The sequence below is a fragment of the Eumetopias jubatus genome, unplaced genomic scaffold (genome assembly GCF_037043125.1).
Source record: "Eumetopias jubatus isolate StellerSeaLion01/CBP00866 unplaced genomic scaffold, mEumJub1_p1.0 scaffold_11, whole genome shotgun sequence".
NCBI lineage: Eukaryota > Metazoa > Chordata > Mammalia > Carnivora > Otariidae > Eumetopias > Eumetopias jubatus.
Window position 1 is genome coordinate 35,457,637 of NW_028274817.1, and position 272,550 is coordinate 35,730,186.

Below are 272,550 nucleotides of genomic sequence, written 5' to 3' on the forward strand. Positions count from 1 at the left end.
GTACTGGGGCTTGTTTTTGGCCTTAAATAATGGAAAAGATAGCAATCGGTCTAGAAGGGAAGGGTCTTAGAGGAGGCCACGTGAACAATGGCTTGGAGCAGATTTTTTTTGTCCTGCTTAGTTACATATTATTAAGTAGAAATTTTTATCCTTTCTAATATCACTAAAAAACTCTTTCTCTTTAAATCTCCCTAATACAGCAACTTTCTCTGAGTGGATTATTTTTTTCCTGCTGACAGGGCAGTAAATTTTCTGTCGCTTTGCAGAATGGGAAGTGCCATTTACTAAATGAGCTCTTCTCTATTCTGTCCTCCTTTGGTGCCAAGTCTTAATAAAGACAGATGGGTTTCCCCCATCGTGCCGCCGCTTCCCATCTCGGGCTGATGAATATGAGACTGAGAGCCTGACCCCGTCATTGTCAAGCAATATAAAAGGCTTCGTCCTTATTTATTGCCATACTTTAATTACTAGGGGAAAAGTATCAATTAAGAAACAAAGGATTTGAAAACGTTTCCACAAAACCAGGATGTCGTCTGAGCAAATGAAAACCTTCTTCTCTTTTTTTTTTTTTTCCATTTCCTCTTCTTTGGTGGGGGCGAGTGAAGGTGGTGGGGTGATTAGAGTTGTTTCAGTTAAATTTAATTAATAGGAACTCACGGTAGAATGTTCCGTGAAGCATGAACATATCAAAAACCATGTTGTTGTAGGGCTATTAATTCAAATATTTAGGTTCAAATCAGTGGCTATTTTAGCCGAGTTATCAGAGTTCACTGGTCATCCCGGAAGCCCTTCATCGACATGGCTGCAGTCATCAGACTTGAGAGTGGTTTCCCGGTATGAGCCTTGAAGAGAAGTTTTATAGTATAGTCATTGACTATATTGCGTTTTTTTTTCTTCTGCTTAAATTTTAATTATTAAATCTACGCTATAATTTATATGCACGAAATCTGTCATATATATAGGACAGTATATATAACATATGCATAGTGTTTAAGTAATAATAATAAAATGAGCATCTGTATACCCACTGTCCAGCCTGAGAAATAGGATATAACCAAAATCTTCTTGAAGTACCTTGGGTACTCCTTCCTCCTCTCCAGCATTAACCACGGTTCTGAATTTTGTGATTGCCAACCCCTTGTTCTTCTTTATGTATTTCTAAACAATGTTATTTAGGTTGTATGCCTGTTTTGGATTTTTACATACGTAGGCTCACGCTGGGTGAGCTTTTTTCTTTTTTTGCTCAATATTATGTTTGTGAGATTCACCCACATTGATTCGTTTTTACTGCCTGAGTATTTTTGTACAGATACACCAACATGTATCCATTCTACTGTCAGATTGCTTACTTTGGATGAAAAACCTTTTTTTGCAAGACAATACATGGTTATGATTTAAAAAGAACCTTAAGCAATATACAAATATAAAAAGTGAAAGTCCTCTCCACTCTTCCGCCTCACCTTTACAGGACTAACCATTGTTAACGCTTTAGTTTCTCCCTCTTGCGAGTTTTTCTATGCACGTGTGAATATGTGTCTATGTATATATACATGTATAAGGAATGAGGTTACACACACATTGTTCTGCAATTTGTTTTCATTTGACCATGTACTATGGACAGCCTTCCATGTCATTATTTACATATTCACCTTGTTCTTTCTTTTCTAAGATTTATTTGTTTATTTTATAAATAGAGAGAGAGCATGGTGGTAGGGCAGAGGGGAAGGAAAGAGAGAATCTCAAGCAGGCTCCATGTCCAGCAAGGAACCCGATGTGGGGCCCAATCTCAAGACCCTTGAGATTATGACCTCAGCCGAAACCAAGAGTCAGACGTTTAACCAACTGAGCTACCCTGGCACCCTTCACCTTGTTCTTTTAAAAGTCTTCCTTTTATTCCTTGGTATGTATGTAACTTAAATTATTTAACCAATATCCTATTGATGAACACTGGGTTGTTCCAAGTTTTGCTGTTTAACAACGCTGCCATGATTGTCCTTATATATATATATCTTGGCACAGAAAAGATAAATTGTTGGGTTGAAGATATTCAAATTTAAACATTTTATTGATACAGCTAATTGTCTTCCAAAAGGAGTCACCAATTAACACTCCCATGAACACTGTATTGGTACAACCCTTCTCTACATGCTACCTCTGGTAATGGCCAGGAGGTAATACTGAATGTCTCTTCTGATTATAAAAGGACTAGATTTCATTTGTAGATAAAGTTGGAAAGGAGAGAAGAGCATTAAGAAAAAGTGAAGATCTCCTGTATGCCTATAAGTCAAGAAGAACCATCATTACCCACTTGGTGTAGTTAACTTCAACTCTCCTTTCGTACATTGATGACCTTTGCCATTCAAGGGAAATATGTCCTGAGATACTGACAATTCCCCAAAGTCTTGAATTCCTTTATGACGTATTCCACTCCTAAAGCACAATTTTTGCAGTGACTGTAATCCACTTACTAGAACAGTCTTCTAATCACTTTTGTTTATTTTCATATACATCATACAGTGAACTTGTTCCTATCAGAGATCTACACCACCATCAAATTTGAACAGCTCTACTACACCGTTACCTATTTAAAATTTCTATTTACTGGCTCAGCATTATCTTACATGGTTTCACACTTTCTCTCCACCTTTCCTCACCAGCAATTGGATTAGGCTTTTCTTTTTAGGCCACCTTAAAGAAATTGAAAGCAATGCCTGTTGGCTTTCATTTTACTATTCATTCTATTCATTTCTCTTTGAACACTCATGTGTTCTTGTATAGTAGGACACGGTAATTCTACATTATTGCAGATTGCCCTATTCTTTCACGTAGTAGGATACATTTTTCAGAATTGCTAGGTCTGAGTGGGTAATGGCTGTTAATGACCTCTCCAAATGTATGGATCATCCTTGTGTGATCCCGTAGAAAACTGAATTTTTATTTTTTTTTATTTTTTTGAAGATTTTATTTATTTATTTGACAGAGAGAGACACAGCAAGAGAGGGAACACAAGCAGGGGGAGTGGGAGAGGGAGAAGCAGGCTTCCCGCGGAGCAGGGAGCCCGATGCGGCGCTCTATCCCAGGACCCTGGGATCATGACCTGCGCTGAAGGCAGACATTTAATGACTGAGCCACCCAGGTGCCCGGAAAGCGGAATTTTTAAAAAAGATTTTATTTATTTACTTGAGAGAAAGAGAGAGCATGAGCAGGGTGGAGGGATGTAGGGAGGGCCTGAGAGAGAGAGGGAGAAGCAGACTCCCCGCTGAGCAGGCAGCCCAACGTGGGGCTCAATCCCAGGACCCTGAGATCATGACCTGAGTGGAAGACAGACACTTAACCAACTGAGCCACCCAGGTGCCCCTTTATAACCTTTTTAATAGCTTAAGTAGCTCAAGGTACTTTTATAAACACTGGAATTTAGCTTTCTAATACCTCTAGGATGTAAGGGAGCCTGCTTCTCCCTCTCCCTCTGCCTGCCACTCCCCCTGCTTGTTCTATCTCTGTCAAATAAATAAATAAAAATCTATTAAAAAATAAAAAATAAAAGGGTTATAAAAATATGAAGTACTTGTCCCAGCAATCCACAGATGTCTTCTTGGCTCGTTTGCAGATGCTGGGTTATATTAGCATCTCTTAATTAATATTGAGCAAACAAGGTTTCAGTAGGCCCATTTAATAGGTGCCTGTACCACGCAGTGTCTTCTGCGATCTGAGGTCGTGCATTTCCGAGATCAGAGTCTCAATACTGTTTGCCTCATGCTTTCAGTCAGGCGGCAATTAAGGAATCAAGAACATGTGCCTTCCAGGACCTTGCGCTCATCTGTCACTTCTAATAGTTTCAAGGCGATTTCTTAGGTAGCCAGGGCTGAATGATTGGTTTTCTTATGGTAATTGCCAATGCAGTTCCTGTAAGGCCTGAAGGGGGAGAGGGAGAGGATTAGGGGGAAACATTCTGGGCTAATTTAGGGCTTTTTTCTTTATCGTCTTCTTAGATCAGGTCTTTGGGACTTCTCAGCTTGAGAATACCACAAAAGAACAGCAACGAATCCACCATACTGTTGTGGCGTAACCAAAGCCCGAGAAGCTGCCTTTGAGCTACCTATTTGTCAGAGGCGGAACTGCGAAAGGCCTGGCTGACTGAATCCCAAGCCATCTGGTGGTCTTCATGGGAAGTGGTCAGGTTCTCCATGGGAAGTGGTCAGGTGGTGTAGTAGAAGCCAAGATTTAGGGACCCTGAATTGACGTCCCGTTTCTGCTGAGTGGCTATGAGACCTTAGCTTTTTCATCTGTTAGATGTGGTTAATGGTTCCTGTTACACCCGGAGGGCCAATGTAAGATAGTTGTCGAGAGCGCAGGCCACAGAACTGAAGTGTTTAATTAGGTTGGAATCTTGGCTTGTCATTTCTTTGCTAGGTGGCGTTGGGCAAATAACTCTCTGAACCACACTTTCTTAATTGGTCAAATGGAGTTAATGATGGCACTGGCACTCAAGGGTTGTTGGAGGATTGTTATGAGGGAATTCATGTGAAATGCTTAGAATATCTCATGCATTTTGCCATCGACAGAAACCAGATGTCAGCTGCTATCATATACGATGCTTAAAATCACCGGCTCAAGGTCTAGTTGGCATCCAAATTCTGGCTCTGCCAATGAATAACCTTGCAAAATTACTTAATGTCTCTGTGCCTCAGTATTTCCATCTGCAAAATGGGGATAGTAATGATATGACCTCCAAGGGTTATTGCAAGCATTACACCAAACCTTCCATGTGAAGGGCTCCAAGCGGTGCCTGACACATAGTTGGTGTTCAGTAATTAAATATTCTTATTTTTATCCAAGAGTCTTGGTGTAGGCCATGCTTATATCCCCTACCCTCTGGTGTTAGCCATCTTCCAAGGCCTAGTATCTTTATCATTGTCTCATCTTTATCAAAAGCTGCTTTCAGACCCTTTGAAAATGCTGCCTAAAAGTTTAGTTGTCCTTGAAGCTTTGCAATTTGGCTGGAACAAAAGGAAATTTCAGATTTCAGATTGAAGCTGATAGGTCCTATTTAGTATTTAGTATTCCATAGTTATTGTGAGAAAAACATGAGCTGTGAATACATGAAAAAAATCCAAAAATACTATGCGCCAATGGAAGGGACTGCCTGTTACCCTCCAGCTTTTGTTGACAATTCAGAAGCATAGACTGTGGGCATTATTAGATGAATGCTTTCTGGGTGCTGGGCCCTACATTATCTCAGTTATGCATTCCACTAATCCTCTGTGGTAAGCATTAACTCCATTTTACTACTTAAAAAATAGTATGTCCTTCAAGAAATTTTAGTGGTTTATCCCAAATTCACATAGTTCCTAAGGGATGGAGCCAGGACTTAAGCCCAGGTTTATCTAATTTCAAATCCCCTGCTCTTTCTAACTCTACCATGTTTACAGAGTGTTTGTTCTCAGAACACAGTGTCACCGAGCGCAAATCACTCTGGGGATTCAGAGGTTTGTCTGGTAGCCTGGCTGAAGAAGCAAAGAGACTGCTGAGCATTTTTCCGATTCCTGCACCTCCCTGGCTAATCCCTTGCCCTATCCAGCCAAAAGGACTGCAGTGGCAAAAACCCTGATGTTCATTTTGAGATGCATGTTCCCGGAGTTCAAACTGGGCCCAGACTATAGACTAAGCTGTGATTCAAAGTGCTGATTTTAGAGGTTTGGTATTCGCATGAATGTGTTTGCAATAATGAAAGCAGAAAGGCCAACTGATGAGTGGGTAGATGGTTCCTCCCTTGAGTGTCCCACTAGACGAGAATAAGAGCCAGATCAGCATAGCACTCCTCCCAACATCTGTGTGTGTTGGAAATATGTGGCTACTCATCTAACTTCACCCCTGGGACTGAGGCTAGTTCCCAGCTGATTGTGAAGCTGGCTGATAAGATAGGGAAAGTTATGCTTTGTACATTTTTTAAAAATTCTTTTCCATGGAGACAGCACAAGAACAGAGGTCAAGAATAGGTAACAGATACAGACATAGATTTTAGTGGTGATTGGCTCATGTTTTCCAAAGAGTACACTGGAGACTTCCCAGAATATTCTGCAGGTTGGATTTTAGGGGTGCATCTTAAGAAAGATTTGCCACGTTTGCCCTATAAATACTCCTCTGGATGGAGCACAAGATGGTCCTTTGTTAAATATAATACTGGTTTATAGCAGGTTATGTCTTGAAAGAACTTTGTGACTCCGTTTCAATGCAGGCTTCATCGGTGGTGAATAAAAAAAGAATGACTGTTCTTCTCCCCAGATGATACCATGGGATGATGGCCTCTTTGAACAAAGAGCCACGGGGACCAAGAGATTCCATATCATGAGCAAAGGTGAACTAACCTCAGCTCCCAGACCATAAGTTGCTCCCAACCTAGTGGAAGAGAAAAACATGTTAATATGCTTAATACAAGGCAGAATAAAGTGCATGCCAGGCAGAATTACCAGCACTAAACTAAAGAGACTTGAAAGTATGGAGGAAGGTTAAATTAGTTCTGCCTCAGGAGATTAGGGATGGCTTCACAGAAGAGTTAGCCCTTGACTAGGCCTGGCAATATGAGTTGAAATTTCATAAAGAAGATGCAGGAAAGGATATTCCAGGCTGAGGAAATCCTATGATCAAAGGCCGAAACATGTGAAAGCAAACAACACGTTTTGTTTCCTTCCTTTTGACAATAGTGAGTTGTATCACTGTGTAGTCCAAGCACATAGTGTGTGCAGCCATCTTTGGAAACTGGTAAGTCTGAGTCTGGAAGTGGGAGCCAAGAGATGAACTGCAGTGACATTCATCACTCTATTCCTGGACTTGGCTTTGGAGGCTAATGGGGGGAGAATGTGATGGAAGAGTTGGCAGCCCTTCTATTATGGACTGAATGTTTGTTCCCCCCCAAACTCATATGTTGAAATCCTAACCCCCAATATGTGATGATATTAGGAGGCAGGGTGTTTGGGAAGCTAATGAGGTGATGAGGGTAGAGCCCTCACAAATGTGCCGAGTCCCCTTTTAAGAACACTAGAGAGCTTCCTTCCTGTCTCTGCTCTCCATTATGGGAAGGTACAATGAAAAGTTGTATTTTGTTATAGCAGCCTGAGCTGACTAAGACAATTTCTGTTCCTAGAACTGGTCCTCACACTTGGAAAAGCTGAGGATTAGGGAGCCAGCAGGCATCCTGTAGAGCACAGTGGAGTTTTGCTGTAAATCAACCCTTGATCATGCAACAAATCATTAGTAAATAGCATATACAAATAGCTCTATAATGACATTTTTATCTCCTCATTTCAAACTCCTTCCTTACCGGACTTCTTTTTCTGTAACTTCTTTTAGAAAAAGGTGTTTCCTTTTTTTTTTTTTACACTGCACCCTCCTACGCCTATCAAATGCTGGCTCAGAGGGAAACAAGGATTCTGGAAACCCACAAACTGGATATGATGGTTTGCTGATACATTAAGGGGGATAGGGGTAGCACCCAATACACACCTCTGTCAGACCAGAACCATGGCTCAATAGTGTATCTCTGATCACCCTCCAGAGAGTTTAGGAAACATGATGATTTTCCTTGTACATGACTTGTTGGCAAGATCCTTTAAATGTGGATTATTGGTATAAAAATTGATGTTAGATTTGTTAATAAAGCTAAAGTGTTCCTTTAGAAAGATTGACTGCTTTCATTAGTGCCAACCATTAAAACTTAAGTGTTACAAAGTATGTTGTTTATGAAGAATTTAAATGAAGGGGCTACTTATTTATAGCCATGTAGTAGTAGTTTGGAGGAAAGTTTATGGCAAATTTGTAGACAGATTTATACATTGTTTTTCTTTTTTTCCTTTCTTAATTATGTTCAGTTAGCCACCATATAGTACAGTTTTTCTTTTTTAAAAGATTTTATTTTTAAGTAATCTCTATATCCAACACGGGGCTTGAACTTAACCACCTTGAGGTCAAGAGTCTCTGGCTCTATGGACTGAGCCAGCCAGGCTCCCCTACGTGTTGTTTTTCAAATATGCTAATATAATCGGAATGAATAAGACCAAAACAGCAATGAATAAGAGTTTAGATGATTTCCTCTGAAAACAGTCACAGTGGAATCCTATGTTATTCAGGGGGTAGGAAAAAATCAGTGACAAAGACTACTAATTGCCCACCCAATATCCACTTTCCCTTTCCTCCTTAGTTATAGAGATTTTTCCTGGATGGTAATGTGCTTCTCAAAAATTAGATTTCTCAGCTTCCAGTTCAGCTAGAGGTGGCTAACGAGATCAATGTGGATCTTATTAGGAGGAACTTGCAGGAAAGCTATTTAAGACTGGACAGACTGCTGGTGAATGCTCATACTGCCCTCTACTTCTCATATTTCCTGCCTGGAATGTGGACTTGATGGCTGGAGCTTTAGTAGCCATTTTGAACCATGAAGTAACCTTAAGGATAGAAGTCAGTACTAAGGCTGGTGGGGCAGAAAGATAGGAGTCTGAGTCCCTGATGACACTTGAGTCCTTTATATCATCTCTGCACTGCCTATCTCTAGACTACCTTCTTATGAGGAGGTAATTTCTTGTATTTAAAATGCCACAGTTGAGTCTCTGTTATTAGAGGCTGCCTGTGCTTACTGTAAAATTGTGTATAATCAAAATTACCTTCAAAAATAACCTGAGAAGATGCCATGTTTGAGACCAACATATCTTCCAACAAACCGGTTTTACCTCCAGCACTGGAACACATTACTATTCCCATGATTGAGCACTGGATTTACACATAACATTGTGAAATTGTCACACTTTATAAAAGTCACATGATATTCGAAAAGGCTTAAAGAAAGGAGAGTCACTTTTCTATGCCGCATGCGCTCTGGGTACAGGGTCATTGAATGAGATGGGAGAGGTTGTCAGATTTAGCAAACAAAATAAAATAGGAAGACCGGTTTAATTTGAATATTAGATTAACAACTAATTTTTTTGTATAAGTATGTCCCAGGTAATAGTTATACTACAAATCTTTTGTTTATCTGAAATTCAAATGTAACTTGGTGTCCTGTATTTTATTTGATAACTCTAACTGGGGAAGAGAATTGCTAACATTATTTAAATGATCATTCTTCTACTAGTCCTACTATTTCTGTCTTCTTTCCTTTTCCTATTATACAGTTGAATTGGTGTAAGTTACAAATGTATCTAAGGCTCAGTCAATGAGAGAAAAAAATGACAGAATACAAACAATATGATTCCTTTTTTTTTTTTTTTTTTTTGAAATAGGCTCCATGCCCAGTGTGGAGCCCAGTGCAGGGCTCGAACTCATGACCCTGAGATCAAGACCTGAGCTGAAATCAAGAGTCAGATGCTTAACCAATTGAGCCACCCATTCACCCCGATTCCTTTTTATGTAAGTATTAAAATAAAAATCAAGCAATGCATTTTTAAGAGAATCATACATTAGGTGGCAAAATTACAAACAAAAGCAAGAAAATAACATAAGATCCAGGATTGGGGTCACCCCCCGGGTGTGGGGAGGTGCTATAGAGCATACACTAAGAGCTTCTGAGGTATTGGTAATGTACTGTATTTTAACCTGAGTAGTAGATACAGGAGGAGTTGTTTTATCTTTTGATTTTATTTATTTTTTCACCCCCTTGGTTAAGTTTATTTCTAGGCATTTTATTTTTTGGTGCAATTTTAAATGGAATTGTTTTCTTAATTTCTCTTTCTGCTACTTCATTATTAGTGTATAGAAATGCAACAGATTTCTGTCTGTTAATTTTGTATCCTGTGACTTTACTGAATTCATTTATTAGTTCTAGTAATTTTTTGGTGGATTCCTTAGGATTTTTTATATATGGTATTATGTCATCTGCCAATAGTGAAAATTTTACTTCTTTACCAATTTGGATATCTTTTCTTTCTTTTTATTGTCTGATTGCTGTGGCTAGGACTTCGAGTACTATGTTGAATAAAAGTGGTGAGAATGGACACCCTTGTCTTGTTCCAGATCTTAGGGGAAAAGCTCCCAGTTTTTCACCATTGAGTATGATGTTAGCTGTGGGTTTTTCATATATGGCCTTTATTATGTTGAGATATGTTCCCTCTAAACATACTTTGTTGAGAGTTTTTATCATGAATGGGTGTTGTACTTTGTCAAATGCTTTTTCTGCATCCATTGAGATGATCATTTGGCTTTTATTCTTCCTCTTGTTAATATGATGTATCACGTTGATTGATTTGCGAATATTGAATCACCCTTGCATCCTTGGAATTAATCCCACTTGATGGTCATGAGTGATTTTTTTAGTGAATTGTTGGATCTGGGTTCCTAATATTTTGTTGTGGATTTTTGCATCTATGTTCCTCAGAGGTAGTGGCCTGTAGTTCTTTTTCTGTAGTGTCTTTTTCTGGTTTTGGTATCAGGTGATGCTGGCCTCATAGAATGAATTTGGAAGCTTTCCTTCCTCTTCTATTTTTTGAAATATTTTGAGAAAAATAGGTATTCACTGTTCTTTAAATGTTTAGTAGAATTCACCTGTGACGCCATCTGACCCTGCACTTCTGTTGGTTGGGAGTTATTTATTTATTTTTTATTACCGATTCCATTTCATTGCTAGTAATTGTTCAAAGTTTCTGTCTTTCTGATTAAGTTCTGGAAGGTTATATGTTTCTAGGGATTTATCCATTTCTTCTAGGTTGTCCAGTTTGTTGGCATATAATTTTTCATGATGTTTTCTTATAATCCTCTGTATTTCTGTGGTGTCAGTGGTTATTTCTCCTCCATTTCTGATTTTGAGTTATCTTTCTTTTTTTCTTTGATGAGTCTGGCTAAAGGTTTATCAATTTTGTTTATCTTTTTCAAGAATCAGCACCTGGTTTCATTGATTTGTTCTATCGGGGTTTTTTTGTCCCTATTTTATTTATTTCTCTTCTAATCTTCATTATTTCCTTCCTTCAGCTGGCTTTGGGTTTTGTTTGTTCTTCTTTTTCTAGCTCCCGTAGGTGTAAGGTTAGGTCATTTATTTGAAATTTTTCTTGTTTCTTGAGGTAGGCCTGTATTGCTATATTCTTCCCTCTTAGAACAGTTTTTGCTGCATCCCAAAGATTTTGGACCAGTGTATTTTCATTTTTCTCCATATTTTTAAAATTTTCTCTCTGATTTCTTGGTTGACCTATTCATTGGTTATTTTATTTTTCATTATTAATCTCTAAACCACAGGCGTGTTTAATCTATTTTTGTGAATAGCATATTTCACAATAAACATGAAAAATAATGCTTTTACAAACCCACTTTATCATATGATAATAGTTATTCCCTGTTTATAGACTATCTGCCCAAGTTCAGTCTTTGACTAAGACATGCTTTTTTCTAACTTAATGAAAATGATGGTTTTTAATTATCTTCATTGCCATTTAATGTTTAAATCAAACTTTTGCCTTCTTGTTCAGGTGTGTCCGCCAATTTGCCGATGGGCCAGTTTCTATAAATAGATGTTCTTGTTTTACATAAAGCAGCAATATAAATCACCTAACTGGGCCTTTTGTTTTAACACATAATAGCGGCATGACTGGCACCAACTGGATAGATGCCATCCTTTAAGTTGTTGTGATGTGTATCAATCTCTGCTGCTAAATCAGAGGTGGCCTATGCAAAATTGCATTTGTACCATTCAACCCTGAAATTGGCCATAAGGCACAGACTCCTACGGAAGTAATATGTCAAACTTCAGAAACTACCTCACATTTTGGGAAAAACATGAATAATGTCCAACAGACAGTCCTAGCAGATTAAGTCCTTGACTTGATTTTTTTTGAGGATCAAGTACAATGTCCTTTGCTTTATGCTGAAGACTCGGGAAGCATACTCTGGGAGCATAATAAAGATACCTTCTATGTGGGCAGATGGCTTGTCTGCCCTAAATCCCACTTTCCTCCTCTCTAAATATAAAGGGTTTAACTAAATGATAACTGAAGTCACTTTAATGCCAGCATGTTTTTATTCCATAATTTGGATAACACTCTCTCCATTTGTCAAAGTGTCTTTGCATGCATTATTCCATTTGATTTCCCAACAACCTTCTGAGGTAGTTAAGGCAAAATGTTGCTATCCCCTGTTTAAAGATGAGGAAACCAGTGCCCAGAGAGCATGGTGACTCCAAGGCATGTAATTCAATTGAGACAAATTGACTAATGGGACAGAATAGAGATCCCAGACATAGACAGCACTTATCCTGAAAGTGTTACCTAACACTTGATATATAACAGAAATGGCATTACAAAATAGTGAGGCAAACTTGGACTATTTAATAAATGGTGCTGAAACAAATGATTATCCATATGGAAAAAAATGAAATTGGATCTCTACTTCACACTATACACAGTAATCAATTCCAGATGGTTTAGGGACTTAAGTGTAAAAGACAAAACTTGAGAATAAAATACAGGAGAATGTTTTTGTGACCTTGTAGCAGGGAAGGATTTCTTCAACAAGACAAATGATGTAAACCCTCAAAAGGAAAATATTAAATTTGACTGCATTAAAATATAATAAAATAAAACCCAAGTGGATGGATTAAGAAATCAAGGCTTTTGTGTATTATTTAAATTTTAAAGTTCACTTATATAAAAGCTAAAACTGAAGACTGTAACAGAAATTTCAAGGAAGAGAGAAGAAGAGGTAGGATTAATGAGTTAGGTTCTTGGCTGCATCAAGAGAGAAGACCAGGGAGCCAAACCCATCATCTTTCTTGGTGGGTAACCTCAAGAGATACAGATTAAAGTTGGTAAATCAAGAACTAGAGTAATGAAATTAACATTAAAAGTACCAAACACAGAAAAGTCAAAGGTCTGAAGGGATTTGCCTGGGAGCAAGGGACAGAGAGGGAATGTTTTATTTTTCATTTGTATTATTCAGTATTGCTTGAATTTCTATTTCATGTTCATGTATTTTCCTATATAATTGAAAAAAAAACACCTTAATCAAATGAACAGGGCAAACAAATGTGACTAGGTTGGAGGCTTTGACCTCATTTTCAAACCAGAACTTTCTATGTTACACAAGAGGATCAAGTTGGCAGGTCAAATCTTAAGCATTGCATCTGTTAAGTCTCTGGACAGTTGATTGCATTTTTGAAATAAGGCAGAACCAGGTTGGAAAGTGTTTAAATCCTTCTCTCAAGTCTTCTCTGTTTACATGATTCATAGGGAACAGATGGCCCAGCTGTCTGTATTTAAGAGAAGTGGGTGGTTCCTGGTTTGCAATCAATGAAGCAATAATTACAACAATTTTGAGTAAACTGGACCCCATAAAATGTTGTTTTAATTTGTGAATGAGGTGGAGGCACAAAGAGAAGTTAGGCTGATTGGACTCTAATCTGCAACATATTCAGGAAAGGGTCTTTAAAGTTGAAGCAGCTACAAACCTCCCTGGCCCTCTCTCACCAGTATACTGGGAAAATGAACTTTGTCCTTGACTGCTTGTGGACACCCAACCAAACCAATGTATCAGAGAGGCTGTCATTTTGTTCAAAATCCGCATATTCCCTTCTCATCAAGGCCCAGGAAACATTACTACTGCTTCGAGTTGGCTGACCTTGAGAGTTAGGGAGAAGAGAGGTCTTTATTTCTACCTCCCAATACCCTTAGCATGTTGAAATGCTTATTATTTGCATACTGTTAACCCACTCCCTCCTGAGAATGCCTCTTCGTGCCAGCTCTCAAATCAGTGTTGGATAAGTGTGGAAAAGAAAGGAATTGCAAGGATTAAAAGCAATGATGAAAATAAATCATGGTCACTTTGTGGGGCTTTGGAACCTATGAATACATTTACACCACTCTTAAGGTGCCTTTTATTTATTGAGTGTTTAAGATGTCTTATCAGCATGTTAATAGCAGTTTTAAAGGGAGGGTTCCCAGTTGGTAATGCGTGCTTAATGACCCGCTTTGTTCCATATGGAGCTGCATATTTCAGCTGTGTCTATGATTATAGCTGATGTGTTCACTTCAGTCGCCAACGGTTTGGTAGGATGGTCAGCGTTCTGCAGAATGGGCAATGGTAGGAGATGGAATTATGGAAGTCATCTAATTTTTCTGGCCTTTCTGTCTGGCGCTGATCTTGGGATATTACAGAAAGGCCTTCTCTAGAGGGAGAGATCAGATTTTTCCAAGGGAAAGATCTTAGCCCCTGCAGAGGACTGCCTGCTGGATAACACATAAACTTCCTAGCCTGCCCCTTCCTGCTGCCCTTCCATACACCTTGTGCTCCAGCCACAGTGAACTATCACTGGCTCTCAGTGAGCGTGTTACCACCTTCTTAGGGGTGTTTGGAAATGTGTGGTGGTGATTTTGGTTGTCAAAGAGCCTGGGAACGAGAGAGTTTAAACATCTTGGAATGCACAACATAGAACTGTCCTGCTCAGTGGAGTGCTCCATTGAAACACACTGGACCAGTTCCCAAGAAGGTCATGTGTTTAAAAAGGATTTTTTAAAAAGATTTATTTATTTATTTATTTATTTATTTATTTTAGAGGGGGAGAGAGAGAACACAAGTGCAAGGTGGGGAAGGGCAGAGGGAGAGAGAGAGAGAGAAAGAGAGAGAATACTCAAGCAGACTCCCTACTGAGCAGGAGCCCAATGCAGGGCTCAATCCCAGGACCCTGAGATCATGACCTGAGCCGAAATCAAGAGTCAGATGCTCAACCAACTGAGCCACCCAGGTACCCAGAAGGTAATGTGTTTAAAAAAAGACTTCATTCATATATAATTCACATATGTTACAATCCACCCGCTTAAAATATAGAATTCCAAAAAATATATAGAATTCAATGGTTTTTAGTAAACTCTATGTTTTTTTTATACCTCCATGTCTCTGCTCAACTTCTTTCTGCCTATGATTTTTCTGTCTGTAATCTTTTCTCCTCTCTTGTCCACCTAAAAATGTAAGATGACTTCTAAAAGTTCCAGCTTACATGCCATCCCTTTGATGCTTTTTTACTTTTCTCCGAACAGACTTAGTTTCTCTAAGGCAGGAGCGGTCAGACTTTTTCTATAAAGATCCAGGTAGTAAATATTTTGGGCTTTGCAGGCATGGTCTCTATTGCAACAACTCTGCCATTGTAGCACAAAGTAGCCATACACAATAAGTAAACGAATGAGTGTGTCTGTGTGCCAATAACATTTTATTCACAAAAACAGGTGGCCGGCCTTTTGCAGACCTCTGCACTAAATCACTTTGTTCATTTCACTCAACACACCACAATGCATTTAGTAGTATATGTATTTGCCTTTTCTATGACACCGAGGCATCTTTTTCATCATGGCAGCCATGATTATTAGAACAGCATCTAGAACATAGTAGGTATAAATCCATACTGATCTATTAGATGAAAACACTCGGAGCAGTACTGCTAGGTTGCTGCCAAAATAACTGAAACTTTTGGTTGTGTTCAATGCAATTGACCTTGTATAAAAACTTATTCATTAGAGCAAATTCTGGGATTTGGCATCAAGTCTAATGTCCCTGGGTTTGGCCAGTTCTGGAGGAATTTTATAATATTGGCTCATGGAAACAAATCACAATCAGGACACTGCTTGACACTTAGAAGCCATTCAATGAAAGTGTGTGGAATTGTATTTCACTAATGGAAATTATCCTTGTTGAGACCTTTGCTTTGGACAAATAAAATATATAACAAGCTATGTTTAACTGTCTTCTTGTCCTCTCCCTCCCACTGTTTCTGGAAGAAGAGAGAGAAGGAAGGTAGGGAGGGAGGAAGAGAGGGAGGGAGGGAGGAAAAAAAGACGGGAAATATTGAGACTCAAGACTGAGAAATAACAAATGTTTTCTTAGCATAAGACAAGGGTACTAGTTCATAAGACATGGAGTCCTAGTTATTTTTTTTGCTTTTGTTTTTAGATTTTACTTATTTATTTGAGAGAGAGAGAGAGAGAAAGAGAGAACAAGTGCGGGGGGGGGGGGAGAGGTAGAGGAAGAGGGAGAAGCAGACTCCTGCTGAGCACAGAGCCTAACATGGGGCTCAATCCCAAGACCCTGAGATCATGACCTGAATCAAAGTCAGAGGATTAACCGAATGAGCCACCCAGGCGCCCCAGAGTCCTAGTTATGTTAAAGAGGAATTTCTCCTAATAAGTGTCTGTTTAATCACCAACATTTTGGGGGGTGAACAAGCCTCCAGACTTGAGTAGAAAATCCCCTTTGTGACCAATACTCACCTCTAAGACAGCCTACCCCGGCCTCTGCAGACCAACAGGAACCGAGAAAAGGAGAAAATATATTGACATCCAGTATATCCTCTGAGACTGCAAAATTTCCAAGTCGGTGGGGGGGTTGATGGGTCTTGAGGCTTGATTATTGCTCTTGGGAGAAGTAACTGAGAGAAGGGGTAAGTAGGGTGGAGGAGGCTGGGACAAAGAAAGGGCTGGGGACCGTAGGAAAGGAGAGGGAAGGGGGCGAGCTGGACAATGAGGTAAGTTCAGGCAGAAAACTCTCCAGAGTCCCAGGGATCATGTGTTTAGGACCACCCTACTCCACTTCCCAGGCCTTGACAATAAGGTTCATCCCCTATGCAATACGAGACACTGAAGTGGCCAGCCCAAGATCACAGTGTCTAGTTTCAGACCCTGACACACCAGCTTCAGATGGTTTGGGCCAAGAACTGCTTAAACCTTCCCTGGGGTCCATTGAATAGTTGCTCCAGGGAGAGGCAAGGAAGGTAGCATCTCCCTCCTTTTTGGCCAAATATGGTAACAGGAGCCTCCTCTTTGTGCACCACTGGGCCGAAAGGATTATCTTGACCCAGACAATAACTAGCTGGAGAACACTTGTAGCTGGAAACATGTGCTCTGTGGGACAAGAGAACCAACAACCTACCACAAGAGTTTTGCTGGTATTTTGATAGGTTTCTAAAAACTACAACATTGACTAGAACAACATCCTTGCCTTGGAGAAGCTCGCAGTATGACAGGGAGATAGACCTGCACACAGGATGTTTCACCACAATGTGGTATAGGCATTATAATAAAGGTATACTTCGAAGGGTGCTAAAGTAGGTGATGTTCAGTTCAAGCAGGATCTTAAAGGATGGGGAATTACCTCTCTAGGAAGAGAAGTAAAAGAAGGGAATTCCAGGCAGAGGGAAGAAAAAGCCATAAAGACCTGAAAGAATGAATTGGGGCCCTCCCACTAACATTACATGGTGAGAGCATGGAGTAGGGGGGAACAGGAGGGAGGAGGAAGAAGAGAAGCCTCAGAGGAACCTGGAAACAGGACTGGGGTCAGGTCATGCTAAAGAGCCCTGCTGAGTGGTGTTTGGCTTTTCTTCTGTAGACCAGACATGGAGAGAAGCAGCACGATTATTTGTTATATGAGCAGAGTGTTTTGTTTTGTTTTGTTTTTTTAATTCAACTTCGACTGTCTTTAAGCAGGGTTTGCACTCTCAACTGACCACGGAACTTACCACTCAAAATTGTCTTGCATCTCACAACTTCATGTTTTTGTGTGACCTGTCTTGCCTCCAGAGACAGTTAGGTTTGTGATTCCATGCTGAGAATGGGGAACCACTGAGGTACTAACGGCAAAGAGGTACTTTTACAAAATATTTTATTTATTTATTTATTTATTTATTTATTTATTTATTTATTTGAGGGCGCCTGGGGGGCTCAGTCGTTAAGCGTCTGCCTTCGACTCAGGTCATGATCCTGGAGTCCCAGGATCGAGTCCCACATCGGGCTCCCTGCTCGGCGGGGAGGCTGCTTCTCCCTCTGACCCTCCCTCCTCTCATGCTCTCTCTCTCTCTCTCATTCTCTCTCTCAAATAAATAAATAAAATCTTAAAAAAAAGAATGCTATTTCAGTGGTTCAAACAAGAGATAAGGAGTCCATCAACTAATAAATGGACACACAGATTGTGGTATATCCTTATAATGAAATATGAGTCAGTCATTAAAAGGAATGAAGCACTAATTCATGCTACAACATGGATGAGCCTTGAAAAACTCATGCTGAGTAAAAAAATGTCTATTACAAAAGAGCACATATTGTGTGATTCCATTTATATGAAATGTCCAGAATAGGTAAATCCATAGAGACAGAAAGTAGATTAGTGGTAGCCAGGGCTTCGGGGAGGGGAGGATGGGAAATGACTGCTAATGGTGTGGGGCTTCCTTTTGGGGTGATAAAAATGTCCTAAGATTAAAATTGTGGGGATGGTTGCATGACTCTTATGAATATACCAGAAATCATTGTGTTGTGTGATATTTAAGTGGGTGAATTTTATAGCATGTGAATTGTATCCTGATAAAGCTGGGTTTTTTTTTTAAGATTTTATTTATTTATTTGACACAGAGAGAGACACAGCGAGAGAGGGAACACAAGCAGGGGGAGTGGGAGAGGGAGAAGCAGGCTTCTCGCTGAGCAGGGAGTCTGACGTGGGGCTCGATCCCAGGAACCAGGGATCATGACCTGAGCCAAAGGCAGACTCTCAACGACTGAGCCACACAGGCACCCGACTCAGAGACATGTAAATGAAGCAGGCATGGTACTGTAATTCAGATAAAGGCACTCTACAGCAGTCAGAAGATAGCCAGAAGTAAAGCAGTAAAAGTGCTTGGCATATAATAAGTGCTCAAGATATATTAGCTGTTAATATCATTCTTCTCACCTATAACTGGAGTGCCCTCCAGAACTTTCTGGACCTGGTGCTAGTTTTCATCTTTACCATACCAAGTGTGTTAGAAAGTGGACTTCAAATTAGGGAATTCGATTTTTAATCTTGACTTATTACATGCTGTGTGTCCTTGGGAAAGGAGATTCACTTCTCTGGACCTTAATTTCCTCATTAGAGTTGACTAGAACTGTGTTTTTCACATTGTGCTGTGCAGCTGCTTCAAGGTCCAAAGAGATGGATCCTTTCTTGCTCTCCCAGGTTCTACTGATATTTATTTTATACTTTGGGATTCTGCACTGAAGTTTGCTTGGAGAAAGTGTTCTGTGGTTAGAAAAACTTAAAAACCACTGGAACAAATAAGATCTCTAAAATTCCTTCCAGGGGGCGCCTGGGTGGCTCAGTTGGTTAAACATCTGACTCTTGGTTCGGCTCAGGTCGTCATGAGATCGAGCCCTGCATTGGGCTCTGCACTGAGCATGCCGCCTGCTTGGGATTCTCTCTCCCTCTCCCTCTGCCCCTCCACTGCTCTCTCTTTCTCTCTCAAATAAAAAAAAAAATTCCTTCCAGAAGAAAGTATTTCATGATTCATAACATTGAAGTATCTATACACACATTTACACATAGCCCATACATGTGCAAGTAGTTATAATATACACTGACAAAAGATGAATGAAGGAACACTGATCCAAACACAAATATAAATGAGTGGAATGACCCTGCAATGAGAGAGCCAGGAAAGCCAATACCCGGAATGACCGAGTGATTTTAGAAACTATTAAGAACAACCTCTCCATACCACCAAAGAAGGAGAGTATTTGATTGTGGCTTGAGATCAATAATGTAATAGGATAATGTTAATAAATATAAGGAGAATATAGAATTGGTTGGTTTCCATCTTTTCTGTCAAGGAAAATGACGGTTAGATTTAAAAGAGTAGACAAACATCAGTATGATAGAATTAAAAATCAAGAAAGGGATAATAACTACTAGAGAATGTAGCTACTCTAAAGGTCAAGACATCTGGTTGAAAAGAGGTCAATATCAGAGCAGTGAGACAAATTATGCACAGCTCATTAGTGTGAGAGTGTGGAAAGAGCATGTCCTTTTTTGCCACGGGCCTAGCTTTGAATCTTAGCTTAGCGCATTTCTAGTTCTGTCACCTTGGCCAATCATTAAACTTTCATGAGCCTCAGGTTCCTCATCTATAAAATGGAGGCAATAATACCTACCTCACGGCGTTGTTGTAAAGATAGAATTAGCTCAGGTGAGGCTAAGGCAGTGGTCTGCCACCTTGGCTGTGCCTCAAAAGTCACCTGGAAAACTTTCTTTTGAATGCGAATACTCGTGCCCCATTTCTGAAGACTCTTAATCAGTAGCTATGGGGTGGGACTAGGTCATCTAGATTTTTTTAAAAGATTTTATTTACTTATTTATTTGAGAGAGAGAGAGAAAGAGAGCATGAACGAGGGGAGGAGCAGAGAGAGAGGGACAAGTTGACTCCACACTGAGTGCGGAGCCCATGTGGGGCTGGATCCCATGACCCTGAGATCATGACCCGAGCTGAAATCAAGAGTTGGGCACTTAACCAACTGCACCACCCAGGCGCCCCCATCTTAGATTTTTTTTTTTAATTTCTTTAGTAGTTCTGATTCACCAGCATGATTGAGAACCAATTGGCAAGGTGTTTTGGACAGGTGAAAGAGCAGGGTAGGTGTCAATGAAGAGATAAAAAAAAAGCAATTATTAGTAAACAATAAATATCACTGCTTCTAAGAAAGATATCAAGCAGCTAAATCCATCAGCATTAAAGACCCTTCAATGTTTTCGGGTAGCCTGCTTTGAAAGTTTTGCAGTCTTTCAGCTCATTAACTTTCCTCTTCTCTCGGGTCTTGTTTGGCTGTTCTGTCATTCAGAGTGATGGTGATACTTAACTGTAGGTACAGTTACCACCCCCACAAACTACAGAGTGTATCTCTGTTGGGGGCGGGGAGGAGCATGGTACCTATTATTAGATGGAAACTCCAAGGGAAAGAGCTTAGGGTAGAGTGTGTTTCCAAAGCTCGTGCCCAGCCATGCACCTGCCAGTTAGAGGCCAGCTAGGTGTAACCTCACTGCAGAATCTGTCACCTGTTGTCTGCAGCGAGTTAGCCTACGGAACAATGCATGCCCATTTCGCAATGGCACGTGTCAATCCAACGCTGAATTTCACCAACCGTCAAATCGAGAGGGCAAGACGGACACCATCTTCCCAGTTGGCTGAGGCTAACGTATACACCAAGGGGCTCTCTCTCTTTCCCCCTGAGTTTAGAGCATCTGAAATTCTAAACACCATCTTGATGCTTATTTTCTCCTTCATCTCTTACCTACTGCCCTCTCAGCAAGGAAACTCCAAGATAGGGTAACCATTAGTCTTGGCCAGACTGCTCTGTAGATGTGAAACAGAGAGGAGGCTTCCTTCAGGGAGACACCATCTGGGAAGTTTTACAGGGACTCAATAAACAACTTCCAAAGCTCTGATTCTCACTTTCCTTTAAAATCTAATGCTTCAAGGCCTTATGATTCTGGATCGGTGGGCTTTTTGAGGTTGCGACCACATTCCTTGTCATGGATGAGTTTACAATTTGAATGTAATGAATGCAGTGTGGGCAGAGTCCCGTGGGATCTGAAGGGCACCAAGAAGCTCCTTTCTCTTCCCTGTAGAAAAATTCATCAAAACACTTAGTTTCAAATTCTTCCAGGATCAGAAATTAATTTGGATGAGCCTCATCTTTTAAAATGCAGTCCTGAGATCATTCAGAAGCTTTCAGTCATCTCTACCTTAGATTGAATACATTCAATCAGATTTCTCTCTACCTTGTATTTAGTTGTATCTGCACTATAAAGACCGTGAACTGTAATGATGAGCAGGGAGAATGGAAGCCTAATTTGTAAACATGGGAAAATGGAAGCACTTTTTGGTGGCAAGGAAGGAAACAGGGGCCAAATAGAAAACAGAATTTGGGAGAAGAGACCAAGGGGGTTGAGAGCACAATCCTAGGTTTTAAAAGAAATAAATGCAACTCTTCTTAGGGCTCACATTAAGCTCTCGCCAGTACTTATCAGCCTCTCACTCCATAAAGTACTTTTAATTGTTGTCAGCGGTAAACAGAGGAAATCATTTCATGAGAATGTCTCACATACTTGTAAGAGCCTTTCTCTGAAGTTGGATTACAAGGCTCCTGCTGGTTTTCCTTGCCTTTGACTTACTCACTCTATTGCTTCCACATGGCTATGCCCACATTTAATACCCAGGTTGCTCTGCTAAGCAACACTTGGCCGGCACAAGGGATCTGTTGCTATTTGGCGTTTTCTCCCCTGCCCTTTTGTCTCTTAGGTTTTCCATGTTGGGGAATCGAGGGATTTGAGGAAGGAAGATTGCCTACGTAGGGCTTTATCCCTTCAATTTCATTTAAATGCTCACATGCCCTAAAGTCCTTCTCCCCTCAGTTGAGAAATGGATTAAGTAGCAGAGAGTGCAGGGCTGGGGGCCATACATCAGTTTGTTCTAAATGAGTTTATTATAGGCCTCCCTAGAAGCTGAGGAATAAACTAGGATACAGATGGCCTGTCGGGGGCCCCTACAAGCCCTTCGGTCTTCCGGTTCTATGAGAAATGTCTCTGTTTCCTTTTCAAGCTGTTGTTAGGGCATTGGATGTCCTGATTCCCAGTCTGCTCCCGACTACAGCAATTTCAGAAAAGATTTCCCTAAGCCCAAGCTTCAAGAAGACTGGTAGCCGGCAGAATGTTTTACCAGCAGTCAATCCAATGCAACCTCCCTAGACCCACATGCCCTCGGGGATCAGACTGTGTCTGAGGACATAGAGACAGACACAGCATGGATGTACATATACAGCTCTGACTCTCTCCCCTAGCTGTTTCTAATAAGCTCAACTTAGAAGCAGAGAGAAATAGACTCATAAGAAAGAAAACAATGCCATGTCATTGCACTGGTTTTCCATGAAACCATTATCCCAAGCAATCTGCATGTCTTCTGCTTAACTAAGAAGGGCTTTACTTGGCACAGTGTCAAATGCATTTTAAAAGCCATTATTTATTCATATACCCACCCAGGGAAATTGTAGACTCCAGCTTGCTTTGTGAGAATTTCCATTCCAGTCTAGTTTACAAAGGGTAGTCACTCCAGCTCCAAGCAAATGCTTGACTTACTCAAATCATGGAAACCAAGGGTCTGGAAGCAATGTCATAAGCAGCTGGTTGTAAATGCCACTGGGTGTAGGGCCTTAAAGTACTTCTATATGATGCTGGAATGATGGTTGACATTTATTGAATACTATGTGTCAGGCATGCTTCCAAGCACTTTATATGAATTAATTCATGCAATATTTACAAGAGCCTTATGAAGTAGGTACTATTATTATCCCCATTTTACAAATGAGAAAGCTGAGTGTCAGAAAAGCAGGTAACTTGTCTAAGGTCAAATGGGGTGGTACACTGGGAATTGAAAGCAGGTTGTCTCGCTCTAGAGCCTGCTCTACCACGGAGCCTACCAAGCACCAACCACACAATAGGCACTTTGTAAACAGAAAATGTGGCTGTAAAGAAATTAAACTGGTTTTAAGATGACTGTAAACTGATGTTTTTAGTGCTCCTCAGAGTTATCACGTCCAGAAGTTATACTGATTCCTATAATGCTGTCATAAATAATCCCTCTAAGAAGGATTTTCTCATTTTCACAACAACCCTGTGAAATAGAATGACTATTATTATTCCCATTTGAGAAATAAAGCAGATGAGGCCCAGGGAGGTTAAATGACTTTCATCTCATGTTTATGGATCGGACGACTTAATATAGTTAAGATGGCAATAATCCCTACATTGATTTACAGATTTAACACAGTCCCTATCAAAATCCTCACTGCCTTTTTTTCCCCCCAGAGGTTAACAAGCTGATTGTAAAGTTCATAATGGAAATGTAAGGGAACCAGAAGAGCCAAAATAGTCTTGAAAAAAGAAACAACAAAGTTGGAGCACTCACACTTTTTGATTTCAAAATGTACTGCAAAGTAACTGTAATCAAGACAGTGTGATCTGGCCTAGAATATAGATATTGACACATAGATCAATGAAACAGCATTGACAATTTAGAAATACAGCCTTACATTTATGGCTAACTGATTTTTGGCAAGGTGCCAAGACAATTCATTGGGAAAGAATGGTCCTTTTTTTTTGTTTTTTTTTGGTCTTCCCAACAAATGGTTCTGGGACAATTTGATATCCACATGCAAACGAATGAAGTTGGACCCCTACCTCACACCATATAAAAACTAATTCAAAATGGCTCACAGACCTAAATGTAAGAGCTAAAACTATAAAATTCTTAGAAGAAAACAGAGATGCAAACCTTCATAACCTTGGATTAGAAATTTCTTGGATATAACACCAAAAGCACAAGAAACCCAGGGGAAAAATAGATAAATTGGACTTCATCAAAATTAAAAACATTTGTGCTTCAAAGGACACCATCAAGAAAGTGAAAGGACAGAATGGGAGAAAATATTTGCAAGTCATATATTTGATATGGGACTTGTATCCTGAATGTATAAAGAACAATTACAATTCAACAATAAAAAGATAAATAATCTAATTTTTAAGTGGGCAAAGAATATGATTAGAAATTTCATCAAAGAAGCTGTACAAATAGCCAATAAGCACATGAAAAAATGCTCAACAACATTAGTCATTCGGGAAATGCAAATCAAAACCACAAGAGACCATTTCACAACCAGTAGGATAGCTATAATTTAAAAAACCCAGAAAATGGCAAGTGTTGGTGAGGACTTTGAGTAATTTGAACCCTCACATATTGCTGGTGGGAATGTAAAATGGTAGAGTAACTGGAAAGCAGTCCATCAGTTCCTGAAAAAGTTAAACATTTGAGTTCCCATGTGACCCAGCCTTTCCACATCCAGGTATATAGTCAAGATAATTAAAAACATATGTTCAACGGGTACGTGGGTGGCTCAGTCGGTTAATCGTCCAACTCTTGATCTTGGCTTAGGCCTCGACCTCAGGGTCATGGGTTCGAGCTCTGCATTGGGCTCCATGCTGGGTGTGGAGCCTACCTAAAAAAAAAAAAAAGAAAACATATGTTCAGAAAAATAATTGTACATGAATGGTCATGGCAACATAATTCATAATAGCCAAAAAATGGGAAAAACCCAAATATGCATCCACTGATGAATGGATAAAGAAAAGTAGTATGTCTGTACAGTGGAATATTATTCAACAAAGGAATGATAGATGCTACAACATGGACAAACCTTCAAAACATTATGCCAAGTGAAAGAAGCCAATCACAAAAAAAACCAGATATTGTACGATTCCCTTTATTTGAAATGTCTGGAACAGGCAAATCCATAGAGACAGAAAGTGCCTTAGTGGTAGCCAAGGGCTGGCAGGTTTGGGGGAAAAGGGGGGGGGGTGCTGCTAATGGGCATGCGATTTTTTTTCGAAGTAATAAAAATAGTCTGGAATTGGTGGTGATGGTTGCATGACACTGTGAGTATGTTAAACATCGAATTTTGTACTTTAAAAGGTGATTTTTGTGGTATGTAAATTATATCTCAATAAAGTTGTTATTAAGCGACTTGCCAAAATCACAGAGTTGATGCATCACAGAGCTGAGACTTTCATCCAGCACAGCTCTCCCTAACCTGTATTTTTTAAAAAGATTTTATTTATTTGACAGACAGAGAGAGAGAGCATGAGCACAAGCAGGGGGAGCGGCAGGCAGAGGGAGAGGGAGAAGCAGGCTCCCCGCTGAGCAGGGAGCCCGATGCGGGGTTCCATCCCGGGACGCTGGGATCATGACCTGAGCTGAAGGCAGATGCTTATTCAACTGAGCCACCTGGGCGTCCCTCTAACCTGTATCTTGACTCTTCATTGGTAATTCTAAACACACAACTTTTGTGCTGGTCTTGCTCTGATCAAAATCCTCTGGGGGCTTTCTCATCAAAGAGAAAATCCTCTTCATGACACTCAGCCTTGTTTTACCTGGCAATCTTAATTTCCGTTAATAATTCATAGCTTAAACATTAATTGAACCCCTACCATGGATACCTCCACTTGCTAGGACTGAGGGTGGAAATTTTGGGTACCTGTCCTCAAGGATTTAAAGTGGTAGTTGGGTTTCTAAACCCCAACCCAAATAACTACAATTAGTTATTTAGGCTACAATTAAAATGAGGCAACAATTAGTGCCGTGGTGAAGGGAGAGAACTTTCGGCTAGTATTTGAATGTATTTGTAGGTAGATGGGGTGGGAGAAGGGACTGTTTTGTGAAGGAAATAGCGTTTGCTTTGGGCCTTAACAAGGAAAGTTCTCAGCAGCCAGCCAAAAGCATAGACAAAAAGGAGAATCCAGGCCAGCTTCGGGAAGCAGCAAGGAGGCTGGTTAGGAATAGTGGCGAGAAAGAGGAGTGGCGTGGGAGAGGACTGGAAGGTAAGGTGGAGCCAGGTCGTGCAAGACCTGCTTGGCCAACCTAAGGTATTTGGCCTATAGACAGAGGTGGTATGGAATGAAAAGACCATGGGTTTTGGACACAAACCCAAGTTCAAAGCTTGGCTGCATCACTGAGGAGGCCGGTGACCTTCAGTAAATTATTGTCCCTAATTTTCAAAAAGGGAATGAGAATAGCTACCTCGCCTGGGTTGTGAAGAGTAAATGGAATAAGAGTAGCTGTGATGTGTTCGGAGAACCAGTGGTAGATTTGGTTGGGGTGAGGGGTGGAGGAGGTGATCAAAGCTCTGCTTTAGAAAAGGCTCATCTGTCAGCGGAGGGAAGAGGAAAGAACTGGGCTCTAGTTCAAGTGAGAGATTACAGACACTGAAGCCAACAGTGCAACTGCCAAAGGATCCCTTACACTGATGAGATCCCAAAGAAGGATGGTGATATCCAAAGACTTTCCAGAAGTGGAATCAACAAGACGTTTGATGAGCTGCATGAAGCAAGGGGAAAAGACATCAAAGAGGACCCTGGGCTTTTGAACTTAACTGAATAAGAATTGTATTGCTATTAACCGAGCTTGGAAAGTCAGAAGCAGAACAGGTTTGGCATGAGGGGAGAGGAGCTAGGTTTTGGACTTCTGTGAGGAAAGAGTAATTTCATGGAGAGCGGGGGAGAAGAGGAGATTTGGGAACCGTGCGGGACTGGAGAAGATGCTAAGGCAGTTTTAGGGAGCTTTCAAGTTGGGGGCTTAGGGTAGCTTCGAAGGCACTGGAGCCCTGCCTTGGAAAGGTGCTGAAAGGATGGTGAGGGTTTTTCAGAAACAATTTGGCTGGTTTGAAAATTTGCCTCAAGCGGGCCAGGACCGTTCCCAAGAGAGAAGCAGGGGTTTGAAGAGAACAACTTCTTCTGGAACTCTTTAGTTCTCTATATTACATGGCCCCCAGCAACTAATACACAATCAGAATATAGAACTCCAACTGCTACTCTAGTATCATAGCTTAGCTCCATTGCAGGCTTTAATACGGTTTTTATGGGCTGGATGGGAACCTGAGAATTAGTGTATAAGCTTAATTCTACAGGAAAAATGTGTTTTGAGTTCCAAACCATTGAACCGTTGGAACACATTTCATTTGTAAGCTGGGGAATGCATGTATTAAAATAATAGTTATAATCCTGTTCCACTGGATTCAGCCTTTCTAAAAAGCTATCTGGTCTTTAAAGCATATAGGAACCAATCTGTTCTCCATGTGGAGGCCCCAGTATCAGCTTCATCTGCTGGTTGGTGGCTGGTCCATCTGCTTTTGATTAAAGGCGCTGGTCAGCCCCCGCTCTTGAAGGGATTGTACTGCTTCACTTTGTAACAGGTGCCGGCTGCTCCTTAGTCCCTAGGCTCCCATCTAGGAGGAGGCCCGTGGGTCAGTAATTACCTCTCTTACCCTTCTCCTAGGAAAAGACAGTCGGTAGAGGGCTGCTTTGGTTTAGCTGCCATTCTGCAGGCCTGGGAACGTGACGGGCATTTAGCACTAATCGATGATTAACTGATGATGAGGATCGCACTATTGCCGAAGGAGGAAGCAACGTCTGTCCCTATGGCTGGACCAGGGCCTTCCCTCCTGTAGAGTAGCCGTCCTCCTTCTGAAGGGGGTGAGTCAGAAGAGAAACACAGGATGTAGAGTATTTCCCAAACACATTAAAATAGCGCCTTCTGTCTAGACATACTTGAGTCTAGTTTCCCATTTTCTTCTGCTAGTTCCACACTCCAAAATACATTTTCAGGGAGGCAAGATGGTGCCAGATTTGAGGTAAGATTGGGTTGACTGTAGGTATGAAAATTTCAAGGACAGGGGCACCTGGGTGGCTCAGTCGGTTAAGTGTATGACTCTATTTTTTTTAAAGATTATTTATTATTAGAGAGAGAGCACAAGCAGGGGGAGCAGCAGAAGGAGAGGGAGAAGCAGGCTTCCCGCCAAGCAGGGAGTCCAATGTGGGGCTCGATCCCAGGACCCCGGGACCATGACCCGAGCCGAAGGCAGATGCTCAACGACCGAGCCACCCAGGCGCCCCAGTGTATGACTCTCTATTCCGGCTCAGGTCATGGTCTCAGGGTGGTGAGATCAACCCCAGCTTTAGGCTCTGCGCTTAGTGGGGAGTCTGCTTGAGAGTCTCTCTTTCCCTACTCCCCTGCCCCTCTCCCACCCACATGTGCTCTCTCTCTCTCTCTCTCTCTCCCAAATAAATAAATCTTAAAATTTTTCAAGGACAACAGCAGAAATCACATTAAAATTAAAATGATATTGTATTTAAGGAGACAGATACCAACTGATCAAGCATCATGGGGACTCTTTGGGATTCCTACGCTTTAGAGGCAGTATGCTTACTGCCTCTAAAACATATGAGCCAGATCACTGTCCAGCTCCAAGCAGAACTGAGGATCCTTCCTCCATCAACCCAGAGTAATCTGGAGCATTGAATGATAGTTATTCTATAACTACATATTCTGAAACCAATCTCCTCTACTCTATTATGAGTTTGATATTTCATTCAATAATTCCTCTTGAGTTACCAGCCTTGAGCATAGGTAGGTACAGGTACAAAAAGGTACTCAGTTCTGTTCAGCAGAACTGGTATCTATAACCATATATTAGATACTCTACGAACCACTGGGGGATGAATTAGACATTGTCTCTGTCCTCAGGATGCTTACATGGTTTAGTGGCAAAAGTAGAAAGGAAAATGGATTTCAATATAACGTGTTAGCAACACACACGAGGTGCCTCAGGTGCACATTAGAGGTGCACTTAGTGCAACCTGGAGATACAAGGAAGATTGGCTGAGGAAGATGATATATGAACTGACCCTTGAAGTAATACTTAGGACTGCGGAGGGGAAAAAAGATGGGAGAAGCTTTCTAGGCAGAGTGAATGATGTAATCAAAGGTATTAAGCACCGTGAAATGTGCAATTAAGTAGAAGTCTGAATTACTGAAGTACATTGTAGAGTTGCAGACACCAGTGGCAAAATATAAGAGCTTAGAAGGTCTGCGAAAGAAGTGGAGCCTTCTCCTATAGTCATGGGGGAGCTCTTTAAGAATTGAAAGCCATAGGGCGCCTGGGTGGCTCAGTTGGTTAAGCAACTGCCTTCGGCTCAGGTCATGATCCTGGAGTCCCGGGATCGAGTCCCGCATCGGGCTCCCTGCTCAGTGGGGAGTCTGTTTCTCCCTCTGCCTCTCTCCACCGCTTGTGCTCTCTCGCTCAAATAAATAAGTAAATAAATAAATAATCTTTAAAACAAAACAAAAAAGAATTGAAAGCCATGGATTGTTATTCAGAGTCTACATACGAATCTGATAGAAAATTATGCAAAGATCCGATCTGTAAGTCTGGATGACAGTTTATGGGGGTCAGGAAAGTAAATATATTTACACATACACATATAAGTGCTGCCTTTTGGAAAGATCAGGAATGTGGACAAAGACTTATGTACAAGGAATTAATACAGCATTATTTATAAATGGTGAGAAATTAGAAACCATTTCAATGCCCAGTGATAAGGGAATGATTAAATGAACTGAGATACAGCCACAAGGTAAAGAATTGGGCTGCCATTAAAAAGTCATACTTTGGATGGGGGCACCTGGGTGACTCAGTTGGTTAAGCTTCCAACCCGTAGTTTAGGTCTTGATCTCAGGGTCGTGAGTTCAAGCCCCATGCCTACTTAAAAAAAAAGGTCATACTTTGGAAAAGTGGATAGTGATATAGAAAATGCCAGTGAAATACAACCTGAAGAAAACAAAATACAGAACAACAAATATAGTGTGATCTCAATCTGAGGAAACACACATATGTGTGCACATGCGACTTGGTGGTCTGATGATAGGAGATTGTCTTTCCTTCTTTTTATTCTTCTGTTTTTTTAACATGTTCTATTGTGGACATGTAATACATGTGTTCTATAAAAATACACTAAATAATATTCTTTGAAAGGTCAGAGATATAAACAGTGGAAATGGGGAAAAGCTTCCTGCAGACTCATCTTTTTCTCATTCTCCTGAATTTTCTTTCTTTTTTGTTGGTCATATTCACTCAATCCATGAGACACGTGGATGATTTGGAGAGGCTTTTATGAAGATTAACAGAGTCGATTAAAGGGTTGGCACACAGAGCTTGTTAGGGATGTTTCAAAGAACAAGGACTGTGGGGAAGAAAACCCACGGAGATGGCATATGACCAGTTAGCAACTGGAAGATGTTCAATGGGAAGACTAAAACTAAAGAACAGAAGATTAAGTTGCAGCTGGAGGGATTTAGGCTAGAGTTATTGCAAACACGCTTGGTAGCACAAATTGTTAAACCCCGAAGTGGGTCACCAAGAAAGGATTAGATGCTCAGTGGTGTGAGGTGATTTTCAGTCTAGATGTATTTAAAGGTAGGGGGATAGATGAAATGACCTCATGCAATCTTTTTTCAGCCACAAAATCCTATTGTCCTGGAGCAGGAGACAATGGTGGTTAACATCCTTTTAAAGGGAGAATGGGCAATTAGAAGTGAATGGGAGTGTGAACCAGTTATGTTTTCATTCGTATCTTCTGCCATGTACATTAGTCAAAGATTTGGGTATAATCAGGGCACTGTCAAGTATTATCTATCATCAGCATGTAATGATGATAAGTGGAGATTTCTTTTTTCACCATGGTGCCATGAATAAACCTCCAAAGTGTCTTTTCAGATTAGTCCTTTACTAGCTCTTAAAATATACCAATCCCCCAGGACTTCTGAGTGACAGAATCCTGCAAACGATGAGTCTTAGAACTGGAGCCCTGGGAGGTTGGCTCAGGCCCAGGGACCCATTTAGCTGATGCTGTGTTCTGAAACCACCCTGATTATAAAGCAGAGTTCTAAGCACGGTTTCTCATGCCAACTCAATGACTCGACTCTGCAAAGTTAACGGGAACTCGGAAAGCCTGTTGCAGCCACTGCGAGTTATTGCTGTCGTTCAGCTGGGGAATTGTTACTGTGAGTTATGGGTCTCTGTGCCCCAGACAAAAACATGGAGCCCAAAGGGAGTGCTGATCTTTGAGCCGGGGAAAAGGGCAAGTACCCCAAAAACACTTGCAGCTGAGGGCCTTCACAGGTGTAAGCTCAGGAGAAGTGAGAAAGCCCCACGCCCCCCACTTCTGAGGGATTTCTGGTAAAGATGAATGGAGACCTGAAATCTCTTTAACATGCATGGAAAAGGGCACTCTAATTCTGCAAACAGAGCTAGAGATTGCTTTGCAAACACTCTTGGGAGAAGGAATAGGGTGATGGCATAACTCAGCCGTACGGTGGTGAAGGTGCAGGCAGGGAGCTCTAATGGGTAGGTCCTTGTGGCAGAGGTTCTACTCTCTCTTCAGGGATGGGGATTCAACATGGAAGCAGGGAGAGGCACTGGGAGGGCCTGGGGGACCCATCCTCCCTTCCAACCTCGGCCCCAGGGCAGCACATCAGTGCAAGTGCACGAGTTTCTGTGCATGGGTGCTCCTCTGTGGGTGCACACAGGCACAGACTCATTATATTGCAAGACTATGAAGAGATAGTTAACACTTGCCAAGCACCCAAAGATGCCAGACATTGGACACGTGTTCTCTCACCCAGTCCTTATAAAGGGGTTATTTATCCCCATGGTGAGAAAACTGTGGCTCAGAGAGGTTAAATTGCTAGTTCATGGTTTTAGGATGTAAAGGAGTCTGCAAGTAAAACAAGGTTGGGGTTGGGGTGTGGCCTAGGCTTCCAACTAGGATTCACAACATCTCCAGATGAGATCCGAGAAATAGCAGTCCAGTTCGTGTGTGCATTAAAAGCGTTAACTGGTTGAACATAATCATCTCGAATAATTTACACATTTGACAGCTTCTTCTGTCATTTCTGTTGCTTTTATTACACCAAGAGTCTTAGTAAAATGAACCTAACTGAGCCTCCCTGGCCCCCTGATTCCTGGCCACCACCTGGCTGGTACATGATTTCTCTAGAATGCAGATCACCTTAAATAAGTGAATCACTGGGATGCCCGGGTGGCTCAGTCGGTTGGGTGCCTGCTTTCAGCTCAGGTCATGATCTCGGGGTCCTGGGATTGAGTCCCACATCGGGCTCCCTGCTCAGTGGGGAGGCCTGCTTCTCCCTCTCCCTCTGCCCTTCCCCCCACCACCCCACTTGTGCTCTCTCTAATAAATAAAATAAATCTTAAAATAAATAAACAAGTGAATCACTTCTTTAAACTCCTTCAATGGCTTCTAATTTCTTCCATTTAAAGACTACATTCTTTAGCTCTGTTCTTTAATTATCTCAACTCACCTGACCTGCCTGATCATCTCTCCGGCTCCCTTACTTCACACATCCTCTGAGTGCCCAGAGGAAGGAACCTGGGACTGGCTGTTCCCCTACAACGTGTTATGCTCTTTGATAACTCTGCTGTCTGGCACTTTGGTCCTTCCGCCTGGAATCTCTCTTCCTACTTCTCCCCCTGGATAACTGCCACTCCTCCTCTAAAAGTTGCCGTTTAAAGCGTCAGGATGGGATAGGGATGGAGATGTGCAATTCAGTTTAAAGGCAGCAATATCAGGTTTAACTGCAGAGAGTCAAAACTGCCCTTGAAAATTTGCCGGGCTGTCCCAAAGCACATTATGCACGGTTTTGTTTATAGAGCATCGTACATAAATATGTATGTGAAAACTATGTACCATTAAACACGGAATCACATTCAGAGCAGTGCCATAAAATGCTACAGCTGTAAGAAGTGGGGAAGGGAGATCCTACGAAGGGATCACAAATGTATTTCCGCCTTCTCACGATCACCTAACTCTGGGACTCGCTGAGTCTGCCTGGTAGCCTGAATTATTAAAATTGTTCTCTCTTTCTGTCTGCCTCTCTTTTCTCAACATAGATTCACTGTTGTAATGCTATCTCACCATAGCTAAATATTCTGTGAATCTTTTCCTGACTCCCTTAGACAGTATCAGCCTCATAGAATTCTTTTTTTTTTTAATTCCAGTGTAGTTAACATAGAGCGTTATATTAGTTTCAGGTGTACAGTAGAGTGATTCAGCGTCATAGGATTCTCTCTGCATCTCTACCATAGCACCTATTAGGTCTTATCATACTTATCAAGGTATCTGTTCTTCCCAATGGACTGAGAATTCCTCCAAACACGACCCATGTCATCTTTGTTACTCCACCCATAGCACCCAGGACAGTTCTTTTTTTTTGTTTTTTTAAGATTGTATTTATTTATTTGAGAGAGAGAGAGAGAGAGAGAGAGAGAGAGACCGTGCACAAGCAGGGGGAGCAGCAGGCTCCCCATCTGAGCAAGGAGTCCGATGCAGGACTCGATCCCAGGACCATGGGATCATGACCTGAGCTGAAGGCAGATGCTTAACCAACTGAGCCACCCAGGCGCCCTGCCCAGGACAGTTCTAAGCAAAGACAGGACCAGTGCTTCTCAAAGCATATTCCATTGACCAGCATGAGACTCACCTAGGGCACCTCTTAAAATGCAAATTCGTGAAAGAGAAATAACAACTTAAGTTTAATTTTTATTTAAGGTTCTGTTTCAGCATTCCTTGGGTTGGATCCCGGAATCCCTGGTTTCAAGGCACTTCCCAGGTGGTACTGATTCAAATGTAAATGTGGCCTCTTTTCTGATGTCTTCTCCGTCTACACCCCTGCACCCATAGGTGTGACCTCCCCTACTGCCGTAGGGTAAGACATGGGGCAGGGCATCAGAACCGAGATGTAGGGGAGTGTTGCTGGCATCAGGAGGGGACAGCTGGGGAGGAGTTGGAAGGATGGCTAGAATTTTGCACTGAGGTTTCGCACCCTGGTCTGTGCGCTTGAGTCGGGATGGCTGTAGACATTGTATAGCAGCCGTAGTGATCATTGTGGCTCATTCTTTGGTACTCATTTCATCTCTTTTCCATTGAATTTCAGCAAGACAAATTGGGAAATTGCTCTCAACTCAAGGTGCAAACCCGATTGGGCTGAGGATAAACCTATCCCTTTTTGCCATTATGGTTCAGACACTTCAACCTGCCTGAAATTCAAGTCAAAGTTTGTTGGAGTCTTTTGGGAAACGTTGTCATTGCTTTCAAGAGATAGGTTGTAAGCCAGAAGATACATGGCTCCGATTGCTGCAGACAATTTTCTAATAACCATGAGGAGGATGTAGCCTTATAATAATAGCAGCGATCTCTGGGTAACAGTCTACAGTGATGCAGAGAACCTGGGTTGTTGTCATTGGTGACATTTTGAAAAATTGTGGCAAAATACACAGAACACAAAATTTATCTTCACACCTCTTTTCAGTGTACCCTTCAGTGGTGTTCAGTCCGTTCTTAATGTTGTGCAACCAACAACACTATCCCTCTCCACCATTTTTTCCCTTTTCCTCACTTGAAACTCTGTGCCATTAAACACTAACTCCCCATTCTCCGTACCCACCCAGCCCTTGACAAGCACCATTCTACTTTCTGTATCTACGAATTTGCTCTAGGAACCTCATCTAAGAGAAATCGTTAAGTATTTGTCCTTTTGTGACTGGTTTATTTCACTTAGCATAATGTCTTCAAGGTTCAACCATGTTGTAGTAGGTGTAAAAATGTCCTCCCTTTTTAATGCTGAATAAAATTCCATTGTCTGGGGATGCTTGGGTGCTCAGTTGGTCAAGTGCCTGCCTTCAGCTCAGGTCATGATCCTCGGGTCCTGGGATCGAGTCCCGCGTCGGGCTCCTTGTTCAGTGGGGAGCCTGCTTCTCCCTCTGCCCCTGCCCCTACCCCCTGCTTGTGCTCTTTCTCTCTCTCTCTGACAAATAAATAAAATCTTTTAAAAAATGATTTTTTCCCCTATCAGATAGGTCAAACTTTAAAATGAAAATTCCAGGGGCGCCTGGGTGGCTCAGTCAATAAGTGTCTGCCTTCAGCTCAGGTCATGATCCTGGGGTCCTGGGATGGAGTCCCGCGTCGGACTCCTTGCTCAGTGAGGAGCCTGCTTCTCCCTCTGCCCCTCCCCCCTGCTTATGCTCTCTCTCTCTCTCTCTCTCTCTCTAGGACAATAAACAAATACAATCTTTAAAAAAAATTCCATTGTCTGTTGGTACCACATTTTGTTTATCCATTTATCTGTCTATGGACGCTTGGGTTATTTCCAACTTTTGGCTATTATGAATAATGTTGCTATGTACACAGGTGTACAAATATCTGTTTGAGTCCCTGTTTTCAATTCTTTCGGGTATATGCCCAGATGTGGAATTGCTGGATCATATGGTAAGTCTACATTCAATTTTTTTGAGGGATTGCCATACTAATTTTTATAACAGCTGCACCATTTTACATTCCTACCAGCAAAGGATGAGGGTTCCATGTTCTCCACTTCCTCGCCAGCCCTGGTTATTTTGTTTGTTCGTTTTCCTTTGCAATAATAGCTATCCTAGTGGATGTAAAGTGCTTTCTCACTGTGGTTTAAATTTGCATTTCCCTAAGGACTAGCGATTTGAGCATCTTTTCATGTACTTATTGGCCATTCGTATGTCTTCTTTGGATAAATGTCCATTCAAGTCCTTTGCCCCTTTTTAAATCAGGTGGCTTGGTTTTTTATTGTTGAGTTGTCCTTGATGACATTTTTAAACTGCTGACTCAACCAACCTTGCAACCTGCTCCGACTTTGTGCTCCTGGTTATGTAACCTAGGAAACTACCCATGGTCGACAGAATAATGGCCCCTCAAAGATGTCCATGTCCTCATCCCTGCAATCTGTGAATATGTTCCCTCACGTGGTAAAAGGGACTCTGCACATGTGACTAAGATAAAGATCTTGAGATCAGAAGATTTTGGTGGATTATTCAGGTGAGCCCAATAGAATCACCAGGCTCCTTATGACAGGGAGGCAGCAGGGTCAGAGTCGGAGAAGGGACAATGGAAGCAAAGGTCAGAGTGATGCTGGGCCATGAGCCAAAAGATGTGGGCAGCTTCTGGAAGCTGAAAACAGTAAGGAGTGGATTTTCTCCTAGATCCCCTAGGAGGAACGCAGCTCTGCCAATACCTTGATTTTAGCTCTGCAAGACCCATTTCCGATTTCTGACCTCCAGACCTGTAAGATAATAAATTTGTGTTGTTTTAAGACTCTCAGTTTAGAGTAATTTGTTACAGCAGCCATAGGAAACCAATACACTACCTGACGGTTCAAGTCAGAGCAGGCTTTAGGGTCGGTTGATTCAGCAGTTGAAAGGTATCATCAAGTACAACTCAACAATAAAAAACCAAATCACCTGATTTAAAAAGGAGGCAAAGGTTTTCTGTTATTTACAGCCAAGAACATCTTAACTGGTACATCAGGTTAGACCAACCAATAAAACAGCCAATCCCAGACTTTCAGCGAATTCTAACTGCAGAGCAACCATGTTTAGGGAGGTTGATAATAGGCAGTCGTCGCATAATAGAGGACCGGCTAGGAAAAGAAATTCTGATGTACATTATGGTTAGAGAACAACTGGAATCACACTCAAGTGTTTGATTAATGAATGAATGAGATAGTTTTGTTTAATTTGATTATTGCTATTTATAATTTCCTCCCTGGTTTAATGATTCTGTTGTACTGACCTGCGGGGGCTGTATATTCCTCACCAGACTCTGGGTTGGCATGTGTATTGGAGAGTGAATACGCATAGAAGTTGATTATTGCCCCAGAGGCTTGTCTTATAAACTCAGACTCTTTTCCAAACGCGATCTTGCTTCCCTCAGGGACCTTCTCCTTCCTTGTTATTTGTTGTTAAATCACTAGGTTGAGCTCAGTACCCAAACAACAGATATTTCTCATCAGGTCCCAGAGGAAAGAGGCCTCGTCCACTCACCTTGGACCCCAAGTCCCCAGATCACTAATGAAACGTACACTGCGTAAGCTCCCTAAGCCCAGGTTCTGATTCCATCTTGGATGGGCATCAGTCCTTGTCTTAAAACAAACCAAAAAACCAAAACAGACAGGCCTGTGTCCCTTCCTCTCCTGATGTCTAGGATTCATGTTAAAATTGGCTTTCCTGTCTGCACTCAGATGAGAGTGTGGGGAATTACGGAGCAGTGCTGAAAAGTTTGTAAAAGACCCTCCAGCTTACTTTGAAGGGAGAAGAACACTTTCTGGAAAACATATAAGCCATTCCGGTGCCTAGAAATAAAGCCGTTTCCTGGAATAAAATTTTCCATTAATCAGGTACCTGTCTTCCCATGATGAGCTCCGAACAACTGGAGACGCAATCATTTTTCTTTCTAGGCTAGCTAATGATCTGAGTTGTGGATCCTTCACACCCCTGGTGTCTCCCCAGGCTCCCCATGCTGCCGGGTGTGTGGACTCTTCCTAGCAGGCCAGCCGCTGAAACTAACATATTGTCCTTGACAACTGCCACTCAGATCTCAAGAATCATAAGAAATTGTGTATTTCTGTGAAAATAGGTCTCCAGCGAACCGCTTAACTCCGAACTCCAGGGCTCAAGAGGTGAAGCACCAGATCTGCCCCATCACATGCCCTTCAAAATTAACTTCAGATGCAGAACTTCGCTGTCAGCTTGGGCTTTGAAGGAAGACAGGTGTGGGTTCAAGGCTTGACTCTCTCCCAATACTAGCTGGAAGTCATTTTGAGGTTGTGTCACCATTCCAAGCCTTGAGGTCATTATCCGTTAAATGGGGATAACAGTACTTACTTCACACGGTCATTGTGAGCATTCGATGGGATCACATGTGTCCAAATGCTCAGTAAAGGTGAAGGGAATTGGGGAAATTTTTGTTGGGGTTGCTTGGGGAGAATCATAATTTCTGACTGCAACTTTACAATAAACTCTTGATCAACAGTTCTGGAACTCCAGCTCAAATTCTCTAACCAGAGAGCATAGATCTTGCTCTTATGGTATTTTACCATCTCATTTTTTCCCCCTAGTTCTGCTGACTGTGAATTTACAGATTATTTTAGGGAGAAAGCAGTTTGTCTGCCGCAACGTACATATTAACTCTAAAAGGTATCAGGTTACTATTTAGTGTAGAGGATCCTACTCTCAGTTTGGCCAAACAGACATTCCATTCCAATTGCATCATCTCTCATCCCAGGGATCCACAGAGCTAGCTTGACCAGGCTGGCTGAACCGGTAGCCCCTTCCTCTCCCACTGCTCCACGTGTTACTTCATATCACTTTCCTCTCATGGGAATATTCAGGTTCAAGTTGAATGTGAATCTGTCCCTGTTTGAATTACAGACTATAGAAGGTAAGATCAAGGTCTATTTCCTTCTACCTCCCAGTTGGTACATTGATATCAGATTCCTAATCCAAAAGAGGCATATGGGGTCATCCAAATGATCACAACAACCTCTGAGAGGGCCTAATATACACTGCAGGAGTGAGTGAAAAAGAAGTGTTGGTCTTATCACTCAATCAGAGGGTATAATAGACCTTAAATCAATAGCAGATCCCAGCACCTGTGCCTTTCTAGCGTCTCCTTAACCTGGTAGTTAGAAAGGAATACATATACATATATGTGGCTCAGGAATCAAAAAATAGCAAAGAGATAAACCCACAAAACCCTCCTATTTGGGATATTGTTTCCGCTGTTTGTAACAGAGATCCAAACCTACAGTGGCTTAAGCAAATAGAAGTTTCTTTCTCACATTAGTCTGGAGGGTGGCATTCCAGGCTGCATGGCAACTCTGCTGCATGAGGTTGTCTCAGGATCCAGACTCTTACTATCCTGTGGCTCAGCCAATCCTCGAGTATTTCCCTTGTCCACGTGGCTCACTAAGGCTGGTCTGTCCCCATGAGATTCTTCCAATTGTGACATCCTTAAAATTCTTGAATACTGTTTGGTAAGTAGCTACTGTTCTAAACCCCCTACTTATACCCCTGGCTGGCCCATCCCCTCCTGGCCTTCACTATACTCCCCATCATCCGGCAACTAACGGGTTAAGGCCTGGCCCAGCAAGGAGATTTGGGGACCCTGCTCCAGGGATAAGCCCCTTGTTCGTTCTAATTGGTTACAGCAGGCCAATCCAGGTGGTAACCTTTTTTGACTCTCATGCCTGCACTAAAGATGAAGGGATGCTCCAGCAGGAAGTTCACTCAGGATTTTTCCATCACTTGATCATGCACACCTGAGACCTAGGATTAGCAAGCATCCCACAGACCTGGTCATGGCAGACACTGTGTCATTTCTCTCAAACGTGAGAGATTTTCTTTGTAATTAAGCCAGGAAGCTGGCAAGGAAGGGAAGCGGTGACGTCATTAAGCAGCTATGAAGAGAAAATGACAAGCAAGGAATGACATCCTTGTCACCCGAGTCAAAGGGAAATTTAAGAGAGACTGTTCTAAAAGGGAACTTGGAGAAACCATTGAATGAGATTTTTTAAAAAGATTTTATTTATTTATTTGACAGAGAGGGAACACAAGCATGGGGAGTGGGAGAGGGGGAAGCAGGCTTCCCGCTGAGCAGGGAGCCGGATGCGGGGCTCGATCCCAGGACCCCGGGATCATGACCTGAGCCCAAGGCAGACGCCCAGCGACTGAGCCACCCAGGTGCCCTCACTGAATGAGAATTTTAAAGGCTGGGGCTGGGGCTAGGGCTGGCAGAGGAGAGAAAGACAGAGATAGAGAGACAGAGGAGAGGGAGAGAGAGACAGTCTTCTGCAAGAAAATGTAATGAAAAAGAGTAGGCCAGATGGAGTCTTTAAGTGGCAATATTGGTATCTTACAAGACAGAATTATAAATGAGCACATTCCCCTCATCCAGGCACAGAGAGGCCTGCTGATTGGCCTCCTCTCTGTTATTTCCCAGAGGAACGCCAAACACACAGTGTGTGTGGAGACTCAAAATAATGTCATAAAACTAATCACGCCCTGATGAGCACTTTGCCCTATCCATATTCCGTCCTGCCTTCACATTCCCAAGGAAGCACAACAAGAAAACCAGGCTCAGGCAAGTTCCTTAGCCTCCCTGAGCTTTGGTGATTTTCATCTGTACAACCAGGGTGATTCTAACTACCTTTCATGGTGGTTTTGAGGTTTAATTTTTTTAAAAAAGATTTTATTTATTTATCTGAGAGAGAGAGAGAGCATGAGCAGGGGGAGAGGCAGTGGGAGAGGGAGACATGGACTCCCTGCTGGGCGGGGAGCTGGATGTGGGGCTCCATCTCAGGATACAGAACCTGAGCCACCCAGGCGCCCCAGGTTTTGAGGTTTATTTTTTTATTTTTTTAAAGGTCTTTTTATTTATTTGACAGAGAGAGACAGCCAGCGAGAGAGGGAACACAAGCAGGGGGAGTGGGAGAAGGAGAAGCAGGCTTCCCGCGGAGCAGGGAGCCCGATGCAGGGCTCGATCCCAGGACCCTGGGATCATGACCTGAGCCGAAGGCAGCCGCTTAACAACTGAGCCACCCAGGCGCCCCCAGGTTTTGAGGTTTAAATGAGAAAAATGCCGCTATGTATCCTGTGGCCCTGGTGAATGGTAGGGGCTCAGAAATTTTCAGTTCCCCCTTCCTCAGTTCCTGCACATTTCTAGGTCACTGGCTAATACCCAAAATAAGAATTCAAGCTCGGCACAGACCTCCTACCTGACTTCTCATTCTCAGTCTTTCTGAAAGGCTACATTAAAATTAGCCAAGTGTCTGCCCTATAAAACCAAGCGTGGACAACGCCACCCCATCTGCCATCCCTGCTCCTTTCCCAGGACTGCTGAGCTCTGCTGGATTTAACCACACTGGCAAGTGCTGCAAGATCTCCAAATGAAGCCTCAACCTGGGACCACCCTTCGATCTCTCCGGCATCCTCGGCAGTCTCTGGCCCCACACTCTCTCAAACTGTTAGACTCTGCCTCACTGCCGGCCTCTCTCCATCACAGACCACCTCTTCTCCGAGTCACTAAGGAAAGAGATACTGCCTACAAGTTTATCTGTATCTGCACTCCTCCTTTATCTTTTCACAACCAGGTTTGGCGGAAGAGGAGTCCTGCTTCTTGCCCAAATTTAATCCTCCCACTTGTATGAGGATCCCATCCATTTCATACTCCGGGGACCATGTCCCCATCTCTAATACCCTTTCTGTCTTGTAGTTTCAACCACTCCCTCTCTACGAGCTCCTTCTCATCGGCATTTTAAACATGTTCAAATAGCTACTCTCTTTTCCAAAAATGGCAGTGTAATTGACATATGAAATGATATTAGTTTCAGGTATACAGCAGAATGATTTGGTTTTTGTGTGTAATTGCGAAATGATCACCACGATGTCTAGTTAACATTTGTCACCGCGCAGAGTTACAATATTTTTTTTCTTGTGATGAGCACTTTTAATATCTACCCTCTTTCCAACGGTCAAATATGCAATACGGTATTATTGACTATAGTCTGCATGCTGCGCATTACCTCCCCATGACTTATTTATTTTAAAAACTAGAACTCTGTACCTTTTGGCCCCCTTCCCCATTTCCCCCACCCCCTCAGCCACCACCTCAGGCAACCATCAATCTGTTCTCTGTATCCATAAGCCTATTTGTTTGGCTTTTTAGATCCCACATATAAGTGAGGTCATACTGTATTCGTTTGTCTTGCTCTGCCTGACTTATTTCACTTGGCAGAATGCCCTCAGGGTCCATCCACGTCTTCGCAAATGGCAGGATTTCCTTCTTTTCTACTATCTTAAAAAAAAAAACAACAAAAACAACAAACTTCACAGGTGATGCTTTGTCCCACTCTGGTCCCTACCTTTTCTTTACAGCTAAGCTGCCTGGAAGATGCTCCACTTCGTCCCTCAGCCGGCTTCTCTTCTGCTCCCAATATTCCACTTTCCAAAGTCACCAATGGCTTCCTTGCGCTTGATCCAAAAGACAATTTTATTTACTTATTTATTCGTTCTCTGCTTGTGATAAAGAAAAGAATAGGAAGGTAGCTCTTATTATCCTTATTTTATGGATGAAGAAATTAAGGCTTAGCAAGTTTAAGAAACTCACTGAGAGTCCAGTAGGTATCCAAGGTAACACTGGGATTTGAACCTAAGTCTGTCACCTGACTTTCCTACACCTCATAGGTTACTATTCTCAGTCTCATTTGCGGGTTCCTTTTCATCATTGGAGTGTCCCTGACCTCAATCCTTACCTTATGTCTATCTATACTCAGTCCCTGAGTGATCTATTCCAATTGCATGACTTTAAATGTTGTATAAAGATGGCCAACAATTCCTCCCATTATGGTATATGCATGTCATTCCTCCTATGAGGACGTGGAGTCTATTTCTCCTCCTTGAATCTGGGCTGGCCTTGTAACTGGCTTTGACTCCTAGAATGGGGTGAAATTTGTCTTGCACATCTAAACCCACGTTAGTATCTGCTTCTTGAACGACCCAAATTGATCCACCTATCAAGTGCCCCATTGAAGGGTCATGGAGATACTGCTAGGATCACTGGACCAATGGAAGCTTGGAAGTTGGACAAGGCCACCGAGGGCAGGAACAACTCGTATGAGTGTATGTCAGTCCAGAAAGAAGACCAGACCAGCCACCCTGCATGAAAGACAAGCAGAGACAAGCAGAGAGGGATGGCACTGTCAATTGGCTATCCATATTCCAATTTCTAGAAGGACGTGTAAACTTTCCCCTATACCACCCATGTCCCAGTGGAGTGGAGAGCTCCTGAACAAGATTAGAACAACTACAGTAAATAAAGAGGCTCTATTTTTTTATACATGTATATGTAATATTATAATTATTCACCATACAGAAAAGAGGACATGAAATTATTACTCTTCACGAAATCATCCAAGCCTCTTTATGGTCTTTAGGTCAATTTTCAAGCCAGTGAATTGAAACAGATGAGCTGAAAGATCTGGCTTAATCTTATCTTTGCTTTTCACTAGCCTTGTGTGCCTGGAAAACTTGCTGGCGTCAGAGCTTATTTCCTCATGCATAAAATAGCACAATCTATTTCCTGTGCACATCGCATGATTACGGTGAGGACAGATCACGGATTTCAACACCCATACATACATTTATTTTGCGAATTTTATAAAATATTATACAAGTATGAGGTTCTTTTTAAAGATCCATTATAGCCTGAAAAGGCTGATCTACTCTTTAGACTGCTTTTTTTTTTTTTAATCCTGAGCTTACCTTTTATATAATGATGCCCTCTGCTGTTCTTTTATATATCTTTTCTTCTTAATTGAAGTATAATTGACATATATAACATGATGTCAGTTTCAGGTGTGCTTTGATACTTGTATACGCTGTGGAATGGTCACCAGAATTCTGGTTTCCCCCGTCATGGTATGAATTTACTTTTTATGCAATACAATGTTATTACCATAGTCACCATGCTGTACATTACAACCCCATGACTCACGTATCTTATGACTGGAAGTTTGTACCTCTGGACCCCCTTTTTCCACTACTCCCACCTCCCAAACCCCTCCCTTCTGGTGACCACCAGTTTTGTTTTCTGCATCTATGAGTTTTGTTTTGTTTGCTCATTTTGGTTTTTAGATTTCCTATATAAGTGAAATCGTATGGTATTTGTCTTTCTCTGTCTTATTTTACTTAGCACAATACCCTCTAGGTTCATCCATGCTGTCTCAAATAGCAAAATTTCATTTTCTTTTATAGCTGAGTAGTATTTCATTGTGTGTGTCACACGCACAGCATCTTCGTCCCTTCATCCATCGATGGACACTTTGGTTGCTTCCATATCTTGGATATTGTAAATAATGCTGCAATGAACATAAGGGTGCGTATATCTTTCTGAATTAGTGTTTTCTTTTTCTTCATATAGATACCCAGAAGTGCAATTGCTAGGTCGTAGGGTAGCTCTATTTTTAACTTTTTGAGGAACCTCCATCCTGTTTTCCACAGTGGCTGCACCAATTTGCATTCCCACTAACAGTGCACAAGGGGTCCCTTTTCTCCACATCCTCACCAATACTTGTTATTTCTTGTCTTCTTGATAATGGCCATTCTGACAGGTGTGCGATGGTATCTCATGGTGGTTTTGATTTACATTTTCCTGATGATGAGTGATATTAAGTGTCTTTTCATGTTGGCCATCTCTATGTCTTCTTTGGAAAAATGTCTATTCAGATCTTCTGCCCAGTTTTTAATCAGAGTTTTTGTTTGTTTGTTATTGAGTTGTCTGAGTTCTTTATGTATTTTGGATACTAGCCCCTTATCAGATAGATATATGATTTGCAAATATCTTCTCCCATTCAGTATGTTGTCTTTTTATTTTGTTGGTGGCTTCCTTAGCTGTGCAGAAACTTTTAAGTCTGATGTGGTCCCATTTATTTTATTGTTGTTTTGCCATTGCCTTTGGAGTCGGATAAAAAAATATATTGCTAAGAGTTATGTCAAGGTGCTTACCGCTATGTTTTCTTTTAGAATTGTTATAGTTTCTGGTCTTACATTCAAGTCTTTAATCCTTTTTGAGTTGATTTTTACATATGGTGTAAGATAGTGGCCCATGTTCATTGTTCTGCATGTGACTGGCCAGTTCGTGTAGCTTTTAAAAATATTTTTTTAAGTAATCGCTATATAGCTAATGTGGGGCTCAAACTCACGACCCTGAATGGAGATCAAGGGCTGTGCCCCCAGTTCATATATCTTTACTTCAGATTGTACAAGAGGCTTGGTATATATAATCATTCTGTCCCAGACTATTAGAGTGAGAATGATACCTGGAGATCACTTAGTCTCATTTTGAAGAGAGCAAAGCACAAATAATGATAAAGTACCTAGACCAGTCACACCAGAGCCAGAACTCAGGCACTAGACTCCAGATTCAGTGCTCTTTAGTCAGAATGGCAATATAGAAGTAAAAAAAAAAAAAAATACAGCGTGTTTGACTTAAATGTCCAAACAGACTTTCTTATCTTGCCCCAATACTGTTCTTCCTCCTAAAATCATAATCAACATTAAAAGAGTTAATGGTGGGACGCCTGGGTGGCACAGTCTGTTAAGAGTCTGATGCTTGGTTTTGGTTCAGGTCATGATCTCAGGGTTGTGAGATCGAGCCGTGCGTCTGGCTCCGCGCTCAGTGGAGAGTCTGCTTGAGATTCTTTCTCTCCCCCTGCCTCTCCCCCATCTCTCTCTCTCCCTCTCTCTCTCTCTCTCAAAATAAATAAATAAATCTTTTTTAAAAATTAAAAGAAGAATAGAAGAGTTATTGGTGGGTGGCATCTACCCAGTCACTCAAGACAGAAACTCAAAGTGAGTTTTAATTCTGACCTCTCCTTTATCCACTACATCAAATATGCCATGCGGTCTCATGGTTTACCTTCTTAGTTTGTCACTCCCTTCTCCGTTTGGACTGCCCTCATGTAAGCCTCCGTCTTTTTTAGCCTGTGTTATTTCAATAGACTCCTAAGTGTTTTAGCAGCCTCTTGCTTTTTGCTTACCCTTTCGCTTACCTTTTGCCCAAAAGCCGTTTGCTTACCCTTCCTTCCTTCATTCACTGGAATAAAAGTCTTTGTTAAATGCTGACATATCCCAGGCAGTATGCTAGATATAGAGAATTAGAAGAGAGGCAGACATAGTCTATGCATTATAGGACCCAAAATCTAGTAGAAAGAGACGAATCTGTAAACAAATGTGGAATTCTGGTTCTTCCAAAATATCACCAAAGCAACCTGTTGATGAGACAAAGCTGAGTTTATGTTCTCCACAGTAAAAGGGAGAACTAGCTCAGAGACTTAGTAGTATCTGTAAGCCGGGAAGGCGAAGTCAGGATATTTATGATCTTTCAATGGAGAAGGGTCTTGGTTATGATTGGATAAGAATCATGATCAAACAGTTTAAGATTAGAGGACCTTGCAGGTGAGAATTTTGAGGAGGGGATTCAAAGAGTCTTTGGGTATAAACTCTTGATTGTTTTCTGTCGAGGAGTATATGGTTCTCTCAGTAAGTTCCTGGAATGCACAATAAAGTTTATTTGCAACTTTCATCTTTCCAGGCAAGAATTTCCTGGAATGGTGATGTGGATGTAGATAACAAACAGTGTGGTGATAGATATGTTCATTTCTCACAAGGAAAACATAATAGACACATGTGTGAGGTACTGTGAGAACATGAAGGAGGGAGTGTTCGGTGATCTCTGGAGTCAGAGTAGGCAAGAATTAAATAAGGTTTTATGAACTTGAACCGTCTTTTAAAAGATGAATAATATTTCATTTATGGATGTACCACATTTTGTTACTCATTTACCAGTTGATAGACTTTTAGGTTGTTTCGACTCTCTGGCTATTACGAGTAATGCTGCTATGAACGTTCCTGTACACATATTTTTTGTGAACATACATTTTCCTTTCTCTTGGGCATATACCCAAGAATGGAATTGTTGGATCATATGGTAATCCTGTGTTTAACTTTTTGAGGAACTGCCATACTGTTTTCCAAAGAGGGTGCACCATTTTATATTTCTACCAGCAATGTGTAAGTGTTCAAATTCCTCCATATTCTTGCCAGCACTTGCTATTTTTCCATGTTTTTTTTTTTTTTTTTAAATTATAGCCAGTGGTGTAAAGTGATATCTCCTTGTAGGTTTGATTTGCATTTCCCTAATAAACTAGTGATGTTGAGCACTTTTTCATGTTCTTGTTAGCCATTTCTAGATCTTCTTTGGAGAAATGTCTTTTCAAATCCTTTGCTCATTGGGTTTTTAATTGGGTTATTTGTCTTTCAATTGTTGGGTTGTAAAAGTTAATTACTCAGGAGACAAGTCCTTGATCAGATATATGATTTGCAGATATTTTCTCCAAAATTGTAGGTTGTCTTTTTACTTTTTTGTTGGTATCTTCTGAAGCCCAGAAGTTTTAAATTTTTTATATTGATATGAAAGTCACGTACATAAAATTAACCATTTTAGGGGCGCCTGGGTGGCTCAGTTGTTAAGCGTCTGCCTTCGGCTCAGGTCATGATCCTGGGGTCCTGTCTTTATACCCAAAGACATCGGGCTCCCTGCTCAGCGCGAAGCCTGCTTCTCCCTCTCCCTCTGCCCTGGCTTGTGTTCCCTCTCTCGCTGTGTCTCTCTCCGTCAAATAAATAAATAAAATCTTTAAAATAAAATAAAATAAAATTAACCATTTTAAAGTGAACAACTCAGGGACATTTGGTACATTTAATTTCTTTTCTTGACTAACTGACCGGACTTGAACTTCAACATTTTGAATAGCAGTAGTGAAAGCAGTCATCTTGTTCCTGATCTTAGGGGAATATTTTCAGTCTTTCATGATTACACAGTTAGCTGTAAGCTTTTTATAAGTGCCCATTATCATGCGAAGAAAGCTCCCTTCTATTCTTATTTTGTTGAGAATTTTTATCAAGACAGGGTAGTTGGATTCCATCAGTTGCTGCTTCTGCCTTAATTAAAATCATCATGTGATTTTAATCCTCCTTTCTGTTAATGTGATGTATTACATTGATTAACTTTCTTATGCTAAACAACCCTTGCTTTGCTGGGATGAATCCTACTTGCTCTGGTCCTTTTAATATGCTGATAGATTCAGTCTGCTAGTATTTTGTTGAGAATGTTTGAATCTATATTCTTATAGGATATTTGTCTGTAGTTTTGCTTTCTTGTGATGCCTTTGTGTGGCTTTTGTACTGGAGTAAAACTGTCCTTGTAGAATGAGTTAGAGTATGTCCCCTCCTATTCTATTTTTGGGAAGAGTTTGAGAAGGATTGATGTTTATTTTTCTCTCTTTTTTTTTTTAAGATTTTATTTATTTATTTGAGAGAGAGAAAATGAGAGACAGCATGAGGGGGAGGAGAGTCAGAGGGAGAAGCAGACTCCCTGCTGAGCAGGGAGCCTGATGCGGGACTCGATCCCGGGACTCCAGAATCATGACCTGAGCCGAAGGCAGTCGCTTAACGAACTGAGCCACCCAGGCGCCCGATGTTTATTTTTCTTTAAATGTTTGGTAGAATTCACCAGTGAAGGCATCTGGTCCTAGACTTTTCTTGGTTGATACATTTTTTTTTATTACTGATTCAATCTTTCTGTTATAGATCTGTTCAGATTTTCTATTTACTCTTTAGTCAGTTTTGGTAATTTGTGGAGTTCTAGGAATTCACCCATTTGATCTAGGTTATCTAATTCCTTGGCATACAAAAGTTTTAAATATTTATGAAGTTCAGTTTCTCTACTTTTTCTTGTGTTCCTTATGCTTTTATCATATTTTCAGGATTTTTGCCTAATTCAAGGCAATGAAGATTTACTCCTATGTCTTCTTCTAAGACTTTTATAGTTTCAGCTCCTACGTTTAAGTCTATGATAAATGTTAATTTTTGTATATGGTATGAGATAAGCATTAATGCTTATCTATTTCTGCATGTGGCTATCCAGTTGTCACTGCAACCATTGTTGAAACAAATAGGATTTTGTTGCCCATTGGCCTTGTGTCCATTGGTTCCCCAAACTTGATGTAGATGTTAGCATCAGGGTGAGGATGTTGCAGGGAGTTTTAGTTTGGTGTCAGGTTGGAGGAGAGGGGAGCACGGTCCTCAGAGAAAGGCCCTACTCATTGGGCAATTGAGAACAAGGAAGGACATATGGACGTCTTCCTCAGACCTCGGCCCTAAGCCAGTGCTGAAGGCTGGCACTTGGCTAACACTTATCTAACATGCATCGGGCCTGGGGCTGGGCCCTTAAGGGCTTGTGACCCCAAGCATAGAGCTTTTCCTTCTCTCTCTTCTCATTCTCTCAAGATTCTACCCTCTGCCTCCCAAAGTGGCTCCAAGTAACCTGAGAGATCAACTAAGGTTCCATTGGTAGTGGTGATGGTGTTGGTAGTAACAGGAGGAGGAGGAGGAGGAGGGTGGGGCATGGAAGAGAGAGCACTCAAATGCATTAATAGAAAGGAAATAAATTTGTAAAAGCCAACTCTCAGCTAATGGGAAAGGACATTTAAGAAGTCTGAACACAGGTGAGAAACATTGTTCAAACTCTCCTGGGGTCTTATCTCAATTTCTTGGACCTACTAGAAGACCAAGGCTGCCCTGATACTCTTGGTTCTGTGTAAAGGCTGAGAAAAGTGTAATTTGCCCTTGCCCAGAAAACGTGCAATGAATTAGGCACTGTGACAGGCCTGAGAAAGGTAATTGGAGAAGAGGGCGCATGTCCGTTGCACTATTGAAATTGCACTCTGGGGGGCAGTGTGGTAGAGTTGAAAGACCCCAAGTGTTGGGGCCAGACGGACAAGGGTCCAAATCTTGGCTCTGCCACTTTACTCCTTATGTGCCTTTGGACAAGTCACCTAAACCTCTCTGAGCCTTGATTTTTCTCTCCCCAAAATGCAGTTTTGTCTGTACCTCCGGGAGTTTTTGTGATAATGAAGTGAGAGAACGTTGGTCAAGCACCTAGCACAATGTCTGGTATGTGTACTACAAGGGGCCCAGTATGTGCGAGTTCCTTGCCCCCAGTCTCTTCTCACCATTCCAGGCACAAACTGTAGCTGTCTGCTGTTTCCAAAGGTTTCCATCCCATCATCTTACTTCTGATATTTGATCATGAGGAAACTCCCCAAGAAACAGAAAACACTTTATGGCCAAGGACGTTCGTTGTGTTTGTCAGTACTAAAAACGAACAAAAGAACAAACAAAAGCCTGAAAACCCCAAATATCTAATAGTAAAGGAATGCTATTATTAAAAATGACATCCAAGAAGACTTTCAATAACATAACAAAGTGCTTACATCATAGTATTAGGGGAACAAAATCCACATATACAAGTCTATACGCAAGTATATTCAACATGTCGAACCCATGAAACAACACTGAAATGAAATACTCAAAACTATTAACGATGATTGCCTTGGGGTGGAGGGTTATGAGTAACTTTTTCAAAAACTGTTCTACCTTGCCCATGACATTGTTTTCCTCCTGAAAAACACAAAATTGATCTTAATTACAGAATAATTTTTAAAAGGCTCTTGAGGAATGCTCCACAGCAATGAGAATGAGCCACAACTACATGTGACAATATGGATCAATTTCACGAGCATCCTTTTGAGCAAAAGAAGCCAGCTGCCAAAGAGTACACAGTGCATAATTCGCTTTGTGTAAAGTACAAAATCAGCAAATTTAATCTATGCCAGTGGTAATTGGGATAAAGGTAACCCTTGGAGGAAGAGCAAATAGTAACTTGCACATGGCCCCTTTTGCTTAGACATTACATTTGTGAAATCCATTGTCCTTGGGGAGGGAAGTGACTGGAAACGGGGCTTCTGGGATCTGGTAATGCTCTGTTTCATGATCTGGGTGCTAGTTGGGTGCAGTTTGTGAAAATGCATCGCCCTTATGAATGGTGTTATACTTTAATAAAGAATAAAGAAAGGATGGATGGATGGATGAACAGATAGGTAGGTAGGTAGAAATGTACTGAGTGAATGCAAATCACCATTGGTGCCTTATCAGAAGGAAAAAGTCATCTTTAGAACAAAAAGAAAACCCAAATTTGGCCACAAGATGGCGTTATTAGTTGCTTGGAACTCAAATTCCAAGGTGCTCTTCAGCAGAGTTTCCAAAACCAAATATTTGGTGTATTGTCTTAAAAGAAGAAAAGTTAGACGTTTTACAGTCTGGCCCTCCCTAATTTTCCGGGTGAAAGAAATAAGGCTGTAGAAGGATGACTTGCCCAAGATCACACTGTTGGTCAGAAGACCTGGGCTGAAAACCCCGGTGTCTGGGCTATCAGCTTGTTCTGCCACGCTCAAAAACCCGTATTTTCAGCTCTGTTTCCCTCCTACCGTGGTCTGGAATAAGACATTTGTGGAGAAGAAGTGCCCTTCTTTTTATAACTCCAGAAAACAGAAGTTTCAAACGGAATAGAAAATTCCTGACTAGAATTGGCAGTATTGACAGGCTGCAGTGTGAAATTTCCATATATGGACATTTGAAAACATCATATGGCCAATCCTGCCTGAGCTGGCTTAGGTTTCTACTTCCTTAGATGTGACGGAGAGACCAGATACCCTCTGTCTGATTTTTTCCCCCTCTCTGCCTCTCTTTGTTTCTTTCAGTCCACCTTCCCCTCCCTCCTTTCCCTCCCTTGCTTCCTCCTTCCTTCCTTCCTTCCTCCCTGGTTTCTTATCTTTATTTAAACCACAGGAGCCACCAATGCCTCTCAGAATCAAGAGGCCAGAACCAAATGCAATGGCTTTATTAAACAGACCAGACCTTGGCTCCCTGTGTTGTGATTCATTTGTCATTGTTGCAGAGGACTTGCAGGAGAAAAGTCCATGTGGCAAATGAAAGTGTCAAGCTGAGATGAAAGATCTCTGTCCTTGTATCCTGGACCTATGAAGAGGCCACTTAATGGATGAGAACAAGCCCATCCGGCAGAGGCAGAAGACCATCGGCAGGCTCCGAGGTGTGCACTGCAATCTTTTCTGATAACCTCTAATTAAAAGGTGGGCTCTTTATATGGGGACCAAATGGATTGGAACAAGCTGGGGGTGATTCATCCCCTGGGAACATGTGGCCATGTCTGGAGGTATTTTTGGTTGTTACAACCGGGAGGAAGGTGCTGCTGGAATCTATTGGGTGAAGGCCAGGGATGCTGCTGAACATCCTACAATGCACAGGACAGCCCCCACAACAAAGAATTATCCAGCTCCAAATGTCAGTAATTCTGAGGTTAAGAAACCTTACTCTAGGGGCGCCTGGGTGGCTCAGTCAGTTAAGCATGTGACTCTTGATTTCGGCTCAGGTCGTGATCTCAGGGTTGTGATATTGAGCCCCGTGTCGAGCTCCAAGCTGGGTGTGGAGCCTGATTAAGATTCTCTCTCTCCCTCTCTTGCTGCCCTCCCCGCCTTCTCTCTCTTTCTCTCTCCAAAAAGAAAAAAGAAAAGAAAAAGAAAGAAACCCTGATCTATGGGGTGCCTGGCTGGCTCAGTCAGTAGAGCATGACACTCTTGATCTTGGGGTCATGAGTTCAAAGCCCCATGTTGGGTATAAAGCTTACTTTATTTTCTTAAAAGATTATATTTATTTATTTGTCAGAGAGAGAGGGAGCACAAGCAGGGAGAGTGGCAGGCAGAGAGAGAAGCAGGCTCCCCACTGAGCAAGGAGCTTGATGCGGGACTCGATCCCAGGACCCTGGGATCATGAACTGAGCTGAAGGCCGACGCTCAAACGACTGAGCCACCCAGGTGTCCTTAGAGCTTACTTTAAAAAGTAAATAAAATAAATAAAGATTAGCTAGACCTTAAAAAAGAAGAAGGCTTGCTCAGTATAAAATTAGACCCTAGTGAAACAGTGTGGCACCTTAGAAGGTCTTTCTGTTTTCTCAGGCAAGCCAGATACAAAAGAAGGAGGAAGAGGGGAAAAAAACCCAAAAATAAAATAGGCAGTATCTAATTCCAGTATCTGTCTCCTAAAACCAAATGATGCAGCTAGATTAGGGCTAATCCACATTTTATTATATATTTTTCTTTTTAATTTCTTCTTAGACCAGAAACGTTCAAGTCTGTTCTTAAAACACTAAGTGCCTGTATGAACAAGGGAGGCAGAGTACCGGTTTACCAAGGGGACTCCAGAAGGTCTAAGTTATAAAGTGAGGAAGTCAAACTTAGCCTGATATTTCCCCTCCTTGGTTCGCTTTCTAAAATGGTGACAGGGGAATTTGAATCTAAATCTCCTTTGAAAGAGCTGCTAAGCGTTTCCTAGCATCACTCCTACCTTAGATATTACCTGACGTTATTCCTGATCCCTAACAGGACAGGGTTGTCATCCCACTCTATGGCCCATAGGATGCAGACTCCAGCTGTCTCTGGTCCTAGCTCTTTCCCCCATGCTTGCTTCTGGTCCCCAGTAAGCATAAAAGACACAAGCAGAAGAGCTTATCAGAGAGAGAAGCCTCAGGTTACCAGAACTCTTGGTGGCTGAGAGAAGGTTTCCGGTTTATTTACTTTTCTGGGTAAGTAAAGGATAACCGGAAAAGGCATTGCTTCAATCCTCGTGGCTGAAAATCTTTCTCATAGGCGCGTTTCCTTTCTATGTTAGGAAGTGAGAGCACCTGGAGGTCAAGGTTGAGGCAGATATTTTCATAGCCTTAGTCTTGCCTTGCTCACTAGTGAAAACTGTCTAGGACTGGAAATAGTACTTGGAATCTAAGAACTTTAGAAGTAGTCCCACTCCTCATTTCATAAATGAGGGAACTGAGTTCCAGAGAGAAGGGTGAACGATGTAAGGTCACAGGGGTCACAGAGCTGGAAAGGAAGAGAACCAACTTCAGTGTGAGCTTATAGTTGCTAAAATTGGGAAGGAAAATAATCTTGCTTCAGTCGAAGTTCCTGGCTAGCATAAACAGAAGGCATGAGTTCCCTGTTCTTCATCCACTTCTTTTCTAAGTACCAGCCAGAACTCGATGGACAAGGTAAAGGATTGAAGCAATTCTCTGAATCATTTGGACCGAAACCCTGTTGCATAGCCTTAGCCTTTAAATATATGCGGTGTGGCTGTAAAGCAATGTGACCAGTTTCCACAAACCACACAGGAAAACTGGGCACACTATTATATATTCATACTGCATGCTCTGGAATTTCCATGAATACAGGGGATAGGAAATCCAGAAATAACCCCCAAACTTGTTTTGAAGCCAGTTTCTACCTCCACCTTCAACAAATCTTCTGCAAAAAGCCACCACGGAGAAGCAAAATCGACTTAGCCCTGTGCCATCACCTTTCTTCTCTTTTCTCTTTGTGCATGTTGCATTCATTGTCTCCTGGTGCTGACACCAAGGCATGCAGCCAGAAGGTCAAAAAAGAAGAGGAATCATAAGGAGATGGCAAAGGAAAGTCTCCTCATGGAGCAAAAGCCGTGAATGACAGAACACTGGCTATGACTCTCACATTTCAAGAAGAGGAGGATTTGTTGGCCTCTCTCATGAATTATGCCCAATAGCCTTGCTGCTCAAGGTGGGGTCCAAGGACCGGCAAGATGGGCATCACTTGGGGCGCCTGGGTGGCTCAGTTGGTTAAGCGACTGCCTTCAGCTCAGGTCATGATCCTGGAGTCCCGGGATCGAGCCCCACATCGGGCTCCCTGCTCAGCAGGAAGTCTGCTTCTCCCTCTGACCCTTTCCCCTCTCATGCTCTCTCTCTACCTCATTCTCTCTCTCAAAATAAATAAATAAAATCTTAAAAAAAAAAAGATGGGCATCACTTGAGAGCATGTCACAAGTAAACTGGAATTACACTGTGACCATTCCTACTCCCTTGTGTTTGTTCACTCAATTCTCCTTTCCTCCCACTATGATCTCTAGTGCTTGTACTGGCCAAGCTACCACATAATGGCATCCTTATAACAGACACCCATTATTTTATGTATCAGCTTTGACTTCTCACCTATATTGTTGTGATCATGTGATTTGTGATGAGAAATCTATATTTGATTTTTTGTTCCCGTGTCTGACACAGAGCCCCTAAAACCCTTGGAAAGTCCTAAGTGAGGAAAATGATAAAAAAGTGTCTTTTGTTATGTTAATGGGGCCCCTCTTAGACCCCCATCTCAGGATCAGGCTGGTTGCCAGAAGAATCCAGCATGTGATTAGTGAGTTGCAACTTTTAGTCCTACCACTCTGACCTCTGGAGAAGGGCGAAGGGCTGAGGGTTGAATCCATCACCAATGGCCAATGTTTTAATTTATCATGCTGATATAATGAAGCTTCCATAAAAACCCAACAGGACAGGGTTCCAAGAGCTTCTGGGTTGGTGAACACGTAGAGATTCGGGAAGAGTGGTGCATGTAAAGAGTCCATTCTCCTTATCAAAGGGGGCTACATTTGGTTTTACCTCTTAAATGTCACCATTCTTTTCCCATCTTTTTAACCATCTTATTCTTCCCTGTCCCTTCTAAAAAAAAAAAATTCATTCTGTGTCCCATCCCCACAGAGCTTGATCAATTTGGGGGCAGTGGTGATGAGAGTGGTTGCTCTTGGATGGATTCTGTCTCCAAAACCCATGGCTGCAGAGTGATCAAGCTATGTTCCTTTCCCTCCTTGGTCCACAATCAAAGATGCTCTTGATTTATGATCTTTTATTTCTTCCACCCTGTGGTTCTCGTGTGAAAGGTGAAAATTAGTCATGAGAAACCTCACTAAAATGGAGTCAGGAGGCTTGGGCAGGGGGAGCTCTCATGCTCTACCACTCTTAGTCAACTGCAGATCCAACAAGAAGAGATGTCCTTGACCTTACACGGACTTGACCTTGCACGTAGATACACTACTTTACTACGCCAGCCAGAGGAAGAGACGCTTTCCTCATCCCCCGGCTCTGGGCAACAGTTCCGCCGATGAAAACCCACCATACTTCAGTAAACTCCCAGTTTACTCCAGTGGACTTTTAGTTCGTAGCAGCCTTTCCAACTTAGCCCTTTTCTCTTTAAGGAAAGTATACCTCTCCTTCGTTCCCAGGACTTGCCTGCAGATTTGCTGCAGCTTTTTGTCCCAGGTTGCAATTCTCTTTTCTTCCTGAAGAAACCCATCTTTTGCTGGTAAAATAACTATCAGTTTAACCTTTACGGTTAACAGAAATAACATTGGCTGCCACACTGAAGGACTGAGAGACTGGGGCAATGGAGCATAAATCAGGTCCAGGAGGATGGAATAGCTGTACTTTCCCCTCTTCCTCCCACTAAGTCCTGGTTGAAACCTCCGAACGTTATATATAAAACAAACGTGCAAAAAATGTGCAAAGAAGGCAAACTGGTCAGGGACCTCAGGACCCAAAGAATGACACACTGGTGAGTTCCTTTAGTTTTCTTTTTATTTCTTAGTTCCCAGATGTGAAGCTGAAGGAAGCCAGCAACCTGGAAACGCCAATGGCTATGGAAAAAAATAGAAAAGCTCAACACAAGCCTGCTCTCTCTAGGCAAAGGACCAGGAAGGGGGACAGGGTAACATGATAGAAAACATGCATAAAATAATTGTTCTACTCCAGTCAAACACCACTGAAAAAACCATGACCTCACCTCCACCCACACCAGCGAAGTTTAAGTGTGGAGTATAGACTTTCGCCCTTGTGAACCTATATAGAACATCCCCTCCAGAAAATGTCAATGTTGAGGGCTGAGACTTTCATCCCCGCCAGGCAGTAATGAGCTCGCCTTCCACTATGATGTCGGGGACACCATCTGGGGGGTGGGGGCTGGATGTCTATGTTCATGCAGCAGTAGCAAGGTCCCTCATGTTCTCTACTGGGGTGGTGTCAAAGGCAGCCAGGTCAAGAGTAATGAAACCATGCCTCACATTATGTCAACTGAAGCTGCGTGGAGAGCTAGAAGTCCCATCCCCACATAGCAAAAACGAGGAGCTCCTCCCTAACTAGGATATCAACAGAAGCCAAGTGGAGAACTTGGACTTCTATCTCCATTCATGAGGCGGCACTCTCTCCTTCCCCTGCTGGAATGGTGTCAGATAAAGTCAACTAAAACAGAAGGTTTAAATAAGATTCCGAGACTCAGGGCATAATGTGAAAATGTACAAGTTTTGATAAAAAAGTGTTCATCATTGCAAGGACCAGGAAGATGTCAGAGTGAAAAAAGACGGTCAGTAGATCTCAATACTGAGATGACAGAGATATCAGGATTATTTGACAAAGATTTTAAAGCAGCCATTATGAAATGCTCCAAAACGTAATTATGACCACTCTTGAGTCAAATAATAAAAAAAAAGGAACGCTTCAGTAACGAAATAGAAAATCGCCGCTAAAAAGCAAATGGTTATTTTGGAATTGAAAAATACAGTGACTGAAATTAACAGCTCCGGCAGATACGCTCAACAGCGGAATGGTGTGGATAGAAGAAAGACTCAGTGAATTGGGAAGTAACACAATAGCAATTACTGTCTGAACAAGGGACAGAAGATGGACTGAAAAAAAGAGCCTCAGGGACATGTGGGACTATAACAAATGATCTTACATTCGTGTCACTGGAGTACCAGAAAGAAGGCAAGGTTGGAAAAGTACTTTAAAAAAATAATGGCTGAGAACTTCTTAATTTTAGCAAAAAACGTTGACCTACTGATTCAAGAAGTGAACCCCAAACAGGATAAACTGAAAGTAATCTATGCCGGGATGCATAATAATTAAACTAAAAATTACAGAAACAGCAGCTTAATGATTGTCAGAGGTTAAGTGGGTAGGTGTATGAAGGAAGTGGATGAGGCTATAAATGAGCAATGTAAGGAGTTCTTGCAATGGATTCTTGCACTGACCCAACTGTTCTGTATCTTGATTGTATCAATGTCAATATCCCAGTGGTGATAACTGTACTTTAGTTTTGCAGCATGTTACCCTGGGGGAAATCTGGGTAATGGTTACATGGAAACTTTCAGTGTTGTTTCTTATTGAAACAATCGCATGTGGATCTCCAATTATCTCAAAATAAAAATACAATTTAGAAAATCAGAATGCACTGAAGAAAAAAGTTATGAAGGGAAATATACTATCTCATTGCTGGCTTCCCCCCTCCTCTTTTGGGCTTTAAAAGATTTTTGAGTTTGTCTAATATGAACTGCAGTATTTGTGCATTTATTTGTGTAGTTTTGCAGATGTGTGGGGAATCATCAAAATGGTCTTTCCTTCCTTCCTCTTCTCTTCCCCATCCCTGCCAGGCTCCCATCCCTCCCTACCCCACCGCGTCCCCATCTGCATTTAAATCTTGCATTTTTGCTGTAGCCTTTCCCGCACCTAGCTGGGATCAAAGCCTTACCTTAAGGCTAGGATCTGTAAGTGGATTTTGGATTTCAGTCTAGGGAAAAGGACAAGAATAGGATTTGAAGGGTTCAGAAAGGGAGCAGAAGGACCTTTGCTCTATCCCTGGTAAAATACGCAGTACATAACCTAGGAAATGAGAGAAGGACTCCTGGGATATTGTTGTGCTTGTTTTTCTGTCCTTTTTTCTTTGCACTCACCCGCCCACGCAGCTTTACAAATGAATCAGGAAATAGGCACTGGCTCCCTTTCCTTTTCTAGAAATGCTGATTCTTGTCTTCTGAGGAATGAGTGCCGCCCCCTCCCAAGCAATAAATCAAAGCCCCGAAACTCATTTGAAAGGCACCAAGGTTTACCCTTGATTAATTTCTTATTTCACCTTGCTCTTACCCAATGCTGAAAGCATGTGGTGCATTTCAGTTTTAAAGGAAAGCTGCTGGCTTGGATTCATGAAGGATCTTCTTTGTTTCTCTCTCTCTTTCCCTCTCTCTCTGTGAGGGGAAGATTCCGCTTAAAATTTTTTCAGCATTTTATTATGAAGCTTTCAAAGATACAGAGAAGTTGAAAGAATGTTTCACTGAACACCTGTATACTCACCACCTATATTCTACAATTTACATTTTATTGAACTCGCATTATAATACACATTTCCATCTAGCCATCTTATCTATACATTCATCAAAGTAAGTTGCAGACTTTGTTACACTTCCCCTAAGCATTTCAGTATGCATGCCATTAGCTAGAGTTCCATAATTGTCTAACGTTCTTTTTTTTTCTTTTGATGTGAAATTTACATATGGCAAAATGTACGCATCTTAAGTGGTGCATTTGCTGAGTTTTGACATATACATACAAATGAATAATCCAAGCCCCTGTCAAGATACAGAATGTGATCATCAGAAGTTTCCCTCATGCCCTTCACAGTCCTTATTCACCCACAACATGCTTTATAGGTAACTAGTGTTCTGGAATCATACAGAATGTACTTTTTTTTTTTTAAGATTTTATTTATTTATTTATTTATTTGCGAGAGCAAGAATGAGAGACCGAGAGAGAGCACATGAGAGGGGGGAGGGTCAGAGGGAGAAGCAGACTCCCTGCTGAGCAGGGAGCCTGATGTGGGACTCGATCCTGGGACTCCAGGATCATGACCTGAGCTGAAGGCAGTCGCCCAACCAACTGAGCCACCCAGGTGCCCTTTACAGAATGTACTCTTTATGGAGGGCTTCTTTCACCCAGAATAATGCATTTGAGAGTCATCCATGTTGATATGTATCAGTAGTTCACCCTTTATTGCTGAGTAGTATTTCATTGTTTGAGTATACCACCATTTATCCATTCTTCTACCTGCCCTGTTTCATTTCTTTTTTGCTATTACCAATAAAGCTGCTGTCCTTGCTTTTTTTGTGTTAATAAATGTGTTTCATTTGAGGAAGTACCCTATAGTATCTCTATTGCAGGAGTCAGGGTGGGGAATGTCTCCCATATGGTGGCTTGGTGAACTGTACCATAGCTTAGTGGTTGGTTCCCTGAGATGGCATTGGGCTCTATAGTCTCCCTTCAGCCCAGAACAAAGGGATACCCCTGTCCCTGGCTGGATTTCCTCTCAACTCCTTTTTTCTTTTAAAGATTTTGTTTATTTATTTTGAGAGAGAGAGAGAGTGCGCAAGCGCGCACAACAGGAGGGGAGAGGCAGAGGCAGAGGGAGAAGCAGCCCCCTCCCAACACTGCTGAGCAGGAAGCTGGACCTGGGGCTCAATCCCAGGACCCCGGGATCATGATCTGAGTGGAAGGCAGACACTTCACCTACTGAGCCACCCAGGCGCCCCTCTTCTCAACTGCTAAATTGCTCTGCTAGATTAGGTGGGGCTGCATTCCAAAAAATGGCTTTCAATGTGTGACTTAACTGTCAGAAACGCACAGCAGTCGGTTTTCCTCATTGTCCACAGGCTCCACCCTAATGCTAGCTTCCACCATGTTTAGTAGGCTCTTTTGGGGGCTCCATTTTCATTCTGGTCACCTTTTATCACAAAGTCACCATGGAACAATTCTAATTTTTTAAAAAGATTTTATTTATTTATTTATTTGAGAGAGCGAGCGAGCACGACCTGGAGCAATGCTAATTAAAAAAAAAAATAAAAATGAGCACAAAGTGGGCGCCTGGGTGGCTGAGTTGGTTAAGCGACTGCCTTCGGCTCAGGTCATCATCCTGGAGTCCCGGGATCGAGTCCCTCATCGGGATCCTTGCTCGGCGGGGAGTCTGCTTCTCCCTCTGACCCTCTTCCCTCTCGTGCTGTCTGTCTCTCATTCTCTCTCTCTCAAGTAAATAAATAAAATCTTTAAAACAATTCACTCTTTTAACAAAAAAAATAAAATAAAAATGAGCACAAAGTAAAACTGACTTGGGAAGTGTACAGTTCTGTGAATTTTAACATATTGTAGAAAAAAATGTGAATTTTAATGGAAAACCATGCATTATCTATAGCACACTCTTCCAGGCTATCTGATTCAGGTCTATTCATGGTCTTTGAGTAATTTTGCAAGGAGAGAAATTGTTTTGTAAATTGTAAGTAATTGCTAGATAGGCAAACTCTGTCTTATCTAGTTGAGTTTTGATTGGCTTCCCTCCTTTCTGTGGGAAAACCAATTTTGCCTGTATTTGCAATTGGATTCTTTCATACAAATTTGTGCTTTTTTCACTTTTCCTTTACACCAGTTATAACATCAGCTTGTGTCCCTCCTTTGAGTAAAATAAATCTTCTTTTTTAAAAAAAATTTTAAAAAGATTTGATTTATTTATTTGAGAGAGAGAGCACATGAGCACGGGGGAGGGAGGGGCAGAGGGTGAAGCCGACTCCCACTGAGCAGGGAGCCAGATGTGGGGCTCGATCCCAGGACCCTGAGATCCTGACCTGAGCCAAAGGCAGACACTTAACCGCCTCAGCCACCCAGGTGCCTCTAAATCTTTGTTTTTAATCCGAAGAAGAGTTGACATACAATGTTGTATCAGTTTCAGGTTTACAACATAGTGATTGGATATTTATATACATCACAAAATGATCACCACAAGTCTAGTTACCATCTGTCACTACACAGGCGGTTTCGATATTACTGACCGTATTCCTATGCTGTAGGTTGTATCCTTGTGCTTTATTTATTTTATAACTGAAATATTATACCTCTTAATCCCCTTCACCTATTTGGTGCATTCCCCTGTCTCTGGCAACCACCAGTTTGTTCTCTGTATTACTGAATGTGTTTCAGTTTTGTTTTGTTCATTTGTTTTGTTTTTCAGATTGCATACGTAAGTGAAATCATGTGATATTTGTCTTTCTGACTTCTGACTCAGCATAATACCCTCTAGGTTCGTCCGTGTTGTTGCAAATGGCCCGAATTCATTCTTTTTTTTAAATATATTTTTTAAAGATTTTATTTATCTATTTTTGAGAGAGAAAGAGAGAGAGAGAGAGCATGCTCGCGCTCATGCACGCACAAGCAAGGGGAGGGGCAGAGGGAGAAACAGACGCCCCGCTGAGCAGGGATCCCGAGGTGGAACTTGATCCCAGGACCCTGGGATTATGACCTAAGCCGAAGGCAGATGCTTAACCGACTGAGCCACCCAGGTGCCCTCTGAATTCATTCTAATATATTATGGCCGGATAATAGTCCACTGTAGATAGACGTTGCATCTTCTTTATCCATTCATCTATTGATGGACATTTAGGTTGCTTCCATATCTTGGCTAGTGTCCATAAATGTTGCAGTGACCATAGGAGTGCATATATCTTTTCAAAGTAGCATTTTCCTTTTCTTCAGATAAATACCTAGAAGTGGAATTGCTGGGTCATATAGTAATTCTATGTTTGATTTTTTGTGGAAACTCCATACCAATTTGCAGAGTGGCTGCACCAATTGACAATCCCACCAACAGTACATGAGGGGCTCCCTTTTCTCCACATCCTCACCAGTACTCGTTATTTCTTGTCCTTTTGATAAAAGCCATTCTGACAGATGGGAGGTGATAGCTCTTTGTGGTTTTGCTTTGCATTTCCCTGATGGTTAGTGATGTTGAGCATCTTTTCAAGTGTCTGTTGGCCATCTGTATGTCTTTGGAAAAATGCCTATTCAGGTCCTCTGACCATTTTTAATCGGATTATTTATTTTTTGTGATATGGAGTTGTATGGGTTCTTTATAGATTTTGGATGTTAATCCCTTATCAGATATATCATTTGCACACCTCTCTTCCCATTCAGTAGGTTGCCTTTTCGTTCTGTTGATGGTTGCCTTTGCTGTGCAAAAGGTTTTCAGTCTGATGCCATCCCATTTGTTTATTTTTGCTTTTGTTTCCCTTGCCTGGAGGAAACTGATCCAAAAAATATAGTTAAGACCAATGTCAAAGAACTTACTGCTTATGTTTTCTTTGAGGAGTTTTAGGGTTTCAGATCTTACATTTAAGTCTTTAATCCGTTTTGAGTTTATATTTGCATATGGTATAAGGAAGTGATCCAGTTTTATTCTTGCTCACGTAGCTGTCCAATTTTCCCAGCACCGCGTATTGAGGAGACTGTCTTTTCCCCATTTTATATTCTTGCCTCCTTTGCTGTAGATTAATTGACCATATAATCATAGGTTTGTTTCTGGGCTCTCTGTTCTGTTCTGTTGATCTGTGTGTCTGTTTTTGTGCCACTACCCTACTGTTTTGATGACCCTAGCTACGTAGTATAGTTTGAAATCCGGGAGCGTGGCGCTTCCAGCTTTGTTCTTCTTTCTCAAGATGGCTTTGGCTATTCAGAGTCTTTTGTGGTTCCAAACAAATTTTCGAATTATTTGTTCTAGTTCTGTGAAAAATGCCACTGGTATTTTGATAAGGATGGCATTGAGTCTGTAGGTTGCTTTGGACAGTATGGACGTGAGTAAAATACATCTTTAACATGTTCATTTTTATATCTGTATGAGAACCATGATTTTATTTTTTTCTGAAAATTGTGGGGTTTTTTTCTCATTCTTAAACTGAAATATAGTTCACATACCATAAAGTTGACCTTCTTAAAGTGTGCAATTTAGTGGCTTTTGTGTATGTTTAGATATTCACAAAGTGCAGCAACCATCCCTAATTCTAGAACATTGACATTTATGTTTTAACATACCACTGAGGTTTATCAAAGTTGTTGTATGTATCCATAGTTCATTCTTTTATACTGCCGAGCAGTCTTCCATTGTATAGATGTACCAGTTAATTTATCCATCAGTCATTGGAGGACATTTGTGTTGTTTCCAGTTTTTGGCATTTATGAATAGCACTGCCATAAACATTCATGAACAGGATTTTTTTTCATGTATTGTATTGTTATTTAATATTTTCTCTCTGTCTTAGTTTTAACATCCCAAATTGTAAGTTTTTTGTGGGATTTTATAATCGATGGCTATTTAGACTTATACATTGATTAATTTCTTCGTTCCCTGTGGCAGACCACATTTTCCAAAGATAGAGGCAACCATATCTTCAATTGCACATGTTCTGCGGTGAGAACTTACCACACCCCCTTCAAGAGGTAGGGCCTAATTCTTCCCATCTTGAATCTGAGATGGCCTTAGCGACTCGTACTCCTCAATAGAAGGCGGTGGGAGTGACACTGTGTGACTTCTGAGATGAGATAAGAGAAGGCCACACAGCGGCCACCTGGTTCTCTTGGAATGCTCACTCTCTGCACACTCCAACGGAGTGGCCATTTGTAGGTGCTCTAACTAACTATAGTCTCCTCTAAGCAGTCTTTGACGTATCCCAGCTCACATGCCAGATATATGGGTGAAGAAACCTCTGGATGCTTCCAGTCCTCAGGCGTCTGAGTCATACGCAGACATTCCAGACTTTCCAGCTGAGGCCTCAGACATCAGAAAACAGAGACAAGCCATTCTTGCTGTGTACACGGGTTTTTACGTGGACAGAAGTTTTCATTTCTCTAGGGTAAATATCTGTAAGTGGGATTCTTCGGTCACATAGTAAGTGTACGTTTAAATTTACAAGAAGCCACCAAACTGTTTTCAAGGGTGGCTGCACAGTTTTGCATTCCCACTAGTAATATATGAGATTTCCAGTTGCTTGCAATCTTCACCAGCCTTTGGGCTTGTCATCATTTTTTATTTTAGCCATTCTAATAAGTGTGCAGTGATATCTCCTTGTGGCTTTAATTTGCATTTCCCTAATGGAAAATGATGCAGAGCATTTTTTTCACGTTCTTATTTGCCATCTGCATATCCTTTTTAGTAAAATGCTCAAGATTTCTGTTTTTTTTTAATCAGTTGCTTCAGACTGACATTTAAAAAAAAATCAACTCTGATAATATCCCATGTCTCTTCTTCCCTCCAACATCACCCTTATTTCTCATTTGATTTTCCGATCAGTTTTTCTTCTTGGTGCGCCTTCAGCGAGGTTTGACAAATGCCTTTACCTGTGGAAACTAAACTCCTACGAAGTGACACAGTATAATCGTCACCCCAGAAACTTCCCTCGTGCCCCTTCCAATTATTCCCTGCCTCCTCTCCCCACCCAAAGTAATCAGTGCTCTGCTTTTTTGCCCACCACTGATTTTGCATGATATAAGTGGAATCATGCAAAATGTATTCTTTTGTGTAACCCTTCTTTATTTAACATGGTTCGGAGATTCATCCATCTTGCATGGACCAGGACTTCCTTCCTGTTTATTGCTGGGTAGTATTCCATTGTCTGAATAGGGCCACGGTTTATTAATCTGTTCCTCTATGGATGAACACCTGGGCTCTTTTCAGTTTGGGCTATTATGAATAAAGCTGCTGTGAACCATCATGTACAAATCTTTTGCTGGATATACATTTGCATTGATCTTGGATAAACACCCAGTCGTTCCACTGCTGGGTCATAAAGACAGATATATACGTAACAGTATAAGCAACTGCCGTATCTTTTTCCAAATGTAGAGAAATCTTTCTGTGGAAGATGCCTTAGGCGCCTCCGACTCCCGGGTTTCCCAGGAATAGAAGTGCCCTTTGTTGTGGAAATTGTGGGGGTGGAATATTCCCACCCCCTTCCTGGATCCGAATTGATTCAAGAATATATGTGCCTCTCGTAACAGCTCTGCTCTCACAGCTGTCAGCCCTGGTCAGGGGGAGGCGGCGAGGTTTAATTATAATGCTTCTGACAGTTTCTGAGCAGAAAGCCCAGTGCCTGCTGCACCAACAGCTGAGCTCAGCCTGAAGCTGCCGGGCTGAAAACTCACCTCCCCGTTTCTGGCTCTTCTTCAATAGGGCTGCTTAATGGGCCAAGAATTTCGTGTTTCCACATGCTCCGTGTGCCGGTCAGGTGCAGGTTGCAGGCGCTCTCCAGCCCAAGAGGCTCGGATCACTTTCCTTCTCTTAACCATTGGCTTAGCTGCCGTGCAGGCTACAGCTCAACACAACTCAAGTTCTCAGAGCTCATCACATTTGAACAGGCATCTCCTGGCTGGCTCTGCTCATGGGCTTCTGGGATCCACTAATACGTCCCCAGACATCTTTCTCCCACGGCCGATTGGGAGAGCAGGAGCACCAAGATGCTCTGGGAGCGGGTGGGGGGGCACTTTTGTTTATCCCCTTCCAGAAATTCTTTTTCCTTCCCCTCAGAGCTCTTCAGCAGTGTCTCCTTTATGGCACTGACCTTTTTCGACCCTGTATCATCACATCTTTGAAGTCATTTGTTCACTTAATGCCCCACCAGGTTCCAGAAAGAATCTGAACTGATTTGGTAAGAAGAAATCAAATACAATAGATATAAATTAAAAGTGGAATGGAAGAAAAATGAGGGCGGGAACATAAATGGAACCTGGCATGCTATTTTTATATGGTTCTGAACCTTCCTGGCAAATAGTGCCCTAAGGAAAGTACTATTTTATTCATCTTTGTATTTCTTTTTTTTTTAAAGATTTATTTATTTATTTGAGAGAGAGACAGAGAGAGAGCATGGCAGGCGGGAGTGGCAGAGGGAGAGGGAGAAGTAGATTCCCTGCTGAGCAGAGCCTGACATGGGACTGGATCCCACAACCCCGAGATCATGACTTGAGATGAAACCAAGAGTCAGCTTCCCAACTGACTGAGACACCCAGGTACCCCTCATCTTTGTATTTCTAACAAGGCCTGGCCCATTGTGTTTTTAAAAGACAACTTCATTGAGATATAATTTATGTGTTATAAAATTCACCCATTTAAATGTAAAATTCGACAGATTTTAGTATATTCACAGAGCTGTGAAATCATCATCCCAATCCATTTTGGAAGATTTTAACCACCCCACAAAGAAACCCCATACCCATTAGCAGTCACTTCCCATTCCCCCTACCCCTAAACCTGGGCAACCATTAGTTTGTTTTCTGTCCCTATGGATTTGCCCATTCTGGATTTTTCATGTAAATGGACTCATACAGCCTATGGCCTTTTGTGCCCTCCTCTACTTAGCATAATATTTTCATGGTTCATCTATGTTGTAACACATCTCAGTACTTGATTTCTTTTTATGGCTGCATAATATTCCATTGTAGGGATATAACACATGTGGTTTATCCATTCATCTGTTGATCAGAATTTAGGTTTTCTCCACCATTTGGCTATTATGAATAATGCTGCTATGCACATTTATGTACAAGTGTTTCTGTGTATGTATGTTTTCATTTTTCTTGGGCATATACCTGGCAATGGAATTGCTGGAATATCTAGTAACTCTGTGTTTAGTTATTTGAGGAACTGCCAGACTGTTTTCCATGGTGGCTGCACCATTTTACATCACCAGTGCATGAGGGTTCCAATTTCTCCACATTCTGGCCAATACTTGTCATTATCTGTCTTTATGATTCTTCCATCCTAGTGGGTGTGAAGCAGTATCTCAATTTGGTTTTGATTTGCACTTCCCTAATGACCAGCGATGCCGAGCCTCTTTTCATGCGCTTATTGGCCATTACGCTATCTTATTTGGAGGAATGTCTATCATATCCTTTGCTCATTTTTAATTGGGTAATTTGTTGATTTCCTTTGAGTTGCAGGAGTTTTTATATATCTTATCATACAAGTCTCTTGTCAGCTATATGATTTGCCAATGTTTTCTCCTATTCTGCAGGTTGTCCTTTTACTTTCTCTTCAAATGATGCTGTCATTTGAAGCTCAAATGTTTTTAATTTTGACGAAGTCCAAGGTATCTATTTTTTCCTTTGTCATTTCTGCTTCCGATGTTGTTTGTAAGAAGGTTTTGCTTAGGGCGCCTGGGTGGCTCAGTCGGTTAAGTGGCCAACTCTTGATTGCAGGCTCAGGTCATGATCTTGGGGTGCTGAGATGGATGGAGCCCCTCATCAGGCTCCATGCTCAGCGAGGAATTGGAGGGAGCCTGCCTGAGATTCTCTCCCTCTCCTACTGCCCTGCCCTCTGCTTGTGTGAGCTCTCTCTCTAAAATAAATAAATAAATAAATAAATAAATAAATAAATCTTTAAAAAAAGGTTTTGTTTAACTGAGGTTCACGAATCATCCGGCCCTTTCTTGCACAGACCAGACGTGCAAATGTTTATTTACAACAACAGCTACCATGTGTTACGTGCTTGCTTTATGCTTGTTAGTATGCCAGGCACTGTCCAGAGGGTATTGATGTCAGTGATGGCAACAGTAGTAGCTGATTTTATTGAGCTCTTATACGAATGGTGTCATTTATTCCTCGCACCAAATCTTTGAGGTAAATAGAAATATGTCTATTTTACAGATCGAGAAACTGAGGATCATAGACATTATTTGCATATGATGCCTAGAGTTGCTGTATCCATCTTCTGGCCACGAATCCAGGCATTGACATCAAGCTGCAAGGGACAGAAGGCAAATATGGAAAGGACCAGCTATTGATGAGATACTGAATTAAAAGCCAAATAATAAGATCAACCACCACATTAATAGCTGACATTTATTGAGCACTTAACAAGAGTTATCTTGTTTAGTATCACAGCAGTTCTGGGGCGCCTGGATGGCTCAGTCAGTTAAGCATCTGCCTTCGCCTCAGGTCATGATCCCAGGGTCCTGGGATGGAGCCCTATGTTGGGCTCCTTGCTCAGCGGGGAGTCTGCTTCTCCCTCTGCCCCTCCCCCCTGCTCATGATCACTCTCTCTCAAATAGATAAATGAAATCTTTTTAAAAAAAATCACAGCATTTCTTTGAGGAAAAAGGTACTATGACCCCACAGTGAGGCTCAGGAATGTTAAGTACTAAAGCAGACTTTATTGGTCCTTTCCACTCTTCCTCACTAATAAAACCTTGATTTTTTCACCTTCCTTAGGGTAGTCACGATTATTTGGGGGGAGGGGCGTGGAACTCTTTCCAATCCTGAGGAGGTGAATCGTGATTAATTTTAGCCAACCAGGGATCTCATTCCCCTTGCCAATAATTGGTTTCTGCATGGAAATGGAACTAATCCTAGCCAATGGGACTTGAATGGAGGTCTGCTGAGGGATTTCTAGGAAAGATTTTCACTGAGAATAAAAAGACGCTCATGGGAAGAAAGGTCTTTCCTGTTACTTAAAGTGGATGGTTCTGCACATGATGCCTAGAATATCTGTAACCTCGTGGCTCATACAAGCGGACATTGATGACAAACTGGGGAGGGCAGAGGGAATATACGGAAAGCACCAGTTTCCTGATGAGCCCCTGAATTGAGAACCCTGTAATTGTCCCCAGATTTGTTGTTTAAGCCACTTTTCATCAATTGTTCTTTCACTGGCAGCTATATTCATCCTGTGCATTTATCCACATACGTAGGTAGTAAATGGCAAAGCTAAGAATCAAACCAAGGTCTGTCTGACTCCAAAGTTCATGAGCTTACTCACTATATAACATGTCTCTGTTTGAATTGGTAAGCTTGCAATGCAGGATTAACAGCCAGTGATATTATATCATATAAGATCCTGTGGGATAGAAATCATTTTGTATTGGCAAAAAGTATATGTATAAATTTAGAAGAGAAACTTAGAATCTTAGATGTCCCGATCCAAACTCCCACTTGGTGTAGGACTTCCCTCTTTAGCATCTCTAACTGACGATCCTTCCAGTCTACTTAAATATTTCCAGTGGAGAGGCAGTAACTGTAATGGAGAAAAGTTAGACTTTGGAATCTGAGCTGAACCTGACTCCTGACGACTACTACCTTGGCCTTTTGGAGTCTATATTTGTAAAATGGGCGCCATAATAGTCCATCGAGGTTGTGGTGATGGTTACTACAATAAATATAAAATTTCTGACATGAAATAGATTGTAGAGAGTCACTATCTCATAAGGAAGTCATTCTTCTCTTGAATGTATAGTCATTTCTTTCTTTTTTTTAAAGATTTTTTGTTTATTTATTTGACAGAGAGAGAAACACAGCGAAAGAGGGAACACAAGCAGGGGGAGTGGGAGAGGGAGAAGCAGGCTTCCTGCGGAGCAGGGAGCCCTATGCAGGGCTCGATCCCAGGACCCTGGGATCATGACCTGAGCAAAAGGCAGACGCTTAACGACTGAGCCACCCAGGCGCCCCGAATGTGTAGTCATTTCTAATGAAAAGAAGTTGAGCTCCTACCCAAACACCTGGGAAGACTGGATAACAAAATCCTCCTTTTTGAGGGCTAAAGAATTTGGAAGGGTGCTAGCCGATACTAAGAGTAGCAATTATATCATTCTATAGGCAGAGGAAGCCTTGGGGTCCCATCTGACATTTGCTCTTTTAACTCCCAAATTTGGATTATATGGAAGATTGTATTTTCCCACAAAACCATAACAGTATCTCTCACCTCATGTGTTCTTAAACTATGATCTCAATATTCCTCCCGCTGATGGGGTGGGCTTTATGTTTCTTTCCCTCAAGTCTGGGTAGTGGCTTAATGACTGCTCCATTCACTTACATGCAGTACAAGTGAGGTTATCTTATTTCTGAAGCTAGTTCATCATAAAGATACAGCTTCTTTGACACAGCCACCATGCCCAACTAGCCCACGTAGGGAGACCACATAGACAGGTTCAATATGGAGGGGACCCGAGGCCCTCAGGTGACAGGCAGCATCAACTACCAGACATGTGAGCTAGCCTCGAGGTGGCTCCAGCCGCTAGCCTCTGAGTATTCCAGGTGAGGCCCCAGACATTATGGAGCATCCCTGCTGTGCCCTGTCCAAATTCCTGACCCACAGAATCCATGGCCATAATAAATGGTTGATTGACACTTCTAAGTTTTCAGGTAATTCGTTACGTAGCCATGGCAACTGTACTAGGTGACATACACACAAAAATTCAATAACATATCTGTAGGATAATTTTTAACCGTAGCTCTATAAATCATAGTTAGTATTTAATATCACCACCTATGGGCTCCGAATTTTGTATCCATTATTTCATTTAATTTTTGCAAAATTCCTACAGGGTTGGCCCTATGCGTATTTACGTTTTGTAGCTGAGTAAACCGAAGCTCAGTGAGATTCAATAACTTGCTTGGAGTCATGCAGCTAAAGTCCATACTCTTTCCGCTATGTCACATGGCTTCTTAGGAGAGAACTATATTTTAAATATGGAACAAAAGATAGAATCTCTAGGGTTTGATTACAGAAACCTTACTCAGATTTCCCATGCTTGTCCCTCCCAGCTTCCATAAAGCCACTTTCACTAAATGCCTGTAATTACTGCATTAGCTTCTAGTTGGTTTCTCTGCTTTCAGATTTTCGGGGTACAAAGTCCTGTACTTTCTACCTCATTGAGCTTCCTAAAATGCCAATGTGGGTCTGTCTCTCACCCATGTCTTTAACTTACTAGCTTCGTCCAAAAGCCCCCTTCTTTTCCAAACGTCTCCATCAGGAATGCCAATTCTTCAAAGACAAGGATCTTCCACTTCCTCTTTGTCTTTTCTTTTTATAAAAATATTTTGTTTATTTATTTGCGAGAGAGAGAGAGAGGGCACAAGCAGGGGGAGGGGCAGAGGGAGAGGGAGCCTGATGCGGGACTCCATCCCAGGACCCTGACATCATGATCCGAAGGCAGACGCTCAACCAAGTGAGCCACCCAGGTGCCCCACTTTTCCTCTTCTCATCGTTGCTCCCTTCAGTGCCTGCCCAGAGCCTGGCAGAGCAGAGGCTCAGGAAATACTTTGTGAAATGAAATCTCTTGAGAACACTATCATATAGGTCAGTTTTCTGCCTTCTTTCATTTTGTTCCACACAGGATATTTTAGACCAGGAATGGATCTCTTTCTAGAATTTGTTTCCTGGGATTTAAACTAAGCCAGTGACCGGAGACATCCCTCATGTCCTTCTAAACTGGAAAAATGACCTAAGCATTCACATTCCCTTTGTTGATGTAGAGTGAGAACAGAATGTTTTGCCTGGTTTGAGCAAAATTTTTTCTTGTTTAAAAATTTTATTTTATTTATTTGTCAGAGAGAGAAAGCGAGCACTCACAAGCAGGGTGAGCGGCAGGCAGAGGGATTAGCAGGGTCCCCACTGAACAGGGAACCTGATGCAGGACTTGATCCCAGGACACCGGGATCGTGACCTGAGCCAAAGGCAGACGCTCAACCAACTGAGCCACCCAGGCATCCCAGTTTGAGCCAAATTTATGGGTAATACCTTTCACTGAACTGATACTTGCCAAACCTTCTCCCAGGTTAGAGATAGGTTGCATCTCATATTTTTTACAATTAATTTTTAATTCTGTAAATAGTACACAAATGATTTCTCACTGTTTCGTTGACACCATTACTTTCCACAAATTATGTTTCTTTTTGCCGAAGTATGTTCTCTAATAATTATTTCTAAGAGTTTCTGTGGTTGGTAAGGATTCTGGGTTCACCTCTGCCCAAAATGGCTTTATTTCTCTCTCCCACTTATAAAATAGTTTGACTTGGTATTAAATCTGAGGTTCAACATTATTTTCACCCAACAATTTGAAGATATGCTCCATTGCTTTCATGTCTGTTGTTGTTAATGGCAAGTCTGATGTCAAACTTTTTCTTGTTCCATTGTAGGTGATCTTTACTTTATCTTTCAAGGTTTTCAGTATTTTCCCATTATCTTTGATGCACCAAAATTACACTGTGATGTGTCTAGGTTTAAAGTTTTTTTTTTTAAAGATTTTATTTATTTATTTGAGAGAGAGAGAATGAGAGACAGAGAGCACGAGAGGGAAAGGGGTCAGAGGGAGAAGCAGACTCCCTGCTGAGCGGGGAGCCTGATGTGGGACTTGATCCCGGGACTCCAGGATCATGACCCGAGCCGAAGGCAGTCGCTTAACCAACTGAGCCACCCAGGTGCCCTAAAGTTTGTTTTTTTTAAAAATTGCCATTCTTGTTTTTATAAGTCCTCCTCCTTGTCACTTAAAGGGTCCTTTCAATCTGAGTATTCATGACTTCAATTCGAGGAAGTGTTTTTGTTTTGGTTTTTTGTTTTGCTATTTATTCTTCAGATATTGATTCCCATCTATTCTTTTAACTTTTATTCAGTGGAACTCCTATTAGACAAATGTGGAAATTTCTTGATTGGTCTGTCCTTCATGCATCTCACCTTTTCTTTACTACTTTCCACCATTCTATCCTTTATCCTATGCTTTGGGAGAATGCATCAGCGCAATTTTCCAGCTCATTGATTTGATTTCACTTATATCCATTACAAATCTTTTTTCAGTCCATTTACTTACATTTTAATTGTATCCATGGTATTTATTTTTTAAAATTTCTTATTTTTTTCATATTTACCTGTTATTGTTTCAAAACTACTTGTTCTTTCATAGATGTGATCTCTTACCATTCTAAAATTATTATGATGATTTTTTACTTATGTTCTGAGAAATTTTTCTCTCAAGACCATTTGTCTAATGAAAGTCTTTTTATTTGTTGAGTTTATTGTCCATATTTCATGTTATTTTCTTTGTTTAAATGTTTGATGATTCTCTTATTATATGCTTCTCTCTGTGGTTGAGATTTCTTTTGAGACTATCTGTTCTGTCTGTTTGGGCAACCTGTTTTGGAGAATAGAGGGAAAGGTAGAGCTGCTGTTTCCAATCAGAGTGGGTGAGCTGGAGAACATGCCATGAGAAGGGCACCTTGATAAATCTGTGTGCCTCTCTAATTTTCATAAATGCTGCTTGGCCAGTGCCTGTCACCCAACATACTAGACTATCTCACTGCCTTAAGCTCCCATACTTATTGCTTTCACTTCAAGAGAGATCCCTCTGTTACCGCATGTGGTGGCAAAAGGAATGGGCAAAATTTGAGTCTTCTGGCTTTTCTTCCTGGGATACTGAGTAGTTGCCTCTAAGACAGCTCCTTCGTCTTAGTTTTTACCTTTTGGCATGGAGAGCTTCTGTGGTGCTTTCATCATCTGTAAGAATACTCTACTGTGCTCTCCCATGTGTGTCCCAAGCTGTGGTTTCCTTCATTAATCAGAACCCATCTACTCCTTATCTTTCACATGTCCCTCTCAGGAGCCTGTCAAGAGTGATTTCAAGCATGACTATGTATTGAATCATTTTTGTTGTTGTTGTTGTGGTTGTATCAGGCATAATAGAGAAAGGGAAGAAACTGTAAACAGCGGTGGCTCAAGAAGATATAAGCTTATTTCTCTATTACATAAACAAAGTTTGAAAAGAAGTTTCTCAGGGATGATATGGTTGCCCTGTGATCACCAGGCTCCAGTCTATCTTGTCATTCTGCCATTCTCAAAACCTGCCTTCCACTTCCGGGTGCAACATGGCTGCTTGCACACAAATCATATCAGTCACGTTTCAGCCAGTAGGGAGAAGGAAAGGCAAAGAAGGGGGTCATCCCTCCCTCTATGGATACTTCTTATATGTTGTACATGATACTTCTATATTCTGGGAGTCTGTATTTTTACAGACAATACATATAAAAAATAAATAAATACATATAAATGTATTTTTATACACACCATGCATACTGCAAGGAAATTTACATATGATGTTTCATTTATTCCTTAAAACAACCTTTATCGTATCCCCATTTTATAGATAAACTCCACTAATTTGCTCAAGGTCATACGAGGAATAACTGGGATCCCAAGTCAGATCTGACTCCAAAGTTTACCTTATTAGGTTCTTTCCACTATGCCTTTGGCTGTACATTAGAATGACTAGGGTAGCTTTAAAAAGTATTAATGCTTGGGAACTACACCAGATCAATTAAATCACAGTCAAGAATAGTTTGTAAAAGCCTCCCATTTGATTCTATTGTGAAGGCAGAGTTGAGCACTACTGCACTTTCTAACTAGTTTTTTTTCCCTTCTTTTCTTTGCCCGTGTATGTTTTATATCAAATATTTTGATTACCTGATTGCTAATGCTGCTTATGTTTTTACATGTCTGTGTAATTTTTCATTATTTTGAAGAAATACTGACAATTCATATTTTATTCAAACTAAAAAAGTCATTGAGAAATATAACAGACTTGCAAAAGTATACAGATTTTGAAAATCTATGTACTCAATCATATTAACAGATTACAGAAGAAAAAAAATCACATGATCAAATCGATGCATGCAGAAAAAACATTTGACAAAATTCAACATCCATTCTTTATTTTTTTGAAAGCCCTCAGAAAACTCTAGGAATAGGGAAGAATTTGCTCCATTTGATAAAGAACATCTACCAAAAAAAAAAAAAAAGAAGAAAAAGAAGAAGAACTTACAGTTAGTATCACACTTAATGATGAGAGGCTAAATGTTTTCCAGCTAAAGACTGGGAACAAGTTAAGGATGTCCATTCTCACCACTGCTCTTCAATATAGAACTATAAGAAGATTTGGCCCCAGGCAATAAGGTAAAAAATGAAATAAAAGGTATTCTGATTGGAAAGGAATAAAGCCATGTCTTTTTGCAGATGACATGATCTACATAGAAAATCACAAGACAATTACAAAAAATCTTGTGGAGCTAATAAGCGAATTCAGCACATTGGCAAAGCGTCAGGTCAATATACAAAAATCAATTGCACTTCTATTTACTAACAACGAACATGCAGAAAGCAAAATTTTAAGTATGATACCATACACAATCCCTTAAAAAATCTTAGGGATATATCTAACAAGACATGTATGGGATGTGTATGCTGAAAATTATAAAACACTGAGGAAAGAAATCAAAGAAGATATAAATAAATGGAGAGACATGTCATGTACATGGATTGGAAGACTCAGTATAGAAAGACGTCAATTCTCTTCTAACTGGTAGATAGGTTTAACCCAATTCCTACCAAAAATCTTGCCGAGGTATTTGATAGATACAGACAAGGTTATAAAATTTCTATGGAAAGGCAAAGGACCTAGAATAGCCAAAACAATTTTGAAAAAGAGTAAAATGGGAGGAATCAGTTTACCTGATTTCAAAACTTTTTTTTATAGTTACAGTAATCAGGATGGTTTGATATTGGAGGAGGGATAGACACACAAATCCATGGGCTAGAATAGAGAATACAGAAATAGACTCACATAAATATATTCAATTGACTTTTGATGAAGGTGAAAAAACAACTCAATGGAGGAAAGATAATCTTTTTAATGAATGGTGCTGGAACAACTGCATAGCCATAAACAAAAAATATGAACCACAATCTAAACTTCACAGCTTAAACAAAAATGAACTCAAAATGGATCATAGATTTAAATGTAAAGCATACATCTATAAAACTTTTAGAATATAACATAGGAGAAAACTTCAGGACCTAGGCTTTATGAAGAGTTCCTAGACACAACACCAAAAGCACAATCCATAAACAACAAAAGACTCCCAATAGCCAAAGCAATCGAGAAATTGTTGGAGGTAAGAATAAAGCTGGCGATAACATGCTCCTGGATTTCAGACTATACCCCATAGCTAGAGTAATCAAAACAGTATGGTACCGGCACAAGAACACACAGACTAATGGAACAGAACAGAGAGCCCAGAAAGAAACCCAAACTTATATGGTCAATTAATCTATGACAAAGGAGGCAAGAATATACAATGGGGAAAAGACAGTTTCTTCAGTATATGGTGCTGGGAAAACAGACAGCTACATGCAAAGGAATGAAACTGGACCACCTTTTAACACCACACACAAAAGTAAACTCAAAATGGATTAAAGATCTAAATGTGAGACCTGAACCATAAAAATCCTAGAAGAAAACACAGGTAGTAACTTCTCTGACATTAGCAACATTTTTCTAGATAGGTCTCCTAAAGGCAAGGGAAACAAAAGCAAAAATAAACAAATGAGACTACATCAAAATAAAAAAGCTTCTGCACAGCAAGGGAAACCAACAGCAAGACAAAAAGGCAATCTAATGAATGGGAGAAGATATTTGCAAATGATCTATCCAGTAAGGGGTTAATATCCAAAATATATAAAGAATTTAAGCAACTCAACACCAAAAAAAAAAAAAAAAAAAAAACCAACCAAACAAACAAACCCAAACGATCCTATTTAAAAAATGGGCAGAGGACCTGAATAGACATTTTTCCAAAGAAGACATCCAGATGGCCCATAGACACATGAAAAGATGCTCAACGTCACTGTCGGGAAAATTCAAAGCAAAACCACAATGAGGTATCACCTTACACCTGTCAGAATGGCTAGAGTATTAATAATAAAAAAAAGAAATGACAAGCTTTGGCGAGGATGTGGAGAAAAAGGAACCCTTGTGCACTGTTGGTGGGAATATAAGTTAGTGCAGCCCCTGTGGGAAACAGTGTGGAAGGGCACCTGGGTGGCTCAGTGGGTTAAGCCTCTGCCTTCGGCTCAGGTCATGATTCCAGAGTCCCGGAATCGAGTCCTGGGATCAAGCCCCGAATCAGGCTCCCTGCTCAGTGGGGCGTCTGCTTCTCCCTCTGCCCCTCACCCAGCTTGTGTTCTCTCTTTCTCGCTCTCGCTCTCGTGCTCTCTCTCTCCATCTCAAATAAATAAGTAAAATCTTTTAAAAAGAAAACAGTAAGGAGTTGCCTCAAAAAATTAAAAATAGACCATATAATCCAATAATTCCACTACTGGGTATTTACACAAAGAAAATGAAAAAATTTATCTGAAAAGATAGAGGCACTCTCATGTTTATTGCGGCATTGTTTATAATAGCCAAGACATGGAAACAACCCAAGTGCCCATTGATAGGTGAATGGATAAAGAAGATGTGGTACACACACACACGCCCCTATAAAAAAAGATGAGATCTTGCCATTTGCAACAACATGGATGGACCTAGAGGGCATTATGCTAAGTGAAATAAGTGAGACTGAGAAAAGACAAATAACATGTGATTTCACTCATATGTGGAATCTCAAAAACAAAACAAATGAATAAGCAAACGAAAAGCAGAATCAGATCTATAAACACAGAGAACAAACTGATAGGGAGATGGGCAAAATGAGTAAAGGAGAACGGGAGATCCAGGCTTCCAGTTATGGAATGAATTAGTCACGGGAAAAAGAGGCACAGCATAAGGAATATAGTCAATGATACTGTAATAGCGTTGTACGGTGACAGATGAGAGCTACTCTTGTGGTGAAAACAGCATAACGTACAGAGGTATCGAATCACTATATTGCACACCTGAAACTAAAAAATCTTTTTAAAAAGCACAATCCTTAAAATAAAAAATAAATTAAGACTTGTGCTCTATGGAAGACCATGTCAAGAGGATGAAAAAACAAGCAACAGTCTGAGAGAATATATTTGCAAACCACATATCTGACAAAGGACATAACTAGAATATATAATAAACTCTCAAAACTCAACATTAAAAAATGGGGGTGCCTGGCTGGCTCTGTTGGTGGAGCAGGAGACTCTTGATCTCGAAGGTTCTAAGTTTGAGTCCCATGTTGGGTGTAGAGATTACATAAAGATAAAATCTTTAAGCAAACAAACAAACAAACCCCGGCAATTCAATTAGGAAATGAGCAAAAGGCACAGAGTCATCTCCCTGAAGAAGATACACAGTTGGAAAATAAGCACATGAAAGATATTCAACACTATGACACATTAGGGAAATGCAAATTAAAACCATAAAGGGATATCACGACACATCTATTAGAATGGCTAAAATAAAAATCTCAAATGCTGGCGAGGATGCACTGGAACTGGATCTCTCATACATTGCTGGTGAGAAAGTAAAATTTTAAGTCACTCGGGAAGAAAGTTTAGCAGTTTCTTATAAAATTAAACATACAAGTATCGTATGACTCCGCAGTTGCTCTCCTGGGCATTTCATTACCAGAGAAATGAAAACTTACGGCTGCGCAGAAATCTGTGCACCACCACTTACACTTAACGCTCATTTATTCTATTTCACTGTGTATAACATTCCACGTATGAATAACTGCTGATCAAATTAGTATGCTGATGATGGGCGTTTGGGTTGTTTTCATTTTTCCACATTTCAAATAATACTTTTATAAATGTCCTTGTAACGGTCTCTTTGAACCCATGTGTGAGCATTCCTCTTGCATGGGTATCCAGGAATGAAATTTCTGGGTCATAGATTGATACCTACTTTCAAATCTACTAGCTACTGCCCAAAACTGCTCTCCAAAATTGTACCAATTTATGTTTCCTTCAACATTGTATGAGTTCCAGCTGTTTTTTTTGTCTTTGCCATATTTAAAAAATTTCTACCAATCTCACGGTTGCAAAATATGTAATTTCTGTTTTAACTTGGATTTCCCTAGTTATGTGTGAGGTTGAGCATATTTTCACATGTTTATTGGCCATTCCAGGTTTTCTCTCCTATGAACAGCCTGGACTAATCCTTTGCTCGTTTATTTTTTCTATTGGAGATTTGCCTTTGCTTTATTGATATAACTTTATATTATATATTTCAGGACATTAATCCTTGTTTGTTATATAAAATTCAAATATCTTTTCTCAATTTGTTACTTATCGTTTAATGCAAGCATTAAATGCTGTCTTTCACCTTCAGATGCTTTAAATTTTCATGCAATCAAATTTACAAATATTTTCCTATAAGATTCCTGCTTTTTCATCTTGGTTGAAAAAAAGTCTTTTTTTTTTTTAAACCACAAAGATTTAAAGAGAATCTCCCATATTTTAGTCTAATAATTATAAAGTTCTGTTCTTTATATTCAGGACTTTAAGACATCTGGAGTTTATTTTATGTATGTTGTGAGGTGTGGATCTAATTTAATTTTTTTTCCATATGAGAGTTAATTGTCCCAAACCAGCTATTGAATATTCCATGCTTCCCTTACTGAATCCAATTTAAAAATCCCCAAACCTACTATGTGTTAGACATTGTTCTAGGCATTTTGAATACAGTATTAAAAACAAACAGGGGTGCCTGGGTGGCTCAGTCGGTTAAGGGTCCGACTCTTGATTTCAGCTCAGGTCATGATCCCAGGGTCATGAGATCGAGCCCCACAGGATTCTGCACTCAGCGAGGAGTCTGCTTGAGACTCTCTCCCTCTCCCTCTGCCCTTCCTCCCTCTCATACACACACACACACACACACTCTCTCTCTCTCTCTCTCTCTCTCTCTCTCTCAAATAAATAAATAAACCCTAAAAAATAAAAACAAAAATATTGCTATTGGTATGGTGAATTGTATTTTATTAAAGCTGTTAGAATATTCCTGCCCTTGTGGAGCTTATATTCTACTTGGCAAGATATATAACAAACATAATAAATAGGTATATTATGTAGTATGCTGGAAGACGATAATTGTTATGGAAAAAACAGAGCAGGAGAAGATAAATTGGGGCCGGTTCCTTGAGCGGGAAAGTTGTAACTTTAAATAGATGGTCTATGTTGGTCTTGTCGAGAAGTTGCTATTGGGGCAAAGATTTGAAAGAAGTGAAGGAGATGCCCTATGAGTATTTGAGGGAAAATAAAAACTAATACTTTTACCATATATACTATGTGCCAGGGTTTGTTCCAAGCACTTTACATGTATTTACTCATTTAACCCTTATAATAACAGATATTTCACAACAACCGATATTTATGAATTTCACAAAAATTTCTGTTGGGGTTTTTATTGGATTTTCTTCATATATAGAGATTACTTTGGGGAGGGTTGATACCTTTACAACACTGCCTCTTGCCATCCATAAGCATGGTCGGGTTCTACATTTATTCACAGTTTCTGTTGTGTTCCTCAATCATTTTACGATTTTCTCAATAAAGGTTCTGTACACATTTGTTAGATTTATTCCTATGTACTTTATCGTTTTGTGGTCCCCGTAAACAGTTTGTATATATTTTCAACTTCGCTTCCTGTTGCTTACCCTGCCCCACCCCAGATCCCACTCTCTGTGTGGTTTTTTTTTTTTAGTGAATATACTCTAGTGATTGTGTGTGTGTGTGTGTGTGTGTGTGTGTGTGTGTGTGTGTAATGAATGGTCTTGCTACCTGACCCTGCTCTTTAAGCTGGGTTTGATTAACCCAGACAGACCACAACATATCATGAACGATCTAAGCCTTTCCCCTTCATGATTTTTGCAAAATACATATTCTTGTCCTGTCTCCTCAATGAGTCTTTAAGCTCCCTGGGGGCAGTGAGTGTGAGCACATGGGAATGACTCAAAAAGGTCTTACTGCTACTTTTCCCACAATGGGGTTGCTGTACTTTTTCTTCAATTTCTTCACTCCATTGAGCCCTCAACCATGACTCTCCCTTGATCTTCAAAGTTGACTTCCATACATAAAGATGCACTTTCTCCCTGGACTCACGCCTGAGCTCTTTTCTGTCAGTGATTCCTCTCCTTTGAGGAAGTGAAAGAAAAATCTTGATGAGTAGCTGAGAGCTCTTTGAGAGGAAATACGTTTGTGAGATGATTTAGCCCAGTTTTTGCAAAAGGTTGATCCACAAAACATTAGTCTATGAGATAGAAAAAACCTGGAAAAAGAGGTTCTGAGCTTTTTAAAAAATTTTTATTTATTTATTTGAGAGATTGAGAGAGAGAAAGAGAGAGCACAGCAGGGGGAGCGTCAGAGGGAGAGAGAAGCAGGCTCCCCGCTGGAAGCTGGGCTCCATCCCAGGACCCCGGATCCTGACCTGAGCTGAAGGCAGATGCTTAACGACTGAGCCACCCAGGTGCCCCTGGGTTGTTGTTGTTGTTGTTTTTAAAGCAGGAAGCCCTTTATACTAAATTGCCTTTTTGGAGACAAATGCCATATTTTATGCATATTAAAGGAGAAGTTTTATGGTAAAGAAAACAAATTTTGTTTATCCCCCCACTTTTTAAAAATTTTTGACCAAAGAACCATTTTTGTTTGTTTTTAAAGACCACTTGGTAACATCCACATACCTCACACAGGGACACCTTGATCTTGTTCACCCATCTGCTCTTTGATGGATATAAACAAACGAAATCATCTACCCCAGACTGTCTCCTAAAGACATTTCGCGGCTTCCACAGTAGTGTTGTGAAGCCTATATCATGAGGAAATCCCTTCTAAAATCTATTCTAAATCCTTTATTTTTTTATCCATTATTTTATCCATCCATTCTTCTATCCTCCCCAGAAAATTTAAAAAAATTGAGTTCCGATACAAAACCAATCGCCATATATTTATGAAACGCTTATGATGTGCAATAAAAATGTTAAGACATTCAGGGACGCCTGGGTGGCTCAGTCGGTTAAGCATCTGCCTTCAGCTCGGGTCGTGATCCCGGGGTCCTGGGATCGAGTCCTGTGTCGGGCTCCTTGCTCAGCAGGAAGCCTGCTTCTCCCTCTGCCTGTCGCTTCCCCTGCTTGTGATCGCTTGCTCTCTCTCTTTCTCTCTCTCTGACAAATAAATAAATAAAATCATTAAAAAATTTAAAGACATTCCCCTTGCTGGACAAGAAAGCTACAACCATTGTCTGGAATTTCCATATTTCCCTGCCCTTATTCCTTCATATGTGTCGGCCCTTGACCTGAATAACCCTGATCTTTCCGAAGATGGCCACAGTGTAAGGCAGAAACAAATGGAAGAGAACACACCGGACACAGGCGACCCCCTGAGGTAGTTATTTAGAAGCCAGAAGAACAGCAGCAAGGTGGGCAGCCTTGACTAGGCAGGTTGCACACGGAAGCTATCTACCCCACTAACACAGAGATCTTAGGCTTGCTTTGCCAACACCTTCCCAAAAAGGGATGTCACTTTTTTTTATCCCACTTTGAGGCATCTTACAGTAAAACACATGCACCAAAAAATGCTTACCTATTCATCATCAACAGCTATATCTGAAAAGGAGGGTTAATTGTATTAGGAATCAGATAGAAGATCATTAAGGAGCCTGCTATTAGCTCTGAGTTTTCTGGAAGCCAAGTCACAATGGAGTCATGGTAGTTGAAGACTCTACCTGTTAATACACGTAGTCTCAGTTGTGAAGACGGTAGCCCACCCCTCCTTTACTCTCTCACCTTTCTCTTCTTTTGTCTTATAGTTTGATCTGCTTTAATAAATTTAATGTGGTTGCTTCCTTCCCTTTTTCTAACATATTTGATATAAAGAAGGCATTTCATAACCAATAGGAAATTTGAGGAGTCATTAATATTCATCTTGTAGCCATCAGACTCACTTCACATGGAAACGCCTCTGGGTTGGATTCGAACTCACAAACTCTCATAGGTAAATGCCACAGATCCCATTAACCAGAATATTACAGCAAGCTAAAAGGTCTTTGGGGTCTTTTTTCCTACATCATCCCCCATGAAATTCTGGAACTCTTTTCCCTTGTCTTGTCCTTCTTGTTCTTCCTCGTAGTCTACTCCACTGACCTTAATTCAAAAACGACCAGGGGTTGGATGCATGAACTAAGGATGCCTTCAAGAACATTCAGGTTTGATTGTTTTGTCTCAAGAAGGTGAGAGGAAGAGAGCTACAATTTCTAAGAAGCCTGGTTTGACTACCTGAGTCTGATCCCCAGGCAGATTAGGCCAAGGTTTTGGCCAAGTGAAATTGCCAATTCCCTTTAAAAAGGGGGTGTGTGGGGGGGGCTAGCACATTGCTCATTAGAACATTCTGCACTTGCCTGTGCAATCTTTTTGCTACCCTGCCATTTCCTGTTGGTTATAAATGAAACCTTTCTAGCTGTTAATGCAGCCTGAGAATCGAAAAAAAAAAGCATGTAATTAATCTTGGGAGTTGGGGGGATTCACTAAGCCTGAGTTATAGGGGAGAAGCTGGACAAGGCACTAGGACCTAGAAGGCATCTATCCACCCTGGCAGGAATTTCTTGCTTGGAGCTCAGACAACAAAGGCATAGAGAGATTGGTTTTCTTTCTCTCAGCATCTCCACCCAACCAGCAGAAAACCGGTGAGTGGGGCTTTCAGTGATTTTCAGGCAGAATGTAACAGATGCCAAGCGGGAAAAGCACAAGGCAACGCGCTTGCTCTAGCTCTCTCTCTCTCTTTCTTTCCTTCTCCTTTTTTTTTCCCTTAAATTTTATTTTACCTTATTCTATCGGATTTCTTCCTAAGCCTCTACTTGGGATTTTCCTTTGGAAAAGTGAGTTTGATGTTCATTTGTTTTCACTGTGTTGTTGATTTAGAATAATACCACCCGTGATCCTAAAGCAAAGCCAAGTGTTACTGGCATGCCTGGGGAAATGCTTGCTACTTGTCTTGAGGAGGTGGGGTCTCTCACCACTGCAGGTTGTCTGACAGAGACAATGCTGAGCTCAGCACAGGTCATGGTGACATTGGAAGAAAAGGGGGATAGAGCCTGGCAAGCCTCCTAGGCACCAGTCCTCCTTTATCTCCTGTTCTCCTGGTCCCTTGCAAATATCTCGATGTGGCAGTGTGTAGCAGCTGAGCCCTGCTTGCTCTGTGAGTCTTTTTATCCCCATCTGTGAGATGCATGTTAATAGTTGGGTTCCTAGGCTGTGGTCACTACCTCTGCTAACGCTCGAGGCTTCTGTTGTGTTTGGTTTCATGTTTTGATTTCTCTCCTTTTTTCCTCCCTCCCTCCCTCCCTCCCTTTCTCCCTTCCTTCCTTCCTTCCTCCCTTCCTCCCTTCCTTCCTTTCTTCCTTCCTTCCTTCCTTCCTCCCTTCCTCCCTTCCTTCCTTCCTTCCTTTCTTCCTCCCTTCCTCCCTTCCTCCCTTCCTTCCTTCCTTCCTTCCTTCCTCCCTTCCTCCCTTCCTTCCTTTCTTCCTCCCTTCCTCCCTCCCTTCCTTCCTTTCTTCCTCCCTTCCTTCCTTTCTTCCTCCCTTCCTCCCTTCCTCCCTTCCTTCCTTTCTTCCTCCCTTCCTCCCTTCCTTCCTTTCTTCCTCCCTTCCTCCCTTCCTCCCTTCCTTCCTTTCTTCCTCCCTTCCTCCCTTCCTTCCTTTCTTCCTCCCTTCCTCCCTTCCTTCCTTTCTTCCTCCCTCCCTCCCTCCCTTCCTTCCTTCCTTCCTTCCTTCCTTCCTTCCTCTTCCTTCCTTCCTTTCTTTCTTTCTTGTTCAGCAGAAGGGGAAAAAACAAATCTGACAAATGACCATCTTTTGCCTCAGCTAATGCACCTGGGCGATAGACAAGTTTGGGGGTGAATTGCTTTTGTGAGGGGCAAAATGCCCCTTCGGTCAGGGTAGAAATCCGGAACAATGAAAGGTGTGCTTGTTTCGAAAGGTCCCATATGCTTTCCAGGGACTCACTGGGGAATCTTTCAACAATTAAATTATTCCATTAAGGGGTGGGGCTGCCTCATTGGGGAGGGATAAAGCACATATTAAAAGAAAAAGAAGAAAGAAAGAAAAGGATTTTGTGACCAAATGGTACCAGGGGGAAAGCAGAGCTAATAACTTGTTAAATAACTGATTTTTCTAATCCTTTTTTTTCCAGCTTATTTCTTATGATTGTCGGATAGCTGCACCAGCTTGGTGGGGAAAGGGTTTGATGAATAACACAAAGACACTAGCTATTCTCTGGAGGCTGTCCCTTTAAAGGAGAATCCTGGTTTATTGGGGGGGGAGGGGAGGTACACATTAGCCTAGGAAAGGGGGTTTGGAATAAAATGAAAAACCTTCCCCTCCATAGTCATTTTACTGAAGCACAAAGATTGCTTCCTAAACTGGAGATGCCAACCTCAGCCAGCGCCTTCTATTCTCTTCAAGGGGATTCTGTCAGGCTAAGGATTCATTTACAACTGTTAGTCATGTGGGCATGTGTGAGGAAACAGATGCCAGTTCTAATGTATTTAGCCCGAAGTTACAATTTGATAGGAGCCACTGTCAAGAAGTCCCAGGATTTCAAGCGATTTCAAAATCCCTCCCTCTCCCCTGTTTGGAACAGTGCCCAGAGTGCCTCCCTCCCTATCTCTTACCCCAACCCCCTCCAACACCAGCACCCCCCCAGCCCCTCCTTCTTCTCTATTAAGATCAATATTCCTGCAGGTCAGGGGCAAGCAGCAGATGGGTCACGGGCTTTTTTCAACCAGTTCTTTTTACAAGCAGCAGATTGCAGAACTGGATCTGACTAATACTTGAATTCCTTTCTTTTTTTTTTTTCTTCCTCCCTCCCCCTTTTTCTTTGCCTCTTTTCACCCCCCCCCCCTTTGTCCCACACTCAGGTCTCTGAGGTTCCACCAAAATATGGAACTTGATTTTGGACATTTTGACGAAAGAGATAAGACATCCAGGAACATGCGAGGCTCACGAATGAATGGGCTGCCCAGCCCCACTCACAGCGCCCATTGTAGCTTCTACCGAACCAGAACCTTGCAGGCACTGAGCAATGAGAAGAAAGCCAAGAAGGTACGTTTCTACCGCAATGGGGACCGCTACTTCAAGGGGATTGTGTACGCTGTGTCCTCTGACCGTTTTCGCAGTTTCGACGCCTTGCTGGCTGACCTGACTCGATCTCTGTCTGACAACATCAACCTGCCTCAGGGAGTGCGTTACATTTACACCATTGATGGATCCAGGAAAATCGGAAGCATGGATGAACTGGAGGAAGGTAATGCAAGGGTGGTGGCTCTTGGTGGGAGGTGGCGTCCTTGGCCGTGCTTACATCTCTTGGAGTACCCTGAAAAAAAGATTCGGGAATGGATTTGTCAGAACGCCAGGTTGATGCTGCGACTGCTGAGTCCATAGGCATTGACGGGGCCATTAGCCATTATCCTACTCGGCCTTTAGCCCCTGCTGGCGTTGAAGCGTGGATGGTGGGGACAATGCATTGTGCTTATCTGCCAGGGTATACAAAGGAAAATCTGAATTGTGTCATTTACTCTAGATCTTGTTCATAATTAATTCTAAGTAGCATTATTGAGGCAGACCACGAACTCATTAGGGCTGGAAAATGAGGAAGGAACTTCGGTCGGGTTCACAGAAAGATAGCCAGATATCCTTTGGACTGCTTGTGCATTGCAACGCATGGAAATACGCCCCCTAAAAGCAGGACTTCCTGGTCCTATTCACAAAGGATTATACTTTTAGGTAAGTGGTCACTGCTCAGCTGTCGCTTCTAAAAAGCCCACTCCAGGGTGTGTCCCTTAAGCTGAGGTCATTGTGAGAAATACCAAAGAAAGCTGGAGGTATGTCTGGTATTTTAATAAAGACTCTTCCTATTAGAATAGGAACTGACTCACTGTACCTAAATCCCTTTAAAGCCTCTCTAGACTTCGGTTTTACAGTTGAATGTTATGATGAGGTTGCTGAGAACCAAACAACCTGTGTACCCACTAAAAAATAAGGGAAGTCTCAGCTCTTACCAAAGCCTGCTCATCCATGATGCATTTTTTGTGTGTGTGTGGTTATTTAGAAAATAGATCTTGGGACAGGTGCTTAATATTTTACTGTGTCGAGTCAGTCATATTGTGGATGCCTCCCTATGCCCACCTTTAAATGGCTATAACATGTAACGAACTGATAATACAAATGGCCCTCCCCCTGGCCTCTCCCCAACTCTCTAGCCCTCCCTCCTCCCCCTCTTCCATTCCCTAAGCACAGGTGAGTTTAGAGCAGGCAGATCTCTCGGGAAACCAAATTATGAAACAGCCAACAGGGAATGGGAATCAGCACATTAAACGACTTGGTGTGGGAGGGCCCCGCCTCCGCTTCACCGCTTCTAGGTTTCTTGTGCTCTTAGACAAAGGAGCGTGAGGGCTTCCCTTGCACGAGACCGCGTTCTCGCACATTGCTTGCTGTTTCTCAAGTCAGGTCAACTAATTTGGGGCCAGTTCCTTATAAGCGACAGTGTCCCTATGGCTACTGGATCTGGGTCTCAGGGTTCAAGTCTGAGGTTTTTCCACATAGCTGACCTTGAAAAGCAATGCTGAGAAGGCTGTTGGATCGTGTGCTGGATGGCCAGGCAGAGGTTAATCCTAGGCTTTTTCTGCACATTGAAGGATTGAGTATCCTAGCCCATGTCTGGAAGGAGAGTAAGGGCAAACTGGAAGGACTTGGAGTGAGGTTAAGGGAGCTGTCCAACAGAGTAATTGATACGGTGTGTGTCTTTTGTCACCGTGCAATCCATATCTCGGGTGAATTTGAGGGGTGTCTCCGGAATCATTGTCACAAACAAAGCACCTTGAATCACCCAGCGTGTCCTCATTTCCCTGAGCTGTGATTTTTTAAAGACTGTGACAGATGCCAGGGCAGAATTCTGAACCCAGGGACATTGTATTCAGAGTAGGAATTAAAATGTTCTCGTGTCTGTTATAAGAGAAGTATCATGCACACATTTCCCCCCACAAATCCACTTTTTAACACACCTTGCTCAAGGACAAGCCCTTGATATTGATTTTTCTTCCTGGATGTGTGTGTGTGTGTGTGTGTGTGTGTGTGTTTTGTGATAATCTCAGTTCAAAAGAGATAATAAATGTAATTTTGAAGACTGCACCCTTTCTCCTGACCCTTTTGAGTCCTGCTAGATTGGATTCCTCCCCTGGGTGCATGGTAGTACTTACTGGGTATGTAGAATGTAAATTAGGTTCAGTTGCATTTATTCATATATCACCTACAACCACAAGCTGCAGTGGGCCTCAACCCCCTCCCAGTCTTGAGTACTGCTTGTGCGGTCAAGGCAATTCTGGGGTATCTCTAGGCTAGTGTTGAGAAATGTGACCAGTTCTCCCACCGCTGCAGAGTCAGATGAGAATAAGGAAGATAAAGAGGAAAAAGTTTTTTCTCTCCTGTTTTGTCCTCTGGAACTACTCTTCTGGGAATGGAGGACAGAAGTCCCTCACTTTGTTCACCACTGGAAGAGGCTGAATGAAAGATTAAAAACATTCATACACATTGCTCCCCAAGAGACTTCACACTGGAAAAGTTTGGAAAGATCCCTGATGAAGAATGAGAGGCAGGGGGTTCTAGTCTTAGAGGTAGAAAGTTATCACAGGAAAAGAAGTCTTTGGAATCAGATTTGTTGCCAATCCAAGATCTGCCACCTGCTAGCTCGTGTGACCTTGGGGAAACCAGTTAGACTCCCCGAGCCTCAGTTTTTCATCTGTAAAGTGGGAATAATTGCTTTGAGGATTAAATAAGATAATGAATATGAGGTGGTTACTATTATGCCTGGCATACAGTAACACTCAGTAAAGAGTATCTACGACTGTTGAGTTGTCCTAGTTTATAGCTGGTTAGGTACATGACCATAGGTCTATCCTTATCATCACTGTGAATAACCTTCTCTTTTTTAAAATAGCATTTTTGAAGAAAACAACCATTTAAAGGTATAATTTGCATAACATAAAAATCACCCATTTAAGCGTACAATTCAATGATTTTTAGAAAATTTACTAAGTGGTACAACCATCATCATAATCTAATCTTAGATCATTTTATTCACCCCAAAAAGGAACCCTGTACCAATTAGCTGTCACTGCCCATTTCCCTCATTGTCTCCAACCCTAGGCAACAACTTACCTACTTTATGTCTATACAGATTTGCCTATTATGGACATTTTATATAAACTGAATCATACACCGTGAGGTCCTTTGTGACTGGCTTCTTTCCCTTAGAAAAATGTTTCCAAGGGTTATCTGTGTTGTACTTTGTATCAGCACTTTGTTCCCTTTTATGGAGGAATAATGTTCCATTGCATGTAATGGACCACACCTTGAGTCTCTGTTGTAATATTCTTATCTGTAGAAAGAGACTAGTAACACCTGCCTTCTTTATCTATCAAGGTGGTTGAGAGGATATAATGAGATAACAGATAGAAAAACACGTTGACAAGGTAAAACTACAGCTAAAAGGTATTATTGTTAATGATGTAAAAAAAGTAATGATGATGATGATGATGCTAGTGAGGGGTTGGGATGGCCAGAGGTTCCCAAACCTGGCTGCCTTTCAGAAACTTCCAGAGATTTAGAAAAATATCAGTTCCTGGGTCACACCCCAGCTCTATTGAATCATAATCTCCAGGGCTAGGGCCCCAGAATCTGTCTTTTTATAAACCTTTTCAGGTGATTCTTATGAGCACTTAAACTTGAGAAATACTGGATTAGGTGATCTTGATGGTCCCTTTCAGATAACTGCGGTGGTGGGAGTTCCTAGGAGTGTAGAAGGCCTTGTTTTTGTTTTTGCTTTTTCGCTTTGTAGATCTTAAAGGAATGATGGAGCACAGAACATACTATTTCCAAATGGCCACTTCGTTAAATATTTAGACTAAAATAAAATGAAATAAAAAACAATGGGTTAATAATCACTCTGGCCTGTGATACTCCTTGTCTAATACCTCTAGTCTACTGTCTGCTAGATACTGAAAGTCACAAGATGAATGTTTTGGGCCCAAATCAGGTTATTTATGTCAGCTTTCCCACAGATCCTTGGGTACACAGAGTCTTAGCGAAGAAATGAAGGCTGTGGTCATATTTGTATTAGTCATATTCCCAGTGGGTCAATGGATGAAACCCACCAGTGACTTTTCCTTTTGTCTTGCTTAGTCTTCCAACGCTAAGTCATTCTCCTTTCCTTCCTGCCCAGTTCTTCCCCCACTTCCTTGTTTGTGAGTACCCAGATCAATCTTAGGGGTATTGTTTTGAACATTATTACCTGGACCACAGGACAGAATATTTCCAATTGGGACAGTCTTGTTGGAAAATCTGAGTCGAATGGCAGCCCTAGTTATGATCCAGTTCCTTTGCCATAGCTCATTTGAGATGAGATGAGATGAGACCACCTTCTCACTAATTTATCCTCCCCCTACTAAAGCAGGCACATGGCCGAAGAGAAGGATTTTAAAGATACCTGGGAGAGAGATGCATCAATAGATATGATGATACAATAAAGTATCATTTAATATTTTCCTTCTTGAGTGAGGAAGTCCTGGCAAAGTGGAGAGAGCCCAGACAGAAGTGCTTCTGCGCCGAGGAAACGTGAATGCATGTAATGTTTTTGAAAATGGGTCCCTCCTGAAAGTGAAGGGAGGTGGACATTAGATCGTCTTGAACCCACAGCTTGCTCCCTTCCTGCTCTTTCAGCTGTGCTTCCATGACTTCATTTCCTTACCCCCTCATCCTGAAGCAGATTGTCAGTCCCAACAAATCGTTGCCTTGCTTGGCTCTGAAGCTAGCTTGCCTTCTAGGCTCTCAATGGGTGGGCAATGGCCCCTGGAAGCTGCGACAGGATGGGAAGCCAGCTGTGTAAAGGTGCAACACACCTCATCCAGCTCCAAGTGCCAGGCAGCTGGGTGTGCAGGAAGCACCGAGCTCTCTGGCAGCAGACGTTGCAGATGTTTGCAAAATCTGAACCAGGTAACCTTGGTCTAGAGAAGCACCGCGTTTGATGTCTTTCCAGTAGTACAAGTGGCGAGTCCTCAGTAGTGGGCACCTATTTCTTTAACATTTAATGACCATAACGACTCTACCTCCTACAGCCTCCTGGGGATGGAAAAGAGAAGAAAATTCCTTCTTATAGACCTTTAGGGCTGGAAGGGGACTGAGATGTTGCCTAGTGTAATACCTTCAATTTATAGATGGAAAAGCTGAGACTAAGAAATTAAGTAATTTGCCTGAGGTCACACCACTCATAAAGGCCTGACTGAGACTGAATTCAGGTCTGTCTGACTCCCCAAGCTGCCACCCTAAATTTCCTGCCCTCTGGTAGGGGATGTTTGTTTACTCGGGAAGCTATGCCCATGTGGAGACAGGGGTGGTGTGGGAAACCTCTGTACCTTCCCCTTAATTTTGCTGTTAGTTGAACCTAGAACTGCCCTAAAAAAAATAAAGTCTTACGAAACATCCTGCCCTCAGTGTGCATCAGCAGCGGCAGCAAGCGGCTTCACGCATGGCATTTTCAGCAACTGGACACTTCCTCTTAACCAGCAGGAAATCGTTATCTTCGAGGCATGAGACCTGGGCAGTGGTCATGTGATGTAATGATCGTAGCTCAGTTCCAAGATGGCTGCCCTTGCTTCTTTCTTTTTTCTTCCCTTGGACTTTTCCTCTTTCTCTTTTCATCTTCTTTCTCTCAGCCCTTTCTTCCTCCTTTCCTCTTTGCTCTTTCTTTCTTGTTCTCTCTCCATTCCTTCAGATTAGGGCTTTAATGATAACAAAAGATGGAATTTATCAAATGCTTACCAAGCATCAGGCTCTGGGCTCAGCACTTTATGTCCACCATCTGATCTGTGCCCCGCTCCCACCTTATGAGGTAAGTACTGTTATCATCATTCCCACTTTGCAGACAAGCAACTGCAGCCAGGGGAGGTTAGGTAACTTACCCAAGGACGCGTCGACTAGGTATTGGAGACCCCATTCTGACTGACATCACATCAGCTGTTCTTTTTCCATTACTCCATATTGGGGCCAAAAGGAGAGAGTGGAGAGACTAAAATGTACTGTTGGAAGGTGCTCAACATAGATTTGGCCAAGAGCTGGGCCCTCTGGAAAGTTCTTGGTGCCATATGATACTATAGCTGTCTGCCATCATGTTCATTTTCATCTGGGGGTGGTTAATCATACTCATAGTTCAGAGGCTTAAGAGGTTTAAGAGATGGGAGCAAAATAAGTCCAGAGTCCTAATAGGGCTACACAGCTGACTCTCCAGAGGAGACTGTAGATGAGTGAAATCATAAATATATAGCCTCACACATTTCTACACCACCAGTTGTCAGAGTTTTAAAGTACTTGAGAAGTTATGGAAAACATCTGACTCAAAGGCACTAACCTCTTGGAAGGTACCCGTGAATCTGGTGGAGTGCTAAGGCGAGGGGCCATCTCTAGGGCGTGGGGGATATTGGCTGTAAATAGATGGGGGAATTGAAAGGGCTCCTTCACCCTTTTAAGTCACAAACTAAAGACCCTAGCCTCTAATCACTTGGGTTAGGTTGGATTAGCCAGCAAGGGAGCCAGAGAAATTAGGGTTTCTTTTGGCTGACTTCTTTGACTACTCCATCCTTGGGGGGTGTGTGTGTGTGTGTGCACCGAGTGGGAGAGAATGCCCATGTTCACCTACAAACCATCCCTTGGTCCCCCTGTCAAGATAGAAGACTAACAGCCTCTGGGACTCAGGGCAGTGTTGGAAGTCCCTCAGCCTTCCCCTTCACACATACACATAAATGTCTTCAAAAGTGCCCTAGAGAATCTGACTGAATCTTCTCTCCACACTAACTGAGAAATTTATTAATTAACACGACTTAAAAGATTTGGTGCTACAGCAAAGCAATCGATATTTGCAAAAGGAGTGAATTATCAACCGGGTGTTTCTGAATGTCCCTGCGTGGTTCTCCTGCTGAGACCAAAGGAAGAGCCATCAGACTGTAATTGTGTTTAATGCTTTCTTTGCCCTGGCCAGGGTTGACTTACTTATTTATTTAGAGTTATTACTGATGAGTTAAGCCTGATTAACTCAGTAGTTTTCTGCAGCTCGACCTCTGGATGAACTTTTGTATACCTTGAGGCTAAGGTATACAAACACAACATTTGTTGTGTTTTACGCAACAAATGCAACCTTTTTCAATACTCTCTCCCCCACCAGGCTGAGGCTACCTCTCTTCCTCTTTTCTCCAGCTTCTAGTCCCAGGTGTCTAATGTCCACCGCCCCCGCCCCCGGCCTTGCCTCTGGCCCCTGTGTTTCTTCTGCTGTATTAGTCATTTCCTCTAGCCCAAGGTAAATGTGAAAATTATGCTAGATTCCTCCAATCCATAAATCTGGTTGTATAATGTATTCTCACATCTCCACCTCATTACTTGTGGCAGCCAAGGGTGAGCCTTTGTGAGGATGACCTTGAACACACAGATCAAGTGTGTAGCATTTAGGAAAATGGAAAGATGAGGGGTGGGTGGTGGAAACAGGGACAAGTATTTCTCAAGCAACGGCTAGATTTGCAAACACGAGCCACAGTATGTGTGCATGTGCATGTGTGTGCATGTTGTTATTTAGACAGTTTTTCCACTTGGGTGTGGGGGTGAGCATAGAGGACACAACTATACACATACATATATATATTCACCACACACACACATTTCACATTTCAGTATTCTACTACTTAGCCATATATTTGGTGCAAAGGACAGTCTGGTTTCTTGGTAAGTATGTACTCTATGCCCAATATGCAAGGACACTTGGGTCACTTTAACTTGGAATAAACTATTCATTTTGAAAGTTCTCCTTGGTTTATACTATAACCACGGAACGGGGCTGTGAGTTCAGAAACAGGACAAGAGCATTAAGAAATAGAGACATGTTAAAAACACTCCAGTAATGCCCCCTAGATATTAACAAACATCCAAGAAATTGACATAGGCATTTCAATTGCAATAAAATCCTGTGAAGCTTGAGAACCCGGCTTGTTAGATTATATTTAGATGTGTTCGTTGTCCTTGAAACCCTTAGCTTTATCGGATTTGTCAACTTAGGTATGCCATTATAATGAAGAATGTTTTGTTGATGACTTGCCCTTGAATTTAAATGAGCCAAGTTGTTAGAGAGCCCAATTAGAAATTGTGCCTACAGTTGGTTATTATCACCATATTTCCAAAAGTCCAACCCCAAGGTCAGCGTGCGTTAGTTTGGTTAGACGAGCCCGTATATCTGCTATTCAACTGATTACCGCTTATTTCTTCCCTTAGGGGAAAGCTATGTTTGTTCCTCAGACAACTTCTTTAAAAAGGTGGAGTATACCAAGAACGTCAATCCCAACTGGTCTGTCAACGTGAAGACATCTGCCAATATGAAAGCCCCCCAGTCCCTGGCTAGCAGCAATAGTGCCCAGGCCAGAGAGAACAAGGACTTTGTGCGCCCCAAGCTGGTGACCATCATCCGCAGCGGGGTGAAGCCTCGGAAGGCCGTACGTGTGCTTCTGAACAAGAAGACAGCCCACTCTTTTGAGCAAGTCCTCACCGATATCACTGAAGCCATCAAGCTGGAGACCGGGGTTGTCAAAAAACTCTACACTCTGGATGGAAAACAGGTAATTATTATTTTTTTTTCAAAGTACTCTTCTTCTCAGTTGTTCCAAATACCTGGCTGCCCACCCTGTGCCTCAGGCATCATTTCGGGTTGGGGGACTCTTCCTCCAGCGCTCATCATCCCTACCTGATATTTTAGGTCTTACTGGGAAGAAAGGTCTTTTCGGCAGACCAAGCAATGGACCAGACATCTGAGGCTTTGAAATTTATTCTGCTTCCGTCTTATCAAGTTGAATGGTCACTTAGCCTCGGCTTTCTGGTCTGCTAAGCAGAGGACCTAGAACCTAGGTCCTACACATTCTTATGAATACAAATGTAACTATTACACGATGCAACCTTGATCATTCGATGCATGGGACTCGAAATGAGATTTGCGGGCTCCTTTCTTCTTAGGCAGCCTCATGATGGTGTTCGGCGTCCATTCTGGTGAACAAAGGTTGAAGTAACCCTTCATAGTCTATGAAAGGACCCAGATACAGGGGGAGCACTGAAGTGTCGGGTTCGTTGTCTTTGCCTCACACTAGACCACGTTTTTTCTTGCTCCCTTTTCCATGTGACATAGCTGTCTTAATTTGGTTCCACTGATGGTTTTGTGTGAGAAAGGGACTATTTCAGGATCCTAAAATTAGTCCAAGAAGGATGCTACCATCTGTTCCTCTCCAAATCAGGTTCTTCATGTCATTGGTTATGCTACTAAAGCGCCACCTATATTAATATCTGGGAAAGAATGCAGCCAGGCGTCTCCATCAGACAGATGCACCATTCTCTTGAGCATAGGGAGCTGTAAATGTTATGAAAAAATACGTTCCAAAGGAACTGGTACAGTGGCTGGTTCTGTTGGCTTTAAAGGGAATCCTGGTCCCCCATCAGAGAAGACAACTGTGGATTATTATCAGTCCATACTTTCTACCCCTTAAAATACCTTTGGTGTTTGAACAACTAGATAGATTCTAAAGAAGCAGACTCACTATACATCAGAGTGCCTGATGAGTGTTCAAATGCAGAACTATGACTCCTCCCACAATTTCTGACATATACTGTGTGTTTCAAGATTTTAAATTTCTGGTGAAACTCAAACTCATGTATGTGGGAACTTCTCTAATTTCGGGACCTCTATCTGTTCCTCATTTTGTGATCTGAGCAACACCTGGAGGTATTGGTGGTATGTGATTTGTGTTTGTTGTACCAAAGCGAAGAGTTTACCTGCAGAGGGAAAAGTCCCAACTCCCAATCATCTCTCAAAGAGTATCTCTCTCTTGAGGACCAAGTATATAATAAACAGGAGCTTCCCAGGAACAGGCTTAATCACCGGAAACCTCATCTTGGAGAAATAGAACCTAGGAATTTCAGGATTGTTGGATTTTAGCATTGACAGGGACCTGAGAAACCATGATATTTAATCTCCCACCTATGGCAAGGATATACTCTACAACCATTTCGATTTCATAAGACAGCTTATTCCACTGTTGAAAAGCTGTGAGTTTTAGAAAGATTCTCCTCAAATTGGGCGTAAGTCCACTTCTCTATACCTTCAGCCTCTTGAAGTAACGCATGACAAACACAAATCAAGGACATAAGACTGGGAATCAGAAGACTTGGTTTCTAGTCTTAATATTGCAACTTACTATGTGACCTTGGGCTAATCACTTAACTATCCTTCTCTGTACAAAGGGGCTGATCACACCTGCCCTACTCATGCTCACAGGATTCTCCTGAAGATCAAAAGACATAATGGATATGAAAGCACTTTATAAATTAAAACACAAGATGTAAATATGTATGCATACAATACATCATTAAATGAGGCAAAATATGTAAATTGCCAGGTAATTTACATATATATCAATAAATGATAGCTCTTTCCCCCCCACTTTACCTCCATCATTCTTAGCATGAATTTCCAACATTTTGTGGAGATACACCACACCTTGGCATTCTGGGATTGCTCCTAATGCTAAATGAAGCAATACCCCGACCTCCCAGGTGAGCAAGCTCCAGTCCAGTGATGGGTGGATTTTCATCCTACAGCAGGCCATGCAGAACAGCACGTTTTCTCCAACTCCTTCAAGCATTGGCTCCCATTTCTTTGGGGGAACACATTATAAAATGCCAGTGTATGACATAGCGCATATACAGAAACTTTGCAGAACAGTGCTTCAGGGGAGCAGAACAATGCCTTGGCAGGCATCCATGCCTCTCTGTACAGTTCATTCTCTCTAAAATGTCTCCCTCTGGGGGTGCCTGGGTGGCTCAGTCGGTTGAGTCTGACTCCTGATTTCGGCTCAGGTAATGATCTCAGATCGAGCCCTATGTCAGGCTCTGCGCTGGGCATGGAGCCTGCTTAAGATTCTCCCTCTTCCTCTCCCTCAGCCCCCAAGCCCCCCGAAAAAAAATAAAATGTCTCCCCTCTGCCTACTTGGACCCCTGGGGGTTATCTTTTAAGACCTGTTTCAAATATCATATTATCTCTGGAAACTTCTCTGTCTTCACCGTGCAAAGCTAAAACAATCTTAACCTTTTTTTTTCTTTTTTCTTTTTTTTAATGCTCAGCTCCTGATATGTTGTGGAATCTCTGTAAATGATTGTTTTTTTTTTAAGATTTTATTTATTTGTTTGAGAGAGAGAGAGAATGAGAGATAGAAAGCACGAGAGGGAAGAGGGTCAGAGGGAGAAGCAGACTCCCTGCTAAGCAGGAAGCCCGATGTGGGACTCGATCCCGGGACTCCAGGATGATGACCTGAGCCGAAGGCAGTCGCTTAACCAACTGAGCCACCCAGGCGCCCTGTAAATGATTGTTGATTGAATGGACTGACATAAAGAGATTCTCACATGGTTCAGGTAGATGTTCTGAGATGTCCTGAGAAGCCCTCTGCTCTCGGTGCCCCAGACATAATCTTTAGTCTATCAGAAAAAGATAGGAGGCTTCCAAAGGAGTGTGTATTCCACCTGGGGAGCTCCTTCCTATTTGTTACTTACTTGGAGGTCCTGGAGGGCAGGCTTCTAAGACAACATTTCCCAGAGTATATTCTAAAAATTGTCCCCATCTCCTGCTCCCCAGCAGCTTTTCATAGACGGGTTCTGTGACCAAATAATGTGGTGAAGTGCTGTAAATTATATGCCTTTCTTAGAGATTCACAGTGCTTGTTGGCACATTAAATGTTCTGAGAAGTCCTGCAGGAAGGAAACCCATTTAATTTAGACCCAGGATTTCCCAATTTTATTTAACCACAAACATTTTTTATGGAATATACATATATATATATTCTGCAGAGCGCATGAGAAAATGCTGTTTACAGAAGATGCTGGATGATTAGGCACTAACTACCATAACCTCACTGGTAAGATTGGTATGCATGGGGTAACCCACAAATCAAACATTGTTGTGTGGTTACAGCAAGGACATTAAATAACAAAATTTGGGGGTACAGGGACAAATCTACTAATTCCAAAATAGGTGCTGAGTATACTGAAAGTTAGCCAAACTCAAAATTTTGGAGCCCAGCCCATTCCCCAATTCTGGTGATGACAGCTCTAATGTTAACACCTGTCAGTCACTTTGATTACTGGTGGGTATTCTTACTGCTTGGGAATATGATCTTCCTCCATGCAGGCTGAAGGCACATGTGTTGCAATGGCTTGGACTTGCTTGGCTATTCCATGTCTGTCTTTGGCTAAATGTGGCACCAGGCAGAAAGGACAATGCATGGTCAAGGCTCTTTGTTATGGAACATTTTAATCATGAAATCAAGACCATCACTTGGTTTTGGCCTTGCTCTGACTGGATCTCCAATAGACAAAAATCACGTGGTTTTCTCCCCCATTGTTTGAATAATGATCAGTTAAAACAGCCCATTGATGATTCCAGATTTACTGTTGCTTCTGTCCTTGTGTGTACCATTTGATTTACTGGCTTACTCGAATTGACAGGAAATCTGCAGGCAAGGCTGTCATCTCTCTCTGTTTTTATTTTGTCTGGATGGCTTTTGGAGCCCTTGATCTTTTTAGGACTTAAGTTTTGCCAGTATGGAAGAAAGATTTCCTCACCCATTGCCTCTGAGAGATTTGTGGTCTGTGTAGACAGGGAAACTAACCATCATTAGTACAAAGGGGTCCCAATTTATTCCTCACCTCAGTAAGAAGTTGCTAATGAAATAAGGAGTGGTTGGCAGGGCCCTTGCTACTCCTGTGGGCTGTAATGAATTTCTGGGAGATCAGGGAGGATATTAAGGGTTAGATGATGATGCATATTAGTTAACTCTCCGGTGAGATTGTTCTCCTGATTCTTTAGCAGCTGGAGTGGTTGTTGCAGTGTGTTGACAAAATTAACCAAATGTTAATTTCTATAAGCAGGCCACACATTTATGCTTAAAGATCACTGGGTGCCTAAAAACTAGAACCCAAATTTCTGGTTCACTTGGTAGGAGTAGCCCCATAGTCTAAACTTAAATTCATTTCTATAAAGCACAGAGCATGGTGCTTCCATTAGAGATGCAGAGCCTTAATAATAGACTCGGAGCTTTTTGGCATCTTAAACAGGGGTGCAGCTGGTCCACACACCATCCATATTCATGCTACACTTATTGGCATCTCTGGTCTCAGTTTTGTCCACATCCAAGGTCTGTGCAGTCAAAGATTTATCATTGCCTCAAGACACATGCCTAAGGGATAAGTATTATTATCTTTATATATATTAGATATATATTATATATCTAATAGCTAACGCTATTAGTATGTGCGTTAGCTTTGTTAGGCCAGTTTTCAATTGGTTGAATTTATTTCATTTCTCTGTCTCTGTCTTTCTAGTATCAACTACTTGGACTGGGAATTGTAGGTCTCAGAATAACATGAAAGGGTTTTAAGCTGATTCTAAGATTACCCATAGCCTTGGAAGCTAGAACAGGAGTTTTAAGAAAGGTTTTGAACCATAAGATGATGAAATAGGAAAAATGAGAGCACAGAGGATGTTTGAGTGGCTGTTAAGTATTCCAGAAAAAACTTGCTCCATCTTGCTCTACTAAATAACTGGGTGCTGGAAGCACAAAGGCAATCACAGGAAATACAGGAAGACAAGTTGGATTTAACCTTGAAAATGTTGAGTGCATTTCCCAAGGTGAATGTGTCTTTACTTTGCCTGTGTAGGCAGTTTTTCTCTCCCCTGCCCCCCCCAATCATCTCTGCCCCCTCCAGCCACATCTGGTCTTACTTATATGCCCTGGCCTCCAGCTCTCCCAGAGCCAACCTCTCCCTCCTCCTAGCATTATGACCCTTTCAGCCAACATTGGGCTCAATAGAAAAGGCCACGTGGCCATAAATTATGCCCCACGAGGGAGGTCATTTACCATTGATCTTCTCTTGAGCCAATCAAGGCTGGAAAGGTGATGTTTGTCTTACCAAAAAATCCCCCCTTCCCCAATCTTCCACAGATTCAATTCCTGGAGACAGGCTTTTTGGCTTGAGCATGAAGTGGAAAAGAGCAAAGACGGGGAGCCAGGCCCGAGCTCTTTGAAAGGAGACAGTTTGCAAACTACCTTGCCATATGTAGTGTATACTTCAAGTTGCCTCACACTGAAGTAGATTCCGTACTTTAAAAGAGGGCCTGTGATGGAAGTAGCCAAACATCAAATATGCCGTCCTTTGGGAAAGAAAGGACTAAGCGTAGCCTGGCAATTGGTTATTTCTTTGGTAATTTATCCTCTTAGAGTTTTATTGTTGATGAGATGCTCTTGGCTCTGAGCAGTGAAGAGGTGGGGCTTGGCCATTTCCTTCAAAAGATTTGGCATAAAATTCCAGTCTCCCACACTGACTAGTCTGTTGATATCCAACATTCGGCCTATGGAAAGAGCCCTAAACTGAGATTCAGAGACCTGAGTTCTAGCAGTCACTCAGTTCTCCACTAACTATGTGATATGGGGCCAATCACATCTCTTCTCCGGGCCTTAGGTTTTGAGATAATACATGACCTTTAAGAGTACTTCTAGCTCCATGAGAACAGAGTATTTATCTCATGGTGTTGTTTCCATCTAGATATTTTTCACCAAGCCACTAGGCTTCTCAATGCCTTTCAATTCTCTATGCTCCCAGGATCTCCGATGTGATGTGGTACTCACCTGGGTGGGTATGTTGTTTCCTAGGATGTTCCCTGTAGTATTTGCCCTGTTCTTATGTTCCGATCTTTCTTGCGATTTCTGTGATGGCATGACCAAGGAATATTTTCAAACTTATAATTTTGCTTTGACCTCTTTTTCTTTCCAGTGGACGACATGAGGAGTAGAGGGTGGAGGAATCATAAAACAAAACAAGCTAAAAGCCAGCCTGCCAAAACTGTGACAGGCATTTGAGAGTCCCATTATTAAGGTGTCTCCACCACCGTGGTGCCATTTTCAATGCTGGGAAGGATCTCTGCCAATAGGGAAAGTTAGCGTCAGAGCTACTTCTTGAATAAACTGAAGAGGATCATCAAGTGGGGATTGATCCAGGAATGCAGACTGTCCTATGACCAGCCATTGAAGTAACTAGCCTCTTGTCCTTCACTCTTTTCATCCTTCTCATTGCTGTCATTCCCTCAAAGTGGCAAGAAAAGCATTGTCACCAAATATAGCATTGAAAATAGGCTTACTGATATATAATTCCAATATCGTACAATTTATGCATTTTAAGTGTATAATCCAGTGGCTTTTTAGCATATTCACAGAGTTAAGCACCCATCGTCACAGTCAGTTTTGAACAGTTTCATCTCGTCACCACACGCACACACACACACACACACACACACACACAGACTGTGGACATCATGCTCCAATCCTCAATTGTCCCATCCCTAGTCAATCTCTTATCTACTTTCTATCTCTGCATATTTGGCCATTCTGGACATTTAATATAAACGGAATCATACAATTAAGTGATTTATTGTGGTTTACTTCTCAGCATTTTTTCAAGTTTCATCGTGTCGTATCATAGCAGTACTCCATTCCTTGTTATGGCTGAATAATATTCCATTGTATGAATATATCCCATGGTATTTATTAATTCATTAGTTGATGGCCATTTAGGTTGTTTCCACCTTCTGGTTATTATGAATGATACTGCTGTGAATGTTCATGTTCAGCTTTTTATGTGGCCTTCATTTATCTTTGGTAAATACCTAGGAGTGTTATTACTGGGTTGTATGTTAAAAATTTTAAGAAACTGCCAAAATGTTTTCTAAAGTAACATCACCATTTTACATCCCTATCAGCAATGAATGAGAATTCCAGTTTCTCCACATCCTTGCCAACAACACTGGTTATTGTCTGCCTCTTTACTAGGGTCATCCTAATGGGTGTGAAGTGGTATCTCATTGTGGTTTTCATTTGAATTTCCCTAATAACTAATGATATCAAATATGTTTTCACATGCTTATTGGACATTTGTATGTCTTCTTTGGAAAAATGTCTATTTAGATCTTTTGCCCATTTTTAAGTCATCTGTTTCCTTATTATTGAGTTACAAGAATTCTTCATATATTCTGGATACAAGTCCTTTATCACATATGCAATTTGCAAATGTGTTCTTCCAGTCTGTAGCATGTTTTTTTATCTTTTGAATGACTCTCTTAACTTTTCAAGAGCATTTGTTTCATTTTGATGAAGTCTAATTTATTAATTTTTCTTTTATGTAGTATGCATTGGTATCATAGCTAATAACTCATTACCTAACACAGGGCCCTCAAAATTTTCTCCCATGTTTTCTTCTAGAAGTTCTATGGTTTTATCTCTTATGTTTAAATATCTGATCCATTTTGAGTTCAGTTTTATGTATGGTGTGAGGTAAGGGTCAAGGTTCATTTTTGGTGTGTATGTTAGGAGCAAATGTGTATCTAATTTTTCCAGCACCATTTGTTGAAAAGAGAAGGCAGTTTTTTTTAATTTGAATTTAATATGATGCCTAGAAATAGCAGTGGCCCATATTCTCATATCAGGGCGGTACCCTGCATCAAAAGTTAGCAGCCAAATACTCTGAAGTTTTCTAGAACTTCCATGGAAGTTTCTTCTATATAGATGCTCTGAAATACTAACTCACTCCAAGGCCACTGCTATAGCAGTGAGGCTGGCTAAGCCCACTAAGTAGGAAAAAACCGAGAAGTTAAAAGGAACCGTTGTTCCTTGGCAGTGCCTCCTGCCATGCTCTAGACTACTGACGTTCTCATCCCAGACCCAACCAGACTTGCTTGTCTCATGTCCTATTTCTTTAGGATGGTGCTAAGCAGGACTGGGGCAGGGGATGTAGGGAAAGGCCCTGAGTTGCTTGGGTTACTAGCTTAATTGAGATATAATTTACATACCACATACTTCACCCATTCAAAGTGTACAATTCATGATTTTTAATATATTCATAGATATGTATGACCAACACCAGTTAATTTTAAAACATTTTTATCATCGGGGTGCCTGGGTGGCTCAGCTGGTTGAGCATCTGCCTTTGGCTCAGGTCATGATCCTGGGGTCCTGGGATCGAGCCCCACATTGGGCTCCCTTCTCCACGGGGAGTCTGCTTCTCCCTCTCCCACTCCCCCTGCTTGTGTTCCCTCTCTCGCTGTGCCTCTCTCTGTCAAATAGATAAGTAAAATCTTTAAAAACCAAAAAAAACCCAAACATTTTTATCATCTAAAAAAAATCCTGTACCTTTTAGCTACCACCGCCTATCCCATATCCCCCCTAGCCCTAAGCAACCTCTAATCTATTTTCTATATCTCTAGATTTTCCTCTTCTGGACATTTAATATAAACAAGTCATGCAATATGTAGTTTTTTTGTGACTGGCTTCTTTCACTCAGCATATGTTTTCAGGGCCCAGCCATGTTGTACCATGTATTCAGACTTCATTCCTTCTTATGAATGAATAATATTCCATTGTATGGATTTACTGCATTTTATTTATCCATTCACTTGTTGATGGATATTTGAGGTGTTTCCATCTTTGGGCTATTATTAATAACGCCGCTATGAACATTTGTGTATAACTTTTTGTGTGGACATATATCTTTATTTCTTTCAAATATATACCTAGTAATGGAATTGTTAGGTGTTGGGGTTTCTCCTGTCCCCTAACCACCAGGCCCATGTTCCTAAAACATGTTCCTCAAGGGATGCTTCAAACAAATTCACTCTCCTTTCTGGGTAATGATTTGGCCCACAGTTCTTGCCTAAACAATATAGAAGGAAACATGAATGTCTCTTTCATAAGTTTTCTTAAAGTTAGAGTAAATACAAAGAAGTCATTTCCTTTTTCTTTTTATCTTAGTCCCTTCCTGGCCCTTCTAATTCTCCAGAATCAAAGATGTCTTCTAAACAGAAGGGACTCCTAGTACCAAGAGTCACAGACTACCCCTAAACCACCAAAGTTACTTAACTTTGAAAAGGTATATCACATGGGATTCCAGAATCCCAGTCTATCTATTTTTCCTAGATTTAGAATACTTTTATTCTTGATACCATAAACCCTACCCTTTCCAGATATTGTGATATTAGCTCCTGAAAAAAGCCAGCTTGAGTGTAGGGAACCACAGCAGGTCCCTCGTGGTCTTCAACCAGGGCAGTTTTCTCCCCAGGGGGCATTTAGCAATGTCTAGAGACATTTTTGGATGTCATGAATTGGGGTGGGGTGTTAGCGACAACTAGTTGGTAGGGGCCAGGGATGTTGCTAAGCATCTTACAGTGTACAGAACAGCTCTCCATAACAAAGAATGATCTGACCCAAAAGGTCAGTAGTGCTATGGTTGAGAAACCCTGTGTTACAGAATAAAGAGCAAGGCGTATGTGGCAGAAGATACAGCTGAGAGGAAAGCAAGGGTAAGATCCAGGAACAACCTTGTAAACTATGTTATGGAGCTTGGATGTTGTCCTATAGGGCTAGAAGCCACTGAAGGATTTTATTTATTTATTTATTTATTTATTCATTCATTCATTGAATTTATTTATTTATTTGAGAGAGAGAGAGAACACGAGTGGGGGGAAGGGGCAGAGGGAGAGGGAGAAGCAGACTCCCTGCTGAGTGGGAATCAGACCCTGGGCTCAATCCCAGGACCCTGAGATCATGACCTGAGCCAGAAGTCACTTAACTAGCTGAGCCACCCAGGCACCCCGCCACTGAAGGATTTTAAGCAGAAGAATAACATAATCAGGTTTGCAGTTTGGGTAAGTCACTCTGTTGTTTTAGATTTGAGGAAGACAAGGCCAGTAGGGAGGCCAAGTAGGAGGCTGTGTAGTATAGTACAGGAAGGAGAATGGAAGGATCCAAACTCAGGCAGTGGTAATGGACATTGAAAGAGAACAGATTCAAGAAATATTTGGGAGGTAGAAACTGGAGAGTTTTGTGATTAATTGAATTTGGGTACATATTAGTTTTCTACTGCTATGTAATAAATTATCACAAACATAGTAGCTTAGAATAGCATCCATTTATTATCTCACAGTTCTGTAGGTCAGAGTTAAAGCAGACTTGACTGGGTTCTCTGATGAGGGTCTCACAAAACTGAAGTCAAGGTATCAGACAGGCTAAGCTTTTATCTGGAGGTTCTGGGGTGAATCCAGTTCCAGGTTCATTCAGGTTTTTGTCAGAATTAAGTTCCTTAGATCTGTTGGTCTGAGGTCCCATTTCCTTGCTGATTGTCAGCTGGGAGGCTTTTCCAGCTTCTCGAAGCTACTCACATCCTTCTCACATAGTTCTCTCCACCTTCAAGCCAACAAGGGTACAGCAAATCCTTCTCATGCTTAGAATCTAACTTCCCCTTTTGCACCAGAGCAAACTTTCTGCTTTTAAAGGGCTCATATGATTAAATTGCTCTCAGCTGGATGATTTTCCTTTTGATTGACCCAAAGTCGACTGATTACTAACCTTAATTACATCTGAAAAGTCCCTTTTGCCATGTAACATAACATAATTATAGGAATGATGTACTCCCAGGTTCCTGCCACAGTCAAGGGGAGATTATACAAAGGCAAGGGTTGTTCTCAGAATTCTGCCTACCACAAGCAAAGGAGGGGGAGGATTTAGGCAACACTGTGGTTTATGGCTGACATGTATGGGTGAATGATAGGGCCATTCATTGGAAATCCAGAGTGAGAAGCAGAGTTTAGATATATTGAAGTTGGAATGCCTTGCTACATCTAAGCAGAGTCTCCAGAAGATAGTGGTATACATGAGTCTAAAGCTCAGGAGACAGGTCTGGGATGGAGATACTAGATTTGAGAGTAATTTGCAAACAATGGAAGTAAAATTCAGGCAAGTAGATGAGCTCACCAAGGGTTCATGTGTGAAGTTGCTACAGGAGAAGACGAGGGGGGATATTTGCTTTAAAGGGATGAGTAGGAGGAGAAGCCCAGGAACTGTTAGAGCCATGGAGAGCTAGATAAAGATAGGTCCAAAGAGGTTAGGAGAACAGTTTGAGGCGGGAATGTGCAGCTGTTTCAAATGTGGCAGACAAGGTCTATTTCAGGTGAATATTTAGGCTATGAAGCCAATCAAATCCAGGTTATCTGATGGCCTGTCATTATTTCCAGAAATAAATCAGAGGGCAGGGGCTGGCTCAGGAGGACCCTCAGAGGCAACCAAGCAGATAGTCATGACTGGGTCAGCCTGTGGGATTTGATGTCTCTTGGCCACTCCCTATGCTCCAGATCTATCATAACTTGCCTGTCCAGTGTCCCATCTTCCTAGGGCCTTACTCTCCACTAGCTCTTGTGTTAGACATGGTTGCTAAAATGCCTTTCTGAAATAGCTTATGTCATATATGCATTTTACTATGCAGAGCTAGTCATTTGTCCAATTGTGCTCCATCCTACATTATAACTTAAAGCTTCATACCCAGATAAATCAGTTCTTTTTTGGGGTCTGATTTTCTCAGAGCCTTGATCTCAGCTTACGGATTCAATTGGTAAGGCTCTAACAAATCAATCCTCACTATCATGTTAGATCCTATCAGTTTAGAGCACATTTCCCAAACTGTGTTATATGTAATACTAGTCCAATCAAATGTTCTTTGATCAAATAAGTTTAGTAACATTGCATAGTATATTCCCCGCTTAGGAAAAAACCTCCCATAAGCCCTCTGTAAAGAAACCCGATTGATTTTTTGTAATCCAGTGTTCCCCAAACTTGTTTGAACACTAAACCTTTTTAAAAAACAAAAACAAAAACAAAACAGTGACCATATGGTAGAATGCACTTTGGGAATCATTGCCCTCTGCCTCAGGTTTTTATTTGCATTTTAATTAGAAAATCTTGAAAAGAAAAAAACCCTTCAAGGCCCAGAGGAATAATTAAATGGAAAGAAAACAGGCACCATTACATTTTGACAGGGGTAATAAACTGGGGCAAAAAGGGCTTTGTTGCTAGAGTATCGACAATCACCACCAAGGTAACATCTATTCATCTGTGGTCAGGGTAGGGCTTGAGAGCATCCATCCTGATACAGACTCTAGAGAGAAAAGGGGAAACTGATCAGGAGGGGAGATTTCTCTAGCAGATGTTTTAAGAGTCCCCCCGCCAAAGTTGTAAGAGATTAAGAGAATCCTTTTGATTACAGGCATTAAAGTTGGGCTTCTCCAACCACAGTGGTAAGGAGGCAGGAACGTGAGATGCCTTGCTGGGTTTAGAACCTTCACAATAGATTTGGTCCTAGAGAAACCAGCACTCCTCCCACTACCCCATGCTGTGCTGTCTCACTGGAGGAATCAGAGACAGGTTTACTAATTAGACTTAACTGCCATAAGTAGTGTTTGCCATAGATGTAGACTGCGTACTTTCTTTTGCACCAAGTCCATGCTTCTCCAGCTGGCAACAATTTGGCAGACCCTAGGGGTCTGAATGGCTCGCCCAGCATGATAATATATATCCCTTGCAAGAGGTTTTGGGCCAGAGACCAGTACCTACTGAAGTCTCTTTGTGTCCACATATGCATGTCTGTGCCCCTGTTTCTTTTAAGTACTGGCTGTCTCATCTGATGAAGTCGTATATAAATATTTATATGTCAGGACATCTCTGGTCTTACTCACCAGAGACCTTACAGCCTTGATAAAAAGCTTCCCTCTGGCAGTCTTTGACTCTACAGTTTATTTAATATGGCAGTTGATAGGTGAACTTCCTCTTGCTGTTTGCAAAGAGGATGGAGCCTTACCTTGCTTGGAGTTCCAAGTGTTTGGCTTGTCGCCTGCTGGGAATTGATCTTTGTGCTTTCCCAGGGGCTCCCCTGATTAAAAGAAGTTTGGGTTCTCAAATGGGCCATCCTACCCTTTAGATTTTGGATCTTCAGGAATAGTTGGTATTCTTACAGATGCATCATGACTTTTGTAGGCCCTAGGTACTTTTGCCTTTGTGGACCCTTTCCTCCACTAAAATAATAATATTAATAATAATAATTTCCACTGTGTTGGTATAAAGAAGAATATATTAATGTTATACATTTAAACATTTTCTTTAACCTCAAGTGGTTTTTTTTCTGATTTTAAAAGAAATGAAATCATTTTCATGGGTCCATAAAAGTACGGTGGGCCCCAGGCCCTGTGCCCCTGTACCTAATGGATACTGCAGTGGATATACTGGGCTGTTTCCTGGGCTGGTCGTGAGCTCATGTGAGGCAAGCCGTGAATAAGAATGCTGTGACACAGGATTCAGATCAAGAGAGCAGTAGTTACTTAGACCTCCCAATGACTAGTTGAGAAGTAGCAAGTAGGATCCCGAGTTTGGTTCCAACATATTTCACCCCTGGTAAAAGGCATGATAAAATGCCATCAGTAGTCAGGATTTCCTCTGGCTTCGTGGACTGGAGTTGGCAAGAGGGACCCGCTTCCTCATCATCTTTGAGGAGAGACTTCTGGGATTGATGAATGGTATCATTCATTTCCAGGCTGAAATTGCAGCTGAGGGAAAGGGGGTGTGGAAGCTGATTAGCAAAGAGATAGATTACTGCAGCTCATCCAGAGGAATCAGGGTGGGGGCTGGTTTTAATCCATGTCTGTTTTTAGTGACAGGTAATATAGACACCTCTAGCTCAACCCCAACCATAATCTTCTTCCGCAAAAGCCACCCACCCTGGAATGGGGTTCTGAATTCGCCTGCTGCTGTTAATGTTGGCTGCTAAAGAGTCTGTTGGCTAAAGGTCTACCACTAAGCCTCACCTGGAAGTTGGTGGTGGCTGGAATTGGGTATGATCTGATGTAGAAGGTAAGAATTTTTTAAAAACTAATGATATATTGTATGGTGACTAACATAACATAATAAAATTTAAAAAAATAAAAATAAAAGAATTTAGAGGGTCCCTCTCATGGGGTTTACTTTACATAGCTACCCCCGCTTTTGGATTTTCTTCTAACTGGGTCTAGGGCTAGGACTCTGACTCCAGGGGAAATAGCTGTCACTCACTGGGCAGGCTAAAACATTCCCAGCCTCCCCCGCCCCACCACTTGGCTTAACAGTCCTGGCTTTGGCTCAGTTCACTGAGTGGTATGGGGTTTGGTTACTCCTCAGGGACCTGGCCGAGACCTTGAGGTCAGATTGAGCAATCTCTCTCCCTCCCTTCTTGTAAAGCAAAAAATCTGTTTAAATCAATATGTTTCCTTCCCCCCAGCTGAATGTGGCTTTCAAGGATGACAACATCTTCTCCATACTGCCCTTGCCCTTGTCAAGTCCTAGCCTGAAGTAGAACAGAACGGTGTGGGGTAGCTGGGTTTGTGTATGTAACACATACAACAAAATGCAAAGATAAAGACCCTGGAAATCTTCACACAAAGGCAGAACTAGTGGGGATACAAAGCAAGAGTGAAATATAACTAGAAAGAATTAAGGTTGATCAGAGTTTGCAGTCTCTAAGAAACTTTCCTTTGGAATACAAAAGAGAGTTTGATTTTCCATTACTCATAATACAATAGATCAAGGGTCAGGAAACTATGTATAGGTCTAAAAAAGAAGAAGAAAAATATGCAACAGAGACCATTTGGGATCACAAAGCCCTATATATTTATCATATGGCCTGTGTTAGCCAGTGTTCTTCAGAGAAACAGGCAAAAGGACAGATATCTATCATCTCTCTCTATCTCTCTCTCCCCGCCCCCGCTTGGCCCAGGTGATTGTGGGGCCTCGCAAATCTGAACTATGCAGGCAGGTTGGTAGTCAAGAGACCCAGAGAAGAGTTAATGTTTCAGTCTGGAGTCTGAAGGCATGGCCCTTTATAGAAAATGTTTGCTAACCTCTGAGATAGAGGCAGGAATAATGGAGAAGACCCTTGGGCAAGGGACCTAGAGACTCTTGCTCTGCCACTAAATAGCTGGGTAATGTAGAGTAAACCACTGCCCCTCATTGGATCTTGGTTTCCACTTTCATAGAGTAGATTAAGAGTTCCTTTCCACAAAGCAAACATTGTATGCATTTCAGTCCTGTGTATATGTAAAGTTCTATGATTCCATAACTCAAATCTGGAAGATCCCAAATAGGCTAGCTTAAACTGTTTCCTGTTGATGTCTAGAATGACTCCCCACTGGCAAGAATCCCAGATATCAGTAAGTTTTCATTATAACATACAGAATAAACAAAATGCCCAATCTTTATAATTTATCAGTGGTTTTTCTTAATAGTAGTTTCTGTTAAGGATAACTGATTGTGAGAGTTCTCTATAATCAATAGAGACATCTGTTATTGGTATTATACAAGGCACTTTGGGGTACTTTAAATAAGTACCAGGAAACAGAGTATCTAGTCTCGAGGTGCTTATAATCTAGTTAGGAAGACATATGCCATACCTAGAATAAACGCTTTAATCTTGTAGAGTAACATGCAAACATCTGTTGGGGGCAGAGGCATTGCTTGTTCATGGATGTGTCCTCAGGACCTAGAACAGAGCCTAGAATATGGTAAGCATCCAATACATATGTTGAAGGAATGAATGAGTGGAGGATGGCTTAGTGAGTAGTAAGTACTAAAGGAAGGCATGCATACTTAGATCAGGGCCATGTGGACGCTAATTTGGGAAAGTCTTCTAATGGAGGAGAAGGTATAATGAACTCAACAGAAGAAGCTCAACAGTGGTATTTCTGAAATGCTGGATTTCTGTACATAAAGATGCACAGGGCAAAGTCAGGGTTAAGGACCATACAGGTTTTGGACATTAAGCAGACTCAAAGTTGTCTGAAACAGAGGTCTGAGCTTTGGAGTAGAAAGACATAGGCTCTATCTACTACCTTACAACTGACTTGTACATTTCCCATTGGCAGTCATTAAGCTCTCTGTGCCTCAGTTCCCTCAACCGTAAAGTGCAAATGACATCTAGATTCAGAATGTAAGAGATGGGAGAGATCTTACACTTCATTTGGTCTGCTGGGTTTCAGTCCTGGATACCCATTAGAAACACTTGGAGAACTTTCAGAGGCCCAGTGTTCAGGCCTGGCCCCATACCGATTACGTGAAAAATCTTTGGAACTGGGCCCAGGCATCCGTTTCAGTGTTTTCAAAATCTCCCTAGGCAAGTCAGTGTTCAGCCAAGGTTGAAAACCATTGTTCTAGCACAGCCCTTTCATTTTATAGACAGATAAACTGAGGCCCAGAGCAGGTTGAGGAACTTTGTTCAACCTACCTCACGGGACCATTAGAAGGATAATATAAGACCATAACATTTTAGAGCTAAAGGGACCTTAGGTATCAAAATATCTGTGAAAATACTCTGTATAACATAAAACATCATTCATTTGTAAGAGATTATCATATCAACAGAAAAAAGAAAGTATTAATTGGCAACCAGGCAAAACATTCTCTTCATCATGAAATTACACTAGAAGGACAATGGATGAAACTTGCATCCTTTTTTATTTTCCAAGTCTCCCTGAGTTAGCAAATGAGTAAATGTCCCATTCCGAAAGCTAAGATATGGATTATTGGTTTGCCTTCTTGGTAAATAAAGGTGGCTTACACTGCCCTAAAAATTCACATTTTCTCAAGAAGAAACATAAGCATTTTGTAAACGTAGGAGGACAAGGAGCCTTAGCAGGAAGTGTTGTTTAGCATAGCTCTAGCATATTTCTAGCCCATGTCATCTGTTTGGGGTGTGGTCATGCCTGGAGGCAGAGGGATGAGGTTTGGAAATTTTAGCATGCTATCAGGCATTTTTGCTTAGAAGGGCCTTCTTGCTCTTTGCTTGAGGGACTTTGGCTAGCATTGAACTTGAAGATGCTTTCGCTTTGCAGAGGATGAAAAGCCAGGGTGATTTCCATTCAAGATCCATTTCCCCATTCCTACCCTTTCCTTATTTATCAGTGCACTCTTTGTCATTGCTCCTTCCAAACAAGACTGTGAAGTTGGCTGTAAAGAGCATGTTCTAGTTCCCCCATTTAGCCCCTGTTTTTGACATATGTTTATTCTTTATCTGAGAGACTATTGAATTGTTTCCTGAGAAAAAAGTGATAAAAATGCAAGATCATTTGTTATGCAGGCCCACTGCCCGTCTGTTTAGGGAAGCTTTCTGGACTACTCCAATTCACTTACCTTGTTTCAATATCTCTTATACTGAGAATGCCAGAGAGTTTATCCATCACTGTTTTGTAATTATTTTAATGTGTTAGGTCTATCTCCCCAGTAGATCCTGTCTTACACTCTTTTGATCTTTTGGCTTACCCCAGGATCTAGAATATTATTTTTTTCAAAAGCAATGCTTGAGCCATGTATCTAAGCAACTACCCATTGCCAAAGGCCTTTTGGAAGCTAGTAAAATGCTTCTCTGCTGGAGTCATTTACCCCTCGGGGAAATCGCTGGGAGGATAAGATGTGGGGGTGAAGATAGAGAAGGTGGGACAGTTGCAATAAAAATATGTTGGGATAGGGGCGCCTGGGTGGCCAGTCAGTTTAGCATCTGAGTCTTGATTTCGGCTCAGGTCGTGATCTGGGGATTGTGAGATCGAGCCCCATGTCGGGCCTGTGCTGGGTGTGAAGCCTGCATGGGATTCTCTCTCTCTCTCTACCCCTCTCTCTCTGCCCCACCCCCTGCCCCTCTCTAAAAAAAATATGTTGGGATATGACTAGTCCAGAGCAATGTTTTTTTTCCCGAAATTGGCCATGCATCAGAACCACCTGGGAACTGGAATTTCCAGGGGGAGGGACCTGAGACTATATATATTCTGAAGCTCCCCCAAATGATTCTGATGAACAGCCAGGTCAGGAGAACACCAGACTCATTGTTCTGTGGTGCTCCTCAAACTTTAATTTATACAAGATTTTGCATTTCTAACAAGTTCCCAAGTGGTGCTGATGCTGCTGGTCAGAAGACCAAACCAAGCTATAAGGTAGTGGTTCTCAGCATGCGGTCCCTGGGCCAGCAATATCAGTGTCACCTGGGGACTTGATAGAAATACAGATTCTTGGTTCACACTCTAGATCTACGGAATCCAAAGCAATCTGGGTCCCAACAATCCTTGTGGGTGATGTTTGTCAGAGTCTGAGAACCACAGCTATAAATAACACTAGTAATAAGGTTCAGGAGAGCTGTGCAGTGGATTTGAAAAAGTTCAAATCTCAGCTCTGTCTCTGGACCTTAGTTTTTTCAACTATAAAATGGGAATAGAAATCATATACAACAATTCAACAGACACTTGTTTTGCCGGGTATTTCATTATGTGTTGGGAATATATTAAGATGAGTAAGATACATTCTATGTCCTTGAGGAATTCACTGTTGCTTTGCCTAATGAACAAGGCTGTTACAGATCTTAAATGAGGTAGTGTGTGTGAAAGTGCTCTGTGAATTATGAGGTACATTGCAAATATGAGTTACGGTTCTAATCAAATCTGCCCCCCCTTTTCTTAACATCTTGCATTCATAAAAGTTCTCAATGGTCCTTGAGCTTTAGCAGACATTCCACTGGTGAAAGCTGAAAGAAGTGAGTTGAGTAGTAATAAAAATATTTGATTAGAAGAAAAGATTTGTTTTCTAATATTTAATTTTTAATATTTCAATTTATTTAAATAAAATATTTTACATATGCACTTCATGCTTTTAGAAATTCTTTCACTTCTTTTTTTAAAAGATTTTATTTATTTATTTGAGAGAGAGAGAATGAGCAGGGGAGGAACAGAGGGAGAGGGAGAAGCAGACTCCATGCTCAGCATGGAGCCCGACATGGTGCTCAATCCCAGCACTCCAGGATCATGAACTGAGCTGGAGGCAGACACCTAACCGACTGAGCCACCCAGGTACCCTGAGAAGTTCTTTCACTTCTATTACCCTTTTTGATTGTCACCACAACCCTGTAAGATAACCTAGGTGGATGTGATTATCTCCATATGACAGGTGCAGAATCTGGTGTCCAGGGAAGTGAAGGGACTCACCCAAGGTCACAGGACTGATCAGTGGCAGGGGCATAAATAGAATCTGGATCTTTTAACTCCCAGGTCAATGCTCTCTCTCCCATTCCATGCTGACTGATCAAGTAAAGGTCCTTTCAGATATTCCTTACATGCTAATAAGGTTACTGCAAGCACAAATGTGGAACCAACTGAAGCCCTCTTTCAAAATCTTAAACCTGTCCGGCTTTGACTCATCTGCTTGAGTTAAAGCATACAGCTCATCACAGAGACATAGCTAAACTCTGTTTTGAATTTCTATCTATCAGGAGCCTTATCAACTGCTGGCAGGCAGTTGGATTACATGTACATTTCAGGAATCAAAGGCTTGCATTAGATAGTTACATTAGGAAACCAGAATAATATTCTTGCATCCCCGAAAGCCCTTTAGAATGGATTATAAATAAGAACTTATATCTTTTAGTGCAAGCTGAAACTGGAGACCTCCTCTCTGCTGTTGAATTTTGTTTTTTTGACACATAGCCTAATTTTTAGAGTTAAGTAGATGTTGGGGAGTTTCACCTTTGGACAGCCACAGTTACTAGGACTTACCTCTAAACATAGGCATTTCCTATTTGCAAATCAGTAGCTAGAGCATGAAATATTTTGCTTGAGCAGACAAAACTGAAGGATCAAATATGCTTGTTTTCTTTTTTTTATTATGTTCAGTTAGTTTATTATGTTCATCATTAGTTTTTGATGTAGTGTTCAATGACTCAGTAGTTGCATATAACACCCAGTGCTCATCACAACACGTGCCCTCCTTAATACCCACCACCTTGTTACCCCAACTCCCCCCACCCCCTCCCTTCTGTAACTCTCAGTTTGTTTCCTGGAATCCAGAGGGGAAAACTGAATGGGAAGAAATCAGAGAGGGAGATGAACCATGAGAGACTCTGGACTCCAGGAAATAAGCTTGTTTTCTAAAGGAGATGTTTTTGAGATATGTTCTGGACAGAGTTGTCTTCTTCATATAAGAGAACCAGTGGCTGCCTGCTGGTGTCTTGAGGGCATTTCTGCATTCTTCCCTAACACCCCTGTAAAAACCTTATGAAAAGGATGGGGTTTCTTTTGGGGGTGATGAGAATGTCCTAAAATTGCTGTGGTGAAAGTTGCACACCTCTGTGAATATACTAAAAACCCAATGAATTGGACACTTTAAATGGATGAATTATATGATATGTGAATAATAGCTATGCAAAGCTCTTGTCTTTTTTAAGTTTCTATTTTTAAAATTTTTTAAATGTTTTTTAAAGCGGGGTGCAGAGGGAGAGGGAGCGAGAGAATCCCAAGCAGGCTCCAAGCCCAGCATGGAGCCCGACATGGGGTTCAATCTCCTGACCCCAAAATCATGACCTGAGCTGAGATCAAGAGTCGGATGCTTAACTGACTGAACCACCCAGGCGCCCCTAACGTTTCTATTTGAAAGATATTCAAATTCAGCAATATAGTTCATATATAAATTACAATGTACACCCATCAACCAAAAAATTGTATATCACAGCTTGCGATGCTTCCTTGTTTTAAATTTTAAACACAAAATCTCTAAATATAGAATAACAGAATTGAAGTAAAAATATTACATAAGGAGTGGAGATCAGAGATAGGAAAAATTGGAAAGTTTCCTCCTGTTTGTGAGGTTGGGTGTAGAGTGCCATGTGAATGTGCCTGTTAGCGGGTGGCTTCTAGGAGCTGAGAGTGGCCCCCGGCTGACAGTCGGCAAGAAAATGAGGACCTCAGTCTTAGAAGGAACTGAATTCTGATGGCAACCTGAATGAGCTTGGAAGAGAGCCTGGAGCCCAAATGAGAACTGCATTATAGCTGATACCTTGATTGCAGCCACGTACAACTCTGAGCAGAGGACCCAGGGAAACTGTGCAGGGACTCCACATCCCTGGAAACCATGAGATAATGATGGCTATTGTTTTAAGCTGCTAAATTTGTTATATCACAATAGAAAACTACTACGCAAACTTGCTGTGAGAATGGGATTGGGCAGCCAAGATGGAGTTAGGGGGTGACCTCTTTGTTTTGCATCTGAATTTGTGCATTTGCTGTAGCTTAAAGGGCTGTGGGCTGAATAACCCAAGGGTAACCAACATGAAGTCTCTAAATGGGCAGTACAGTCAATTCCAACCTCATTTCAAGTCAGTGGACTTGGAGATGGAGACAAAATGGATGCTTACTAGACAGACAACTGTGGATATAATAGAGCAAGCTAGTAATGCCCCCTGAAGTGGCTCTTCCTGCCCAGAGAAGAAACTGGGCCACTACCTAATTGGGCATATGAAGTTGGAAGACAGTTATCTGTTAGGAGAAATTGGTGCTGTGGTATGAAGAATATTATTTGATTACACAAAAAATTTTAAGAACACTTGATGACAAAAGATACTATCAACCAATATTTTGCAGTGTCGCACATAGACCCCATGTTTATGGGGAGGTTGTTAGAAATGCAGATTTCCTGGACCCCACCCCAAACTTACCAAAACAGATTTGCTAGTGGGTGGGGCTCAGGACTCAGATGCTTCACGTAAGTGCTACTGTTTGAAACCCACTGAGCTAATCTTTCACCTTTTGCAACATTGGGAAGTGCTTAACACCTGGGGCATCAAAAAATACAGATGGTAGGTCCCTCCATCTGTATTTTTTAAAAGTAAGAGGAAGAGGGACAGAGATAGATATCTATAGATAGAGAGATAGAGAGATAGAGAGAAAAGAAGCAGAAGAAGAACAAGGGAAGAAGGAGAAGAGGTGGAGGAGGAGGGGGAGGAGGGAGAGGGAAGGAGGAGCAAAGAAATACCCAATTGAAGATGTGTACTGAAGATTAAAGATGAGCTCCATTATCAAAGCATAAAAGCCATGTGCATCGCACAGAATATTTGACATCTCTGGGAAGCATCTTCACTCCCACTCCTCCCTCAACCTTACCATTTTCATACCCAGGGGTGATTGCTAGAGCAGGTGGAGGTGACAGGAAGCTGAGCCCAACCAGCCTGATTTGGCAATTGAATCAAAACAGGAAGGGGGCTTCAATTCCTGCCTATCGTCTCTTACTGGAATATAGTATTAGACCCCAAGACAAAGCTCAGATTGATGCAGTCCCCACCCCACCCTTCTTCTCCTGGCTTCTTTTCTATAAGTCATGCTTTCAGTGTTTGGAGTCTGGCAGCTGCAAGGCTTGGTTGCTAGGTAACAATTTCCCAGCACAAAGAACTCTCAGCTGGGTAGGTCAGGTCTGTCAGTGTGAAACAGCTGTACAGAATTTTTATTTGTCTTCCTCTTGTTTTGGTTAATCACAGGGCATGGAACCAGAATCAAACTTTTCATAGAAATGAGAAATGCTGGAGGATACTAGCTCAGCTGCTGCTGCTTTTTTGCTGCTCTTCAAATCACAGCCTTTCTACTCTGGCTCAATAGAGCCAGAACAACAAGGCTGGCAGGCTGCAGGTGGAGGAGGGTGGTAAAGGGGTCAGGTGTTCGTTAGCCTCTTTAGCATCTGGGCAGGGGAGGGCATAGTTGAACCATGAGCTAAGAAGTTAACTCCCTTTCTTCACATTGGCCAGCAAGTTCCTAGGATTAGAATCACCGGATTAAGTAAAGGATGCCCAGTTAAATCTGAGTTGCAGATAAATGATGAGAAATTGAAATGGAACTGGGCATCTGGAATTTGTGTTTGCTAAGTCTGGCAGCCCTACTTAGTTTACAATCAATTTGCTGTGAATTTTGTGTGGGATGGATATGAGCAGAGTAGTAGAGATGGGGATGGACCCAATTCTGGTGCTTCATGGAGGATTAAACCTCAGCCCTGGCTTGGTATGCTAGAAGCTCAAGTTGGAGGCAGTTTTGTATAGAGTCACACAAAGAAAAGGCTGAACCCATTTCTGTTGTTGTCACCTTTCCTTATAGTTATCCATCAGATGCTAGTCTAGTGACTAAACCTGGGTGTGGTGCTCTGGGATAGAAACACATGATTGGAAATCAGGAGGCCTGGGATGTAGGACTGGATGGATGGATAGATGGATGGAGTATGGAGTATGGAGTATTGGACAAGTCATTGCTAGTTTTGGCCCTAGTTGCCTTTTCTAGAACCTCAACAGGTTGTATTAGAGCATAGTTTTCAAAGTGTGCCCCCTCCTCCATCAGCAGCATCAGCATCACCTGAGATTGTGTTAGAGATGCAGATTACCAGGCCCACACGCCACACACACCTTCTGAAGCAGAAACCCTGGGGTTAGGGCCTTGCAATCAGTTTTAGCAAGCCCTCCAGGTGAATTTTTTCTTAAAACCCTGTTTCCCAAGCCCCTCCCCTGCCCCATTCCTGGTTCTTCCTATAGAACAGTATAGAACCCCACCCCACTGTCTTCATAAATATCTGATTACAAAGGGAGGGAAGCAGAATCAAGAGGAGAAACTCAGGGAGCTAATGTGCCCTGTAGCCGGTTTCTCACAGTAAGTAGCATCCTGTGGTGTTGTCCATGGTGCTGAATGTGGTTGTTGAGCCTAACCTTGGAAGTCTTTGTGGGAAATGTCCGCAAAAGGAGAGGAAGTTGGATTGCTGTAGTAGTCTGACCTCTGTTTCCTCTCCCACTGGAGATAACCTAATGAATATGGTAATCACGTTATGCACCTTAGTTGAGGTGACCAGGGCAATTATGTTGTTTTATAGGCTAGTGCCTTTCCTCTGGTGTTTTCCTAGTGGACTAGCAAAGAAAGGCGCTCCTAGCTTGGGTAATTATATTTTATTCTGACGTGGAGGGCTGTATGTAAAGTGTGTGTTTACTTAAAAGCAATGAATCATTCTCCACATGCGACCCTGTAATTATGAATGAGTGGGGAGAATACTAAGATATGACGGATGTCAATCAAGGGCCTACAGTAGGACTCACAAATCATCTTAACTGTCAAGCAACCATAAGGGCAAGAAAACCCAAGAGTGCTGCCTAGGCTACTCACAGAAAGCTTTTTAAATCTACTCTGGGCTATGCTCAAGTAGGTGGATAGCAGGACCCAGATAATTAGAATGGATTAGCTTAACTCTGACACTCCTTCCAGTCTTGTATACTGAGCCTCAGTTTTCTTGATCTCCTTTGGGGTTCTCATTATGGCATGAGCTCTACTTTAATAACTTTTGGAGCAAACTTTTATGTGTTCATCTGCACGGGTGCCTACTCTCAAATTTCAGTTACAGATGGCCTCAGATTACAATGGTTTTATTTATGATTTTTTGAGTTTACAACTGTAAGTGATATGTGTTCAGTAGAAACTGTACTTCTTGTTTTAAATTTTGATCTTTTCCCAGGCTAGCAATATGTGGTACAATACTCTCTTGTGATGCTCCTAGTCAGCCATATGAAGCATGAGGGTACTACCAATATATTTGCAACTGTTCTGTTTTTCAGTTTCGGTACAGATTCAATAAATTACATGAGATATTCAACACTTTATTATAAAATAAGCCTTGTATTAGATGGTTTTGCCCAACTGTAGGCTGATTTAAGAGTTCTGAGCACATTTAAAGTAGGCTAGGCTAAATTATGATGTTTAGTAGGTTAGATGTATTAACTGCATTTTTTACTTACAATAGATATTTTCAACTTACAATAGGCTTATCAAGACATACATGATACCATTGTAAGTCAAGGAAGGTCTTTAATTTTATGGACTCAACAATCACGTAGGGAATCCAAGTAGGAAAAGGGTAGATGCAGGGAGCCCTTGGCTATCGCTCTAAGGAGGCTGGGTTTGCTAGAAGAGAACAAGGCAGGACTATAACCAATTCCAGATCACTTTAAACTGTCACATGTAATTATAGATTGTGACTCATGAAGGTTAATCATCCTCTTTGAGCCTCAGTTTTGTCATCTGTAACATGGATATAGTGATAGTTAATAGGCACTATTTATCGAGTAGTTACTATAATCCAGACACTCCCTACTTCACAACGTTCTTGTGATAATTAGATATAGCTGTTATAAAGTGCCTGGTGCAGAGTAGGCACTCAAAAAGGGCATCTAGTAAAATTATTAATAATTTTTCAAAAAAGATTTTACTCCACTTCTGAGGGGCCCTGGATTCATCTGGGCCATGCATGGTGGATCAGACTCTTGTTGGCCAGGAGTTGATGCTATGTAATGTTAGGTCTTAGCATATCTGACAGATGTGTTCCAGGAACTGCAATTATTCCTAGAAACAAGAATAAAGACAACCCAATTCTTTCCATTTCTTGGCTCAGCAAACACCATTATTTTGTGTGTGTGTACCAATAACCCTAAATGAGGACCGGAGCAATACCTAAGATATTTGACTCCTTAGGTTGAGAGTCAAAGTATCCACACAGGCAAAATCTCCTAAAGGACTGGGCAGGTCATTGCTGGTTAATATTCACACAATTATCTTGTCTCTTCTATGGACTCAAGAACCAGGGAAGGCATTTCATGTGGCTTGGACCTGTTTCCAAGGTTCCTACAGCTCTATACCAAATGGGATGCTCAGACCCCCTGGGGCTAGAAGGATAATGACAGAAAGGCCCGCTTTGCTTTGTTTTGCCCATAAGTCCAGTAGCTGATAGCATCAAATAATAGTAGTGATTACTCTGGGGACATTAACTCCATGGGTGTTGTGATAATGGAACATTGACCTTCCTAACAGAGAAACTCATTTCATCGCATTGTGTTATCAGCTTTCCTCTATTGGAAAGAATCCCTTGATTACTGACTCCATCATAACCCCAGGCCCTTGTTTAGCTGAATTGCCAGCTCGTTCCTTTCCCTGGTGGAAGGGTCCCTAATAGCCTTCACAGGATTTTTAAAAAGCCTGGCAGTCTGAGATTCCAAAGGAGTCACTAAGCTTGAAGGCTCAGCAGCCCTCCCCAACTCGTTCCCACTCTCCTTGCTGCCTGCCTGCTGAACTGAGCTTCCAAAACTTTGAAATTCATTTACCAGTCATTCGTAGGTTTCTTCATGGTTATAAAAGAAGTACTGTTCTGTTTTCAGCTGTCACCAACACTTCCTCTTAAGGCTCAGCGACAGAGTTTACTACTAGACACCCATCTGCTGCCCTGCCTAGAGCTTGCCACTCTCTTTCCTTTGCCAACCAACTAGTGTCATCTCTCCTTTGAGGGAAGGCTGTTCGAAATGAGTGGCCCAATAGGGGAGACTGAAGGGTAAGATGGCTCTGTGCGATTCTGCCTTACTTAGGAAGAAAATTAACTCTGATATGCATAAGCAGCCACGTCGAATGGGGCGGGGATAATTGTCCAATTGAATGGGATTTTCGTTAGGGGGAAGAGTAACATAATGTAGCTTGAGTGAGCCCTGCCCATTCTCTGGTTCTGTGGAGATGTTAATCATGCTGCTCCTGGCAAATCTGTCAGAACTGAAGCCGATGATGTAACTGATTTTCCAGCAGGCCCTTTGTCTGAGTGACTGCCGCACAGCTGCAGAACAGAGCGCCAGGGAGCTGAATGTGTTAATGGGAAAAACGCGCTTCCCATAGTTCTTTCTTCCAAAAGGATGTTGTCACTGGGAGCTTTGTGTGTTGGTCAGCACGGTGGCTGGTCTTATTACTGGTGTTTCTCAAAGTCGGCGGAAGGGCCATTGTTAGGAACGCAATAGATATATATGCCCACGCCAAGGTGTAGACCAGCAACGTTGGACTGCTGTGATCTCAAAGCTTTGTGTCAGACGTCCCATGCCTTCATTTGGACTTTTTAACTGAATAAGTTATACAAAAAATAGGCATACTAATATATATTACTATATATGTTACATATATACTACAACATGCATGTAATAAATATATAGCATTTTTTAAAGAAACAGCAAGTTTTATTTTATTTTTTAGAAAGAGAGAGGGTGAGGGGAGGGGCAGAGGGTGAGAGAGAATCTTAAGCAGGCTCCACGCCCAGCTCGTGAGCCCGATATGGGGCTCAATACAACCCCGAGATCATGACCTGAGCCGAAATCAAGAGTGTGATGCTTAACGACTGAGCCAGGTGCCCCAATATATGACATTTTTAAGCTCTTACTATGTGTGTCAGGCATAGAAAAGGAAGTGTGGTATTTAGCAGTGTGGAAGTGTGATCCTTAGACTCAAACCACTTTGGGATTATATTCTAGTTCTTCCAATTATTAGCTGTGTGATTTGGGGCAAGGTACTTACCCTTTTTAAGCCTCTTTCCCTATCTGTCATGGGGATCATTTTGGTTGGGCAGATTAGATGAGATATCCCATGTGATTAACTTAGTGCCTAGCAAATTGTAAGCACTTAATAAATGTTAATTTGATGACTAAGTTATTTATGTCCTCTCATTTAAGTCTCCCAATCAACCTGGTGTGACAGGTACTATTATGATCCCTCTTTTATTGGTGAGGAACCTGGAGTTCATAGACATTTTAACTTTCCCCAAATCACACGAATAGCAATTGTTTCAGCTGGACTTGGCCTCAAGGTAGCTGACTCCAGAGCTGTTAGCCAACAAGCTCTACTGTCTCAGTTACAAAGGGCTGGCAAGTTGGAATTCGTCTACCTCTCTTTAAGGGGTTCTTCACCCTGGCTGCAAATTGGAATCATCTGGAAAAAATCAGAACAGAACACTCATTGCCTCTCAGGGGGTGGAGGTGGGTGTTTACTGGGAAGATGCATGAAGGGATTTTTTAATATCTTGGTAAGGGTTTGTATTATACAGGTGTATGCACTTATCAAAACTCATCAAATGGTACACTTACAATTTATGCATTTCATTATATGTGTTATCTAAAAAAAGAAACCTTAAACAAATATTGAACTCTAATTAATGATATGCCTGCAGAAGTGTTTAAAGGTGAAATGTGCAGATGTCTACAACCTATTTTGAAATATGTCAAAAAAGAATGTGGGTGGATAGAGGGTTAGATAGGTCATAAAGCAATATAGCAAATGTTAATTGTAGAATTTGGGTGATACAGACTTTACTGCATGTTTGAAAATGTTCAGAATAAAATGTTGGGAAAAGAAATTAGAATCAGTTGGGGAGCTTTTTAAAAATACTGAAGCCTGGGATCCCCTCAGAGTTTCAGAAACAAATTAGTCTGGAATAGGGTCCAGGTATGGGTTTTTAAAAAAATCTTTTCAGGTGATTCTAAAGGATCTTTAAAACAACATAATGTATTCTGGGCTCTCAATGCCAGTTCACAAAAAGCAGGCCTGGGTCCCAAACTGAAAGTGCCCTGATGACATGTCAGATAATGGTAGGCCATCCCTCCTTCTCAAGCACACATCTCTGCTTCCCACACTCCACCCCTAGCCTCAAACCTCTCCTCTAGCTGAAAGCAGCACTGGGAAGAATTGCAATAAACAGTGTCAGCTAAATTATAAGTGGAAGCCACCTCCCTCTCCTACCCACTCCCAGCCAACAGATTATTGCCCCCGGTTCTGCCCCACTCAGGCCTCCACTTTGCAGCTCCTGGTGAGGCACACACTCATCTTTTGGCTGAGTGGTTGACCAGAGAGCTAGAGCTACATACACGGTATGGGATCATGGAAGAGAGAGCTCAGGGTTGCCTGGATTTTAGTTTCAGTCTTGTTGCCTCTTGTTTATCGGGAAGGGGTCTGGATTGTGTTATCAAACAAGCATTATTTAGGTTTCTCCAAGGGGAGCAGAAGCCCCAGGATGCGAATTTCAGCTTATGGGATCTCCTAGGGGCAGTTACCATGTATTTTCTGCCAACCCTACTTAGGATTTCATTCTCTCTCTCTCTCTCTCTCTCTCTCTCTCTCTCTCTCCATTTCTCTCCTTCTCTCCCTCTCTCTCCTCTCTTTCTCTCTCCCTCTCTCTCCTGCCCTCCCTCCCTCTCTCTCATCCCTACTGGAGTGCCGTAGATCTATAATGGCTCACACGCAGGAAGGAACTCATGCTGTAAATGACCCATAAGTTAAAGTCACATAGAAATGGTTCCTTCTTCAATCAATGTGCCAGGGGTCACAGGCTACTGATTCAGCTGATTCATCATCTTTTTATCATTGATGTAACTCATACAAAGGATTGTTTCTCCCCTGCATTTGGAAGGCAGCTCTGCCAGGAGAAGCAGGGACTCCTTAATTAGACTGACATATGGACAAAAGAAGGGTTATGTGAAATTTGTGTCAGACTATAGTGGAATCATTTCGGGAATCAGTGCAGTCACCAGTAGTTCACACTGAGGGGAATGAAATCAGAGCCATATGCTAGATTAAGTTAAAATGGAGTCTCCCAGGGTACCTGGGTGGCTCAGTTGGTTAAGCGACTGCCTTCGGCTCAGGTCATGATCCTGGAGTCCTGGGATCGAGTCCCACATCGGGCTCCCTGCTCGGCGGGGAGTCTGCTTCTCCCTCTGACCCTCTTCCCTCTCGTGCTCTCTATCTCTCATTCTCTCTCTCTCAAATAAATAAATAAAATCTTTAAAAAAAATGTTAAAAAAATAAAATAAAATAAAATAAAATGGATTCTCCCAAATGCAGGTAGGTGCATTGTCCCAATACCCAAACCTACTAACTTGGCCTGGCCAGAAATGAAGTTGGGTAGAAAAATAAAATTGCTTTTAATGGTTCTATTCTTTTTGTTTTAAAGAGTATTTATTTATTTATTTGAGAGAGAAAGAGAGAGTATGAGTGGGGAGAGGGGCAGAGGAAGAGGGAGAAGCAGACTTCCTGCTGAGCAGGGAGCGCAACATGGGGCTGGATCCCTGGGATCATGACCTGAGCCTCAGGCAGATGCTTAACCAACTGAGCCACCCAGGTGCCCCTTAATGGCTCTATTCTATCTCCAAGCATCACATATTCTGTTAACATTCCTGGCCACCCAGATTCTCTCTGTGGCTTGGGCCTGTCCTGCTCCAGAACTATACTCTGGACCCAGTGTTCTCTAAAATGTGGTAGACATTCCACCTGTGGCACATGATTTTTTAAATGCACTTGTTTTAAAGGTTTGTTTATTTATTTGTGAGAAAGAGAGCAAGGGAGAGGGACAGAGGGAGAGAGAATCCCAAGCAATCTGACACGGGGCTCGATCTCATGACCCCGAGATCACGACCTGAGTGGAAACCAGGAGTCAGACACTTAACGGACTGTGCCACGCAGGCGCCTCAAGTGTTTCAAGTTCTAAAAGTTATGTTTGCTTTGATGTATTAGGAAAAATTGGCACATCAGTCCTGTTATTTCATCAACATTATTGCCTAGGATGAGGCTAATTTCTGTAGGCAAAAAGAAAAAAAACAGTCATTTTTGAACAAGTGTATGTGGAGATGGCAAAAATCACGAAGGTGATACTCAAATGACTAAAAATTAGTAAAGACTGGTCTAGCCTGGTAGTTTTCAATCCAGAGTGATTCCCCCATGCCAGGGGACATGTGGCAGAGTCTGGAGACATTTTGATTGTGACAATTTGTGGAGAGGGGTGCTACTGGCATCCAGTAGGTAGAGGCCAGGATACTAATAAACGTGCTACGTTGCACAGGAGAGTTCCCCCGGCCCCTGTGAAGAAAGAATTCTCCATCCCCAAATGTCAGTAGTGCCAAAGTCAAGAAAGCCTGCTATAGACCAGTGCTTCTCTGAAGCACATATGAGTCACGTGGGTATCTCATGAAAGCACAGCTTCTGATGCAGGATGTCTGAGGTGAGGTCTGAGATCCTGCGTTTCTGACAAGCCTTTAGGTGATGCCCATGCTGCTGGTCCATGGACCACACACTGAGTAACAAGGACCTATAACTTCCTTCTTTATCCCTCTACCAGATCCTGCCTATGGAGAGTTCCAGCCTCTTGCAGCTTTGCTTAAGGTTTGGGTATTCTGAGAAACTACCAAGCAGTAATGGCTGAAAAGATATTAATGTGTTTCTTGCAATTATCAGGGCCACCGAAGCTTTAAAACAAAGATTAACTTGGATGAGAATTTCAGGAGCTGAGCAAAGCCATAGAGAGAGGTGTGTTTTGCTCTGGGATTCCTTCTGGGGAATAGGCAAAGTTCTCAGTAAAAGCCAGGTGCACCTAGGCTGGGTTTGGAGAAGCTGTCTTGCATATTTTCGTATGCCTGGTACCCAGCACAGTGCCTAGCTCAAAGCAGATGCCTAAAACGTGTTTGTTGAACCAATCGAAAAGTTATCTCTAGGGGCACCTGGGTGGCTCAGTCAGTTGACCATCTGCCTTCGGCTCAGGTCATGATCCCAGGGTCCTGGGATCAAGTCCCACATCAGGCTCCCTGCTCAGCGGGGAGCCGGCTTCTCCCTCTCCCTCTGCCCCTCCACCCCACTCATGCTCTCTCTCTCTCAAATAAATAAATAAAATCTTTAAAAAAAGAAGTTATCTATAGCTCTTTAGATAACTGCTAGAGCAGCAAAGCAAGGTATCTCCGAGGGCTGAACGACAAAAACAAATGTCCTTCAGCAGCTTCCCATTTGAAACGGTAGCACTAAAACGATGCACCCTCCCAGAATGTTCTGCTGACCCCCGGAGTGGCAGCAAAGTCACTGAATAGTTGTGTGTTTTCACTCTTCTTTGTTCAAAGTGAGAAATCACTGAATTCTACCTCTGAAAGTAATAATACACTCTAAGTTATTTAATTGAATTTAAATTTAAAAAGAAGGAAGTCTACAGAGCCGGGTGAGGGTGGTGCATCTGGGGGCAGGGGGTGATACTTTACTTGTTCCTTTCTCAGAAAGGAAGTTTTGTGGTCAGGATGAAGACTTCAGCCCTAGGAGAAGGAACTGGGCCAAAGAGGGGAACCATCCAGTAGTACTGGCTGAATATGCTTGGCAGTGTACCTTTTCCCACTACCTCTGACTCTTGGAAATGTGTGCTAATAGATTATGTGATTTGAGTCTGCCAGTCCTGCCACTGCTCCACATGTTCCCTTTCATGGCCCTGCCACAGAACCTGAAAGCACCCCTTTGAGGACTATCACCTTGGATAATGCACCTTTTCTAAAGATTCCTGTTAAAATATATGGATTACTGGGGCGCCTGGGTGGCTCAGTCTGTTGGGCATCTGCCTCTTGGTTTTGGCTCAGATCATGATCTCAGGGTTGAGAGACTGAATCCTGCATCAGGCTCCACACTCAGTGCGGAGTCTGCTTGAGATTCTCTCCCTCTCCCTCCCCCCTCTGCCCCTCCCCGTTCTTTTTTTTTTAATTTTATTATGTTAATCACCATATATTACATCATTTGTTTTGGTGTAGTGTTCCATGATTCATTGTTTGTTCATAACACCCAGTGCTCCATGCAGAATGTGCCCTCTTTAATACCCATCACCAGGCTAACCCATCCCCCTACCCCCTCCCCTCTAGAACCCTCAGTTTGTTTTTCAGAGTCCATCATCTCTCCTGGTTCATCTCCCCCTCTGACTTACTCCCCTTCATTCTTCCTCTCCTGCTATCTTCTTCTTTTCCTTTTTTCTTAAAATATGTTGCCTTATTTGTTTCAGAAGTACAGATCTGTGATTCAACAGTCTTGCACAATTCACAGCGCTCACCGTAGCACATACCCACCCCAATGTCTATCACCCAGCCACCCCATCCCTCCCACCCCCCACCACTCCAGTAACACTCAGTTTGTTCCTGAGATTAAGAATTCCTCATATCAGTGAGGTCGTATGATACATGTCTTTCTCTGATTGACTTATTTCACTAAGCATAACACCCTCCAGTTCCATCCACGTCATTGCAAATGGCAAGATCTCATTCCTTTTGATGGCTGCATAATATTCCATTGTGTATATATACCACATCTTCTTTAGCCATTCATCTGTCAATGGACATCTTGGCTCTTTCCACAGTTTGGCTATTGTGGACATTGCTGCTATAAACATTGGGGTGCACGTACCCCTTCGGGTCCCTACATTTGTATCTTTGGGGTAAATACCCAGTAGTGCAATTGCTGGATCGAATGGTAGCTCTAATTTCAACTGTTTGAGGAAACTCCATACTGTTTTCCAGAGGGGTTGCACCAGCTTGCATTTCCACCAACAGTGTAGGAGGGTTCCCCTTTCTCCACATCCCCGCCAACATCTGTCGTTCCCTGACTTGTTAATTTTAGCCATTCTGACGGGTGTGAGGTGGTATCTCATTGAGGTTTTGATTTGGATTTCCCTGATGCCGAGCAATGTTGAGCACTTTTTCATGTGCCTGTTGGCCATTTGGATGTCTTCTTTGGAAAAACGTCTGTTCATGTTTTCTGCCCATTTCTTGATTGGATTATTTGTTCTTTGGGTGTTGAGTTTGATAAGTTCTTCATAGATTTTGGATACTAGCCCTTTATCTGATATGTCATTTGCAAATATTTTCTCCCATTCTGTCGGTTGTCTTTTGGTTTTGTGGACTGTTTCTTTTGCTGTGCAAAAGCTTTTTATCTTGATGAAATCCCAATAGTTCATTTTTGCCCTGGCTTCCCGTGCCTTTGGTGATGTTTCTAGGAAGAAGTTGCTGTGGCTGAGGTCGAAGAGGTTGCTACCTGTGTTCTCCTTTAGGATTTTGATGGACTCCTGTCTCACGTTTAGGTCTTTCAACCATTTGGAGTCTATTTTTGTGTGTGGTGTAAGGGAATGGTCCAGTTTCATTCTTCTGTATGTGGCTGTCCAATTTTCCCAACACCATTTGTTGAAGAGACTGTCTTTTTTCCATTGGACATTCTTTCCTGCTTTGTCAAAGATAAGTTGACCATAGAGTTGAGGGTCCATTTCTGGGTTCTCGATTCTGTTCCATTGATCTATGCGTCTGTTTTTGTGCCAGTACCATACTGTCTTGATGATGACAGCTTTGTAATAGAGCTGGAAGTCCGGAATTGTGATGCCGCCAGCTTTGCTTTTCTTTTTCAATATTCCTCTGGCTATTCGGGGTCTCTTCTGGTTCCATACAAATTTTAGGATTATTTGTTCCATTTCTTTGAAAAAAGTGGATGGTATTTTGATGGGGATTACATTGAATGTGTAGATTGCTCTAGGTAGCATTGACATCTTCACAATGTTGGTTCTCCCAATCCATGAGCATGGAACGTTTTTCCATTTCTTTGTGTCTTCTTCAATTTCTTTCCTGAGTATTTTATAGTTTTCTGAGTACAGATCCTTTGCCTCTTTGGTTAAATTTATTCCTAGGTATCTTATGGTTTTGGGTGCAATTGTGAATGGGATCGACTCCTTGATTTGTCTCTCTTCTGTTTTGTTGTTGGTGTATAGGAATGCTGAATTTCTGTATGAGTTCTAGCAGTTTTGGGGTGGAGTCTTTTGGGTTTTCCACATAAAGTATCATATCATCTGCAAAGAGTGAGAGTTTGACTTCCTCTTTGCCGATTTGGATGCCTTTGATTTCTTTTTGTTGTCTGATTGCTGTGGCTAGGACTTCCAATACTATGTTGAATAGCAGTGGTGAGAGTGGACATCCCTGCCGCGTTCCTGACCTTAGGGGAAAAGCTATCAGCTTTTCCCCATTGAGAATGATATTCGCTGTAGGTTTTTCGTAGATGGCTTTTATGATATTGAGGTATGTACCCTCTATCCCTATACTCTGAAGAGTTTTGATCAAGAAAGGATGCTGTATTTTGTCAAATGCTTTTTCTGCATCTATTGAGAGGATCATATGATTCTTGTTCTTTCTTTCGTTAATGTATTGTATCACGTTGATTGATTTGCAGATGTTGAACCAGCCTTGCAGCCCAGGGATAAATCCCACTTTGTCTTGGTGAATAATCCTTTTAATGTACTGTTGGATCCTATTGGCTAGTATTTTGGTGAGAATTTTTGCATCCATGTTCATCAAGGATATTGGTCTGTAATTCTCCTTTTTGATGGGGTCTTTGTCTAGTTTTGGAATCAAGGTAATGGTGGCCTCATAAAATGAATTTGGAAGTTTTCCTTCCATTTCTATTTTTTGGAACAGTTTCAGGAGAATAGGTATTAATTCTTCTTTAAATGTCTGATAGAATTCCCCTGGGAGGCCATCTGGCCCTGGGCTTTTGTTTCTTGGGAGATTTTTGATGACTGCTTCAATTTCCTTAGTGGTTATAGGTCTGTTCAGGTTTTCTATTTCTTCCTGGTTCAGTTTTGGTAGTTGATACATCTCTAGGAATGCACCCATTTCTTCCAGGTTATCTAATTTGCTGGCATAGAGTTGCTCATAATATGTTCTTATAATTGTTTGTATTTCTTTGGTGTTGGTTGTGATCTCTCCTCTTTCATTCATGATTTTGTTGATTTGGGTCATTTCTCTTTTCTTTTTGATCAGTCTGGCCAGGGGTTTATCAATCTTGTTAATTCTTTCAAAGAACCAGCTCCTAGTTTCGTTGATCTGTTCTACTGTTCTTTTGGTTTCTATTTCATTGATTTCTGCTCTGATCTTTATTATTTCTCTTCTCCTGCTGGGTTTAGGCTTTATTTGCTGTTCTTTCTCCAGCTCCTTTAGGTGTAGGGTTAGGTTGTGTATTTGAGACCTTTCTTGTTTCTTGAGAAAGGCTTGTATTGCTATATACTTTCCTCTCAGGACTGCCTTTGCTGTATCCCAAAGATTTTGAACAGTTGTGTTTTCATTTTCATTGGTTTCCATGAATTTTTTTAATTCTTCTTTAATTTCCTGGTTGACCCATTCATTCTTTAGTAGGATGCTCTTTAGCCTCCATGTATTTGAGTTCTTTCCGACTTTCCTCTTGTGATTGAGTTCTAGTTTCAAAGCATTGTGATCTGAAAATATGCAGGGAATGATCCCAATCTTTTGGTACCGGTTGAGACCTGATTTGTGACCTAGGATGTGATCAATTCTGGAGAATGTTCCATGGGCACTAGAGAAGAATGTGTATTCCGTTGCTTTGGGATGGAATGTTCTGAATATGTCTGTGAAGTCCATTGGTCCAGTGTGTCATTTAAAGTCTTTATTTCCTTGTTGATCCTTTGCTTAGATGATCTGTCCATTTCAGTCAGGGGGGTGTTAAAGTCCCCCACTATTATTGTATTGTTGTCAATGTGTTTCTTCGCTTTTGTTATTAATTGCCTTATATAATTGGCTGGTCCCATGTTCGGGGCATAGACATTTACAATTGTTAGATCTTCTTGTTGGATAGACCCTTTAAGTAGGATATAGTGTCCTTCCTCATCTCTTATTACAGTCTTTGTTTTAAAATCTAGTTTGTCTGATATAAGGATTGCCACCCCAGCTTTCTTTTGGTGTCCACTAGCATGGTAAATTGTTTTCCACCCTCTCACTTTCAATCTGGGGGTGTCTTTGGGTCTAAAATGAGTCTCTTGCAGACAGCATATTGATGGGTCTTGTTTTTTAATCCAATCTGATAGCCTGTGTCTTTTGATTGGGGCATTTAGCCCATTTACATTCAGGGTAACTATTGAAAGGTAGGAATTTAGTGCCATTGTATTGCCTGTAAGGTGACTGTTACTGTATGTTGTCTGTGTTCCTTTCTGATCTTTGCTGCTTTTAGGCTCTCTCTTTGCTTAGAGGACCCCTTTCAATATTTCTTGGAGGGCTGGTTTCGTGTTTGCAAATTCCTTTAGTTTTTGTTCTGGAAGCTTTTTATCTCTCCTTCTATTTTCAATGACAGCCTAGCTGGATATAGTATTCTTGGCTGCATATTTTTCTCGTTTAGTGCTCTGAAGATATCTTGCCAGTCCTTTCTGGCCTGCCAGGTCTCTGTGGATAGGTCTGTTGCCAATCTAATATTTTTGCCATTGTAGGTTACATATCTCTTCTCCCGAGCTGCTTTCAGGATTTTCTCTTTGTCTCTGAGACTCATAAGTTTTACTATTAGATGTCGGGGTGTTGACCTATTATTATTGATTTTGAGAGGGGTTCTCTGTGCCTCCTGGATTTTGATGCCTGTTTCCTTCCTCACGTTAGGGAAGTTCTCTGCTATTATTTGCTCCAATATACCTTCTGCCCCTCTCTCTCTTTCTTCTTCTTCTGGGATCCCAATTATTCTAATGTTGTTTCGTCTTATCGTATCACTTATCTCTCGAATTCTGCCCTCGTGATCCTGTAGTTGTTTCTCCCTCTTTTTCTCAGCCTCTTTACTTTCCATCATTTGGTCTTCTATATCGCTGATTCTCTCTTCTGCCTCATTTATCCTCGCAGTTAGTGCCCCCATTTTTGATTGCACCTCATCAGTAGCCTTTTTGATTTCGACTTGGTTAGATTTTAGTTCTTTTATTTCTCCAGAAAGGGTTTCTCTAATAACTTCCATGCTTTTTTCAAGCCCAGCTAGTATCTTTAAAGTCATGATTCTGAACTCTAGGTCCGACATCGTACTAATGTCCGTATTGAGTAGGACCCTGGCTGACGGTACTACCTCTTGTTCTTTTTGCTGAGGTGATTTTTTTCATCTTGTCATTTTGTCCAGAGGAGAATAGATGAATGAGAGAACAAAATGCTAACAGGTTTACAACGTCCCCAGCAAATATACTGTATACAAATCAGAAAAGACCTGAAACCAGGGGAAAAGAAAGGGAAAGAAAGAAAAAAGAAAGAGAAAAAAAAAAGATAAAAACAAAAACAGAACAATACAAAAAAAGCAGAATGTGATCAAATATGATCAGGCTAGTGCATAGATCAGTGCCACACACTAGATTTTGGGCGTATTTTGGTCTGTTAGAAAAAAGTGCCTCCTAAAATTTTAAAGGAAGAAAGACATATATGTACAAAATAAGTACATTCACTGATACAATGAAGGGATAGAAGATGACTGTAAAGATGAAAATTATAAAAGATTTTATAAAAGGACTTGATAAGAAGTTGTTTGAAAAAAGAAAGAAGATTTAAAAAAAAAAGAAAAAAGGGAGAGAATGTGATCAGGCAGGAGACTAGAACAGAGCCATACACTAGTGATTTAGGGTATATTTTGATCTGTTAGAAGAAACTGTATCTCAAAATTTTAAAGAGAGAACAACTTATATATATATGCCAAAAATAAGGGTAACTACTATGAAGGGATAAAATATGACTCTAAAAATGAAAAATAAAAAATGTTTTTTTTTTTAAAAAAGAGATTGATAAGATGTTGGTTGAAAAAGGGAAAAAGAAAAAAAACAGTTAACAAAAATTAACTTTCATGAACTAATGAATCATGGTAAAAAAAAAAAAGCCATGAATTCTACGTGCAGTGTTCCCCTAGCGCTGGAGTTCTCCCATTCTCCTTGATCGGTAAACTTGGTCTTGGCTTGCTGGCTGTTCGGGCTGATCTTCTGGGGGAGGGGACTGTTGCTGTGGTTTCCAAATGTCTTTGCCGGAGGCTGAATTGCCCCGCCCTTGTCGGTCCGGGCTAAGCAAGCTGCTTGGGTTTGATCTCAGGAGCTTTTGTTCCCTGCAAGCTCTCCGTACAGCCTTGGAGGACCAGGGCAAAAATGGTGGCCTCCCAATCTCCACCCGGAGGAGCTGAGAACTCGGGGCCCCGCTCCTCAGTGCGCCCACAGAGAAAAGCAGTCACTCCCTTGTCCCCAGTCTCCGGCCGCTCTCCGTGCTCACCCGGCCTGTGACCGAGCGTTGCTATCTGTGGCACCTGACCCCGTGTGGAGTCTCCAAACCCAGCTCCCTGCGGTGCGTTCCCGCGCCGCTCCTCCCCGGGAAGGAAGGGGAGTCTCCCTGGATCTGCCACCTGTTGGGTCCCTGCTGGAGGAGCAGTGGCCCGACTGGGCCGCGGATCACAGTTTATGGCAACCCCAAGCTGAGAACCCACGCCTAGGCTCCGTCTCTGCAGCCGGCTTCCCCGCTCCGATACCTGGGAGCTCTGGCGCACTCAGGCACCCCCGGTCTTTCTGTGACCCCAAGGGTCCTGAGACCACACTGTCCCGGGAGGATTCCACCCCCTGCTTAGCCACTGCAGCGACGTCCCTCCGCGGAGCCGACTTCTAACAGTTCCGATTTTGTGCTCCGCGGCTCTATCACTTGCCAGAAGCGGCCGACGGAGGCCCCTCCCCCGCCGTCTATCCTCCCGAATATTGCCTCGGATCCACTTCTCCGCACGTCCTACCTTCCAGTAAGTGGTCGCTTCTCTGTTCAGAGAGTTGTTGCTACTCTCCTCTTTGATCTCCTGTTGAGTTCGTAGGTGTTCAGAATGGTTTGATCCCTATTCAGCTGAATTCCTGAGACCAGACGAAATCTAGGTCTCCTACTCCTCCGCCATCTTGCTCCGCCCCCCCCGCCCCTCCCCGTTCTTGTACACACTCTTGCTTGGTCTCTTTCTCTCTCAAATAAATAAATAAAATCTTTAAAATATATGGATTTCTGTGTATAGAGAGAGTAGATTGGTTGGGTTGCCTACGGCTAATAAACGTGCTACGTTGTACAGAGAGAGGGAAATGGGGAGTGACTGCTAATTGGTGTGAGGTTTATTTTTGGAGCGATAAAAGTGTCCTAAAATGGATTGTGGTGATGGTTGCACAACTCCAGGAATATACTAAAACCTATTGAATTGTATACTTTATTTTTTTTTAAAGATTTTATTTATTTATTTGACAGAGAGATTGACAGCGAGAGACAGACAAGCAGGGGGAGTGGGAGAGGGAGAAGCAGGCTTCCCGCAGAGTAGGGAGCCTGATGTGGGGCTCGGTCCCAGGATCATGACCTGAGCTGAAGGCAGACGCTTAATGACTGAGCCACCCAGGAGCCCCTGAATTGTATACTTTAAATGAGTGAATTAGAGAGCATGTGAGTTATAGTTCCATATGGCTCTTATAAAAATATATAGGGGCAGGGCGCCTGGGTGGCTCAGTCGGTTGGGCAGCTGCCTTCGGCTCAGGTCATGATCCCAGGGTCCTGGGATCAAGTCCTGCATCGGGCTCCCCGCTCAGCGGGGAGCCTGCTTCTCCCTCTCCCTCTGCCTGCCTCTCTGCCTACTTGTGCTATCTCTCTGGCAAATAAATGAATAAAATCTTTAATATATATATATATATATATATATATATATATATATATATATATATAGGGGCACCTGGGTAGCTCAGTTGGTTAAGTGTCCGACTCCTGGTTTTAGCTCAGGTCATGATCTCAGGGTCATGAGATCGAGCCCCACATTGGGCTCTATGCTTAGTGGGAGTCGGCTTGAGATGCTCTCCTTCTCTCTCTGCCCCCTCCCCCCCACTCATGCTCTTTCTCTCTAAAATAAAATAAATACATGAAATCTTTAAAACCATAAAAATAAAGGTAAAAATAAGTATATGGATTAAATTAGGAGATACAGGTTAATTTAAGAGCTAACTAGGGAGTACCACATGGGAGGGAAAAAGAGATGGTCTCACCAGCAGAGAAGGAAACATTGAAACAAGAAATACAGGGCAGGAATTGGGAATTTTCCTTAATTTTTCAGCTCCTCATAAACCCATTTCTGCTCTTTTGGAAGTCAACTGCCAATGATCCTAACTGTTATCAAGTTGTTCAACATTAGATTCATTGCTTGGAAAAACAGCCAGGAAATATCTGGATGCCGTGAACAAAGAGAGCCAGGTCCCCTAAGATAAAATATCCATGGCATCATTAATAAAACATGGGGTTTGGCACTATCCCCATGGTTCTGGAAGCTCTTTAAATTAGATCAAGCCGCTGGACCATTGTTGCTGTCTACAAAGAGCTATAAGACCTGAGGCCTGAGAAAAATGGCTTTCTTTTCATTGAAATGGAGACTCTGGTTTTGGAAGAGGTAATGTGAAAACCACAATTATCTCATATAGCCTTGTGGCCAAAGGCTCAAAAGCCACAGAGGGAGAACCCTCGTCTTTCCGCATGTGACTTTCCATGAACCCACTGTAATTTCAGTAGTTTGGTATGGCTCAATTGGAGTATAAATGGCAGGGCTACTTCAATAAATCTGTTTAAAAAACAGAAGTGGCAGGGCTTAGGATCTGGAAACCCTGTTCCCAGGGCTGAGCTCATGCTCGCTGAACATCCAAGGGGTACGGTTTCAAACATAGTAAAGACATCTTTGCCCGCCCTCCAACTTGTGGCTTGAAATGCCTTTTGGGAGGAAAAATGGCATATTTAGCTATTGTCCATGTTTATATATTGCTGTGCATGAAGGCTCTAAGGAGTGGGGCATGATGGTTTGGCCAACTTGGGAAAAAATGGCCCACCATTGGGGGATGGGGGCACCAGCTAAGAGGTTGGGGCTAACGAAACAAACTGGTCTTTTTTTTTTTTTAAGATTTTATTTATTTATTTGAGAGAGAGAGCAAGAAAGAGCACGAGTGGTGGAGGGGGGTGGGGAGGAGAGGGAGAAGCAGGCTCCTCACTGAGCAGGCAGCCCGATGCGGGACTCCATCCCAGAACCCTGGGATCGTGACCTGAGCCGAAGGCAGATGCTTAAACAACTGAGCCACTCAGGTGCCCCAAACTGGTCTTTTTTTTTTTTTTTTCCAGTTTTGCTCTAGGCTTCTTCTGTCTGCAGCTATGACCAGTATGTCCCAGGCTTGCAAATATAAATTGAGATGGGGCTGTCACTGGGACCCAGAAATGTGAATCTGCCCCAAAGGGCCACTGACTACCCTACTGCTCAACACACCATTTGTGATTTGTCACTCCCTTGGGCACTATTAGTGCCAGAGAAACCCAGGACAAAGGAAATTCTGCAGGAAGACAAAGAGAATAGGTATTCGGTAGAGTACCGAATACATATGTATTTCAGAGTGAGGAATTATCTCTATTGGATGCCAGTTGGAGCTAGTCCAGCATTTGGCCAGTGACTGACCCTGGTTGCAAAAAACCCCCCAATTTTCAGGAAAGCATTGTGGAAACTCCTCTGATTGAACTCATCTCATTCTTTAGAGAACAGTGGGTTATTTATAAGGCATAATGATATCCTGCAATGCTCCCTTTCCTGCTAAGAAGAGATTTTATCATCTCCCCAGATTTCACACCAGGGTTCGTTTCACTTGGCTCCATTTTCCTTGTGTCTGCAGATCTCAAATTGTCACGGAACATCTTGTCAGGAAAAGGCCAGATGGGCAGGCAGGGAAGGGATCCAGGCCCCCGCGCCGCACCCCCCACCCGGCCCTTTGCCCCTCAGGGAAATAAAGGGCTCAACCTATCTCCATTCCCTCAGGGCACTGGGGAGTGAGAGGCCAGACAGTGACGCACAAGAGGGTACCTCCAACTTAGCTTAGAACTGCAAAAACTGGGGCCAGATGAGCATTTTTGGAGATTAGAAGCAGGAAATTCAGATTTCCATGTTGTAAGTTCACATGATGAAATCTGATACCACCCCTTCCCCTGCTCTGGAAATGAACTCAGTCCTGTACTTGAATCTGGGGTCTCCGAGCCACAGAAGCTCACAATACCCTTTTGGTTCGTGATAGATGGTCGAAGTGCTCACAATGCACAGGCATGGATCATGATACATGGTCTATGTGCTCAAAATGAGGGACATTCTCACTGCTTTTACATTTTGATTCCCGAGAAATGTTCTTCTCTGGCAATTCTGTGGTAAAGAGATTTTAGACGAAGTCATTCCAGAATCATCTTGGCATCCTCAGCTCCTAGCGTAGTGTTCCATAGGTGGTGCTCAGTAAATGTTTCCTTAAAGAGTAAGCCTGACATCTGGCATTAACCCGTCCTTATCACTGGAATTTGAGCATTAGGGTCCCTGGTCTCTTGACTTCATCAGGCAGATGCTATCCCTTCTGTGGCCTACGTTTGCCCTCTGGATTGACTATGCCCTGGGAGCCTAGACAATGTCTACATAAAGCAGTCAGGAAAGAGGGAAGCATTGTTAGCCAAGCAACCATGCTTTGGATTCTTCTGCAAGCGATCTAGGGTAAGATCTAGTTGGCTTCCTCTTCTTGGCCTTGGCCTTTAGCTTTGTGGCTTTGACCCCCAGCTGGGCTGATAACTTTCTACAGCCTTATTAGCTTTCCTGATTATTATCCCTCTTCCCTGACCCATGATGTGAACATTAGTCCACAGACGTCAGGGCAAGAGGCTTGGCTCTTATTGTATAGTCACTTTACTGGTGATAAGTCAGAGTATAGTTCTGGGTTGAGGAATTCCAAAGCAACTAACCTAGAAAAGGAGCAGTGAGAAAGCAAGGTCAGGTTACCAAGTCTGGGGTTGAGATCCACGGGCCAGGATCTGAAAGTAAAATAAAGACAACACGCTGGCTTACATTTGGAAGCATGGGATAGGTTATGAAGATTCTTATCATGACATTATGCTAATGATGTATTCGACCAGTTGTTCTCAACCAGGAGTAATTTTGCAAGAGGACATTTAACAACGTCCACAAATATTTTTAATTGTCATAACTATGGGGATGCTGCTGTCATCTAGTGGGTATAGTGACCAGGGATGCTGATAAACATCCTACAATGCACAGGACAGCCCCCCCAAACAAAGAATTATCCAACTCAAAATGTCAGTAGCGCCAATGTTGAATAACTTTGTATTAAAGACAGATACAAATTATAGATCACAACTATATAAAATATACAGATGAAAAAAGACTGGAAGGATACACATCACAGTTATAATGAAGAGTGTCTGGGTGGCAGGATTATGCATCTTTTTTTTCTCTTTCTCTGGTTTGCAAATTTTCTAATATAACCATGTTGCCTTTAATTTAAAGTAATTTTCACCTAAATAATATACAAACATATTTTGCTGGTAAAGTATTTCAGTACTGCAGACTAAAGACCTCTTTGACCACCTGGCTTCTCCCACCTCAGTCCCTTTCCCAGAGGTAACCAGTTTGCAGATGTGACCTTTCAGAGCTCTATCTGCACATTTACCCATAGATAATGTGCAGCTAAAGACATATATTATCTCATTATTTAGAGCTTCATAGTATTTTGCAGTTTATCTGTTTCTCTGCCAATGGACATGAGGTTGCTTCTGATCGGGGACTATCACAGCAAACGCTGCATTGTACTTGCCTCCTTGAACATACTTGCCAGAGTTATCCAAAAGTAGGTATAGGAATGAAAATTTCTAGGTTATGGAAAACACACATTTAAAATTTTATCACCGGGGCACCTGGGTGGCTCAGTCGGTTAAGTGTCTTCGGTTCAGGTCATGATCTCAGTGTCCTGAGATCGAACCCCGCATAGGGCTCCCTGCTCAGCGTGGAGTCTGCTTCTCCCTCTCCCTCTGCTGCTCCCCCTGCTTGTGCTGTCTTGCACGTGTGTGCTTTCTCTCTCTCAAGTAAATAAATAAAATCTTTTTAAAAATTAAAAAAAAATTTCATCACCTACTATCAATTGCCCTCCAAAGAGCCCACATATTTAATTTTCTGACACCTTCACAACACTTGATAACGACTTACGTTGTTTCTCACATTTGCTAATCAGATGGTTGCGAAACAATATCGTGCTTTTGTTTTAATCTGCATTTCCCTTGTTATGGATGAGGCTGAGCACCTCTCCATTTATTTGTTGAGCCTGTCGCATATTCTTTTCTATGAACAGTGGTGTCCACATCCCTTGCTGACTTTTGTATTACCTTTCCAATAGTTTTTAAGAACAAAAGAGAGCAGGGTTTGGTTGTGTAAAAACACAGAAGTCAGCCTACCCAGCATCTTGCCTGCCCTTTCTACCTAAGATAGAGCCTGAATCTCACCCAGGCCCAAATAACCCTTTCTCGCCATTCCTGAGAACCCAAGAAAGCAGCTCTATTAGGAAACACATTACCCGCGCCCATTCTCACCACTGCTCCCCATTGCTCTGCACTGTAAGCCTTTGCTATGCCAGCATCTTAACACTGAGTAGCCAGCAGGTACTGCCAGTCAGATTCACTCTGGTCAAATACAAATCTGATATGTGATGAGGCATAAAGGACCATGAAAGGCAGCGTGTGAACTGAATGGTATCTGCTGTCCGTGCAAATGGCAATTAGGACCATTAAATTTCAGTTAATCTTCATTAAGAACATCTGTTGTCTAGCCCACATGAGGAAACCAAAGATGGGGTTGGGTAATTGTGACTACTCCAAATAAGTAGTTGTATCAACTGGTTTCCCACCCCGCAGGCATAAACTGAAAGAGATGTGGCAAGGAAAATGTATAATATGTGATATGTAGTGGCTAAGGAATAAAACTAGAGATAAGGCTTCTTCAAGACTCTTGGGCATTATTCGAAACCGGGGTACCTGGAAGCCATGCCCCTTTGTGGTGAAGAACATGATTGATTTCATCCTGATGAATTTCAGGATCAGAAGCAGGGGCCCCAAAGACCCAACCAGAACTGGCCCTTGGCCAGATTAGGTATGGTCAAGTTGGGCCTTACCCAATCTGGCCTTTCTGGTCCCCTTTATTTTGGTTGCCCGATCCCACATACCCTCCTACTCTTGGGGCCCCACTCTCTGCTGAGGGACTACCGATATTAAGCACTTCAAATCCCTGCTACCAACATGTTGCTTGCCATCCTTCTGCCCCACAAGTGGAGGACATCTTCTACTTCATGACTCTCCTGGTTGGCTTGTGTCTGTGGTGGAGCGGACTGTTCTCACCAGTTCCAGAAGAGGTATTAGGGGAAGGGCAGGAATTTCTGGACCTTTGTCTGAGTTTAGGTAGGTTAAAATCTTCCTGACCATCAACTGCCATGGTGGTGGTCTTCTTTGTGAAGTGAGTGGGGGATCAGGTATCTCATCTTGGTAGCCTGACCACAGTTGTAATTTTACATTTTTGGGGGTGATTATTTTGTCAACATCAGTCTCCCCCGCCAGTCTGTAAGTAACACGGGAGCAGGAACCAGGTCTATTTTTGTTCATCACTGTATCCCCAGCACCTAACACAGTGTCTGCTACGTAAGTGCAAAACAGAATTTGTTGACTAAAAACACAAACAGCTGTGGCTCTTATGTTCTTAGAATGAAAGACAGCCAGGTGTTCTGGCAAGCGGGTGGGGAGCGGCATTTGTAAGGGGTAGGGCAGGTCGTTGTCTCCCTGCTCTCACCCTGGAAGTCCACAACTGAACCTTGTAAAAGCCTGTCCCCAGCCACAGCCATCCTCTGTGTCTGCCAACAGTGCTCTCATCGAGGAAGGTTGGGAATGATTGAGGCTGAAGCTTGCCTTTGACAGTTAACTATTTCCTCTGCTCTCAAAGCCACTGTCTTCTCCCTGACAGATGCTCATTAGCAGGCACAAGCCCATCTTGCTCCTTGGGGTCTCAGGGTAAAACTGTGCCGGCAAGCTGTGGAGCTGGGATGATGGTGGGCAACCGAAGAGCTCAAGGACTGTATTTCCACTGAATTTGAGACAAGGACGTACTGGCGCATTCCTTGAATCCTCCCTGCTGCAGGAATCGGCCACTATATCACTCTCTTGCCTCTCAAAGAGAATTGACATGGAAGGAGGAGAGGGTGGAGGGTGTTGCAAAGATGCTGGAAATGGAGCAAAGATAGTGTTGTGAACAAACTTTGACTCAAGCCTTGATTCAAGAGAATTCTTATGAACAGAACTAGTGATTCTTTCTCCATCTCTTCTCAACCATCCCACTTAACCTCTTTTCAAATCCTGCTCTTTTCCCACATCCTTCTCTTGACCTCTTATCTATTGCCCAGAATTCTTGCACAGTCTTAATACCTCTGTTCCTGAACTGCAAAAATCAGAGATTAACTGAATCCCTAGACTCTCCCTTATGGACCCAGGATCTTGATGCAGAAATGAGGGGCAAGCTGGATGTATGAGTACTTTCTCTGCATCAGCTCCTCAGTTACTAACTGGAATAGCTCTTGGTCATAAAACCCAGAGCTTTCCAGGGAGACCATTGCTAATCCCATAAACTCAAGACATAGATAGAGCAGTTGGCTTGAGTATCACTAATTTCATTTTCATGCTTATGCTTCCCATCATTCATTCAGGGACAAGAACAAGTCAGCTATGGTAAGGGTAAACTGTGGATTAGCATTGCGTATCATAGCTGTAAATTTTACTGCAAATGAAATGCACAGATGATTTACAACCCGTTATAGAAGAAACAAGAAGGGACAGATGAGCCTTTGATGGAAAATAACTTCGTTATTTGCTTAGTTGGGTATTTGGGATTCATTTATTTTCCACATTTTATAAGGAGATAGTTCCCAATAGGTCTGAGGATTGGATTTATGATAACAGTTTAGGAGCTTAGGTGAAATTAATAAAACCAAACTTCAAAATATGCTGAAATGAAAGTTAAGAGTTTGAAGTCTAGCTATTTTTTAAAAGATTTATTTATTTATTATTAGAGAGAGAGATAGCATGAGCAGGGGGGGCAGAGGAAGGGGGAGAATCTGAAGATGACTCCCTGCTGAGCCACGGAGCCTGATGCAGGGCCCCATCTCACAACCCTGAGATCATGACGTGAACGTCTGACGAGAGTCAGACACTTAACCCACTGAGCCACCCAGGTGCCCTTGAAGTCTAGCTCTTTTAAAGATACTGACAATTTCCCTTTAGAAAGTGATCCTTTCAACTCTGAACATCTGAGAGACACGAAGCTCATTGCTTTTTAAGTGTTTTTTTGAAAATGCATACACATAACATATTCATCCATCATCATTTTTTTTAAAGATTTTTATTTATTTATTTGACAGAGAGAGAGACAGTGAGAGCAGGAACACAAGCAGGGGGAGTGGGAGAGGGAGAAGCAGGCTTCCCGCCGAGCGGGGAGCCCGATGCGGGGCTGGATCCCAGGACCCTGGGATCATGACCTGAGCCGAAGGCAGACGCTTAACTGACTGAGCCACCCAGGCACCCCTCCATCATCATTTTTATGTGAGTCAAGCAATCCAAAAGTATAAAGAGAATATATGAATGTCCTTTCTCCTCTCCAGTTACTCTTTCTCCCTCCAGAGGTGACCACTCTTAAGTGTTCAATGTGTATCCTTCTAGCCCTTTCTAAATACATTTATATCAGTGGTTCTCAACCAAAGCAATTTTGTCTTTCAGGGGAACATCTGGCAATGTCTGGAAGCATTGTTGGTTGTCATAGCTGGGGGTGGGATGTTACTGTCACCTAGTGGGGAGAAGCCAGGAATGTTGCTAAACTTCCCACAGTGCACAGGACAGCTCCTCCAAGAAAAGCAAAACAAAACACAAACCCCACAATCATCTGGCCCGCCCTGGGCGGCTAGTTCGTTGAGCGTTAGACTCTTGGTTTCAGCTCAGGTCATGATCTCATGGTTGTGGGATCGAGCCCTACACTGGGTTCGGCCCTCAGTGTGGAGTCTGCTTCAGATTCTCTTTCTCTCACCCTCTGCCCTTCCCCACTCACGCACTCACATGCTCTCACTCTCTCTCTCTGAAATGAATAAATAAAATCTAAAAAACCCACAGAAAACAATCATCTGACCCCAAATGTCAACAGTACCAAGGCTGAGAAACCTTGATTTACACACAGAGATGGAGGTAGAGATAAATATATCTATTCTTAAATAAGATCACATAATCTCCATTTGTCCATAGTCTGCTTTTGCACCATTTGGAGCTCTTTCTATATGGGTATGTATACATTCCCATTGCATTCCTTTTTAACAGCTGCATAGTATTCTCTAGTAGGGATATATTGTAGTTTATGGAATAGTCCTCTATTGGTGGATAGTTAGGTTGCCTCCAGTTTTTGCAGTTACATACAATACTGTAATAAGCATCTTTGTACATATATAATTAGATTCCTAGAGGGATAATTACTGGGTCATTGATTATATATATTTTCTGTTTTGATACATTCTGCCAATTGTTCATCCCTAAAAGGCTTTATAAATGTTTACTCCCATCCACAGTGTTTGGGAGTGCTGTTTTCTTATATTTTCTGCAACACTTTCATCAGTCTTTTAGATTTTTACTAGTCTGATGGGTAAAACATAATATATAATTACTGCTTTAATTTGCATTGCCCTGAGATTATAAAGATTGAGTGAGTGAGAATTTTGGCCATTTTATTTATTTTTTTTAAAGATTTTATTTATTTATTCATGAGAGACAGAGAGAGAGAGAGAGAGAGAGAGAGAGAGGCAGAGGGAGAAGCAGGCTCCCAAGGAGTAGGGAGCCCGATGCGGGACTCGATCCCAGGACCCTGGGATCATGACCTGAGCTGAAGGCAGATGCTTAACCATCTCAGCCACCCAGGCGCCCTTGGCCATTTTAAATTAATTAGTTAATTAGTTGCCTGTTTATTTACTTTGCCCATTTTCCTATCGGATTCTTTGTTCTTTTTAAAAAACACTGATATGGGGGCGCCTGGGTGGCTCAGTCGGTTAAGCGTCTGCCTTCGGCTCAGGTCATGATCCCAGGGTCCTGGGATCGAACCCCGCATCGGACTCTGTGCTCAGCAGGAAGCCTGCTTCTCCCTCTCCCTTGCCTACCTGTCTGCCTACTTGTGATCTCTCTCTCTCTCTCTGTCAAATAAATAAATAAAATCTTTAAAAAAAAACAATAAAAATTAAAAACATTGATATGATATATTTTAGAAGGTAATCCTTTGTTGAATATGTGGCCAGTATTTTCTGTCTTATAACTTGTATTTATTTATTTGATTTATTTATCTCTTCTTTTTTTGTAAAATGTTAAATTAAAAGCCTTTAATTTTGGCATAATCAAATTTATTACTCTTTTACTTTGTGGCTTCTGTGGTTTAGATCTTGTTGAAGAAGGCCTCCCTTACCTGAAGATGATCAAAGCATTCTTCTCTATTTCTTCAAACATTCTTATTGTTTTTTCCTTTTACGTTCATCTCTATTTGTTGTGTTTGTTGTGAGCTACAGGGAGGTGTCTACCGTTTTTCGAAAGAGATAGGCAAGATCTCATCCCAATTTATAAAATAATTAATTCTTTCAACACTGATTAGAAGGGTCATTTTGACTCTCAATTCATCTATGATCTCTGTTCCATGGATTTATTTCTGCCTGTTCCTGGCATAATACTACCCTGTTTTAAATACTATAGTTTATTTTGATGTCTGATATTGTAAATCTCCACTGGGCCCTTTTATTTTATTTTATTTTTTTAATTTGACAGAGAGAGAGACAGTGAGAGAGGGAACACAAGCAGGGGGGAGTGGGAGAGGGAGAAGCAGGCTTCCCACAGTGCAGGGAGCCCGATGCGGGGCTCGATCCCAGGACCCTGGGATCATGACCTGAGCTGAAGGCAGATGCTTAACGACTGAGCCACCCGGGTGCCCTCCACTGGGCCCTTTTTTCCCCAAGATATCATGCCCTATTTTTATACGTTTTGTCTCCCATCTGAACTTTTTAGAAACAGATTGTCAATTTTCATTAAAGTGCTACTGAGATTTTTATTTGGACTGTCTTGAATTGTATATCTAAGTTTGAGGAGAAATGACATCTTTAGGATATTTTGAAAATGAAAATATCTTTTATTTTCTTCAATAAAGACTTGTATAGTTTTCACCAACTAGGTCTAAGACATTTTTTATAGATTTACTTCTAGATATCTTATAATTTTTCTTGCTCTTGTGAATAGAGTATTTTTCCTCTAAGTTTTTTAGTAATTGACTATTGCTGTAGTATAAGAAAACTGTTATTTTGTATGTTGATCTTGTATGTGGCCATCTTGTTAAACTATCTTATTGGAGCACATGGATTTTTGTTCCTTCTCTGCAATTTTCTGAGTAGACAATCATCCAGCATGAGAATAGCAATGATTTAGCTCTGCACAGTGGCAGTATTGTGGCCAATGAGGTTTATCTGAGGCACAATTATTGCTCATTGAAAATAGTGATAATTTTTTCTTCTATTTTGCAAAATTATACCTCATTTTTTGTTCTTACTGCAAGCTTATTACTTTGTAAGGCTGCATGTTTAAAAGTTCCTTCCTATGGTGAGTCAAAATCTGTTCTGAAATTCTTTTTGTCCAGCAGTTCCAGCTCAGTGTTCTAGAGCTAAACAGCATAAGGCAAGTCATTCTTCTGCAGGATAAGCCTTCAAATATTTAAATTTGTTTATCGTGTCCCCCATATCTTTCTGTTTTCCAGGATAAGCACCTCTATTATCTTCAATATATATGCTTTTCCCATCCTGAGTCATCTTTCTCCAAATGCACTCTGTTTTGTTGATGTCCCTCTCAAAACATGGTGCCCAGAGTGGAAGAGAGTTCAGATATTGTCTGACCATTGCCCAGTGCATATAGAGAAACTAATTTTACTAAGTTGCACACAACACTCCTCTCAATGTCCTGTAAGATTACAATGTTAGAGCTACATGGCTTTAACATATTATTTTTTGCAATGGAATTCTTTTTTTTTTTTATTTGAGAGAGAGCACGAGCAGGGGGAGAGGCAGAGGGAAAAGCAGACTCCCTGCTGAGCAGGGAAACGTGGGGCTCAATCCCAGGCCCCAGGGATCATGACCTGAGCCAAAGGCAGATGCTTGACGGACTGAGCCACTCAGGCGCCCCTGCAATGGAATTCTTTTGCAAATGAATCTTAGCCAGAATCCTAATTCTTAAAACACTTAAGAATGGAGTTTCTCTTGTTGAAATGAAAAGGAGGGTGGGAGGTTACAGAACCTTCATGTCAACTTCCTTCTTGTTCCCCAAGGTAGCCCAAGAAGCATCCCAAGGATCTGAGGAGTGTAGTTTGAAAACCATGAATTGAGTCCAATTTCTTCAGAGAACAATGTGGCCCAGAGAGGCAAAGTGACTTACTGAGGTCACATGGTGACTTAGCGAGATAGATAGAACTAAACTTGAGTCTCTTAACTCCCATTCCAGACATCTTTTCACTCTGTCATTCTATTCCTCACTATTAACTCTCACACATTAATGACTCATATTAGCCTTGGGATCAACTAAAATCCTAGGGCTGCTGTTAATATCCATCTTGCTCCATCGTATACAGTTGATTTTTGGAAATCTAAATGTGGAACTTTACATTTACTAAGTGCATTAAATATAATCTTTCCTGGAACTCAAAGGAACATTAGAAATCTTTGCTTTTGGCCCATAAGTCCTGCCCTTTAAAAAACTTTCTAAAACTTTTTTTTTTCTTAAGATTTTGTTTTCAAGCAATCTCTATACCCAACATGGCACTTGAGCTCACAACTCCAGATCAAGAGTCACATACTCCACTGACTGAGCCAGCCAGGTGCCCCAGAAAACTTTCTGAAATCTTGATTCTGTCATTTAACCTCAATCGCTTTCTTTTGGCAGGGCTGTTCAAGTAAAGCTACAATTCATTACACTGACATGAAACCCCCAGTTCTTCAATTTGCCAACAAATGTACAATCATGACCTAACTTTAAAAACTTCAGACTGATATTTTATGGCATGTCTGTTCCTTTACCTGGAGAACTCCTACTCATCTATTGAGACCCATTTCTTTTTTGTTTGTTTGTTTTTGAGACCCATTTCTTTTTTTTTTTTAAGATCTTATTTATTTGACAGGGAGAGACACAACGAGAGAGGCAACACAAGCAGGGGGAGTGGGAGAGGGAGAAGCAGGCTCCCCACTGAGCAGAGACCCCGACGTGGGGCTCGGTCCCAGGACCCTGAGATCATGATCTGAGCCGAAGGCAGAAGCTTAACGACTGAGCCACCCAGGCGCCCCTTGAGTCCCATTTCTAATGTTACCTCCTCTGTGAAGTGTTGCTGTGCCCTCATTCTTCCTCCTTGAAGCAGAATTGATGGGTCTCATGTCTGTAATATACTAGAATTTTAATGACTAACATACTTTACTATTTTATGAATTCCTAAAAGGGTCTTATGTATTTTCTGCATCTCCAGACTGTGAGCCTGGGATGGCAGGTGGACTAAGGTGACTGCCTACTGAGAAGGAGTGCACATCGGGGAGGAACTCAGCGCTAGCGTGTTGTGAGGGGTTATGATTTCTGCCATGGGCTCAGGAAGGAAGTATTTTGCCAACCCTGGCCCAGGGCATACTCAGTACACAAAATATGTTTTTTCAACTATATTTTTATATCCCCCACAGATGTCTAGAAGTTTTATCAAAAGAAAAGTTAGCTGGGCATGGCTTGTACTGACCCTTATTTGTGTCTAGTGATCCTAATTTTGCTTGAGTGCTCACAAACAGTATTCTAATAGCCCTTTTGCAGTATTTTTCTGGGTATCAGCATCAAGTTAATTATTGGTTTATATTTTCTGAGATATACTTCTTTCCCTTTTCAAAAAGTAGGACAACATTTCCTTGTCTTTAGCCTTCTGGCGCCTCTTCCATTTTCCAAGAACTTTCCAGGTGGTGGTGACTCATTTAGAGAAAATGGCCCCATTCACTCGGACCTTTCAACAGCATTGTTTGTCATGGTCAGGGGCCATGACTAGGAGAGCTGTTTCTTGGAAAAAGTATATTTGAATTGGGCAAATCAGAGGCTGAAGTCAGGATGGCCAATAAATGTGTTATTGACAGAGGCCTGGCCTAGAAAGACAGCCAAGTCTAGGGAGGCAGTTTTCTCTGAACCATGGCCCAGCAAGCATTTCAGATGGCTCTCCCTGTCTCTCTTCCCTTCCCCTTCTCTTGGCTCCATGTTCTCTGCTTGCTGTAGTTTGTCCACTCTGAGCTGAATTTGGATGGCTAAAGCATAACCTCAGCACAAAAATGACCAGAAGAATGCACATCTGCCCTTGAGTTCCGGATGAGGGCCTAGGTCAGTAACTGTTAATGACAGAGATAATAAGCAAAACAGGAAACTATTTCAAGAAATTGAACATATTAGGTTAATAACAGATGTACTTCGGGCTGTATGTATCTGAAAAAGAGAAGAGATCAACTATGGAGACACACACACACAAATACAGTAAAATGGCGACTTGCTGGAATGCTAAAAGAAATAAATGTTCTGTGAACCTACTAGAAGCCCAATCCTGTGCTAGCCTGGGAGGGTGCAAAGACACCTAAAGATGTTGCAGTAATTAATTAAACTGATTTTTAATTTAACCGATTAATAAATAATTAAACCGATTTTTCTACCTTGAGAGGGGAATAACAAATAGCCAGGGTCTGATGTTTAGTTGTTTGTTTGGTTTTTTTCAAACTTTTGCTTGAACAAAATTTGGAACCAAAGTATAAGTGAATATTTGAAAAGGCTAACCTTCAGTGACCGGAAAATGAAATTCATCCAAACGCTCTGTTTCAACCATGTATTAAATGACCCTTGATCTACTGTAAATGTGGAGAAAATGAGGTTCAGGTGACCGTAGCTTGTCTCCTGCAGTCCGTGCGGAGCTTGTTTTGTGGAGGCTGCAACAAGCCTGGTCTTCCTTGGGACTGGGAAACGTCACCATGCAGGTTCAGTCCAGCTAAGGTTCTTGTCTCCTCGAGGTGGACCTTACCACTCATTTGGGTAAGAGGCACAGTGAGAGTGGGCCCTCACCCCTCCAAGGGGTTGTCCTGTTGCTGTAAACCATTGAAAGCCTGACTCCTGATCCCAGCAGCCCATGCAAGGGACGAATGTTAACAGGGGCTGCTTTGCTCTCAGTGGAAAGGTTTGAGTTGAGCTTCTTCCAGGCGATCACACTGGCTGCCATTTTATACAGTCTATTTCTGTCTTCCTGTACACATCCCTCAATTTGCATTCCTGCTTAAACTTGCCACTAGTCCTGCCTCTCTGTGTGGGAGGTGGAATGGATTTGAAGAGGGAAAAAAGAAAGGCCTTTTTGTGAGGAGGGGGAGAATACAGAACTTTTCCTAGCTGTTCCTCCTGGGTGTCTTCAGAGAAGCATTTTGTCTCCCGGCCTCCTTGAGGGTTGTCACAGAAGCTCTCTTTCTCACAGGAATCATCCTGCCTTCTTTGTGTATTTGACTTTTAGCTGCATTTGAACCAATTTGGCTCATTAAACATGGTGATGGGCATAATGGGAATGTGAACTAAAAGAAAGTGGAACTGGAGCGTTAGAGATGGTTTACATGAAGAGAGTGATTTGAAGGGGCCATCAAAGGCTCTCAGATATCCTTTACCAAATGTTAAGGGATAGGAGATGTCTACTATTAGAGCTTTATTCCTTAGGGTTCAGTTATAGTCCTCTCTAGGCATTACCTACAACGCTGGGCAGGATGCAGATTAACCTATGAATACTCTAGCATCTAGAAATTAGTCTTCAGAAATGTGCAATCAACTCATCCTTTCCCAGCAACCAGTTGGACTGGTTGCCAATATATTGGACTTGGATTATTTCCCCCATTCTTAAGGGAAACTAATTTAATTGTGTAAGTTTTCAATCTTAGCAGGCTCAAAACACAATTGCTATGAGTCAAAACTTGGAACCGTGAGGCAGTTTAGATGATTGTATAAACAAGGTCCCAAAGTCAACTTTTCAGACCATTACATGTAGGTCAGAGGCAAGAAGAGAATTAAATTGTGACAGAAGGAACTCAACCAAGGAATTTCCACCAGACTGACAGCTCCTCGAGGACAAGAGCTGTGTCTTATTCTTTGTTACCTAAATGGTTACCATGGTGGCTAAATTCTCATAAGCACTCAGTGACTGCTATTCAACAAGTGATTGAATTCAGAAGAACTTTTTGACCTAAAAGATCAATTCTGGAATGCACTACCAAATCATGTTAGGGAGTCCTTTGTTGCAAAGATTTTATAAAAGGAGACAGGTACAGCTATGCCCAGAATGTGGAGATAAAGTGCTCTGTAGGGGCAGAGAAAGTGGATTTTCTTTCCAGTCCTCGGGTGCTGTAAAACAGGATGAAGATAGTTCACAGAAGATTCTCTGTCTCTCTCTCTCTTTGTCTCTCTCTCTGCTTCTGTCTGTCTGTCTGTCTCTCTCCTGCCCCTGTGTGTCTCTACCTCTTTGTCTCTGTCTCTCCTTTGTCAAAACCTGATTTCCCCTACCAGCTTTGTTTGGTCCCTCCTTATCCACATTCATTTCCCCTTAGGTCACACATCTTCTGCAAAATAATTATAATAATTTGCATTCATAAAACATTAATGCTTTTCAAGGCACTTTCATATGCACTATCTTTTTGTTCCAAATTGAAAAAAAAGAAAACTACAGTTATAGCATATCAGTTCCATTTTTTTAGATGAGGAATAAAGTGTGAGTGACTTGCCCATGATCACATAGCAACATGTGATTGAACCAGGATTAGGAGCCAGTGCTTTGCACAAATATCACCCTGAGTCTCAAAAATCAGAAATAAAAGTTTGTTAGGAATACAGCAGTTACTCCTACTTGCCTCCATGGTTATAATCCTCATACTTTGTATTGTTGTTTCAAATTCTTTTTTTGTACTCCTTCTGAGGCTAACACTTGAGAAAGGGCCAAATCAGACATTATTTCAACCGTGGGGTCTCAGTTTATCCTCAGCGTGTTTTTTTTTTTTTTCCTTCTTCTTCAAACATGAAGTACATGCTTGATGAGATTTAAGACAACATTGTGGAACGCCTGGGTGTCTCAGTCGTTAAGCGTCTGTCTTCGGCTCAGGTCATGATCCCGGGGTCCTGGGATCGAGCCCCGAGTTGGGTTCCCTGCTCAGCAGGGAGTCTGCTTCTCCCTCTCGCTCGGCCCCTGCTTGTGTTCCTTCTCTCGCTGTGTCTCCCTCTGTCAAATAAATAAATAAATAAAATATTAAAAAAAAAGACAACTTTGTGCAGGACATCTTTCTGTCTCTCCTTAAGCCAGCTGACACAGAAGTCTTCTGAAATGTGCTGCATCAGAAAGCATCTTCTCGGTCTTTCTCTTACAACTTTGACAAGTCACAGAAGGAGTACCTCTTGTACTAGTTGATATTTCATTGAATCTTTTCCTTCCTGGGGCAGTCAACTTTCTCACACAGTTTCAAGAGGCAACAGGTCTAAGGTAATTACCAGCCCAAACCCCATTTGGTGTCCGAGAATGGAATGAGTAAAGCAGTGTTGTACTGAGTTCTGAAACCATGGATGAAGTTGGACCTCAGAGCCTGGGAATGATGCCAGGACTAGAAGAGCCAAGGGCTTTGCAAAAACCAGAGGTCTAGGAAGGCTGTGAGTCATTAACCAGACAAGCAGTTAGGAACTAGGAAATAAGCTTCTTAGTGGGGTTAAAGTAAGGCCAAGGGTCAAAAACTCAATAGCGATGGACAATAGTAACAACAACAAACCACTCTGGGAAATGAGATGAATTCTGCCTTAGCCCAATAGGCTGCTGACATTGAACTGGCTCTGGAGAGTTGCTAGCCTACCGTCCATAGGTGGAAGCAAGGAGGCCATCTTTACAGCTGGGGAGTGGAGAGTGTTGTGGTCGTAGCATGGGTAACGTCTTGACAGTTGAGAGATGCCCTAGAGCAGGGTTTCTCCAGCCTGGCACTATTGATGTTTTGGTCCAGATTGTTCTTTAGTTCTTTGTTGTGTGGCTCTGTTCTGTGCATGGTAGGTCATTTAGCAGCATCTCTGGCCTCTACCCACTAGATGTCAGTAGCACCCCCACCCCCCGGTTGTGACAACCCAAAATGTCTCCAGATAATTGCCCAGTGTCTTTAGGGGAGTTAGATGGAGGCAAAAGGACCCTGGGCTGAGAACTGCTCTAGAATCTATGGATCGTGAAAGCTCATTGGCTTTGAACCTTCTAGGATTCACTGGCTTCTAATTATCTTTAGAACAAGGAATTTAAGGTTGCAGGCAGAGCCATCTGCAATCTCATCCTTCCCAAATGTCCTTTCACATCTAGTGCCTGACTCATCTCTTCCATTAAGCACTTTGCCCTTCCTAAGAACACTGAACCCTCAGAATTTTCCTCTAGTCCTACTTAATTGCAAACTCAAGGGTAGACCACCTCCTGGTTTTCCTTCTTGGTTTGCATGCAAATTGGGACAAGTTTGAAAACACGTTTTTATTTTTTGCAATGGAATTTGAAAAGACATGGTAAGTTTCTGTTTTCTTATTTGCCTTGGGCTTTTACTTCTTCATTTCCATTTCTTTTCTACTTTCAAGCTATGACAGCCTCTACAGTGAAAATCTGTAGCTGATGAGGTAGGATACCCAGAGGCCAGAAACGAAGAAGGAGAGAGGATGCAGGAAGAACTGGGTCTAGGAGTCTCTGCTCTGGAAAACAGTTGCAAGGAATATTGTACTCATTTATTTATCTTCCAACTCAGCCTGTTTTCTTACCACTGCATCATACTGACCCTTTCCTCAAAATGTGAGGAAGCAGTCCCTGCAGTTTTGTTCCTCATTATTGCCCTTGTGGTGGATTTTCACATCTGTCAGTAATAGGAGTCCTATAAAGTCCTATTGGAGCAACATTGTGGACTGAAACACGACACAGAAAAGACCTCAAGGTATAGTGCAAATGGCCCTAGACTAGGAGTCCAAACCCATGTTCTAGTCTCCATCTTCCTCTCTATTGACATTTGAGCTTGCAAATTCCCTTACCTTGGCTGAACTTCAGGTTCCTCATGTGTAGACGAAAACCACCCATTTGCCTACATGGTAAGTCCACGGCTCAGATGAGACAATAAGGTGAAAGCAGCATGAAACGTGTAAAGGCTTTTACACATGCAAAATGGTATCATTATTGCTTAATTGCAGTTCACACCTCTTCAATTATTCTTGCCCAGATGTCACAGGGCCTACTGGGTGGATGTCACATTCAAGGCCGTGGTAACAGTTCCTTTCTCTTGCCTGCAATGACAGACCTGCTCTCCAGGCCTTCCTCTTCAGATTTACTCTCTACTTTCTACCCTACGCCACCCTGCTCCTTGTCAACAGGCTCCCTCATCTTCTGGATTCTGGCTGTTTAGCCCATGGGGAACCCTGGCAGAGAGAGAAAAGTAAGGTTAGGCTGTTTATTCCCTGGCCCCCTGCCTGAAAAGTTGCTGGGCGTCTTTTGACTGAAGGTCACAGCTCCGATCAGGGAGCTCTTTTCATATCATTTTCATGCTCTCTCCTTCCTCTAGGTCCTGGTAACTGCTACCTCCCCTCTCTCTTTCAGGAATAAGGGTGATAATGGACCCCACTATTACTAGTCCTAGGATACTGCAGTATCCCCATGGCTTCTTTGTACCCTGCCCATACTTTTGTAAGCAGTCCCCTTTGTTAAACTACTCAGTTTATCCAATCTGAGTGTGTCGTGGGTTTCTTACTGGGACCCCGACTGGTACACCCAACCAAATCTCTTTCTTTTCTTCTCTCCTGATCTTTTTTTAGTACTAAAATCTCGTCTCATAAAGGGGGGATGCAGTAGGTTTATGGCCGTTAGCACTCTGTGCAGCCATGCTGAGAATTACCTCCTGAGTCGTCAGCTCAGAACATCTGAAATTGAGCTGTATGTTCCTTACCAATGCTCTTTGTCTTTTCCCCAGCCAGCCACTGAGGCACATTTAGAGGCCATGACTCTTGTGCCTACTCTCTCCCACAAAGGTCATATCCTTGCTAAATTCCAGCATCCTGGGAGCCAACCATCAGATGCACACTCCAGTCTGGTTTGCTGTAAATCAGTTTGCACCCCTTTGCTTCCCTTGGACTCAGTTTGCAGAGAATGAGCTTACATCCTTTTGCTTCCCTTGGACTGGAGTCTCAGGAAGCCTGGGAAGGGGGGTACAGTTAAGCCTCTGGGATTCCACCACAGCTGCCAGCATTCTGGCCCTGGTGTCTCTGCTCATTAACTGTGTCCAACTTGGAATGTTTCAGAGACTGTCAGAGCTAGAAGAGACCTCGGAAATCAACTACTCCAGAGGTTCTTAACTTAGGATCTATAGATGGGCTTCAGGGAAATATTTAAGCCCTGAAATGATATGAAAAATAAGCTATCTATCCACACATATGCATCTTTTCTGAGAAGATCCATAGCTTTCATCAAATTCTCAAAAGGGCTTGTGACACAAAAAAGTCACAGACTTCAAAAGGCTCCAGACCAGCGCCCTCACCTTACAGCAAGGGAAACTGAGACCCGGAGAAAAAGCAACTTATCTGATTCCACAGTGAGTCAAAGGCAAGAATTAACCCAGAATCTAGGAAGACATTAACTTCCTTTTTGAAACAAACCTTTCCTTCCTCTACTGAATTCCAAAGCCATATTCCCACTATACTTTGTGCATAGCAGACACCAGATAACTCGTTAAATGCAACTGATAACAGCAATGGGCCCTACAAGTACACTCTCTTATTTTAATTGACCCTGCTGAACAGAATCTGGAGTTGTGTGGGGCTCAGGGCCAACCTTAGAGCTTAGTGGTGCCAAAGGATCAAGCAGGGTTTTTCCACCCCAGTTCTCTCTGATGAATGGAGTTCTGTCTCGTCCCTGTTTCTCTGAGCCAACTTGTCCCCAGGGCCCTGTGGAAGGGCAGGTGTCGGTCCTGGGCATGGACTCAGCAGCCCAACTCCAGCGCCTCTGCAGCTGTTCTCATCCCTGTGAGGCCCCCAGTGGGACCTGACACAGAGACTCTTGGAAAATGGCAAAGAAAAGCTAAGGAAAAAACACCCTTGAGCACCGAGGGGTTGCCAGGCTTCCAGGGGAGCTGGCACTGCCTAGCTCAGGTTATTAAATCACAACCAGCTTCTGGTAAAATAGGGTAGAAAGCCTTGCCCCTTCCCATCTCCCCTCTTATGCTCTTCTTTCCCAGGGCATAGATATTTTCATACTACCCAGAGTGCCCTACTGGATTTCCTTACCCAGGTCTCCCCACCTAGGAAATAAGTGCCTTGGCTGTGTAACTTAGGTCTCCGGTGTGTCAGAGTGAAAGAAGAAGTCTTGAGTTCTAATATCAGCTCTGTAACTAACTAGCACTGTGGTCTTGCGCAAGTCACTTAACTTTGATGGGCTTTCACGCTTCGTTCATTAAAAAAAAAAAAAAGGGCTAATGAACCAAATGAGGTAATGGAGGTGAGATCACTTGACAAATGCAAAACAATGAAAGGTCATTATGACCTTTGGCCATTCAGAGAGAAATTGTTTTAAAGGCAGAAAGAATAATCTGGAGGGCTGATATAGCCCAGCTGAGATCTAGATTTCAGTTTTGTGGGGAAAATTCTAAGATGAAGGTGGAAGGAGAGTCACCGTTGGCTATGCAAAATCCATTGACAGAAACTCGATCTATTCCTGAAGTTTTGCGTGCTACTTTACATCCCAGAGACCTATGAGAAGAGCTTCTAAGGACCAGTCACTCTTCACCAGGCAAGGAAAAAGAAAAGCCCAGTCAGGTCTAGTGCTGGAGGATCAGAGGGAGTTAGCCTCACTGTGACTTGCCATAGAAATAGGTAGACAGCTTGCAGAGGGGCATAGAATTCCCAGAGGGTGGCACAAGATAGTGGGAACAGAATATCCATCTCTCCCACTGCAAGCAGCCAGTCAATACTGTTTCCTAAGGCCCTAAGGATGGGTCACGCACTAAAGCTAAGCACCCTGAGGCAAGACAAAGGGACTCAGAGACCTGGTCAGTGCCTTCAGGAAGTGGATGCTTGGATGGACAAAAGTGAGATAGGACAAAACGCATAGGGCAACTAAGGTGCTTAAGAAACGGTCTTTAGTGGGGGAGCAGCTTGACACTGCATTGTTTTATACGAATAACTAGAAAGCCGATAGATCCAGAACTTAGTAAACAGGTCAGTCAATCTTCATCTCTTATGATTTTGTCTAACATGCGGTGTAGAGGACAGGGGTCACTAGCGGTCTAGAATAACCTTGTCATGCTGGAATAGCCTTAATTAGGAAACTAAAATTTCATTATTAGGATCCTTAGACTCTTGCTATTATTGATGATAATATTTTTTAAATGTTTGACGTTTTACACTGGAATTTAGTGGAGATGCAGTGGAGAACAAGACAGATGCGGGCTCTATTGTTTTGGAGCTTCTGTGGTGGTGGTGGTCTTGGTGGTGGTGGTTCTAGTTTAGATCAGGAGATAAGGACACCCTCTCCAAATAGATGAAGGTTGACTTCTGCCTCTGCAATATGGCAGACCAAGTATTCTAAAAAGCCTCCCTGTTACAGTGCAACTAAATCCTGGATAAATTATAACAAACTGTAACTACAAATGGCTCTGGGGCGCCTGGGTGGCACAGTCGTTAAGCGTCCGCCTTCAGCTCGGGTCGTGATCCCGGGGTCCTGGGATCGAGCCCAGCATCGGGCTCCCTGCTCGGCGGGAAGCCTGCTTCTCCCTCTCCCACTCCCCCTGCTTGTGGTCCCTCTCTCGCTGTGTTGCTCTGTCAAATAAATAAATAAAATCTAAAAAAAAAAAAAAAACCCAGCTCTGTTGATACATAATTCACATGCTATAAAATTCATCCATTTAAAGTGTATAGTTCAATGATTTTTTGGTATATTACTAAGGGTTTTAATTGTAGTAAAATATGTACTACAAAGATTCGTCATTTTAACCATTTCATGTGTGCAATTTAGTGGCATGAATTACGCTCACTGTGTTGTTCAACAATCACTACTATCTAGTTCAAGAACTTTTTCATCACCCTAGACAGAAATTATGTAAGTATGAAGCAATAACTGCTCAATCCCCCTCTCCTCTAGCCTCTGGGAACCTCTAATCTACTTTGCATCTCAATGATTTTGTCTATTCTAGATATTTCATATAAGTAGAATCACAGTGTTTGTCCTTTGGTGTCTGGTTTATTTCATTTGGCATAATGTTTGCAAGGTCCAGGCTGCATGTATCAGAGCCACATTCCTTTTGTGGTTGGACTGTATGAGTACAGTGTGATTCCTTTGTATGTATTTTGTTTGCCCATCCCTCCATTGATGGACACTTGGATTGTTTCTGCCTTTGGGCTATTGTAAATAATCCTCTAATGAACACGGCATACAAGGATCTATTAGAGTCACTGCTTTCAATTCTTTTTTGTATATACCTAGAAGTGGAAGTGCTGGGTCTGATGTGATAATGTTTTTTATAAGAAATGTATATATTTGGTCTTTGTCCTGTTTCTGTCAAAGAGCTCCTAAAACTTACCTTGGAATATCCTAAGGGATGAGTGCCAAAGGTGTTCTTTGTTATGTTAATGAGGAGACTTTGGAAACCACCTAAGGATGTGGGCTGGTTTGCCAAGAGAATCAACCAGGTGATTAGTAGTGCAACTTTCAGTCCCACCGCCAGACCTCTGGAGAGGGGAAAGGGGCTGGATATTGAATGGATCACGAATAGCCAATGATATAATCGATCATGCCTATGTAAAGATGCCTCCATAAAAAAACAAAAAAGAGAGTGTTGGGAGAGCTTCTTGGTTGGTGAACACATGGAGATGCAGGGAGAGCCGCACACTCAAAAGGCTTGGAAGCTCTGTGTCCTTTCCCCATACCTTGCTCTAGGCGTCTCTAAAGAAGTGCAAGCTAATAAGAAAGGCAAAATATTCAGTCCCTTGGCTATCGTTATCTATAATAGATAAACTAAAAGTAAAAGACAATAGTGTGTCAGACCTTGATGCTAGGTCAAACGCAGATTTCAGTGAGTCTGAGCTTGGGCCACTAGCCTCAAAGCTGCTCCCACCCGTGCAAGGTAAAAATTGTGGAAAGGGTGACAGAAAGTCCCTTTAAGACCTCTGGTCACCCGAACCATGAGAGACGATGGACTCTGAAAAACAAACTGAGGGTTCTAGAGGGGAGAGGGGTAGGGGGATGGGTTAGCCCGGTGATGGGTATTAAAGAGGGCACGTTCTGCGTGGAGCACTGGGTGTTATGCACAAACAATGAATCATGGAACACTACATCAAAAACTAATGATGTAATGTATGGTGATTAACATAACATAATAAAAAAAAGACCTCTGGACACTAAGAAGGTAGTCAACGTGGGGGAAGGGCAAAACCAAGAAACTACTGGAACCAGGGAGTGTAGTGTGAAGGAATTGTTTCATTTTGTGGATCAGTATCAACTTCCTGAGGAGCTTTTATTGAAATTGATTATGAGAGTGACTAATTTAGGGGCTGTGTCTTTGGGTGTGAATGCTGCAGAGTGGAAGAGCCTTCCCTTGAGAGTTTGCAACTCAAAACTTGTTCTAACACAGGTCTGGAGTTCAAATCTACGGTCCTCACGTCACAAGGGAAAGCACTGCTGAGAAAAGATGGCCCCATGTTGTTAGTGCCTCCTGGCACCTGGCAGAAGCAAATTCACATCTTTTTGGAGGAGAGCATCCCCAACTTACACCCCTCAGGATTCCCCAAGACTTAGTTCAACCAAATAGGAGCTCACAATGAAAAAATATGTATCTATCAAACATACAAGAAAACAAGCCACCACAAGGGAGAGTTAGCACAAACAAGAGATTTGGATTCCCAAGGACTTCAGATACTAGAATTAATCAGATACAGGACATAAAACAACTCCAGATGGATTGTTTCAAGAAACAAAACATGTAATCAAAATGGGATAAGAAAAAGAGATTATCAGCTATGACCAGGCAAATCTGGGGGAAAAATGAAATAGAATTCAGTGAGTGGGCCAAACAGCAAATTAAACACATCTGAAGAGAGAAAGAGTGAACTGGCAGATCTGAAGATGTTTTTTTTTTTTTTCCAGAATGGAGCACTGTGAAATAAGAAGGTGGAAAACATAAAGGTGAGGTTGAAGCATGAAAGATAGAGTAGGAAGGCCTAACACGTGCCTCATTCAAACATGACCCCTGGAGAAAGATCTAAGGTGTAACAAGGAATAGTGAGCAAATAAACTGGTAAATATGTAGGTAAATCTGAACAATATTAACTGTGAAGTAAAAGAGTAACGACTAATTTTTGGGGTGAAATAAAAGAACTAAGAGTCTAAGCAGCAACAGCACGTAAGTTGAGGGTTGCACGGACTTAAATATGTGATTCTTTAGATTTGATTGTCAGGAGGCAGCTGGCCCTGTGACCATCGCAGAAGATACTCGACCCTCCAGGTACGGGGAGCTTCCAAAGTGAAGGCCCAGAAGCAGGAAAGGTCTTGATGTGTTTGAGTGGCAGAAAGTAGGCAGTCCGACCGGAGCCGGCTAGCATGTGTGGTATAAAAGTAGCGCTAAGGTCAAAAGGTTGGAGTTTATTCTCTCTATGATGGGCAGGCTGAAGGATTTTAAACAGAGTGATCTGACTGATTAAAATTGTGAAGTACTGTCGTGGTCACACTATGGAGGGCCATATGAGTATATGTGTAGGGGGGGGTGGTAGTGTGCTGCCAAGATACCGGGTATGAGGCTACTGTACTAGATCTTCAACTAGGCCAGTGACAACAGGAAGGGGGAAATGTAACCACTAGTAACAAATGACTTCTAAGTTTTTGGTTTGGGCAACTGGAGGAATTGTGGTACCATTTAGAGGAGGGGGAGAAATGAGTTTAGTCTTGGACAGATTTAAATTTGGGATGCCCATTCCTCCATCTTGGTTAAGTGGAGCTTTCAAGTAGGCAGTTGAATATGAATCTTGAGTTCAGTGGTAAGAAGGGCCTAGAGATATTAATGTGTGAGTCATCCGTATATAGATAGTATGTAAAGCCTTGGGGGTTGGACATGATCACCTAGTAAATAAATGGAAATGAAGAAGAGAGGGGAGAAAAAGGGGAAAAAAAAAAAAGATGAGACGAGATCTGAGACTTGAGCACTGGGGCTTTCAAAAAATGGAGTAGTCTGGGTGATAGACATTGGGGAGGGTATGTGCTATGGTGAGCACTGTGAATTGTGTAAGACTGATGAATCACAGACCTGTAACAAATAATACATTATATGCTAAAAAAAAAAAAAGATAGTAGGAAGGGAAAAATGAAGGGGGGGAAATCAGAGGGGGAGACAAACCATGAGAGACTATGGACTCAGGGTTCTAGAGGGGAGCGGATTAGGGGGATGGGTTGGCCTGGTGATGGGTATTAAAGAGGGCACGTACTGAATGGAGCACTGGGTGTTATGCGCAAACAATGAATCATGGAACACTACATCAAAAACTAATGATGTAATGTATGGTGGTTAACATAACATAATAAAATAAAATTTAAAAAAATGGAGCAGTCTGGAAGAAAAAGAGAATCTAGCAAAGGAAGTTGAGGTGGGAGAAAACCCAGAAGGCTGTAGGGTCCCAGAATCGAAGAGGGGCAAGTATTTAAGGATGAGGACCTGCTCAACTTAGGCCCAGTGTTGCTAGGAGGTTGAATAAGATGAATCCAGAGACGAGACCATGGGATTGACAACACGGGAGTCATTGTTGACCTTGACAAGAGCAGCCTTGTGGAGTGAGGGGGATGGAAGCCTGGTTGGATTGGGTCAAAGGGAGAACTGGAATTGTGGAAGAGTACATAAGATACTATAAATGTAGAGGTACTTTGAAAAAAGTAAAAATATTTTACAAATGCAAGTGGCATTGTTATTTTGTCACCAGAGATTTTAGGGAAGTTCAAAACATTGAATAAACATACCTATGCCCACAGAGGTCCTGCAGAACCAAGGAGCTGTTTACCCAGGCAAAAATGTTGTCATGGGAAACCACAAGTAAGACTTCAAGGCAACTACAGGGAAACAACATTGATAAGAAAGCCAGGGTGGTCTCAGAAATGTTGTCTCAGCTCACCAAGCCAACCCTGTGCCAACCTCTGGAGCCCGACGGGGGTTGTAGGCAGGAAACGTTCCAGAATAAGGATGGCGGTAACTTTTAGAAAAAGCTGCATCCGTAATGTTTACTGACTCTTTCATTAATTCATCTTGCAAAGGTTGCCAGCCACTCTCTCCATGCACTGGGCACACTGTTGGCAAGACTGGGAAATCAGTGTGGTTTGCCTTCCTCGCCGCAAGAGTCCCTCTTCTTCACCACCCGGGCCATGCCTCTTCCCATAGATGCTCCCTGCCCTTCTCTTCACCCTGCATCTCACCAGTAGGCAACTGTATGTTTTGTTTGCAAGGCTGGCAGATGGGTCCAAGCACTGGTACTCTGGAGAGTTAGAATCTCTGGGACCGTAGTTGATGAGATGCAGGTCTTTTTTTCTAGGGCTACCGAGAAAAGACATGTTCCTGCCTTTATGCAGTTACCTGGAATATCCTTTACTCCATCTCCATCAACTGTATCCCACACATCCCTCAAGACTCAGATTCTTTGGCATCTTCTCCTCTGTCACCTTCTCTCCCGCTTCTCGTGATTAGAATTGTTCTCTTTGTCTTCTGTGCTCCCCTTGCTCTTCGTGTCTCTTGTAATAGTGCTAGAAACAGCCCGCCTCGTATTCCAATTATTTGTGTGGTTCTGACTTGCTTATTATGTTGGTGACTCTGAAAGCAGGGGCCTTTTATTGTACATATGTGTATGTCTCACAGAGTTCCTTTGCCATAGTAAGAGCTTCATGAATGAATATTAGTGGAATTGAACTTTCAATGAAAATATTTGGCATGTTGAAAGTGAGTCACATACATATATAAGACCTTACTTCCTGAAATAGCATTTCCTGCTGAATACTTAGATCATGAATTGCAGAATCTACTCTATAAGAGCTAACTGCCAGGGGCACCTGGGTGGCTCAGTCGGTTAAAGTGCCCAACTCTTGGTTTCGGCTCAGGTGGTGATCTCAGGGTCATGATCTCTGGATCGTGAGATTGAGTCCGGCGTTAGGCTCTGTGCTCAGTGGGGAGTCTGCTTGAGATTCTCTCTCTCTTTCCCCTCCCTCCCTCTGTCCCCCCAACCTCAAAATAAATAAGTAAATCTTTAAGAACTAACTGCCAGCATCTGGAGATGTGGAGAGTCTAATCAAGCTTAAATCAAGCCACTGAGTGAATTTGTCATTTGCAGCTAATGTGCCTGCTGGTCTTTTTTTTTTTTTTTTTTTTTTTAAGGAAGAACACTGAGTTAATGGTTCAATGTTAATATGAGTTGATTTTATTGATTTTGTGCTGGCAGTCAATTAATTACAAAGACAGGCATCGTGCTTTTGTGTTCTTGTCCCTGACTTAAAGACTCAGGTGTGACTCATGCAAAAGCTGATGTCAGCAAGACCCTCGATCTCTTGAGGATGCTGTAAGTGATATCATGATTATTAGATTTATCACTTCTGATGCCACCTCATGAAGGAAATTGTATCTCAAAAAGCTCAGTTGCAAAATTATGCATTTGCCATGTAAGCTAAGGTGGACTTCCTGTTGTGCTACCTCCATGGAATTTTACAAAGCAGGTGTGAGTGTGAGTTTCACTTGGAAATGATTTCTTACGCTCCATTCTTCTCCTTTCTTCTTTTTTTCCTCCTCCTCCCCTCCTTGTCCTCCTTCTCTGCCACATACTCAGTTGCCAGTTACAGTAGTGAATAGGAATCTTCTTGTTCAGGGGCGCCTGGGTGGCTCAGTCAGTTGAGCATCTGCCTTTGGCTTCAGTCATGATCCTGGGGTCCTGGGATCAAGTCCCGCATTGGGCTCCTTGCTCAGTGGGGGGTCTGCTTCTCCTTTTGCCTGCCCTTCTCTCCCTCTCTCATAGACAAATAAATAAATTAAATTAAAAAAAAAGAATCTTCTTGTCCATAGATTCAAAATATGATCCATAAAGATGCTTTCTTTTTTTCAATCTAGTAGTGTGTTCTAATGAATATCAGGTATTCATTAGGACAAAGGGAGACTCTCCTGTTTTAGGCTCTATGCAAGCCTTTGAATCAGGACATTAGGAAAAGCATGTTCTCTCAGACAATTGAATTGCTTTGTCCTGAATTGACTCAGGGCAACCTGAGCACTAGTCTCGACGCTGCCATGAGCCATCTGTGTATCCTTGGGCCACTTTGACTCTCTGTGTTTTGGGTTCCTCACATTTAAGATGGAGAGCCTTCTATTTCCCCAACTTTGTAACAAAGGCAGGGAGAGCTGTTGTGTCTCAGTATCCAGGGCCTTTGGGAAAGCTGGGTATTCACATGCACAATGTGAACTTGTCTACATTTGGGAGCCAGTAAAATGTAGGGAGGGATCACACAAGAAACCCGATGCTGAACAGCTGGATTGCAAAATGAATGTTTTCGAAGCCAGCCACATCACTGTGAGTTTGTCAGAAGCATCGGGAGCTTTGCCTTTCTTAGAAGCTCCCCAAAGGAGGGGTTATCCAAAGGCTTTTCCCAAAGCCTGGGTGGGGGCAGAAAGGCTTGGGGTTGGAGGAGGGTGGGTCATTGTAACAGCAACCCCCAGAGCAATCTGTGAGGGCTTTGTTGTCCTACAATAGGATATCATGGCGTGTCACTGCAGTGACTGCTTTTGAGCTTTTGGTTTTTCTTTTTGGGAAGCAATTTCCACAAGCACCTCCAAAATGAATGTTCTGGTGCCTTTTGGGGGCAGGGTTGATGTTTGAAGTGTTTGCTCAATTCTTTTCATGGCTAGTAGTTGGTTGAGATTTTCTAGGTCTTTTTGAGCCAATCTCCTTATTTACATTTTCCTTTAAAATCATTCATTTCATCTAAATTTTCAAACTAATTAGCATATTTATGCGGAGAAGGACTTCTGAATGCATAATCATTATTCCTTTCTTATTCCTAAATTTGTGTATTTGTGTTACCTTTCAAAACCTTTCAATGCTACTTCCTGTTGTCTGCCAAGATTAATTTCTTTTTTGTTCCTACTTTTCTGTCTTTGCATATCCTTACAAAGCCTCCTTATTTCCCTTACATTTGGTTGAGGCAAAAACAGCCCTTGCTAAATTCTCACTATGTGATAAGCACTCTACCAGGAACCATGGGGAGATACAGAGAGAGAGATAAACTTGGTGGTTACATTCGGGAAACCTGGGAAGGATGAGGGGAATCCTCATGAGAATACAGGCAGGTCTTGAAACAAAGTGCTACATCCTAGAGGCCACTGCTGGAGGCACACCCAAGGATGAGGCTTCCCTAAATCCATGACCAAAATGAAAGTCAGGGCCAGGGCCAACCTCGAACATGGGGACTTGGCAGGGATCTTCAGGGTCAAGGAGGCGCCAGGGGGCAAACAATTCAGAGACACACTATGTATCAGAGTTAGGGGCTCCAGATTTTCTTGAGCCAAGGTCCAAGATATCCGTGGGAGTCTGCAGCAGGGTGCAGAGCCATGTAGCCTCTGTCATTGGATTTGCCACCAGGACAACATGGAGGATGCTGATTGAACTAACAGTGCCAGTCAGTGACTGCATCATTTGGATGTGGTACTAAGAAATTCCCACGGCACCTACAGATACTCCTATCCTAGCATTCATGACACGACACTGAGATGCTACATCCTAGCATTCGGGACACTCCGTTGAGTATCTCACTCCATCAGATTGTGAGCCCCACGAAGTCATGGACTGAGTCTTACACATCTGCATCTTCCCAGTGCCTGAACTATGCATGAGTGCTTTGTATTACTGCGTGGCCCAAAGCACAGACTTTGGAGTCAGATTGATCTGCTTTTGTTTGGCTTCATTACTTTCCACCTGAGTCATTCACGTATTGTCTCTGGGCCTCAGTTTTCTCATCTGTGAAACAGTGATGACAATAATACCAACCTCTAGAATTTGGGGTGAGAGTAAAATGAGATGAAAGATTTGGAAGTACTTAGTAGAGTGCCTGTGATAGAATGAGCATTCAATTAGTGGTGTAGCTCTCATTGTCATGACGTGACCGTGGGATGAATGGGTGAGGGACAAGTGGGCTGAAGAGAGATGTTAGCCTGTTTGATGAGGTCAGGACCCAGGGCTGGGAAGAGGTTTAATAGGAGCAACACTGACAGTCCCCCAAGTCCCCCTCCCTTATCTTGGCATCTCCTGGATGATTGGGAGGCCGAGACAATGGGGATAATCTTTAAGCATCTCTCACTTTGTGTTAATCTTGTAATCATCTTGGCTGGGTGGGCGAGGATTGAATAGACCCTGGGTGGGGGGGGGGGTGATGTTATTAATATAAACATTTTTTCAAACATGAAATATTGCTCTCTGCACCCAGAAAGCTGTTATTAGTTTGGGAGCACTGTGCCTTTGGAAAGCCATTGCTGGCAGCTTGAATGGGTAGCTTAGAACAATTAGAAGCTTTGAACACTTTCAAGCTAAAGATTGGGATAAGAATGTTCTGACTCTGTGGTTTCTCCTGAGATTTCCCTGGTGTGCTGGACTAATTATCAGATGTAATTAGGAAGCTGAGAGGTGGGGAGACTGCAGGGAGCAACATACTTTCCCAGGGACCCTCATTTCTTTGTGCAGAAAACGGGTTAGGGAGACTCTCTCTCTGTTGTGGAGAAGCAGCAATGCATAGGGCACTAGAGGGCAGGAAGGATCCTGGGAACATGGCTTTACCAGCAGAGCCTCAAGCCTATGGGGACTCATTGCTCTTGATTAAGTTTTAAGTGGTCAGGACAGTTTCCCCCCTTGTTCTTGAGGGAAGAATGGTATTCGGGGCCACTTCCACGTTCTTGGTCCATTTTTAGCAAAAGTCCAATTTCCTGGGTCCGAATCAATAAGGAACTGGTGCCTTTCTTTCAAAACTCATGAAGATGAAGAGAGGAACTTCCAAATCTTGGTCAGCTGCAGGGTCTATCTACTGGGGCTGCAGAAGATCTTTCTCATCTGTCTTGGCTTGCACTTTTGGCCCCAGAGTTGGGCTGGGAGCACTATATCTTTGAAGCCCTGAGAAAAGGTAACATTTGCAGGGCCATCTGCTTGTGAACGTTTTTTTTTTAAGTGTTTTTTTTTTTTAAGATTTTATTTATTTTGACAGAGAGAGAGCACAAGTAGGCAGAGGAGGCAGGCAGAGGGAGAGGGAGAAGCAGGCTCCCCGCTGAGCAGGGAGCCTGATATGGGCCTTGATCCCAGGACCCTGGGATCATGACCCGAGCCGAAGGCAGCCACTTAACGACTGAGCCACCCAGGTGCCTCTGCTTGTGAACTTTTTTTTTTTAAAGATTTTATTTATTTATTTGAGAGAGAGAGAATGAGAGATAGAGAGCACGAGAGGGGAGAGGGTCAGAGGGAGAAGCAGACTCCCCGCTGAGCAGGGAGCCCGATGCGGGACTCAATCCCGGGACTCCAGGATCATGACCTGAGCCGAAGGCAGTCGCTTAACCAACTGAGCCACCCAGGCGCCCTGCTTGTGAACTTTTATTCAAAGGCAGAGACATTCCCTTTGGACATGGTCTTGAAGTTCTTCTTCTTCTTCTTCTTCTTCTTCTTCTTCTTCTTCTTCTTCTTCTTCTTCTTCTTCTTTTTAATGGAGAGAAAGTGAGTGGGGAAGGACAGAGGGAGAGGGAGAGAGAATCTGAAGCAGGCTCCACGCCCAGCACAGAGCCCAACACGAGGCTCAGTCTCGTGACACTGAGATCATGACCTGAGCCAAAACCAAGAATCGGACGCTTAACTGACTGAGCCACGCAGGTGCCCTGGGTCATGAAGTTATTCTTAATGCAATGGAAACAAGATTACCACACATGAAACATGGAAAGACAATGGTACTCTTTGTATCTTTACTTACTGGGGGCTGTGATGCAGACCATAAGCCTGGTAGTTTGAAAAATGGAGATCCCTGGGGGCTAAGTATGATGGCCCAGATGTGAAACTTTTCCCGCCTGCCAACATGATATTAAGTTTATTGTCACAAGATAATCACATGTCAATCCAATGTCTCTGCTCTCTCCACAGGTAACCTGTCTCCATGATTTCTTTGGTGATGACGATGTGTTTATTGCCTGTGGTCCTGAAAAATTTCGCTATGCTCAGGATGACTTTTCTCTGGATGAAAACGGTAAGCACAACCACTGGACTTTATTGCTCCATTGTTCACCCTCCTTCTATCCCTTAGGATTTTCATGGGTTCATATGGCCTAGAGAACATCCATGCATGGACCCTCAAGGGCAAATATTGTTAGTCTTTCTCCTGTATGTTTGGATATGTGAGTCACGAAGTGAAAGGTTGACTGAATGTCCCAGATTCCCAGCCTCCAAACTCAATAAAACTCACTCTCTGCCCCAATGGTGACTATATTTCTTGAACTACATATTGTGTCACATGGGCTGACAGGTGCAAACTATGGGAAGGAATATTTGGAGTCAGAACTTGGATATTATATGTATACTTTTTTCTAGTCAACATCCTCCAGGGACTTGGCTCATGCTGATGGTTCCATTTTAGAAAGATTTTCCACTGTGTTCGTAGTGTCAAATCTTTCCCCTCTTCCCACTTTCTGGCTTGCTTCCCCATTCCCCTTACTTTGTGACTCAAGATTCCAGAGGTTGTTAATCTCAGGAAAGAGGTAAACATCTGCCCACTTCCCTTTGCTTGAAGCCAAGTTCCATGTAGAAGTTAATGGTGAATTAGTTCATACAGTGACAAGGTTAGGATATGATCTTGATGCGAAGACACATTCAAAACATCTTTCCCAATTATGAGGGGTAACGTGTGAGAAAAACAAACCAAGCTGTATTAATATAGACTTTACCAACTGCTCGAGTGACAAGGACCCTGACAGAGGTGGCATTTCTGCTGTGTTCACTTTGAGAAGAGACAAATGGCCATAGAATAGCTAAACAAATCCCAGGCTATCTCCAGTTTCCTATACCTTCTACATCTCCGGCTCTGGACAGTGATCACTGAAGTTCATCAACCAAAACAAGAAGTTAAATAAACAAAAATGAGCTTTCTGCTTAACTCAGTTTCCCCAAAAAACTCAGTTTACCAGAAAGGATCCCCTAATCTTTCTGGGTAATTGATATCTCAATATATCTTTAAGTAGGAGGTGACAAGGAAGTGTCCAAAGAAAAGACTGCCCTCTACCTAGCCATGTGGTTCCACTTTGAGCAGCACGGTGCAAGGTTGGAAAACCTATGGTGGAAAGAGCACTAGATTTGGACTTCAGAGACTTGGTTGCTAGTCCTGGTTCTGCTATTTTCTTGCTTTGTGGCCCTAAGCAAGAGGCTTACACTCTTTGTAGCCTCACCAGCAAAGTGAGTATAATTCTCCTAATGCGTTAGCACAATCAGTGCCCCCAAATTACCACAGTAGGGATGCTGAGTGACCTGCATAGGAAGGTGCCCCGAGCGGGCAGACTGAGGTTGAGGCAAGTAGCAGAAACATTTGGTGGACGCCCCTACACACCCAAGAGCTTTCTATAAGCTCTGAGCGACAGAGTCACTGCTGGCTCATTTATTCATTAAACCAGCATTGGGATTTATGATCATGCGTTTTGAAAATAAAAAAGAGCTCTATCAATGCATGGTGGTGGTGGTGGTGATAGTGCCTATTCATAAGATGACATGACTTACAATACATGGCATGTAATGAACGGTAAATGGTAACTCCCTCTTCTTCCTTTAAATTACTCATGAATGTTCATCTGTGTGGCTGCAGCCTCTGAGCTGTCAATCTCTTCTCCAAGGAAATTAATTAATTATGTCAACAGGTGCTATTCTGAGACGTGGCTGGGGCGCCCACAAATGATCAAGTTGACTATTTAATAACCCACCCAACCTGCTTTTCAACTCCTTCCCTTGTTTCCATAATCCAGGGATTTAAACACCTGGCTTGGCCCAGATGACTTTTGAAAGTTTCTCCCATGCCTCCCCCCCTTCAGAGCCGTCATTCCTACAAACAATGAGGACCACCATGTAGTCCTGAGCCATCGGGTACTTTGGCCTGTGGTGGTTATTCCAGTTTCCAGAAGTTGGTAATATGCCAAAGGCTCGCTTCTCCTGTGGCTTTCCTGAGCTGTCTGTTCTTTTCTACCAGAATGCCGAGTCATGAAGGGAAACCCATCGGCCACAGCCGGCCCAAAGGCATCTCCAACTCCTCAGAAGAGTTCAGCTAAGAGCCCCGGCCCTATGCGCCGGAGCAAGTCTCCAGCTGACTCAGGTAACGACCAAGATGGTGAGTGCTCTTCTCCTAAGTGTGCACGCTGACTTCATTGACAGAGGCCCGCACCCTCTGCATGCAGGGGAATGAGTTCCTCATGCACACCGCTGTGTCTCCATGACACCAGTTCTCTCAGTTCAGGGACTAAACAGTCAAACTTGTTTGGAGTCATGGAGACACAGCTACTAACCCCTGATCCTACTCAGATGGATGCAGCCCGGAACTCTGGCCTATCTGCCATGCTTGCTGTAATGCTTATTGTCCTGTTCGTTTTCATAGTCATCATCTTCCACATCATCCGGCAAAAGCATAGTCAAGGAAATAATCAAGTCAAGCATAAACGTGAAATAGAAACCAAAATCGGAAACAAAAATGTAAAAAAAAATTGCCACCCTAAAGTGTTAACAGAGTTGATGTGCTTGAGCTTCAAATTTGACTTTGAACTTTTTAGAGGTCAAAACGAAAAGAGAAACGAGATAATTTGCATCATTCCCACAACGAGAAAAATATATATATAGGCCAGGTTCTGAAAGGAAACACAGAGATTTGTCACACAGGATTTTAATTAGTGGATAGTGAGTGATCAAAAAAAAAAAAAATGTGGTCTATGGATCCCTGCCAATGCATGAACTATTTATCAGTCTGTGACAAGATTAGAAACTTGTGCCAAATGCAAATTATGCCACTAAGCAAACATTTACTTCAGCTGACTCTTTTTTCCTAGCACGATTTTTTTGATAAAGGCAGCAGTGTGTTCTTTTAAGTTCTGGTGCAAAAGCTTGCACCCGCAGTTTGAGTGACACTGAGCTGAAAGGCAGAAGGCCACAGAAGTTCAAGTTTAGAAGCTTAGTAGAGTCAGGCACAGACAGTGTGAGTTCTTCACGGGAAGGAAATTGTATGGTCCGGGAGACTCACATTCGTCGTCCCGAGGCTCAGGGCTCACCATGTGAATTCTTCTATCCTGGGAGTCTGGGAGCTTTGGGGCAGAGAGCACAAATGCTCTTTATCTCTTCTTCGGTTTGAGGCAGCTCGAGGAGCCTGCTGGCTTTGAAATGCTCGTGGCCTAGAAAAACAGCCTGTCCTGCCGGCCTCACACTGCCAGGAGCATGCACATCACCAGCCATTTTTTTTTTTTTTTCTCGGGCAGAAGGAACTAAATGGTGAAGAGGCAGCTGGAGCTTTTCATACTTCCATGTCTTTGCTCACCCCATTTCCCTGCACCTGGAATGCCATCCCTTGAGCCTACCACTCCTCTTTGCTTGAAAATGTCTGTTCATCCTTCAACACCTCAAATAGAAATAGGTTCATTTTCTGCAATATCATAGCATGTTCTTCCTGTGTCTGGGGTAAGATTCACCACACTGTGTTGTAAAGTCTGTATTTACCTGTCTACTTCCCCCACTAAATACTGGGCCCCTCAAGGGCAAGACGTCATGTTCGTTTTGTATCCTCAGTGCTGAGCACAGTGCCTGGGTCCTAGTCGATGCTCAAATAATGTTTGTGAGTGAACAGATGCATAAGAGCACCTATTTCACCCAGCATGGTGCTAGAGACTTAGTTAGCACTTAGGGAATACTTGCTAAAGGAACAAAAGTACATGTGTTTGGTGATATTTTGGTGAAATGTACAAAACAGTACATGCATCTATCTAAGCAAATTTATATTGCTCACACTATGAAGACCTAGGTTTTAACACTTGGGTTAAAAATGAAATTATTTGTACAAATTCCAGGCAGGGCCTTGCAAAAAAAAATAATAATAATAATGGACTTTAAACACTTGATCAAGATTCATAAAATCCGGCAATAACTGCTTAGCCAGTCATTTCTTTCAGAAATATCACTGACCATTTCTGGGATTTCTAATCTATGTTATCTCTTGCTATGAAGCAAATTACCCCCAAACTTAATGGCTTAAAACAACAAATATTTATTATTTTATCATTCCTGTGGGTTAGGAATTTTGGATTGCTTAGCTCTGTGGTTCTCTCTGGCTCAGGATATCTCATGTAGTTGAGGTCAAAGTGTCAGTGGGGGCCGCAATCATCTGAAGGTTCAGCTGGGACTGTAGGGTCCACTTCCAAGATGGCCGTCAGCAGGATCTTCTCCCAGACAGTGATTCAGGAGAGTGAACAAGGACGAGGATGTAGTGTGTTTTTTGATCTAGTTTCCGAAGCCACACACTGTCACTTGGGTTTTAGTCTATTCATTAGAAGCAGTCATTAAGTCCAGTCCACATTCAAGGAAAGAGGAATCAGTCTTCACCTCTTGAGGGGTGGTGGACCTGTTTTTAGACTGCCAAGAATTTGTGGACCTGTTTTTAAACCACCACATAATCTATTAGTTAAAAATGCTGAGGCGGCAGCAGCTTGAATCAACAGATTCTCTGCAGACTGTATCCAGGTGGGTTATCCAGCACATGTGAATGCAACCACCTGTAATTAAACACGGCTTAAACATATGTCCAATTATTGATCACCAGCATGCTAACTTCAGAATTTCCCTTCTGGAAACAATGCACCTCACTAACTCTAAGATATCAGAGACAAAGCGGGAAGAGGGAATACATTAGGACTCGATGAATACTTGTCAAATTAAAAGGAGTTTTAATAGATCCCAACCCAGGCAAAGGCAGGCAAGATCTGCTTTTGCTCCTTCAGAACTCCCTTGCTAAAAAGAAGGAATGAGGGTAGATTCACACACACAAGATAAAAAGAGTAAGCAATTTGAGGCGGGGAAAGGGGACTTGACTTGGCAGATATCAGAACCACAAACAGCCCTTACTCCCTACCAGCAACAAATCAAAAGTGGTGTTCTCATGAGAGAGAATGTAAATCTTTATTTCAGATAGTTCATGAACATAAATGAAGCCAAGCTCTAGTCTGGCCAGCCTTAATGGCAATTTCCAGAACGTTTGAACTCATCGCAGATGATGTGTCTGTATCTTCTGCATGATTTCAGCCCCAAAGCGTAAAAGGAACTATGTGACATGACCTTGTCATTCCATGGCAGTTTAGAGCCATGTCTAGGCCATCCACGTAGTGAACATTTCACGGGGGCAAAGCTGATCTCAGGCAAAACAGTACTTTAGGTAAGGTTTGGATTTGACACACCCATTTTCCCCTTTCCGCCTCCAAGTCACTCAGGACCATTCCAAGCTGGGAAGGGGAGGGGGCCAGGATATGGACGAGAAGAGGGAGTCATCTGTGTGGCAAGGCCCAGTGAGACCATTTCCCAGCTTTTGACTTGGGACAAGTTTCTTACCTTGTCTAAGACATGGTTCCCATTTTGGTTAAGACAGAACTCGCATGTCTAAGAGGTAAAAACCATTTTCCAACATTATCAGTTTTTTCCAGTTTACAGAGGTGTACAATAGCTTCCATGAAACAAGAACTGGATAGCCAGAAGGATGAGCTATAGACAATACATAATTTTGCCTCAGCAAGTGTAAGGTTTTTCTCAGCTCTCAGCAAGGGACGCAGGTTAATACACATTTAACCGAGAAATAATGGTGTGGAGTGGGGCTGAAATTCTTCATTCTTTTCTAGAACATGGCAGTGCTGCCCTGTTTCCACCCTGGGTTAGTCTGTCTTGGATCTGGGGCTTGTGGGATGGATTCACATTTTTTTCATTCAACCTGAGTAACTCAAGGTTGAGGAAGATAGGTCATTTCCAGGGAATTTTAACTACCTTCCTTTGAAGGCAAACGACAGCCAAAAATGTTCCTCTGCAGCAGGGATTCAAACCAAACGAAACATTGGCTCAGTTCAGGTTCAGCTAAAGGAATGTTTTGATGTTCTAGTTCATTAGAAAATATATAAGTTTAATTCTGGTTTGAACAAGTTTGCTAGATTTTCAAATATTTTTTAAAAAGAACAGAGCAATGGAGTTGGGAGAAAGCAAATATTTATTTAAAGCTATAAAATAAAACAACTCTTTCAGAGGAGGGTACTAATGAATGAATAAGAGAAATGAGCCAATTAGGCATCCATCCATATATATGTGTGTACATTTGATCCAATTCATGGTTCAGTTAATATCTGGGTTCAGTTTGCCTTGAGGTTTAGTAAATTGATGCGATCTGGTCTGTAATTTGCGTCATTATTTGATTCCTTGGTCCTTAAGTTGTCTTTTTTTCTGTTCTTCCCATGAATAAATCAAACTCTGTATACTTTATTCCCTTTGAGTTCAATCCCCACTCCTGCCAATACTGAGGGCGCCCCAAATGGAATGTCTGTTGCTAAGCCCTACACGTTAAGGAAGGATTTGGTTGTCTATATAATATTGCTAGAAGGAGTTCTCATTCTCGCTGGGCAGAGCTGATGGACTCTTAGAATCCAAGTCCCATTAGCCATGTCTGCCTTTAAAGTAGGACAGGGAACTGTGGTAAGTAGATCAAATCTGAGCCCAGAGGTCTCCTATGGGGGGTTTGAAGAATGCTTGTATAGTGCCCCCATTTTGATTAACCCAGGACTTGCCATTTTGATGGGCAAAAAGGCAAGCCTGGCCTGAGAGCTGCAGGAAGACCTTTCTGAAGCTGTCTCTTGCTGTTTCCATTTCAGCCATGAATGTGTTAACTTTTCCTTTTCTGCAACTACCCCCAATTGAATTGAATTGAATTAAAAGGACAAAGTAGCTAGTTGCTGGGAAGGAATCTTTTCTTTTTCTTTCTTTCTTTCTTTCTTTCTTTCTTTCTTTCTTTCTTTCTTTCTTTCTTTCTTTCTTTCTTTCTTTCTTTCTTTCTTTCTTTCTTTCTTTCTTTCTTTCTTTCTTTCTTTCTTTCTTTCTTTCTTTTCTTTTCTTTTCTTTCTTTTCTTTTCTTTCTTTCTTTTTTTTTTTTTCCTGAAGGAGCCTCCAAGGAAGCTAATTACCCACCCTGGTAGGCTGAGAGAATTGTAATGTGATAATTAGTTCGCTGTTGTTCAGCAGTAAGTCATTGTTGTAGCAACTCAATATTCCCCACCCTCCTTCCCCCAACCTATGCATACCTAGTCCTGAAAGTCAAATCTTCCCTGTTCCCAAAGCCCCGAGGAAGAATGGATTCGCTACCAAAATATACAGCTTTTGTAAGGGGAGGTCAAGGGACACAAAACAGCGGTGTGTGTGTATGGGGGGCGTGTCCATGGGAGAATTGTATCCAGGAGTATTTCTCTTCTGAACCCAGCAGGCAGCTTTAAGTTGCCTAAGGAGGTACCTAGCTGTTCTGCCCTTCCTGAACATGGCTGTCTGGACCAGCTCTGTCCAGTAGAAATATAATGTGAGCCTTGTAGATCATTTTCCATTTTCTAATAGCCACAGTTAAAAAAGATCAAAGAAACAGGTGAAATACGTTTTGATAATATATTTTACTCAATGCAATATATCCAAAATATTATCATTTTGACATGCAATTGAAGTAAAAAAATTCTAAGGAGGTATTTTCCATTCTTTGAAATCGGGTTGTATCTTACACTGAGAGCACGTCTCAATTCTGGCTAGCCCCACTTCAGATGCTCAAAGGCAACATGTGACTAGTGGCTCGTGTATTAGACAGCACAATAACTTTCCTCTCTGTCTAAGAGAGGTTCAAGATAACCACCTTCGATGTAGATGAGATGCTGTGCACTTTGCAAAACACTTCCAAATCCATCACCTCAGTTGTCACGCATAATAGCACCATGAACGAGGTTGGGAAAGGAAAATCATCCAATTTTTGTTCTTTTAGACTGGGGGACTAAGATGGAAGGAGGTTCAGTATCTTGTGGTCTTCTCAATGCCGTGCAACTATTTGGTGCCTAAGAGCTAGAGCCCAGCTATCTTGACTTCCAGGCAGGCAAGCCTTGTGCTGTCTTTAAGACAAGGTGTGGAAGCTCGGAGTGGTAAATAGAAAGTTCTCTGTTGGCTGGTCTTTGCTTCTCTGCTTCTTTCCACCTTCCTTCACATCCAGGCAAGGGATGTGGGGAGGCTGGGGAGTGGAGTGGCCTCGGTGTCATTCTCTTTCTGCTGCTGTGAGTGCAGCTATGAGGAATTAGGCATCTCTGTTTCCAGTGCCCCGGTCCTAGACGTACCATCGGCTCCCCTACTGTCACTCCAAGGGTAAGTGGTGCCCTTGGCAAAGCTGTGGGAAGAGAAAAGCATCCCTTGCCCCTCGCCCATTCTGATTCTTTCTAAAGCCACAGCTTATGTCTAGTTTCAGTGGAAGAACTGCCCTACATCTAAGGCAACATTTCCGTCATCACTGGAGAACCACTTAGGAAATTGTTGAAGCAAGCAATGTAATGGTGGCCACTGAGCACACTGCGGGGCATGGGATGTGGTGGTGTTGACCCATCTCCCTGTAATAGGGGTCCTATCAGCCTGCTGCAGTCTGAGACTTGTGTTTAAATATAATTGAATCTCTGGAGTTTTGGTGGGACACCTAGTAGTGCTAGGTGCTACGGGGAAAAGGAGTAAGATGAATTCCCTGTCACTAAGAATTGGGGAACCAGCAGACATATAAATTTGATTAAAAATTTTATTTACAAATACGTATATAGTTCTTATTATGTGCCGAGCAACTGTTCTCACCACCTTATACGTATTAACAGATTTAATCTTTACAACAGTCTTATGAGGGAGGCACAATTACCCCCATTTTGCAGCTGAAAAAGCTGGAGCATATGAAAGCTAAGTTACCTGCCCAAGACCACACAGCTAATCGGTGGGAGAGCTGGGGTTTGAACCCAGGCAATCTGGCTCCCCAGTCCACCATTTAACCATTGCACCGTGGTGCTAAATAGGAGTTAACAGTAATGGTGTGTTTGAGTGCCCAGTGAATGGGAGATGCAGGCACTAAGTGCTTAAGAGAAGTCTTCCTGGAAAAACTGGGGCTTGTAGGAGGGTTATATGTCAATTGATAAGGAAATGGATTACTTCTGGCAGGGGGGGAAAGCATGAACAAAAGATCAGGGGTGGTGATAAATATAGCATATGAGAGTACAGGGAGGTGGCTGTTAAATCTACATCTCCAGCCCCAACCTTCCTTCCGGATGTTAATCTCATGAATGCCTACCAGACAATCCTACTTAAATGTGCCAAATACAATGTGTCTAAAAACCAAAAACATTTCCTCCTCCAATTCCTTGTCTGATGATAGAATAAATTCTATTCTATTTCCCGGGTCCAGTGTCTTCGCATCATCTTTGATTCTTCCTGTGCTTTAATCCTTCAAGCCCACCATATGCCGCTGTTGAAGAACCTTTGAAACATCTCCACATTACTCACACGGGAATCCCTACCTTGCCCTCATCACCTGATGCCGGGGTTACTCCGCAGACTCCAAAGTAGCATCTCTGTTTCAAATCTCGGTCCCTTTATGCATTTGGTGTGGTGCCAGCATATTTCTCATCCTAAAACGCATTTCCAACACGTGACACGGCCCCCCTCTGCTGCTGCAGAACCTTCAGTGGCTCCACGCTGAATTCGTGGACCACCTCCATGGTAATGGCTGAGAGAGTAAAAAGAGAAATGCAGAGGGCCAAGCACACGGGCTACGTTTTCAGAAGCACAGCAATAAAAGGGAAAAACCAAACAGCAATGGGCTTCATTCAGAAAAATTTCAATCCTCGAATGCCTGACCTGCTAGCCAAAGAAAGTCCTCAGCCCATAGAGATTGATAAATCATCCCTTGTAGAAGGGGGTTTCCAAACTCGGTGCCTATAGGTTGTGTAGTTACTCATGTCCTTCCATTTCTAGTAGTGGCAATATTAAGAGAAGATGATGTCATTATGAAGCCCTTTCTATGCGCTAAGGCACTTAGCTAAGGATTTCATGTATAGTCTGCCATGTAATCCTTAGAACAACAACGATTGAGTTAAACAGTCTTTTCATTCAAATGTTACAGACGGGGCAACGGAGACCTTCAGAGGTTGGGGGACACCCGAGGTTACACATCCAGGATGAGCCACGATTTAGAACCTTGACTGGTTCCAAAGCATGTGTTCTTTCTACAGATTAAGAGCAGTGCAGTGTTTTCTAGTTTCTACCCCAGGAAAACAGTAGTGAGCATAGACAACAGGCTCGCTCCGCCAGAAACATGTTCTCAGCAAAACCACCTTCAACAAGAAACAAATGTTGTCAGCATTATCAAGTCAGGGAAAACAATCCTGGCACTCCAGCAGCCTCCTTACAGATGTCCTCTTCTTGCGGGACATTGATCTGTGTCAAAATATTGCAAGAATGGGTGTACATGTTTGTTTTGCAAATTCTTCTCTCCTGATTTAGAAGATTCAAAGCTGCATGCTGCCCAAGACTCTGTAGGAAATAGATTTAAAATTCCACTTCCAACTCCCGAAGTGATGGTATCTCACAACCTATGATTGACTTTGGCCTGGGAACCAGCCCTCTGGTGGGATCCGTGAAGAACTATTCCTGTGCTCTCAGTTCGAGCTTCCCTCTGGTGTGGATGGGTCTGGGGAGAGGGGCACAAGCTTTTCCACTGAGCAGAAACAATTAGCCAAACCAGTCCAGACACCCATCCCAAGGGTGTCTTTGGAATGAATGTGTAAAAACCACAGGCTCTGTCTCTTGGCCTTGTTCTGAAGTAAGTTGAAACCACCTTGGTTCTACTTGGATGGCCTTCCAGAAAAACTCCCTGTATATGTAGGGAGAAAACAGGGTGTGTATGAACTGGAATGCAGGAACATGTAGAGCATCTCAATATGAGGAAAAATGAGGAAGTGGCTGAATTATATATATATATATATATATATATTTAATTTTATTTATTTATTTGAGAGAGAGAATGAGATAGAGCATGAGAGGGGGGAGGGTCAGAGGGAGAAGCAGGCTCCCCGCCGAGCAGGGAGCCCGATGCGGGACTCGATCCCGGGACTCCAGGATCACGACCTGAGCCGAAGGCAGTCGCTTAACCAACTGAGCCACCCAGGCGCCCTGGCTGAATTATATATTGAGATCTCCGTTTGCAAGGCATTAGGGAATAAGAGAAGACAAGACAGAGAACCAATCACTATAAGGTCACGGTGGGAGGCATATGATGTGCAAATCCCAGAGGTCACCATCCATTGAAGAGAAGCAATTTTTACCCTTTCAGCAAGTCCTACTCTCTCTGAACTTCTATATTCTTGTGATTAAAAGGAGACCACTAATTGCTGGCCATCATTTCTTGGGGTTATCAGGAGAATCATGTGAACTTATATATGGCAAAATGGTTTGAAAACAATTATAGAAATACAACTGCAATTATTAAGACGGCTCTCAAATTATTGTCATGGCTTTTTTTTTTTTTTGACTGGGTTATTTTTAGTGAGCAATATTTCAAAACAGACATCCAACCAAAACCAATGGGCTTGGGATTAGAATGGGAAGAAAAGCCAGAGCTAAGTGAATGAGCGTTATCGATTTGGTCTCCTGGCAAAGGTTGGGTAAAAAGTAGATGCCAAGCCCTCCCCTTTCCTTTCTGTGCCATTCTGGCCATCCAAACTTAAACCCATAAAGTATAATGACTTGTCTAACTTGCTGCCCAGACAGTTCTATAATTTCCACACCTGGGACTACTTAACACCTACCTTACGTGCAGCTGCATCCCAATTTCCAGGGATCAGTCCAGCCTCCAGACGAGGGAATCCATAGTCTAGGAGCTCAGCATCAACTCTGTTTAGCTGGTGACCATACTCTGTCCTTGGTTGTCCATGCCAGAAATTGGACTCTCTCCCTGTTCTTTGGGAACTGACTCAACCTGTCTTATTCCTTACTCCTGGGAACCCATTTCCCCCATACATGCAAATCCCTGTGAATAGGTACGTCAGCCTAGTTACCTTACCAGCCATTTTTTTGTTTGGGTTGGTCTTGCTCCATTCTGACAGAGCCAAGGATTTGGAAGATGAGCACTGGGGCAAGGGCAGGCATAATGATTCAGAGAAGCTAGGGAGCCAAGACTGTGTGCCAAGCCAAGCTTGGCCATTGTGCTGCATCGCTGAAGGGCAGCAGCTGAGGGGAGTAATGGACATAGCACAAATACCATCTTCCCAGAAAGCTCTGTGGTGTGACGGAAGTTGCATGCCATGCTGGCTGCTCTGTCTGCTACTGTTTCATGACACTGTCTATGATCCCCAGTTGTTTTGGCGAATAAAAGAAGGTTCTTGCTACATACTTTCTAATCTAAACTAGATAAGTGGCATACAAGTCCAGTAGATGCGTGTAAGTTCTGGCATCTACTTCTACCTTGTCCTATTCCTCTCTCTTTTCTCCACCAACTTCTCTGCCCCCCTTCCTTCCTCCATCAGAAAGTTGTCCTAGGAGGGAGTCTCAGAAGCAATTTGTTAATAAAAGCAAGAGTGATGTAGCAAAAACTGAAACACACATAGGCTTTGGAATCAGAGAGACGTGTGTTCAAATCCTGACTTTGCTATCCCTAACTGGAGCAGCCTCTCTTTCCTCATTGGAAATGAAAATACAACTAAAAGAGGCTGTGTTTTTTTTGTGGGGGGGGAGCGGTGCATGCAGAATGAGTGCCTGACCTATCAGACACTGAAGAAGCACTAATTATTAGCTTGGGTTTTATTGATAAGATTGAAAAGATGGCCTAGGAGACTGAGAAGTCCTTGATGTACCTTGTTGTAGAGGGAAAAACCTGCCCTGTACAACGAGAAAAAAAGGAATGAAAAGATTTGGACTCTGAGGAAATAAAAGTGGCCACAGTGGGACAGGGCTGTGGTTCTGAGCAGGGCAAGGAGAAAGACAGACAAGTCAAAGGGGGCAGAGTCTCCTCTGGTGCATCCCCAAATGGCAGCTGAGCATTAGAAGCTCAAAGACAGGAGCTGAGGATATTTAGTAAAGAAAAATGAAGGACGATGACGGATGTCAAGCAGTGGTGTTATTTCCAGCCACTCTCACTATGAACTGTCATGGCCATCCGTGTGGATTGACCAGTGTGAGACCATGCATGGTTCATCAGACCCTCTTTGTAATTTTTTCCTGCTCCTTCTCTTACTTGACATTTATATGAATTGGCTTCAGAATCCATATCAAATGGCACACTCCCAGGTATTTTTTCCCACGTGTGAATGCATTTTTATCTAGTCTGTAAGCGTAGGGGCTCCTTCAGCTTGGGAGGACTTGACACCTGCTTGTGCGTGTCTACGTTCTCTCATGTCTCCATGTCCATCTTTGGGTTTTAGTCCATCAGGAAGTCTGGGCAAGTGTATGCATTTTCCAACACTGAAGTGAGTGGCAGTTAAGGTATTAAAAAAAATTATTTTCAGAATGCTTGGTGAATGTGGATGACAAAATAAAGCCTTTTATTACAGATAGCTTAAGATTGACTAGCCGGGGAGTGGCAGAGAGTCAACATAGACACACACACACAGACTAGAGAGAGAGGTATTGATAAGATATGGATTTAGGTATTACCCCTAAATTTTTTGAGTTAGAGAGTTTCCGAGGATATTGAGAAAATTACTGGAACTTGCCCAAGAACCTGTCTGTGCAGCTCTATGGCCAATAAATAGGTGGAAACTGCCTCACCCACAGACATGCTTGTGGTTCACATTTTCTCCATTTTGGCAAGACCAGTGCGCTCACCCTCAGCTAGATGAGGGTGTAGGTGAAAAAGATTGTTTTTCACATGGGGAAATCAGTAAGTATAGTAACCACAGCTGTGTAGTATGGCTGACAAATGCTGGGGAGCTCCAATCCGTTGTTGTCAAAGAATGCATCGATCCCGTGGAACAAATTGCCAGAACTTACCTGGGGATGCCTACATCTGTTAGACTTCATGGCTGAGGTCAGGGTTCTTCGGGAAGACTTGCATTACGTCAGCTCAGACTGATCTCCAAGATTGTTCTCTAGCTTGAATACTACCTGTCAGGTCCTGCTAGGAAGGCCTTCAGGCACTGTAGATGACCCAGCAACTCCTTCCTTTTCCTGTAATGGACTACTTTGATCCACTGTGGCTCCACACATTCTTGCCTTTTCCACAGTGCCTCCTTCATTCTCCAGAAAGCCTAGTGCCCTGGCCAAGCCTGGCACCCACAGCCTCCATGCTGGTTGGCACAGATCACGTTCTTCTTGGCGTGGCTTGCCGGTGCATGCATATAACACTCCAAGCTTATCTGTCCTCTAGGTCTCTACCTTCTGCCTTGTCCCTTCTCTCCCTCTCCATTGCTTTAAGTCATCATCACCTCTCACCTGGATTCATGCATTGTCTTCTTTTTTTAAAAAATTTATTTTAAATAAGAATTTAAAGAGAGTGGGGGAAGGGGCAGGGGGAGAGAGAGAGAATCCCAGGCACGCTCCACACCTAGCACGGAGCCTGATGCCGGGCTCGATCTTACCACTGAGATCATGACCTGAGCCGAAATCAAGAGGAGGACGCTTAACTGACTGAGTCACCCAGGCGCCCTTGGACGGGCGCATTGTCTTCTAACCGATCTCTTTGTTTCTACGTTTCTACCCTTACCTCAGCCCACCCCACCAACCCCACCCCAGCTTTATCACAGCAACTGGAGTAATAGTTTTAAAATGCAAAATTGAGAGTATCACTTTCAGATTTCTTTCACAAACGAAACCCCCAAAAAAAGGCCCCACAAAAGGCCCCCACGGCCCATGTCCTCTCCCGTCTCACATCTTGGAACTCACTGCTGGCACCCTGTTTTTGAGCCATTTTGGGCTATCTGTACTCTATAAATACACGGTATTCTGTTACACTCCCGTGTCCTTGCCCCTAATGGTACAATCCTAAAGTCTAGAATACCCTTTCTGCCCTCTGCCTAAGCAGGTCCAGTTCATCTTTTTGTAATGGCTTTATTGAGATACAATTCACATAAGAATTGACTCCTTTAGAATGTACAGTTCAATGGATTTTAGTTTAGCCATAGAGCCGTGTCATGGTCACCAGGATTGCCAGAACATCTTTACCCCTCTAAAAGAAACTCTGCACCTATTAGGAGACACTTCTCATTTCTCCCCAGCTACCCACTTCAACCCTGGCCAGCCCCTGGCACCGGTCAATCTACTTTCTGTCTCCATAGATTTGTCTCCAATTATTCCAGGGTCATCTTTCAAGATTTTTTTTTTTTCAGGCATTGCCTCCTCCTGTGTGCCTCCCAGTACCCTGATTTCAAAGCCTCTCTGGGCTGTAATAATTACCCCTGCATGGTTCTGCCATAGTACTTAGCCCACTGTATTCTTGCCTGGCTCACCACAGGAAGTGACTGGCTCATCTCTGAAACCCCAATGTCCAATACTTGGCTTGGTTTAGAGAAAGCACCCCGTAACTACTGGCTAAATGAATGAATGACTTTCAGGAAGCCCTGACAGGGAGAAGGACCTCTCAGTAAGTGGGTGAGAGATGCATTCACTAATACACAGCTCAAGCCAGATGGTGGATACCTATGTGCCCAGTTTTCAGCTTACTTGCACTTGGATAAACTCAGCAAACACCCCACTGGTGTCTCTTCCATCTCTACAGTTGATACGCAGGTTCCAGAACCTAAGGGAAACATTATCCTACGTGGAGGAGAGGAACTATAGCCTCAGGAAATATTCATGATACAAAATTTAGGCTTTATGTGTGGGACTAACTCAGGTCATCCTCCTGCTTAACTTTCAGAATTTTCTATTCTCTCTCTCTCTCTCTCTCTCTATCTCTTCCTCTTGCCTTCCCTTCCTTTTTGTTTCTCTCTTCCTCCCCCCTCTCCGCCCCCACATACCTCTGGGATATTTTTAAAAACATCCCTTTATTTTTAAAGCACATTTCAGAGTATCTCTGATTAACGAAGTTGGTCCGTAGATTAAAAAAAAAAGAAAAAACTAACTTTAGCATGAGATGTCTAAACACGAATCTACTCAAAAGCTGTTTAATTGTTCCATTTCATGCACCACATTTTTTTTTCACATGATTGGATCTTGAAGAAGCTCATTAGCAAAGGAAATATAAAACAATTTGCCAACACAATGGAGTAACAAGATGTTACATACTAAACCATCTCCTTTTCAGCATTTTGTTGGCCTAGAGAGAAATGGGGGTGCACCCTGACTCCGGCCATGGCTGTCTGCCTTCCTCTGTCTCTGTGCCTTTCTCCCGGTTTCAAACTTCCTCATTCTTTTCTTCTCCCAATCTCTTACGCCCATCTTCCTTGTCTCGCCTCTCCACGCCTGATCTCTTTCTCTCCCTCGTTTTTGATCCCCTCCCCCTGCCCATCTTGCTCTGCAGCCTTTATGTCTCACACTGTTTCTCCTTCACTTTCTTTTTCTATTCTTCTTCCTGAGTGGTTCCCTTTCTTTTTTCTTTCCTTCTGTTCTTTTCAGCCAGGATGAGGCAGGGAAGAGAGAGTGGGGGGGTGTGTGTGTGGGGGGGGTGGCAGAGGGAGGCGAGCAGGAAAGGAGAGAGTGTGGAGGGATTGACCATGGGACTGTCCTGTACCTGCCACATCATCTGCCACCAGAGGGGATGTGCCCCTGGTCCCAGTCACCCATATTCCCTTCCCCTTTAAGGTAAGGCACAGAACCTCTTTGTGCCTCACTTTTTTTTTTTTTTTCTGCCTTGTAACATTGAAACAAAATCTTATGTTCCCAGACTACCTCCCGGAGATGGTGTTAGGGTCAAACTTGGGAATGAATATGAGAAAGGTTTGAAAAGAACCAGAGCCCTGTAATTGGAAGCACTCAGGGGAGAGGGTGGGCGGATTATGGCCCTGCACTGCTCCAGGATCTAATTAACTGAGGGTTGCAGTTCCGGCTTTTCTGAGGAATGTGTTTCTTCTCACCTTTGTTCCGCTCATCAAATCACTTGGTTGTCTGTGTACCTTGCCTGAATGTTCTTAGTGTCTTCGGAGGGGAAGGATAACTGGTTCCTTTGTATGCTGTTGATTCTTATCCCTTCCTTTTCTCTTGCCTCGGGCTAGCAAACGGGACCTCCAGCAGCCAGCTCTCTACCCCCAAGTCTAAACAGTCACCCATCTCCACGCCCACCAGTCCTGGCAGCCTCCGGAAGCACAAGGTATTATGTCTCTTATACCTTACTAAATCCCTTTGCACTCCGACTTCTGTGAATAGCTGGGTGAGGGTCTGCTCTGCCATCTCCTTCAGCAATGCAGCAAGGCCAGAATCTCCCTTCTCTGGTCCTTGAGTTCGCAGCCCTGGGAATCCCAGCAGGGACCAAGCTTCCAGTCACTTTCATTTATTTCTCTGACCACCTGCCTCCCCCACCCCCCTCACGTTTACCTACTCCCAGTTCCGCTTACCCAAAAGGAAGAGGTAACAAAGGTCCCAAATACATATTTCTGAGTTCACGGTGTTGGTGTCGCCAAATGATGGCTCAGAGGATGAGCCAAGTGCTTTTCACTCCAACTGAGAGTCGTAGCAAAGAGGGTGTTGAGGGCAACTTATGTCCCCAGGCACCAGTGGGTGGAAGGGACAAAGACAGCAGTTAAAGTTAGCACCGAGTGACTGACTCCCTTTAGATTTGCGGGACATCAAGATATGAACAGACCCTAGTTTCGGAGGTATGCTTCCTTCCCAGGCAGATTCTGGTTCAGTGTAGGAGAAAAGGACACGTGTGCCGCACTGGCCCTGCCTGGGCACCGTTTACACCTCCAAGTCATTCCAAACAAATACCCTGCTAAAATAAGAGAAGCTTGTAGACTTGCTAGCCCCACTTTCCAAGCAGATTCCCACCCAGAAATCTCTTCTGGATAGAACATCTGGAGTGGGAGTGGTCCACGGCCTTGAACCTCATCTCTGAGGCGATGTGAATGTGGTTTCGGCTCTGAAAATCTGCCACACTCAGGAGCAGCTTCTCCCTGCTCACAAGACTCTGTGTGACATGGAAAAAAGCAAAAGGCCGCTAGTGTGGCCAGCTCCGTCACGGAACCACAGATGTTCGGAGCTGGAAGGGAATTTAGATGGAGATAGATTACTTTCACTTGATTCTCTCCATTGTCTTGTGAGGCCGACCTTTTGCAAGGGAGGAAATTAGGATCCAGAAAGGTTAAGTTACTAGGGTGACGTAGCTAGGTGGTGGCAGACGTAGGCCAGGTGTCCAGGTTACCACCACCCGTACGCCCGAGCCAGTTCACGCTAGCTCTGTGGCCAGCGACGCCATGTTGGTACCTAGAACTCAGCCGTGGTGGCAGTATTTGCACCGTGGAAATCAGCACACTTTACACATCAAGGCTGCTGTTTTTTTCCCTCAGGAAGTTGGTTGTTAAACGTGTAACCACAGTACACCACTGCCCCACATCCATTTTCCCATTTCTCTACATTAAAATTTTAATTTCCTGGTTCATCTGACCATTACCCGTTCCATCATTCCTACTTCCTGTTCCATTCCTGTAAGGGCCCCTTTAAGTTTCTGGTACTGACCCTGACCAGAACCTTCTAATTGTCCTGCTCAGCTATTTGGTTTCCCCCAAAGGACGATCTGCTGCACTGTCTGTATGGCCAGTGCTACCTAGAGGTTGTAGCAGGGATGAAAACTACTCTTGCAGTCAGCTTTCAGTTATTCTTCTGAGCAAAGCTTGTTAAGATGGACACTCCAAGATGGGAAGTAGTCTACTTCTGTTGTTCCGCTCTCCCAACAGAAGCTCCTACGCTACACTGCTTCTTGCTGTGTCTTTGCCTTACGCATTTCTGCCCTTACTGCCCTTCAGAGAAGATTGACCTGCCCCCAGCACCTTCCATCAGTACCTTCCCAAAGGGATGGGGCAGCTTGGGGCATTTATTTGGCCTGCTCACTTGAGTCATTCAGCTTTTCAGTTGACATGTTCAGTTCATTTAGGCTGAGGACCCATCGTCCATAAGCCCGTTGAGGTGAGTGCTGACCTTGTTAAATCATTTCTCCTGGTTGGGTTTGCAGGCTTTTTGTGTGCCATTTTCAGTGAGTCCTTTTATTTTTAAAATGACTCTTTTTTTATGACAGTGAAGCAAACAAACATTATGTAATACATTATATGATTTTCAAGAGACAACTTTTAAAAGTCTTTCTTTTTGATAGCGTATTGTAGAAATGGAGAGTACGGGCCAGTTCTTAGGTAGAACGTCCTTTGATTTAGGTGTGTCTGGTGTTTCCTTGTGATTAAGTCCCTATTTTGCATTTGGGGCAGAATTGTCATAGAAGGATGTCGTGTCTCTCTTAGTGCATCCAATCAGGAGGCAACAGCTTCATGCTTAATACCACCAATGATGCAGGGTGAACTGTTTTTTTCTGAATAACCTAAAAAGTTCTGTGAACTTGGCTCAGTCCCCCTGGGTCTCAGGACTCGGCTTCTTGCTCCTCCTTTTACCCAGCTACCTGAGCCTTAGTTAGCACCCTCAAGGTCCTTGGGCAGCGGGCCTAAGCAGTTCTCATCTGAACTTCCATCCAAGTGGACCTGAAAGGTGTGAGTCATGGTGGAGACAGGAAGCAGGTGGCTGAGGCCATGACTTTCCTCCTGCGCAATTGGAAACAAACTTGAAGTCCCAGCATCCCTTTGGTAACTTTTGATGGCTGTGGCAAGGCCCTAAGCTGTAATCAGCCACTTGGCTTCCCCTCTTAAGCAGCTCATGGAGAATCCTCTTTAATGCAGCTGTGAGGGGGTTAGCCAAAGTCCGCATACTCAAGTGCTACAATATGGACACAAAGTAAGTCCTTGGATAATTAATGAGAACAACATTTTGCATTTCCATACTGCTTTATCCTTTTGCACAGTCATTTTCCTGTTTACCCTTGCGATAACACTGCGAAAGAGCTAGGTCAGGCAGTGTTTCCATCTTACAAATGTAAAAGGGGGGTGCCAAGGGCAAAGACAACCCCAGTATGATTCAACAGTGCGGAGAAGGTAGCACATTAAAGATGTTCCAAAAGCCTAGAAATATAGGGAAACTCTTTTGTTTATTTGAAAATGTTTTCCAGATTAGTGATTGCACTCATGCCTTTAAAGGCATTTGGCTTGCAGAGCTGTCTGGAGATCGGAAGGGAATATATTTGACATATTACTTGAAAATATAACTAACATGATTTAAATACACATTCTCCTCTATGTTTCTAGACCTTTTTTCTGTTGTCCTATAAGCGCTTGGAGATATCGATAGTTTGATGAATAAAGCAGGGTCCTGATCCTTAAGTCACAGACACCACTCTAAGTGGATTTTGGTAGTGTAACCAAGAGCGGACCAAAGGACTATAGGCACACAAAGAGGGGTGGGAAAGGCCTCAGCCTGGGGGAGGGTGGGAGATGGGGAAAGTTTTGCAGACTAGGTGACACTGAAGTGGGGCCTTGAAGCCTGGGTCGGCTTTTGATGGCTGGTGAAGAGAATTGGGCACTCCAGCATTAAGCCATGCCGTCAGAAAAGTGCAGGGCACATTTGGGAAAAAGCAAACCCAAACTAGAAGCCAGGTTTCTCAAAACTCCTCTCTGACTTCCTTTGGACTATAAGCTCCTTGGACCAGAGACCAAGATTTTGTTTTCTCTAACGCAATAGTATCACCAGCACAGCTGTATCTGTTAAAACATTCTGTTCTGTAGGGCTCCAAGGGACTAAGCAAATGAATTTCAGGTGCAAATTATTTGTACTGTTAAGCAATATGTGTCTTTCTGTATTTCTACATATCGATCAAGAAAAACACAGAGTTGAGATAATTCCTTTTCCTGAACATTGTTCTACCCACACAAGAAAATATCTTTTGAATACGAAGGAAGTGGATGGAGGAGAGAAGTACAGAAGTTCATTCCCAAGACTAGTCATATGGATTCCCTCCACAGCCTGCCTCTCACCTTACCCATCCCAGGTCATAGCAACTCCAAGTGCAGTCTCCTCCCTATTCTACCCGTAGGCCTGTCCCCCTGCCTTCCTCTGAAATATAAGTCTGAAATAATCTTCTCCTGTAATTATTTCCACCAGCCAACCAACTACACTGAAGGGTCTGTTACATGAATAATCAAGAGCAAGGGTGAATGCTAAAGCCCAGGGTTCGGTGTGGTGGGACTCAGAGGGGCCTCCATAATGAAAAGGCCCTTCTGTATCGCTGCCCCCAAGATGCCCAGGGAGTTCATGAACTTGGCAGTGTCTGTCTCGTTTCTCTTGCTTTGGTCTAACTAATAAAACACAAAATGCAATGATCTGACTTAGAGAATTTTAGAACCAGAAGGAAACTGGATATAATTCACATACTGTAAAATTCACCTCTTAAAAGTGTACACTTCAGTAGTTTTTAGTATAATTACAAAGTTGTACAAGAATGTATTCATCACCCTCAAAAGTAGTCACAGCCCCTTGCCCTCTACCCAACCCCTGGCAACCACTGATCTACACTCAGTTTCTATGAGTTGGCACATTCTGAACATTTCCTATAAATTTCCCTCTGAGCACTGCTTTAGCTGCATCTCATAACTTTTGGTGTATTGTTATTTCATTTTCCGTTATTTCAAAAGTCTTTTCTAATTTCCCTTGTGATTCCTCCTTTGACCCATTGGCTATTTAGCAGTATGTTGGTTAATTTCCACATATTTGTAAATTCCCCAAATATCTTTCTGTCTTTGGTTTCTAATTTAATTCCACTGCAGTGTCTTTGGTTTCTAATTTAATTCCACTGCAGTCAAAGAACATACTTTGTATGATTTCAGTCAGTTAAGCAGACCCAGGTGTAGACTTGTTTTGTGACCTAGCATATGATCTGTTCTGCAGAATGTTCCATGAGCCCTTGAGAAGAATGTGTGTTCTGCTGTCGTTGGATGGACTAGTCTATAGATGTGCAATTGTTTGTAGTGCTGTTCAAGTCTTCTCTTTCCTTGTTGGTCTTCTGCTTAGTTATTCTGTACGTTACTGAAGGTGGAGTATTGAAGTCTTCAGCTGTTCTAGATGAGTTGTTTTATCCCTTCCTTCAATTAAGTAATTTTTTGCTTTATGTAGTTTGGTGCTCTGTTGTTAAGGCACATGTATGTTTTCAGATGTATTGACCCCTTTTATGATTAGGAAATGTCTTTATTTTTCTCTAGTAACAATTTTTGTCTTAAAGTCTATTTTTGTCTGTTATTAGTATAGCCTCTCCAGCTCTCTTTTGATTACTAATTGCATGGTAAGTTTTTTTCCATCCTTTTGCTTTCAACCTACATGTGTCTCTATATTGTGTCTCTTTCAGGCAGCAGAGAGGTGGATCATGTTGTTTTTTTGTAAAATCCATTTTGCCAATCTCTGCCTTTTCGTTTGAGTGCTTAATCTACTTATGTTTAATGTAATTACTGGTAAGGTAAAAATTACATCTGCCGTTTTGTTATTTTCTATATGTCTTATGTCTTTTTTTGTCCCCTTATTCCTCAATTTCTGCTCTTTTTTGTGTTAAATGTTTTTTCTAATGTACCATTTTAATCTCCTTGTTGTATTTTTACTAATTTTATTTTGAGTTATTTTCTTAGTGGCTGCCCTGGAGAGTACAATTAACATCTTAGTGCAATCTACTTTGGAATAATATCAACTTAATTTCAATTGAACATAAAAAAATTTACTATAGTATGGCTTTGTCCCTCCCCTGCCCCTTTTGGGCTCCTATTGACATACAACTTACCTCTTTATGCATAATAAGTCCATCAGCACACTTAGGTAATTACTGTTCCACGCAGTTGTCTTTTGAACTGGGTAATAGAAGAAAAGAGTTACAAAAATAAATTTGTGCTGTCTTTTGTATTTACCTATGTATTTACTTTTACCAAGTGTTCTTTCTTTCTTATGTGGATTTGAATTACTGTCTATTGTCGTTTCATTTCCCCCCTGAAGGCTTCTCTTTAGTATTTCTTGGAGGATATGTCTGCTAGCAATGACTGCTCTGTCTTTGTTTATCTGAGAATGTCTTGTTTTCTCCTGCATTCTTGAAGGATAATTTTGCTAGATTTTCTTAAATGCCTTGATCCAATAAGGCTCCCTACCTTGGCTGAGATGCTGTGTGTGTGTGTGTGTGTGTCTGTGTGTGTGTGTGTCTGTGTGTGTCTGTGTGTGTGTTGGGGCATGATTTCAATGCTCTGTCAGGCAGTTTATAATTTTCCTTAGCCTTCATTTGCTGCTTGTGCAGGGCCTCAAGGCCAACCAGAGGTGAGAGTCTAGGACCTCCTTAGGTCTTTTCTCAGAATACACCCAGTCCTGAACATATGCCATGTCATTGAGATTCCTGGGAATATGTGAATACGTTGGAGCTTTTCAGAGTCTCCTAAGGACACTAATTCTCTAGCTTTTCCTTTTAAGATTTTGAGGAGCTTCATTTGCCCCAACAGTTTCCTCTACTTTGGGCAGCTGTGATTTCAAAAAATTGCAGCTGATTAATGCTCCTTGAAAAGGTGGTTCACAGTGAGTGTGCTCTGCATCAGGTCAAATAAAGAGCCCTACAAGTGGGAGTTTCCAAGGAACTACCAAACAGGTCAAATAGTGACAATTCTCTGGGAATGGGGCATTTTGGGGAGCTCCCAACTCATTCTGCACCATCTGGTCACTACTAAGTTGCTGTTGTTCAGATACTGGAACTGAGAGGCTGTTGGTTTTCAAAGCTACCCTGGAGCTGGGGAGAGGGAGAAGGGAAATAGAATAAGCTAAAGCACTAAAAGTTTTGATATTCTTACTGAGATTCAGCCATTTTTCTTGAACAAACCCTTTTTGGATTGCTGAAAGCTTTTGGCTAATTTCCAGAGTTCTGAAAAAGTTGGTATTGACAATTTTTCCAGTGTCACTGTTGGAGCAGATTTTCAAAGAGTCTTTCTTTGCCATTCTGGAAGTTTAGAGCTCAAAGATACTTTTGACTATGTTCAATTTTCGCTTTACTCAAGTACAAGAGAAGTAAAATCCCTTCAGAGATGTGACCTGATTGTGTACCACTTTGCCTGAGTACAATTTTACCAGTTTTTATTGAACTCCCTCTTGTTTCCTCAGCCTTGCACTTCCTGTTTATCAGTTTTATAAGAGATTGTGTTTGGTAGTTTAGAACAAGGGTGCCAAATACTGCTTATGGCCTGGTTGTTTGGGGATGGCCCCCCGATGTAAAAAAAGAAATGTTTCTTATATCTTTAAAGAGTTGTAAAACAAGCAAAACCCAAACAAACAAGACTGCATGACAGAGACCATATGTGGCCAGCAAAGAAAGCACAAAATATTTACTATCTAGCAATATTTGTACTTTGTACAAGTACAATAATGTACTTTGTAAAAGTACAAAAAAGTTTGTCAGCCCCTGATTTAACATGAAGGGATAGCGGGTTGGTGAGAAATGAGTCTATTTGCTGTAGTTGCCTTTTTTGTGTTTTTTGATGATCAAATAGTCCCTTGAGGGTCCTAAATAACAGTCTGAGAGGTGGAAGAGACATTACATATTGTCCTTTCCAATACTGAATTTTCTTGATGAAGACACCAAGATTCCAAGACTTGTTCAATGTCACAGTACTAATTATCCAGGACTAAAAGTTCAGGTTTCTGAATATACTTTGCTCCTCTTTCCATTGAAGCTGCCTAAAAATTTTCTTACCCCTTCCTTCTCAGCAACAAACATTCTTTTTTTAAAAAAGATTTTATTTTCAAGTAATCTCTACACCCAACATGGGGCTTGAACTCACAACCCCAAGATCAAGAGTCACATGCTCTACTGACTGAGCCAGCCAGGTGCCCCATAGCAAAAAGCATTCTTTTTTTTTTTTTTAAAGATTTTATTTCGTCATTTGACAGAGAGAGACACAGCAAGAGAGGGAACACAGGCAGGGGGAGTGGGAGAGGGAGAAGCAGACTTCCCACGGAGCAGGGAGCCCGATGCGGGGCTCGATCCCAGGACCCTGGGCTCATGACCTGAGCCGAAGGCAGACGCTTTACAACTGAACCACCCGGGTGCCACCAGCAAAAAGCATTCTTAACTTTAGATAAATAAGTCCCTCTCCTCCTTCCTCATCTTCATTTTTTCCTCTGACTCACAGAGAAGCTGTATGCTCCAATTTTTTGGACAGTTCTCTACCTAAGTTCTTTCTTTGTATTATACCAAGGAAGGTCCCTTAAATATCCACAGAGTTGACCCTAAACTTTTGGGTTCCCTTTAGTATCTTGCTGATAATGTGAATGGTAACAGTGGTTTTCAAACTGCTTCATTTGGAGATGGGTGAGATTCTGCCTCCCCCATGTCCTATTCAACCACAACAGCTACACTTTCATTTATTTTACGTATTGGGCTTCCAAACAAAATTTCGTTTGTATAGAGGATTTCGAAGGAGAAGAGAGAGAGAGATTAAGAGAGAGAGAGACAGAGATTTTAAAATCGCTGCTTTAGATTCTGAGTGAAGTAAGTCCAAGAAGAATCACAAGTACCTCCAAATACAGCTCTGGGGACAGTGGGAAAAACCAATATCATGTCCCCTCCCCAGCTCCTCAAGATGTAGACAAGCCTGGGTCAGAACTGGAGCCATGGATCCTAATTCCCTGTGCAAAATGGAAGAGCATCAGGAAATAAGTTGCAAGTGGGCAGATGGATTACATTTTCTGGGTTAAGCATTTGCTCAGGACCTGGCAGTTCTCTGGGAGCCTGAAATGAACTGACACATATATTCACAACTGATTCTTGACAAAGGCGCAGATTCAATCAAAGGAGGAAAGATAGCCTTTTCAATAAGCGGTGCTGGAGCAACTGAATATCCATAGGCCAAAAAATGACCCCTAACCTAAACCACACATCTTATGCAGAAATTAACTAAAAAAATGGACAGTAGATGTAAGTGTAAAAGAGGTAAAAGGAAACATAGGAGAAGATATTGTGATCTTTGGCTAGGCAAAGAGTTCTTAGGTTTGACAACAAAAGTACCATCCGTAAAATAAAAAGAATAATAAATTGGACCTCATCAAAATAAAAAAACTTTTGCTTTGTTAGAGACCATGCAAGAGATATGGAAAGACAAGCTACAGAGTGGGAGAAAATATTTGCGAGCCACATATCTAACCAAAGACATATATAGAAGATAAAAACAACTGTTAAAACTCAACGTGAGAAAGAAAAAAAAAAAAGAATATGAACAAAAGACCCGAAGAGGGGCACCTGGGTGACTCAGTTGGTTAAGCGTCTAACTCTTGATTTCGGCTCAGGTCATGATCTCAGGGTGGTGAGATTGAGCCCCGTGTTGGGCTCCATGCTCACCGTGGAGTCCGCTTGAGATTCTCTCCTTCTCCCTGCCCCTCCCCCTGCTCATGCTCTGTCTCTAAAAAAAAAAAAAAAAAAAAGACCCGAAGAAACGTTTCGCTGAGGAGGAATTACAGATGTCAACTATGTATGTGAAAAGAAGTTTAACACCAGTAGCCATCAGGAAAAAGCAAATTAAAACCATAATGAGATACCACTACAAACCCCCAAGAATAGCTAAAATAAAAGGTAGCGAAAACACCAAATACTGGTGAGGACATAGATAAACTGGATCACTAATACTTTTCTAGCAAGAATGTAAAGAGTACCCCCACTCTGGAAAACAGTACTGCAATCTTTACAAACTAAACGTGCAATTGCCATACAACTCAGCAGTGGTACTCCTGAGCATTTATCCCAGAGAAATGTAAACTTATGTTCACACGAAAACCTACTGTATAGGAATGTTTATAGCGAGCTTAATTTGTAATAGCCCACAATGCCCTTCGATGGGTGAATAGTTAACCAAACTGTGGCATAACCGCACTACGGAATGTGGCTCAGCAATATAAAGGAGTGAACCTGCTGATGGGTGCGACAACCTGTACGAATCCCCAGGGAATTATGCTAAATGGGAAAGGCCAGTCCCAAAAGGTTACATACCGTATGATTCCATTTATATAACAGTCTTCAAATGATGAAATTGTAGAGATGGGAAAGAGATCATTGGTTGCCATGGGGGGTTTAGAGGTGGGAGACGAGGGGCTGTAGCTCTAAATGGGGTAGTGCAAGGGAGCCCTTTGATGGGGTACACAGGTCTGTATCTCAGCTGTGGTGATGGGCACACAAATATACTCAAATGGTGAAATCGCATAGGACTACGCACACGCACACGCAACACAGGTGCATGGAAAATGGCAAGATGTTACCATTGGGGGAAATTGAGTGAAGGGTACATCAGCACAAGTATTCCTCCTGATACTTCAGCTTCCTCTGAATCTGTAATTAGTTCAAAATAAAAATTAGAGAAAATACGAATTAAAAAAAACCCAGTCATCTGATGTTGCCCATTTCAGAGCCCAAGATGGCAAGAAAAGGAGTTAACTTTATCTCTTATCTTCTTACAGGATCTGTACCTGCCTCTGTCCTTGGATGACTCAGACTCACTTGGTGATTCCATGTGAAGGAGCAGAGAATGTTCAGAGTCCAGAGTACAAATCCAAGCTTACCGTTACAATAGGGTACTTCTGCTCAAGTGTCCAACAGGGCTATTGGTGCTTTCAGGTTTTTATTTGTTGTCGTTGTTATTTTTAAAAACACACTGTAATATGTTGGGTTTATGTTCCTGTGATTTCTCCTCTGGGCCACTGATCCACAGTTACCAATAATAAGAGATAGATCGATAACCATCCTTCGGGGTAACTTTCCGGGGATGCAAAATGTCCTAGTCCATGACCTTTCTATTGAAAACTTAGGCGCCTGCGTTATTTCTCTCCCGTCTCACTTTGCTCATACACGACAGTCTTCCTTCTGTAGAGGGTTGTGTACATACATAGCACTTAAAATGCATATGTGGGAAAGAAATTCATTGGCAAATCCAAGAGTGACAAACACAAGTGCCCCTTGTCTCCCGATCTCAAGAATGCTGGAGGATCCTGAGAGGGCAGCAAGGCAGCTCCCCAGCCTCGCTCTTCACTCCCAGCTGAGCCTCCAGTTTGTCGTCTAGCACCAATTCTGGCTGTCAAGGGGGAGAAACACCAGCAACTTGTAATTCTGACACCAGATGCTTAGGACCCCGGTGCAGGGCTAGCAAGAGAGAAACCAGGCAGAACTGAGAAACACTGTAGGCGTTTCGGCAGAGTTTCTAAAGCACAGCAAATTTCTTGTCGATCTCTCCAGTGGGGCAATTTGGAATCAATAAGCAATTAAGAGTTGGCGGTGAGGGACTTCATATGCCCGATTCCTCTAGGAGACTGTCTAACATAGCGAGTTATTACACAAACGGTATGGTATCCATCTATCTCTGGTCTATTGAATGCCTTGTAAACAGCCAACACTGAAAACACTGTGAGAATTTGTTTTCAGGTCTGACACCTTTCGGTCGCTTTTTATAGCAAGAAAACCAATATCCTTTTTATAAAACTTCGTGTCTGTACTGCAGGAGCAAACTCTTCAGGCTCCTTTTTTATAAACTGGTGATTTTTCTTTTGTCTAAAAAACACATGCAGAAAATTTACCAAAAAAAAAAAAAATGCAGAAGAATAACGTAGTTTAGAAATCATGCTGTCACTGCCAAACAGAAACCTCCAGGAGGACACAAAATGAATAGCAGAGGCCAATTCAATAGAATCAGTCTTTTGATAACTTTTTAACAGTTATGCTTACATTAATAATTTCAGCGTGGACCAGACATTCTAATTATATTTTAAAGGAAATGTTACGGCATATTTTAAGCAACTCTTTTTTTATCTGTGATCCTGATATTTCATACTGAAGACATAGAAACCTCTCGCTTGTCTTTAACGCTCGAGAGGATTTCTCTTTGCTAAGGACCGACCATTCGCAATAGTTCTCAGTCTTTGAGGTACCGGTTCATAACACTGCCTTTTGTCTGTAATCATAGCCCATTACGGCAAAGACGACTAAATTGAAGAGAAAGCCATGCATGCCAATTCTGTGTTTGCTTTTAGCAGATAATGAAGATTTTTTCCTTATTTCTTTGTAATTGTTCGGATAGTTTGCGAGGTGCAGCACTCAGCCAGGCTGCGGTTTGGCTCCTGAGTGACTTGCAGTTGTTCCTCCACTTGAACTGGAATGAGCGTGGGGTGTGTGTGCGTATGTGTGTGCACCCGCAGTTGCTTCAGAATTAGGAGATACTACAGGATACCCCACGTGGATCCGTGGCAACTTGGTGGCATTGCTGATGTGGGAGGGAACTCGGTGGTGGAAGGGGTAGCTCAGATCCTCCTAGACAAGCTTCAGATGACCTTAGCTACAAGAAATATGTTTGGTTCAAGGAAAGTCCTGATGATGGTAGTACTGATTCCTGGTTAAATTGGTCCCCGAGGAACCCCAAATCATGAGAATCTCTCTTTGCCCCTCTCCTTTACGTGTAGGCCTGTTGGAAACCATGACGAAGCCGATTTTTCTTACCCCCTACTTCCTTCTGGAAGCTCAAGGTTTTCCTTAGTGCCTCCCAGAACAATTTGTAGTTAATTGGGGAAAACTGGTACTCGGGATCGTAGGGGTGGCGGGGCAGAGGCAGGGTAGAGAGAGTGGTGGTAGAAGGTCTATTTTTTAATCTTCAGGCCAGACCCCCAAAGATTCCACTCTCTCCAGATCTCATTTAGCCCAGTTCCTTCCATTTAAGATGAGACAGAGGCTGAGGCAGCTAACTAACATGCTGGTGAGGATCAAGACCAGAGGAGGAGTTCAGATTTTCTCCTGTCCAGGCCCTGTGCTACCTCCCTGAGCATTTCCTCACTGGTGGCGGGTGTACTAAATGGACACATTTTCTTTGATCCAACAGTCTTCAGTCATAAAACTAGATTTTGCATCTTTCTTTGAATCAATTATAAGAGAACATTTCTGTACTGCCACTTCAGGGGGCTTGGTCTTGTTCCAAAATGCAAGCCTTTAATGATTGCATTTTAAATTAGCTCATTTTCAAGGCAGAAGAAGAAATTGTAACTGAGCGCCTTCACCCCTGTCATTCATGCCGGATTTTGCCCAATCCAGTTTTACCCCTAAAGTCCCATTGTGTTACCTTCTGCACACTCAGCAAATATCAAGTCATTCAGCGAGCATCTGCCACCACTCTCCCCATCCTCCCTCCCTCTTTTACGCACGTGCGTGCACACACGTGCGCGAGTGCTCACATGCGCGTGCGCACGCACACACACACACACACACACACACACAGTCCATCTGTTGCTTGTTCCTACCTCCTGATTTTTCTCCCTTACAGAAATAGAAATAGGGACAAAGAAGGGGAAAATGTATATATGGGGGCTGGGCTGAACAACTTCATAAGTAGTGTTAGATAGAGGTAAATTGAGAGAAGATTTCCTTTTCTCTTCACTGTTTTGGAAAGGATAGCCATTAGCATGACTGCTTTGTGTCCTTAAGGACTTTAGTATTAGCCTAGATTGAATCATAGAGATTTCTAGCTGGAAGGAACCTTAGGATCACATCATCTACTCCAAATTCCACATTTTCAGGCCAGGAACGGCGATGCAGAGGTAAAGTAATTTCCCCAAGGTCACACAGCTGGCTAGGGGCAGGGCTGGGATTAGAACTCACATCTCTTGGCTCTTATTCCAGGGCCTTTTCCCACTGAACTGTATTGCCTTCCATTAGGCTCCTGAGAATTCTTTCCCAGGGTCATGTTGCATCTTGGAGCCATATGCTGCTGCCCTGAGCTCAGTGGGAAATCCACCCAGCAACCTAATACGGCTCTTTCTCCCTGTGTTCACATGGTTCCCATCCACATGGACCGCAGATGTCCCCAAAGAGAAGGAGACATTGAGGACCCACAGGAACAATGAGGTCCCTGACCTTGTCCACCCAACACAGAGGATCACTGCCCCACCTCGAGGAGCCCTCAGCCCTCTGAGCTCCTGCCCTGCCCAGTTGAAATGGGGGGAGACTGATTTTTTTCCCTGTCAGCTCACCTCATCTCATCTCCTACTGGTTGGGTCTTCATAGGCTGAGGGAAATGTTTCTTGTTCCCAGAGCAGCGAAAGGAAGGAAGAACAGAACCATAGCTTTGTTCATCCTGACATCCCGAGACGGCTTTTCAGTATGTTTTAAATGACTATGGCTGCCATTCACTGGTAATGATTTCTTTTAAAATATGGGAGAGAGGCTAGCTAGAGAAAAGAGCCTGGTCTCGACGTGGTGGTTCCCATCCACAATGTTCCCATAGCCATCCTGCCCCAGTGGGGACAATTTCCAGGTATAACCAAGGGGCTTTGTAACTAAAATGCAGCCTGGCTGATGGTAAACATCGGCTCCTTGTGTTTGCACTAAAATAGCAAGCTATGTGCTCTACACACCATACTCCTCTTCTTGTGTACATTGCTTGTTCCTGTGGCCTCCAAGGCAGAAACCAGGGCAACCAGGTCTGAACACGTGGTTTGCCTCACAGCAAGGTTCCTCCTGGGAACTGAGGGGTATTCATTAGTTCAGGTCCAAGAGACCTCCCTCTGGGCTTACCCCACTTCTCAGGAAATTCTCTCTTCTTCCTGCTTCTCTTCCCCAATCGGAAGGAACCAAGGAACCTTAAAGTGGATGTAGAGTTCTAAGAAGAAGGAAAATAGAAGGGGTCTGAGCCCCCTGGATCCTTCTTTGGATCACCCAGCCCAAGTCTTAGATCAGCAATCCGGTGCTTGCCTTGGACAAAATTGTGTCTACTTCTCCAGTCCCTTCAATACTCTGGCAGGACATGCCCTCAATCCCCCTCAGATTTGCTTCTAAATAGCTTTTCTTTTTTAAAAACACGTCTCACTGGGACAAGGGAAAAAGCATGCCCATGTGCCCCAGATGAGCTCCAGCACACTGATGAGAATGTTTTCAAAGATCAGCCTACCTCCGAAACATCTATGCCAAGAGACATCTCTGGATAGATGCCCCAGGGCAGTGGGGTTTGAATGACCTCCTTTGCTACCCAAGTCACTCTGGGGACTAAAAGGTATTGGAGATTTATTTTTTGAAGAAGGCCATTGGAACCTGTCCTTGGCCACAAAGGGCCACTTGAATCTCCAAGGCCAGGCCTCAGTCATGCATTGCCCTCATTGCATTCAGGGATTTGGCTCTTAGGCCCAGGCTGTTTTCATCAGTAAACCGTCAGTATTTTGAAGCTCATCTGAGATGTGGGGGCCTTAAGGGTCCCCTGTTTTGGGACCTGGGATCCAGGGAGAATGAAGTCCCAGACGTTGATCTGCCAAAGGTGATCTGAGACCTCCTGTGTAGCAATGGAACCGTCACACTTCTGCCACTGCCCTAAGGAGGGGGACCTCTTATGTAGCGTTGGCCAATGGGACATTTTGTGATTCCATATGGGGTTTCCTCTTCCTTATCGGTGTGGCCCCCTGGAGCAAGGATACTGCATTGATTCCTGGTGCCTACCTTTTGGCGGGAGAGGCGTCTCTAACAAGCTCTCTGGCTCTTGGTGGCCCAGACCCAGTCTAGTGCTGTTAATATTCAGTGGATTGCCCTAAAGGCTGTGATTATGGACCAAGACAACACTGGCCATTTCTTAAAAGTGAGTCCCAATTTTATTCTTCTGTCTCTTCAGGAAAAGGAGACTTTTTCCTCTGTCTCCCCCACCCTGGTCCCTAGAGCTTATCCCCATCCCCAAAGATGTGGTGTGGCCTTGACAGTCAACCTCTTGGTGTTGCTGTTGCTTCCTGCTTGTTTCTCATGAAGGATCCATGCAGACCTCCCGCTTTGGCTCAGGTGGTGTGATGTGACACTGGCTATCACACGACAAGACTCTGGAACCTGCTTCAAACTGCCTACCGTTGTATCCCTGAGTTTATAGGCTTTGGCATCTTCTGGAATCGGATGGAATCTTGTCTTACCTTAGATGCCTGGGGCTGGGGGATGGGGAGTATAGAATTCCCTTTGGGAATTAAGGCATCTTCCTGCTCCCGATTAGAAGGACAGGCTAGTGGGGAGAGGTCAGATAACACAACGGAAGTCAGAGCAAACAACTTGTGAACTAAGGCACAAACGTGGGGGCGTGGAAACTTCTCATTTCTGGGTTAATAACCTGAGAGGAATCAATGTCTTTTCTCCACTCTCTACCTCCCCTGTGTATCTCTTTGTCTTCTCTTTCTCTCTCTAGTTCACTAGAATTGCTCTGTTATCATTCTCTCCTTCCAGAGTACAAATGCCCATCCCTTGTCCTTTGCAATTCTCTCTCTTGTTTGTTGTCTCCCGTTTTATTCCTTCCTTCTTCCATGTCTAGGTATTGGGCATGCCCACATGCCTCTTCTTAGCCCTGGGATTTTGCCTTGGTGATGCGAAGTTATTTCTGGACTCGACCAGCGCTGATCCCACCCCAGTCCAGTCAGAAGTGTGGCGGTTGAAATCAATCTGATCCTGGCTCTTTCTTCTCCATTTTCAGTTGTGATTCCCCAAAGATCTTCACAAGCAGTTTCCTTACAGCTCATGTATCTTTGGGTCTTTGCCTTCCAAGCACTGTACAGAGCACTCTGTGGTTCTTTTTTAGTCTGCCATTTTGTGGAACAATGAAGTGTGCTCAGAGAAATAATCAGCTGAACAGAAAAATCCACCCATGGATTCTTATCAGCTAAATACGATTAACTGATTTTGTTTGATTCGCTCATACTTTAAAAAGCTGCAATATAATATAATGAGAGACCACAGGTCATTTCTGCTGTCATTTGGTTTGGCCGGGTGGGGGCTTCGGCGGGGGGGGAGCAACTCGGTTCAATTTTACCCCATGACGCATTAAGCTGTCCCTACCAACCTTATGTTTGGGGCTTGCCAACTGTTGAACTGTTTTAGCTAAACTGATAGGCAGTCGGGATTGATTTCAATGGAAAGGGTAATTAACAAACCCCTACTACAGAGAGAAACATTCACTTAATTAAAATGTATTCGTCCTTCTGTTACTAAATTCACCTAAACATTTACTCTTGACTCCCAACTGTTCCTATCCCTGTGCAGGCAGTCCATATAAGAGTAATTAGTGGGCCTCAAGAAGTCAGCTTGTAGGTGCTAATTTATTCAACAGGGTGAGCAGCCCGTGGGGATGTCATATGGAATGCCCTTTCCGATGGCTTTTCTTTATAAGTTCTCTTAAAGGGATTTGAGCGAGTAGGAAGTTATACCAAAACGTCTCCCATGTACGGTCCTGCAATATATTGCAGCTTGAAGCCAATGATCCCTTATGACTTGTATACAACTAATGCATGTTTTGATTGAAGTTTGCATTTCTCATGTGTGGTAAGTTCTTTAAAAAAAAAAAAAGTTTCGGGTCACCTTTTTGTGCCATTAAACTTGTACAGAAAACGCTTTTATGGCCATTTTCAAAGGGAGAAAGTTTAAAATGGAAACAGCCCACCCTTTCTGCCCTATAGCTCTAGTTAGAACTCAGTAAGTGTAGCAAAAGCAGCTGTAATTGGTGGTTGTAGTATTAGAGGCGTTTAGCTTGCTAGTGACTAGCTTTGGAGAGTAAATGCATGGTATTGTACATCACATTTCCTAAATAACTCATCTTAACCTCTGAAAAGAATATATTCTTCCCTCTGGTCCCTCTTCCCTGCCCCTGCCCGCTCCCTCCCCCTGCTCCCAGGTGTCTCACAGTTGTAAATAACTGATTTGGGGGCCAATGCTTTTTGCCAAGTCAAGTCAGCAAAGAACAAACCGGCCAAAAAGGGGGGAAAGGCATTTCTCAACAGTCTCTTCGGCAGCTAGTGACCATTTCTCAAGGAATGACGTTATGATCAAAGACTCAACTTCCCTTTGCATTAAAAATAATCGGTGGCAGCTGGAGAATGTGTTTGACCATTTGCTTATTACATTGTGGAGTTGAATAGTTTTCAGAATCGCGTGTCATTGAAAGACAGTGGACAACGATGTTCCTTTATCCCTGCAGCAGTTTTGAGGTATTTGGAGACCTCACAAGGTTCTGCTTGACCAACAAGCAATACTTATTAAGAAGGAAAAAGTGAAACGGAGAAAGACAACAGATAACTTAGGGACTTTTTAGCTGCCCCCTTAGAAGAGTTCTAGCTGTAAAAGACAAGGACATGTGCATATATATGCATTGCCCACCCCCAGGTTTCCCAGGCAATGCCCAGACTGTGATTCTAAAGTAGTGTTCCAAGAAGGCACTCTCTCCTTTTTGGTTTGCTGTTCCCACTTGGACTGGTAGGTTTGATGAGGCTCATGTAAAACCAGCTGGAGCAGACCCTTTTCATCTCCTGTGCCTGTTAATATCCCTCTCCCTCCCTCCACGATTTCATGAGGGCTTTCTTTGGTTAGAGGACTTCAAAGTCTAGAGAAGTTCCCCATGTGTGTAACGTGTTGTGAACTGTGAGTGCTGCAGATTCACGGCATTCAATACCAGGCGGCCGAAGAGCTGCTCTTGCAATCATTTTGGCTCTCAAGCTCTGTTCTTCATCTCATTCTCATTTCTGTGTACATTTGCAAGATGTGTGTAATGCCATTTTCCAAAAATAAAATTTGATTTCAATATTTCTGGCTGACAGTGTCCTTTTTTTTTTTTTTAAGCATTGAACCAATGATCATATAACTGCAAAATGTCTGAGCTGGAAGAAAACCTAGACGTTCATCCGTCCAACCCCTTAATTTCATAGATGAGGAAGCTGACGATCGATATATGATGGAAACGCCACAATTAACAGCACACCACATTTACACCATATAAGATCCCAGTATCTCTTCCAGAATGGAGCAGGAATCAAATGGCTTCTTTTTATGTATAAGATGCTTTGACCAAGGTCAGCCTTGGTCATCAGAATAGGTCACTTCTAGTCCTGTGTTTGCAGAGGCCCAAGAAAGACTCCACGTGGGTACCTTGCAAATACCTCTACCTCTAGTCCCTGCCTGCAAATTCCCAATCCGTTGATGGTGCAGCTACTCTCGGGGAGAGGGGACACCTAAATATCTTACTCACCCTCAAGCATAAATGACTAATTAAATAATGTTCTCAGGGGAGAACACAAGGCGCTGGGCTTGCAAAGAGGTTGATTGAAAGGGAGGAAGGAAAGGTTACAGAAAGAGGAGGCTGAGCTCTTGGAAAACAGTGTGAGCAGTCTCACAGTGAGGGCCAACCTTGAAAAACCCAGTATCCTGGGTATTCCGTGGACTGAGATGGTTAGGAATTTTCCTTTCCTCCGTACAGCATTTTATCAACTAGCCCCACGCCATTACTCTGGTTGAGACAAAAAAAAAAAAAGTAAATGGGATGGGAATTCTTAGTGTTCTTAATCCAAATACAACAATCAGACTGGCCAGGTTAACCTTCCTGCCCACTATTGCCAGACCGTCCTTCTCGCTGATCTTTCAAGACGTTGCTTTCTCCCAGCTTGGTCTATCCTGGTCTCCACTGCAAGTAGATTCTTTCTAAAAGATCGTTTTGACGTTGTCATTTCTCTGACCAGGAATTTATGACGGTTGTCTACTGTCCATCAGATCAAGTCCAACTCGTCCGTGTGGTTTTCATTAAGACATCTCTGGAGTGCTATGTTCCAGGTACTTTGCCAATTGCTGGGCCTTGGGTTTAAGAGTTTTAGTCCAGGGAAGGCAGACCTGTAAATAAATGAGTCTGGTGCCAAGGAGCAAGTACGATGGGAACACCAGTGATGGGATAATTAATGTCCTGGGATGGTGAAGATTAGGAAAACTTCACAGAACTGGCAGCATTTGAGAGCAGACTCAGAGTTTGTTTTTTTGTTTTTTTTTTTAAGATTTTATTTATTTATTTGACAGAGAGAGACAGCGAGAGCAGGCACACAAGCAGGGGGAGTGGGAGAGGGAGAAGCAGGCTTCCTCCTGAGCAGGGAGCCCGCTGTGGGACTCGATCCCAGGACCCTGGGATCATGATCCGAGCCGAAGGCAGACGCTTAACGACTGAGCCACCCAGGCGCCCCAGACTCAGAGTTTTTGAGGTGGGCACAGAGTGTTCCTACCAGAGGGAAGAGCATGAGGAATGGCAGAAAAAGCAAGACCCTCTCTAAGAACTGAAGATTACCTGAGGTGGCAAGGTTGTAGGTCCAGTACATAGGGTTCTGGGAGGCAATACAAGTGCCTAGTCTGGAATTACAGTTTGGGTGGTTGACTAGTGGTTCCCGAGTGTTGGTACGGCAACCAATGGCAGTCTGTAATAAAGTTTTCTACCAGACTGTGGTGAAAAGAGAGATTTAAGGATAATACAGTGTGGGGGTTTCTTTTCATAGAAATAAATTACTCCATGTAGAGGACTAGAAGACAGGTGCATGTTGGTTTTTTAATGTCCTAGCAAGGCAAAATCAAAAGTGAGTAAAACCGGGAGGGGCTCAAATCCAGTCTAGCTCTCTTTATTTCCTTTCTTTTCTAATTTTGATCATCTGTGAAGTTTGGAAGCATGGCAGCCAATGGTTTAGACTAAAAGAACGGACAAATGGAGAAGCAGGTGGGGGCTGAGTTGTAAGGAAAAAGATGTGTGGTATTCAAAGGAAGTTCTTTCTTTGAGCCTAAACATTCTCTCCTGTTAGCCCTCCACCTTCCCCACACTCCCTTCCTCTCTCTCCCTTCTTCCCTCGGTCCTCCCCACCTCCCTCTCTTTTTTCTCTTTTGATGATTTCCTTCTTTCAACAGTTGCTGCTGAAAGCCTTCTCCACTCCAGGCTCTATGCTAGGGGCCTGTGGATACAGGGATGAAACGGGGTTTTCGGCCTTCAGGGTGCTCATATTGCAAAGCAGTGCATCAGCACCACCTAGGAACATGTCAGAAATGCAAGTCCCCCACATACACTGGATCAGAAACTCTGAGAGTGGGGCCCGGTGATTCTTGTTTTAACAAGGCCTCCAGTGGATTCTGAGGCCCTCTCTCATTTGAGAACCCCTGCTTTTGTGAATTCCATTTCCTTTATCCCTAGGACCCAGTGAGGACCTAAATAGCATATTATGATCTCCTGGGCCATTTGGATTCGAGTTTGCATCTTGTCCAGAAGAACAAAGAGGCTAGAAATTCTGGTCAGATCTCTCTATGTTTAGTTTTCTGATGAAAGACTGCATTTCCAAGCTTGAGAAAAGTCTTGCATAGGTAAAGACATACTGAGACTGAGTCTTTGCAGCTGTTGCAAGAGTCTGGATGGAGACAGGAGGAGACCCAGAATTAAGGCCAGATCAGGGGTGGTAGAGAGGAAGGATGGGGCCAATGTGCTGTTGATACGGAAGTGTCAGGATGCGGTGGACGGGCTGGACACATGGAGGAGATGCGAGAGAAGGAAAGCCACGACTTGACTTGAATCATTCTGTCCTAGCTTCCTCTGTTCCTAGACATGATCCTGCGTGCCGGACAGCTCAGTAGCATCCCTCTCATCCACCTCCTCCTTTGACTTGGGCCCTGGCTACGCAATGCTCATTCACACCTCACTCTTGCTGACAGAGTCTACCCTTCTTTCTCTGCCCAGAAAAATACCCTCTGAATGCCCTTCCACATTCTCTCCACCTGTCTAAATCTCAGAGGTAGCCAAAACCTACCAGCAACGGAACTTAAGGCATATTTATAAGAAAAACAAACCCAAACATGGAGGAAAACTGGCAACTTTTCTCTCTCCTGAACTTTCCAGGGCAGTCCTGATCTTATGTAATTTTTGTTTTTCCTTTTCCAAATAAAGGTGATTTGTTAAACATGTAACTAAATGTGATTTCATTTTTTTAGACCTTTCTTTAAAATTTTATATAAATACACTCACAAATTGGAAAACATCCCTTGTCAGGACACACATCCGCACTGAGGGTTTGGAAAATCTGATCCCTTTCCGGGAGAGGCTTTCCCCAGGCTGGCTTGTCGACTCATCTGGCCCCCCTGGCCTCCATCCTCTTGCCAGTGTTAGGAGAGACACTGCCCTTCCATCTCTAATCCTTGCCTTTCAATACTCCAAGAGGGTCTTTCAGATCATCTAGTTATATCAAGCCTGACTGCATCAAGGAGACAGTCTTGAGTAAGTAGGTAATTTCTCTTTGAACCCTGGAGACTGCTGATTTTCTCCAATCAAGAAGACTTGGTTTAAGTTGTTGTAATCCCTCTTCCTTTTCCCCCACCTGCATGGCCCTGGATGATTCTGAAAATACTTTACCCAATTTAGAGAGGGATAAGTCCTGGAGGTCTGCATTATGTACCACTACTTACTATCGCCCGTAATGAACCAGTTACACACAGAATTGCAGAATGTCAAAGGTGGAAGGGCCCTTAGAAACCACTTGTCCAATGTTTCCCAAACTTCCCCAGGGATGTGAGTCAATTGGGCTACTTGCTACAAATACAAGTTCTGGGACCCCATCCCATTCCCACTTCATTAGCCTCTCCAGGACAGCGGCCAGGCAAACTGTACGTTTAACAAGAGCTTCAGTGATTCTTTCATCTGGGAAGTTCACAGCGCTCCCCCAGACTTTACTGTGGATGGAATCACCTGAAGATCTTGTTAAAATGCAGCTTCTGATTTACAAGGTTTGGGGCGGGACCCAGATTCTGCATTTCCAACAAGCCACCTGCTAATGCCCCGTGGCTCCTAGCCCGCAGACCATGTTTCCAGCAGCAAAACCTTACGTCCATTGTTCTAGAAGAGGAGGAAACTGAGGCCCAGGGCAAGAAAGGAAGTTGCCCACAGGGCAGCACTTGGCCAAGGTCGACTAGCACGGAGGACTCCAGACTCCCAGGCCAGTGCTTTTTCCACATGACCAAGCTGCCTATCACCAGCAGCTACTAAAAGCAGCCCAGCTGCAATGGTACTGTTTCCAATCAAAGGCTAATTGGAAAAATGATGTTTCCTGAAAGGGGAGCAGCCCTGGCTTGTCTCAGTAATGAGTGGGCACACTGGCAGGGTGTGGGGGAAGACAAAGTGTGGGGGAGGGGAGAGAATTTACGTCTCATTTTAATTGAAGAAATGAGCCAAGTTCCCCTCACGAGGAGCCTGAGGGCTTAAGGTCACACCATGTCCGCCGCCCGTCCTTCAGGAAAAGTACTAAACTAAACTACACCGAACCACCCAACCAAGCAAAAACCCATCATCCAGAGCCTCGGGAAAGGGCTATGACGGAGGTCCTGCAAGGAGCCGGGAGAGCCCAGAGGAGGGGCAGTCTGGTGCTGCGCTGGAGTGATGAAGGCTGCTAGATATTAGAGTTAGTATAATTAAGGATTAATGATGAAAAATGAGCTAAGAATTACCCTGCCTGGAATAAATCTTCATGTTAATGGTCCCCTTCAGGCACAGGCTTCACTGAGGAGATGTAACCTGAGCTGAGGCTTAAACAAGTTGGAGTTTGTTAGGTGATGAGGGGAGGAGGGGAGGACAGGAGGGCGGGGGCATGGCAGCCAGAAAGGCCAGTGTGAACAAAGGCAACGAGGTGCGAGCCCTGTCCACTGTGTCCGGGATCAGAAAGTCCTCCAGTGAGGTGGACGGACCCCCCCGGTGCAGAGGGCAGGCCTGTGAGTAGATTAAGACCACATTGGGGAGGCGAAGTGGGGTTCGGTCATTTGCTGCCTGCCACCGTCCTGGGCTCTCGCGGGGAAACAGATGGGGTCCCTGACCTCCCAGAACTCCAAGGCTATAGCTGAAGGAGGGCGGTAATTGGAACAGGGCGCCGAGTGCCGTGACCTGAGAAAGAACAAAATGGCAGAGGAAGCACGTGGTCACCCAATTCAGCTTGGCGGGGGGAGGTGAGGAGCACCTTCCCAGAGGAAGTGACATCTTCACAGAGGCTTAAAGATGAATACAAGTTAGCCCAGAGGGGGAGGAATGTTCCAGGTTGGAGGAAGAGCATATGTTAAGGCCCTGAGAGCACCGTTTGGTGGAGCAACTGAAGGAAGGCCTATATGGCCCAAGTGTGGAGTATGATGGAGGAGAGGTGGTGAGAGGTGACACCAGAGAGGCCGACAGAGGCCAGACCTCGTGGGGCCTGGAAGCCACATTAAGGAGTTTGAACTTCCCTCCTGAAGAGCACCCAGGGAGTCATTAAAGAGTTTTAAGCAGGAGAGTGAGATGAGCAGATAAAAGTTGTGGCTAGATCACTCCTGCTGCTGCCAGGAGACTGGACAGGAGGGACACAAGAGCCGGAGGCGAGCAGTGTGTGGGGGAGGGCGGCAAGTGGGGTTGTCCCGATCCACGGAAGAACTGATGGCAGCTTGGACAGGGGTAGGTGGCAGTGTAGACTAGAAGGAGGGGAAAACTGGCTCCACCCCTCAAGAGGTGGAATCTACAGGCTTGGTGAAGGATTAAATCTGTGGGAGGGTGAGGGAGAAAGGTTTTGGTTCTGGATGGAGGGAGGTGAAGTAGGAGAATAGGAAGAACTCTGGGCCAGGAGGAGCCAAGTGTCTCTGAAAGGTGTCACTGAGGGAGGGACGTTTGGGGACCTCCCGTCAGGCAGCGGCAGACTTTCATAGAACCTGGGCTGCTTCTTCGGGGACAGGTCTACCAGTGGCCAGGGGCCAGTGAGGGACTTTTGTTTTTGAGGCCCCCTCGGTGCTGTGTGGCCTCTGAGTGGAACGGGCCCCTGCTGGGCATGCTTCCTTCTGGCTGAAGAGTCTGGGCCCAGAGGGAGGAACTACCCATTGCCGGCCTCTCTCATGGTGTGTCAGGCCCTGAGCCTGGCACCACGCATGCTTTATTCCGAAGAAGGCTCACCAAACCCCAGCAGGGTGGGGGGTGCTCTCCTTATGTTTACAGGTAGGAAGCTGGCTCAGAGAGGTTAAGTGACTTGTCAACAATCACACAGCCAGGAAGTGATGCTCTGGCGGTCTTTCCATTAGACCAAATTGTTTCTCAGAGAAATGGTGACACATCTAATGGACTCTACACTCAGTCCTGCCACGATGGCCCCCACAGAAGCAGGGTTTAAATGCATCTCTGCCTGGGACAGCAAAGAGGCTGCAAGTGGATTTGAGGCTGCCATATCACAACATCCAAGGCTGAAGATGCTGCAGGCTGAAAAGGCGGAAGTCACAGGCATGAAGAAAGCAGCAAGAAAGTTGTGGGGTGTTAGAGGTGGATGGTACTTAGGGTAGAGCGTGTTCTCTCTAGAAGCAGCCTGGAACTAATAGGGTAAAGACTGTGCAGTGTACACAAAGCTTGGATGCTTGGGAGCATCACCAGGAGGATGGGAACTCAAGAACACGGAGCTCAAAGGACTTGGAGGAATTATCTAAGGTGGCCCCCATCGTGTTGGCATCATTCTTGCTGGGTTCTTTCTCCATTTCAGCACATTTTCCTTGTCTTTTAAAATGTAGGCTGGAGCATTGGATGGTACAACCTATAGCATGGGAGAAAATATTTGCAAATCATGTATCTGATAAAGCGTTAATATCCAGAATGCATAAAGAACTCCTACAACTCGACGACAGCAACAACAAAATGATCCAGCTAAAAATGGGGAAAGGACTCGAGCAGACATTTCTCCAAGAAGATATACGAATGGCCAACGAACACGCGAAAGGGTGCTCAACATCCCTAATCAGGGAAATGCAAATGCGAAACACAATGAGATATCACTTCACACCTGTTAGGATGGCTACTCTCAAAACATCCTAGCCAATAACAAATGGTGACAAGGATGTGAGGAAATTAGACCCCTTGTGCGTTGCTGGAGAGCATGTAAAATGGTGTGGCTACTATAGAACGCGGTGTGGCAGTTCCTCGAAAAACTAAAAATAGAATTACCATATGACCCAGCAGTACCATTTGTGGGTATGTACCCCAAAGAACTGAAAGCAGAGTCTCCACGAGATATTTGCACCCCCCACCCCTTGTCCACAGCAGCAGTATTTACAAGAGCCAAAATGTGGAGCAACCCAAGTGCCCACTGACAGACAAATGGATAAACACAATGTGGTACCTACATAGAATGGAGTATTATTCAGCCTTAAAAAAGAAGAAAATTCTGGTGCATGCTACAAAATGGATATGCCAGGAGGACATTATGCTAAATGAAAGAAGCCAGCCATAAAAAGGCAAATACGGCATGATTCCATTTATATGAGGTATCTAAAGTAGTGGACTTCATAGAAGCAGAAAGTAGCACGGTGGTTACCAGGGGCTGGGCGGGGGGGGGGGGGGGGGCTGTTGTTTGATGGGTGCAGAGTTTCAGTTAGGCAAGATCAAAAAGTGCTACCGACCTGTTTCACAACACCAGTGTGAGTATACTGAGCATTATCGAACTGCAGCCTTCAAAATGACTAAGATGGTAAATCTGATGTGTATTTGATCACAATCGTAATTTAAAAAAAAGATTTTAAATGCGGGCTGGGAGATCAGTATCTCTGGGAGTTGCTTCTCTGTCTAGAAACCTTCAGCTCTCCCCTCTCCTAAGTTTTTCTGAGCTCTCCCCCTCAACCTCCTCCAGAAAACTTTTCCAGACAATGGGAAGAGTGGGACTGATTCTCGGAGCAGGCCACTTCCAAACCTCCTCCGCCTTCCCTCCCCAGCCTGCAGGATCTCTCCTCCTTTGCTTATACCCAGTGGACGTCTTTAGCCTGTTTCCAGCCTGTTCATGGAATGTGTGTTCTCAGAGGTCCTGGACTGAGGCTACTGAGGAGGAGAAAGGTGCAGACAGCTTGTTCCAGCCCTGTAAGTTACAAGGAGCTGAACGCTTGTCCAGCAATAGCATAGCTTTGTAGATTTCAGGCAAGCCTCTGCTTCCTCTGAAGTGTTCTTTCACTGCAGGTACAACAACACAGTAAACCGCGATCCAAAAAAAAAACCCTGTCCACCGGTGAATGGCGCTTTGTAAGCCAGTTAATGTATAACACTTTAGAAAGCCGGGCAGGGAGCATGTTTGCTTTTCCAACAGGAACCACATCAGGGGTGTCAGATGCCAATAATCCCAGGATTCTGTGGTCACAGGCTTTGAATCTGCAGCCAAACTTTGGCATCCAGACGTGGAGGCCGGTGATTTCCAACCTTTTCACCACCAAGGATCCCTTTTATTACTTTTCCCCCCACGGGCCCCAGGTTTGGAAAGATTTTTATCTAGCAAAGCTATTTTATTATGGAATAATTCATTTTCCCAATTTTTTACTCCCTCGGCGCTTCTGATCCACACGAGATAACCACACTGAGCTAATATAATTTCAGTCAAAAGCAAAGAAACATGATACTGTACTTAGCTCTTTGTGGCTTTGTCTTGGCTGAATGCACAGTTTCTGTTAGCCTTTTTTCAATATTGAATGAAATACATCTTAAGGGCACCAGTCACTACTTTTAGAGACCTCCGGATTGAGAACTGCCAGTACCAGGTAGTGGGGGCACTGACAGGAGGACTATCAGCTTAAGAAGCTATGAAGCCCATGAACCCCAGATAGGACAGAATCTGTTCATCAGGAGGCCTTCCTGCTTTATTTCACCAGCTTAAGTGCTTTTTTTTTGCTTTTTTTTTTTTTTGCCATGTAAAGGGAATGATGAGAGAGATCGTTCCCCAAATAGAAATAACAAACGTTTACCAAGCCCCTACCTAGGTGCCTGGCATTGTGATGGGACAGGTCCCAGACACAAGAGTCTGCCTCCCCCCCTAGGCCCTCTTCCCAACTCCAGGCACGCTCCCTCTAGATCAAAGATCTTTGGTCATAGGGCGTCTTAGAGGCTCCTCTAAGCCAAATGTCTCTTACCACGCTGAATACAGATGGGCGTGTCTACCTGTTGGCGGAATGCTCTGAAGGTCACGGATCTTGTCCTGTTTTTCTCTGTATCTCTGTGTCTCCGCCAACCAGTGCAATGCAGTGCCTGGCCCTCAACATGTGCCGGGGGAATGAACGACAGCGAGTTCTAGGCTGGATGAATAGTTGAACAACTGAGAATGGAAACGAGACCATGAACTCCTTAAGGGCAGACACCGCGCCTCATTAGCTTCTGTGTCCCCAGTGCCTGGTGCGGTGAATGGCACAGCGTGGCCCCTCAACAAATACCGGAGTGAACGAACGAATTGGGTGGATTCCGTAACGCGTGATGACACATAAACCAGTTATTACAGGCACACAGGTCAGGGGCCACAGGTAGAAGCCTCTTCGCATCATTTAATTTTTCTGAGTTGTCGCCCAGTGCCACCATATCTCTGGCTAATCCTTGGCTACCACACTCCCTCCTGCGGGACTCAGTACATCTCCCCCGCCCCGGCTCCCTCCTCTCCCCCGTACCTCAATCACCCTCCCACCTTGCTGTTGATTGCCTATATAAACCCACACGTACTCGTCCGATAGAGGAACACAGTTCAGAACCCTGGCACCGCATTTTGGAAAGGGCAATGACTCCTGCTATAAAAGCAGCTCAGTGAGGACAGAGAATGAATGCAGCCTAGACATGTCTCTCCCTGTGGTGTCACTGGGTGTAATTTAAGCAGAGGCATTCCTGCAGTTGTTACACCCAGGCAAGTGTGGGGAATGAAGCAGTTGTCTGTGACTGATTTAAACTGTGGTTTTTGACAACTGTGCCCTGGATTGAAGTGTCCCATCTGTTAAATTTAGTGTCCAAGGGAGCTGTGAACATGAGCTCTAAGAGCAGCAGCTTTGGTTCTATGGGGTCCTTGACAACTCAGGAAGAGTTTCTATCCCCAAACCAAATCGGGCATTTTCTCTGCATCTAAGGGCTGTTTAATTAATAAAGTTATTCCTGGCAGGATCCTGGAATGCAGGAATAAGGTGGGCAGAACGTGGAGGGGGCAGTGAGGGAATGGTGGGGGTGGGTGGGGGGGCAGAAGCCTCATTTCAAACATTTAAGAAATAACCAGGACTATCCTCAGGCAAAGGTCACTGAAAACGCCCCCTTTCAAATTCCCACCTCTACCCCCATCTTCACTCCGCCCCTGTTCCCCTGTTTTCTAAGCCTGAAGTCCCCTGAGAACCCCTGCTTCCAGCAAAGCCTTTGTAGGCTCCCATTCAAATTTAAACATTAAGACGTCATCAACCATTCACGTTTATTCTGAATTTGCCTATCAGATTTATACTAGTGACATGATAGAGCCCTGAGAAAAAGCCATGTGGTTTGGATGGAGGAAGGAAAAGGGAATAGGAGCGAGAGGACGGAGCTGTTGAGGTTCAAGGAGAAGGGAGGGTGGAAGCTGCAGGTGAAGAGACCCAAGGCACACAGTTTCGCCCATCAGGGCGGGCCCTGGCTCACCATCTCCATTCCAGGGGCGCTTGATATGAAAGAACTTTCAATGACACTACCCATCCCCAGGGGCAGCCTTCCCAGCTGCCCCAGTCAACTAATCCATGACTGTCTCTACGGCTATATTTGGCCAGGCAGACTCCTGTGTCTACACGTACCGGCTTGCGGAACTCACGTAAACTCCTAACTCCTCCAGATTTAGGCTCTACCCGGTCCACTCTCCCACTGTTTGCTAACATGAACTCTGAAACCCAGCCCTACCAGTCCCCTTCTGTGTTCTTCCCCGAAGCACATTCCCAGCACACACATTTCCACTTGACTGACTCGAGGCCTTCATCTCTGCGGATTGCTTCCCCCCTCCCTACCCCAAATGCCGACTTTCTCTCAGAGCGCCATTATCCTTCCAGGCCTAGCCGAGTCTCACCGATGGCACAAAGAAGTTCTTGACAACTCTAAATTCTATAAAACAGAAACAGAAATGCAAAGTACAACATCTAATGGAGGAAATAAACAGGCAATTAACATAGAATATGATCAGTGGAGGACCTGTGCTCAAATCCCGGTCCTGCTACTTGGTAGCTGCATAAGTATGGAGAAGTCATTCAACTTCTTTGAACCTGTATCCTCGTCTATAAAACAGGGCAATTCGCAGTACTTACCTCACTGGGCTAATGGAAAAATTCAATGAAATAATGTATGTGAAACACCTGGCACAGTTCTACTCCCTTCTGCTCTGGGGCCTTAGACATGATCCAAGAGGCAGTAAGGGCTTGAGGAGGGAGAGTCTGTCCCTGTTTCTTGAGGCTGAAGATTCTGTTGGGATAAGCTTTGACAGAGAAGCAAAAACATACAGCCTAAAGCGAAGTACCTCCGGGGTGGAGAAGAAGAGAGAGGGTCTACAGGAGTTTGGGGGAAAGGAAGAGACCCCTGGGGCTGTTTGCAAAGCAACAGTGGGAGCACTATATTGGTTGAAGGCCAAGCTGGGTGAAGCACCAACTGGTAGACAGCAATAACTTCTCAGCTTCTGAAAAGGGGAGAGAGAGAGGGAGAGGAAGGGAGAGAGAGAGGGAGAGGAAGGAAGAGAGAGGGAGAGAGAGAGAAGGAGAAATACCCCACCTCCTCCTCCACACCCATTCTGTAAGGCACAAACTACAGAGGCCTTTTAAGGGTATTTCCTACTGAGGGACAAGTACTACCAGTCACCACAAGGAAAGCAAGAAACTCATTGTAGGCCTTCATGAGAAGAGAGTCCCCAGATTACATTTTCTCTTGGACTCTTCCACTGTGAAGCCCCTAGTGCCCCCTTTCACTTCTGCCACCCTCGCCACCTCCTCCCAGGAACCGATGTGTTCCATCATATTAAAAGTCAGCATGCAGAAGAGCAATCTAAGTCTGGGACCACAGAAACCTTTACCAAGACTTGTAGCAAGCTCCTTAGCTGCCTTCAAAAACTGATATCCTCACTATAAGTATTTGGCTTCTCAAGTGCTCTTGTTCCTTGGCTACTGATTTTCCTCTCATGGTTCTCTGGCTTCAGGAGGTTTCATTCTCCAAGTTGGGTTCTAGTTAAATAGGAACAACTCTGCCAAGAATCTTTTAGTCAGAGGAAAGTAGCAACATCACCCATCCTTGAAACCTACAACTTGACCTCTCCCATGGTCCCCGTCCTTAGGCACAGCCGCTGAGGGGCACCAAGGCACCAAGAAAACCTGCCTGGCATAGACCTTTGTCTGACACCTCACAACTGAGCTTCACTTGGCTCCTGAAGGGTGAGCACCAGCCTGCTGCAGCCAGTTCCCTGGCAGCCCTCCCGAGGAGTCCTTGTATCTGGGTAAAATTGTCTCATCCATCTTACAAGTGCTTGTGGATGCCCCATTCCTGGGGCTGTCTATGCTCTTCTGAGTGGAATGTCTCAGGAGCAGACATCTGTAGAGGAAGGAAGGGAAGGAAGGAAGCAGCTCACTAAGAATGCCTCTGGACCCCAAACTTGAGCCCAGCTAACCATGGCATATAAGACACAATGGACGTGGCCAGGCCTTGCTATCAGAAAGCTTGGATTTGGATCTCAGCTCTGCCACGGAAAGACCCATCTTACTATCATGAAAGCTAAACATGACAATATATAGGAAGTACATTGCACACACTAGGTGCTCCATCGAAGTTAGCTGAATCAGAGGTGCTGAGGAAAAATTTGCCTCCTGTGTTTGGAATATCAGCTCATTTTGGGGGTAGTGTGCCTGCATTCATTCTCTAAACCTGTTAATACCCATCCTCTCCAGTAGTCCATCACTCGTACTCCTTTCCCTTTGCTACCTTCTTCTATTTATTTATTAATTATTATGTTGAATTAGCCAACATATAGTACTTTATTAGTTTTTGATGTAGTGTCCAATGATTCATTAGTTGCATATAACACCCAGTGCTCATCAAAACATGTTCCCTCCTTAATGCCCTCACCTGGTTACCCCAACCGCCCACCCCCCTCCCTTCTGTAACCCTCTGTTTGTTTCCCGGAGTCCAGAGTCTCTCATGGTTTGTCTCCCTCTCTGATTCCCCCACCCCTTCAGATTTCCCTCCTTTCCCTTATGGTCTTCCGCACTATTCCTTATGTTCCACATATGAATGAAACTATATGGTAATTGTCTTTCTCTGCTTGACTTATTTCACTTAGCATCATCTCCTCCAGTTTCCATCCATGTCGATGCCAATGGTAGGTGTTCATTCTTTTTGATGGCTGAGTAATATTCCGTTGTACATATGAACAACGTCTTCTTTATCCATCCATCTGCTGAAGGGCTTCTTGGCTCCTTCCACAGTTTGGCTATTGTGGACATTAGCTGCTATGAACATTGGGGTGCATGCCCAGCAACCCGTTTGCTACCTTCTTAAAGGAGCCAAGATTTAGCCAGACCTCAGGGTGGGAGCAGACCTCCTATGTACCATGAGGCAGGTCTCAGGTCTGCACTCTTTGGCCTTTGGTTTTCTCACTCCCTGATGAGTGTGCTACGCTCCCCTATCTTTTTCCAACCCCCCACCCTTAGCCACTCTTCTCTCCCTGTCTTGTTCAAGCCAGGCTTATTCTTCAAAGCTCAATTCAAACTCCTCATCTCATGAATCCTCCCTCCATGCGCTATCATTAACACGGCCTGCACATATTCACTTAACAAACTGGGTTGTAGGAAATGTCCCTGTTTCATTTCTGTTTGGCTTGCCCCCCTCCCCAGGCAGAATGGAGGCAATCTGAGAGCTAGGGCCAGTCATACCTTCTCTCTTCTTCTTCTTTTTTTTTTTTAAAGATTTTATTTATTTATTTCAGAGAGAGAGAGAGCGCGTGCGCAAGCATGAAGCGGGAGTGGGGGGGGAGGCAGAAGGAGAAGCAGACTCCCCGCTGAGCAGGGATGTGGGGCTCCATCCCAGGACCCTGGGATCATGACCCGAGCTGAAGGCGGACACTTAACCGACTGAGCCACCCAAGTGTCCCAGACCCTCCCTCTTCTTTTGTACCATTGCATTCCTTCTAGGAGGAAGCACTATGCTAGATGCTGGGGCTACAGAGATCAACTTGACACGTCCCTGTTCTCAGGGCAGGGTAAGCACTGCGAAGAAACATGTGAGAGGAGTGCTATGCCATTTGAAGTAGCTGGGCAGGGGAAGGTAGACAAGGTAAAGAAAAGAGCCTGTGGAAGGGTCTGGGGAAAAGAGAAAGACATGTCTTGTTCTGGCAATGATTTGAATGCTGTATCGTGGGAGCTTTGGCTCCACAGTAGGAAATACAGCTAGAGGTGGAGAGTGAAGGCCCCTCTGAAGGGCCTGGCTTTCGAAGAGTCTGAATCATATGTAAGTAATGGGAGCCAAGGGAGCTTTCTCCATCTTAGCAGTGAACACATTTTATATCAACTCTCTGTCCACTTCTCCGTTTATGCTACAACAGTGGTTGTCAACCAGGGCTGCTTTTGCCTCCTTGGAGATATTTGGCCACGTCTGCAGATATTTTGGGGTGTTGTGACTTGGAGGATGCTCCTGGCATCTAGTCAGGAGAGGCCAGGGATGTTGCTAAACATGGTACAATGTCCAGACCGGGCCTCCACAACAAGGAATTATCCAGCCCCAAATGCCACTAGTGCCACGGATGAGAAATCCTGTCCTACAAGAAGATTATTGTCTGTATGGCTAAGGCCCCGCAGGTTCTCAGACTTCATGAGTGCTTGAGCGCTTAATAAATATTGAATGAATGAATGCATGGCTGATGTAAGATCCTTTTCTGGGACAAGTATGTATCTAAATAGATGCTAGTCTTTTTAATTACTCTCTTTCCCAACACATTCGGTGCATGTCTGTCTCCATCTATTAGAAGGTACCTCCGTGAGGGCAGGGACTCTGGCTTGTCCACACTGTTGTCTCCCCAGCAGCTAGCTGAATGCCTGGCAAATGTTAGGTGCTCATAAATGTTTTTTGACTCCATGAATGGTAGGCTTGATGGGTGGGGTTGGGGATAGAGACCAGAGGAAGCCAGGGTTTGAAGTAGTTGGGATTCCTCCCTCTTCCCTGGTCATATGCAGAAAGGGGAGACTGACAGCCACGAGGATCTTCTGTACTGAATTCCTTGAAACCCACTCTCTCTTTTGGACCATGACTCCCAGTTTGGGGAAGTTTAATTATGGTGTGTCTCAGAATGGATTTCTTTAGGTTTATTCGGCTTGAGGCTCACTCAGCCTCTTGAATTTGTAGCTTTATGTCTTTTGACAAATTTGGAAACATTCTCAGCCACTCTTTCTTTGAATATTTTTTCAGTCCCATGCTCTTTACTGCTTCTTTCTGGGACTCCAGTGATACGCATATTAAGTCTCCTGTTGTTTTTGTTTCCAAGTACAATTTTTTAACGACCTCCCCTGTTACTGTTTCACAGGGCCCCGAGGCCCTGCCAGCTTACTTTCTTGTCTCTGTTACTCAGGTTGGGCAAATTCTATTGATCTGTCTTCCCATTCACCAGGTCTTTCCTATCTCCACTCTATGTTGAGCCCGTCCAGTGAGTTTTTTTGTTTGTTTGTTTTTTTAGTTACTGTTTCTCAGTTCTGTAATTTCTTCTTGGTTCTTTTTTATGTTTTCTGCATCCTTGCTGATATTTTCTTTTCTTTTCTTTCTTTTTTGGTTTCACAAGAATGCACAATTGCTTGTTGAAGCTGAGGAGCCTCGCCTCGCATTGCCTTGTTCAGTATCCTTGAGGCAGGCTGGGGGTGGGGACTCAGCACACCACTGCCCTACTCTGAGGAGGGCATTGGAGCACTGATTGTTTCTGCCAGGCGGAGCACGGAAAATCAGCTCCCCAACTCAGCCCCTCGGAACCCCCAGGGAAGTGCTGTACGGTGGTTCCATTGGTGTTTCGTGGCAGTAGGGTGGGTAGTGCCAAAAAAGGAAAATGTGTTCTATTGTTAGGTGACCATTTTCTTAGTCCTTTGGCTAGGGGGAAACTGGCTCTCTTGAAATTTTTTTTGGTCTGTTCCTGTTGGAAGTTCTGGGTTAGGGGTTTCCTGCAGTGTCCTTTCTGGTATATAGGGGAGATAATAAGAGAACACAGGCTATGTTGTTCCTCAGGTGCCAAGGTCCTTAGCTTGTCTGCCTTCTTCCCACCTTTCAGTCTTTCTATGATTGTTTATTGTGTCAAGTCCATTGTTTTTTAGTTGTAGGAGGGAGGGCCTGGGAGGGAAGAACGGGACTTCTCCATCTTGGCCAGAATCAGAGGTCTGGGGCTTGAATTTAACCCTTATTTCTTATTCTGGACATTCGATCAAATCAGTCGCCACATGCTAGGAGAGACTTTGGGATGTGTGTGTCATGGTCATGTCTTACACTTCTAGAACTCATGAGAGCTTTCAGAGTGTGTTCACAGCCCCGATCTCATCTGGCCCTCACAGTTCAGCATGAAAAGTACTATTGCTATGAGGTCCATTTTATAGGTGAGGAAACCGACACAACCAGAGATTCATTAATTGCTCCAAGAGTAGCAGAGCTGGCGTTTGAACCCAGGCCTCCCGGCCATAGTGGAGAGTTGCCTTCACCGCACACATTGGGATGGCCACCAGCCTGATCCGCTTCTCACCGGCCAGCCTCCCTCCGACAGTTGGCACCCGGGCCTTTCCAGCCCACCTTCTGCCTCTGGACTCTTGCTCTATCTGGTCTAAGCCAGGGCACTGCTGCCAACCAGTCAGTGGGATTTTCCAAGTGCCCAGTTCCATGACTTTACAATGAATAAGTCCCCAAAGGCCACTTGAGCTTCAGTCATCTCCGTCAGTCCAGGTCGGCAGGGAGGGGCCGGAAGGGGGTGCTTGTCTGAATTCTCTAGATGTTGAACCTGTGAAGATTTAGCAGCAATGTTCCCTGGGGCCAGGACTTGTGCAGTCACATGAATCCCTCCCCCCTGAGGGAGGCCCAGTGCCTGGTTTCATGCTTTGCAGTCACCACCTCGAAATTCCTTGTACGTTTGGAACAAGAGGCCCCTCATTTTCATTTAGCACCGGGCCTCCCAAACTATGTAGCCGTTTCTAGCCGAGGTCCATTGTCAGCAGGTCTCTGGGAGCAGGGTTCAGTCTCCCAGAAAAGAGCAGAGGAACCTGCAAAGTTATGGCCTTGAATGAGAGGCCTCCAAGCGTGAAATCTGTTCCTTCGAATTTCACACCACACTCCCATTCTTATGCCCTCTGTCAGGCTCAGCGACCCGTGTGAACTTTCTCCCTGAGCTGAGAGACCCACCGCCTCCGAGCGCTGGCTGCACTGCTCTGATCTACCAGGGCCACGGCAACTTCGTCTCCAAAAGCGATTGCTGTGTGATTAGAGAGAATATATTTGATGTACCTACTTACCTTGCCCCTACACATCCTCTCTTTTTTTTATATTGAAATACTCGAGAGAATTGTTGATTCTCCTGCAGTCAGAAGAAGTAGTACAGAGAGATCCTGTTGATCATTTCCCCAGTCTTCCCCAAAGGGACCATTTTGCAAAACTCTAGTGTATCCCAACAAGGATATTGATATTGATCCAATCCACCAATCTTATTCAGACTTCCTGTTTTGCTTAAGCTCATCTGTGTATGGATTTCTTCTATACAATTTTATCACGCGTGGGTTCACGCATCCACCACCGCGGTCAAGATTCTGAGCAGTGCTGTCACCTCAAGGACCCTTTGCGGTAGGATCCTTTCAAAACCGCGCCCGCCTCCCTCCTGCGACCCCCTTCCCCACCTGTGGCACACGCTGGTCTGGTCTCTATTTCTGAACTTACCACATGTGGGCTGGTTGCAGGTCTTGCCATCACAGCATCACCTCTGTTTCTGCCCGTGTGTTCTTCCCATGAATTTGTGGCCATTGAAATGGGTTAATAAAGCAAGATGTATCCAGAAAAGTCTTCAAATTCCCTATCAGTCGGATGGATATTTTCAATTTTAGAGGCAACACCGTCCCAGAGAAAGCTAGAGGACTTTAGGGTTAAGAATTGTTGTTTCAAAACAAAACAAAACAACAAAACAGGGCTCCATTCTTTCTTTCCTGTGTGGCCTGAAGCTGGATACTTAACACCCCACCACCATCACCCCACCCTCTACCCAGCATCTCCCCTACCTCTGCTAACCTGGAAGAACAATCCCTTGTTTTTGTGAAGATTAAATGAGATAGCTCAGGGAAGCTTCCAGTCTGTTCTTTCTTGGCACCAGCTGAGGAGGGGGAATGGCTCTAACATAGCGAAAAGTCGAAATTGTCGTTTTTCTAAATGCAGTTTTAATACTCACAAGTATTTACAACAAGGGAAAAACAGGAGAAGAATGACTCTACAACTGGGGCTTATAATTAGCTTAATGAGACTTCTAAAGAGCTCTCGGAGGGAACTGGGAAAACTCCTTTTAACTATGTCAAACAAGACCTCGTCCCATCCCCCACGCCCTCTTCCAACATCGAGGAGGGCTTAATTAGTTTAGCAGCTCTTTTCTTTCAAGATCTGGCCATAACAAGCTACAGCCTCCCTTAGTTCAATTTTTTTTTTTTTTCAAAAATCCTAAATTAGCGGAGGCCAGATGAATGACATTTTCCTGGGATTGAAAAAGATTCCTTTCCCCCCATGTTGGAAATGCCTCATAGTTCTGTTTGTTTCCAACCCCCTCTCAAACTTTACTTCACTCTCGGGCTCAGGGACAGCTCAAGGCTGTCTCCGCCCTTTTTGTTCTAATTCTATAAGCTTTCCCAGCACTTAAAGGGCTGTTTATGGATGTGTAGCTCTGACAAAGAGATGCTATCATTTCCTTCAGACCTCCCCTGTGTCTCAAGTTTTGAAATCCCAGAAGACAGTTCTACTTGATTCTCTAAGCACTTTGTGTGAGGGTGTGATGGACCCATCTCGGGGGCTCCTGCTAGATTGCGACTGACTCCCGTTTGGAACGTCTCCGGACCCCACCGACAAGGGTTTCCTGTCCGGTGTTTCACACCAGCAAGTGCGCAAAAGGCAGAGCTGCTGCCCTCAACGAGTTCGCAGTTTGAGAAAACTCAAGTGTACACATGAAACAGTTGGACAGTGATCAACCAGAACCCCGCGTGATATGACGCTGACCCCAAACGAGACGGTTATTCGGTGGTTGCTGAGCAGTCTGTGAGGGAGGAAGGAGGCATCGCGGAGAAAGTAAGGCTGGAGAATCAAAGGATAAGCAAGACCTGGGTGGACAGAGGGGTTGGAAAAGACAGTCCAAGCCGGCGGACATTTCGAGTAAAAACGTGGGAGTACGATTGAATCATGCCATGCGTTCAACACCCCTGTGAGTTCTGGATCACCTCAGTTCCTGACTCCTCGCCTTGCCTTCTGTTTGTGACCTTGCCTACTCTCACTTGAGTGGGTACCTAATGCTCAGTTCTCTGGGGGCTTAAGTCTTGGACGGCATCTATGTCCAGAGCATCATCCTGAGCCAGACTTCCCCAGCCCAGAGTTTCCTGCCCCAGCACCAGCCAGTGGTGGTTGCGTTCCTGAAAATGCTGGCCGGCCCTAAGAAATGGACCACAGAGGCAAACTAGACCAGCGCCAAGGAGTAGTGGTGAAACCAATCACGGCAAATGGCTACAATGACATTCCCTCGGTGGAGAAAGGGCCTCGGTGACCAAGCAGAGGAGTAGAGATTGATAGAGTCAGAGATTAGGAACCACTGTAACCATTTATTTAGGGACAGAGGTTTCCTTTGACTAATATTGAGAAACTAGAGCCCTTTAGTTGACAAGGCAAATGAGTTGCTTCCCTTAATTAAAGGAAGTCCTGCCGACAGCCCAGTGAAACATATTTTTGTGTTAACCAGGCCAACAGGGAAGGCGTCCAATTTACCCCCTCCCAAAGTCTTGGTTGAACTCCACCCCACACTGGCCCAAGGCTATTTGGTTTGGAAGCTGCCAGTCCATCCTCTTCTGTGGCTTCTGTTCACACTCTCACTGGCCTTGGGGGATTGTAATGTCAGAATAGTCAAGGACTGCAGCTCGCTGGCCAAAACCAAATGGTACTGCCCCACGCTGCACTAACATGATCTTCCCCACCCCCCACCCTCCGCCGCTACACACACACACACACACACACACACGCACGCACGCACGCACGCACACACACGCACACACTGGGCGCAGCTGGCTTTTCCCCATCACAGAACTCAATTTTACAATCTAGGATTGGAAGATGCCCAAGATGAGAGAAACGATTGGGCTGGGGATGTGGTTGGAGGATGCAAAAAGGCAGAACCCAAGACTTGGGTGAATGCTGAAATGGAATTAGTCAGAATCTATAGAATTTTGGAGAGAGTAGCCAGCAACTTGCTCCACAAATCCTGGGCTCCTGGATCAAAGGCTCCTTACCACTGTCCCCACAAACTTTTGAAGGAGGTCAAAACTTCTGAAGAAGTAAAATGTACCACTTTACCCAGAATATGAAACCCCCCCCAAAAAAATAGTACAGACAGAAAACTTTCACAAAAATCTACAGGTGGTGGACCTCTAACTCCCTGAGGGCTGAGATCATGTTTCTTATTGTTCACCGTTATGACCCCAGGATCTAACATCGGATCCAGCATACAGTAGGAGCTCAGTAAATGTTTGTTGAATGAAAAATGAACCTCAGTAATAATAATGATAATGATAATAATAATAATGACAGCATTAAGTATTCGTTGAGTCCCAACCATACGCCAGGCAGTGTTCTAAGTACTTCACATGCGTTAACTAGCTGATGGAATCCTCACAACAACCCTCTAAAGTAGGCCTACCATTATTCCCATTTTCTGGAGCAGGAAAGCAAGGCTCAGGGGGACTGGGCCTTGCCCAAGGGTATACAACTAGTAAGCACAGAGCTTGAAGGAATGGCTACTTCCTCGGGGAAAGAAGGAACACGCTGGCGATCTCTTGACCTTTTGTGGTCTCTTAGCGTTCATAACGATCAACCAAGTGCACTATGAGGCAAGACACTCGGTAACTATTCTTTATTATTTCCCCTGCCTGGGATGCTATCAATTTCCTCTTATCATCCTACCACAGATGCGCACATTGCTCCCTTCTTCCTATTCAAATCCTACTCATTCTTCAAGAGCCAGCTCAAATTTCACCTCTTTTACTAAGCTTGTGCTGAGGAGGCTTGCTCTCTCCCACTTTGGAACTCATATAGCACCTATGGGCCATACCACTCATTTGGTCCTCGAAAGCTACTTAGCATGCTGGTTAAGAGCCAGACTTTAGAATCAGAGCAGGATTTAAATTCCAGCTCGGCCAATTTACTAGGTGTGCGACTGTGGGCAAGTTACTTAACCTCTCCCTCCAGGAGCATGATCTTTGAACTGGAAAGAGAATTACAGCCGAGATAGATGAGGAGATAATAAGGGAGTACTTAGTTGCCTTCAATGAGTTCAAGTTTCCAGGCCCAGACAAAATACATCCGAGGCTACTAAGAGAATGTGCAGATGTGATCCCAGAGCCAGTCTTACTAACCTTTGAGAAATTATGGCAAAGGGAAGAGGTGAGAGAGGCAGAGAGGCAGGCAAACGTTGTGATTTTCAGTAAAGGGGGGAGTGGTGCTTCAGGGCTCAAGATGTTGATCCTGGAAACTGCAGATCAGTGAGCATGGCATTGGTCTTTGGCAAAAGTATAGAATGCACTATTAAGCAGGTGATTTTTAAGGCTTTAGAAAGGGAGCGGAAATCACTAGGGGTAAGCATGAACTCACTAAAAGCAAGTCATGCTTCACTAAACCCATTTCCTTTTTTGAATGGGTATCTAAAAGGGTAGACGAAGGGCATACTGTAGCGTAATGTATTTGAATTTCAGCGAGACATTTGAGAAAGTCTTATGATATCCTCGTGGAGAAGATGGGAAAATAGGAGCTGGGTCGGAGCAGAAGCAATGTGGGCTGCTTCAAGTTTGGACAATCTTATTAAAAGTGCTTGTTAAGAAGGGGAGGACGCCAGGGTTACGGTGCAATGTTCAGTCCTGGTCTCGATCTCTTCAATAATTGTATTAGTCTGGTTGATCAAATATGGTGATAAAAGAATCTTCCTGATACAGAGTGTGCACTGTCAGTGGAGGTGACAGCGCCCCCAAGAGGGCAAAAACTGCTTCTTGGGGAGTGGAAAAAAATTTTTTTTATATATAGGGCACAGATATGCATAGAGTATATAAACATAAGCACAGCACATCTGTGCTATGAAAATCCCATGGAAATATTAGAAAATAATGTCTTAAAAGGCCCTTTAGAGGTGTTATCATGAAAAAAAGGTTGAGAAACAGTGATATAAACAATATGTTTTACATGAAAGACTCAAGATCTAAATAAAATTCCAAGGGATACACTGAAATAAAAAGTAAACAAGGCGATGGTTCTTGGGAATGCATGTAAAGCCCAGCATCTAGGTTAAAATAAAAGTCAGTTGTATAAGCACAGAATCAGGCAAATAATAGTAGTTCATACAAGACACAGAAGACAGATTTTTTTAAGATTTTATTTATTTCTTTGACAGAGAGAGTTGAGAGAGAAAGAGAGACAGCGAGAGAGGCAACACAAGCAGGGAAGCAGGGGGAGAGGGAGAGGGAGAAGCAGGCTCCCCCCCCCCCCCCCCCCCGCCCCGGAGCAGGGAGCCAGATGCGGGGCTCAATCCCAGGACACCGGGATCACGACCTGAGCCGAAGGCTGACGCTTAACGACTGAGCCACCCAGGCGCCCCGGAAGACAGATTTAATTGAGCTACAGGATCTGCTCAGAAGACAACCAGAATGGCCAAGATCTGGAAACTGTGTCCCATTAAGCATGGCTTAAGTGAACTGAGGCTATTTAGGAGGACAGAAGGCTTGGGGTGACATGACAAATATTGTAGGCGTCTGTCATGTGAGAGAGGAATTAGAAACAGTTTGTGTGAAGCTGATTTTTGCTCAAAGGAATACGTTTTTAACGACCGGGGGGGGGGGGTGCTCAAACTTGGAACAAGCTGCTTTACAGAGCTTCTCAGATTCTATGATTCCCTACTCATTTGAAAATTAGGGAGGTAGAAAAGACAGCTGAAGAAGATGACCCCAGAAAAAACACCGCCCCACCCCACCCCACCCCCCCCCCGCTTGGTTTCAAAGCCCAAATCCCACAACATGGGGGATACTTGCTTGAGAAATCTGTCACTCAATTACCAAACTGGGTGCCACTATTTAAAGCCCTGATTCTCCTGGGCTTTGGTGTTTTGTATTGCCCCCTACCTCTAGCTCAGTTTCCATTAGGCATAGAGGAGGAAAAGGCACAGAGGGAGTTATGGGGAAAAGCCAAGAGGGAGGTCTCAGAGACCAGAGTCACAGAATTGCTCAGCTCCGTCTCATGAAAATATCATGGTATGGGGCCAGTGAGTAGAGAGAAGCACACTTTCTTTCCTTCTTGGAGTCCTTGCTCACTTGTTCTCTCTCTCTCTCTCTCTCTCCCTTCCTCCCTCCTTCCCACTCCCTCTCTCCCTCTCCCCCCTCCCTCCCTCCTGTCAGTCAACTAGCCAGAAGGAGGGTTGGCACAGGGATAGGGGCCCCAGAGTGATCATTTCAGGTCAAAAGGTTGACACCACATTGGTCAGGCGAGCTGGGGAGGGAATGAGATGATGAGTCTTCACAGGTTGTGAAAATTGAAACAAACAAAACCACTTGGGAATGGCATCCCTGGGACTGTGTGCCAGTGAATGTCTCAGGGAACGGGGCCTTGACGGGGATGCAGCAGAGTCTTTTACAGGTATTCCCCTGAAGTAGCCCCCAAAGCCTCTTGGCCTTTCAGAGCAGATACTTACTTGCTCTGCTTTTCGCCTCACAGGGCCAGGCAGAATCGCCAGGGCCCCCTTGCTGGAAATTAGGCTTCCTACAACTAACTGCCTTGGAATCAAACTCCACTCCCTTCCCTCTTCATGCTCCCTTCTCTCTGCCCTCGGCCAGAAGTAACCTGTGGCTTCACAAAGCAAACTTTTTCTTCCCTGTGCCCCATCAGCTCCACTTTCTCTCCCACTCACTTGCAGGATCTGAGTGAGATCCGTGTACAGGGGCCATGTCTGCAGCCCGGCCCATGAGAACTTTGTTGACACTTCAAGATTTTTCTCTCCGTGTCCTCTCTCGAGTCATGTCCACATCTGCACTCTTAACCCCGGGACAGAAAAGTCAGGAATCTATCAGAGCCCTCCCTGAAAGTCCTCTTGCTCCTCGGAACAGAGAGAGCTTTCAAACGTGGCTTCCTGAGTTTTCCAATTTGCTGGTGGGTGGATCTGGAGTGGGTGTCCCGTCTGCACATCTGGCAGGGGGCGCTTTCCAGATTTTCCTCATGACTCAGGATCAGTTTCTGACTGCGAGGCGGGGCAAAGGCTCCTGAAGTTTCTGCGAGGCACCTCCCCCTGTGAGCAGAGCTTGGTACAGCCCAAATAGTTTTCAGGTTAAGAAAGCCAGGATCTTTGTGCAGCGGCACTGACTGAGCGGACTTTGTAGGGGTTACCTGGCCAAGAGCGGCGGCGGCGGCGGCGGCGGCGGCGGGGCGCCTGGGCTAACTCAGGTGAGCAGGGAGGGCATTTGCACACTTCTATTTGCTGGATAACTTGGAGGCTAGAGGAGGTGAAGCAACTGAAACTTTATAGTTAGTCCAGCTCGGCAGCTATCATTTTTATGAGTTGTCGGAATCCAGTAGGCGTGCGGAATAGTTTGCAAACTTCAAAACGAATGGGACACTTTGTGATCCGGGGAATTGAGGTTGTCTGGCGATGAGATTTTTCTAGTGATATCCGGTCAGCTGTGTGTGGGGTTGTTTGTTGTTGTTGGTGGTGGTTTTGTTTGTTTGTTTGGTTGGTTTTTTGTTTTTTTGTTTTTGTTTTTTTTTGGCTTCTCATGACCCAAAGTACCTGAGAAGGAAGAACAAACCTGGGAGGGAGGTGTGGAAGGAGAAACCCTCCCAAGGCTGACAGGGCTTCCTTCTGGCTTCGGCTGACCCACAGTTGTGGGCAAATTATTGAAAGGCAGGCATAATCGTGGCTCCACACTGTGTACCAAAGGTCTTTAAAAGCCCTGGGAGTGGGGTGCACGGGCTGTGCGCTCTTGCACAAGAGAGAGTGGCAGTGGAGGCTATCCTGCCCGCGCGGCCGGGGGTCCTCCTGCCCTGGTGACAGGTTGATCTTCTTCGTCTCTGATTTTCGCTCTAGCTTAAACTTTGATTTGCAGCTGGGGCTCTACCCCCTTCCTCCCCACTCCGCTGCCACTCACAGCCCAGGGGCTTAACTGGGCTACTTGACCAGAGTGGGGCGGAGGGGGGAGGGCAGCAAAAGGATCCGAGTATTGCAATGGAAAATTTGTTCTGAGGATTTGGAGCCTGCCGTCTGGGGACGATCATCTAGGAAAATGAAACAAATTCTAACATCCCGTCGGTCACCTCTGGCTTCAGGATAAAGCATCGTGGTTTGTATTCATGTTTTACTGAAATATGGCTAACGTCTCATTTGCTAATCTCGGTTGTGCAATGAAGGACATTGTATGGGGGAGGGATTAGAAAAAGATTCTTTGGGTGTGGGGCTGGGGGGGGTACTGCTAATTAACTCCTCTGCCAGTTTGTGTGCATGTGCGCGTGTGCACGTGTGAATACTTGGAATTTGAATAGTGTTCTTTATTTATCCTTACAGAGTCCCTAGCAGGCCACGGAAAAGTCTAAACACTTGCCTCGGCAGGAATAGGTTAAAAAAAAAAAAAAAAAAAGGCTTTCCGTGTCCTTGGGTGTTTTTGGTTCCTAAATTAAAAGCAGGGGACAAAAAGTCCCTTTGTGACCCCCAAACAGTGTTTCCTTGATTAGCTTTGATTTGAAATCATCACACCTTCTGACAGCTTGCAATTCAAACACAAAACTCCCGCGTGCATTCTTGTGAGAAGACAATGAGAATTCTCAAAAGCAGGAGGTCTGAGTTTTCGGGCCAGCTCTGTCACTAACTGTGTATGTAACCTTGGGCCTGGGCTTTCACCTTTTTGTGAAAGCAAGGAGTTGGGCGTCGTGATTTCTAAGAGTCCTTCCAGCCTAACATTCTGTAAAAATTGGAAAGTGGATTCTCGCAAGGCTGTAAAATTAGAGTTATAGGATGGGCTTGTTCATCCAAGAGGGGAAAAAAACGGGTAGTGGGGCAAGCCAGCCAAAAAGGAGAGGTGGAAGAGAGAGGGGGTATCGAATGGCAGAGGGGCCATTTTATATTGGTCTTTCAAATGTCGGTGAGTGTCTTCGTTAAGGCAGGTGACCACATCTCATTTTCCGCTAAGGACAGAGATGAGATTTAATTTGCTAAAAATGAATGTTTTCTAATACTGCTGCTGGACATTGGTCTTATCTTTAAAAGTTAAAAGTATGTTCATATGCTTAATTTTATTCGATCCCCCCCTCAACCAGCACGACACTCTGAGGTATACAGGACAGCCCTCGTATTTCCTTTGTGCTGATGGGGAAACTGAGGGATAGAGCTGTTACCTACGCTAAATGGTGGTATCTGGGACTTGATCTTGGGTCTGCTGACCACTTGTGTTCTTTTTATGATTCTGGATTGTTTTGTATTCTTCGATAAAGTTCTTCAACAATGGAATTAAAGGGAATTGTGCACTCTTTTTCTTTCTTCTTCCAATTTCTTTGAACAGTCTTCTCTCTGGATGGAGTAGATGTGTCCCAGATAAGGCTGGATCCGAGGACTTTTATGGTCCCGTTCCAACCCCAGGATATCTGGCCAACAAGTGGAATCTGGTCAGCCATATGTTCCCTGGTAGATGCGTGTGCATAGATGTGGGCTATGACTCTGCCTGTGTAGCCATGGGAGGCACTATTCTCCGGGAAACATGCCTGTCATCCTTGCACGGGGGCCACACTCATCTTCTCAGTATCGTCCCCATTTTAGTGTATGTGCTGCCGAAGCCAGCGCTCTGTGTACCGTGGACGCCGAGTTTTTTATTACTTCTCCCCCCACCCGCCACACCACCCCCAGGTGTGAGACTAAAGTGGTGCCTACTTCATGCCTGGGCAGAGTTAGGTCTTCTGCATTCAGTTTGCTCTGAAAACTCCTAATTGCTGTTACCTCCTATTTTGCTTTGAGGACAGCACAAGGGGGAACTGGGGGCGGGTGGGGGGGAGAGGGAGGGAGGGAAACATGCCAAGGCCACCACCTAGGGAGCCATGTTCTCTCCCTCTCTTCCCCCTTAAATGCCCGCCCTTCCTCTCCCCCTCACCCCGGGCAAAAGCAGTTTGTAAACTGCAGACCGGATTTCCTCTCTCAGAGAACAGTTCTCTTTAAGAAACTGAGGCAGATTTCCTGTTTTAGAGCCAAATCTGTTTTCGATATTAAGGCTGACCCACAGGTGACGAACGAGTGATTTTCTTCTTAAGAGTTTGCCCAGCTCCCCTGCGATTTCCAGTCCAGCGAGTAGCAAAAACTCCATCGCCCCAACTGCAGCCCTTGTATTATTCTACGTGGCAGGCTCCCTCAACTTCCCCTGGCAGTCTCCAACTTTCCACCCTCTGGGACCCACCCCTCCCACTTGCCTGAGTTCACACAGCCTTTTTCATGCTCTATCTCTAGGCAGTGGGTCCTCATTGAAATCGTACTGCTAGAGACTGTCATCTTAATGCAAAACCCCGCACTCTGCTTCACCCAACCACCCAATACCTCCGACCCTCAGACCACAGGGTCCCTCCTCTTAGATGTGCCCGTTCCCTTTGTTAGCCAGAGGCTCCCTTTGGTTGATACCCGAAGCCCTAGCTTGGATTCTGTTTAGTGACTTTCTCAATATGCCATCTCTAACCTAAAGGCACTCTTGTCTTCACAGTTGGGTGCAGTAAGACGGTCAAGAAGCAGCAGTCCCTTCCCCACTCTCCTGGGCTCTGGCAGGGCAAATTGTTTGCGACCAACCCGACTTACAAATTTCTAGGTTTCCAGAAGGGTTTTTTTTTTTTTTTCCAGACTTACCTAATGAACCCTCTGAGGTGAAGGGTTCCGATTCTCCCATGATCATCAGACCATGGACATAAAGAACATTTTCAATATCCACCGTGGCAATAAGTGCTAGGCAGAGTGCCTCCAAGTTAGGTATCATGTTTGCTTTGGAGGGTTTTCCTCATTTGAGCTTAAAAAAAAAAAAAAGAAATCCCTTCAGTGACCAAAAGAAGCAGTGTGGTGTAAGGGGAAGGCTGCACACTGAATCTGACATTACACAGACCCGGGTTGGAGCCAGTTTTGCGTTTCTGGCTGCCCCTTCTGGGAGTTGCCATTTCTGCAGATACAAAATAAAGGGCACGGATAATGCCTCCTAAACATGGCTGTCACCAGGAGAACATGAACTAGAATGTGCGTTTCGGACAATACATGCAAGCATTAATTGTCTGCATAAGACATTCGTCCGTTCAACCGATATTTCCTGGACAGCGGTGGTGTGCCCAGCCCTATGCTGACAATGTGCATCTTGCCTTTACGGAGCCCTTTCCGCTTATTCAAAGTACTTTTACGCTAACCATCTCATTAGGTACAGCCACAGGGTAAGGAGGGCAGGATAGAGAACCCCACTCCCCTGATGAGAAAATCGAGGCACAAAGGAACCAAGCCAGCAATGGGGCGCAGTTCTATTCTGCAAGTCCAGCAGGACCTGAGCCTACAATTTGATTCGAATGAAAGCCTGTCAAATTTCGGGCTGATAGCCTGCTATTCCGTATTTACTGTGCACGCCCCAAATGCAAGTACCCTCGCCCAGAAGGCTTGCCCTATACACGTCAGCTGAGAATTCTGCCTCTGGAAGGGTCTACTGGGATCATACTGGTTTTTCAAATCAAGCCTGATTTTCTTGTCAGTTGATGCGGCTTCTGTCTGTAGATAGGCCCGCCTTATATAACAGGGACTTGCCATTTGACTGAGTAGCGAGGGAGGCATGGGGGCAGAGGGCCTTCCCAAGAACAGGAAATACGTATTTATCCAACACGTTCAAGGGCTAGGGGGTTCTGGCAAACTAAATACCCTAATTGCCCCAGACTATCCGCCATTTACAATCCCCAGCCTCTGGCAGCCCACCAACCCTTCCAGGGAGAGCCAGAGGCACAACAGTGTTTGTTATAAGTTAGAGCACATGTGAAAATTGGGGTCCATTTGTAACAGGCTCAAGAAAGGAGACTGGGTGTACATTCAGATTGGCTCCGATACTGCTTAATGGAAAATTATTACTGATACCTCTCATACCTCCAAATACAATGAAATACACTTTAATATTTGAAATACGTGAACAGAATTAAATCTGATGATTTAATCAGAATTAAATCTGATTTAAAGGCATTTTGGCATTTTGCAGTGTCCCATAACCTTCAATTTGAAAAACAAAGGTCAATCAATAAGGCTATATATTTAAAAAAAATAATAAAAACTATGGTTCTTTTCAGCTTCTTATTCCTTGGATTCAGGGAAAGGGTAAGTTTGTTTTTATATATTGTAGTTTGCAAATAATGTCGAATTCAATTTTTTTTATGGTTTTCAAATAGGAAGACTTCTTTTCTTTACCAGTAAGGCATCTCAATGTAATACTGAAAGGACATGAAATAAGACAGTAGAGAGGTCTGATTATTATTTCACTTTTTATAAAATAGTGACTCCCTCTTTATTAACTGGATTTTGAGCTGTGTTACCTACACAGACACTCTTTAAAGTACTAATTAGTTCTTTTCAAACTTCACCCACTTTTCAGCAGATACTCTGACCTTAGTCAGATATTTCCTGTTTCGACCCTCACGTAATCGTGAAATATAGACACAGTTATCCCTAAAAAATATTTTTTAAATAATTGGCACCATGTAAATGTCACAACCCTCCTCTTACTAACCATTGAGCGTCAAGGGAGAATAATTAAAATCATTACGAATTTATCTTTGTGAATCAGGCAAAGGCATTGAGAACCCTATTATCACCCCAAAGTTATTTAAAATCAAAGTTGTCTTTCAAATTATCCCCATAAAAACCAGTTCTTAGGGACATTTGAGTGTGGGGCACTCAGATAGACCATTGCTTGAAGAGCCACTATATTAATTCTCTATTTAGCCGTGTGAGGTTTTTTTTTTCTTAAAGAAAAGAAAGCAACAATGTATTGCCATGGGATAAGAATCTATAGTCCATCAAATTAGTGTAATTGAATTTCAGAGTCTGCCTTTTAAAGCGGGCAAATGATTGCATGTTAGACTTTGAAGAAGAAAGACACATACAATCTATCTTTCCTTGTCTTTGGAGGCCATCTGCTGAGCTCTGTTGCTTGCATTAGCCTTCCTGGCCAATAATAAAAAATGCAAAGCTCTTTAAATGATAAAAGGGAAGGAATTGTGTAAAGGGGCTCCTTAGAAGTGAAAGGGGCTGCTTCTCCCCTGAAGCACATAATGTGTGGCCCTTCAGGGCACCAACTTACTCTGAATATAGTAAAACGACTTTTTTCTTTTATCTTCAAATTTAAAATTGTCCTTTGCTTGAAACTCCTCTCTGCTGATGTAAAATGGAAGCTTGCCCTTTAAATGATAATGATTCACATTTAACGAGGGATCTTAACATTTATTATCTAGTTTTTCAATAATATTGTTCAGGCTCATATTGCCCCATTTGGCAGAGGAAGAAACTGAGGCCCCCAATGTTTTAGGCACCCTAGGCAAAGCCCCATGCTGAGCTAATCGGTTGCAGAGCCTGGACCCTACTTTCCCTGAAAATCTTCACTTTTCTTTTAAAGCCAAGCTCCACGTGCCTAGCTCCAGGAATAAAGTCACTGGGATGACTACTGTTTGTCTAATTTCAGGTAATTTTCAAAATACTTCAGAACTTCTTCCTCCAGTGACCACAATTTTTCCTCATTCTAGACATAGTTCGGCAGTATGGGTCCTCCTCTGAAGCTCTTCAAAAACCAGAAGTACCAGGAACTGAAGCAGGAATGCATCAAAGATGGCAGACTGTTCTGTGACCCGACCTTTCTGCCTGAGAATGATTCGCTTTTCTACAACCGGCTGCTTCCCGGGAAGGTGGTGTGGAAACGTCCCCAGGTAACTTTGTCTTTTCTTTGTTTGTTTGTTTGCTTTTTACTTTCTGTCTCCTTCTCAATCTCTTGCATCATAACTCTGCCTGGTCCCCTGTTTCTCTCAACACAGCCTACCACGCGCAAAGCAATTTAGGAGACAGCTTTTATGTGGCAAGTGTTACGGATCTGTGCTTCTGACTCTAGCTTGAGGAATCTTGAATTTCAGTTGTATTTGGTCAGATAGCAATTTTTAGAAGAACAACAACAAAACTCCTGATGTAACGAGCATAAATGAAATGAACTCTACAAGGACAAGATGGAGTTTGTCCGGGGGGGGAGGGGGGAGATTTCTTTGTTACTCTTTGGATACCATCACCTGGATCCCCTCACTATTAGCCAAGTGGGATGTAAATAGGAGTGTAGCTCTTTCAGACCTATCAATAGTTATTATGGTTCTCTGCAGAACAGCTGTGTATCGTGTCTCTAAACCAAGTCTCAGAACCTCTTCACCAGCCCTGCATGAGAGGGAGCTCAGTGTGTAAAATGAAGGATGATGGAATCTGGAGAATAAATGGCAGGCAACCTTGCCCTCTCTAAAGGGTATAACTGGAAGAAGGATATTATACCTGAGCTCCTTCCCAAAGTGCGTGACCAGGGACATGAGCCACAGAGGGCTGTTAGGACATGCACATTCTTGGACCCTGGCAATATCCTGAAGGCCTTCTGATCCCATGTACCAATGTATCTTTTTGTGCCCTATTATGCAACCACCTCCTTTAACAACTCAAGGTTGGCTCTCTCAGCCAGCAGGCTTTTTAGTTGCAATTACACTCCTTAACGGACTTCTCACGAGAGCCGTTGCAGTTGCTGTAGGTTGCCACCAGGTGGTGCCAAGATACATTGGTCCCTTCAAGGCTCTTGTGTTTCCTGTGTGACTGGAAGGAGAGGTCTCAGTGTTTGCCCGCAAAGTATGATAGCCATTTGAGAGTATGAGACTTGGAGAAGTCCTTTTCGTTGGAAGGAAGATGACACTCCTCCTGACTTTCTGCGCCTCCAGTTGTTGACATCCCTGCAGATCACTGACCTGCAATAAAAATCTGGGAAACGTGAGCAGAATTCACTAGCCACTAATTCGGTATGAAGGAGGGGTAAGTTTTGTTTTGTTTTGTTTTTGCAGAAATGCACGAAGAAAATAAAGATATCCTGTCTGAGTGCCACTCTTATGAATGGATGATGATAACGAGGGGCACCACTCTTTTCTGATGCCCAGATCGGAAAGACAGGACATCCATGGGGCAGAAATAGCTGAAAAGGAGGCAGGAAATTGAGGAAGGTTTTCTGTCGGGGGCGGGGGGCTATCTTTTTAAAATAGGACAGACTTGAATGTATTTCTAGGCCAAAGAGGAAACAGTAAAGAAGAAGCGGTTGAAGACACAGGAGAGAGAAGGAATGATTGATGAGGGAGAGGTCCTGGAGGAGATAGGAGGAGACCCAATGGGTGGCAAAGTCATAAGCCAACACGAAGCCATTTCCCAGATGTGAATCAAGCTGACAACGCTTCCTGTACTGGCTGGGTCTTGAGACACATGCTCCCCCCTCTCTCTTGGCTCAGTCCTTTGTCCTTTGCCTTCTTCTTCCAAATTCTGTGGACTGAATCCTAGATGGATTAGCAGGGAAGGAAAAAACTAAATAACCATGGCAAGAGTCCATCTTGCCTCTGAAGCAAGCAATACCCTTTCCAGGGTGAGGGGTTATCAGAAAGAGTGAATTGGGGTGGGTAGGAAAAGGAATCAGCATTTATGCCATGCCTACCATGGGCCTAGAGACTGTGTTTGGAGTTTTCTGTACATTTTTTTTTTTCATTTCATCTTCATTTGCCATGGCTTAGCAAGGTAGGTATCGTGTACATTTCTCCGATGCGATTCTTTTTTTCCGGTTTGAAAACTAAAGGTAGATATTACTACGTCCGTTTTACTGATGACGAAAGTGGATCTCAGAGAGAAGGTAAGAATTTACCCGGGGTCCGAAGGCAGACACCCTGGGATTTGAATCCAGGCTTGACTCCAAAGCCCACGTTGGTTTTCACGCCGCCATGCTGTGGTTTCAGAGAAACCGAGCTCTTTGGTTCTCTTCTTTTGCTAAAATTGGTAGTTTCCCACCAGTCAATTCTCACATTCCTCCTCCCTGGGTCGATGCTGTACATCCATTAAATGACCCATAACCCTCCCTTTTGAGAGCACCCTGTGAGCTTAGTCTTAAGCCCAAAGGGAGAGTCTTGAGAAGCATTTATTGAGCACCTACTCTGTGCAGCCTCTGTGCAATTTACAGACACAGCCTGGGGTGAGGCACTCCCATTCTAGTGGGAGAGATGGATATTGAGCCATCAACGAGTTAAATAATAAATGAATGCCTGATATAAGATATGCTATCTTCAGGCACACAGACAGTAAATCTTGTAGGGTTTTGAAGAAGGAGGCACACAGACAGTAAATCTTGTAGGGTTTTGAAGAAGGGGGAGATCAGCATAGATTGTAGTGGTTGGGGAAGGGGCCTCTTGTGGGAAGGAGGGAAAAACAAGGTTCTGGACCACCATCTGAGTCTCCTCAAAAAGCTCTGGATTCCTTTCCAGCCGGAGTGGAGGCCAAGCCTGTGGTCAAGAACCACGTCAAAGTTCTCTGGCCTCCCATCAGGAAAGCCGAGACACAGCCCTGGGCCTCTCCGAATTGGCTCAGGGAGACCAGATGGGTCGTTGGCCTCACCCGCTTCATTGGCAAGGTTGAGATCCCGGTTTGTAGGGAAGCTTGCAGACATCTTGTCCCTTGGCATGCCACACAGCCTCATCCTCAACCAGGGCTGTTTTCTGAAGTCTCTAAAATGGAAGAAGCATGATTAACCTGATATTCTGTTTCTTTCCTTTCCCATGTTCAAAAGCTTCTGCCTTTATAAGCCTTCATGCCTGTAAACCCCAGGGCTGGTTGAACCAAACAACCTCAGTTAAGCCCCCAGTATCCTAGGGTAGGATTAAGTGTCCCCTTCTTCCCAATTGCCCCTCCCATGCTGTGTCCTAAGGAGCCACTTTAGATAGGCAGGGATTATGGGAATGTTTTGCAGTTATTCAGGGCCGGCTCATCTGCCCATACCCTCCAGAGAAAAAGCCTCCTCCTTAACTCCTCCAGTGGTCCACTGGCCCCAGCTGTTGGCCTAGCTTCTTGGGTACACTGGTATATGGCTCGAGACATGTGTTCCTGAACTTTCCTGTCCTCCTGGGGCTTTCTCATATACAGTCTTAGTAAAATCTAAGCTATACCGATTTATACTGACTGGCAGCGTGGATCGTAAGGCCGCAGGTACAATTTTTAGGGCTGAAATCTGGCGGGCCAAATTCCCATAAAAAAAATCTCTTCTACAGCCACTCTTCCCTCCTACCCGCCTCTGGCTTTTTTCCTGACTGACTCATATCCAGCTACAATAGTGTCTTAGAGTCAGACACATCTAATCCCTGACTAAAGCGGAGCAAACCCTCGCGGGGATTTGTGCAGCCAGCTGTGGGGGAAGCGAGGGCACCTGCACAAGATCTTCTGTCAGCTCTAGTTGAGTTTTGAGCGCGGGCCCTACTTACCATTTCCCTGGCCCAGGTCCTTCCACAAGGAATACCCTCCCCAGGGGCCATTTCACTACCCTATGTGGGAGGAGGGTGATGAGGGTCTGGATGAAAGCCAAAGGTGGTAGGAATGGAAGGGAAAGTTCAATGAGGGGATACATGAGAAGCAGAATACGCAGGTCTTGGGGACAGATTGCCTGGGGGGAAACAGTAAAGGGGAAACACTTTTCTCTGTGCTAATCGAAGTTTTCGGCTCCCCACTGAATGGGGCACCTCTGTGCCATAGTTTTGGCCTAGACTGGTCATAAAGTTCTTATCATTCCCAGAGATCATGTCCCCCAACCTGACTAGTCCTCATGGTTTCACCGGTGACACAGTCGAAACCAGCTGGATGGGCCCATCCTGTTTATTTTCACTTGTGCCCTTTACCAGCTTTCTCACAGTACAATTTATAGGTCATAAAATTCACCTGTTGGAAGAGTATGAGGCAATGATTTTTAGCAAATTCACAAAGTTGCAAAAACTTCATCATGGTAGAACAGTCACGTCGTCCCCGTAAGACCGTCGGTACCCATTTGCGGTGAGTAACCCCCGCCGCCCCCCATCACAGGCACTCACTTAATCTACTTTGGCTTTCTATCTGGATTCGCCTGGCTCTAAACATCTTACTTGGAACAGAAAAGTAAAAGCAACTGGTTTCTTTTGTTTTAGCATAACATTTTCAAGGCTCATTCATGTGGCAGCATGTAATCAGTTTGTCCCTCCGATGGCTGAACAGTAATCCACTGCATGGATATGTAAATTCTTCCCAATTAAAGCAGTTTGGTATTTATACCTGGAGTCTTCTAGCCAAAGTCTGAAGGTTCAAAGGGGATAACTATGTCGTGACTCGGTTGCCTAGGCTGGAAGTAGAAGTTAGGCTTAAGACCTGAATTCTCAGGCTTCATACTGAGTTTTCCTTGGAGGGGTAAGGAAGGAAGTGGCTATTTTACTGACGACAGACTCTTCCCACAAAAGGAAAATTCGCCAGCAGGTAAAGTGAACTCCTTGAGAGGCTGGTCCAACATCGGTCCCTGAGCCCAGCTCCACCTATGAAGGCTCTGCTTGGAGATGGTTCAGGTTTCTTAGGATAAGATAATGGCTACTTGGACCAACTGGCACAGCCCTCGGGTCCCGAATGGCAGCCCGGAGGCCTTCTGGGACTAGTTAGGGTGCTGGACTTGGTCATAATATATTTACTGCAGGACCAGCCTCACTTGTAGGTGTCCAGGCCCCCAGCCCCTCAGTACTGCAAGACTGGAGCACTCTTGGAAATGTCTCCACTCTTCTGGCTGCTGGTTTTCTCGGCCTCCTTTCATTTTACTGCGGTACTTGAGGTTGTTGACCCGGGAACTCAATGCTTATTGTCCGCCAGTTTCGCCTGTGTAAAAACGTTGCAAAAGCCATGCAGAATGACACGTACAGGGCTCCAAGCCTGGTAATTGTGTGTCTCCCTCCCCGCCAATCTTCCAGAGGTCTCTGCGAAGGGAGCTGAGGGGAGGACAATGGGAAGGACTCTCAGTGCTCGGTTAAGAGAACATACTTCCTAGAGAAGCTGTTTTGCTTGTAGAAGGCTTTGGCTCGGGGATGGGGGTATGCGGGGACTGTTCCTGGCTTTACTCTTGGTGTCCAACTTCCTAGTTGTGTGTGTTTCCCCCCTAAGAAATTATTTTGCCTTGACAAACAGCCCAGTTCAAGGATCACAGCAACTGTGCCAACACAGCTGGGAGCCATTAGGGGCCCAGCATCTCCCCTCCCTCTCAAGCCACCCAAATATGTGAATATGTGAGCTGTGACCTCTCCCCAACTCCATTCCTTACCAGTCCAGCAGGGCTCAGGCTGAAATTTCCCATCTGCACTCTCCACCTCGGCTCTGAGTTACAGAAAAATTTCTCCCGCCTTACTTCCTTACTCCCAATATGAAGACAACCCGTTGTCCAAAACTAGGGAAAAAGTCAATAAACAGCCATTTCATTATTTTCAAATATGTCACCAAAAAAGTCCATTTGGCCGTTAGATTTGCACTGGCTTATTACCCTTTACCCTTTCTCCCTCCTTAGCTCCTTTCTAGTCTCGGACTTCCTTAAAGAGGTAGAGGATGTGGCATAATAAAGATGTCCTCCCATGTTTCACATCACGGTGCTGACATACATAAGAGATTGATTCCCACTGAGTGGATGAAACTGAGGCGTTTAAAGCCTATTGGTGATATTTAGCTTGGAACCAAAAGCTGAGATATAACTTAAGCAAGTCTTCCAGAACCATGAAGAGCTTTTAGGCAAGTGTTAAGCAGAGAGGCATGAAGCACCTTCCCTAACTATATGTGCTTTTGAAGAACCTAAAACTTCAGTCCTAGGTCTCCTACTAACTACCTGCATGCTGGGAGGGGCAAGTTGCTGCCCTTTCCTGAGCCTGTTTTCTCCTTTGTAAAATAAAAAGGTTGAGTAAATAGTCCCTAAGATTTCTTTCAGCGTTGACAGTCTATGGCCTTTTAATTTATCATGCTTTAAAACCCATTGTTAAATGGCCATCCATCATGCATGAAGAGTGGTGAAGGAAAACTGGGCCAAGGGCCAGTTTACAAGAGGAAATAGAAAATAAGGGATTTTTTGGGCCCAAATTTATATTTTTTCATGATTACATACAGTTACACACACACACACACACACACACACACACACACACACACACACAGAATGACCACATTCAGCTTGGATCTACAGGAGAATTACCCAGTTTCTCAATTTGAATTCTGTTTACAGGTATTTGCTCATTTATGTGACCCTTTATGTCTTGAATAAAAGCTGGGATGCCAAAAGTGTTGGCTGAACCTGGATCCCTGCTGTTAAATGAGAGCCTTGTGGCAATCCAAGACACTGTAATGTAACCCCAACCACTAACAACTTCACATAAAACCAGCAAATAATTTGCCTTAATAATCCAAAAGCACACTTTTCCATGCACCAATGTTCACTTTACTGTTTTTCCATGCTAGGCAACTATTATTTGCATCATCAAAACCCAAGAAATCATTGTATAACTTTATGTCTTGCTCCAAATAAAATAGTATAACACCTGGCCCACGAGAAAAAGCTGTTTTTAGTTTCATCTTAGAAAGGGCAAAGAAACAATTGGGAGAGAATATCAGGGCCTAATTCACCCAACACACCTGCTCTATGCTCAATAAGTGAAAAAACAGGCAAGTCCCAGCCCATTAAAAAAATATGAAGATAGAAGTCTTTTTCTAAGACAAAAAAAGTGATGTCGAGACACTAGGTATGCATCTAAAAAAAAAAAAAAAAAAAAAGACCAGAAAATCCCAAACTGAAAACCCACCTAACCCTCTCCTTTTGGCAGAGGATGCCCGATTAATCTTTATTTTGGATTTGTCCCTGCCTAGAATGTTTATTCCTTTCCCGAGTGATTTTGGCTTTTAAGAATATATGGAATGTTTCGTTCTGTAGACCAGACCCTTCATCAAGGAGAATTATGTCCATTAAAAAAAAAAGGTTTGAGAACCAGAAAAATATAGCTGTCTCTATTTAATAAAATTTAAAAGGATATATGTCTAGATTTTCTTTCCATTTGAGACTAGGATTTATTTCTGCTGGGTAAGCAGAATGTCAAGGTACTGGCCAACGGCCTCCTCCATGAAGCTTTCTCCAGATACTCAAGACTTCGTTGGTATTTCCTGCCTTTGAACTCTGCAAAGTGCTGATTCTCTGAGTCACACAATCATGTCTTCAATTATGTGATGTTGTGTATGCGGCGATGCCTTTGTCTATGCCTGCCTCTCTACCCGTCATGCCTCCATACCTCTCCCTTGTCCAGCTCCCTCACGCTAGTCATCCCTAAGGCTTCAACTCGAGTGTCACCATGGCTATTCAGTCTATTCTATCACCAGGGAGACTTTGGGGATCCTTCCTCTAGACACCGATTATACTTTGAAAATAACTGCAGTGTGCCCTCAGACATTGTGTCGTCATTGTGCTATTTGGGTCTCATTTTCCTACTTGCCGTGGGAGTGGCATGGCTGTTGACATGTTCGGGGAAGAAAGACCCATACGCTCCAAACAAATACTGTCCCCCACCTCTGTCCGGCTTCCCTCAGAACAATCTCTGTGGGAAAAGAGTGTGTTGAAGTGCTCCTATGAGGGGTCCATTACCACCTGCTGCCATCTGTATTCATCCAAAGATGGGGAAAAATCTAGTTGCCATGGAGACTGCCGTTGCCTTTGCTTTATGTTGGGGAAAGGGCTTTCTGTATAAGGTCTCCGAACTCATTTTCCCAGGGAGGGAGAAGCATTCACCATTATCGGGCCTTGTCTTTTGAAATGCAATTACCCTTCCAGGCACAGGTGCTTCAGAAAATCTCCTCATGACCAATAGGACCGGAATGCAATGTGCTAATCTCTAGTTCCCTTCAAAAGCTCACTGCTGTAGGGAAAACTCTTCCAAACCACAATGCTAATTCTGAGCACCCCCACCAGCCCATCTCAACCTGTCTCATCGCATCCCCTCCTCCCATTTCTCCTGCCACTTCCCCTCATAACCCTATCTCTGCAGCCGATGATCGACTGCTTTGTATTTTTCCTCACAACCCCCCCCCCCAACTCCCTGGACCTTCCCTTTATCCCACTTACGGAAGTCCTAGTCATGATCTCTGTCCTGCCTACCTCAGCTCACGCTGACTCTTGGGAAACACTTTCCACACCCTTAGAACCAATTATTGTATCTGCAGGACATCTGTGACGACCCCCGTCTGATCGTGGGCAACATCAGCAACCACCAGCTGATCCAAGGGAGACTGGGGCACAAGCCGATGGTCTCTGCGTTTTCCTGTTTGGCTGTTCAGGAATCTCACTGGACAAAGGTATCCCCCTCTCTTGTGAGACCTCACTAAGTTTCCACCTTTTTGTCTTCCTTAGTAATTTTGGGAAAAATCAGGTCGTTAAGTTTTTGAGATTGTTCAATTCCTGAATTATGAGAATATTTTACAAATTATGAGGATTTTTTACCAATACAGTAAGTTGAAAGAATTTTACAGGGGACACCTATATCCTCACCTAGATTCTTACCATTAACATTTTACTCTATTGGCTTTGTCACACAATAGTTGATCTTTTGTCACTTATAGTGCTTTGATGTAGTAGCTCTGCATACTTGTGTTCTCTGCACCGACTGGAGGATAGAGCCAGCAGGGGCCAGGAAATCACAGATAGGAATAACAGAAAAGACAAGAAAAATGGAAATAGTTCCTTGAAAAGGTTCTAATAAATTCTCGAGTCCAAAAATTTCTTCGGCATTTAGATCGAGTCAGAGACAGTGAAGCGTTGGCTTGATTTGACTTGATTTTTCTTCAGAAACAGAATTTTCGAAGAGTGATGTGTAATTGCATATAAAAAGGAGAATTTCCCCAACATAATTTTGCTCAAGGTGTGAGTCAAATCCATATAGAATCTACATGAAATCTCTAGGGTGGACCTTTAAAACCCGGAAGTGCAGGCGTCTTATATTTTCAGTGATTTTGTCTTTTAAAATGCCTTATTTAGGTGGTTAAACATGCAACCAGATATGTTGTGCATAGACAGCTTCTCATGATTGACTTCGTAGATTATCTGTGGGAAATAATTTGTGGGAAATAATTTAATTCCTAATTGGCTTCCCCTCAGTCACCCTGTGTGTACTCAGGGCCGGCATGGTAATACTATCCTCAGCAAAACTGACGTAGGGAAGCAAAAGTTGTGGGAAAAAAATGCCCAGCCTAGGACTTCCCAGCCTAGACCCAAACCAGATGTATTTGGTGTGCTTCCTACTGCCATATAGATTTGCCAGAAGTCAACTGCAACTCAATATTTGGATGTGGTCTGGTGAATAACAGTTGTATGACTGTTCTTATATTTCCAGACAATTCCCAACCATAAGGAACAGGAATGGGACCCTCGAAAACTCGATAAATATGCTGGGATATTTCGCTTCCGTTTCTGGCATTTTGGAGAATGGACTGAGGTGGTGATTGATGACTTGCTGCCCACCATCAATGGAGATCTGGTTTTCTCCTTCTCCACCTCCATGAATGAGTTTTGGAATGCTCTACTGGAAAAAGCTTATGCAAAGTAAGGAGGGGGGTTGACCAGTCAGTGGTCAGGGTACACAAGGAAGGGAAGGCCACATTTGTCCTTGGGAGCTCATCCTCTCTCAGCCGAGCCCTTGAGTTTAAAGGGGGTAGCATAGCAGTCAGATCCAAGGCATTGCTTTGGGCCTGGGCCTGGCCCTCAGAAATCCTGGATGATAGAGAAATGAGCTCTTCTAGGTTCCATTAAAAACCCTCCCTGCTCGTAGGTGCCCCTTCCTGCTGCTAATCTGCAGATCACATGGCATGATGGCCTCACCTTTTCTCCTTCCCTGATGTTTACCTGGAGAAGGAAGCTTCTTCATGGACTGCCCTTGCTCAACATAACCTGAGCCTAGAAATCTCTGGCTGTAATCTCATTAATATCGAAAAGCCAGCTGGTAAAGGCTGGCTGGGCGGGGACTGTTCTAATTCTTGGGAACAAGACAACCTCCACCTGGAAAAATCAGTTTACCAAGATAACCTTGCATATTTGCCCCCAGGCTGCTTGGTTGTTATGAAGCCCTCGATGGTTTGACCACCACTGATATCATCGTGGACTTCACTGGCACACTGGCCGAGACCGTTGACATGCAGAAGGGAAGATACACCGAGCTGGTTGAGGAGAAGTACAAGCTATTTGGGGAGCTGTACAAAACATTTACCAAAGGAGGGCTGATCTGTTGCTCCATTGAGGTTTGTTGTCACCAAAAACAAGCATTCTTTGCTCACACTACAAAATTAGTAGGGAATGTCACCCTTCCCCCAGAGATTCAGGAGAAGGCATTATGGCGCTCAGAAAACCAACAATATGCATTGAGTCCTGGAACAGAGGCCACCGAGCTTTAACTTTTTTTATTTTTTCAGAATTTATTTATTTCAGACAGAGAGTGAGCGAGAGAGAGAGCAAGCACGAGCCGGGGGGGAGGGGCAGAGGGAGAAGACTCCCCGCTGAGCAGGGAGCCCAATGCGGGACTCAATCCCAAGATCCTGGGATCACGACCCAAGCTGGAAGGCAGACACTTAACCGACTGAGCCACCCAGGCGCCCCAGAGCTTTAACTTTTTATCCTTCTGTACCAACCATCCCACTGGGGAGTGATGCAGTTTCTGAGCCGGTGTAGACAGCCTCTGCTAAATTATTCCTCCTGCCTCTGCCCCTGGAGGTAGAACTTATAGCAGTTTGCTCACGCAGTAAACCAGCCCCACCAAATTTTTAAGCTGTGGGTATCAGTGTACTACTTGTGGGTAGTTTCAATCTGAATTGTTTAAGTGGGTTTATTATATTAAATTCTTTATTTCCTTTCTTTCACTTGCTTTGTGTCAAGTCAGGTGTCTGGATAAAATTTCTGTCTGCTTAAGGAGAACTGGCTTCAACCATACTGGGGTAAACCAATCAAGGAAGAGTTGGAGCCAGGCCTTGGGTCTCTCAATTCTTGTGGCTTATGTATCTTTCTTTGCTCTCAGTCTCCTAATCAGGAGGAGCAAGAAGTTGAAACTGACTGGGGTCTTCTGAAGGGCCATACCTACACCATGACTGATATTCGCAAGATCCGTCTTGGAGAGAGACTGCTAGAAGTCTTCAGTACTGAGAAGCTCTATATGGTTCGCCTGAGGAACCCCTTGGGACGTCAGGAATGGAGCGGCCCCTGGAGCGAAATGTGAGTGACATTTCATTTGGACGGCCACGTCTCCCAAGCCCTATAGTTCACCCAACGCATCCCTCCAGATTGCTAGTGGGCTGTCAGTGCCTAGTGACATCTGCGGGGTCTGTGACCCAGCCAGAGGTGAAATAAAGCAGGCCCAACACTCAGGCCTTCTGGTCCTTTGGTGTCCTGCTTCCTGTAGGAAGTCAATGGTAAACCTAATGGCTTCTCCATTCATTTGCCTTTAGTTCTGAAGAGTGGCAGCAGCTGACTATGGCCGACCGCAAGAACCTGGGGCTAGTTATGTCTGATGATGGAGAGTTCTGGTGAGGAGGGGTTTTTGGTGCTAAGGGCCTTGGGGCTCCCATGTGGCACTACTGTGGTAGGTATTTGGCACCATCTTCATTTCTTTCCTGCCTTCCTTCTGTTCAGGATGAGCCTGGAGGACTTTTGCCGCAACTTTCACGAACTGAACGTCTGCCGCAATGTGAACAACCCCATTTTTGGCCGCAAGGAGCTGGAATCGGTGGTGGGATGCTGGACTGTGGACGATGATCCCCTGATGAACCGGTCAGGCGGCTGCTATAACAATCGTGATACCTTCCTGCAGAATCCCCAGGTTTGAATCAATTTGTGGGGTTTTTTTCCTAATCTTGTCTCCAACTTCTCAAGGCAATAGGAACTTGGGTCTCACCTTGCAGTATTTCTTTGACATCAGTTTTTCAATTTGCAGCTGTTGTGTAATACTCATCAACCAAGGTGCCTAAGGATTGGCTCAGGCGCTATAAGTCATGGCAGACTGTGTCTATTGCAGAGACGTATGTGGGGAACAATATTAAATCTGAGTCATCTCCTCTGGCTGCCTCTCCCCTGGTGCCATATTGCTTGGTGTGGCTCTTTGTGATTGTCCCCCATCGGACAGAAAGGATCTGCTCCCAGACACTCAATTCTTTTTCATTTCTTGACTGCCCATCTGTTCTCTTGGGTGCGCATTTACAGTGTGCATCTTCTTTCTCATGCAGTGAATCTTCTGAATGCCATCATTATGCCTCCCTTCTCTCACCCAGAACCAGATCATTTTGCCCAGGATCTGAAGCACTACCCGATCAGTGACCCTGTCTCATCTGTCTTCCATTACAATGTTCTTCCACATGATCCATTAGGGGTCAAGCCCAAGCATGACCCAAAGCAAAAAAATCCAAACATCCAAAGCCTGAATTTGTAATAGTCTTGATGGTTTTACCCCCAAATGTGCTGATGAGATAACCCACAGGAGGCAAGAATTCTGACTGTACTGTCACCTTACATGGGTATGTCTTTTCTTTCCATGGGCCTCACTGGCCAAGCATTTGGAAGGACACTAAGATGAGTAGGCTGATTTATTTAACTCGTACCTTTTTTCTCCCCATTCTTTCCATCTTTTTTTTTTCATCTTAATTGTCCTTAAAGAAAGGAAAGCTCCCATTACTGCCCCCCCCCACATCATCCCCATGTACAACCCTGGAAATGTTTCAAATATCAGGCACATCGAGCTGGAGAAATGGGCTTTTGGCTTCACACTTAACTGCACAAGATTGATCGTTAGGGGCCTTGTAAACCTATGATTCTGGATTTATTTTCTGTTTCTTGTTAAAGGGAGAGAGAGAAAAAAAGCAGAGAGAGAGAGAGAGAGAGACAGACAGACACAGAGAGACCAATCAGATGCCTTTTAGTTTTACTTCCCAATGGCACTATGATTCCCTTAGATGATGTTTCAGAGTCTCACACACAGGTCTGCAGCTTCCCGGCAGAGAGGGTAGCAAAGCATCAGTTCTTCAAGGAAGTGGGTCCAGCCCCTCCACAAGCCACACATCTGGGCTGGCTAGAGGAGGCTACCTGAGGGTGATGCTATAGTATCAGGCTAAGTCAAACAAAAGTGCCTTTTGCCTTTATGGATTCTGGAATTTTTCAGTGTGCAGCTTTTAAAAGCAAGGGACGATTTAAAATAAACCCAAGATCTTACCAAGAAGCTTACCCTCTTTGGCATCAAAGACCCAGGCGTGAAGTTATCTCTCAATCCATGCTGAATGCCATAGGGAGGAGCAATATATGATCTCCACTTAGCAAGCCCATGAATTATCCAAGGCCACAGTGTCTGGTCAGTGGCAAAGCCCAGAAAATAATCAGAGTCTCTGCTCCTCAACGTAGTTGTCTTCCCTGAGATCTGAGCTGGCTCATCTGAAATGGAAGTGCTAACTAAAGCTCCATGGTGGCCTCTTTTCCCTTAGTATATCTTCACTGTGCCCGAGGATGGGCACAAGGTCATTATGTCACTGCAGCAGAAGGACCTGCGTACTTACCGCCGCATGGGAAGACCTGACAATTACATCATTGGCTTTGAGCTCTTCAAGGTAAGAACGGGCATGTGGAGCAGAGAGAATAATGGCAGAGAGAGTCACAGTTAGGATGGCCTGGGGTGAGGGGAATGAAGATAGGTCCAAGGATAAAGAAAGCACGAACACTGCGATTCGAGCGGAACAGGGCATTTCGTCCTGTCTCATTTTCAGGTGGAGATGAACCGCAAGTTCCGCCTCCACCATCTCTACATCCAAGAGCGTGCTGGGACATCCACCTACATTGACACCCGCACCGTGTTTCTGAGCAAGTACCTGAAGAAAGGCAACTACGTGCTTGTCCCAACCATGTTCCAACATGGCCGCACCAGCGAGTTTCTCCTGAGAATCTTCTCCGAAGTGCCCGTCCAGCTCAGGTTCAGCTCCCGCGGCCAGTCCAGCAAACTCCTAGTCTCTGCTTTGCCTCCAGTCCCAACCCACCCACCTCCCTTGACCCTGCTCCTCCTATGCAGACACGCAAAAGGACAGCCTGTCCAAGTCAGACGTCACTGACATGACGCTGATAGAAATATTTCTCAAAATGGTTATTTCCGTAACCACGAAAAATTCCCCGGTAGAGGTCTGAGCTTCAGACCTCTGGGCTGCCATCTCAGGGGAACAGGCCTGTAGCCTAAGCTTTCCCATGTATATCTTCTCTTCCCTTCTCTGGCTGACTCTATTCTTCTCTTAAGCAGCTGGGACTCCTCACGGCTCCTCTATTATGTTCTGAATGCTGGGTCACCAAAGCTGCCTTTTTACCCCGGCCCGGCCTACTCTGATCTTTATCTGCTGGTCCTTAACGCCAGGGGGAAGGAAAACAGACTCATAAAATATAAGCCATGTCTGAGGAGGAATGAGCTGGGTCACTCAGTATTCCATGTTTTCAGCAGCAATGGCTGCCTTGTCAGGCCTATCTCCTCATCAGAGGGCATTCGTCATCAGTGGCCTGTCTTCTTTTTGATGTTCCAGGGAACTGACTCTGGACATGCCCAAGATGTCCTGCTGGAACCTGGCTCGTGGCTACCCGAAGGTGGTGACCCAGATCACCGTTCACAGTGCGGAGGGCCTGGAGAAGAAGTATGCCAATGAAAGTAAGAACCGCAGAGGTGTCTGGGAAAGTGAACTTCAGTTTCATTTATTGCACCTATGGCTAGAAAAGGTGGTCACGAACAGTTCTCTCCAGGGGTTATTTTCAGTCTCGGGAAGTCAGGATGGCTGTCGACCTGGACAGAGAACGGGATGTGAACATCCTTGGGCAAGGCCTACATACTATTCATTTTTATAAAGGCTGGAGAAGAAAAGGGAATCGGGAGCCAAGGTTTGAGGTCATTCTGGTACCCAGGTGTTAGGCTAAAAAGTCCCAGTGAACCAGTTTCTCAACTCTCTAGAATAAGAACTGTAATCACTCCGTTAAAAGCAACTGTCGCTTTGTTCCAGCTGTAAATCCGTATTTGGTCATCAAGTGTGGCAAGGAGGAAGTCCGTTCTCCCGTCCAGAAGAATACTGTTCATGCCATTTTTGACACCCAGGCAATTTTCTACAGAAGGACCACTGACATTCCTATTATAGTGCAGGTAAGTGTGTGAACAGGGACCCCACCCCCCGCCCCCCGGGATGGCTCACATTCCATTTGAGAGGCTAGATTATCCCAAGTGCCTCAACTATACAGGATACACAGCAAGGGTCATCCTGGTCTTTGGCTGTTTATTTTTACTCCAGGACACCTCCCACCAAGCACAGACACTGACTTCCTCATTAATTTCCATTGTAAATACCCTCCCCTCCGTCCCTTTCATTGTGGGTGGAAGCGCACATGCTCACAGGTACACGTGTTGTGACATGTACTATAAAATCCCATGAGGGAAAGCATATGCCAGGTCAGATGACCCTTATCCTGCTAGGTCAGGGTGGACCACTATCATCTGGCTGTTTTTCTGCCCAGCTGCCTTTACAAAGCCATTGTATAGCTGACCTTGAGCGCTGCTGACTGGCTCTTCACCTCTCCTCTTTGAGGTAGCTTCCTGTCAGCCAGAGCCTGCTATCAGGAAAGAGAGTCTCTCAGTTTTAAAACAGGCCTTTCCAAGTTCAGCGCTAGGTTCTGGATGCCACTGGGCCACGTCCGGTCTCACAGAGGGTGGTTCACATTTGCTCTCTTGACTTGTCTCTCCAGGTGTGGAACAGCCGGAAATTCTGTGATCAGTTCCTGGGGCAGGTTACTCTGGATGCTGACCCCAGCGACTGCCGTGATCTGAAGTCTCTGTACCTGCGTAAGAAGGGTGGCCCGACTGCCAAAGTCAAGCAGGGCCACATCAGCTTCAAGGTTATTTCCAGCGATGATCTCACTGAGCTCTAAATCTTCAGCTCTAGGGAATCCTGACAGAGCTTTCCATCCTTCCCTTTTCTGTCAGGTGCCAGGTCTTACCTAATCCATACTCCTTTGAAAGAAAGAAACTCACAGTAACTAACTTTTCCTTTCTTCTGATAAATCCCCCATACCTCCCGATCCAGGTAGCATCAGTAGCTACATAACCTATATACCTCCAGCAGCTGGACAGGGGGAGGTGACAGTCCTATGTGGAGATCATACAGATGTTTGCCAACAAAAAGATCTCTGGGGCTTCCGGGGGTGAGATTTAAGCAGGACAACAATGGCCTGGATACCCTACAGATGTGTTTGCTGCTTTCAGGCACCCAGTGTTATCTTCCCTGTAGGGCGTGTTGAGGAAGGAGGAGGGGTGATCAAGGCCAAGCTGGTCTAGCCTGACATCCCAGCTCCCTACTGAACACTTCAGACTTGCCAGCAGGCTTTTAGCCAGCGGCCAGAGCCTGCTTCTGAGTCCCCAGCTCTCATCACCGCCAGTACCAATACCACCTCTGTCACCACCACCACTGAATACCACCAACCATCACCACCCCCGGAAAGTGTAGTCCTGCCCTCACCCAAGTCACCCCCCACAGTAGGTTTTACCTTCATGTTGAGGAAGCTTCCTAGGTGCTTAATGACGAGTTGGAGTTCAGTGAGGTCTAGACAGCCAGTGGGAAGGGCCCGAGCTCCAGCTCGATGGAAGCCAGCTGTGTGCCCCAAAGAGGGAAATGTGGAAGAAGCTGCAGTGGGAGACAAAGCCTCGGTCCCCCACCCATCCACACACACCTACACTCACACACGCGCACATGGGCGCGCACGAACTACCGTTCAGGCAGTCAGCGGGCACGAGGAAGGACAAATAAGTACCACACACACCCTGAAAGGATGAGAAAACCCACCCAGGCATATAGTACAGCTAATTTGGGGCCCCTGACTGCAATGTGAAATCTCCTGCTGCTGCTAGGTTTACAAACAAGCCCATTGTCCTGTGCCTCCAGATATCATTGGTACTGAAGACCCCACCTGGGGGCTTGAGATTTTGGGTCCCAACCCCGGGCCTCTCAGTTGGGAAGCTTCATTCCCTGGGGGCGTTTGTTTGCCCTCTTGTTTTTTCAGTATTTCTACAGAATTTTCTCTAGAGTCAGTCATTCTGAAGTGTTCTTCCCCTCCGTCTCATCTATCAACGTTCTACCCCTCCTTCAAGGTCCAGCATAAATTCCACCTCCTCCATGAAGCCTTCCCCAACCCCTCCCAACCCCCACTTCTGACAATATTTCAACGCTTCTGCAATGATGAAGAAAAAGCATAGTTGTAGTACTTAGTCTAGTCCAGCACGCATTCATTTAAAAATATATTTTGTAGGTGGTTTTTTTTTTTTTTTTTTTTAGCTCACTCATTTCTTACCATGTTTTTCAGTCTGTGTAACTTCTGCAGTGCCTTCACCACACTGCCTTACATAATCCAAACCACAATAAAGTTCACATTCAATAAACCAACCAGTCTTGACTTGATTTGTTGGCCCAGGAAAGATGGTGGGAGTGACCATCTCTTGAGACTCGTTTTGGAGCCCCTGGAGTTGGGAGTGGGGATAGGGGAATCTGTGCAACCTGAGCCTAACAGGGTGGGGGGGATGAGGAGTTTGGGAGAACGGAGAGGGGGGACCCCTTCTATTCCACATTTAAGGATATTTGTGTGGTATTTGGGGTTACAAGATTTTGAAACCCTTAATGGGATCGGACTCCAAGCCAAAGCTATGCTGGCCAGAGCTTTCAAGTGCAGACCACCCAACAGAAGAAAATACCAACTCCTTCCTCCCATCATCTCCCCGGAGCCCCCAACAGAAGAAAATACCATCTCCTTCCTCCATCAGCCTAATGGATGAGAAGACTTCATTCACTTGTTTCCACACTCAGTATCTAATCTGCCCATCTTAGGGTAGGGTATGGAAGAAACTCCTCTCCTTTTTCCTTGATCCCTGCCTCTTAACAAGGAAGGATACCTAGGCAGGGGAGGGGTCTCCAAGTTCAGCAGAACAGTCTTTCCGTAAAGCCCTCAATCCCCGTCCTTACGACACTAGCTCCGACCACACTGGAGAGGACATTTTAAATACAGGTTTTCAGACGTGGTAGAGCTTTGTCAGAAATGAACTCTACAGTACAAGTAATGTAATAGTTCTATATGGTCAACAGATGGCACTATGATATTACAATTAAGCTCAAAGAAGCTATTGCCTTTTTTTTTTTTTTTTTTTTTTTTTTTTTGCAGGGTGAGAATTTTCTTCCCCTGCAAATTAAATGGTAGAAAAGAAAAGGAGCCGGCACCTTTTGATTGTTTGCTATGCGTCGGGCTCTGTGCCCAGTGCTTTATACTATTCATCTCATTTTAAAGCCCATAACAACCTTATGAAGTGCTGTCATTATCCCCGTTTTCTCAAAAACAAGGAATTTAAGTCACTGAGAGGCTAAATAGCTTACTTGAGATTGTTCAGTCAGTAATCATATCATGATTATTAGTCAGGCAATTATGTCTATTGACTCCTAGACCTCAACCTTTTCCAGGAAAATATGCTGTCCCTCAGAAAGTGGAAATATCTTCCCTGCATTTATAATACTGGCTCTATATCCACAATACTCTACCAAGAACTGTTCAGCTAGCATATAAAATGCGTCTCTCAGAATCTTTACCTCTCTCACTTACATGTGCATGTAGGTACTTACATACGCACACATATAATTTGTCAGTGCACTTGGTTTTCCCAAAGGGAATCCAATGCACTAATACACACCACTATGTAATTGGCAACAACAACAGGAGTGCATCTCACAATTATTATGCTGAGTGAAAGAAGCCAGAAAAAGAGGGTACAACCTCCCTGATTCCATTCATAGAAAATCTTGAAAATGCAAAGTGCTCTCCAATAACATGAAACTTATCATTGGTTGCCTGGGGAGGTGGGGAGGGAAAAAAAAAAATTAATACGACATGGCCTGAGTCAACTTTGGGAAGTAATGACCACATTCATTATTTTTGAACTACTCTCTATCTTGACCATCATATTGGTTCCATGACTATGTGCATTTTTCAAAACTCAACTGACTTTTGCTGTAAATACATTTTTAAAAAAGATTTATTGGAGAGAGAAAGTGTGAGCAGGGGGAGGGGCAGAGGGAGAGGGAGTGAGAGAGAATGTCAAGCAGACTCTCCACCGAGTGTGAAGCCCAATGCAGGGCTCGATCCCAAGAGCCTGAGATCATGACCTGAGCCAAAATCAAGAGTCAGCGCTTAACCAGCTGAGCCACCCAGGAGCCCCACTGTAAATACATTTTTAAGAAGTAAAGCCTTAGGACCACTTCGCCCTAAGACTGATCCTTTAAAGTTTCATAGGTGTTAGACCTGAATACATTAGAAACTCTTCCAGACAATGTTATAATATTTTTTTTTGCTTTCAATAGTCATACATATTTTTTAAAAACTTAAGAGGAGGAAAATAGTCTTTTATATTTACCGCTTCTCTTCCTCTTTATTCCCGAAGTTCCAAGATTCTCTCTGGTATGATTTTATGTTCAGCCTAAAGAACTTCCTTCAGTATTTCTTTATGAGTTGTTTGCAAATTCTCTTCGTTTTTCTTCATCTGAGAATGTCTTTGTTTTGCCTTCATTCCTGAAGGGTACTTTCGCTGGATATAGAATTCTGGTTTGGCAGTTCTTTCAGCAATTTATTTTTTTTAAGTAAACTGTACCCCCAAATGGGGTTTGAACTCATGACCCCAAGATCAAGAGTCACATTCTCTACCAACTGAGCCAGCTAGGCGCCCCACTCTCTCGGCAATTTAAAGACGTTCCTTTGTCTCCTGCCCTCCCTGGTTTCTGATGGGAAATCTGCAGTATTTCAAAGTATTATTACCATATGTATTATGTCATTTTTGTCTAGCTGCTTTCAAGATTTTTCTTCATTCGTGTTGGTCAGTTTTATTATCTATGTGATTTTTTTTTAAGTTTATACATTTTGGAGTTCACAGAGTTCTTGAATCTGTAAATTTATGTCGTTGATCAAATTTTGGGAAATTTGAAGCAATTATTCATCCAAAAATTATTTTCTGCACCAATCGTTTTTCTGCTCCCTCTGTGCATTTAATGAAATGAATTTTAGACCTTCTGATATTGTCCCAGAGATCTTGGAGGTCTCTTTAATATCTTTTCATTTTTCAGTTGGCATATATGTTTTTAATTTAATTTTTTCGTCTTAGAAATACATAGCGTAAATGATTTGATACACCTAGTCCCCTGGGGTCAGGAAAAGATGGTGGAAGTGATATCTAAGCTAATCCTAATGGGTGAAAACAACCAAATGAAGAAGAGAGGGACCAACAATCACAGGCAGGAGAATGATGTGTGTACATGATTTGCAATTAGTTTGTTACAGTTGAAACATAGGGAGCCAACTTGGAAATGATAAAAGATGGTGTTGGAGAAGTAAATGGAATGAATCATGCAAGATTTCAGGGTAAGCACCTTTGATTCAATCAATCCTGAGGAAACTCTCAGGAATCCGGATTGTCCTGAGGACAATTGGAAAACGAGGTTTTTAAAAATGTGAAGTGAGTTTCTTTTTCTTCCTTTTACTTTTCTGATTTTCTCCTGTTTCTATAATGAACGTGTATCACTTTTGTATTATAACGGCTTTAAGTGAAATGTAATTCGCATACAATTCACCAATTTGAAGTGTGCAATCCAATGGTTTTTCGTGTATTTACAGAGTTGAGCAACCATCGCTGCAATTGATTTTAGAACGAGTTTATCCCTTCCAAAAAGAAACGCTGTACCTTTTAGTAGTCACTTCTGACTTCCTCCCAGTCCTCTTCTCCTCCCCCCAAGAAAATAGGCAAATGGATTTGCCTATTCTAGACATTTCATATAAATGGGATCATACAACATGTGGCCTTTTTTTTTTGGTCTGGCTTCTTTCATTCTGCACAATTTTTTTTAAATTTTTTTATTGTTATGTTAGTCACCATACATTACATCATTAGTTTTTGATGTAGTGTTCCACGATTCATTGTTTGTGCATAACACCCAGTGCTCCACGCAGAACGTGCCCTCTTTAATACCCATCACCAGGCTAACCCATCCCCCCACCCTCCTCCCCTCTAGAGCCCTCAGTTTGTTTTTCAGAGTCTATCGTGTCTCATGGTTCGTCTCCCCCTCCGACTTACTCCCCTTCATTCTTCCCCTCCTACTATCTTCTTCTTTTTCTTTTTTCTTAACATATGTTGGATTATTTGTTTCAGAAGTACAGATCTGTGATTCAACAGTCTTGCACAATTCACAGTGCTCACCATAGCACATACCCTCCCCAATGTCTATCACCCAGCCACCCCATCCCTCCCACCCCCCACCACTCCAGCAACACTCAGTTTGTTTCCTGTAATTAAGAATTCCTCATATCAGTGAGGTCATATGATACATGTCTTTCTCTGATTGACTTATTTCACTCAACGTAACACCCTCCAGTTCCATCCACATCGTTGCAAATGGCAAGATCTCATTCCTTTTGATGGCTGCATAATATTCCATTGTGTACATATACCACATCTTCTTTATCCATTCATCTATCGATGGACATCTTGGCTCTTTCCACAGTTTGGCTATTGTGGACATTGCTGCTATAAACATTGGGGTGCACGTACCCCTTCGGATCCCTACATTTCTATCTTTGGGGTAAATACCCAGTAGTGCAATTGCTGGATCGTATGGTAGCTCTATTTTCAACTGTTTGAGGAACGTCCATACTGTTTTCCAGAGTGGTTGCACCAGCTTGCATTCCCACTGACAGTGTAGGAGGGTTCCCCTTTCTCCACATCCCCGTCAACATCTGTCGTTTCCTGACTTGTTAATTTTAGCCATTCTGACGGGTGTGAGGTGGTATCTCATTGAGGTTTTGATTTGGATTTCCCTGATGCCGAGCGATGTTGAGCACTTTTTCATGTGTCTGTTGGCCATTTGGATGTCTTCTTCGGAAAAATGTCTGTTCATGTCTTCTGCCCATTTCTTGATTGGATCATTTGTTCTTTGGGTGTTGAGTTTGATAAGTTCTTTATAGATTTTGGATACTAGCCCTTTATCTGATATGTCATTTGCAAATATTTTCTCCCAATCTGTCAGTTGTCTTTTGGTTTTGTGGACTGTTTCTTTTGCTGTGCAAAAGCTTTTTATCTTGATGAAATCCCAATAGTTCATTTTTGCCCTTGCTTCCCTTGCCTTTGGCGATGTTTCTAGGAAGAAGTTGCTGCGGCTGAGGTCGAAGAGGTTGCTGCCTGTTGTTCTCCTTTAGGATTTTGATGGACTCCTGTCTCACGTTTAGGTCTTTCAACCATTTGGAGTCTATTTTTGTGTGTGGTGTAAGGAAATGGTCCAGTTTCATTCTTCTGCATGTGGCTGTCCAATTTTCCCAACACCATTTGTTGAAGAGACTGTCTTTTTTCCATTGGACATTCTTTCCTGCTTTGTCAAAGATAAGTTGACCATAGAGTTGAGGGTCCATTTCTGGGCTCTCAATTCTGTTCCATTGATCTATGTGTCTGTTTTTGTGCCAGTACCATACTGTCTTGATGATGACAGCTTTGTCATAGAGCTGGAAGTCCGGAATTGTGATGCCGCCAGCTTTGCTTTTCTTTTTCAATATTCCTCTGGCTATTTGGGGTCTCTTCTGGTTCCATACAAATTTTAGGATTATTTGTTCCATTTCTTTGAAAAAAGTGGATGGTATTTTGATGGGGATTGCATTGAATGTGTAGATTGCTCTAGGTAGCATTGACATCTTCGCAATGTTTGTTCTTCCAATCCATGAGCATGGAATATTTTTCCATTTCTTTGTGTCTTCTTCAATTTCTTTCATGAGTATTTTGTAGTTTTCTGAGTACAGATCCCTTGCCTCTTTGGTCAAATTTATTCCTAGGTATCTTATGGTTTTGGGTGCAATTGTAAATGGGATCGACTCCTTGATTTGTCTCTCTTCTGTCTTGTTGTTGGTGTATAGGAATGCCACTGATTTCTGTGCATTGATTTTATATCCTGCTACTTGACTGAATTCCTGTATGAGTTCTAGCAGTTTTGGGGTGGAGTCTTTTGGGTTTTCCACATACAGTATCATATCATCTGCAAAGAGTGAGAGTTTGACTTCCTCTTTGCCGATTTGGATGCTTTTGATTGCTTTTTGTTGTCTGATTGCTGTGGCTAGGACTTGTAATACTACGTTGAATAGCAGTGGTGATAGTGGACATCCCTGCCGCGTTCCTGAATGATATTCGCTGTAGGTATTTCATAGATGGCTTTTATGATATTGAGGTATATACCCTCTATCCCTATACTCTGAAGAGTTTTGATCAAGAAAGGATGCTATACTTTGTCAAATGCTTTTTCTGCATCTATTGAGAGGATCATATGTTTCTTGTTCTTTCTTTTGTTAATGTATTGTATCACGTTGATTGATTTGCGGATGTTGAACCAGCCTTGCAGCCCAGGGATAAATCCCACTTGGTCATGGTGAATAATCCTTTTAATATTGGATCCTATTGGCTAGTATTTTGGTGAGAATTTTTGCATCCATGTTCATCAAGGGTATTGGTCTGTAATTCTCCTTTTTGATGGGGTCTTTGTCTGGTTCTGGGATCAAGGTAATGGTGGCCTCATAAAATGAGTTTGGAAGTTTTCCTTCCATTTCTATTTTTTGGAACAGTTTCAGGAGAATAGGTATTAATTCTTCTTTAAATGTCTGATAGAATTCCCTGGGAAGCCATCTGGCCCTGGGCTTTTGTTTGTTGGGAGATTTTTGATGACTGCTTCAATTTCCTTTGTGGCTATAGGTCTGTTCAGGTTTTCTATTTCCTCCTGGTTCAATTTTGGTAGTTGATACATCTCTGGGAATGCACCCATTTCTTCCAGGTTATCTAATTTGCTGGCATAGAGTTGCTCATAATATGTTCTTATAATTGTTTGTATTTCTTTGGTGTTGGTTGTGATCTCTCCTCTTTCATTCATGATTTTGTTGATTTGGGTCATTTCTCTTTTCTTTTTGATTAAGTCTGGTCAGGGGTTTATCAATCTTGTTAATTCTTTCAAAGAACCAGCTCCTAGTTTCATTGATCTGTTCTACTGTTCTTTTGGTTTCTATTTCATTGATTTCTGCTCTGATCTTTATTATTTCTCCTCTCCTGCTGAGTTTAGGCTTTATTTGCTGTTCTTTCTCCAGCTCCTTTAGGTGTAGGGTTAGGTTGTGTATTTGAGACCTTTCTTGTTTCCTGAGAAAGGATGGTATTGCTATATACTTTCCTCTCAGGACTGCCTTTGCTGTATCCCAAAGATTTTGAACAGTTGTGTTTTCATTTTCATTGGTTTCCATGAATTTTTTTAATTCTTCTTTAATTTCCTGGTTGACCCAATCATTCTTTAGTAGGATGCTCTTTAGCCTCCATGTATTTGAGTTCTTTCCGGCTTTCTTCTTGTGATTGAGTTCTAGTTTCAAAGCTTTGTGGTCTGAAAACATGCAGGGAATAATCCCAATCTTTTGGTACCGGTTGAGACCTGATTTGTGACCTAGGATGTGATCAATTCTGGAGAGTGTTCCATGGGCACTAGAGAAGAATGTGTATTCGTTGCTCTGGGATGGAATGTTCTGAATATGTCTGTGAAGTCCATTTGGTCCAGTGTTTCATTTAAAGTCTTTATTTCCTTGTTGATCTTTTGCTTAGATGATCTGTCCATTTCAGGCAGGGGGGTGTTAAAGTCCCCCACTCTTATTGTATTGTTGTCATTGTGTTTCTTCGCTTTTGTTATTAATTGCCTTATATAATTGGTTGCTCCCATGTTAGGGGCATAGATATTTACAATTGTTAGAACTTCTTAGTGGATAGACCCTCTAAGTAAGATATAGTGTCCTTCCTCATCTCTTATTACAGTCTTTGTTTGAAAATCTAATTTGTCTGATATAAGGATTGCCACCCCAGCTATCTTTTGGTGTCCATTAGCATGGTAAATGGTTTTCCACCCCCTCACTTTCAATCTGGGGGTGTCTTTGGGTCTCAGATGAGTCTCTTGCAGATGGCATATTGATGGGTCTTGTTTTTTAATCCAATCTGATAGCCTGTGTCTTTTGACTGGGGCATTTAGCCCATTTACATTCAGGGTAACTATTGAAAGGTATGAATTTAGTGCCATTGTATTGCCTGTAGGGCGACTGTTACTGTATATTGTCTCTGTTCCGTTCTGATCTATGCTGCTTTTAGGCTCTCTCTTTGCTTAGAGGACCCCTTTCAATATTTCTTGGAGGGCTGGTTTCGTGTTTGCACATTCCTTTAGTTTTTGTTTGTCCTGGAAGCTTTTTATCTCTCCTTCAATTTTCAATGAGAGCCTAGCTGGATATAATATTCTTGGCTGCATATTTTTCTCGTTTAGTGCTCTGAAGATATCATGCCAGTCCTTTCTGGCCTGCCAGGTCTCTGTGGATAGGTCTGTTGCCAATCTAATATTTCTACCATTGTAGGTTACATATCTCTTCTCCCGAGCTACTTTCAGGATTTTCTCTTTGTCTCTGAGACTCGTAAGTTTTACTATTAGATGTCGGGGTGTTGACCTATTTTTATTGATTTTGAGAGGGGTTTTCTGTGCCTCCTGGATTTTGATGCCTGTTTCCTTCCTCACGTTAGGGAAGTTCTCTGCTATTGTTTGCTCCAATATACCTTCTGCCCCTCTCTCTCTTTCTTCTTCTTCTGGGATCCCAATTATTCTAATGTTGTTTCGTCTTATCGTATCACTTATCTCTCGAATTCTGCCCTCGTGATCCTATAGTTGTTTCTCTTTTTCTCAGCCTCTTTATTTTCCATCATTTGGTCTTCTATATCGCTGATTCTCTCTTCTGCCTCATTTATCCTAGCCGTTAGTGCCCCCATTTTTGATTGCACCTCATTAATAACCTTTTTGATTTCGACTTGGTTAGATTTTAGTTGTTTTATTTCTCCAGAAAGGGTTTCTCTAATAACTTCCATGCTTTTTTCAAATTCAGCTAGTATCTTTAAAGTGATGATTCTAAATTCTAGGTCCGACATCGTACTAATGTCCATATTGAATAGGTCCCTGGCTGACAGTACTATCTCTTGTTCTTTTTGCTGAGGTGATTTTTTCGTCTTGTCATTTTGTCCAGAGGAGAATAGATGAATGAGAGAACAAAATGCTAACAGGTTTACAACGTCCCCAGCAAATATACTGTATACAAATCAGAAAAGACCTGAAACCAGGGGAAAAGAAAGGGAAAGAAAGAAAAAAGAAAGAGAAAAGAAAGAAAAAAAATACAAAAAGAAAAAGATAAAAACAAAAACAGAACAATACAAAAAAAACCAGAATGTGATCAAATATGATCAGGCTAGTGCATAGATTAGTGCCACACACTAGATTTTGGGTGTATTTTGGTCTGTTAGAAAAAAGTGCCTCCTAAAATTTTAAAGGAAGAAAGACTTATATATGTACAAAATAAGGGTTGATACAATGAAGGGATAGAAGATGACTGTAAAGATGAAAATTATAAAAGATTTTATAAAAGGAATTGATAAGATAAGGAGTTGTTTGAAAAAAGAAAGATTTTAAAAAAAAGAAAAAAAAGGGAGAGAATGTGATCAGTCAGGAGACTAGAACAAAGCCATACACTAGTGATTTAGGGCATATTTTGATCTGTTAGAAGAAACTGTATCTCAAAATTTTAAAGAGAGAACAACTTATATATATATATATATATATATATATATATATATATGCCAAAAATAAGGGTAACTACTATGGAGGGATAAAATATGACTCTAAAAATGAAAAATAAAAAATGTTTTTTTAAAAAAAGGGATTGATAAGATGTTGGTTGAAAAAGGGAAAAAGAAAAAGTAAAAAAAACAGTTAAAAATATTAACTTTGAGAAACTAATGAATCATGGAAAAAAAGCCATGAATTCTATGTGCAGTATTCCCCTAGCGCTGGAGTTCTCCCGTTCTCCTTGATCGGTAAACTTGGTCTCGGCTTGCTGGCTGTTCGTGCTGATCTTCTCGGGGAGGGGCCTGTTGCCGTGGTTCCCAAATGTCTTTGCCGAAGGCGGAATTGCCCCGCCCTCGTGAGTCCGGGCTAAGCAAGCTGCTCGGGTTTGCTCTCAGGACCTTTTGTTCCCTGCAAGCTCTGGTACAGCTTTGGAGGACCAGGGTGAAAATGGCGGCCTCCCAATCTCCACCCAGAGGAGCTGAGAACTCGGGTCTCTGCTCCTCAGTGCGCCTCCAGAGAAAAGCAGTCACTCCCGTCTCCCCGGTCTCCGGCCGCACTCTGTGCTCACCCGGCCTGTGACCGAGCGTTTCTATCTCTGGCACCCGACCCCGTGTGGAGTCTCCAAACCCAGCAGATCCCTGCGGTGCGCTCCCGCGCCGCTCCTCCCCGGGAAGGAAGGGGAGTCTCCCCGGATCTGCTGCTTGTTGGGTCCCTGCTGGAGGAGCATAGGCCCGACTGGGCCGCGGATCACAGTTTATGGCCACCCCGAGCTGAGAGCCCGCGCCTCGGCTCCGTCTCTGCAGCCGGCTTCCCCGCTCCGATACCTGGGAGCTCTGCCACACTCAGGCACCCCCGGTCTTTCTGTGACCCCGAGGGTCCCGAGACCACACTGTCCCGCGAGGGTTCCACCCCCCGCTTAGCCACTGGAACGACGTCCCTCCGCGGAGCCGGCTTCTAAAAGTTCTGATTTTGTGCTCTGCTCTATCACTTGCCAGAAGCGGCCGACGGAGGCCGCCTCCCCCGCCGTCTATCCTCCCGAATATCGCCTCGGATTCACGTCTCCGCACGTCCTACCTTCCAGAAAGTGGTCGCTTTTCTGTTCAGAATGTTGTTACTATTCTTATCTTATCTTTGATCTCCTGTTGAGTTCGTAGGTGTTCAGAGTGGTTTGATCCCTATCCCGCTGAATTCCTGAGACCAGACGAAATCCAGGTCTCCTACTCCTCCGCCATATTTCTCCGCCCCTCTCTTGATGTGACTTTCATATGTGTTTCCCATATCTCTCCAGGGATTTACAATCCAGGGTCATGGTTTCTGTTCAGGAATTATTAGGTAAGCTCTTGAACTTTTTCTTTAAAAGATTTTATTTATTAATTTGAGAGAGAGAGAGCATGAGCAGGGTTAAGGGCAGAGGGAGAAGCAGACTCCCCGCTGAGCAGGGAGCCCAATGTGGGGCTCGATCCCAGGACTCTGGGATCATGACCTGAGCTGAAGGCAGACACTTAACTGACTGAGCCACCCAAGCGCCCCTTGAACTTTTTTTAAAAAATATTTTATTTTTATATTTGAGAGAGAGAAAGCACGAGTAGGGGATAGGGGCAGATGGAGCGGGAGAAGCAGACTCCTTGCTGAGCAGGAAGCCTGATGTGGGGCTTTAACCCAGGACCCTGGGATCATGACCTGAGCTGAAGAAGGACACTTAACCAATGAGCCACCCAGATGCTCTGACAAGCTCTTGAACTTTGCGTGAGCATCCACATGAAGGGGTTACCCTGAAGAGCATCCTGATGGTGCCAGAGAGTGCATGCAAAGGATTTAAAAAGGGTTATGACCTAGTCAGATTTGCTTGTTAAAAAAGAACCATCTAGGGGCACCTGGGTGGCTTAGTCGGTTAAGCGGCTGCCTTTGGCTCAGGTCATGATCCCAGGGTCCTGAGATCCCAGGAGCTTTTGTTGGGATCGAGCCCCACATTGGGCTCCCTGCTCGGCGGGGAGCCTGCTTCTCCCTCTCCCTCTGCCTGCCGCTCTGCTTGCTTGTGCTCGCTCTCTATCTCTCTGTCAAATAAATAAAGTCTTAAAAAGAAAAAAGAAAGAATCACCTAGCAACAATGTGAATCAGAAGAATTCCAAGAGTGGAAGCTGACTCACAGTTCCTAAGGCCTTCATAGTTTATTTTCCTGGATTGCTAAAGTATTCCCTAGTAGTCGTGAGGTAGTGAGGGTAAAACGTAAGGGATAGTTTAAGAGATAACAGAAGGAATCAAGAGAACTTGGTAACTTAGAAAATAGTAGGGATAAATAATATGAGGAGAAATTTAAAGATGATGCCTAGATTTCTGACGTGGGTGGTGATGAGAAAGAGAAGGTAAGGAGAGGATCTGATATGGTGAATAGGAGATAATGCATTCAGTTTGGGACACATTAGTGGTGATTTCAAGTAGGTAGATGGATTTATTACTAGGGTGTGAAGCTTAGAGGAGACATATGGACTGGAAATAATCATTTGGGAGTTATGGTATAGGTGAGAGCTAGAGACATGGGTGTGAATAAAAAAAGACCAAGAAAGAATTGTGGGGGACACTTACATGTAAAGGATGGCTAGAAGTAAGATTCTGGAAAGGGAACTGGAGAGGTGAGAGAATGATGAGGAGGGAGTGGTCAAAGAACCAAGAGAAGATAGGGTTCCAAGAAGAAAGGAACAGCCAGGCGCCTGGGTGGCTCAGTCAGTTGAGCCTCCGACTCGGTTTCGGCTCAGGTCATGATCTCAAGGTCCCAGGATTAAACCCCCTGTTGGGCTCTGCAGTCAGCACAGAGTCGGCTTGTCCCTTTCCCTCCCCCTCAGCTCCTCCCTCCACTCGCACACAACGCATGCGCGCTTGCTCTTGCTCTCTCTCTCCCTCAAATAAATAAAGAAAATCTCGGAAAAAGAGGAAGAAAGGAACAACCAAGATTCGCTGAGTCAACTGAGGTTTACTGAATGCCTACTGTGTGCCTGGGGTTGCTTCAAGGAATTACAAAGAAGATATATGCCCTGGTGGAACTTACATTCAACTGGGAGGAGTTAGACAATGGACAAAATAAACAAACAAATGGTAGAGTGTGAAAGAAGTTGATAGGTGTTATGGAAGAAAGGACCAGGGAAAGCATATCAGGAGTTCTGGTCAGGGAAGTGCAGTTGAAATGGGGTAATCAGGGTAGGCCTCATTGAAAAAGAAATATTTGAGCAAAGACTTGAAGGAAGTGAGCCATGAGACATGCGGATATCTGAAGGAAGAGTTTTCCAGTTAGAACAGCCATCACAGAGGCTCTGAGGCAAATGCATGCTTGAAATGTTTGAGGAATAGTAAGAAACCACTGTGTGTGGAGCTGAATGAGTGAAGAAGAGAATAGGGTGGGATAAGATAAGAAGGTAAGGGGGTGGTGCACACAGTGGAAGGTCCTGGAAGTCATTAGAAGGATCTTGTCTCTAAGAGGAATGTGGAGCCATTAGAGAGTGTTGATTTATGTTGAATGTCATGTCAAGACTATAGTTAGGCATGCAAGAGGGTAGAAACAAGAAGATCAGTCAAGAGGCTATTGCAACAACCCAAGCAAGAGATGAAGATGACTTGGATCCAATTGGTAGCAGTGAAGGTAGTGAGAAGTGATCAGATTATATATACATACACACACACATGCTCAGTCACAATCACGTAGTTTCTTTTTTTTTTTTTTTAGAGAGAGAGAGAGAAGAAGAGAGAGAGCAGAGGGAGGAGCAGAGGGAGAGAGAGAGAATCTTAAGCAGGCTCCACTTTCAGTGGGGACCTGGACCTGGGGCCCGACCTCATGACCTCATGACCCTGAGATCATGACCTGAGCCAAAATCAAGAGTCAGATGCTTAACCGACTGAGCCACCCAGGCGCCCCCATGTAGTTTCTTTTTAATCAGCTTCATTGAAGTATAATTTAGACACAATAAAGTTGCATGATTTTAATTGCACAATTCAATTATGGGTCAACCATGTCTTAGATGGATGCTATAATGTCTCCTGCTGAAATAAGTTTAAATAGCTGGGTTTTCCCCAAGAGTACTGTCCTAAGGTTTTAAGAATATTACACAAAGTCTTTGGCAATATAAGAAGGGACTTGGTAATTTTTAAAAAACTGGTTATTTCAGCCAAAGATGGATGAGGGCTTGAAATACAAATGTCAGGCATGAGTTTGTTTTGCACAGCACAAGACTTCAGCAATACAGACAGCATAACTGGTTGCTATACCCAGATGCAAGCCACTGGTGTTAGTGAGCAAAGATTTCTTGCTTTAGGATACAGATGTGAGAAAAATTGGGATGCACAGTCACACTGTCTGCATACTTCACCAACTAGAACTTGCTCAAGCCTGTCCTCCACAGGAACAGAAGGTCTCCAACAATGGCTACGGTGTTATGGAAGAAACATTTCTCTGCATTTGGACTGCCAACCAAAATTCATTCAGAGTAGCCGTTACTCTTGAAGGTGTTCTGGTTGGTCAGAATTTTTTTGAGGCTAATAATAATAGCTACTATTTATTGAGTACCTGCTCTAAGACCAAATAAGCATTTTGATAAGTTAACTTTTTTATTCTTCACCACTACGTGATGTATTTTTTGTTCTCTTTTTAAAAAAGATTTATTTATTTATTTGAGAGATAGAGAGTGGGGAGGGGAAGGGAGGAAAGAGAATCGCAAACAGACTCCCCACTGAGAGTGGAGCCGAGGCGGGGCTCAATCCCACGACACTGAGATCATGACCTGAGCCAAAATCAAGAGTCGGATGCTTAATTGACTTAGCCACCCATGCGCCCCTATTTTTGTCCTCTTTTTATAATTGAACTTAATGATTAGAAGTGAAATGTAGTTCTGGCTCTGAAACCTAAACTCTTAATCCCATATGAGTCTAAGGGGGATCCATCATTTAAGAGATTCAAGTAAATGGATAGCACATGATTGAGTCTTGCTGAGGCAAGAGCAAAAGAGGTGGTGGGAGCCAAGATGGAGCGTTTTGGGTACAGGGTTATGATTCTACTAGGAATGATGATTTTATTTTCATTATTTTATTTTTGGTGGGAAAACCCGCTGTCCAGAGACTTCTCTCTATGGGGGAGGAAGTAGGAGGTCTGAAGATTTAGAAAGATGATATAATATGTAGCTAGATTGCAATGGAAACCATTAGAAACACACAGCTTGGTACCCCCCCAAGTCATTTTGCAGCAAACCTGAATGGAACCAGCACCAATGCAACGTTAGAGCGTGATGACAGGAGCTGTATGAAGGGGTGCTGAGTGATGTTGAAGGATGGGGGCGGCGCTGGTGAGCCCCAAACGATTGCCCTATCTATGGACAGGGAGAAAAATAGGGTAAACTTATCACAGTGGGCCACAGTGTATACTCCAGCCAATAGGTAATTAAAGGGAAAGCTACTGTCCATATGCTGGCAGGCAAAGTAAATACCCTTAGAGGCTAAAGAGCCAAACGTGTACTTGGCCTGGCTCCTGCAGCTGCCCCAGCTGTAACCAAGTACCATGAGGTTGACGAGGTACCAACCAGGTACCATGGTTGATGAAGGACCACACGATTGGAAATTATTCATCACAACGTGGTGGTGGGGGCGGGGCAAAAGTGATGCCAAAATGGTGAAGGAAAGTTGATGGTAAACCTGAGGATCTGAGAAAGTGCAGAAAACTGAAATGGGTCCATGGCATCTTAACAAATCATTAAGCCTGTGACCATGTGCCGAGGCTCACCTTTACCATCAGAAGAACAATGATTCCTGGAAGGTCATAGAGAGTGCAGAGGCCCATCACAAGGACATTGTGCCCCACATAGTATAGATATTAGTGCAGATGACATCAAGGCTTGGGCTCCTTTAATAACTATAAAGTGCTATCATTGAGATGCCATTTGATGAAGGGCCTAGGATAGGTGTTAATAACCCTCAAACCTATCCAGATAATGAGTTAGGAAAGATCACAGGAGTGTATCATGGAGCTAAATAAGAAGGGTTTCATTGATCCTGGGAATTGATGCCTTTGCTACTCCTATGAACACTAATAAAAGGGGAATGTTCTAGATTACAGATATTTATCCTGGAACTATAGGCTAACTGATATTGATCCACATGCCTGTGTCATTGGTAAACACATCAGTCTAAGTGAAATCCATATAACTCTGCCACAGGAGAGGCATTCTCCATGGAATTGAAAAATTCATGAATGTAGCTTATTGCATGAACCTCTTGAGACTGTCTTCCAATGTGGGGGACCAAACCTTTTATTGTTCAGGATTTGGCGATATGGGCCTGCACACTATGCTGTATTTATATCATTTTGATGTTCGATGGGTTGGTGTCGGTAAGAGTGATGGTAACATATGGGATCCAGATAGTATTTATCCAAGAGATTTAGAAGACTCTAAATTACAAATGAACAAGATTGGACAAGATCGTCTTTTCCGCAGTCAGGTCCTATGAAAGAAATGACACAAGCATTTCTGCTTCAGGTAAAAAAAAAAAAAAAAAAAAAAAAATTTACCAGACCCAACACACCCACTATCAGAAAAGAATCACTGCTGAAGGCAGTAATGGACCGATAACACTGGGGATAAAAATCTTCCCGAAGGGGAATAGTTCGGTAATCCCTGCTCTCTACATGAATGATAGGGGAGTAACTGTATCATTTTATGTGATTAAAAAGTTTTTTGAATTATGTTACACAACCACTTAAATATGAACGGGATTTTCACTACCATTTGCTAATGTCTGCTCAAAATTTTAGAAAGAAAATGTGGAAATCACAGTGGGGCTAATCATTTGCGCCCTTTTGCAGGGTTTCAGGACACAATGTCAAGAGCCTTATTCTGTAGTATAGCATGGTAAGAACATGACATTACCCTCCTGTATTTTAAAGCACAGCAATTCAGTTTTGCCTCTGTAAAAGTAAAAGTTGTTTCTTGTTAAAAATTTTATTCTCACGTGACACTGTAGGCTGATGAGCCAACCGACGCCCATGGGGAAGAACTCATAAGCAATGACAGTTGAGTTCCCTGATTCCCCAGTGAGGCCTCAGAAGTGCCTGGAAGAGAGAGTAGGCAGTCCTACTACCCAAAGAGGAATTAGATTAGGGAGGAACTTCTTGATACCAAAGTGATTGGCAGTTGGTGGTGGAAGTGGGTTAGGGTACCATATCCAGCCTGCGTCCTACCTCCTTGCCATGACCTCTGAAATGTCATGATGGAGGTATCACGTAGTCTGTTGCTTTTCTCACTGGAAATTTTGTCAAGATCATTGAAGAGCCACATGCAGTTGTAAGAACTAATATAGAGAGATCCTGTGCACCCTTTACCCATCTGCCTCCCGCCAATGGTAACAGAGTCTGTTACTTCTTACTTTGTGGGAATGTATATCATTTGGAAATAAGACCAGAGTACTCTAGTTAGAACATTAAAGTGCACATATAATGGAGCCAAACTGCCAATTTCCTTTTCACTCCAAGGTGGGCCACTTGGGAGAACATGGAGAACTTACAAGTGAGATTCCAAGTAAAAACCATGACTCTGAGCTATTCCATGGGACACCCGATGGAGCCCCTAGGTCTGAGTTACTTAGTGGCAGAATCTGCAGGACATTTCCTGCATGGCTCACGAAGGCAGGGCATTTCCCTGTGAGCTAGGTGAAATGGCCAATGCCAAGGGGCGGGGGGGGGGGGGCAGGAAGGTGACAGAAGAGAGAAGCACCAGCTCGTTGATGTTTGTCATTTTTATTTGCAATACTTTAGGTCCAAGTTTCAAACTGCAATATTTTTACACTCAAGACACAGTCATGCACAATCCATATTTCAATTTTCTATTGCTTCAACCACAATTTAAAATAACAATATTGGAAACAAAAGTCCTTAAAAAAATCAGAAGCTGAGGTCAGAAGGATAGAACCACACCATCAGCAGGTCTATGAAAGAAATAACTTACTGAAAAAAATCAAACAACAAAAAGACCATAAATACCTTTAATCCAAAGTTACAGAAGAATTTCACCACACATGGGTTTACAGGTAACACATTTGAACAAAAGTAATGCACAACCAAATGAGATACAATTCTGATAAAAAATGAAAATATAGATCCTCCTCAACATGTTTTGTCTGGATATCATGAGTATAATCCCATCAGCCACCTGTGATCTGAATCCTCCTGGCTGATGTCCTGAGATTTAAAACTCAACCCACGAATGGTTATAGGATTCTGTGAAAGGTCTTATCATCACTAATGAATATAGTAGATGCGGGTCCATAAAGCACGCCACACACAAGCACACACACTGAACTTGAATTTCACACTCAGGGCTGGTTGGCACTCTGCTAACAGGCAGGGCATTGGGACTAACTGACTTCCAGCATACCCTCTCTCCAGCAGTATACTCCTACAACTGGCCGATCACTGTGGGAGTTGTCATCAGAAATGCTATCTTTGGTTCCCAACAAGTGGATTTGTCAACACTCCTCAATGCTAATAGCATGTACTTACTTTGTCATTTCTTTCTCTGCAACCTACAAGTGCTTACGTCCGCTTTTAATAGTCCCAGCCGTTGAAATGCATGGTTCTGCCATCCCGTGCCATTTACAAAGTAAAGTCTACAAAGCCCAGCATCACTTCATAGGAAAGGAGAGGCCCCAAACGTAGTTCTGTTCTAGCAAGTGTGACAGTGTATTTCTGTTCTAGTAGCAAATACTAGCCACAGCTTAATGAAAACCAGACTTTACATACAGACCATATGGGAAATAAAAACTGGGAACACACTACAAGAAAAGGACATTAAAACAACAACAAAACAAAACAACTGTGAGAATTGGGAAGGCTGCCACAAGTTTTATCAACATTCCCTGGTGTTATGTTCATTTACTTGAGGTTTTTTTCCCCACATCATCTTACACATTTCTATTGTTTAGTGGCAACATAAGAAACCCAGGTTTGAGCATGTGATATTTGCCATCCATCACTGTAGCAGGCTAGATCTGCAAGGCAACCTACAGTACCACAGAATGATAGAACTTTTGGAAAGACCTCAGAGGTCATCTAGTCTGATACCCTTATTTTACAGATGAAGGAAGAGCCGTGCAAAGGTTAAGTGACTTGCCCAAGGCTGCACACTAAGTGAGCAACAGAGCCTATATTAGAATCCAGGTCTCCTTACTTCTAGGCTAAGTCCTCCTTCCACTATGTCTGCTTGCTTCTTTGTAATTGCTGTTGACCTCTTAGGTACTAAACCAGGTGACCACGGTATCTCCCTTACGGCTGGTAGCATTCACCCAATGGCGGCTGCCAAAGGAGACTCTGATGGCACTAACCAGCTTCTATCAGTTTATCCTGCAAGTTTGTATTTTGTGGCAGGAAATGCTGCTTGTAATGTTGTATACTCGCACACGGAAGTGTGCGCATGGAGGCTCTAGTTCCATTCCCGCATTTGCAGATTTGGTGAGATATTGTTTAATATCAAACAGACATTCCCAGTGCATGAGGAGTTGGGTGATATTCATTTGGTCACTAAAGGAGCGTGGGATCAGGAAAGGAGTGAAACAATCAAAGCTAACGAACAGAAAAGATTATATTGGAACCAAATCTTTTATGAAAAACTCTTTCTTAGGAAAAATATTCCCATTCCTGCCAAGGTACCATTTCTTTCCCTCCCAAGCCACATGCAAATATATGTTCGGAATTGCGCGTTAAGTTCACTTGAAATCCCGGGCCTATTAGACCATCGATTTACAAATGCTGAGTTTCAGTCCTCTTGCTCAGAGACTGGGAGAAGCTTGGCATCACTGGCTATGCCTGTGTTTAACTGGGGATATTAACTGCAAGTAGCTCAGAGAAGGACCATGAGATTCAACTCGGGATGGCAGGGAGCAGAACTCCCGGAAGTATTTTTATGTTGAGGATGGCCAATGAAAAGTGGGTTCTCCAGGTATAAGGTCTGCTCTTGGGGAAACTGAGTAACATCTGAGGCTGCTACCTTGTTATAAAACTCATCACCTACAATTTCTTCAGTGAGTTAGAGAAAAATTCCTCTCTTTCGGTAGACGGTCTCCCTATTGCTCTTTAAAAATGACAGTAGTTACTGCCTACAACCTATAAATCAGGCGGTACAGAAAGCACACGGAGGCCATCTCCAGCCAAAGCTAACAGGAGCTGAAGACCAACAGGCAAAGGCGGCTCTAAATATTTGTCTTTGTTTTCACAGTCAGCTTTTAATTGCAAGTCATAACTTCTATTGAGATCAAAGGGACTTGCCCACTGGTCACTAGCAGGAGAATCCTACCTGAATGATATAACATCCGGTCAGACAAGGACATGGTGGGAGCCGGGGGATTCATCCTTCTATGCCTCCAAAATTCAACCCGAAAATCTGCTAACATGAGCCAGAGAGGTGATACCCAAACCAGATGTTTTCAAGGGGGCAAATCAAATGTCACCCCACCCAATCTACAGTAACCAAAACAGAAACCTCTCTGCCATGCCCAAGCAGAGGGCGGCCACTTTTAAAGCAGAAGGATGTGCCTGGAGCTCGAATAGCGACGTCTCCTTAGCTTCCACTTAGAGATAATAGTCCCTTAAGAAAGCACGTGCCATACCCGAGCGTGTGCCAACCTCAGCACCCAGGCAAATACGAAGCCTATGGAATAATTGTAACTAGCAAATATCTGTGCCCTGCATGCTCTGGGCTCTGGCCAGAAGACATCTGCTTCTGGCATCTTCTCTATGTTTCTATAGTTCCCTTTCTGCTGTTTATTTATTACAAAGCAATATGACAACAATACCAAAGAAAATTTTAAAAGGAATGAAATTGTTTTTGCATAATCCCACCACCCTAACACAACTGATTTCAACAACCTGTGTTCCCAGTCTTTGTCCGTTAAGCACACTTAGTTTTACAAAGTTATAATCCCTGTTTATGTTATTTAAAAGTGATCTGATAGATTCTCTCTGAGAACTGGCAGCCTCGTTAGAAATAAACAACCCAATGCGCAAGGGAATATAGTTATTTACACGATCTTTGAGCTGAGAAATATCCTTTATAGACAAACATCTCAAACTATCAAAACAGTTATACAGACGACAGGAAGCAATTTCATATTTCTTTTTCTTTTAGCAATGGAATGTGCTTCACAGGGGAGGAATAGATGTGGGGGATCAGGTGGTTAAACTCAACATCGGGGGTGCAATTCACAAGCCTGAAGAAATCTGAATAACACAATTAAAGAATAAATACTTGAGTTAAATCTTCTTACATGACTTGGCCATCCAGTAGCCAAAACGGAACATGGACACACAAATATTTACAATGACACATAGACGAGATCATCAAGAACGAAGTCATTACCCAACATAGTGACTGATTTGGGGGGGGTTGTGTCATCCAAAAAATCCTCATTGGATTATGACAACGCACCGGATCCTCACTACAACATTAATGTTTTTTTTTTTTTCTTAAATAAATAATCTCTACTGTGCTTCTCACCCTTCCCTGACTTTCCCACTGCCCTATCCCTATCTCAGGACATTTTGGAATCAACATTCCACAAAGTGCCCTCATTATCTCCGGGCATGCTAGCAACTTTAAAGATCTGGATAGACTCATCTGTGTCAAGATGAGCTTAAAAAAAAAAAAAATCCAGAGAAAGGGAATAAATGATTAACCACCTGGAGTCCAAGTTGTTCAAGTGTACCCAATGTGAATCCTTCAGCATCATTTTGGCAGGAGAAACAGCTTCTTGCTAATACTTATTAGAAATATACATAACTCTCCAACACAGGGGAGAGGCTTTTAGAAGCTGTTCTCGTTTAAAAATTTACATAGATATAAATTTGTAAGAGTAAATCCTACTGCACTATATAACCATAGAATCTTGGTACAATGGGGGCGTGGTGAAGAAGTACCTGGCTCCTAGCTGTTAATATGCAAAACTGAAAGCATCAAAGAGCAACCATTTCTCTGCCTAGAGTGATCCGAAAGATCACTGCTCCAGGTCTCTCCCCGCC

General features: G+C 43.2%; 2 protein-coding genes, 1 non-coding gene and 1 pseudogene across 3 annotated transcripts; 3 read left to right on the forward strand and 1 right to left on the reverse strand.

The window, feature by feature from the left end:
* The first annotated feature begins 63,741 nt into the window (after positions 1–63,741).
* On the forward strand, positions 63,742–194,387 carry DCX (doublecortin). Its single transcript, XM_088028540.1, has 7 exons — positions 63,742–63,884; positions 85,439–85,824; positions 93,882–94,222; positions 166,917–167,019; positions 169,000–169,137; positions 184,004–184,098; positions 194,331–194,387. Exons 1-7 carry the CDS (start codon positions 63,742–63,744, stop codon positions 194,385–194,387), a joined length of 1,263 nt encoding a protein of 420 aa, XP_087884666.1.
* LOC114200246 (U4 spliceosomal RNA) lies at positions 145,132–145,260 on the forward strand (annotated as a pseudogene).
* A 34,991-nt stretch (positions 194,388–229,378) lies between the features above and the next one.
* On the reverse strand, positions 229,379–229,487 carry LOC114200247 (U6 spliceosomal RNA). The gene has a single exon (XR_003607425.2). It is a non-coding gene; the product is annotated as a U6 spliceosomal RNA (small nuclear RNA).
* A 3,959-nt stretch (positions 229,488–233,446) lies between these two features.
* Positions 233,447–249,708, forward strand: CAPN6 (calpain 6). Its single transcript, XM_028092287.1, has 12 exons — positions 233,447–233,611; positions 241,968–242,099; positions 243,134–243,342; positions 243,842–244,034; positions 244,805–244,998; positions 245,232–245,309; positions 245,416–245,602; positions 247,251–247,373; positions 247,530–247,732; positions 248,325–248,446; positions 248,793–248,929; positions 249,526–249,708. The coding sequence occupies exons 1-12, from the start codon at positions 233,447–233,449 to the stop codon at positions 249,706–249,708; spliced, it is 1,926 nt and encodes a 641-aa protein (XP_027948088.1).
* Positions 249,709–272,550: the final 22,842 nt, after the last annotated feature.

What these genes read in the sequence shown, in the direction of transcription:
- DCX (XM_088028540.1), top strand. Translation starts at nt 63,742, where the DNA reads ATGCTTCCAGTCCTCAGGCGTCTGAGTCATACGCAGACATTCCAGACT. An exon ending in GAAGTTTTCATTTCTCTAGG is followed by an intron (nt 63,885 to 85,438) that starts GTAAATATCTGT and finishes TCCCACACTCAG; the next exon opens with GTCTCTGAGGTTCCACCAAA. An exon ending in CTTTTCTCTGGATGAAAACG is followed by an intron (nt 167,020 to 168,999) that starts GTAAGCACAACC and finishes CTTTTCTACCAG; the next exon opens with AATGCCGAGTCATGAAGGGA.
- CAPN6 (XM_028092287.1), top strand. Translation starts at nt 233,447, where the DNA reads ATGGGTCCTCCTCTGAAGCTCTTCAAAAACCAGAAGTACCAGGAACTG. An exon ending in GAAGTGCCCGTCCAGCTCAG is followed by an intron (nt 247,733 to 248,324) that starts GTTCAGCTCCCG and finishes TTGATGTTCCAG; the next exon opens with GGAACTGACTCTGGACATGC. An exon ending in GAAGAAGTATGCCAATGAAA is followed by an intron (nt 248,447 to 248,792) that starts GTAAGAACCGCA and finishes GCTTTGTTCCAG; the next exon opens with CTGTAAATCCGTATTTGGTC.